Source organism: Microcaecilia unicolor, chromosome 10 (genome assembly GCF_901765095.1).
Source record: "Microcaecilia unicolor chromosome 10, aMicUni1.1, whole genome shotgun sequence".
Classification (NCBI taxonomy): Eukaryota; Metazoa; Chordata; class Amphibia; order Gymnophiona; family Siphonopidae; genus Microcaecilia; species Microcaecilia unicolor.
In genome coordinates, this window is record NC_044040.1 from 143,083,907 (window position 1) to 143,372,264 (window position 288,358).

The 288,358-nt window shown below is 46.1% G+C and overlaps 1 protein-coding gene across 1 annotated transcript; it reads left to right on the plus strand.

Moving 5' to 3' along the window:
• The first annotated feature begins 69,880 nt into the window (after positions 1-69,880).
• EFHD1 (EF-hand domain family member D1) lies at positions 69,881-230,689 on the plus strand. The gene is made up of 4 exons (XM_030216940.1): positions 69,881-70,432; positions 142,899-143,046; positions 212,059-212,193; positions 230,385-230,689. Exons 1-4 carry the CDS (start codon positions 70,152-70,154, stop codon positions 230,517-230,519), a joined length of 699 nt encoding a protein of 232 aa, XP_030072800.1. The 5' UTR covers positions 69,881-70,151; the 3' UTR covers positions 230,520-230,689.
• Positions 230,690-288,358: the final 57,669 nt, after the last annotated feature.

Genomic DNA, 288,358 nt, shown 5'->3' on the forward strand with positions numbered 1-288,358 from the left:
AAGAGGAGATATTGTCGGTAGGCATTGTGCCTAAAACCGCTGAGTTATGCTTAGGAGTATAGGCGGTCGGTGGCCCAACTGTTTGGGGAGGCTAAAGGGGGTGGGGTTAGGGGTGGGGCCAGGGGTGGAGCTTAAATCCATAATTGTCTGATAACACACAGAGAAAAATAAATAAAAATAAAAGTCACAATACCTTTTATTAAATTTAGATATTAGATATGTATCATATGTCAAAGAATAAAGTGGTTGCTCAAAGCATATTCTAAGCACAATCGCTCAACTGCAAAACACTATGCACAACTTTGTGCAAAAATACATTCAGAACCTTACTGTACCATAAATATTACACTGGGCAGAACCTAATACACCAATATACCACCCATACGGAAAATGCAGACCGTCAACAATATGAAACAAGGGATCATATCATCACAATTCTCATGTAGAACCACAAAACACCCTAATTCATGTTTAATGTGGGATAAAATGCCATAAATAAGTAAATAAATATAAACTTTTAATGTTGAGCACCTGATTCTCAAAGTGGACATATTCCAAACACTATAATGAAAATAAAATGATCTTTTCTACCTTTGTTGTCTGGTTGTCCGATTCTGCTGCTATCTGTTCTCAGTGCAGGTCAGGAAGTCATCCTCCTTAAATATCTCCCTGGCAACCCAGCCAACATCCCCCCCCCCCGCTCTTCCAGCAGTAAGGTAAACAAACCATAAATCAATTTCTACAATTGGTTACACAAGGCTAGAGGGCTTTCACTGCAGCTCCTGCTGTGAGGATGGAGGTAAATCAACAATTTAAACCTCTCAGAGCACAGCAGGGGAGGCTTAGCCTGTCCAAGCCTCTTATACTGGGCGCCTATGCTTAGGAGACACCACTTGATTGTTTAAATTACTACTACTACTTATCATTTCTATAGCGCTACTAGAAGTACGCAGAGCTGTACACTTGAATCCTGTCTGCATTATGGAGAGAGAGATGGTATCTGATATAGAGTGGTTTGGAATCTAAGTGTGCTTTCCCCAGACAGCGAACACACTGATCGTGAGGATCTAAGTTAGACATTTTATTATTACAGTCTTTGCTGTGTTTGAAGCCCTGTTTCTTTGCCGACATGACAGGGAAGAGTAAAACTGCCAAATTGAATTCCTTAATGAAGGAGTGAAATTGTGGAGAAGAAAACAAAAATTAAAGAAAAAAACAAAAAAATATATTGTAATCATAAGAAAACTGCACTGGAGAGTATTGAGTCAGCGGGTCTGACCGTCAGCGTGGAAAAAAATAAACTGAAAAGGGGCGGTTCTTGCCTGATGGTATATAGTGTGGACTAGAGCAGGAATCTGCACGCGGCATATTGTGATAGTTTTTTAAGCTTAATGCTTTGGTATTGGTCCAGGTCAGTGACGTCACAGGCATAGGAGCCAACTTTTCAAAATTAATGGGGGTGCTAAGCCCAATGGAAATAACCCTTCCCTGGACAGATACAAGGAATTTTCTCAATATTGGGGGTGCTCAAGCACCCACAGCACCCACAGAGTCGGCTCCAATGGTCACAGGAGAGTCACTTCATTTGTGTGGCTGCAAGATCATCTGTCCAAGGAGAACTACCATTACAAGTAGGCAACTTTTATTTCCTGCAGTGACCAAAGGAGGGGGCAGGCAGGAAGCAGAGAGCAAACAATTTTGTTGTGCTAGAGAGAAAAATCAAGAGAGGGGAGAGTAAGATAGTGAGCATCTGGTGAGGCGTGGAGAAATAGCCTAATGGTTAGTGCAGTGTGATAAGAACCTGAGAATTTATTTCAATTCCCTCTGTAGCTCCTTGTGACTCTGGGCAAGACACTTAATCCTCCATTGCCCCAGGTACAAAACTTAAGGTTGTGAGCCCACTAGGGATAGAGAAAGTACCTGTACATAATAAATATAAACCATTTTGGTAGTACTACAGAAAGGCAGTATATCAAAACCATGACCCTTTACCCTGGTGAAGTAAAGAGGAAAAAGCAAAACAACAAATAAATGAAGTTTAGCGGGTGCAGTTTTCTGGCCCTGATAGATGGAAAGTAGCTGGGGGTCATGTGTGTTCAGAGCACTGACAGCACCACTATTTGCTAACCAGCTCCTGACCTATATTAAAATGGATTAAAATAGGCACCCTCTTGATCATCACGCATAGATGACCTATTATATAATCAGGCCCATTGAACCTTTGGTTGGACAGATAGCTAAGCAACTGAATAATAAGTTTTAAAATTAGGAGACTTTTCAGCTGAAAAATTAGGTGCCCAAATTTGGCTGAAAATTTATTTAATTTTCAGTGGCTAGAATATATCCTAAATGTTAAACTACTAAATTGTCATGCCATCTCTAAATTACACAGGTCTTTCATTAGCTTATATTTTGCAAAACAAGCTGCAAAATATAAACTAATGAGTACCTAGATTATAAGCAACCTTTGCAAATTTAAGGGGTCTTTTGCTAAGCTGAGGTAGCATTTTTAACTCATGGTAGAAACCAGCTGGTGGTAAACACTGAAATGCCCATTATATTCCTATGGGCATCTCGATGTTTACTGCCAGCTGAGTTCTAAAAAAAACTAGGCCATCACTAGGGAAAAAATGCAATAAATATGGTTATACATAGACCAATCAGAATTATCTCAATACGATAAACACAAGATTACATTAAAAAAATTGAAAACAGATAAGCCTTAACAATTTATGAAAACGTAAGTAAAGTTCAACCAATCTCAACTCCAAAGGGAGGGATTTCCAACACTACACTGAACAGTAGATAAAACCTGAGCTATGATAGGACTTATACGTCATACAATTTATAGAAGGAAACTGCAGCAAATAATGATCCTTAGATCTAAGGGGATGAACTGTTGTTCCTATAGTAAATAACTCCACCAGATAATCTGGAAAAAAAACATAGAATAATTTGTGGATAAGTGTACAAAGCTTCTATGGGAAGCCAATGGAGAGATCACAGCAAAGGAGTGACATGATCAAATTTATGTCTTCCACAGATCAATCTTGCAACTGTGTTCTGCAAAATTTGTAAATGTTTTAAAGATGACTCAGAACATCCGGTGTAAAGTGCATTACAGTAATCAAGCTGAGACAGCACCTACCTGAAAATGAGTTTTACTTATCAAACATTTGGGGGCCCTTTTACTAAGGTACACAGAAAAATGGCCTGCGCTAGTGTAGGCGCATGTTTTGGGCACACGTAGATCCATTTTTCAGTGCGCCTGTAAAAAATGCCTTTTTTTATTTTTGCCGAAAATGGATGTGCGGAAAAATTAAAATTGGCGTGCATTCATTTTGGGTCTGAGACCTTACCGCCAGCCACTGACTTAGCGGTAAGGTCTCTCATGTTAACTGTGCGGTAATTGCCTATGCGCGTCAAGTCAGAGTTACTGCCCGATTTTCACCATGTGCCAGAAAATAAAATATATTTTCTGGCATGCGTAGCAAAAATAAAATTACCGCATGGGCCACGTGGTAGCCGGGCGGTGACTCCAAATTGACGCACATTGGGCACATGTAGGTGCCTACGCGGCTTAGTAAAAGGGTCCCTTGATGCACTGGAGCTGTCTCAATCTGAAAAACACTTTCTTAATTAATTGTGACATTTGAAGCTTCATAGTTAAGTGAGGATCCAAAAGAATTCCTAATACCTTTAGTGAAGGTTCTAAAGAGAAGTCTGAACCCTTAATATTCACAATTGAACTAGAAGGGACCCTTAGTAGGTGATAAACACAAAATCTTAGTTTTAGCAGTGTTTACTTTAATCTTATAACGTGAAGCCCATTGCTCCATAATCTCTAAATAAGCAGTTATTTCACTAATGCTATCTTCAACTGCTTCTGTTAGTGGAAATAAGGTCATTGTTATCATCTGCATAGAGATAAACACTATTTTTTGAAAAATCAAAAAAGTCTACTAATGTCATTACAACATTAAATAAAATAGGGGATAAAGGGGAGCCCTGCAGAACTCCAACTATGGAATTCCAAGGCTGAGATTCTATTTGCTCTTTAAAAAACCTAGAGTTCACCATAGGCAAGTAAAATACTCCGCTGAAAACTATTGTTGATTTTGAGGAAAAGACTTCAGACACTCGGTTCCAGCTGAATCTAATCTCGTTAGTACAGCCGACCGTACAGTACAGTCGCACCATGAAGCAATACAATGTCATTATAACATTCTCATTTATGTTTTCCATTCCTTTCCTAATAATTCCTAACATTCTATTTGCTTTCTTAGCCACCGCTGCACACTGAGCAGAGGGTTTCAACGAATCATCAATGATGACACTTAAATTCTTTTCCTGGGTGGTAACTCCAAAAGTGAAACCTTGCATCACATAGCTATAATTTGAGATCCTCTTTCCTACATGCATCACTTTGCACTTGCTCACAGTAAACATCATCTGCCATTTGGATGCCCAGTCTCTCAGTCTCTTGTAATTTTTCACAATCCTCTTGCGATTTAACAACTTTGAATAACTTTGTGTCATTGGCAAATTTAATTACCTCACTAGTTATTCCTATCTCTAGATCATTTATAAATATGTTAAAAAGCAGCAGTCCCAGCAAAAATCCCTGGGGAACCCCACTATCTACTCTTTTCCACTGAGAATACTGACCATTTAACCCTACTTTCTGTTTTCTATCTTCTAACCAGTTTTTAATCCACAAATAGGACATTACCCTCTATCCCATGACTTTCTAATTTCTTCAGGAGTCTTTCTGAGGTACTTTGTCAAATGCCTTTTGAAAATCCAGATACACAATTGGGCTCATTTTCGAAAAGAGAAGGGCACCCATCTTTCAACATAAATTGGAAGATGGGCGTCCTTCTCACAGGGTCGTCCAAATTGGTATAATCGAAAGCCGACTTTGGACATCCCCAACTGCTTTCCATCACAGGGACGGCCAAAGTTCAAGAGGGTTGTATCGGAGGCATAGAAAAGGTGGGACTTCGGCGTGCCTAACACTAGGACGTCCTCAACCCATAATCGAAAGAAGGACGTACCAGACGAACACTTGAACGACTTTACCTGATTGTACTTTTCTTACAACCAAGGCACAAAAGGGTGCCCGAAATGACCAGATGACCACCGGAGAGAATCGGGGATGACCTCCCCTTTCTCCCCCAGTGGTCACTAACCCCCTCCCACCCTCAAAAAATATCTTTTAAAATATTGATTGCCGGAGGGTCACGTGATGCACGGCTAGAGGGTGGCTGTCGTCGTGCTGAGCTCCCCCCCTGCCTGAGATAGAACAGCGATAAAACGCATCGGCGAAATTGGTGATTCACCTGAAATTCAAGCGAAGTCCTGAGCTAATATCAGTGCAAATAAAACGCGACTCAAAAAAAGCGGATGGCAGCGAAATCGGGGAAAAAAGAGGGGACGAGAAGCCGGATCGTTGAATCCAAGATGGCGGACGCAAGGAGCGGGAGTCCTCCGACGGTGAGCTCCGCGTGGGCTGCAGAGGTAGCGGCAGAAGTATCTTTAATGCTGGAGGCTTCTGTAGATTTAAAACTGCAAAGAATCACAGAACAACTACAGGGAATAGACGACAAGTTGGGTGGAATTCAGACGGAGTTTGCCCAGTACAAACAGAGACTATCAGATGTGGAAGATTATGTGCAGAGACAGGAACAAGCAGATAAGACCCTGAAACAAAAAGTGGAACGCTTGGAGGCTAAATTAGAGGACCTCGAAAACAGGGCACGGAGGAGCAATATTAGAATGATAGGTTTGCCAGAAAATATCAAAGAAGCAGACCTGAGATCTGTATTGGAATCCTGGCTTCCTGCTGCACTTAATTTAACATTGGTAACAGGCCCGCTACGCGTGGAACGCGCCCACAGGCTAGGCCCTCTGCGAAGAGAGGATCAGAGACCCAGAGTGGTGATCTTTAAAGTGCTCAATTTTGCGCATAAGCAGGAGATATTTCGAGCGCTCAGGAAAGTAGAGCAGCTGAAATACGAAAATTGTGTGGTGCGCTGTTTCCAGGATTATTCCATGGCGGTTTCTCAGCAGAGGAGGGCATATCGAGACGTGTGCCAACTTTTGTTCACGAAAAAGATTCAATTTGCTTTACTTTATCCTGCCAGGCTGAAGGTTTGGTACAGAGGATCCCAACAGTTTTTCAACACGGTGGAGGAGGCGCTGAAATTTGCGCAGCAGGCTGTGAGAGCGGAGGGACCGGCATGAGTGATCCAGCCTGGTAGACCAGAACTTTCGAAACTTAACGAGAGTGCAGGATCTTGCTGCCTGATAACTATCTAAAGCTCGATATTCCTAAGAGAGCATTTGAAGAGTCCCATAACATATAATGTGATTTAATACAATGTTATTTAGATTATCTTTTGGGGCCTTCAAGATAAGAGTTAGATAAAGGATTGTTTTGTTCATATGAATACCTGAGCTACACTTGAGTGGGAAGATAGTAGGGACATGAACAGTGTGATTGCTAAGGGAGCATATATAGGTGGGAGGGGGAACTCGCGTGACTGGGCTTCTCTTTAGGAGCCATGAAGGGTCTGACAGGGGATAGACAAGGGGGGGGGGAGAGGGAGGGAGGGGTTGAAGAGATATCCGGGAAGAATAAGGGGGGAAAATGTCTGGAATGGATGGTCGAGAGGAGGAGGCCTAAGGGCTGGGAGGTCTCCTCTTTTGATATTTGGGGAAACTAACCTTGCAATTCAAATGTATGATTACTGGATCTATGAGTTCACTTAAAATAGTCTCGTGGAATGTGGGGGGGGTTTCCTCCCCTATTAAACGAACTAAAGTGCTGCAGGAGTTACAGAGACAGAGGGCTGATGTGGCTTTGCTTCAGGAGACACATCTCTCCTCTGGAGAACATGCTAAATTTAAGAGGGGATGGGTGGGATCTTTGGTGGAGGCCCCGGCGGTGGGTCGGAAGGCAGGGGTGCTGATTCTCTTTCGAAAAGGCATTCCGCTTCGGATCGGATCCGTCTGGGCTGACCCGGAGGGCAGGTGGGTATTGACTAAAGTAGAAATTAATGGCTGCCCGTTGGTCTTCTGCAATGTTTATGCCCCTAATGTGTTTAATGAAAAATTTTTGCAGGATTTGATTAAGAGGCTGTCTCCGCATGCAGAAGGAGGATTGATAGTGGGGGGGGACTTCAATTTGGTATGTGACCCTCTCATGGATCGCTCCACCCTAACTTGCCAGGGTCCGGGAGGGAGTCGTAAAGCGCTGTCCTCCTTATGTAAAGCCCTAGCATTAGTAGATGTCTGGAGGGTATTACATTCATCTGAAAGGGACTACACCCATCTTTCCAGGGCACATGGTTCTCAGTCCCGCCTAGACTATTTGTTTGTCTCACACTCCTTGTTTTCTCAGGTGCACAAGGCAGAGATTGGTCCCTATGCAGTCTCGGATCACGCTCTGATATGGTTAAAATTGACGAATCACTTGAAGGGTCGGGGCAATTGGATGTGGAGATACCCCCTGGAGTTGGTGAGAGATTTGAGATTTCATAAACACCTATTAAATAGATGGGAGGATTATACTTATCACAATGGAGCCCATGTAAACCAGCCGGCTTTGTTCTGGGAAACAGCAAAGGCGGTGTTAAGGGGAGATATCATTTCCTACTCAACGCATAAAAAGAGAATGCGAGATAGGGAAATTGTTAGACTGGGAGGTTTGGTTCAGAGGTTGCGGAGAATATATGGGCACTCCCCCACGGTTTCAAATAGAATGGCGTTATTGGAGGCGCAGAAAGAACTCAATGAGTTATTACATCAACGGGCGACCAAGACCCAGTTGTATTATAAATATCGCCTGTTCCAATATGGTAATAAGGCAGGAAGTATGTTAGCTAGAATGGTTCGTAGGAAGGAAGGGATCAACCGGGTCTCACAGTTGAAAACAGGAGGTGGGAAGATGGTGAGAGAAGCTAGAGATATTGCGGACACTTTTGGTAAGTTTTATGAGGCGCTATATGCATCGGACCGAGACGTAGTGTTAGACAGCACTCTGTATTTGGACAATTTAGATTTACCTAGCCTCTCTGAGCGGCAGAGAGAAGAATTGAATGCACCAATTATAGAGGGAGAGCTGATGTTGGCATTACAACAAAGTGCCTCTCATAAGGCTCCTGGACCTGATGGTTACAGAGTGGAATTTTATAAACAGTTTTACGATCAGGTCCAGGGGCCTTTATTGAATTTGTTTAACTCAATGGTGTCTAGGCAGACGCTCCCTGCTACATTTCGAGAAGCTCAAATTGTTGTGATACCTAAAGAGGGGAAAAATGTGATGGATCCGGGATCTTATAGACCCATTTCTTTGATCAATGCAGACGCAAAATTATATGCTAAGATTCTAGCCAATCGCTTAGCACTGGTTTTACCATCCCTGGTTGAGGAGTCCCAGGTGGGTTTTGTGCGGGGAAGGACGGCAGTGAAAAATGTTCGATCTTTATTGACATCTTTAGAAGTTGTAGCCAAAAGCCGCCTTCCGTCGCTCTTAGTGAGTTTCGATGCGGAAAAGGCGTTTGACCGGGTCAGTTGGTCACATTTATTTGCGGTACTACGTGCTTATGGTTTTGAGGGTTTTTTCCTGGAAGCGGTCAAGGTCCTATATTCGGAGCCGAGTGCTTATGTATGGGTAAATGAGGAGCGCTCGAGATCCTTCCGGATCTATAGAGGAACGAGACAGGGATGTCCCCTGTCTCCTCTTTTGTTTGTTTTATCCTTGGATCCTCTTCTCCGAGAAATACTACAACACCCGGAGATTAGAGGTGTACAGATAGGGAATTCTGAGTTCTTGCTTTCTGCCTTTGCAGATGATTTACTAGTACATCTCACAGAGCCGCACTCTTCTTTACCAGCTCTCCTGGAATTATTTACGGAGTTTGGAGATTTTGCAGGGTTCCGTCTTAATTACAGTAAATCACTGGCACTGCCCTCGGTGGAAGGTCTAAAGAAAACGTGGGGAGAGAGATTTCCTCTTCGATGGGCACCGGGATCTTTCAAATATCTTGGTCTACATATCTCGATGAAAGTCTCAGAGCTGTATAGTTTGAATGTTTCTAGACTGTTGGGGAACACGACGGAGAGATTACGTGCTTGGCGGTCGTTGCCTCTGTCTCTCAGTGGACGGATTCAATTATTCAGAATGGTAGAGTTTCCTAGGTGGCTGTATTTATTGCATATGTTGCCCCTCTATTTGAAAACAAAAGATGTGAATTTGCTGACCAAAGTGATCAGATGCTTCTGCTGGGGAGGTAGAAAAGCAAAATTGCCAATACATATATTGCAGGGGACTTGGAGGGAGGGAGGCCTAGGGCTCCCGGATCTAAGGAGGTATAATTGGGCCTGTCTTTTGCGTCATCTTGGAGATTGGTTTTTGGCGCGAGATGATTATACTTGGAGAAGGTTGGAAAGCCAATATTATGCACCGTGTCACTTTCATTTTCTTTTGCAGGCTCCTAGTAAATCGCTTCCTCCTGATCTACGTTCTAGTATACTTGTGTTCCCTTTACGGATGCTTTGGAGAGATATGATGCGGATGTATGGCCTGAATAGGTGTGTATCAGATTTGCTCCCTATTCAGGGTAATTTGTTGTTTCGGCCGGGCTTGGAGAACGCGGTTTTTCGGACCTGGTCGAGACATGGGATAAATCGGTTGGAGCATGTATTAAATCGACAAGGCCGCATGTTAAACCTAGGAGCACTGGGGCTGGGATATGATATGGGCGGTACTTTTGCCTATGCCCAGTTAAAACACTATGTGGATTCATTGGAGATGGAAGCCTTGAGCGCTGGACACTGTCGCTTATTGAGACAGTTTTTCCATTCGGTACAAAGTGAACGACTATCTATTTCTGGGTTACATAAGGTTTTGGGGACACTTTTGGCGCCCAGGGATCGGGAGAACATTCGTCAGAGATGGGCAGGAGACTTGGAAAGACCACATCTTTCTTTAGATTTCAATGTTTTGACGGCCAGGATACGGAGCTTAACGGGGAATGCAGGGCTTAGAGAATGCCAATATCGCATTCTTCATAGGGCCTATCTAACGAAGGCTCAGGTATTCAAGATGGGAGGAGTTTCTACACCTCTATGTGGGAAGTGTGGGAGGGCTCCGGGATCTTTCTTTCACTATTTATGGAGCTGCTATAAAGTGAGACACTTTTGGGATTCTATTGCCCAATACCTGGCGGATCTTTTGGACTTGAGAATCATGTGCTCTCCGATGGGAATCTTGTTAGATAAATATGAAGCTTTTCTGTTGCAGAGGGGGTCAGCCCGTCAAATGGTTCGGAAGGCCTTTTTGATTGGTAAAAGACTAATAATGAGTCAGTGGATGGCGGAGACCCCCCCGGACTTCTGGCACTGGCGCAACAAGTTACACGAATTTGTATTGTTTGAGAGAAGAGGGGTGGGGAGCTCCCCTGGGAGGTTGAAGCGGTTTTTGGATGTTTGGGGACCATATATTAATACTCTGTCTCCTAAAGGACGCAGTTTAATGGTGAACTCACTTTAGATGTATCTTGAAATTGGATCATCCTTCATGGTAATAAGTTAAAATCTGGAAATCTCTCAACAAGGGGTGGGAAGTAGAGGGAGGGGGGAGGAAGGGATCTTTGTAGTTGTTTCACTATATCACAACACTTTTTGGTAATAACATGCTCCTCATAACGTTTAAAAAGTGGTGGAGATTGGTGTGAGATGGGGGAACATATGAGTTTTGAACATATTATTTTGGAATGTGGATATGGGAGAAGGGAAGGCTGTGCTAACACATCAATGAAAGTTATTATTTGTATATTGGCCATGGTGAACACTGTTGATAAAGCATGGCTAGGGGGGAGGGAGGGGGATAGGGGAAAAAGTTGAAAAAACGTGATGACTGTAAGTAGTGGGGTAGCTCCCCTGTTTTGTTATGATTTTAAAATTGTAATGTTATAACACCGTTAAGGTATTGAGTCGGATTTGTATTTCTTCAAGTCATCAATAAAAACCGTTGAAACATAAAATATTGATTGCCAGCCTCAGATGTCATACTCAGCTCCATAACAGCAGTATACAGGTCCCAGGAGTGGTTTTAGTGGGTGCAGTGCACTTCAGGCAGGTGGACCCATGCCCATCCCCTCCCTACCTGTTACATTTGTGAAGGAAACAGCGAGCCCTCCAAAACCCATCAGACACCCACTGTATCCACATCTAGGTGCCCCCTTCATCCGTAAGGGCTATGGTAGTGGTGTACAGTTGTGGGTAGTGGGTTTTAGGGGGGGGGGTTGGGGGGCTCAGCACACAAGGTAAGGGAGCTATGTTCCTGGGAGCATTTTATGAAGTCCACTGCAGTGCCCCCTAGGGTGCCCAGTTGGTGTCCTGGCAGGTCAGGGGGACCATTGCACTACAAATGCTGGCTCCTCCTACGATCAAATGGCTTGCATTTGGTCATTTCTGAGATGGATGTCTTTGGTTTCCATTATCGCCAAAAATCAGAAACGACCAAGTCTAGGTATGACCATCTCTAAGGACGACCAAATTTCAGGATTTGGGCGTCCCTGACCATATTATCGAAACGAAAGATCGACGTCCATCTTGTTTCGAAAATACGGGTTTCCCCGCCCCTGGATGGGGACGTTTTGCGAGGATGTCCTCATCAAAACTTGGATGTCCCTTTCAAAAATGCCCCTCCACATCAACCAGCTCACCTTTATCCACATATTTATTTACCCCTTCAAAGAAATGTAGTAGATTGGTGAGGCAAGATTTCCCTTGACTAAATCCATGGTGGCTTTGCCTCATTAATCCACTCTTATGTATATGCTCTGTAGTTTTTGTTTCTTTATAATAGTCTCTACCATTTTGCCCGGCACTGATGTCAGACTCATGGATCTATAATTTCCCGAATCACCTCTGGAACCCTTTTTAAAAATTGGTGTTATAGTCCTTATTGTTCATTCCAGGGTTAAGCAGCGATTTTCCCAAGCCTGCCTGGTTCATAATTGTTTATGGCCTATTCTTACAGGAATTTATCCAAACTCCTTTGAAACTCAACATTTAGCAAAGAGAGCAACACCTAGGTGGTTTGGTCCTTCAACAGCCTGGTGATTGGAGATCATTCCTTTTTCACTAGTGTGATAATTTCAATCAGTGGCAGAAAACACAAGTTTATAATTTATTAAAATTTACTATACTGCTCGAATTAACAAATAGAGTAGAGCAGTTTACAAGCTAAAAATACAAAAAGAAAGGAACTCCATTAAAAATAGGACAGAGAGCTCAATCACACAAAGAAGAACAGAAAAGGGAAAGGTAGGTAACAGCAGAAGAAAGGCAGGGTGAGAGGCAGTCCCAGGTGGCCAGAGTCAGATAATCCTGGAGGTCAGTTACAGATACTAAATGCTTCATTGAACACCAGGTTGTGAGATCGACCTTGAAGCTCTTAAAAGACAAGTAACCACAAAGTGAAAGGGGAAGGTCGTTCCAAATAAAAGGAGCTAGAAAGTGTTTAAAAAACAAAACAGTGTGTCTAGTGGATTCAAATTTTGCTGCTTTTGGGTTTGGCAAAACTAGGCGGTGTTCGTTAAGGGAATGTAGGACTCTGAGTATGAGTGCCTCTTGAAAGCCAAAGGTCACTAGGTTTGTATTTAGACTGCTGAACTTACTTGTGAACTGAAGGCAACCTAAAGGCAAATACTTCTGACTTGTCATTGGAAATGGAGGTAAACTGAAGAAAGCTCTGCTCACCTACTTGTGTTAAGATTGAAGGTACTTAAATTCTGAACCAGCACTGAAAATGCATTATTTGGACACTGCTAGGAACCACTATAAATAAAAAAACAAACAACTTTCAAATATGAGTGTGGCTTACAGTTCTTTGAAAAGTAATTATTTCTCAGAGGGTTGTATAATTTAATCTTTTCAGCATCTATGCATGGTCTATCCATTTGAACAACTGATAGACCAGCTTACGTTGAACTCACACAGTTGTTCTCACAACTCCTGGCGGACAAAGTTTATAAAAATAACAGAGGTGGTGACACCTTATAGACTAATAAGGTTATTGAGGCATGAAGCTACTCCGTCTGTTCCTCTAAAGTTCATACCTCAATAAGTTTATTTATTTATTAGGATTTATTTACCGCCTTTTTGAAGGAATTCACTCAAGGCGGTGTACAGTAAGAATTTAGTGTATAAAGTACCACCTGCCTCTGTCATTTTTGTTACACAAGACTAACACATCTACCTATTTAAAGATAAGTTTATATTTATGCTTCCTGCTGTCCAGACACAATATATGGAGTGCCATAAGGAAGAATTTTCTCTATTTCCTAAGTTTCATCTTTGTCTGATTTCTTTGGTATAAAGGATGGGATTTCTAATGATATAAGCCAGACACATGAAGATCTAATCTGTTGGAACCTTCACAACACTGGATGCATTAATGTGATGAGTGTACCAACATATTACTTTTTATATTTAGTGCTGCAAATATATAAAATTGATAGAGAAAACTCTTTTAACCCCCCCCCCCCTTTCCCTTTTAAATTTGATCAATATCATACAATAAAATAAAATGGCGTACAAGTCAGTAATATCACCAGAAACTACCTCATGTCCACAACCCTGCTATTCTAAGAAATGTGACCAACTAGAATGAAAGGCATTAGGATTATTTCTAATTGAGATCCAGATAGAATTCTCTGTACTGTCTAGTACATTGGTCTGTTCTTACAGATATTCTCCAACAGAGGTCACCATTGATCTTCTTTTACTTCTGATCTTTCCAGGAAGACGGAAGCAGTGTGTTCTGGAAAGTACATGTAAAATATTTGTTTCTATAATTCTTCGTACAGTCGTAGGCACTACAACTTAAAGGTAATCCAGCTGTCTTTGAAAAATGACTTTGATAACCTGTAACATTATGTTGTATTAAAGTCATTTCTAATGTTAACATGGCTGGAATCTGTAAAAAAAACATCCAGCTTTTACCCAGTCTCAAGGTGGATAAACACAATAATTTAGTATTAACATGCATTACAAGCATGTTTAATGTTTGTTTTGCATTAACATTAAAACACTTTAAATCAGTGCTTTTTTTGTAGAAAAAAAGGTGCCGGTACTCATTGTGGGCGGGGTCATCACACATGGCACCGCCCCTATTATAGCCACACCCACATTAGTCACACCCCTTGTACCAGCCATGGCGCATATAAACAGACATCATTGAAAATATTATACTAGTATAGGAGAAAAAATAATTTGATTTTTTTTCATTATAAATAATTTCTGTAAGCTGTTACAGCTCCAGTATACCCAGTGCAAAATAAGACAAATTCCAAACACTAAAATGAAAATAAAATGATTTTTTCTACCTTTGTTGTCTGGTGACTTTGTTTTTCTATCCATATTGGTCCCAGTCTCTGATTCTGCTGCTATCTGTTCTCTTAACTCCATTTCCAGGGCTTCCTTTCCATTTATTTCTTTACTTTCTTCCTTTCTTCTTCTTTTGTTGCCCTGCATCCATAAGTAAAAGCTGGGTCCTCCTCCATGGAATTGACTGGAGGAGGTATAACATGGATCCAGCTTTTGCCTATTTTCTCCATCCATGTGCAGTTTTTCTCCTCTTCCCTTTCCCTCATCTCCATCCATGTGCATCTTTTTTCTTTCCTCCCCTCCATTCATGTCCAGCACTTCTCCTCTCTCCTCCCCTCCATCCAAGTCAGCATTTCTCCTCTCTCCTAGCCAACTCCTCCATCCATCCATGTCCAGCAATTCTCCTCTATCTCCTGCTCTCCTCTCCATCCATTTCTAGCATTTCTCCTCTCTCCCCTCTCATCCATGTCCAGCAATTCTCACTTCCCTGTCCTCCCCTCCCTGTCCATCGATTCTCCTCTCTCCCCTCCATGTCCAGCAATTCTCTCTTCCCTGTCCTCCCCTCCCCATCCAGCGATTCACCTCTCTCCCCTCCATGTCCAGCAATTCTCTCTTCCCTGTCCTCCCTTCCCCATCCAGCGATTCACCTCTCTCCCCTCCATGTCCAGCAATTCTCTCTTCCCTGCCCTTCCCATGTCCAGCAATTCTCTCTCCCCTGCCCTTCCCTCCCATCCCATGTCCAGCAATTCTCTCTCCCCTGCCCTTCCCATGTCCAGCAATCCTCTCTCCCTTGCCCTTCCCTCCCATCCCATGTCCAGCAATTCTCTCTCCCTTGCCCTTCCCTCCCATCCCATATCCAGCAATTCTCTCTCCCCTGCCCTTCCCATGTCCAGCAATTCTCTCTCCCCTGCCCTTCCCATGTCCAGCAATTCTCTCTCCCCTGCCCTTCTCACCCATCCCATGCCCTGCAATTCTCTCTCCCCTGCCCTTCCCTCCCATGTCCAGCAATTCTCTCTCCCCTGCCCTTCCCATGTCCAGCAATTCTCTCTCCCCTGCCCTTCTCTCCCATCCCATGTCCAGCAATTCTCTCTCCCTTGCCCTTCCCTCCCATCCCATCCCATGTCCAGCAATTCTCTTTCCCCTGCCCTTCCCTCCCATGTCCAGCAATTCTCTCTCCCCTGCCCTTCCCATGTCCAGCAATTCTCTCTCCCCTGCCCTTCCCTCCCATATCATGTCCAGCAATTCTCTCTCCCCTGCCCTTCTCTCCCATCCCATGCCCTGCAATTCTCTCTCCCCTGCCCTTCCCATGTCCAGCAATTCTCTCTCCCCTGCCCTTCCCATGTCCAGCAATTCTCTCTCCCTTGCCCTTCCCTCCCATCCCATGTCCAGCAATTCTCTCTCCCCTGCCCTTCCCATGTCCAGCAATTCTCTCTCCCCTGCCCTTCCCTCCCATTATTTCCAGCGATTCTCCGCCTCTCCCCTGCCCTCCCATCGACGTGCAGCGATTTTTCCGTCCCTCCCCTGCCCTCACCTCTCCCATTTCCAGCGATTCTTCGTCCCCCAACCGTCCTCCTTCACTGCCTGCCAGCCAGCGTCGGACGCAGAAGCGAACGGTGCAGGCAGCGATTGGCTGGCAGCGTCGTAGCTTCCCTCTGCAAGTCCCGCCTACAACTTCCTGTTTACGCATAGGCGGGACTTGCAGAGGGAAGCTACGACGCTGCCAGCCAATCGCTGCCTGCACCGTTCGCTTCTGACTCCGACGCTGGCTGGCAGGCAGTGGACGGCTGGGGGACGAAGAATCGCTGGAAATGGGAGAGGTGAGGGCAGGGGAGGGACGGAAAAATCGCTGCACGTCGATGGGAGGGCAGGAGAGAGGCGGAGAATCGCTGGAAATAATGGGAGGGGAGGGGAGGAGGAGAAAAAGGTGCCGGTACGCCGTACCGTTGCGTACCGGCACAAAAAAAGCACTGCTTTAAATAGACCTTATGTAACTTAAAGAAAGGGGGGAATGGGACTTGTATTCTGCCTTTCTGTGATTTTTCCAACTACATGCAAAGTGGTTTACATATTGTATACAGGTACTTATTTGTACCTGGGACAATGGAGGGTTAAGTGACTTGCCTACAGCCACAAGGAGCTACAGTGGGAATTGAACCTAGTTCCCCAGGATCAGACTCTGCTGCCCTAACCACTACTACTACTACTACTATTTAGCATTTCTATAGCGCTACAAGGCATACGCAGCGCTGTACAAACATAGAAGAAAGACAGTCCCTGCTCAAAGAGCTTACAATCTAATAGACAAAAAATAAAATAAAGTAAAGTAGGCTACTCCTCCACTCCACTGTTTATGGGGATATGATCATCATTCTAGTTTGTCATAGAGATTTAATTTTCAGAGAGCACTGGACATGTTTGTTTATTTGTTTGTTACATTTGTATCCCACATTTTCCCACCTATTTGTAGGCTCAATGTGGCTTACATAGTACCGCAGAGGTGTTTGCAGACTCCAGTGTAAACAAATACAAAGTGATATTGTGGTAAGATAAAGTTCATGTGGCACAGCCACATTAGGGAATCATACAACGGAAGAGTTGTGTTATGTCCATTACATACTTTAGTTTTGTTGTGTTGCAGAGGTATGTTGGATTGGTAGGGTATGCCTTTTTAAACAGGTTAGTTTTTAGTTTTTTCCGGAAGTTTAGGTGGTCGTATGTAGTTTTCAAGGCTTTTGGTAATGCGTTCCACAGTTGTGTGCTTATGTAGGAGAAACTAGATGCGTAAGTTGATTTGTATTTGAGTCCTTTGTAGCTTGGGTAGTGCAGATTTAGGTACGTTTGTGTTGATTCGGATGTGTTTCTAGTTGGTAGGTCGATCAGGTCTGTCATGTATCCCGGAGCTTCACCGTAGATAATTTTGTGAACCAGAGTACAGATTTTGAAAGCAATGCGTTCTTTGATTGGGAGCCAGTGTAGTTTTTCCAAAAAACATTTTGGAAAAGAGGAGGGCAATAAGGTCATTCTATAACTAGGTACATACAGTTACGTGTGCCTTTCGTGTATAAGTGCAAAGAAAAATGGCATTCTCCCCCGGATTCTACATAGTGCACCTAGAGATCTGCACTGAAATCCAAGCATATTCTGTAAAAACATGCGTATCTTAATTGGCTTAACAAGCCAATCAGCATTGTTAACAGCACTTATCAATAATGAACACTAATTGGCAATAATTAGAATTTACACGCACAACTGTCTTCTGTAACGCACTGCGCCTACATTTTAATGTGCGCAGGCAAAAAGGGGCGTGGTTATGGGTGGGGAAATGGGCATTTCATGGGTGTTTCAAAATTTACGCACGTTGTTATAGAATATGGCCTTCTGTGCCTAAATCTATGCGCCGGGATTTACACCGCATTTTTGTTGGTGTAAATGGAGGCACATAGTTTTAGGCACTAGGATGTCAACTAAACATATTCCATATACCGTGCCTAAATCTAGGTGCTGCTTATAGAATATGCTTAGGCAGAAATGTTTTCCACATGGATTTTCTAGGCACTATATATATAGAATCTGGCCTTCTGTGTGTAAGAGCACTACATGCTATTCTATAAGGGAGTGTGTAAGTGGTACAGTGCACAAATACAAGGGGCGTGCATGCGGGTGAAGCATGGCTGAGGACATGGGCGTATCGCTAACTTACATGCACAACTTATAGAATACTGTAAGTTACTTGTGTTGCATGGTCCCATTAAACTCTTCTGGCGATTTTACTCCCTTGTTGTCTGGTTCGTTTTTGGTTTTTCTTCCGTTCTTTTGTGGTTTGTTCTGTTTTTGCGGGAGATTTGGACTTCCTTTTTGTTTGGCACTTAGGCACAGCCATTTATGCCTTCATTGACATGGCATAAATGGTCACTCCTAAATTAAAGTGCACCAATGTGCTACTATTCTATAACAGAATAGGGGCACCTTATAGAATAGGTATTCCACACAGTATTGAGGCACCTAAATGGAGGTGCCCTATTATAGGAGTGCACCCATAGTGTTCAGATGAAATCCTGTCCAGCTCCTGGTCAGTTGCTTAGGAGCCCCTTTACAAAACTTCAGTAACATCCTTGCACGCTAAGGCCATTTTTATTTCATGAGTAAAATAGCCAAAATTCCTACATTTTCAATTAATGGCCACGTGCTAATTTTCCCATTAGCGCATAGCCATTAGCGTGTAAACACTTACTGGCACCTATGTTGTAGGTAGTAAGGGCTCACGCATTAACCGCCATATCGCAAAAAAGATATAGCAGAATTAGAAAAGGTTCAAAGAAGAGCAACCAAAATGATAAAGGGGATGGAACTCCTCTCATATGAGGAAAGGCTAAAGAGGTTAGGGCTCTTCAGCTCGGAAAAGAGATGGCTGAGGTATGATATGATTGAGGTCTATAAAATCCCGAGTGGTGTAGAACGGGTAGAAGTGAATTGATTTTTCACTCTTTCAAAAAATACAAAGACCAAGGGACACTCAATGAAATTGCATGGAAATACTTTTAAAGCAAATAGGAGAGCATATTTTTTCACTCAAAGAATAGTTAAGCTCTGGAATTCATTGCTGGAGGATGTGATAATAGCTGTCAGCATATTTAGGTTTGAAAAAAAGGTTTGGACAAGTTCCTGGAGGAAAAGTCCATAGTCTGTTATTGAGATGGACATGAGGAAAGCCACTGTTAGCATGGCATTCTGAGCAGGATACTGGGCAAAATGGACCATTGTATGACTATTCTTATGTTCTTAACCATGCGCTAATCAGTTAGTGCACGGCAATGTAGCTACACTAACTGAATAGCAAAGAAGAAGCCTATTCTCAGTCCCCAAACATGCCCCCAGCACTAAAAAATAAAAACTATTTTTTCTATGTGGGTAGCATGTGCACATGACAAAAGCACTACGGGAAGCTTCAGCACGCTCTACAGTACACTAGTTTAAGCTGCAGTAAGCAGTAAGCTTACTGCAGCTTGGTAAAAGGGCTCCTTGGTAAAACCTTCACCATGACAGCTAGTTTGATCCATTCCATGTTTTAAAGGAGGACTAGAAAGCTGTGGAACAGGCAAGACCTGACAGACTGTAAGATGCTTATCTGTACTTGAGCAAACAAAGAAAATAGTTCAACACTCAGAATCAAATAGGTCTGCAGCCTGCAAGTGAAATCTGCTTAATGCGCCCTCAAAACAAGGACTCAAGCAATATAACAATTTTATGGGTTACTTTAGAATTTCTGATTTCTTTAAATCATAACATCTTTATAGCTGTAACATTCTGAAAATCTAGGTGCAAAACATGGTATGATAAATTAATCAAATAAATACATACATACATATTCCAGTAGCCATTCTACAGTACTTGTAAAGCTGATCATGTGAAACAGTTTGAGACCTATGCATTAAAGTGTGGTGATTTGGGAAGCCTGTTTGTTGTTACAGACCATCAAATCAATGTTGGCTCATGACTTATGGGCAATGGTCCAGAGGTGTTCAGTCTTCAGTCAGGTGGCTAATTGTTGATAGAGGGTTTTCCGTAGCTGAGGTTATTGCATCAATCCATCGCATTCCTTGTCTTGTTTGTGTTGACCTTCAACTTTGCCAAGCATGAAGTCTTTATCTACTGATCTTTCTCTTCTCATACTGTGTCTGAAGTATGGAAGTTGAAGTCTCTTATTTGAGCTGCCAAGAGAAGCTTAAATTTGATCTCCTCCAATACTGATTCATTTGTTCTTTTGGCAATCCAAGGTTTGTACAATATTCTTCGTCAACACCATAATTCAAAGGCATCAATTTTCTTCCTGTTTTGCTTTTTCACTGTCCAAATTTTGCATCCATATGATGCCAATTTACGTTGTGCTGAATGTCCTTTGACAGAGACGAGGAAGAGCGGGAACCAGAGTTTTAATTCTCAACCTGCTATAGCACCTCAGTTTGTACAGCATGCAACAGAGAGATTCATCAGTACTTCCCGTTCCCGAGAGAGGCTGCTGAGAGTTGGCTAGTTGAGTGCCAGGGATCTCTTTGAGCCTAGAAGAATGACCGCATCCATATAACTCTGCCATGGGAAGACCTGCCAGTACCCCAGATGAGAGGCCCCAGCATAGAGGTGTTTGGGAAGTTGGAGGTGCAGTATTGCAGATAGCAGCTTCAACGAGAAGGTATACTACTCTTGAAGATCCTGGTTCATGGAGTCTGACATCTAGAGCTCAGGAAAAGGTGTTGAACGAGTGGCAGTTTTCGTGAATTTAAACTGCAGCATCGTGAAGTGATTTCCTTTGATCTTATTTGAAGGACTGGGTAAATTCTTTGTGGGTCTGTTTACCCAGTTCAATTTTCAGTTACAGACTCTCTCTAGTAAATTCCAGAGGAGATTATTGTTATTCTGCCAATTTCATTTGTTTTCTATTTACCTTCATTTAATGCAGTGGAAACAGGAGGTGAAGATATGGGTCTCACTATTTTTTCAGAAGCTTCTATGGAATTTCACATTACCCTTGCTACTATGTTAGTTACATTGGTATTTGATCCAGCCAGAGATTAGATTTTGAGATTACTTCTTAAGCAAACAAATTTTATACAATGAGAGCCTGTGCTAAAATAGCACAACTTGTGGTAAAATAACCCATCTTAAGAATAGCCCACATTGATAATTATCCCCTCCCCCCTTAATATGTAATCAGGTGATGATAACATTGAATAATTTACATTTCATAAATAAAAATGTTAAAAAATAATAAAATAAAATAAGCTCAGTCACTTCAACACTCTCATGCTTTTTGGCTCCCCAGGCTCTGCCCATACTGGCCAAGTTATAGGACTCGTTAAAAGAGATGAGACTGCTTTGCCGAAGCCCTAGGAAGCTGCTAGACTGGTAGTGATAGGGGTAGGAACCATACTCATAATCAGGGGCATTTTCGAAAGAGAAGGGCGCCCATCTTCCGACACAAATCAGGAGATAGGCATCCTCTCAGGGTCGCCCAAATCTGCATAATCGAAAGCTCATTTTGGGCGCCCTCAACTGCAGTCTGATGCGGGGACTACCAAAGTTCACGGGGGCGTGTCAGAGGCGTAGTGAAGGCGGGACTAGGGCGTGCTTAAGAGATGGGCGTCCTCGGCCGATAATGGAAAAAAGAAGGGCGTCCCTGACGAGCATTTGGTCGACTTTACTTGGTCCATTTTTTTTCACAATCAAGCTTCAAAAAGGTGCCCAAACTGACCAGATGACCACCGGAGGGAATCAGGGATGACCTCCCCTTACTCCCCCAGTGGTCACCAACCCCTTCCCATCCTAAAAAAAAATGTTTTTTTAAATTTTTTGCCAGCCTCTATGCCAGCCTCAAATGTCATACCCAGCTCAATGACAGCTGTATGCAAGTCCCTGGAGAAGTTTTAGTGGGTGCAGTGCACTTCAGGCAGGCAGACCCAGGCCCATACCCACCCTACCTGTTACACTTGTGCTGGTAAATGTGAGCCCTTCAAAACCCACCCGAAACCCACTGTACCCACATGTAGGTGCCCCCCTTCACCCCTTAGGGCTATGGTAGTGGTGTACAGTTGTGGGGAGTGGGGTTGGGGGGCTCAGCACCGAAGGTAAGGGAGCTATGTACCTGGGAGCAATTTCTGAAGTCCACTGCAGTGCCCGGTTGGTGTCCTGGCATGTGAGGGGGACCAGTGCACTACGAATGCTGGCTCCTCGCATGACCAAATGCCTTGGATTTAGTCGTTTTTAAGATGGGCATCCTTGGTTTCCATTATCGCCGAAAACCGGGGACGACAATCTCTAAGGTCGACCATCTCTAAGGTTGACCTAAATGTGGAGATTTGGGTGTCCCCTACCGTATTATCGAAATGAAAGATGGACACCCATCTTGTTTCGATAATAGCGGTTTCCCCGCCCCTTCACAGGGCCGTCCTGCGGGGACGCCCTCAGGGAAACTTGGGCGCCCCATTCGATTATGCCCCTCAATATCTCTCTTCCCTTGAAACCCCCCTTTTGAACAAAAAGCCGACCTCTGGAAGCCCCCCCCACCCAAATTTCTCCAACAGGAAACATGCCAACTGAGACAGAAATCTCCCTCTTCCAACCCCCCCCCCCACACACACACACACATACATACACACACACACCTGAATATCTCCACTTCCCAAACTTCCATTCTGTCCCTCCAGTGGTGTAGCTAGATCATCATTGGGTGGGGGGGGGGGGGGGAGGAATGCTATGATAGGTGTGGATGGCATTAGGCACCCCACTCCTGTGTCTCACTTTTCCTCTTTTTTCTCACCCTCTTAAATTAAAGTTACCTTAGTCAGTGGGGGATCTGCAAGCCCTGCCAGCTATAGAAATCCAGAGCTGACCCCAATCTTCTAAAACGTGTCTTTTAGTGGCTCAAATACCACCACTGTTGCCAGCACTGCACAAATGCTTAGTTTATACATGGAACAGAACATGTACACAGTGCTAATGTTGATGGCAGCAGCTGAGCCACTAACAGCCACACTTTAGGGGATTAGGGCTGGCTCCAGATTTCTACAGTTGGCAGGGCTTGAGGATCCCCACCAGCTAAAGAAAGGTGCATCGGCTGCTGGGTGGACGTGAGGCAAAAGTTTGTGGGATCAGGCCAGCTCAGGCCCACCTGTGGCTACGCCCCAACTTCCCGCCTTCTTGATGGTAGAACCCTTCTCTCTGACTCCTCCATTTATGGTCTAACCAAACAGCAGAAGAAGGAGTAGCCTGCCTGCCTCCTTCATTCTCCTTAAATTCTTTGAAAACAGTGGTTTGCAGGGTCATTCTTAATCAGGGGCAACAGGGGTAACCACATAGGGCCCCACACTTAACTGAATCAGCTTTGCAACTGGCAGCTGACCAAAAGTTAAAGATTCTTTTCCCTTCCCACCTCAGTCTCCCTCTCTGTCTCCTTCTCTCTCCCTTCACTTTTGGTACTGATGCTCTATACTCCTCCCACTGCACCACTGGCCAACCCTTACATCACCTCTCTTTCACGCACCCTCACCCTTTGGTTTCATGCTTCTCAGAGGGATAGAACTATTTTATTGCCTTTTTGGCAATTAGAGAATTCTGTTTACCTAAATCCCTAACACCTCAATTGGGTGTCTGGCTACACCCTAGGTTGCAGAAGACAAAACTGGCAATAAAATCTTAAAAACTGGCACTAAATCCTATCTGCTACTTCTTCTACACTGCTCTGGTCCTGGCAAAAAAATTTCTCACATTGCCTTTGAGTCAGAAGTCATTGTTTCCTTCTCCACATTGCCATGGAATAGTTAATAGCCTCATTACCATACATTTTAATGAAATCTACAGCCATGTCTTCTATGCAAGTTAGCAAATAGGTGGGAAAATGTGGGATACAAATGCAACAAATAATAATAATAATATGCACTCAACACCTCTCTGCATTGCGTGGCCATTAATGTGCATGTACAACACTGGGTAACCCCAGAGTTAGGCTCATCGTAGCTTTCTGCATCGGTCCTTAAGTCATTAGTGCCCAGCTCTAATGCAAGTGTAACCCCAGGCATACCTCTGGCTCAGCTCCACCCCTGGGTTTCGTTCAGGACCAGGGTCACACAAACAGAATACTTCTGCCACACACACACACACACAATTCCCACAGCTGTAAAGGACTGAAATACAAGCTGATGCATGCCACTTCCTTCTCTTACATGAGCACGCAGTTATGGAACGCATTACCTACAGACCTGAAAACAATCAACGATATAACTATCTTTCGCAAAGCTCTGAAGACATACTTCTTCAACAAAGCCTACAATGAGAACCAATAACCAACAACCTCATTAATTCACCTCACCAACCAACTCAGTTATGAAGATCCACCTATATAACTCCCGATCACTTGCGCCCTTCTTCTCTCTCCCCTACTCAATCTCTGCACAATACAAACTGTATATGATATCTTGTAATGACATTGTTAACAACATTATGTAAGCCACATTGAGCCTGCAAATAGGTGGGAAAATGTGAGATACAAATGCAATAAATAATAAAATAATAATAATAATACTCAAGCTGGGTACAGGCTGGGGCCAAAATAAATCCAGGCCGAGGGTACTGTTTCTCTGGGCACTTTCACTTCAAAAATTAGTCAAGCAGTCTCCGTGTTGAACTTTAACTTGCTTTACTAAAAGTAACTTACAAAAAAACTGTTCATAACTTGTCAACTTGGTCTGTTCAATTCAGGGTGTTTTTCTTCAGATAGCACAGTGCAGAACATAGTCTTTACATGATACCAGGGCATTCAAACTCATAGTTCAGTTCTATCTTAAATCTCCTCTATTTGTAACCAGGATACCAGTATGTGGTGCTCTCCGCATGGTTCCCTATCAGTCATCTCCACATAATCTCTGCAGTTGCTTTCTGTCCCATCCCAGATGTCATTCACAGGTGCAATGAAAGTCCTGCCAGAAGACAAGGATGCCCACTCCCACTTCTCCTACCTGGAGTATATTGTCCCCCAAGCAATCCTTCTTGTTCCCAATTTGGGAGCTCCCTTCAAGCACCCACTGCTGTGTAGCAGAGGTTTCCAATCACCACACACCGCAAACCTCTTCTGCTTTGGTTCCCAGGACTTCTCCCTCAATACAATGGGTCTCAGAGGGAGTGAGCTATCAAAGATCAGAATTTTCTCCAAGCAATCTCTTTTATTAACTCTTTGCCCTGCCTTAATAGGTTGGGCTTTACTCCAATTCTCAATGTTTCCTTAGTGACACCCAGAAAATCTTCCCTCTTCCAGCCTCATGCCAGACCTCATTTTCGGGGGGGGGGGGGTGTCACACAAGGTTTCTACCTCAACCCCAGCATTACCTATAAGAACTTAGCCTGTGACTGATGCCTTACATCCCCAGAAAAGACAAGCCCGAGAGCCTTTCTCAACGAGCCCGGTTAAACGAGGACTGGGACTGTTAGGAGCTAAGCGTCAGGGAGGGGAGGAGGTGGGTTTGGCGGGTTCAGGGCAGTGGCTGTTGGGCAAATTCAAAGAAAAGCTGCTTGGCTGTGAACCCTCCTGGCTTAGGGATTGGTTGTGAGGGTGGTTGGAGGTGAACGATCAATGCCTCTTAAAGGAAAGGCCCTCTCGAGGCTCAGGGCGTTCCTGCTCCTCGGAGACGGCTTTCAGCATAGCATCGGGCAGGACTACATGCACAGGGAGATTTCCCTCTGCACCAGCGACTCCTTGGATGAAGGAGGGAGTCCAGAGCAGGTGGGTGCTTCGGGGCAGCCGACTCCTCTTTCCTTGACCTGCCGGTCATAGGAGTGTGTTAGGTCAGCAATTGCAGCTGAGGCTGCACTAGGCTGTGGCAGGAAGCATCAAGCAAAAGCTTCTCCTTCCAGGCCCAGGAAGCAACGGACAGGTTCTGAGACAAGGGGGTTGGAGGGGTTTCTGCTGGGTTCCCCCTGGGTTGGTCTCGGTGCCAGTGCTGGGTGAGGGGTGCTTAGTGGGGGAGTCTGCTTTGGGGTCGCAGACCTCTCTCCCTCCTCCTGCTGACTCTGCTGAGTCCCTTCCTATGCAGCTAGATGAGGGTTTTCCTGCTGTGGTGTTGGGTGTCGGGGCCTGTCTGTCTCACATCGTGGGATCGTTTCCCACTAGGGGACAGGGGGAAGGGAGTTCTAATGTGCTCCCTGGCCACTCCATGGCCACTGTAATTTGACTGCCTGCAATGTTCTGGCTCCATGAGAAGTTTCCGTCCAAGCTCTATAGTGAGTGGGCCTCCTTCAGGTTGGGGTCAATTTTCTTGGGAACCCTGACAGCCCTAATATTGGCCCTCGTGGGCGGCCCCTGCCTCCCTTCCCCCAGTGGGCCCTTGAGCTGGTTTGCCCCTCTGCCTTTTGAGGGCATGCGTCTCCCTGGGTCCCCCAGTGTGGGGACAGGAGCATCCCAGGGGACGGGAGTCATTGGGACTGGTCATACCGGTCTGTGGGGGCAGACCCTAGACCAGCGATGGCCCATACCAGTGGCCTGGCTGGTATGGATCTTGCTCGGGCTAAGGCTCCTTTGGTAGCGAAGGCAGCAGCACATCCGAGGAGGTCGTCTGGAGATGGCTCGGGTAAAAGATCTTCCCATCGTCCTGCATGGGAGTGGGGCATTAGGCGAAAAAAGGGAAGGGAAAGAGGCATAGGGATTGTTCCTCCTCTTCTTCCTCCTCTTCAACTTCCTCCTTCCTCTCCTTCAGTGGTCTTAGCCACGCCTTTAGGGGCAGCGCCTGATGAGGGGGATTTGGCTCGGGGCCTGCCCTTGTTTGTGGCCCTTTGTGAATTATGGGAGTAGGTCCCTCGCTCATTGCGTAGAAAGATAAGAATGAGAAAATGTATTGATTTATTTCAGCTGATGGAGGGGAGGGTGTGCAGGAAGTCTAAGAAGAGGGCTAAGAAGCAGATGGAGGGTATGAAGGAGTGGAAGGTGGCAAAAAAATGTTTGTCAACTTGATGTGATCCTTATGCACTTGGCCAGCGTCTGGGGACCAGGGACCCAAGGCAGTTCAGCCTCCTGTTGGCTTATGCAGACATGGTACTGGATGCCTTTCAGTTATGACAGAGTGGCCAGCTACCTCAGCATGAAGGCTAGACTTCAGGAAGGGCAGCTCATGAGCTGTTGGCTGCGTACATTGCTCATGCCAAGGCGCTGGGAGGTTCTCGGAGTGCTATGTCTCATCATCTGGCAGGTTTTGCCTTTTTCAGCAGGCGTTTGGCTGGGGTCAGCCATTATCAGGTTTCTTCTGGTGTATAGCTCTTTAAAGGTATGGAGTAAGTCATCCCCCCGATGCTCGTCAGCCGATTACTCACGACTTGCTAGTGTGCCTTTTGCATGCTGTCTCACAAGTGACCTTTTCAGTATATGAGACAAGTCTCTTCCAGATGTCATTTGTGTTGGCTTTTTATGGGGCCTTCTGGGTGGGTAAGCTTGTGGAAAGTTCTAGGACTATGACTGTGACAAAGGGACGTTTGAGGGAGAACGTGTGTATACAGGGTGATGCTTTGTGCATTCGACTTTTGCGCTCAAAAACTGATCAGAGGTGTGCGTGGAGCATCATTGTGTTAAAGCGGGTCCTGGGTATTATCTCCTGTCCTGTGTCTTTGTTGGGGGCATATTTGGAGATACACCTCCATGGTCCTAGCTCCTTGTTAGTTCGTGCTGATGGCTCGGTTATAACAAAATACCAGTTTGCAGCTGTTTTGCACAAATGTCTAGTCTGCGTGGGAGAGGATCCTGTTTGGCACTCATTCTTTCTACACTGGGGCGGCAACTAGCACCTGCCAGGCAGGCTTAGGGGCAGCAGCCATCCAGAGTATCAGCAGGTGGTCGTCTAAGGCTTTCCGGGGTTATATTAGTCTCTCCTGATTGGGAGATTTGAGTGGCTGGATTCAACTCTTTGTGGGGTGCTGCATAGGTCCAGGCTCAATCTTCTGTTGACCTTCTCCTGTCCTCTTGGCTGTCAGGTCTCTTGAGGGGGATTTTGTGTGTCCACGCTCTCCCACCTGCTGGTTGCTTTTCTAGATGCTGATTGCTCAATACAGTCGATTTGGATTATTGGCCACTCTTTTGTTCACTGGGCTGGATACAGAGCTAAGCGTCATCCCGGAAGAAATCATCTGAGTCTGGCATGGCAAGGGAGTCACATCTCGTGGCCGGGAAAGCGCAGAATTCACTGGTGTCGACTACTCCCTCTTCTATATCAGCTGTGCAACAAACCTCGGCATCCACATATATTAGGGAGAGAGCGGATATGATAGACCAGGGGTTCTCAACCCAGTCCTCAGGACACACCTAGCCAGTCAGGTTTCAGGATACCCACAATGACTATGCATGAGAAAAATTTGCATACCCTGGAGGTAGATTGGTATGCCCTATCTCATGCATATTTATTCTTGAGACCTTCACTGGCTAGGTGTGTCCTGAGAACCCTGTGGTAGACTGAGCCTCTTTCAGTGCTGGCCTAGGACTGTATCATTGAGGGAAAAGCGATAGGGGTGGCAAAAGCCTCCCTGTTTTATCAGTGAGGCAGTGCTCTGCTGCTGTCACTCTTGAGGCTGACCCCCAAACACGTTAGGGCAGGGCCTTTCATTGTCTCGCTCTCTGCCGCTATCATGTTAGAAGCTCCTAGTCATTTTCCTGATCGCTATGGGTGCCTAGGACGTTACCCTCAAGCCTACAGCACTAGCTCATTTCTTTGAATCCTTTACTTTCATTTCCAGTGTTCCGATGAGTGTTGGTGATGGTTTCCTATACCAGGGGAGTACTCTCCAGGTCCAAAGTTCTCCTTCAGCAGGAAGATTCTGCCCTAGGGCTCCTAGCGCTAAAAGATATAAGATATAAGAGAGAGGTGAGACTTTGTACTGGTTTGAGGTGTCCTTCTTTTTTCCAATACAAAAGTGGCTTGTAACAGGTTTAGAAATACAACTCGAGTACAATATAAAATGATACATAATAAATACAATATAGTTTAGTAACAATATTTGCATTTAGGTGGTATGAGGTGCCAGTGATAGTTTGCTTTAAGTTGAGATCGTAAGTGCCAGCGTTTTGGGTGTTTGAAAACTCCTTCATTTTGTCCCATGAGCAGTAATTTTTTATTTATTTGGATGTATTTACTTATTTATTTACCGCCTTTTTGAAGGAATTCACTCAAGGTGGTATACAGTAAGAATAAATCAAACCTGAGCACTAGACAATTACAACAGTAAAAATATTCAAATAACAATACAAAGTACGACATAGTATACTACTTACAATGCCAACAGAATAGAACATTTTACAGCATTTTAATAGACAGCGTAGGTTATAAGCAAAGATGGAACATGTAGATAAGAGAATAAGAAAATGGTGGTTGGGAGGCGGGACTAGTGCTGGGCAGACGTCTGTGCCGGGGCTGGTAGTTGGGCGGTGGGGATAGTGCTGGGCAGACGTATACGGTCTGTGCCAGAGCCGGTGGTGGGAGGCGGGGCTGGTGGTGGGAGGCAGGACTGGTAGTTGGGAGGCGAAGATAGTGCTGGGCAGACTTATACAGTCTGTGCCAGAGCTGGTGTGGGAGGCGGGGTTGGTGGTTGGGAGGCGGGGATAGGGCTGGCCAGACTTATACGGTCTGTGCACTGAAGAGGACAGTACAAATAAAAAAGTAGCACATATAAATTTATCTTCTTGGGCAGACTGGATGGACCATGCAGGTCTTTTTCTGCCGTCATCTACTATGTTTACTATGTTTTACTATGTAATCATCCATTTGGGCAGGAATGAGGTGGACAGCTGGACAGGCAAGAGACTGATCAATACCATCAAGGACGACTTGCGATTTGTGCTATCCTGGTTTACATTTACTAAACTGGCTTGGTTGGATATTATTCCCAGGCCTGTTCGATTACCAGCGCACAAGTAGAGACAGGGTTTGCACAAAATCAATCACCAAATTAGGGTGTGGTCAGTAGCGAGGGGGAGCTATCAAATTAAGCATGAATGGGTCGACACGCAGTGTGCAGGCCTTTTTGCTTGGGCCAGGGCTCATCTGTGGGCCTGGACCTTTTTCTAAATGATATTCAGAAATTTTTTGTTCAACGTTGTTTGGGGGGGGGGGGCTTTGGTAGGCTGCAACTTTCCTTTTTTTGGGGGGGGGGCTTTGACAGGTGTCAAAGGCCCCCTGTGGCAAAAACCCGAGCTACAGGAGCAATGGCTCATGGGGTATGAGCCAGGTCATTGAACAGCGGGTCAGGTGACCCTGATTAAATGTGTGGAGCTCCACACAGGCTGGGGCTCTTGCTGGCAGGGCAGAGCTGGAAGAAGAAGATTAGTGGTGACCACAGGAAGTGGATTTGCTGCTTTGCTGTCATGGCTAGCAGTGGCTGGGAGGGTGTTGAATGTTGATACCTTTCGCCAGCTGTAGCTGGGGGGGGGTAGGTTATTCACTGATGTGATATGTCTGAAAGCTATTAATAAATTAAGCTGCGGCCTACTATTATCCCAAGTTGGTTTGTATGTGAGTTTTATTGATTGATGAGGTTGGTATTGAGCAGAAGAAAATAACTTGGGGAAAGGGGAGAAGGCGGAGTGATGTGTGCCCAGATGAACAGGTCCCATATCCAAGTGTTAAAGTCAGACAGGCTTGATGACCCTGAACCAGTCACCTTATCTCCCTCTGGCTCAGTTTACCCAACCTTAATTAGTGCTGATAACATTGTTCCTTCTCTCCTCCCTTTGGAAACTAACCAGAAAGATGGTGTTCACTAGATGAACTCATAGCAGGAAACTAATCACAGCCAAAGTAGTTTAAAAATATCTAAGGTTTCATAAAATACACACTGAAAATAACTTAAATAAATAAATATTGTGCATTGTTGCAGACTTTGAGAGCATCTTACAAAGTATATGCCGATGATATTCAGATTTTATTTTTCCTCTGAAAAAGTATGATCCTGACAGAACTTCCAAATTAAAAGATGTTTTGAATGCTGTTTTGAAATGGATGACTCAAAATAAATTGCAATTGAATACTGGGAAAACAGAGGTTATGTACAGTAGAAGTCCAAAAATCCAGACTGCTCAGGGATCGGGTCATTCTGGATTTTTGGATTTTCTGGATTCTCAGGCAGTACTTTCAAATTCAAATTTAAGGAAGAATAAAGAGCTGAACAGGCAAATTTTGTTGATCCTCATGCAGAGTCTCTCTTCCCCTTCCAGCCTCTCCACTCCATGCAGCATCTCTCTTCCCCTTCCAGCAGCTCCTCTCCCCACACAGCCTATTCCTCCCTTCCAGCCTGCCTCTCCCCATGCAGCATCTCTCTTTCCTTCCAGCCTCTTTGTTCCCCATGCAGTGTCTTCCCTTCCAGTGACTCATTTCCCCATGCAGGCTCTCCCCCCCCCCCCCCCCCACCATGCAGCATCTCCCTTACCCTTCCAGAGTCTCTCTTCCCCTTCCATCCTCTCTGTTCCCCATTTATCGTTTCCTTCTCATTCCAGTGTCTGTTTTCAAAGGAGTTCCTGTGGCTACGCCTCCCCTTCCTTCCCTCCCTCCCTCCATGCATGGTCCAGTGTCTTTCTCTCCACACCAGGTCCTACCTGCAGATCTGTCTTCTTTCACTTTTCTTGAAGTCTATGGTACTGCAGCGGCAGCCTTACCCACAGGTTGCTTCCTCATGCACCGTGCCTTTCCCCTCTATTTATTTTATTGCATTGCATTTGTATTCCACATTTTCCCACCTATTTGCAGGCTCAGTGCGGCTTACATAGTTTGTTAACATTGTCATTACAGGATATCAGGTATAATTAGTAATGTGTAACGATTAAGTAAGGGAATAAAGAAGAAGGAAGGGAGTGATTTGGGTAGTTCTAGAAGGTGGGCGTTCATAATTGAGTGGGTTGGTGAGATGGCTCAGTGAGGCTATAGGTTCTCATTGTAGGCCTTGTTGAAGAAAAATGTCTTCAGAGATTTTTGAAAGATAGTTGTTTCGTTGATTGCTTTTAAGTCTGTAGGTAATGCATTCCATAACTGTGTGCTCATGTAAGAGATGGTAGTGGCATGCATCAGCTTGTATTTAAGTCAGGGGCGTATCTGGACTCGGGCGGTAGGGGGGGCCAGAGCCAGAGGGAGGGGGCACATTTTAGCCCCCCCCCTGCCATTTCCGGACCCCCCCCCTCGCCACCAATGACACCCTCCCCCGCTGCTGTCACTTACCTTTGCTGGCGGGGGACCCCATCCCCCGCCAGCCGAGGTCCTCTCTTCCATGCAGGCTGTGCCGCTGCAAGTTGCAACGCTTCCTGTTCTTCTGAGTCTGACGTCCTGCACGTACAACGCGCAGGACGTCAGACTGAATTCCAAATTCTGAGTCTGACGTTATGCACGTTGTACGTGCAGGACGTCAGACTCAGAAGAACAGGAAGCGTTGAAACTTGCATCCTGCACGGAAGAGAGGACTTCGGCTGGTGGGTTGGTGGCGGGCGGGGGAGGTGGAGAGGGTCTGTGGTAGGGGGATCCAGGGCGAAATCTGCAGGCGCCCAGGCCCCTATGGCCCCACGCAGATACGCCCCTGATTTAAGTCCTTTGCAGCTCGGGTAATGCAGGTTGAGAAATTTGCGGGATGATCTTGTGGCGTTTCTGAGAGGTAGATCCACAAGGTTTAGCATGTAAATTGGGGCGTCTGCGTGAATGATTTTGTAAACAATCATGCAGATCTTGAACGCAATGTATTCCTTAAGTGGGAGCCAGTGAAGTTGCTTTCTTAGGGGTTTTGCACTTTCATATTTAGTTTTTCCAAATATGAGTCTGGCGGCCGTATTCTAGGCAGTTTGAAGTTTTTTTATTGTCTGTTCTTAGCAACTGGTGTACAGTGCATTGCAGTAGTCCAGGTGGCTTATTACCATTGACTGTACCTGTCCTGCCCCTTCTGATGCAACCTTCTATTGTCAGAAGGGTGCAACGGGTCAGAGGGGAAAGGCACGGTACATGTGGAGGCAACCTGTGAGTAATGCTCCCGTTACTGCCGCAGAACAGAAGAAAGGTGAGAGTGCGTCAGAGCCATAGGAAGGGCCCAGTGTGGGGAGAAAGAGCCAGACTGTGCATGGAGGGAGTGAGGGAAGGAAGGAGGCATAGCCACGGGGGGGGGGGGGGGGGGGGGGGGGAGGGGACAGAAAAAGCAAGTGGGCAGGGCCAGGAACTCGTGTTGAGGGGGGCGGGAGGGAATTCAGAATCACAGGCAATCTGAGAATTGCAATTTTTGGAGGTCCGGATTCTCGGACAGTCTGAAAATCGCAATTTTTTGAGGTCCAGATTCTTGGGTGGTCCAGATTTCCAGCATCTGGATTTTTGAACTTTTACTATATGTTGTCTATGATTCATCTGTGATTATGCCCTCTAATTTATTGCTATTTGGAGTGACTATTAAGGCGTCTTTACAAGTAAAAAACCTGGAAGTTCTATATCGTCTACTTGGGGTTACCTAATTCTTGTGTACAGTCACTCCAAGTAGAGCAAAACTCTAGAATAAGATTATTGTTTGGATTGTCCAGGACAGTGCATGTGAAAGTCCATCTTAAACGTTTGAAATGGCTGGCTGTTAAGTTTCACCTTTTGCATAAGCTGTTATTGCTTACACACCATGCATTGTATCAAGATTTGTCTGTTTATTTGAAGCAAGCTGTGACATGGTATGTGCCAATGCATACGTTATGGTCGCAGAACCAGCACAACCTTGTAGTAGCTGCCTTAAAACACTTTTGTTTGGATTTATGTAGAACTGTTATAGCATCAGTGGAGTGGAATAAGCTGGCTTTGCGTTTAAAGGTTGAATCCCAGCTTACTTATTGTAAGAGGGCTTTGAGGGATTCTTTATTTTGTTTGGCATTTTTTGTACCTTCCTGATTTTGTTCTGTGAACTTATTGACTCACTATAAGCTGAGACTTTGCTGCTGTATATGGTTATTTCACTGTTTGAATTTACCTTTGTGATTTTATTATATATGTCTTTTGTATTTTTCACTTTGGATAAAGGTGGTGTATAAATAAATATTCTAGTGTATTTTAAAAACTTTACACATTTGCTTATAAATTTAGAGCACAGTTTTCAAGGAATTTACAATAGATAAATAGAATGTCTGGGTGGATGCCTACTTGGGTGGCAGTGATCATCACAGGGTGTGGTTTGAATATAAACTAAGGCGGAATCCAGTCACAGCAAACTCAAAGTCTTGGCAAACTCAAAGTCTTGGATTTCAAACATGCTGACTTCAGCGAAATGAAGAAGTACCTGAAGGAGGAGCTGGCAGTGTGGGAGAAAACACGGGAAGTAGAAAAACTGTGAACTGAAATTAAAAGCGGCTTTAAAAACAGCAACAAATCTTTATGTAAGGACAGTAAATAAAAGAGGAAAAGGAACCAGACATGGTTCTCCAAAGTGGCTACAAAATAAAGGCAAAACACGTAGCATTCACAAAATAGAGATTACAAGAAAGGCAACACAGAAAAGAAAGCCAGACAAAGCTGAAAGAGACAAGGAGAGAAATCAGAATGGCAAAAGCATATGCAGAAGAAAAAAATGCCTAAAAATGTAAATTGAAGTGACAAGGCTTTTTTTCAGGTATATTGGATAGAAGAGGAAAACTAGAGGTGGAATTGCAAGAATTAAAGATTCTGAGGAACTATATGTGGAAAGTGATGTAGAAAAAGAGTATATGCTAAACAAACATTTCTGTTTGGTATTCACGGAAGAAAATCCTAGAGAAGGACTGCAAATGATTGATTAAGACATATGAGGGAACAGAGTAGAACAACTTGAAAAACTAAAAGTGAACAAAGCCATGGGTCCGGATGAAATATCCTAGGGTCTCCTTACTAAGGGTACTATATTTGATACAACAATATGGTCAGATATCTGGGTTAGTATTGAATTTAGATAAATCAGAGACTATGCCTTTGGGTGGTTACTCATATGAGGGCTGGAATTATGCTTTCCCCCTTAAAAAAGTAGATCACAGACTTAAATATCTGGGGGTTTATTTAACTAAAAATGTAGCAGAGGCCTACTACTGAAACAAATTACAGGATGTATTGACTTTGGGGCTCATTTTCAAAAGAAAACAACATCCAAAAAGTGTCAGAAATATGCATTTGGACATTTTTCTCACAAAAACATCCAAATTGGTATTTTTGAAACCAATTTTTAGACGTTTTTTTTATGCAGTCCGTCAGAAGTGCATTCAAATCACAATGGGGGTGTTAGGGGTGGGAACTGGATGTTTTTCTGCCATAATGGTACAAAACAAAAACATTCAGGGCTATAAGTTGGTCTAGACCTGTTTTATTAACGAATAAACCACAAAAAAGTGCCCTAAATGACCAGATGACCACTGGAGGGAATCAGGGATGACCTCCCCTTACTCCCCCTGAGGTCATTAACCCCCTCCCACCACCAAAAAATGTGATTAAAATCATTACTTACCAGCCTCTATGCCAGCCTCAGATGTTATACTCAGGTTCATTAGAGCAGTATGCAGGTCCCTTGAGTAGTCTACTAGTGGGTGCAGTGCATTGCAGACAGGTAGACCCAGGCCCATACCTCCCCTTACCTGGTTCACTTGTGGTGGAAACTGTGAGCCCTCCAAAACTCACCAGAAACCCACTGTACCCACATATAGGTGCCCCCTTCACCCATATGAGCTATTGTAGTGATGTACTGTTTGGGGGTAGTGGGTTTTGTGGGCTCAGCAGACACGATAAGGGAGCAATGGTGAGATGTGTACCTGGGAGCATTAATTTGAAGTCCACTGCAGTGCCCCCTAGGCATAGGCGCCCCGTATAAGAGGCTTGGGGAGGCTAAGCCTCCCTAGCCCAGTTGTGACCTTCCCCACCTGCCTATCTGCCAAGACTAGACTCCCGACGAAATCTTCTGCTGCTGCTGCCGCCGCTTCTGTTGAGCAGTGGTAGGAACAAGACCTACGCTGATCTGCTGCCACCGCTTCTCTCCACAGCCAGCATAAGAAGAAAAAGAAGCGCGGGGCCACAGCAGCCTTCAGACATGCGCTGTCGGCTCTGCTGTTCTCTGCCCCCTGACGTCAATTTTCCGTTCCGGGGGCAGAGGACCGGCAGAGCCGACAGTGCATGTCTGAAGGCTGCTGTGGCCCCGCGCTTCTTTTTCTTCTTATGTCAGCGCTGCTGTAAAGAGGCCTGGAGGGAGAGAAGAGAACATGGCTGGCAACGATAGGAGGAGAGAGAGAAGAGAACGTGGCTGGAAACGGTAGGAGGAGAGAGAGGGAGAGCAGGGGAGAGCCAGGGACATGGACAAGAGCAGGGGAGAGCCAGATAGAGATGGGGAGAAAAAGAGGGGGACATGGAAAAGAGCAGGGGAGAGCCAGGGACATGGAAAAGAGCAGGGGAGAGCCAGAAAGAGATGGGGAGAGAAAGAGGGGCCATGGGAAAGAACAGGGGAGAGCCAGGGACATGGAAAAGAGCAGGGGAGAGCCATAGAGAGATGGGGAGAGAAAGAGGGGCCATGGAAAAGAACAGGGGAGAGCCAGGGACATGGGAAAGAGCAGGGGAGAGCCAGAAAGAGATGGGGAGAGAAAGAGGGGCCATGGAAAAGAGCAGGTGAGAGCCAGAGAGAAGATGCTGGATGGAGGAGGGGTACAGAGAGAGAGAGATGAGTGGAAAGATGGGGAGAGAAAGAGGGGACATGGGGAGGAGAGAGAGAGAAGCTTCTGGGGAGAAACTGGGGGAGACCCTAGCAGTCAGACTGAGAAATGCTGGATGAAAGGAGGGAGAAAGAGGAAAAATGCTGGAAGGAGGGGGCAGAATGAGGGAAGACGCTGGTAGGGAGGGAAAGAGGAAATACACTGGAAGGATGGGGTGAGAGAGGACATGCTGAATGGAAAAGGGTCGAGAGAGAGAGAACTGTCTAGAAGGAAGGGCAAATAGAGGGAGACAATGGACGGAAGGATTGGGAGAGGGTAATGGGTGGAAGGATGGAGAGCAAAAGAGGGATGACACTGGATGGAAGGGTAGGAGAGAAAGAGGGAAGGTGCTCGACATGGATGAAGGGGAGGGAAGTATATGCACATGGACGGAGGGGAGTGAGGAGAAATGCTGGATATGGATGGAGGGAAAACTGCTGAATTTAAGAGCTGGATCGGGACACTGAAGGATAGGGACAGGGCTACAGATGGTAGACAGGACGCATAAAGACACAGGAGGATGATGGACATGGTGAGAGAAAAAATATCTAATGGAAAGAAGACACTGCATAAAACTGGGATCAAAGCGAATAGAAAAACTAAATGATCAGACAACAAAGGTAGAAAAAAGTATTTTATTCAGAATTTATTAACTGGAATAAATCAGCTTTTGGAAATGTGCATCTGTGATATTTTGCATGTAAGTTTCAATTTTTCTAGTATTGCTGCATGCTGAGTCTGACTTCTTGAGGTAACTTTCCAGTTCAGTATTTTGCCTTCATATCTGTTGTGTCATGTGTTTTTCATGTGTGATCAAGGCAGGGGCTTAGCCACGGGTGGGCCTGGGCCCATCCACTTTGGGCTCAGGCTCACCCAGCAAAGAATGCACCTCATACAGAACGAAACCACAATTTCAGCTTTCCCTCCTCCAGTCCCAGCCAGAGCGCCGCAAGTTTTGTTCCCTCCCCTGTCATCCCCTTCCGAATCCAGCAGCAGTGCTAGCTCGAGCCGCGCAGCACCCTCCGGCACGCACGCTGCTATGAGTGCTTCCTCTGCGCTGGCCCCGCCTCTTCAGAAAGAGTATTGAAGAAGGTGAGGCCAGCCTGGAAGGAAGCAGTCGTGTAGCAGCAGCGTGCTGACGGATGCGGCGCCATTGCAGACGTGAAGAGCTGGACTGGGTGGCTGAGAGGTTAAAAAAAAACGTAGCGGGTGGCTGGCGGTGTGGTAGAGGGGAAAAAGGTGCAGCATGTCAGCGGGTGGCTGGATGGTGGGAAGGTGCAGCATGTCAGCGGGTGGCTGGCAGGTGGGGGGGAATGTGCAGCATGTCAGCGGGTGGCTGGCGGGGGGGGGGGGGGAGAGGGGAAATAGGTGCAGCATGTCAGCGGGTGGCTGAGGGGAGGGAGAAAAAAATCAGTATGCTGGTAGGTGGCTTGAGGGGTCAGGGAGAGAGGGAGAGACAGGGGCACTGATGGAATGAGGGAGTGAGACAGGGTAGTGCTAGGTGGGCGGGGTGGAGGAATAATTGTTCGATGTGGGGGGAGGGATGGAGAGATGCTGCAAGGGGAAAGAAAGGGAGAATTGTTGGATATGGGTGGGGTGGGGTGGGGAGAGGGAGGGAAAGGCTGCATAGGACTGGTAAAGGACCAGAGAGAAAAAAAAGTGTTGGATATGGAAGTGGAAGGAAAGGAGGGAGAGATGAGAGGGGAAAGGTTGAACATGGCATTGAGGTGAGGGGAAGGAAGGAAGGATGGAGAGATGCTGTGTGGCGTGGCGGGGGGGGGGGGGGGGGGAGTGAGATGTTAGACCAGGGGCTCAAGGCAGGGAGAGGGAGAAAAGTTGGACATGAAGGTGGAGGAGAGGAGAGGAAAGGAAAGGAGAGATGCACAAGCAGGGGAGGGGAGAAAGAGGGAAGATGGATCCAGGGAGAGAAGATGAACAATGGGTGGTAGGGAAGAGAAAGGGAAAAATGCTGAACAATGGGGGAGGGGAGAGAGATGGGACAGGAAGATGCTGGTGGTGGGAGGTAAAAGGGATAGGGAGATATCAGGCTAGAGGGTGAGGATGGGAGAAAGAGGGAACAGATGCTGGGCTGGAAGGGTGGAGGGAGGGAGACACTGGGAATGGTGGAAAGCATGGGGGAGAGGCCCAGGGAGTGGAGATGATAAGGAAATAAATGAGAGAACAGTGATTACAGGGGTAGAAATATGGTAATGGTGCGTAGATTGAAGATGGAAAGGAATGATAGGCTAGGAAGGAGGGAGATGGGGAATAGGAGAGCTAGTGGGTGAAAGGAAATGGAAATGTGATAGACATCTGAAAAGTAAAAAGAAGGAAAAGATTTAGAAAGAGGATGAAATTTGAGTGTACAGAGGCAGAAAAGAAAGAAAGGAAAGAGCTAAAATGGAAAGATCAATATTTCAGAGGCAGGTGTAGTGAGGAAATGAAATGACAGGAGAAAAAAGACAAATGGACAGCCGCTTGAAGAATTGGCAGAAGACAGACAGGAAAGCGGGAAAGAGAAATTGGAACCAACATGATGGAAAAATAAAATGTCCAGACAATAAAGGTAGAAAAATCATTTTATTTTGAATGTTTTAAATGGAATATGTTAGCTTTGGGAAATGTGCATAGTGGATGTCTTTTTATTGTGTTAAGTAGAAAAGGAAATGCGCTTTTATGGTTTTTTTTTCTCCAGTGTTGCAGTGCATGCAGAGGTTCCCAGTTTAATTTTGTCTACATATTTTTATTTCTAATTTGTGATCCCTTGTTCTGTAATTTGTGAGGGTCTGTCAGTGTGACTGTAACGGCAGATGAAGAGATTGGAGAGGAGAGGGAATTGGGGGAGGGGCTTCTTTATTTTCTGCCTTGGTCACCAGCATGGTTAACAGCAGCCCTGACCCTTGCTGTGGCTAGTGGGGATCCCCAAGCCCTGTCAGCTGGGGATCTGTTCCGGGGCTGGCCGGAGCTGCCTTCTGTCGAGCTTGGCAGATGGTGGCAGCATCCTGGAGCCACTGACAACTAAGCATGTATGCGGTGCTGGCATCAGTGGCTCGAGGAGTTGCTACTGCCTGTTGGGCTTGGCGGGGAGGAGTTCTGGCCATCTCTGATGGAGGTCCCCAGCTGACGGAGATTGGGTATCCTCATCAGCTAAAGTATTTATATTTTGAGTTGGGAAGTGCTGGGGGAGAGAGAGAAAATTGTGTGCCCACCCACTTTGTGCTCAGGCCCACCCAAAATTGGTTGTCTGGCTACGCCACTGGATCAAGGTGCAGTATTCTGCTAGCATGTAGTATTTTCAGCCCTTTTTGCTTTTTTGTTTCACTAGGTTGTGTACTGGTGTTTTAGAGCCCGGTGTAATTATAGTGCTGCCTTCCCATGCCTAAGGTTGTAGCTCGTCCTATCCTTGGAATTAGTGCTGTTATGGTTTGATGAGGTTCTGAGTGTGTTTTTGCACAAGTTTGTGTATAGTGTTTTGCAGTTGAGCAATTGTGGTTAGTATATGCTTTGAGCAACCACTTTATTCTTTGACATATGATATATATCTATTATCTAAATTTAATAAAAGGTATTAATTGTGACTTTTATCTTTACTTATTTTTTTTTCTGTGTGTTGTCAGACAATTATGGATATAAGCTCCGCCCCTGGCTCCACCCCTACTCCACCCCCTTTAGCCTCCCCAAACAGTTGGGCCACCAACCGCCTATGCCCCTAGGGTGCCCCACTGTGCTCCTGGGATGTCTGTGTGGCCAGTCTACATCTCAGTGGCTTGATTTTGTGCATTTTTCACTTGGATGTTTTTTTTTTTTTTTCAAAAATGAACCAAAAGATAAACGCAGTGGCGTTCCTAGCTTGGATTGCACCCGGGGCGGATCGGCGATGCGCCCCCCCCCCCCCCCCCCGCCTGCGAAATTACACCTTCCCCCCCCCCCCCGGCAAAATGACACCCCCCCGGGTGCACGCCGCTGGGGGGGGGGGCCGCAGCACACGCCTGTGGGCTCCGACTTCGCTAACTTCCCTCATTCGCTGCAGCTCCCTCTGCCCCGGAACAGGAAGTAACCTGTCCCGGGGCAGAGGGAGCTGCAGCGAACAAGCGAAGTTAGCGAAGTCGGAGCCCACAGGCGCGCACCGCGGCACCCCCCCCCAACAGCGTGTACCCGGGGCAGACCGCCCCCACCCCTTGGTACGCCACTGGATAAACGCACAGAGCACAAACACATCTAGCAAATAGCCATTTAAAAAAAAAAAAAAGACCTTTTTCTGTTTTGAAAATGGCTATATTCCTCACTTGAATTTTGGACATTTTTAGCAAAACAGCCAAAGTTGGATTTACACGTCATATCAGAAATGCCCCTTTTTGTGGACTAAGGGGATCTTTCACTAAAGGTTATCTCGAGTTATCTGCACCAGGTCCCATTTTATTCCTATGGTCCCAGCTGCAGATAACTCCAGCTAATCTTTAGTAAAAGACCCCCTAAGTTGTCATTAAGTGTGCAAGGTCGTATAACACTTTTTAAGATGGTTTTATTTCTTAAGTGGTTATATGTGATGCAGACTTTCCCAATGTACTTGACAAACAGAGATTTAAATTTATTTCATAAAGTATTATTGAAATTCCTGTGGAATAATAAGAAACCACGGGTTACATTGCAACAATTGACTATGCTCCTGGGACGGGGTGGCCTGGTTCTCCCTGATTTACGAAAATATAATGTAGCATACCTAATGAGACACAAGATAGAGTGGATAAAGAGGACACAGTATTTTACTCCTTTTTGGCTTGAATAGCAACTAATGGCACCAGTACATTTAGGAGTCCTTTTACTAAGCTGCAGTAAAAAGGGGCCTGCACTAGCATCAGCTCATGTTTTTGACAAACACTGAGGCCCCCTTTTACTGCAGTAGATAAAAGGCTGTCTCTTTTTTTTTTTTTTTTAAGTGCCGGAAATGGCATTCGCTGGGGGTGGGAACTACCTCTGGGCTCCTGCAGTAGCCTGGCAATAGTTCCAGATTGGTACGCAGCAAGTCCATTGCTACACGCCAACCCTTTAATAAAATGGCCCCTTATTGTCTTATTTACATGTTAAGAGACCTTATACAATATTCTCCACTAAAAGGCATCCATTACTGAAATGTGTAAACCAGGACTGGCATTGGCTTTGGAAGAAGATGGAAGTTTTACTACGATCAACAGTGTTACTATCCTTGCAGGGAAATAAACACTCTGAACCAGATGCCACTAAATTGTATTTGAAGATCTGGTTACAGAACAAGGCAAAATAAAATCTTTTGCAGCTCTACAAGACAAGAGGTTCTTTACAATGAAGAGATTGGTAGGCTTATAAACAAGTCAGGATAAGGCTGACATCGTTCTAGAAATTTGTATTCTTGCCAGACAGACCAAGGCTAGCTTATCTTTTTATCAAACCAGCTTGAGCAGTCTGGGACCTAAGTGGGACTATGATACATTGGCAATGGCATAGAACAGAGAGCTAGCCCCTACTAAACAAGTGACAGCAGACGGACTCCGTATCTTAATGAAAAATGTTACATACCTTACTCGCTCGGTTTTCTTGCAAGAGCAACAATACAAATTCTTACTACAGATGTTTATTTCCCCATATCAAGGTTGCACAGAGTTCGGAGTTCCCTAAATGTCAAGTTTGACCAGCAACTTTATCACATATGTTTTGAACATGTGAAAGGATACAAATCTTCTGGAAAAGAATAATGGAGTATTTACATCTAGAGCTATGGAGGAGGATACCTTTATAGATTGACATACAATGGTTTTCCAATTTTGGGTCACAGGCTTCAGAAAAAGGACAAATTCTTTATTTCAAAAACCCTGACTGTATATATCCTGACTGTAGGCAACAGAAGGCTCCTTCTTTGACTGTATGGAGAAATGAGATGATTCAGTTACTGAAATTGGAGTGCTTGGATGCAAAAAAAGGATCTCCTAGAGCATGGAGAATGTTCCAGCAAACCTGGTTATCTGTATGGGAAGGACTGAATTTGTAAAAATGGAGCTTTAAGGTGATGGTAGGGATATACTGATTGGGGGGAGGGTGGATTAGCTAAATAGTAATAGACTTAGATTGTGAGCCCTTCAGGGACAGAGAAATACCCAGTTTACCTGAATGTAACTCACCTTGAGATACTACTGAAAAAGGTGTGAGCAAAATCTAAATAAATAAATAATAAATAAATTTATGTGTACCTGAATCAATTGGGATCACCATGAGGAGTCAATGTGGATGATCTGGTAAGTTATTTTAGCTTGTATGGAAAGGTTTCAGGACTAAGACAAATAGAGGCTCATTTTCAGGGCACATGGACTTACAGAGTTGCATAGGTTACTGTCAGGGGAATTTTCGAAAGAGAAGGGTGCCCATCTTCTGACACAAATGTCATACCCAGCTCCATGACAGCAGTATGCAGGTCCCTGGAGCAGTTTTTAGTGGGTGCAGTGCACTTCAGGCAGGCGGACCCAGGCCCATCCCCCCCTACCTGTTGCACTTGTGGTGGTAAATGTGAGCCCTTCAAGACCCACCAGAAACCCACTGTACCCACATGTAGGTGCCCCCCTTCATCCCTAAGGGCTATAGTAGTGGGGAGTGGGTTTGGGGGGCTCAGCACACAAGGTAAGGGAGCTATATACCTGGGAGCAATTTCTGAAGTCCACTGCAGAGCCCCCTAGGGTGCCCGGTTGGTGTCCTGGCATGTCAGGGGGACCAGTGCACTACGAATGCTGGCTCCTCCCACGACCAAATGACTTGGATTTGGTCATTTTTGAGATGCGCGTCCTCGGTTTCCATTATCGCCGAAAACTGGGGACGACCATCTCTAAGGTCGACGATCTCAACATTTAGGTTGACCATCTCTAAGTTCGACCTAAATGTTGAGATTTGGGCGTCCCCGACCGTATTATCGAAACGAAAGATGGACGCCCATCTTGTTTCGATAATACGGGTTTTCCCGCCCCTTTGTGGCGCTGTCCTTACAGATGGGCGCCCTTAGATGGTCTTCCCCGTTCGAAAATGCCCCTCTGTGTTGTTCTGTGTACCTTGTGAATGAGCACCATAATGTAATAAAGAAAATATCACAAAATATTGATTCCGTATGGTTTTGAGGTCCATTATTTATTGTTGGCTGTAATATTGGTTTATGTCAGACCTATTTGTTGTATTTATGGTGGTTTTTCAATCAAAATAAAAATGGGGGAAAAATCAGCATGGTGCTCTAACCACTGGGCTGCTACTCCACCCTACTCCACTCCTTAGTTTGGTATACTGTGGTACCAGGAAACTCTGTGGAACTGGGAAGTTGTGACTCAGGTGTATGTTTAATCATGTGCATAGGTAGCCGGTGACTCAGGAGGCTATGGTATCAGCAGGGCAGGGTGAAGGGGAAAGCAGAGGGAGGCCAACCTTCAGCTGCACAGAGTTTCTCTTCTTTCAAGCACCCTGTGTTCAGGGCTCTCACACTTACATAGTACATGTTAATTTTTTAAATAAGAGGGATAATGAGCTTTTAAGCTTCTAGCCCTCTCTGTACTGAAGAGCACTGACTTTCTCATAGCCATGAAGCTGTCATAAAATTAATGGTATCAGGGTGGGGAGTGGTAGAAAAGAGGCTAGCATGCCAACCCTGCATCACAGGGGTCACTGTGTTAACCTCTCAGGCAACCATTTCAACACAAAAAAGGACTGTTAGATTCTAAGGCTTCACCTGTGTTAAAGACACAACAAGCCTGCATAGATTCCAACATTCCTGATGCTCTCCCAACAAAACACAATGCTGCCCAGAGTTCCTAGAAATCTACCTGACCCCTCAAGATCTCCCCAATCCACCCATACCCCTTCACAGGCAGAAGGAGAGGTTCTTTACCTCCTGCTGCATTGCCTGTCATTGTCAAAAATCAAGCCAGCTCTGTGCCACCTTACACTCTGTCTACAAAAGGTCAGAATGTGAAGTAGCACTAAGCAGGCACCAGTTTGACAGTAAGTGATGGGCAAGACAACAGGAAGTACGCACCTCTTCTCCTGGCAAGTGAGAGAGATTTTAGGGAGGCCTGGCCTTGGGAGAGTTGAGGAGAGAAGGGCAGAGCAGAATTGGGAAAAGAAGTAAAAATTATTTTAGTACATATGCACAATATTGGCTTCCAGGCCCCCAAAAATGGCATAAATCATAAAAAGGCATTGCAAAATACTGCAGGACAGGGTTGCATAAGGAAAGCACTGCCACCCATCAGGGTTCAGTTATTGCAGGCAAAATCTAGACTGTTGTCTGGGTTAACCCAGATAATCCCAGGAGATAGGGGGCCCTTTGAAGTTTCAACTGCCTTTGGAGGGGAGGGCAACCCTACCCCCTTCAAATCAATGAAATGGCTACACACTAACAGACTTGTTAGGATTTAAAGTAGCTCTTCTTACTACATTTTGTTATATTAGTTCAGGCTTTGGTTTTATCAACTCTGGATTACTGCAATAGTCTATATGGTTCTCTCATGATGAAATTGTTATCCAAACTTCAAACTCTTCTGAATACAGCTGTAAGGTTTGAAGAAATTTGATAGAGTAAACCCTTCATTGATTAAACTTAATTTGCTGCCTATACAACCTTGCCTGTTTGGTATTTAAAATATTTGACAGTTCCACTTCAGAGTATTTACTTAATTTACTGTCATTCCCTCTTTGTCATACAATGTCTAGAGTAAACGCTACACCTTTCCTCTATTTTCCCTCCCCTTTAGGAATTCGTTACAGGAAGGTACTGGAGGGCTCCTTTTCTTATAAAGTGGTTCAGATATGGCAGTCTATCCCAAATGATCTGAAAATTTCATCTTCCTACTATTCTTTTAGGAGAAATTTAAAGATACATCTGTTCAGATAATTTCTATTGTGATCTTCTGTGTGTCATTCACAGTATTTTGTGATCCACTTTGAACCTTTTTTGGGAGTTGGCAATACAAGTACCCTATCTCTCTCTCTCTACAGCAGCTGTAGCACTATGGAGGCATGTTGGTACCCTGGGTAATTATCTATTTTATTTATTTATTTATTTATGTATTGCATTTGTATCCCACATTTTCCCACCTCTTTGCATGCTCAATGTGGCTTACAATGCATCATGAATAGTGGAAATATATAAGAAAATAGACATTTAGTATTGCAAAAAGATCTTGGCTAAACGTGATAATGATAAAGCATGATAATAGCATTATATATTACTAGTAAAAAAGGCCCGTTTCCGAAACCAATGAAACGGGTGCTAGCATGTGGCTTTTTTTTGTGTGTGTGTATGTGTCACAGAGTTTGTGTGTGTGTGAGTGTGTGAGTGTGGGGTGTGTGTGCAGGTTGTTGATGTGTGTCTTTTTTTTTTATTTGTTTTTTGGGTGGGGGGTTGGGGGATGTGCTGTGCTGTGCTGGCAAAATGGGATGGATTGGTGTGTGGCTTTGAGGGTGTGTTTCTGTTGTATTGTGTGTGTGTGGTTTTGTCTGTCAAGGAGGTTTGTGGAGGGGGGTCTTTCTGTTGGTGAAATGTAAATGCGGTTGTAGGGGGGTCAGCCTGTGCTGAGTGGTGGATTGTTTTTTCCGGGTTTTTTTTTTTGTGTTGTGCTGAGGCAGCAGTGTTGTTTTAGATGGGCGGAAGGTAGAGGAGCACGTTCTTGGTCTGTCGGTATTTTTTGGCCGTTTCAGGGCTGCTGTAGGGGAACACTGGAAGTGAAATGTGCTGTGGGAAGCAGCGCCGTCTTTTTCCGTTGAGCTGGGGTTCTGGGCATCCTGGAGGTGAGAGACGGTTTGCCTGAGGATGCGGATAGTTGTTTTAAGTTGGCGGAAGGGAGAGGAGCATGGTCTCGGGCTGTCGGGGGGTGATCCGGTATGTTCTGTCCATTTCAGGCCTGCTGCAGGGGAATGCTGGAACATTTATGCGCTGCGGGAAACAGCGCCATCTTTTTCCGGGTGCTTGGGGAATCCCCGAGGTGGGAGATGGCTTGCTTGAGGCTGGGGATGGTTGGGCACGTCCTTGGCCGCTTTAGCAAAAGGGGAAGAGGAAGGGGGTAGGGAGTTACCTGCAGCTGCGTGAGAAACCGGGTATTCTTTGTTTGTTTTGTATTATTAGTTTGCATTTCTGTTGTAGAAAGAGTGGATGCCTTTCGAATGATGGAGGTGGTGTGTCGGTGTGCGGTTGTTTCGTTAGTTTTGCAGCCAGTCTCCAGCGATTCCTAGGCAGGGAAGGAGTAGGGAAATTTGCTGCTGGCTGGGTCGCGGGTAATCCTTCCAGCTGGGCCACAGCTTGTCCTGTTTGCCCACATCCCAGATGGTGACGGGCACACTGTTCTCCAGCTCCACCGACTCCACGTCTAGCGAACCCAAATATAGTCTGTGCTATAGGCCCTCCGGCACTCTTCAGTACCGGTATTAGGCATTTAAAAATTTCTTCCCCCCCCCCCCCCTCCTTCCGGTCTATTTTTGCACATACCCACAACAGGAATATTCTTCTCTCATTCAAGCGGTGGTTCTGTGCTCTCCGTGCTGCACAGAAAATGAGCCATTCTGCTGGTGAATGCTTCTCCCTTATTGCCACGTAGTTTCCTCTGATAGGTCCATCTTACGTTGCCTAGCGTTGCCTGGGAACGGTTTTATGATGGTCCTTTGTGTTTCAGAACATTGAGTGTGTTTTTTCTGATTGGTCTGTCATGCGAGGGCAGGGCTGAGAGACATGGTCAGTGTTGTGGCTTCACCACCATGAATCCATGAACCCTTCAGGGAGTGACTGAGTGACTTCAGAACGTTGTCTTCAGAACGTTGAGGGTGAGTTTTATTATAGTAGATATTATATATATTATATTATACCCACCTTGCCAAAGACCCTGATTAGAATTCTAAAACTTAGTTTTAAAAATACATATAAAATAATCTAAACGATGAGGCCACATGATGCTGTGAGCAGAGGAGGATACAGATCGGCTCTTCTCCTAGAGCCTTTACCCTGATTTGCCCCCATCCTTGACTTTCATTAGTGGATTCTGCAATATTCTGTTGCTACCAGTTAAAATAATATATGGATGTGTTTATGACTACATTTCTGACAGAACTGGCAGTGAAACAACAACAAAAAGAAAAAGAGAAGACCAAAATACCTGCAGAAAAGATGGCGGGGATAAATGTTTCAAGCTCACCTTCTCCCAGTGGTGTGCTGGAGCCGGCTCGCACCGGCTCGCAAGAGCCGCTTGTTAAATTTTGACAGCTCTTGCAAGCCGGTTGTTGTAAGGGGCGAGCCGGCTCCATTGCACGAGGTAAGCATGGCAGGAGGGCGCCATGCTTACCTCCCCTCCCGCTCCCATCCATTTGTAGCGATGTCCTTCGCCCCCCTATCCTCCCCTGCCGCTCCCATCCGTCAGTTTCAAATACCTGCCTGGAAGCGCCGCCTTATTTAAAGCCCTGCTGCCCGTCTCCAGCTGCCTTTCCTGCTTGCTTCTCAGGAGTTTGGTTCGCGCCCTTAGTCCCGCCTTCTGACGTCATTCTGACGTCATTTCCTTTTCCCGCGGCGGGACTAACAGCGCGAAGAACCGAACTCCTGAGAAGCAAGCAGGAAAGTCAGCTGGAGACGGGCAGAAGGGCTTTAAATAAGGCGGCGCTTCCAGGCAGGTATTTGAAACTAACGGATGGGAGCGGCAGGGGAGGATGGGGGGGGGGGGCGAAGGACATCGCTACACATGGATGGGAGCGGGAGGGCAGGGGAGGGAGGAGAACTGCTGGGCATGGATGGGCAGAGGGGGGCAGGGGAGAGAATTGCTGGGCATGGATGGGCAGAGGGGGGCAGGGGCAGTGGCCTCCCACTTAGCCATCTATCCCCCCTTCAGTCTGTTCAGAACTCTGCTGCACGTCTCATATTCCGCCAGAACCGATATACTCATATCACCCCTCTCCTCAGGTCACTTCACTGGCTTCCGATCAGATACCGCATTCAATTCAAGCTTCTCCTTCTTACCTACAAATGCACTCAGTCTGCTGCCCCTCACTACCTCTCTACCCTCATCTCCCCTTACGTTCCCGCCCGTAACCTCCGTTCACAGGATAAATCCCTCCTCTCAGTACCCTTCTCCACCACCGCCAACTCCAGGCTCCGCTCATTCTGCCTCGCCTCACCCTATGCTTGGAACAACCTTCCTGAACCCTTACGCCAAGCCCCCTCCCTGCCCGTCTTCAAGTCTTTGCTTAAGCCCACCTCTTCAATGCTGCGTTCGGCACCTAACCCTTACCGTTCAGTGAATCCAGACTGCCCCAATTTGACTGCCCCTATCGGACCGACCGTTCACTTGTCTATTAGATTGTAAGCTCTTTGAGCAGGGACTGTCTCTCTTTGTTAAATTGTACAGCGCTGCGTAACCCTAGTAGCGCTCTAGAAATGTTAAGTAGTAGTAGTAGTAGTTGACACCCGGGGCCGGTCATTTTTTAACACCCCCCCCCCCCCCCAAAATCCAGTATTAGGCATGCCGAGAATACAAAACACTCAGGACCTATAGAGCAATTCTACCATACCATAAGCAGTCATTTCTACGAGTCACACAAGGAAAAGGAAAGCATCTTAAACACTACAGTGAGCACTAGAACATCAATTCACCTATTGTAAAACGAATCCAGACAGAATAGTACAGATCGTAGATCCTGCACAGTCAATGCCAACTGAAAGCCATGTCTTTTTCACAAACACAGATACACCCTAATCCACTATAGAATAAGTAATCATAAACTTTCTAATTAGACAAAAATTAAACTGAACCCCCAATGCCAGACTCTGCATACAATGCAACACCACAGAAACAGAAACTGTCCCCTAGTACTGTGCAAAATATAAAGACAGCAGATGTAAATTTGAAAAAAAAACCTAACAAGTACCAATCACCACTTTACAAATTAACAAATAGAAATAAAACAAATATAGAAAGTAAAATAATAACATTTTATTGGACTAATACATTTAGCTTTCAGAGGCCAAAACCTCCGTCCTCGGGTCAGTACAGTATAGTGCTGTTACAGTATCCTATCCTGACCTAAGGAAGGGGTTTTGTTCTCCGAAAGTTAGTCAAAATGTATTAAAATTAGTCCAATAAAAAGATTACCTTATTTACATGTTCTATTATAAACATTTAACACATCTACAATACTTTATCCTAAAGCAAAAAAAATAAAAAAATATATTTTATTTACAGTTTGTTGTCTCTGGTTTCTGCTTTCCTCATCTTCTTTTCACCGTCTTCCTTCCATCCAGCATCTGTCTTCACTCTCTCTCTCTCTCTCTCTCTCTCTCTCTCTCTCTCTCTCTCTGCCGTCCCTTCCATCCACTGCCTGCCCTTTCTCTCTGCCCCTTCAATCCACCATTTGCCCTCCCTCTCCCATCCATCCAGGGTCTGCCCTCCCTCTCGCTCCCCCTTCCATCTAGGATCTGTCCCCTCTCTCTCTCTGCTCCTTTTTTCAGCCCCCAGTTCCAGCCCCCTTCTCCCCTCTGAACACCCCCACCCCAGTCCCCTTCTCCCCTCCCCTTCTCCTGTCTGAGACCCCCACCACAGTCCCCTTCTCCCCTCCCCTGTCTGAGACCCCCACCCCAGTCCCCTTCTCTCCTCTGAACACCCCCATCCCAGTCCCCTTCTCCCCTCCCCTTCTCCCCTCTGAGATCCCCACCCCAGTCCCCTTCTCCCCTCCCCTTTTCCCCTCTGAGACCCCCACCCCAGTCCCCTTCTCCCCTCCCTTCTCCCCTCTGAGATCCCCACCCCAGTCCCCTTCTCCCCTCTGAACACCCCCACCCGAGTCCCTTTCGCCCCTCTCCTTCCCCACCTCAGTCCCCTTAAAACCGGCAAAGCAGCGTTGCAGGCAGCGCCTCGTGCCCTGCTTGTAAAAAAAAAAATCAAATCTCCTTCCTTCTCTTCCGTCTTGACGTCGACTCGGGCCTTCCAATCAAATTGATTGGAAGGCCCGAGTCGACGTCAAGATGAGGAGGAGATTTGATTTTTTTTTTTACAAGCAGGGCACGAGGCGCTGCCTGCGACGCTGCTTCGCCGGTTTTTTAAATGTGCGGCGCCGCGGGAACGGCCACGGAAGGCAGCGGGAGCGGAGCACCCCCCACCCACTGGCACCCGGGGCTGACCGCCCCCACCGCCCCCCCCTTGGTACGCCACTGGGCAGGGGAGAGAATTGCTGGGCATGGACGGGCAGAGGGGGGCAGGAGAGAGAACTGCTGGGCATGGATGGGCAGGGGAGAGAATTGCTGGGCATGGATGGGCAGAGGGGGGCAGGGGAGAGAATTGCTGGGCATGGATGGGCAGAGGGGGCAGGGGAGAGAAGAGAATTGCTGGGTATGGATGGATAGAGAGGGGCAGGGGAGAGAGGAGAGTTTCAGGACATGGATGGTGGGGAGAGCAAGAGAAATTCTGGACATGGATGGAGGGGAGGGAAGGGAGAGAGAAGAAATGCTGGACATGGAGGGAAGATAGAGGAAGGAGATTAGATGAGGGAAAAGGAAGTGAGGAGAGAAACTGCACATGGATGGAGAAAATAGGCAGAAGCTGGATCCACTGTACAGTCAAGTATGCGGAGGACCAGAAATGAAGAAGAAAAGAGGAAAGAAAAGAAATAAATGGAAAGGAAGCCCTGGAAACGGAGTCAAGGGAACAGATAGAGAGTAGCAGAATCAGATACTGGACCAGCATGATCAGAGAAACAAAGTCACCAGACAACAAAGGTAGAAAAAAAAATTATTTTATTTTCATTATAGTGTTTGGAATATGTCCACTTTGAGAATCAGGTGCTGAACGTTAAAAGTTTATGTTTATTTACTTATTTATGGCATTTTATCCCATATTAAACATGAATTAGATTGGAACCTGGGATCATTTAATTTTTTTTTCCTGGAGAGAGTAATGTGTTGGCCGCCCCCCCACCCCCACCCCCCCCCCCCCCCCGGGTATAGCCAGCTCTGCAAAATTTTTTTTTTGGGGGGGGTGCGCCGAGGTGGACGGGGGGGGGGCGCCGAGGTGGACCGGGGAGAGAGCCTGTTGTTAAAAATTTACCAGCATACCACTGCCTTCTCCTCTGTTGGAGTGTGACATTCCAGTGTCAGAACTCACACAAGCACTGGTTAAAACACTGGAGTCTAGATTCGACAAAATATTCAATCGGCTCGACATTATGAAACAGATGCTTGGAGACTGCATTCCTAAACAGTGTATGCTCATTTTTTTTCTTTTGGAATATGGTTAAAAAATGATATACATGTCCCAACATGGAATGTGTTTGGTATAACACCACCTGTGAAACACTTTAAAATATTGCATGCCTGGAAGCATCATACCACAGACATCACATATCTCCAGGAAACAAGATCAACAGAGGAAGAGTATAATAAATGTATACAAGATTGGTTGAGAGAGTTAATCAATTTCTCTATAGGTAAGAGGAAGGGAGGTAAAGCATTATTATTTCACAAGACATTAGCTTACAGAGTGAAAGCACAACTTGTAGACACCAGCAGGCATTTTCTTATAGTGCATCTGGAAATACAGGGCAAAAACATTATAAACATGCAAATTACTGCCATGTTAAAAGCATGGCATTAATATGCAGCTCATAAATGTCACCTTTCCTCTCAGTGTCTGAGCGATTATTGCCACAGGCACTGACAAAAAGGGAGACTTTTTTTTTAAGTTGCAGGCAAGCATGCCACGGAATATTTTGTGTCCCATTCCATCCCAACCCCTGAACAGCATCTAGTGGAGTGTCAGAGAGAGACTGGGGGGGGGGGGGGGGGTAGTTTCTGAGAGGAGAGGAATTGTGAGTGAGCGAGTGTATTGTTTTCTCAGAGGCAGAGTCAAAGATAAAGTGTGCTTGTGTTTCTCAGAGTGAGAGTTAAAGACAGTGTATGTGTATGTCACAGAGAGTGTCAGAGACAGAAAGCATATGTGTCACTCAGAGAGGAAAAAAAAGTTTCTTATGAAGCACTAGGTTTACTAAAGTAGCGTGAAGGAATATCCTAGAGGTTACAGCACCAGACTGACAACCGTGGAAGCCCAGTTCAAATCCCACTGCAGCTCCTTGTGACCTTGGGTAAGTTACTTAACCCTCAATTGCCTCAGATGCAGAGGTAGATGAAGCAAGCCTTGCAGTAGAGCCACAGCTCTAATGCAAAATACAACACACACAAAATATATATATATATATCATGACATACTATAATCAATAAGCATGCAAATTACTGCCATGTTAAAATCATGGCAATAATGCGCGGCTCACTGATAAATGTCACCTTTCCTCTCAGTGTCTGAGCGATGATTGCCTCAGTCACTGACAAAAAAGGGAGACCTTTTTTTTTAAGTTGCAGGCAAGCATGCCATGACATTTTTTTGTGTCCCATTCCGTCCCAACCCCCAAACAGCATCTAGTGGTACTCTTTCTCAAACTGTAACATGATGTCAGTTCAATTGTCAGAATTAAATATGCAGCAGAATTATTGAAATGTGTAGCATAATATTGATTATGCTGAATCAGATACAAAAATACAGCTTTAAAAATATATTTGAAACTGAAGCAGAAACTGGCTTGATAGCAGGGCTAGTCAATTACAAACACTTAACAGAGACAAAAGCTGGCTGGGAGGGTCACCAAGACATCTCTAGAGAACAAAAAACTGAAGCAGACAGAGAGACTCCTATGACTCAAACTGAAAAAGCCCATCTATATGACAAAAGAAACTCCACCTATCACAGCAGACTGAAACCTGTGCAAAAGCCCTCAAGCTATAGAAAAGCCATTTGCCAGCAGATATCCAGGAAACATGTGACCATGCTTCCCTGCAAACTACAATACCCAAGATCCCCTGCAAACTACAATATCCAGGACTCAGGGAACATTATAAAAAGCCTGGAAACAGCCCAGCTCTCTCTCTCTTGGGACCTGCCAGCTTCTTGGGACCTGACCTGCAGCTCACCTGCCTGCTATGAGGACCTCTCCTAACTATATTCTTCTCTTCAGCTGCAATCCAGATCCATCTCTGCTGACCACGTGCTCATCAATCAGCTGGACCACAGCATACTTGTAACAAAGACTCTCCTGTAAGTTAAATTATAACCTTAACTTTTAAACTGGCTACCTTACTTAAGCATAGATTCTCTGTAAAGATCTGTAAGACCTACCTCTCGTTTGCAATATTATTTATATGATTTGTATTTTAAAATAAATCCTTTTGAAGCTAAATATATATATTCTGTTCTTTACACATGCTCTTAGACCTGGTAATGCAGGTTAATGTAATCCAATAAATATATTTAATTCCTTTCATTCAGTGTAATTGTAGATCTTGTTGCTTTAATCGGCAACTGGTGGAGAATTAAAACATATAAACATATTAAAAATTATAAACATTAGCAAGTGCTCTAGAGCTCTTTCCCCCAAGATAAATCATTCCTTGCAACAGAACAATCCCTATTGTCTAGGGAGCCCCCTCCATCCCCTGACTAAAAAAAAAAAAAAAAAGACACAAAATTCCCTGGTGTCTGATGGTACCATTCCCTCCTACCCCTGTCTGACTTGTCTGCAAAGTTGAAAAAAAAAGTTCCTGGGGTCTAGTGGCACTCCCCTCCCCCCAGACCCCATATCTCTTAAAGAGGCAGGAGCAATGCCTACCAGCACCTGCCTCCAGTGTCATCATTCTTAATATTATTCCCTTATATAGTAAACTGGCCCCACCTAGTACATCCACAGGATGCATCTCATGGGGCAAGAGCTGCCATTTTGACAATGGGGAGGCCTGGGTGAGGGTCAGGGAATGGAAAGGCCACTAGACACCAAGGAAACAGTTTTGTCTGGAGGGAAGGAGTAGACTGATCGTGTCGGTGGGGGGGGGGGGGGCCACAAGGGAATTGTTTTTAAATATCTCGGGGAATGGGGTTGGAGGGAACTGGGTTGTGTGATTTTGTGTGATGGGACTGTGTCGTAGTAGGGCAGAAGGGAAGAAGATGGGGCCGATGCAGCCTGCTGGTGCTCTATACCAGCCTCAAACCTGGTGGTAGGTTTGTGTCATTGAGCCCCCATAGTAGTCATCAGCACACAGCCCTGCATGCTATGGGGTAGTTGATCAGCTCTTTAGCATGCATTTTAATATGTTGTATGCTAATGTTCACTGGGGTGCAAAACTCTTTTAGCATATAGCGGCCATTAACAAGCAGGTAAACTGCTTCTCCTCAAAGTGCCTTCACCTCTAACTCCCCTTTCACTTTCTCCCCAAACTCTGGCTGAATACTTTCATGATAAGGTTCACAAGATTAACCTTGAATTCTCAAGCAAGTCACCTCCATCTCTTCTTCCCAGAGTCCATTATCTCAACTCTCCTTCAACCCCTGCCTCATTTTCTTCCTTTTCTGAAATCACTGAAGAGGAAACTGCACATTGTCTTTCCTCCTCTAAACTACCTACCTGATCCTCTGATCCTACTCCAACCCATCTACTTAGCACTATCTCTTCTACTGTCATCCCTTCTATCTGTCATATCCACTGCAACTGTTCCTGAAACCTTCAAACATGCCGTAGTTACACCACTCCTCAAAAAAAAACTTCATTAGACTCAACCTCTCCTTCCAACTATTGCCCCATCTCCCTCCTCCCTTTCCTATCCAAGACACTGGAACATGCTGTTCACCACCATCGTCTTGACTTTTTCATCTCAAGCTATCCTTGATCCACTGCAATCTGGCTTTTGTCCTCTTCATTCAACTGAAACAGCCCTTGATAAAGTCTCCAATGACCTGTGCCTGGCCAGATCCAAAGGTCTCTATTCTATCCTCATCCTTCTCAATCTATCTGCTGCTTTTGACACTGTTGACCACCGACTACTCATTAACACGCTGTCCTCACTTGGATTTTAGGGCTCTGTTCTTTCCTGGTTTTCTTCTTATCTCTCCCATCGCACTTTTAGTGTATACTCTGGCGGATCCTCCTCCACTTCTATCCCACTATCAGGCCTCCATCTTGGGATGTCTTCTTTTCTCCATCTATACTTCTTCCTTTGGTGCCCAGTATCACCTTTATGCTGATGACTCCCAGATCTATCTCTCTACATCAGAAATTTCAGCAGGAATCCAGCCCCAAGTATCAGCCTGCCTGTCTGGCATTGCTGCCTGGAAGTCTCACTGCCATCTAAAACTAAACATGACCAGACTGAGCTTCTTATCTTTCCCCCTAAACCCACCTCTCCACTTCCCCATTCTCTATCTCTGTGGATAACACTCTCATCCTCCCTGTCTCATCAGCTCATAACCTTGGGATTAACTTTGACTCCTCTCTCTCTGCACATATTCAACAGATTGCTAAAACCTGTCTTTTTTCTCTATATCATCACAAAAATTTGTCCTTTCCTTTATGAGCACACTACCAAACCCTTATCGCCTCTCACTTAGACTATTGCAACTCACTTCTCACAGGTCTCCCACTAAGCCATCTCTCCCCCCTTCAATCTGTTCAACTTCTGCTGCACAACTTATATTTCACCAGTAAGCGGGGTAAGCACCACAGGGGGGTGCCGCTGCAGTGCTGCACTATTACCGCGCCGCCCTTGGGGGTTTAAATCTTTTATTTACCTCCGTCCCAGCGGCAGCATCATTTCAAAGCCCTGCCCGTCTCTAGCCTTCCCTCCCTTTGTGAGTTTGTTCCGCAGAGTCCCGCCTTCTGACGTCATTTCCTCGATGGCGGGACTCTGAGGGAATGAACTCATGAAGGGAGGGAAGGCTAGAGATGGGCAGGGCTTTGAAATGATGCGGCCGCTGGGACGGAGGTAAATTAAAAAAGACTTAAACCATGCAGGGTGGCAAGAAGGAAAACGGGGGTGTTGAGGGGAGAACAGGGCAGGCAGGTGGCCATAAATGAGAGGGGGATGAGGGATGGGGGCGAAGGAGACTCGCTGGACATGGATGGGAGCGGGAGGGGAGGGCAGGGGAGGGGACAGAGGAGAATCGCTGGGTATGGATGGATGGAGGGGGCAGGGGAGAGAAGAGAATTGCTGGATATGCATGGAGGGCAGGGGAGAGGAGGGTTGCTGGACATGGGTGGATGGGAGGGCAGGGGAGAGAGGAGGGTTGCTGGACATGGATGGTGGGGAGGTCAGGGGAGAGGAGATTTGCTGGACATAGGTGGATGGAGGGGAGAGTAGAGTTGCTGGACATGGGTGGATAAAGGGGAGAGTAGAGTTGCTAGACATGGATGGTGGAGAGGTCAGGGGAGAGGAGATTTGCTGGACATAGGTGGATGGAGGGGAGAGTAGAGTTGCTGGACATGGGTGGATAAAGGGGAGAGTAGAGTTGCTAGACATGGATGGTGGGGAGGTCAGGGGAGAGGAGATTTGCTGGACATAGGAGGATGGAGGGGAGAGGAGGGTTGCTGGACATGGGTGGATGGAGGGGAGGGCAGGGGAGGGAAGGGAAGACAGGAAGGAGATGCACATGGATGAAGGGGAGAAATTCTGGACATGCATGGAGGGGAGGGAAGACAGAGGAAGGAGATGTACATGGATGGAGGGGAAGGGAGAGAGAAGAAATGTTCGACATGGATGGAGGGGAGGGAAGAGAGAGGAAGGAGCTGAGATGAGGGAAAAGGGAGAAAACCTGCACATGGAGAAAATAGGCAGAAGTTGGATCCACTGGACCATAGGCGGTCGGTGGCCCAACTGTTTGGGGAGGCTAAAGGGGGCGGGGTTAGGGGTGGGGCCAGGGGTGGAGCTTAAATCCATAATTGTCTGATAACACACAGAAAAAAAAATAAAAATAAAAGTCACAATTAATACCTTTTATTAAATTTAGATATTAGATATGTATCATATGTCAAAGAATAAAGTGGTTGCTCAAAGCATATACTAACCACAATCGCTCAACTGCAAAACACTATGCACAACTTTGTGCAAAAACACACTCAGAACCTTACTGTACCATAAATATTACACTGGGCAGAACTTAATACACCAATATACCACCCATACAGAAAATGCAGACCGTCAACAATATGAAATAAGGGATCATAATATCACAATTCTCATGTACAGCCACAAAACACCCTAATTCATGTTTAATGTGGGATAAAATTCCATAAATAAGTAAATAAATATAAACTTTTAATGTTGAGCACCTGATTCTCAAAGTGGACATATTCCAAACACTATAATGAAAATAAAATTATCTTTTCTACCTTTGTTGTCTGGTGACTTTGTTTTTCTGATCATGCTGGCCCAGTATCCGATTCTGCTGCTATCTGTCCTCTTAATTCCATTTCCAGGGCTTCCCTTTCCATTTATTTCTTTACTTTCCGCCTTTCTTCTTCGTTTCTTGTCCTACATCTGTAAGTAAAAGCTGGGTCCTCCGCTGACTTGACTGTCCAGTGGATCCAGCTTCTGCCTATTTTCTCCATCCATGTGCAGTTTTTCTTCTCTTTTCCCTCATCCCCCTCATCTCCTTCCTCTCTCTTCCCTCCCCTCCCCTCTATGTCCAGCAATTTCTCCTCTCTCCCTGGTCCCAGACCTCCCATCCATGTCCATCCATGCTCCTCTCTCCCCTGCCCCCCTCCATTCACCCATATCCAGCAATTCCCCTCTTTCCCTGAGCCCTGCCATCCCATCCATGCTCCTCTCTCCCCTGCCCCCCTCCATTCACCCATATTCAGCAATTCCCCTCTTTCCCTGAGCCCTGCCATCCCATTCATCTCACTCTCTCCCCTGCCCCAACTGCCCACCCTCTTCTCCTCCCAAGATCCCTTTACTTTTTTTTTCTTTCAAATTTACATCCAGTCCGGCAGCGCAGCGACAGACAGCGTCAGAGAAAGCGCTCCCAGTAAAAGCACTTCTCTTCGCTCAGTGACCCGCCTTCTTCTGACGTCATGATGTCAGAAGAAGGCGGGGCACTGAGCGAAGAGAAGCGCTTTTACTGGGAGCGCTTTCACTGACGCTGTCTGTCGCTGCGCTGCCGGACTGGAGGTAAATTTTTAAAAAAAGGAAACAGATCTTGGGGGAAAGAGGGCGGGTAGTTGGGACGAGCGTCGTCGTCGTCATCATCGTCATCAGGATCCGATCTTCAGTTGCCTCCGATACCGGGCGCCTATGCACTGGACAGTCAAGTCTGCAGAGGACCCAGCTTTTACTTACGGATGTAAGGCAAGAAATGAAGAAGAAAGGAGGAAAGTAAAGAAATAAATGGAAAGGAAGCCCTGGAAATGGAGTTAAGAGGACAGATAGCAGCAGAATCAGGTACTGCGCCAGCATGAACAGAAAAACAAAGCCACCAGACAACAAAGGTAGAAAAAATCATTTTATTTTCATTATAATGTTTGGAATATGTCCACTTTGGGAATCAGGTGCTCAACGTTAAAAGTTTATATTTATTTACTTATTTATGGCATTTTATCCCACATTAAACATGAATTAGATTAGAACCTGGGAGCATGGTGGGAGAAGAGAGAAAGGAGATGCTAGACGGGGGGGGGGGGCACCAACTGATAGTCTGCAGGGGGGCACCAGAGACCCTAGGACCAGCCCTGGTAGCTGGTAGGGATCCCAAGCTCCGCCAGCTCAAGACTTCCCCCTGATGGTAACGAAAACGCTACTCTCCAAATACTGGCACTTGCACATGCTCAGTTTTCAGCGCATGCCTGCTGCAGACTGCCACGGTGAAAAGAAGCATTTTCCCACCAGCTGAGATATTTTTTTGGTGAGGGGGGGGGGGGAGAGAACACTTGGTGCCCAAACACTTCTTGCCTAGGCCCATCCAAAATCTGTTGTCTGGCTACACCCCTGGTCTAATAGCGCTACAGAAATGATAAGTAAGTGGTAGTAGTACACCTAAATACACTAGTGCACTACCTAAAAGGAAGCATAGCCAGGGGAGAGGCAAGGGAGTTCTGAAAAGTTGCACACAAGGTTTTAGAACAGACTCATTTCCACAGGTGCCAGAAGATGGGCGCTGGCACATTTATACCAGGTTTCAGCTGGCATAAATATGGTGCCCAACTTTTGGAGCAGGAATTGGCTCTAAGCACTATTCTATAGACGGCGCTCAACCTGGAGCGCTGTTTGTAGAATACTGCTCTGTGCCGATTTTTCTGCACCATTTACAGAATGCCCCCCCCCCCCTTAACCCTATTCTCTGTTTTCTTCTTTTAACCAGTTCCCAATCCAAAATAGAACATTGACTCTTATCTCATGGCGTTTTAATTTCCTCAGAACTTTCTCAAGAGGGATTTGTCAAAAACTTCCTGAAAATCTAAATTCACTTCATCAACTGGCTCACCTTTATTGGATTTACAGCCTGTGTAGCAATTGACTGGAATAATTTATCTTTGTTCTTTATGTAAATTATTCAGCTTTTATCATAAACTATCAGAATATTCTAACTTCTGTATTTTGCCAGCACCTCTTGAAGATATCTTACTCTGAACGAAGTGCACCGGAGTGATTGTCAGCTTTCCTCCAAGTTCTAGTTTAAAAGCTGCTCTACCTCTTTTTTGTTTTTTTTTAAAGGTTAGCACCAGCAGCCTGGTTCCAATTAGATATCATCTGCATACAGGTAATATCTTAGATTAAACTTTTTCATAATCGAGCCAGGTGATTGCAGGGAGATGACAGGGTTGAGGACACCATACAGCTGATTTTTTTCTTACTCTGCACCAGCTGCTGGAATTATCCAAAAAAGAACTAAGCTAATATTATATTCTGTATCCCTAGATTCACCAGGTGTTGTAACAAAATTAAATGATTTGGAGCTAAGAGAAGTGTCCTGCGTTGTCCTGCCCGATAGTGCTGCTGACTATACATGCTCTGTTTCGAGTGGACTTTGGATTAGTGAAATGGATCTTGGGTGTTTTATCTGTGGTGTTTATGGAGCTGCAGGAGGTAATCTCAGACTGAGCTGCCAAGTTATCCAGTTCCAAGAAGGAGACTTTTTGGTCAGTCCAGGTTTTAAAACTTACATAAGAACATAAGCGTTTCCATCAGTGCTTTTTTTGTAGAAAAAAAGGTGCCGGTACTCATTATGGGCGGGATCACCACATATGGCTCCACCTATGATAGCCACACCCACATTAGCCACACCTCTTACACCAGCCATGGCACATATAAACAGACATCATTGAAAATATTATACTAATATAGGAAAAAAAAATAACATGATTTTTTTTCATTATAAATTATTTCTGTAAACTGTTACAGCTCCAGTATACCCAGTGCAAAATAAGACAGCAGATGTAAATTCTCAAATTGGACATATTCCAACACTAAAATGAAAATAAAATGATTTTTTTTCTACCTTATTGTCTGGTGACTTTGTTTTTCTACAAAAGAAGAAAGTGGAAAACACAACTTCAAGAGATCAATCCGAGACAAGGGGTGAGATGCTCCAGGAAAGCTTATTAGGACCCTACACGGTCCGTGTTTCGGCTTTTAAAAAAGCCTTCATCAGGGGTAAGTGCCCTCAGTGCTGGTGTCGTCTCAGTTGCCGTGGCGACACCAGCACTAAGGGCACTTACCCCTGATGAAGACTTTTTTAAAAGCCGAAACACGGACCGTGTAGGGTCCTAATAAAGCTTTCCTGGAGCATCTCACCCCTTGTCTCGGATTGATCTCTTGAAGTTGTGTTTTCCACTTTCTTCTTTTGTTGAATTTTTGTGGAAACTGCGAACCCCTTTTGTTTCTGCGGACTTTGTTTTTCTATCCATATTGGTCCCAGTCTCTGATTCTGCTGCTCTCTATCTGTTCCCTTAACTCCATTTCCAGGGCTTCCTTTCCATTTATTTCTTTATGTTCCTCCTTTCTTCTTCATTTCTTGCCATACATCCATAAGTAAAAGCTGGGTCCTCCTCCGTGGAATTAACTGGAGGAGGAATAACGTGGATCCAGCTTTTGCCTATTTTCTCCATCCATGTGCAGTTTTTCTCCTCTCTTCCCTTTCCCTCATCTCCATCCATATGAATCTTCTTTTTTCTTTTCTCTCCTCCATCCATGTCCAGCACTTCTCCTCTCTCCTTCCCCCCATCCATGTCCAGCATTTCTCCTCTTTTCCCTCCCCTGTATTCATCCATGTCCAGCAATTCTCCTCTCCTCTCTCCTCCATCCAAGTCCAGCATTTCTCCTCTCTCCCCGCCAACCCCTCCATCCATCCATGTCCAGCAATTCTCCTCTATTTCCTGCTCTCCTCTCCATCCATTTCCAGCATTTCTCCTCTCTTCCCTGCCCTCCCATCCATGTGCATCTCCTTCCTCTCATCTCTCCCCTCCATCCATGCAGTGGCGTAGCCAAGGGTGGGCTCAGGTGGGCCCAGGCCCACCCACTTTGGGCTCAGGCCCACCCAATAGCAGTACACCTATGATGTGGCTGGCAGGGATCCTCAAGCCCCACCAGCCGAAAACTCCCAACAACTGTCCCTCCTGCATACCTTGTAAATAGCTGATCTTTGCCTGCAGTGAGCAGTAACTGATACATACTGCTCGCACCGGCGCTACAGCCTATCCTCTGATGTATTCCTGCTTATGCGGAAACAGGAAGTTGCATCAGAGGGAAGGCTATAGGGCCCACATGAGCAGTGTGTATTAGTTGCTGCTCGCTGCCAGTGAAAATCTGCCATTTAAAAGATATGAAGGGGAGGAGGGGGGATGTTTGAGAGACCATACGGCATGCAGGCGAGAGAGAGACCAAATCACTTGTGGGACAAGGCAGAGTTCTTCTGCCCACCCATCTTGGGCCCAGGCCCAACTCAAAATTGGGTGTCTGGCTATGCCCCTGCATCCATGTCGAGCATGTCTCCTCTCTCCCCTGCCCTCCCCTGTCCTCCCCTGCCATCCATGTCCAGCGATTCTTCTCTGCCCCCTGTGCTCCACTGCCATCCATGTCCAGTGATTCTCCTCTCTCCCCTGCCTTCCCCTCCCATCCATGTCCAGCAATTCTCTCTTCCCTGCCTTCCCCTCCAATCATGTCCAGCGATTCTGCTCTCTCTCCTGCCCTGCCCTTCCATCAATGTCCAGCAATTCTCTCTTCCCTGCCCTCCCCTCCCATCCCATCAATGTCCAGCAATTCTCTCTTCCCTGCCCTCCCCTCCCCTCCCATCGGTCCAGCAATTCTCTCTTCCCTGCCCTCCCCTCCCATGATGTCCAGCGATTCTCCTCTCTCCCCTGCCCTCCCCTCTCCCATGCCCAGCGATTCTTCTTCCCCCAGCCCATCCTCCTTCTCCACTGCCTGCTAGCGAAGTGATAGAAAGGCTGCCAGCGTTAGACTCAGCAGCGCGAATGGTGCAGCGATTGAGAGAGGCTGGCAGTATTGGAGCTTCCCTCTGTAAGTCCCGCCTATGCGAAAACAGGAAGTTGAAACAACATAGGCGGGACTCGCAGAGGGAAGCTCTGATGCTGCCAGCCTCTCTCAATCGCTGCCTGCACCATTCGTGCTGCCAAGTCTGATGTCGTAGTAAGTAGGGGAGTGAGAGGAAGAGTGCAGGACTCGCCGGGGGGGGGGGAAGGTGCCAGTACGCCGTACCGGTGTGTACCGCCACAAAAAAAGCCCTGGTTTTCCATACTGGGTCAGACTGAAGGTCCGTCAAACCCAGTATCTGTTTCAAACAGTGACCAATCCAGGTCACAAGTACCTGACAAGATTCCAAAAGAGTAAAACAGATTTTATGGTGCTTATCCTAGAAATAAGCTGTGGATTTTCCCAAGTCCATTAAATAATGGTTTATGGCCTTTTCTTTTAGGAAATTATTCCAAACCTTTTTTTTAAACCCTGCTAAGCTAACTACTAAGGCTGCAAGTTAATCACAGTTAAATCTGTGATTAATGCATCGATTTAATTATCAATCATGATTAAAGAATTTAATCGAGCTGCTGCATCTCCTGTCTCCTCCAAAAGTCTCTTCTGCTCTCTTCCACTCCCGAACCCTGTCCTCAGCATGATCCAGTATCTTTCCCTCCAACCAGGATTCAACATCACCCCCTGCATGTCAGCCTACCTTAAATATAGTCTTCTGTAGGTTCCCAGCGGCAGTGGTACATATATGCTGCCTGCAGTCTGCTTCAAAGCTTTTCCTATGGCTTGTTCTGCCTCCTCTGATATCACTTCCTAGATGCTGACCTTGAGTGGGGGGGGGGGGGGGGGGGAGTGGAGTGAGCTGTAGACCTGCAAGCAGAACTGGAGGGGGGTCACCAGCGGAAGCTATTGCCAAATCAGTAAGCTTCTGCAGCCACAAAAAGAACTTTGTGTTGCTCACAACCAGTTTGTGTTGCTACTCATGAGGGTGGAGAGGAGGGAAGGTGAGGTGCTGAACAACAACTCTTATCACCTCTCGCTTAGACTATTGCAACTTGCTTCTAACAGGTCTCCCACTTAGCCATCTCTCTCCTCTTCAATCTACTCAAAATTCTGTTGCACGACTTATATTCTGCCACTGTTGCTATGCTCATATTAGCCCTCTCCTCAAGTCACTTCACTGGCTCCCTATCCGTTTCAGCATACAGTTCAAACTTCTCTTATTGATTTACAAGTGCACTCACTCTGCAGCTCCTCAGTACCTCTCCACTCTAATCTCTCCCTACACTCCTCCCCGGGAACTCCGTTCAGTGGGTAAATCTCTCTTATCTGCACCCTGTCTCCACCACCACTTCCAGACTCCATTCCTTTTATCTTGCTGCAGCATATGCCTGGAATAGACTTCCTGTGCCGGTACATCAAGTTCCATCTCTGGCTGTCTTCAAATCTAGGCTAAAAGCCCACCTTTTTGATGCTGCTTTTAACTCCTAACCCTTACTCACTTGTTCAGTACCCATGTTGTATCATTCCGACCTTAGTAATTTCCTATCTCTTATTTGTCCTGTTTGTCTGTCCTAATTAGATTGCAAGCTCTGTCAAGTAGGGACTGTCTCTTTATGTCCAGTGTACAGTGCTGCGTTACCTGTGTATGTCTAGTAGTGTTATAGAAATGATAAGTAGTAGTAGACAGAAAGAGATAATGGACCTGGGGGAAGAGGAAAGGGAGGGAAGGAAGGAAGGGAAAAGGAGATATGTTGGATCTGGGGGGGGGGGGGGCAGGAGGGAGGGAAATTATCAGTGCTTGAGGGAAGGGGGATGGGATTTGATATACCGCTGTTCTGCGGTTACAATCAAAGCAGTTTGTATATTATATACAGGTACCTGGGGCAATGGAGTTTTAAGTGATTATTCCAGAGTCACAAGGAGCTGCAGCTGGAAATAAATAAACCAAATTTAATCACCTGATTAAAACTTTTTAATCATGCATAAAAATTATAATCAAAATGCAGCCCTACTAACTACCACATTTTCTGAAAACAAATTTCAGAGTTTAATTACACATTGACCCCCAAATTCTCTAAATGGCTTCCAAAATTACGCATGGAAATCTGTGCACATTGCCGCTTGCTGGACACAACTAATTAACAAGCCAATCATTGACCACTTAAAAGCAATTATCAGCACTAATTGAACTTTACGCATATATCCCTCTATGCATATTCCATAACATTATGCACTAGTTATCAAAGGCGAACAATGAGGGGGCATGTCTAAACTTTATGTGCGCTGTTATAGAATCACTTCTAACTGTGCATAAAATGGTTGCAGATATGTTGACCTGCTCTGAAAAGGTCTAACTGCTTAGCGCAAATGTTATTCAGCACTAAGCGTGATTCCATACAACTTGTTGTTTTCCCCAAACTTTCAATGGTGATTAGATGAGCTTTGAATGTGTTGAGGAACTTAGATGTGCTGGAGGGTTAGGGTACTGCTTGTAATTCTGGTGATTGGGCCATGGTATAAACAGTTGTTGCAACCTGTATTTTACCTCGCATCCCTTAATAGGGTGCTTTTTGTGCTTGGCCCTAGATCTGGGATATCCAACCGATGCAGAGCTATGGGTCGCTCAGTGAAATGCTAAAGAATATGTGTAGACTAGTGGCCCAGTGGTAGCAATGTATGCCTGAGAGTCAGGTGACCAGGGTTCAATTCCCAACTGATTTACACCTGGCCTACTCACCCAATCCAAACCTAGTGTTGTTGGACAGACAACCAGACCTTGGGATAGGTGTGATCTGGGAAGGGGTGTTTAAAGTTGAATATTGGGAATGTGCAACATGGCTTTTTGGTCAGCTGAAGGGTCTCTTAAGTACATAGGCAAAGTGACATCCTTGACCCTCTCCTTTACCACAGAGAAGGATGTGTTTTGGACTGTTCAACAACATGGTTGGTCTCTCAGACTTCAAGGGAACCTCATTGTTTGTGTCTGCAGACTATAGTCACTTTTCCCCCACAGATATATGTACTTCTTCACTCTGTAATATACATGTTGTCCTCCTAAGGCATCAGTACAGATGCCCATAAGCTACAACTCTATAGTAAATGAAGTGGCCTAGTGGTTAAAATAGTTAACCTGTTAGTCATGGATGTTGGGTTCAAATCCCACCCGAGCTACAGTTGACCTATTTCCCTCCCCCCCCCCCCCCCAAACCCTGTTGTAGTGTTTTGGGACTGACAATCACACCTTGCAGACAGATGTGATGGGGTTGATAGAAGTGTTCTCGGGTATTGAGCCTCAAGTCTCTGCTGGAGGCACACTTTGACAGTTTTTCAATTAATACAGGTAAAACAGATTTGTAGATATGCAAAGTTATCAAATTCCAGGCTGCTGATTTTTGGACAGACCTGGTTTTGAACTTACATCTCAAAGCACTGTGGGACTTGTAGTGCCTGATCCTGCCCATTGAAATCAGTGCTGCAAGTCCCATAATGCACCAGATTGGGATGGTCAGAAATCCAGGACTGCCCAAAATCTTCAGCCTGGAATTGGGTAACTTAGCATATCCGGTTTTAGGGTTGATGAAAGTGCACTCTTTAGGTAGGGATGAATCTGGGGGAGGCATCCTCTATGAGTCTGTCAGAGGTGGGTTTGGCAATGGGGTATAGCTGATGCACATGTATTGAATACTCTAGATGGCCCTTCAGCTTTGTGCCTTATCCTCATTCCCAAATTAACTTTCAGGTCCTGTGCCTTTCCTTGCGATTTTTACAATTAACCTCAATAATCACAATCACCCCAAAACCACCTCTCCTGGAACAGATAAGGAGGTAATTTTATTTAGCCATAAGAACATGAGAATAGCCATATTGGGTCCATCTATCCTAGTATTTTGTTTCCAGTAGTGGCCAATACAGGTCACAAGTACCTGGCAGAAACCCAAATAGTAGCAACATTCCATGCTACCAATCCCAAGGTAAGCAGTGGCTTCCCCATGTCTCTCTCAATAGCAGACTATAGACTTTTCCTCCAGGAACTTGTCCAAACTTTTTTTAAACCCAGATACTCTAATTGCTGTTACTACATCCTCCGGCAACAGTTCCAGAACTTAACTATTTGTTGAGTGAAAAAATATTTCCTCCTATATTTTTTTAACTCCCCCAGGAGTTGCTGCCTTAGGCAACTGCCTACTCTTATCTACTGGATATATTGGCCAAGGACATGGAAAATAACACCTCTAAATAAATAAAAAGTTTAAATCTGCATTTTTCTTACTTTAGTCTTTCTTAGCTGGATTTTGTACGTTGGAAAGTGTATTAGATCAGATTGCAAGCCTGCTGTTCCCTGAAACTAAATAGGAGGTATTTAAAAATTTAGCTGAGAGAACTCAGACAGAACAGAACCATAATGAACATGTAGGAGATAAATTTGTATGCAGTGGAAGCAGTGCATGCAAATCTATTTCATGCATAATATTGTGGATATTCTGAAAACCAGACTGGCTAGTGAGTATTCAAGAGCAATGTTTCTCAACCTTCTCCTGGAGGCCCATCGGTTTTCAAGGTTTATTTTATTACATTTGTACCCCGCGCTTTCCCACTCATAGCAGGTTCAATGCGGCTTACATAGTAAGCACAGTTACAAAGTCTAGTAAGGAGAATATTACAAACTGTAGTAAACATAGTAATAGTAAGGTTTAGAGAATATGCAAATTGAACATTAAGAGATAAGCAAAGAAGGATAAGCGAGGGGGAAAGAGATAGGGAGGGGTATGGTGTAGGGAAAATTAAGAAGAAAAGATTGGGGATGAGCAAAGGAGATTGGAAGACATGGTCTAAGGTGTAATCATCATCAAAAACAGGAGTCTTGTGAGTGGGCTTATAAGGCTCAGTATGGTCGTTAGGGTAAGCTTTCTTGAAGAGATGGGTCTTCAACATTTTTCTGAAGGGTAGATAGTCGTTAATTGTTCGGTTGGATCTGTAGGTGTACCACTGGGAAATACCCCTACAGATCTTGGTAGAGCGTTCGAAAGCTGACTGCCCAAAAAGGAGAAACTGGATACATAAGAGGTTTTGTATTTAATTCCTTTGCAGTTGGGAAGGTGCAAATTGAGGTAAGTACATGAACACATTGATCTTTTTCTGATTGGGAGGTCGATCAGGTTACCAGAATGAATATGCATGAGAAATATGTAAATACAGCAGAGACTCAATGCAGAGATGCCAAGTTGCCTAGGCCCAGGCTGGTGATTTTGGGCAGTCCTGGATGGCTGACCACTCTATCCTGATGTATTATGGGATGCGCAGCACTGATTTCAATGGGCAGGATCAGGCACTACAAATCCCATAGTGCTTTGGGATTTAAGTTTAAAGCTAGGACTGGTCAAAAAGTCTCCAGCCTGGAACTGGGCAACTTTGCATCTCTGCCAATATATGCAACTCTTCCTCATAGGTATTGATTGAGGTGATCCTGAAAACCTGACTGGCAAAGTGTGCCTCCAGGACAGGCTTGAGGCTCCTGAATGAGGCAAAGGCACATTCACACAAGAGATCCAGAAATTTTCAAGCATACAAAGCTCCAAAGTTTTCAAAAAAGTTGTGAGAATTTTCTGCAACTTTTTTTTTCTCCTCAAGTCTCTGCTGATTTCCAGTGTCCCCAGAAGGTAAAGGTAGTCCCTGGTATGCAAGTACCACTTGTGTGATGGTTTCTTGACAAGTCATTTGCAGGATGACTTGCCACTGCCTTTGCCTGTCATTTTTACTCCTGGCAAAGGCTGGGTACTCATTTACCAACTAAAAGTGATTGGATGACTGACTTGGCCAGAGGCCAGTTGCCTTGCAGAAATCCCAGTATAGAATTTGAATTTTAAGGATATGGGTGCAATAAGCAAGCAATCTACTGCTTACAGCAGGAGGGGAGGCCTCTTTTTCCAGAAAACAAGGTCCTAATTTACATGACATCCTAGTAGTTCCTATTGCTAATGTCTGAATTATGCAAAAAGTGAAAAAAGAGCTGCCAAGTAATCTAATTCCAGGAGTAAGAATTTTTGGCCAGTCTTGGCTTTAAACTTACATCCACAGCAGAGTGGTATTTGTAGTCTCTGATTGTAGATATTTAAATCAGAGCTGCAGGTCCCATAATGCACTGGGATAGGCTTGTTAGAAATCCAAGAGAGGGGCTCAAACGTCCCTCTTGGATCAGGCAACTTGACAAGCTGAAAACTGAAAATATCAGGGGATTTAAGAGAAGCTCTCTTCACATTCCCACCGTTTTAGAAACAGGTGAGGCAACCTATTTGTTTCAGTGCCTGTTTCAGCCTCTCCTATATTGTCCCAAAAATACAGAAATAGGTATTGAAAAACTAAATATGGCTGCCAACTTACCCAGCTCCAGTAGGAACATTCTTGGCCATTCCAGGATTTCTGACAACCCTATTCTGATGCACAATGACCAGCAGCACTCATTTCAGCAGGCAGAACCAGAGACTACAAATTTCACACTGTTTTGGAGATATCCTTTAAAAACCAGGACTGGCCTCAAAGTTTCTATTAAACCTGAACTTGGTAAATTGGTGATAGCTATGGAATCACCCCAACGGCACCCGCACCTGATGACCAGAGGCCAGCAAAGTTCTCTGCTTACTTTAAATGCGAGGATTAAGGCTGGTTACGAGTAGCATTGCACTAGAGTTAATTTGAATAATCATATCATTTCCACAGATGCATTCAGCGTTGTTCTTGCTCCGCTGGAGCCTACGGTCTACTCTACACAAAACGCACAGACCACATAGAAAATTCTTTGCTCAGGAATGTGTGTAGTTTGGAGCAGTAGGGTGTGAGGCTGTGCAGTGCTGGCAGAAAGGCACCATATCACTCCTTGCCTCGACCTCTTTTTAAACACTTTTATTGTTTCTGAGAGGCCACTTTGGCTGCTTAAGAAAAGTGCGATTTCCACACCCCACCCTATTTGTACGCTGTATGTTTTCATCGTACCCTTTTGCCAGCAGTGTTGCTTCATGTCTATTCCAGGAAGAGGGCTAACTCCCAGTTCCTCCTTAAATCGCAGCCTGTCCCTTCCCCCACGCCTTTCTCCCCTCCCCTCTTTTTAAGTTACACAGTAAAGAAGAACCGAAGTGTAGCAGGCAGGCAGCTTGCTGGGAACCACTCTGAGCCAGAGGCACTTCCACCTGCAGGGCAGCCAAAGTGCCCTGAGCAATCTCCAACATGGCATCTGAGGAACTGTCAAAGAAACTGCATCGCAGACTGGAGCTGGAGGAAACGGAGCGGCAGGTAGAGGGCAACGGGGACGCTGCCAGCCCTGAGAAGCAGCAGGAGGACTGCGATAAACCGATCAGTGCCAGCGCAGACTCTGAGCTGAGTGCCAAGCTGTGCCGGAGACTGGACATCAACGACGGGACGGTGCAGCCCCGCCAGGCCAGTGTTTTTAACCCGTACGTGGAGTTCACCCGCAAGCAGATCAAGGACATGGAGAAGATGTTTAAATTGTGAGTGGCACGGCCAGAACTATTTTTATGACTCTTGTGACTTTTCCTCTCCTTCCTCCTCCTATTCATTCGCCGCGCTTATAAAATCTAAGTCTTCAGCCTTTTGACTTTTATGTTTTGGTCCGCTGAGCTCTACATTTAGCTGATGCCTCTGATGTCTTTAGCTCTTGAGAAATCAGTTAGACAAACTGATGAGTCTATATCAAATGTACCTGAAAAATCTACAGAAGTCCCACAACAATGATCTGAGTTCCCTTTCATCCCTATTCTCTTAGACTTCTCAGTTCTTTCTTTTATCTTCCACCTTTCCTCCTTTTCTTTATCATGTCAGTATTCTCCATTTATGGGACACAGTCCCATCTCTTTTCCTGCTGCCTCACCACCTTCCTTAGGATGTCAATCTCTAAGGTCTAGAGATGCCAAGGGTCCCAAAGAGTAAAACTGAAGACCAAGGAGTGAGATTTTCTAGGTGGTGTGTCTAGGGTTTAAATTTAGAAAGATTTAAGTGTAGTTGCTTTGCAAATGATGAAAGTTTAGAGCTTCTGAAAGGAAACAAAGTAGAAGCAATATAGAAAAGTTATCTGGGCTAAAAATTGCTCTCTGTTCAATGGCTGAAAATCCTATATAATCCTATATAATAAAACGCACCTCCAACATTCTGTAGCTGACTGCATGGCCGAGGCACTCCTGCTCTCGGTATCCATCTCCTGAATTGACATCACGTAAGAGGTTTATCGGCTTCAGAATGTTGGAGGTGCATTCTATTAAATAGGATTGGTCAGTTCCTTGAAGCACAGCCAGAGCTCAGTGTCCTGCACAATAACGCTCAGACACCAGAGAGAGAGTGGGGGGGGGGGGAGGGGGGAAGGTATCTCTGTCATACACACACTCTCTCTCACTCTCACACAATGTCTCTCACACTCTCTCTCTCTCTCTCACAGTCAATGTCTTTCTCTCTCTCTCACTCTCACACAATGTCTCTCACACTCTCTCTCTCTCTCACAGTCAATGTCTTTCTCTCTCTCTCACTCTCACACACTGTCTCACACTGTATCACATTCACTCTGTGTCACACAGTCACTCACATACTCTCTTGGTCTCAACACTCAGTCTCACAGAGAGTGTGTCTCTCACACACACACTCTCTCTCTCGCACACACTGTATCTGTGTGAAACACACTCTCTCTCTCTCACTCACATACGCACTTGCACACACTCTCATTCTCACACACACACTCTCTCTCACAGACACACTCGCACCCAGACTCTCTCTCTCTCACACACACACACATACTCGCACATTCACTCTCTCTCACACAGTCACTCTCACATACACTCTCTCAAACATGCACACTCCGAGGAAAACCTTGCTAGCGCCCGTTTCATTTGTGTCAGAAACGGGCCTTTTTTACTAGTAATATAATAATTTGCACCTCCAACGTTCTACGTCTGGATGCCTGGAGTTCGTAACACACTTTCCATTGGTCCGCCCTCGCAATGATGTCAGAGGGCGGATCAGTGAAAGGGAAGGGAAGCCAGCACCAGCCAGCCACAGAACGTTGGAGGTGAGTAGAGAATTGCGGGAGAATTGCCACTCTCTCTCCCCCCCCCCCCCCGTCCTCTCTCTGAGTTCCAGACCCCCTCCCCTCCGAGTTCCATGCTCCCTACCTCCCTCCCTTCCTCTCCTCCGAGTTCCAGGCCCCCCTCCCCTTTGAGTTCCAGGACCGCCCCCTCCCTCCCTCTCTTCCTCTCCCCTCCGAGTTCCAGACCCCCACGCCTCCCTCCCTCTCTCTCTGTCCTCCGTCTGCCCCTCGCCTTCCTGCGTGCCGGCCAGAATTTTAAAATTCTTACCTTGGGGTCCAGCGTCAGCATTGAAGGCAAGCGGCGCTTCAGCCTGCGTTCCCTTGTGTCTCAGCTCTGCCTCTGGTCCTGCTCTTCCGGAAACAGGAAATGAGGACGGGACCAGAGGCAGAGCTGAGACACAAGGGAAGGCAGTCTGAAGCGCTGTGCGTGCTCCACTTCACGCCACCGGAACACGAGGTAACAAGTTTTAAATTACAGCCGGCACTTAGGAAGCCGAGGGGCAGGCGGACAGGTCGTGCTTGCACTCGGAGGGGAGAGAGAGAGAAGGAGGGAGGCGCGGGGGTCTGGAACTTGGATGAGAGGGGGGCATAGAACGGGGAGGGAGGGGGGTCCTGGAACTCGAAGGGGGGGGTCCTGGAACTCGAGGGGGAGGGGGTCCTGGAACTTGGAGGGAGGGAGGTAAGGGGGCATGGAACTCAGAGGAGAGAGAGGGAGGTAGGTAGGAAGGGGGGCATGGAACCTTGCTAGTGCCCGTTTCATTTCTATCAGAAACTGGCCTCTTTTACTAGTATGTGCATAAGTTTCACAGGGGTAGATTCTGGGATAAAAGCTGGGGCAGTAGGAGACAGTATGCAGGAAGGCATGCTCAAGTATCTTCCTACTGGGGCTAGATGCACACAACTCCGGCGCTGTACGAAACAGCACTAGAAAACACTGGCGGAAACACCGACTCAGAATTACTGACCAATGCTCAACACTAACAGCATGCAAAGTATATGCATGCTGTTAGGATTGAGCATTGGTTGGTAAAGGGGTCCGAATGTGCCCAGCGCATGCCCACAAGAGCTGCACATTAGGTACATCTCTTGTGTATATGACTAGTGAGTGGACCCCTCCAACCCCCCGTACCAAATAAAATCTCCAGAGTCCAATAGATCCTCTCCCAACCCCCCCCCCCCCAACCTAAAAAAAATCCCCGGTGGATCTCTCCAGATTTCCCACCCCCCAAAATAGCCTGGTGGTTTGGCGGACCCTGGGCCGGGACGGGCCAGGCTGAGCCCAGCCTCCTAGTGAACACTGGCTCTCGTGGTCTAGTGAAATCCTACCCACCTCCTCAGACCCCTCCACATGACTTTGTTGGAGACGGGAGGAAAGGCTACTCCCTCCTGCCTGTAGACAACCCTCAGCTCCTGCCTGGTGCATCCTGGAATGTATTGGCAGGGGCCTAAGTACCATATAAGAGGAAAAACTCCTTATATGGTACTTAGGCCCCTCCCAGTGCATCTCTGGATTCAGAGGCTAAGTGCTGTCATTTTGATGAGGTTGGGCCTGGAGGCAGGAGGGAGTAGGCGTTCCTCCTGCCTCTGACAAAGGTATGTGGATGGGGTCTGGGGGGGGGGGGTGAAATTTCACTAGACCACCAGGGCCAGTGTTCACTAGGAGGTTGTGCTTCGCCTGACCCAACCCGGGGTCGGGTAGGTGGGTCCATTGGACCACCAGGATATTTTTGGGGAAGGTCATGAGGTCGGGTCAGTGGGCCTGTTGGACCACCAGGCTGTTTGGGGTGGGGGTCAGGCAGGGTCCATCGAGGATTTTTTTTGGTTGGGGGAAGCTTGGGGAAGGGTTTGGGGGTAAGGGGCTGCAGTGTGACTTTCCTGTCTGTGCCTGAGCCAATCAGCGCTCAGACACTGACAGGAAATTTAGTACTGGACACTATTGACAGCTCAAGTGCTGTTGGTAGTTTCTAGTCATTAAGGCAGGGTTTTCTGTGCCCCGTTTCTCAGTGCATTGTTAATGAGCTTGTTTTAATACTAGTGAGCTCGTTAGCATGAAACTTTCGGTCACTGCTTCAATGCACAGTAAAGCAGTGGCCGAAAGCCTCTGTGGATTACAATGAAAATAGCATTTCATTTAGACTAGCTAAAACCAGTCTAAATGAAACATTGCAAGCCCAGTTTGTTTGAGCATCAGGCCCTGGGTTTTCCCCCTTAGGCTTACCTCTCATGAAAATAGTGATCAGGGTCAGCATGGTGCTACAGAAAGAGGCCGATGCAGCAAGTCTCGTGGTAGAGCTGAACACGGATGTCTAACGTGGCTTCTACTGCAAGCCTAATACTGCAGAATGCAGTAAGTAAATTATAGGCAAATGTTATGTGCGGAAATTCTGAGGCAAAGGGGGGGGGGGGTGTATGCCAGACACATGCGCACAAGGTTTCGTGGTAAGCACAGCTTCTTGTGTGCATGTCTGACCCAAAACCAAAAGTGCCTGCTTCTGCACCTAAATATGAGTCTTTCAAAAATTGTTTGCACTTGAACTGTTTGAAAGGTTCTTATTAAGACGCAGAAGAACAGGAACCAATATGTTCGGATACTTTCAGTTTTGTTCAGATATGCACACTTTTGTTTCTTACTATCTGTGTTCAAAACTTGCACGAGCTTCCTTCTGCTTGCAAATGAAGACAAGAAAGATTGACATGAAATCCTCTCCAGAAAACTTTCCACACAGCTCCAGACCTGGCAAACAAAATTCTTGCATTGTATGCGCGTCGAAAATGGGTGGCATACCCTCAGAATTGCATGGAATATGTTAATTAGCTTGTTAGCATACATTTTAATACAACCTGCGCTGTGTCTTGCCGCACAAGCTAACACACGCATACAATTCCACTCTGCATTTCTGGGCATGTAGAACCTGCATTCAACTTGCAGTAACCGCATGGTTGCTTTCTGTATTAGCCCCCGAGTGAGAAAAGGAGCTCAAAATGTGTGCGAGAGCCTTTAAGTGAGACCACATTTCTGCAAGTCAGTGGGTTTAAGTTTCGGTTTTCTACTAACCTCATAGTGGCAGGAAGAGGAGAGGGGTAGGGTAGAGTTATGTCTTGTAAGCTGTACCTAGTGACTGCTGATGCATGGAAAAATGTATTTAGGTTCCTATGTACTAAGCATTTTCAGACAGACACCTGGAGGATAATTCCATAACAGGGTGCCTACTATAGGCACAGGTTATGGCACATATTTTAAGCCTGTTTTATAAAGAATAGTATGCACCTACTTTTCTTTATAGAATATCAGTGCAAATGGCCAAAAACACGTGTACTTAAGGCACAATCACTTACATTGGCCTTATAGCTGACATAAATGCCTACACTTAAATGGTAGCAATCTATATAATAATTGGTAACTCTGCTTCCCTGGATGGCTGGGTTCATAACAGCATGCTAACTTCAGCTCACCTCTAGCGTTCCCTTCCCTCTCGGTGTCCTGCCATCGCGGAAAGACAAAATGATGTCAGAGGAGGGCAGGACACAGAGGGAAGGCTGGAGGCAATGCGAGCCGAGCCTGCCACCGCTGCAACCTGAGGTAAGATGAACCGCTTAAAGGCAGGGTGGCAGGAAGGATAGAGTCACTGGCCATGGATGGGAGGGGAGGATCGCTGGACAAGGGAGGGGAGGGCAGGGCAGAGGAGAATCGCTGGACATGGAGGGGAGGCCACAATCGTGGGACACGGAGGGGAGGGAAGGGGAGAGAGGAGAGCCTTCCTAGGACCCATTTCATTTTTCACGAAACTGTCTTTGTTGCTTGTATTTATTTATTTATTTATTTATTTGTTGCATTTGTATCCCACCTTATCCCACCTCTTTGCAGGCTCAAAGTGGCTTACAATACATCATGAGTAGTGGAAGAATATTGTAAATAAACATTTAGTATTACAGAGTCTTGGTTAGCATGATGATAATTTAAACAGAGTTATAATATACAAGCAGATATAGTGAGACAGTTCTAAACATAGATGGCGAGTTGTGCATATTCACATTGTTTGATCTATGTGGTATGCTTTATTAAAGAGATGGGTCTTCAGTAATATGCGGAAGTTCGTTCTTTCGTAGATCGATTTTAGACTTCGCAGCAGTGCTTTCTATAACTGTGTGCTTAGGTAGCTAAAGTTTGACGCATGCATTATTTTGTATTTCATTCCTTTGCAGCTAGGGAAGTGCAGATCAAGGAATGTGCGGGATGATCTCTTGGCATTCCTAGGTTGTAGGTCTATCAGGTCTGACATGTAAGCTGGTGCGTCTCCATGGCTAATTTTGTGAACTAGTGAGCATACTTTGAACGTGATACGTTCCTTAAGTGGGAGCCAGTGTAATTTTTCTCGTAAGGGCTTGGCACTTTCAAATTTTGGTTTGCCAAATATGAGTCTAGCTGCAGTGTTCTGGGCTGTCTGGAGTTTCTTGATTATTTGTTCTTTGCAGCCGGCATATAGTGCGTTGCAATAGTCTAGATGACTGAGCACCATTGATTGTACCAGGTTGTGGAAAACACTCCTTGGGAAGAAAGGTCTTATTCTTTTTAATTTTCACATTGAGTGGAACATCTTCTTGGTTGTGTTTTTCGCGTGGTTCTCTAGTGTTATGATAACATTCTATAATTTACCCGTGTATTTTTGCACTCTGCTCAAGCACATGCTTACCAGCAAACTATGCACCATCAATTCACTTTTCCAGACACCTACTTGTGCAAATGATTAGAATATTGCCATTTATGTACTTTCCTGCTGCATAAACCTAGGTGGTTAAAGAATTACCCCCAAAATGAGAGAGAACCTTTGGTATGCAGGCCCTTTGTGCACACAGGGGACAATTCTCTGTAGGTTGCCTAAAGTTAGGTACTGGGATGCTATGTGCTAAACGTGAATTCTATAACGGCAGTTCTATAGAATACTAAATGCTGCATTTTCATGTCTAACTTTAGGCATGAAATATGAAACAAAAAAGTGAGGAGAACAAATGAGGATACCTCCTTTTTTTGTGGCTTAACTTTAGGCATGAGCATTTAAGGAAAGGAGGAAAGAGGATGGGATTTGATATGCCCCCTTTCTGTGGTTACAATCAAAGCAGTTTACATATTATATACAGGTACTTATTTTGTACCTGAGGCAGTGGAGGGTTAAGTGACTTGTCCAGGGTTACAAGGAGCTGCACTGGGAATCGAACCTGGTTCCCCTGGTTTTTGGCCGCTGTACTAACTATTTACTCCTGCTCAAAGGCTGATCTGAATGCTCGCGCCTAAGTACTGGCAGTTAGGCTTGTAAATGATCAGTATTCTGTAACATCATGCCTAACTGCTTGGCAAGCCCCCTCTAGAGTTGTGCACCTTAGAGATTAGGCGCTCGGTTTGTACAATAGGGGTGTAAGTCAGTTAAATGTCTAACTTCAAATTATTGCCAATTAGTGCTTTTGATACTTATCACCAATTAAGTGTCAATTTAGCTATGCATGTAATCGACTTTATTCTATAAACATGTGCCCAATTGCATGCATAACTTTGGGTACCATTTATAAAGTTTGGAGGATAGGAACTAATGTAATAAACTATCCTGGCTTAGCACAGCTTATTACTACTGGATGAGTACTATTTCCCACCCCCACCCTCCTAGGGATGTTGGGAGATGGTTGAGGTAGGCTAGTGAGTGAGTGAAGGGTAGGTAGGGTATGGGGAGTATTTTAGACTAGGGAAAGTAGAAAGAGTTTTGGCCCAACATTATCTGTATGGCAAGTGAAATATACACATTGTAGAATTTTACATGCACTGACTGCCAGTGAATAAATAACTTGATGTGAATGTTGGTCTCCTTAGACAGGAACCCCTGCAGTGGTTGGACTGTTGACTTTCAGAAATAAAGGGTATCAAATGACTCTGCAGATAAATTATCTGACTGGACAACTTGGCCTGGCAGTTAATACTGTGAGACCTATTGTAGACAGACTGGTTATTTTCCAGTGGCAGCAAAGGTGTAGAGTCTGGGGGGTAAGTTAGATTTGGATGTCACTTGGAGCCTCAGATTTTGGGGGGTGTTATGTAATACATATATGTTAAGTAGTGTGTGATGAAAGAGTTGAAGCTTTTTTTTTTTTTTTTGTAAATTATGAGGCCCTGTGAGTGGTAATTCATTTATTTATTTCTGCATTTGTACTCCACATTTTCCAATCAAGTTGTGTTGAGTGGGTTGGATTAGTGTAATGCTGCCTGTTGGGAGCTAACAGGTTCTTCAAAATGGGACAACTTGAGTAGCAACAGGAAATGTGTAGCAAACAACTACAGGCTGTCTGTTAGTGAAGCTGCTTTGGCTTCCATTAATAAATTAATGCATTCCATATCACCATGCTGATCAATCCATAGACTGGTGGGTTGTGTCCATCTACCAGCAGGTGGAGATAGAGAGCAATCCTTTTGCTTCCCTATATGTGGTCATGTGCTGCTGGAAACTCCTCAGTATGTTCTCTATCTCAGCAGGTGGTGGTCATACACAGCAGCAGCTCTGGCTAGGTCTCCAAGCCTAATTTTTAGGTTTTGTTGAGTACCTGGGGTTGAGGGCTCTTCTTGAGCAAGTGCAAACCTGGTGGTGCCAGGTCCCTCCTTTTCTCCCCCCTCCCGCTAGCTCCGTTAAAAAAAAAAAAAATTGTGGACGTCTTTAAGGGCGTTTATTTCAACGTTTATTGCAGCTGCTCACTGGGACACCAGTTCGTTACAGCTCGGAGCGAGAAGCAGGTAATTTTACCTTTTTATAGCGGGCAGGGGGTTCCCCGTTTGGTCTCCACGTGGCTTATGGCGTCGGAGGGCGAGGGCGTGAGGATTCGCTCCCTGGACCGTGTGGGTGCGTCTAGCGGGGATGCGGGGATTTCAAAACCTGAATCGCCTTTGTTAAGCATCAGTTTGGAGGCCGGTCAGTGTACCGGTTCTTCCTCCGGTGCGGCGGTTTTTTCCGCCATAAGCGCCCATCCCCCGCTGCTCGCCCACTCCATGATGGCCGGCCACTCTGCTCGGACGGCTTCTTCTTGGGCCGCCCTCGAGCTGGGAGACGTTAATACTATGGTCGCCCTTGATTCGGGCGACGGTAAGAAAGCGGCCAAAGTTAAGCGCCGTTCTTCCCGCGCGGCTCCTCGGAGTTTCACGCCAGATGCCATTTTGGATGCGCAGCACGTTTCTCCCCCGCTCTTGCGAGCGCTGGTTGAGGGTGCGGTTAGGGCCGGGGGCCAAGCTGCAGAACTGCACTGTTCGGGGGGATTCTCCCCTGAGTTCATTTTGCTGCTGCATCAGGCTTTTCTTATGCAAAACGCTGCCCCTGCCCCCCTGTCTGATAAAGGGGTTGAGGCCTCCGGAAGCAAACGCCCTCGGGTGGATTTCCAGGCCCTAGAGGACTCTGTCTCCTCTGATGTAGATGAGGGCAGCGTATCTGAGTTCTCCCAATGGTCCTTTGGGGATTCCTTGGAGGAGACAGATTCCCGCTCGGATGGAGCGGATGACCCCTCTGCAGCGCGGATCTTTCGATCAGAGGATTTGCCCAACCTGTTAGTGCAGGCCATGAGCATTTTGAAGATTTCCTCTCCGGAGGACGTCTCTCCCTCAGCCTCTGTTGGCTCCGCCATTATGCTGGGGACGAAGCGCCCGCCTAGAACCTTCCACGTGCATGAGGCCATGCGCACCTTGATTTTGGCTCAATGGGATGTCCCAGAAGCGAGCCTCAAAGTGGCTAGGGCTATGTCCCGCTTCTATCCTCTGCCTGAAGGTGAACGGGAGGCCTTTCTTTGGCCTAACGTGGATTTTTTAATCACTGCGGTGACTAAGAAAATGGCGTTGCTGGTGGAAGGTGGCACGGCCCTAAAGAATGCCCAAGACAGAAGATTGGAGGCGGCCTTAAGGTCGTCCTTCGAGGCAGCTGCTTTAAGTTTGCAGGCCTCAGTTTGCGGCTCCTAAGTGGTCAGGGCGTGCCTGACGATTGTGCAGCGGGTTTCCCCCTGGGATCCTTCCTTGAGGGCTGATTGGCCGGCCCTGGAATCGGGCTTGGCTTATTTGGCAGACTTGCTGTATGATGTCTTGAGAGCCTCAGCTAAAGGTATGGCTCAGACAGTCTCTGCGCGGCGGTGGTTTGGCTGAAGCATTGGTCTGCGGACCACGCCTCTAAGTCTCGCCTGGCTAAGTTGCCTTTTAAAGGCAAGCTGCTTTTTGGGGTCAAGCTGGACAAAATTGTGACCGATCTCGGCACGTCTAAGGGCAAGAGGATACCAGAGGTCAGGGCTTGGGCCAGTGCTCGCCCCGGTAACTCCAAAGGAGCGTTTCAGGAAGCCCGTCGGTATCGCCCGGGCAAGTCGGGCTCCTCTAGTAGTAGTAGTCCTCTGCCCCCTCTTCCTTCAAGAGGAACTTCTCCCCCAAGCAGCATTCCTTTCGCAGAGACCGCCGTCCCGGAGGTGCTTCCTCCGGTCCTCCCCCAGGGTTTCGTACCCAATGACGGGACCCTGGTCCATGGCCCAGTGCAGATTGGAGGACGCCTGTCCTCGTTTCTGGGCGAATGGACCAGGGTAACTTCAGACGCTTGGGTGCTGGAAGTCATCAGAGATGGCTACAAGCTAGAGTTCTGCCGACCCTTAAGAGACGAGTTTGTACTCTCTCCCTGCAAGTCTCCGGTCAAAGCTGTGGCAGTGCAGCAGACTTTGGACAATCTGATCCGCCTGGGTGCGGTCGTTCCGGTGCCAGAAGATCAGCTTGGCAAGGGACGTTACTCCATTTACTTTGTGGTACCAAAGAAAGGAGTTTCTATACGGCCTATCCTCGACCTCAAAGGGGTCAATCGGGCCTTGAAAGTTCTGCACTTCCGAATGGAGACTCTCCGCTCTGTTACAGCGGCAGTGAAGGCAGGGGAGTTCCTGGCATCCTTGGACATCAAGGAAGCTTACCTGCATATTCCCATCTGGCCTCCTCATCAACGCTTTCTGCGTTTTGCAGTCCTGGGCCGACACTTCCAGTTCAGAGCCCTCCCGTTCAGGTTGGCTACTGCTCCGCGGACCTTCTCCAAAGTAATGGTGGTCATCGCGGCCTTCCTACGAAAGGAAGGAGTACAAGTCCATCCTTATCTGGACGACTGGTTGATCCAAGCCCCTCTTATGCAGAGTGCGGCAGAGCTGTAGACCGGGTGATTGCTCTTCTGAGCTCCCTGGGGTGGATCATCAACTGGGAGAAAAGCCAGCTGCGCCCGACTCAGTCCCTGGAATATCTGGGAGTTCGTTTCGACACCCAAGTGGGCAGAGTGTTCCTGCCGGACAATCGAATTGTCAAGCTTCAGGCTCAGGTGGACCAGTTCCTAGTAGCCTCACCTCTTCGGGCTTGGGACTATGTGCAGCTGTTGGGCTCTATGACGGCCACGATGGAAGTAGTGCCCTGGGCCAGGGCTCATATGAGACCACTACAACTCTCTCTGCTGCAGCGCTGGACTCCAGTGTCGGAGGATTACGCTGTGCGCCTTCCCTTGGACCTAGCGGTGCGCAAGGCGCTGAGCTGGTGGCTGAGGACAGACAAGTTGTCCGCAGGGATGCCTCTTTTGACCCCGGAGTGGGTTGTCGTCACGATGGACGCCTCTTTGACAGGCTGGGGAGCCCATTGCTTGGGAAGGACAGCGCAGGGGCTCTGGTCTCCTGCAGAGGCAAAGTGGTCTATCAACCTCCTGGAACTCAGAGCCATTCGGTTGGCACTTTTGGAGTTTCTCCCGGTACTGGCGTTGAAGCCAGTACAGGTCCTGTCGGACAATGCCACGGCTGTGGCCTATGTCAATCGCCAGGGAGGTACCAAGAGCGCCCCTCTAGCCAAGGAGGCCATGAATCTATGCGAATGGGCGGAAGCGAACCTGGAACAGCTGTCGGCAGCCCACATTGCTGGAGTCATGAATGTCAAGGCGGACTTTCTCAGTCGCCATACCTTGGATCCCGGAGAGTGGCAGCTATCGGCTCAGGCGTTCTTGGACATCACGAAGCACTGGGGCCAGCCGAGCCTAGACCTGATGGCGTTATCTGCCAATTGCCAAGTGCCGTGCTTTTTCAGCAGAGGACAGGACCCTCGATCTCTGGGAGTAGATGCTCTTCTCCAACAGTGGCCGACACAGGAGCTTCTCTATGTGTTCCCGCCCTGGCCCATGTTGGGCAGGGTACTAGACCGGGTGGCAAAGCATCCGGGCCGGGTAATCCTGGTGGGTCCGGACTGGCCCAGACGTCCCTGGTATGCGGACTTGATCAGGCTCTCAGTGGACGGACCTCTGCGACTGCCAGCGGAGCAGGGCCTGTTGCATCAGGGTCCCATGGTGATGGAGGATCCCTGCCCCTTTGGTCTTACGGCCTGGCTATTGAGCGGCAGCATCTGAGGAAGAAAGGCTTCTTAGACAAGGTCATCGCCACTATGCTGAGAATGAGGAAGCGCTCTACTCCTACTGCTTACGCCAGGTTTTGGCGTACCTTTGCATCGTGGTGTGAGGCAGGCTCCCTTTCTCCCTTCACTGCTCCAATTTCTTCAGTGTTGGCATTCCTGCAAGAAGGTCTGGAGAAAGGCCTGTCGCTCAGTTCCCTTAAAGTCTAGGTAGCGGCTCTGGCTTGCTTCAGGGGCCGCCTGAAGGGTGCTTCCCTGACTTCGCAGCCAGATGTGGTGCGCTTTCTCAAGGGAGTTAATCACCTGCGCCCTCCTCTGCACTCAGTGGTACCTGCGTGGAATCTCAATCTAGTGCTAAGAGCCTTGCAGAAGCCGCCTTTTGAACCCTTGTCGAGGGCATCTCTGAAAGACCTGACGTTGAAAGCAGTCTTTTTGGTGGCTATCACTTCAGCCAGAAGAGTTTCCGAGCTCCAGGCGCTATCATGTCGAGAGCCCTTTCTGCAGTTCACTGAGGCAGGAGTGTCTATTCGCACAGTGCCTTCCTTCCTGCCCAAGATTGTTTCTCGCTTCCATGTGAATCAGCAGCTCTGTCTCCCATCCTTTCGTAGGGAGGACTACCCAGAGGAGTACTCTGCTCTCAAATATCTAGATGTGAGACGAGTCATCATCAGATACTTGGAAGTGACCAATGATTTCCGGAAGTCGGATCATCTGTTTGTCCTGTTTGCGGGTCCTCGTAAGGGTCTGCAGGCTGCTAAGCCTACAGTGGCAAGATTGGTCAAGGAAGCCATTGCAGCGGCTTATGTGGCCGCAGGGAAGGTGCCGCCTATCCGGCTGAAGGCTCACTCCACTAGAGCTCAGGCGGCCTCGATGGCGGAGGTCGGGTCCGTCTCCTTGGAAGAGATTTGCAAGGCGGCAACTTGGGCATCAGCTCATACCTTCTCCAGGCATTACCGCTTGACTGTGGCTGCTCGGGCGGAGGCCCGGTTTGGAGCTTCAGTGTTGCGGTCAGGGATTTCTATGTCCCGCCCTGGGTGAGTACTGCTTCGGTACATCCCACCAGTCTATGGATTGATCAGCATGATGATATGGAAGGTAAAATTATGTATCGTACCTGATAATTTTTTTTCCATTAATCATAGCTGATCAATCCATAGCCCCTCCCAGATATCTGTACTGTTTTTATTCTGGTTGCATTTCAGGTTCAAGTTTAGTCTTCAGTTCCTGTTCAGGAGGACTTCGTGTTCAAGTTTTTTCAATTGGATTCTTCAGGAGTTGAGACGATTTTGTGTTACAGTGAGCTGCTGCATTCCTCTCCCCTCCGTTTTACGGGGCTGGATTGAGACCTAAATTCTGCCGGCGCTCACTCCCGCTTCGTGCGGCTGTAGGGCAGCTTTGTACCCCTTCCGCTTCGGCGGTGTTAGGGTCAGTCAGCTCCTCCCGCGGTTGCGGTTGCAGGATAAGCCAGATCCCCCCGCATCGGCGGGGTGGTGTCCCTCCCCCGCTCCGCGGGGATGAGCTGGACGGATTCCCCTCCCCCATTTGTGTGGGGATGAGCTGGGTTAATTCCCCTCCCCCGTTTCGGCGGTGGTGAGCTGGGCAGAGTGTCCCTTTGTGGGTGTAATTCTCTAAGTGCTGAGTCCTGCGGATGGAGCTTTGATATCGACATACTGAGGAGTTTCCGGCAGCACATGACCACATATAGGGAGGCAAAAGGATTGCTCTCTATCTCCACCTGCTGGTAGATGGACACAACCCACCAGTCTATGGATTGATCAGCTATGATTAATGGAAAGAAAATTATCAGGTATGATGCATAATTTTACCTTCTGTGTTGCTACTAGCATTCTGGATACTGCGGTTAAATAAGCCATTCTTTTTGGTAGACAAAGGTAATGTTGGTTGGAAGTCCTTGCCATTAGGACATTCCACAAGAGTTTCCACGCAAGAACGTTTTCTGTCATTATTCATCAATTGTGGAATTCATTTCCCCTGGAATTACGTTAGGAGACCTTTTACAAAGCTGCAGCAAAACATGGCCATAGTGCACCCTTATGCGAGTCTTTCCCACGTACTAAGGCCACTTTTTGCTGCAGCTGGAAAATGGCCAGTATTCCACATGCATTAATGTACGATAATATGGCTGTGCTAACTGATTTGTACAGACATACCCTGCCTCCACCCCCGCAGACACGCCCCCTGTGGGGAAAAATATGTTTTATTTTTTTAGCACACTGGTAGCGTGTACACATGTCACAAATACCACAGGATGCCTCAGCGTGCCCTGCAGTACGCCATTTTAAGCTGCAGTAAACACACAGTGCTTACCACAGCTTCGTAAAAGGGCCTCTTTGTTTCCAAAGTGAGAGGATAAGAAGTTGAATATAGGTTCTAGGTAGTCATTAGGAGGCTAAATTGTGTTTTGTGTTATTTTAACATGTTTTTGTCTGTTTTATTCACCGTTTTGATCAAATCTTGGTCTAAGAAAACAATATAAATTTTATAAATAAATACCAGGTACTGTTCTACTAAGCCCAATCATTGCAGAGAGGTTTACAGAGAATCAATTCTTGATAAGTTCTCTCAGGACTGTACTGAGCTGTACTGTTGTGCCCTGTGCAACTCACCCATTGCCATGCCCTGCTTAGCCCACTTTGCCACCATGAATGAGAGAAAATTGTGGGAGGGGAGCAAATTTTACACCCTTCCATATTTATGCCCAGAGCAGCTGCACTGCTCACACAGCCCTCAGTAAGACTTCAAGCTTTCTGTTCCCCTCCCTGGCAATTAGAGTAAATCTTGATGACCCAACTGGATATGCTTTTAAAAGTCAGGGCATTTTCACATCCAAAATCCTGACAGCATTCCCCAGATAGTGGCATTTAAATGAGCCTGTGTGTTTGAACCTGACCTAAGAGTGTCAAAGGTAAAACGAATCGGAGAAAATGTTTCTTCACCCAACGTGTAATTAGACTCTGGAATTCGTTGCCGGAGAACGTGGTACGGGCGGTTAGCTTGACGGAGTTTAAAAAGGGGTTAGATAGATTCCTAAAGGACAAGTCCATAGACCGCTATTAAATGGACTTGGAAAAATTACGCATTTTTAGGTATAACTTGTCTGGAATGTTTTTACGTTTGGGGAGCGTGCCAGGTGCCCTTGACCTGGATTGGCCACTGTCGGTGACAGGATGCTGGGCTGGATGGACCTTTGGTCTTTCCCAGTATGGCACTACTTATGTACTTATGTAAGAGATTTTCAGTATGTGTATAACATGATCAGTGTGCATAACACTGCAGTACAGTTTGTCTCACAATCTTAAATCAGACTCGAATACAAGGAATTTAAGGGACTTGCCTATGACATCTCAGAAAACAATTGAAATCACTTAGCCTATTTTCAACATTTAATTAATTGTTAATTTAGCTAGCTTTTAAGCACCTGTGTCTTTGATGTGCACTAAAAAGGAGTTGTGAACATGTATTTTATTCATCTACAGAAGGGGGCAGCTATCTTTAATTTCAAGTTAACTTTCTTCCACTGCTGAAGTTATTCAAATTCTTTGAAAAAGACGCATGACTACCTACACTTCCGGAAAATAGTAAAAACCACCCTGTTCAAAAAGGCATACCCCACTGATCCAACTTAAATGCCTGATCTCGGCTACACAAGAAAATCAAAGCACGTAATGAACATAACACAACTCTTCCACTCTATGATCCCTAATGTGACTTCTGCCACATGGACTTTATCTTAACACAAACCATATTGTATTTGTTCACACCGGAGTCGGCAAATGCCTCTCCGGTACTATGTAAGCCACATTGAGCCTAGAAATAGGTGGGAAAATGTGGGGTACAAATGTAACAAATAAAAGTATTCCATAGGATGGAGATAGTGCTGTAAATACTGCCCTAGCAGCTCCCCCACACTACAGGGGAATCAGGGACCGGGAATTACAAGGGCAGGGGTAGAAGCAGAGGCCGTGTTGCCTTGCCACCTCTAGACCTTTTACTTATCCCATCAGGCCTGGCACGTGAGAAATGCTTAAATGCATCATCTCCTCCTGTCATAGAGACAAGTCTTGTGATAAGAGCCATAGAACTTGGCCCAATGGCAGCAGAAGATCACATGCTTTTTTTGCTGCCAGGCTTGATGGGATAACTGAAGGAGGTCATGAGGCAGGATAGCCAAACAGCTGGAGATAAGGTCAGTGTCTGACATGTCTCTTCCTACCAGTTTCAATGGACACTTTGTTTGGCATAGGGAAAGGGGGGAAGTGCAAGGATAGAGAAGGTAAGAAGGGAGGAATTTAAAACTATTCTTTTTAGCAGATTGTCTCGCACTAAACTTCCCAAGAATATGTCTTGGTTTTTCTTTGATGTAAACCGCTTAGAACCTGGAGGTAAAATCGGTATAAAAGTGAGGGTTGTAATGTAATATAATCTGTCCTATAAGCATAGGACATTTGTAATCATCTGAGGACTGGTGAGGGAGGACCACATTTGATGAGAAGGGGCAGGCTGTTTTTTTCAATGACTTGAAATGCTGAAGAAGGCAGTTCCCAGGCATGTGGCATATTGTCAGATTTCTCAAATTGGGAACCCTGCCTCCCCTTCCTCAGAGGGGGTAAGTATAGGTGGGTTGATGGTTAAAGAGGGGGGGATGTGTGTGTATGTATGTATGTATGTATGATGTGCACTCTCCTCTTCCGTCACATCATTTACTTCTCCACTCTCCCTCTTCCCCCGTGTTGCTTCTTCCCCACAATTCTTAGTACTGTTTTGTTGTGGGTCTCAGTGTCCCCATCTCCTATGAGTGCATGAACTTCAGTGGCAGCAGTGGAAACTCACAGAAGAACTTCCTTACCTTTCCTCTCTCTGGTTTCAGCTTCAAAAGCAACGCAACTCAGCTTTTCACGCCTGGATTTGCCACTGAAGCTACTACTCATGCTCTTGTTGACCTGCTCATAGGCTCTGACAGTATGGGAGTATATTGGAACTACTCCCACTACGTCTTAATATCTTTGCACTGCTACAGGAGGAAGGAACGGCATAGCAGGCCAGAGAAATTAGTTCTGTGGGCCTTAGACTAGGGTCCACTGTCATAGGATAAAGTGCACTGAGGGCTGTGTAAGTGATTCAGGGGTACCAAACTTTCTCCCTGTCCATTGTGTCCTCTTCTTGGCCGTGGTGCAGTGGGCAGGGTGGGGTGTATTGCACATGGCACAATTCTGGCTCGATATGGTCCTAACATTTGGCTACAAATTGGAAAGCTGATGGAAAGTGTATTAATGGCCATTTTTAGAAGGGCTTGTGAAACGATTTGTACTCTGCGAAAGTGAGTGATAGAGATCAATGCCTCTAGTCAAATAGTCCATTCCAGTTCTAACTATATAAGCTGCCCAGACCAAACCAAAACTTGTGTGTGGCACTGCTATTTAAGTGAGGATTACTGTGGATTAAGAAAAAAAATCTGCAAAAGGCCACATTACTCAGCATATGAGACTGAGATTTACATAACTGCCTCTCTTTGAAAAAAAAATAATTCTTCCTTTTTTTTTTCTATTTTTAGTCCAGTAGTGGGAAGTGGGTTTTTAATGTTACTGTAAGCATGAAACTCTTGTAGTGGAATCTTGCAATGCCTTTAAATAGAGCTGCATCCATGCAGTGGCTTCAGAAACCCCATCTTGGTGTAATATTGTGGAATAGCTTACTAGCAGGATGTTGGAAAATGTAAAACAGAATGGCTGATTTAATTAAATAATGCAGCTTCCAGTATCTCTTCTTCCTAAAGTTAAAGGATACCATAACATTCTCTAGCAATGAATGCCAGAGCTGATTTATACATTAAGTGAAGAAATATTTTCTTCGATTTTGCTGTAAATGTACTACTTCATTGCATGCCCCCCCGCTGCACTGCATTCTTTGCACTTTTTAGAAAGAGTAACATAGTAGATGACGGCTATACGGTCCATCCAGTCTGCTCAAGAAGATAAACGCATTACATATAAGGTATGAGGTGATACAACATATGTATACCTGATCTTAATTTGTCTATGCTATTTTCAGGGCCGTAATGATTCAAATTCCACTCCACTCATCCTATATAATAAAACTCACCCTCAACGTTCTGAAGACACTGACGTCAGTGTCACTTCCTTCAAGACGGGTTCGAAGGGTTCGTGGTGGTGAAGCCACCAAAATCGCCAAGTCTTGGGGCCCCGCCCTCGCGTCAAACATGATGACGTCGAGGGCGGAGCAATGGCGTCAGAACGACAAAGGGGTCGATAGATATGTAGATCAGTAGGGAGGGAGGGAGAAGGGGGGGGGGGTGTTGGGGAGGAAAACCTTGCTAGCTCCCGTTTCATTTGCTCCAGAAACGGGCCTCTTTTACTAGTTATTTTAAGGTTTAACAATTTTTATTGATGACATATTTCAAAACACGTATACAATTTCACTGTATCGCATACAAAAGCATTGTATCACAAACATCATTAGTATATATTCATATTGATTGTCATCCAAATTAATATTTTAGCCCCTCCCTACGACATCTTATTCTGCAGATGCGTCAAATATTCCCGGTCCTCTTCTCCTCTCTCCCCCCACCCTCCCTCCTTCCCCTAGAAACAATGTGTGTTTTAAACATTTCAATCAACTAAAACAATTTAACAAGCATAACTATATAGGAGCATGTATATTCAGCTCACAGTTATCTTCAAGTTTCCAGCTCCCACTCCACCTCCTCAGTCGCCCATCCTCTGGGCAACATTTAGCCCATGGTGGGCTCAAGGTTACGCTGGAAACAAAATGAATATATACGTAAAACTCCCCTCAATGTCTCTATCTTAGAATATGTCCAGTATGTTTTCCATTTCCCATCCTTTGCCTTTCCCCTTATTCCCTTCCCTCCCTCCCATTTCCGCCCAATCGCCATCTCTTCGCATCAATTTTATTCAACATTAAACCTCCAATCCCTACTGTCTACGACACATCACAAACCACCAAAAAAAAAAAAAAAAAGGAAGGCGGGGTGGGGGGGAGTTTTGCCTTCCTGGAGTGTCCTCTTTTTAATCCTACATTTCTCAACCCACATTTAACAGCAAACTTCTTGCTCTATGTGGCAGAGAGTCCACGTATGCTCCCCATACTTCATGAAATTGCTTCAACCTCTTGGGTATGTGTTTGGCATATCTGTGTTCAAAAGCCTTTAAGGCATGAAATTTATTTCTCCATACCCAATAAGATGGGGCCTCATCTCCCACCCACACTCCTAAGATCACTTTCTTCCCTAAAACTCCTGCTTTTCTCATTAATAACTTGTGTGCTTTTTTCCTTAAATGATACTCTTCATAGCAATCTAGCAATATGGCCCTTGGTGAAAGTCTAACCACACACCCAGTCAACTGTGCTAAGTATTCAAATATCTTTTTCCAAAAAAGTTTTGTTTGAGAGCATTCCCATAGGGAGTGAAGCAAAGAATTAGCCTCTCTTTTACATTTTTGGCATATAGGTGAATCTATTGCTCCTATTTTAAACAATCTCTCCTGCGTGAAGTAGGCCCTATGTACAATGCGAAATTGACATTCCCTCAGGGTTGCATTAGTCGAAATCTCTGGAATTCTCTTTATTAGTTTCAAGGGTTCCAGTCTCCCTGCCACTTCTGGAGTCCATCTGGCGACAAGGTCCCCAAATGTCCTTTCTCCAGTCTCCCTTTGTATTGCCCTATGCAACCCTGATATTGAAAGTTCCCCGTCTTGAAATATGTCAAAGAACCCCCGTAATTTTAGTCCCAAAGACGGGATCAAGGCCCCTCCCTCCAAAGTCCTTATGTAGTGCCTTAATTGCAGATATGCCATCAAATCTTTATGCTCTACTTTTCCCGTGTCCAATAGAGCCCCCCATTTATATAATTTCCCTTCCTCGTCTATCACATGTTGTACCAAAGTGAGGCCTCTTGCTGCCCATCTAGCAAAGCTACTATTGTCCTTTCCCGGTATGAAATGTACATTTCCCCGTATCGGGAGTTGATCTGATACATCTGCTCGTCCTCCCAACAACATTGTCAAGAATTTCCATGTCTCTCTCATTGCTCTAAGTAGTCTACTCCGCCGGAGTCTACTTGGCAAGGATATTTGTGGGCAGTGCAGTAATGAGTTGAAGTGCCATGGATAATAATATGCCGCCTCAAACTCCCTGGGCGTGTACTTTTCCTCTCCCAAGATCCAATCCCCTAGGTGTCGAAGTAGGCACGCGTAGTTATATAGGGATAAATCTGGAATTCCTATTCCACCATATTTCCACGCTCCTACCAAATATTTAAATTGCATACGTGGTTTTTTCCCCGCCCAGCAAAACCGCGAGATCAACCTCTGAAATCTCTTTAAATCTTTCTTCAGTATCTTAAAGGGTAACAATTGTATAATGTATAGCCATTTCGGAAACAGCACCATGTTGAACAATTGAACTCTGCCATGTAGTGAAATAGGTAACTGCTGCCAAGATGTCAAAACCCTTCCGCAATGCTCCAATAGGATATCTATGTTTATTCTATATAAATTCCAAGTGCACCTCGATAATTGAATTCCCAGATATCTAAACGATTTGTATTCCCACTTTACTGGAAAAGATCCTACCCAGCTCGCTTTCATGGCATGTTCCGTGGGCATGGCTATAGATTTATCTAGGTTCAATGCGAACCCCGAATATTCACCATATTCCTTGAAACACTCCATCAGCGCCGGAAAGGACACCCGGGGGTCTACCAGATGTACTAACAAATCATCTGCATATGCAGAGACCTTAAACATCTGATTCCCTATCTCCACCCCTTTGATTTCTACATTATTCATAATTTCTCTAATCAGGGGGTCCATTGTTAATATAAAAAGCATTGGCGAGAGGGGACAGCCCTGTCTAGTCCCCCGGTATATGTTAAATTCAGGTGATAACAGTCCATTCACCTGAACCCTAGCTCTAGGAGATCGGTATAACACTCTTAGGGCATCTAAGAATAATCCTGAAAAGCCATATCTCTCAAGTATTGTAAACATAAAGTTCCAATGTACACGGTCAAACGCTTTTTCAGCGTCAAAGCTGACCAACAAAGATGGCTGTTTTGTTGCTTCTACATGTTCCATGGACAGCATTATTTGCCTCATATTATGCGCTACCGTGCGACCCGCCACAAATCCCACTTGCTGTTCTAGAACTAGTTTAGGCAGCACTCTGGCCAGTCTATTGGCCAGAATCTTCGCATATAATTTCAATTCGACATTTAACAGCGATATTGGTCTATATGATGATGGTTTTTTTGGATCTCGCCCTGCTTTCAGTAACAATACTATCTGGGCCACTTGAAGTGATTGTGGTGCCTTGCCATCTATCACAAATTGCTTAAAATATGCTTGCAATGTCTGCATAATCCGGGGCGCAAGCAACTTATAAAATTCTGCTCTAAAACCGTCTGGCCCTGGTGCCTTGTATAATGCACTTTGTTTAACAACCAGTTCTACTTCTTCTATAGTAATATCTTCATTCAATTTACCTACTTCCCTCTCTCCCAGCTCCGGCAAAGTTAAATTATCCAAATACATATTTCCATCCATGGGTTCCTCTTGGGTCCTACCATACAGGTGTTGATAATATCTACTGAATACTTCAGCTATTTCTTTATCAGTTCTCACCAATTCCCCGGTTGTCTTTTCTATGTGAGTGATAATCCTTGATCCTCCTGCCTGCCTTATCAACCTTGACATAAGCTTGCCTGCTTTATTACCATGCAAGAACAATTGATATTGATAATATTTGACAGATTTCATTGTCCTTTCATGGAGAAGCTCATTCAAGCTAGTCTGTTGTGTCAGTAATAGAGCACGATTCACTGGGGTGGGATATCTCCCATATTGAATTCTAGTAGCTCTCACCTGCTTCTCTAATCTTATAATTTCCTTATCTCGCATCTTCTTTTGGAAAGAACAGTATGCTATTGTCTCCCCTCTCAATACCGCTTTAGCCGCTTCCCAATATAGTATCGGTTGTTGCTTATGTTCTTCATTATAGAATTGATATTCTTCCCATTTTTTGAAAATATGTTCTCTATAATGGGGATCCCGATACAGTTGTAATGGGAATCGCCACATGTATTGCTTATCTTTAATCTCACCAAATTCTAATGTATACCATATAAATGCATGATCCGATATGCTATACGGCCCAATGCCTGCCTCCCCTACTCGTGAAAACATCTCTCTAGATATTAACCAATAGTCTATTCTAGACTGTGTGCCATGTGCTCTAGATAAGTGCGTGTAGTCCCGATCAGTTGGGTGCAAGATCCTCCATACATCTATTAATTCTAATCTAGTGCAGAACAATGCAATACCTTTATCTAGACAATTACTAGCCTTCAGGGGTCTCCTGGATTTATCCTGAGTGAGATCGTGTACCATGTTGAAATCTCCGCCCATTATCAGTGGCACCTCCCCTAGACTAGTGATCTTACCAATTAGTCCTCGCACCCATTTTTGATTGTATGTATTTGGCCCGTATATATTACAAAGCAGCACAGGCCTCTTATTAACTGATACCTGCAATATCAAATATCTGCCTTGTGGATCTTTCCACGTCTGTTGTATTACTACATCTATACCCTTCCGTATCAGTATCAGTAAGCCCGCCTTCTTACCTATTGCTGGCACCTCCGCTATTTGTCCCACCCACCATCCTCCAAATTTAAGATGTTCCGCCGATGTTAGGTGCGTTTCTTGCAAAAATGCAATATCGGCCCCATGCCTATTCAAATCCCTCATTATTTTTTTCCTTTTAATTGGTGAGGACACTCCACTAATATTCCAGGAAACAAACTTTAACAGCCTCATGTTATCTCATCCCTTGCACGTTTGTTTCCTTTCCATAGTATTATGGTTGGTCTAGAGCTGTCCCAGCCATCAGCCCCCGACCCCTTCATTTTCCATGATTTCTTTTCTCTCTTCCCCCCACCACAACAAAAAACACAAAACATTATCACACACAGCATATTGGCACGGAAAACCCTCTGACTTTCTTCTCCCCTCTCCCCCCCTCCCCCCCTCCCCCCCTCCCACCCTACCACTATCTGGTGAAACATACTCATTTTGTGCCCTCCCTCTTGCTCCCTTCCCTGAAGTTCCCCTTATTTCCTTCCCTTCCCTCCCACATCTATCCATTAGCTATAATGGACATGGCCCGTGTGAGTGATCTCCCAGCCCCGACCCCCCTCCCACCTCCTTTATCTAATCCCCGTCTGCCCAACAAAGCAAAGCATGATTCATCTATGAGTACTTTTTATCCAGGTGTCTGTTCATATATCCATACTTTCATAACCATGCCATTTCAAAAGACACGTGTTTACCACGTAAAACTTTCCTATTCCTTATCCTTTCCAAATATTACAAGTATATCACATCTCTGTCCTTTTAGCACAGGGGAATACCTCCAGCGCACCCAGCCCCCCAGAGCCCCACAGACTTCCATGGAACCCCAGAAGGCCAGGCGCTCCGAAAACACCCCCAGTCGCATCCCGTCTAGTGAAGTTTGTGGCTTCTTTCTCCATGTTGAGCCTCTTACCACCATTTTCATAACACTTCTATCTTTGTATATGTCTTTGTAAGTTTCCAATGAGTAGACGCAAAATCTGTTTTGTCGCTTTTTGTAATCCACAAGAGCATTTATGCTTCCATATTCTGAGGTTTTATTCCAAATTTTCATGCACATCATTTATTGTCTTCCAGACTAATACATCCTCATTGTCTTATTTTATTTCCTTTTCCCGCTGCTCCGATTTTTAATTCAAAGTTTCCTCTAGTATTTCCCCATTTCAATTGGCTGCATTATGGCGGCTTGTGCTGGCATCACTCTCTGACAGTCCCTGAAGAAATATTTTTGCAGATTCTGGGGTGTCATAAAACTGTGCCTTGCCCTCCTGGAACACTTTTAATCGGGCAGGATACATTAATGCAAATTGAATATGGCGCTTGTGTAACTCTGTACATACCGGCGCATATGCTTTCCGCATACTTGACACTCTTGTTGAAAAATCTTGAAAACACAGCACCGTTTTATTTTCATATTTCAGAGGCCCCTTTGCTCTAATCGCCCTCAAGATGTCCACCTTGTGAGCATAATTTAGGATTTTACAGATGACCACTCTGGGTCTGTCCTCTGGTGCTCTACGAGGCCCCAGTCTGTGTGCTCTTTCAATTCGAAGAGGCCCCCCATTCTGCGATAGCCTTAAAGTAGTTGTCAGCCAGTCCTCCAAAAACTTACCCAGATCCGCTTCTGGGAGCGATTCGGGTAGACCCACAAATCTCAGATTTCCCCTTCGGGATCGATTTTCCATGTCGTCTGCCTTGTCTTCTAAATCTCGCACTTTACTTTGCAGCTTCTCCGTCAACGTTTCCAGCTGTTTCATTTTATCCTCTAAGTCAGAGACACGTTGTGTGCACGTCGTAAACTCTCCCCTGAGCGCCTCCACATTGCCGTCCACATTGTCAAGCTTGGCGGATAAGGTTTGTAGTTTTTTGTCCAACGTTACATCTATGGCCTGGGTGACCTCTGCCACGATCTCGGCCACCCACGCGGAGCTGACCGAAGTCGGGCCTTCGCCACTGCTCGCCGCCATCTTGGATCCGCTCTTAGCTAGCTTTTCTTTGTCTCTACGAGTCGCACGTGCGGTCATCGGCGCTGATCCGATCTCCTTCCAGGCACACCAGATGGTCTTTTAACGTTCTCTCCGCTTTTCATGTGCGGGACATCCGTTTTTTGTCTTTATTTTAGGTAGAATCGACGGTCGGGACCGGGAGCCTCACCCACCGACGTCTGCTTCTCTAGCACGACATCACGTGACCTCTTACTAGTTATTTTATAAACCTCCATCATATCTCCCCTCAGTCTCTTCTCCAAGCTAAAGATACTTGGCCTCTTTATCCTTTCCTCACAAAGGAGGAGTTCCATCCTCTTTTATCATTTTGGTCACCCTTCTATGTACCTTTTTTGAACTGCTATATATTTTTTTGAGATGCGATGATCAAAATTGCAAACAATATTTGAGGTGTGGTTGCACCGTGGAGCGATAAAGGCATTATGATATTCTCTATTTTTATTCTACATTCCTTTCCTAATTTCTAACATTCTACAGTCAAGCTGAATTTCTAAATTTGCCTTCTACTCAAAGGACAAGTTGCACTTTTTAATCTTCTTTCCTTCCTCCCTACCTCATCCCACTCATTGTAACTATATTATAGTATCTGGATCAGGAGAGAGTGCTAAATGTAGTGTATCTTGATTTTAGGAAGGCTTTTGACAGGGTTCCTGAGCATCCTTGCTGTCAAGTTAGGGCTTAGATAGACTGGGATATAGGAGCCAGCTCTATGGGTGGTTGAGTACCCTCAATATTGAACAAACTCCTTGACTGTGTCCAAGGCTAGGTAACTTCTGTTGGGTTTAGCACTCTCAGTTTTGAAAAGCTGGCTTCTATATACTGGGTTAGAAATTTGGTAGAATCCGGAGGCAACAAATGGTAGTGGTAAATAGAGTTCCCTTCAAGGAAAGGGGTGTTATCAGTGCTGTGCCACTGGGATCTGTCCTTGGTTCAAGTCTTTTCAACATTCTCATAATGTCACTAACTCCTAAAGAAACTTTTTACAAATATCTTCAAGATGTTTATAAGTATTCAACTGAGTTGCTGCCTCCATTGCATAGAATATATTATTTGCCTAATCTTAAGAAACAATCTACTCCTGATAGAGGATCTTCTGTGGTGGATGCTTCTTCAGACAATCTGAATTTGACAGATATATTGGAGAAATCACAGGAGGAGATTGTGTCGAGATCAACCTTGATGGTGAGTTTTGTTTTCAATTAAGACAAAGAAGCTTTGCTTCATCTGTTTTACAAGAGTAAATATTTAAACTTTATTGAAGGCAAACTTTCTATATTTCCTGATGTAGCTAACACTACCCAAGTCAGATGATGGCAGTTTCTGAGCCTTTGTCAAAAAGCTAAATTTCAGCTGAGATACCCTTGCAAATGTATAGTTCGCTTACATAACCATACTTATATATTTTATGAAGCATCTCAACTGCAGTTTTTCTTAGAAGGCAAAGGTTCTACAGGTAGTGGTGTTTGAGTTATTTCCATCTGTGAGAGCTGTAATAATTAATGGGTGTTCACCCAGTTGACTTCATTTGTTTTGTCATTTCCTGTAAAAAAAAAAAAAAAATTCCTCTTCCTTGGAATAATTGGGATTTTTGTCTCCTCTCTTTAGTGGACTATATTTAGTTTAATCTTATGAAAAATGTAATGTAAAATGTCTGTGGTATAAGGCACATTATCCTAATTCAGTTTGTATTAATATTATAGTAATAATGCAAATTTTAAAAAAACATTCTCATAAGTGATATTGTGGAAGGGTTTTTGAGAAAGGTTTGACTTTCTGCAGATGACTGGGTATAGGCCGTAAAAGGTGTGAAAAACATGGGAATGGATCTAACAGACTGAGGAACTGTCTAGAGTTTGGCAGCTAAAAGATTTCATGCTAAAAATATTCAGGGTCATGCACTTGGGTTGCAAAATCATAATGGAGCAATACAGTATAGGGATTTGTTAATTATAACTTGATATAACAAGTTTTCCCTTATATAGTGTTTAGCCCTGCCCAGTGCACTGCCATTTTGTTCCGGGCAGGCCTGAGGCAGGAGGGGGGAGCCGTTGCTCCTGCCCTTCTGCCTCCACCTTGTTGTAAGGTACAGGGAAGGGTGGGGTTTGGGGTCAGATGCGGGAGGGAGGGAGGGAGGGGTTTGGTCCAGCGCAGGGGGAGGGGTTTGGTCCACTGAACCACCAGGAGAAAAATTTTTTAAAAGTTTCCAGGGTCAAGGGGAGGGGGGGATGGTGGTGTGGTCCATTAGACCACCAGGGAAATTTTTAACAGAAATTCAAGGGGGGGGGGGTGGGGCACCGGGAGGTGAGAGGTAGGAAGCACAAGCAGGCAGCCTTTATAGCTTCCTCCTTGTGCTTCTCTCCTCTCCAACAGCTCCAGAGCAGCCGTTAAATTTGCTCATTAAATTAGGGCTGCTTTGGAGCTGTGCATCCCATTGAATACACATTAAATTATGAATCAGCTCAATAGAATACTAATGAGCTCATTGTAATACATTTGCATGGGGTTCTCGGTGGCTGCTAATGGCACATGTTACAGCCATGGAAAACCCCTTTATTCATTCCTAGCTACAGAAACGTTTGCTTTAGACTGGCTTAGAACCAGTCTAAAGCAAACGTTAATAGCAAGGTAAGCTTTATGCATCTGGCCCTCAGGGTTTCCATTTTTTTTTCTATGCAGATGATCTTTCCTCCCCTGATCTCTCCCCTCTCAGTTTTGTGGCAATTTTGTTGGTTGTAAGAACATTTTTTTTTTAAATTTTTTATTTATGAATTTTTCAATTTCTTACAAGTATAACACTTGTTACAGAAAAACAGCCAATCCTAAATATTTAAAGCAACAAATTTAAACAAGAAATAAATTTAACGGCTTTCTTAGACCTCAATTAAGAGGGGGGAGTTACAAATCAGTGGAGATTTAAAGATACTATTACAAAATTATACGTAATGCGGTTTATGTGTACAAATTCGTCTCTCATCATTTTACTAAATCTACATGCAGTTGTTTAATATCCAGAAAGGATTTCAGCTGTTCTGGGTCATAAAATACATACTTTATCCCACTGAGCTTGACCAGGCATTTGCAAGGATATGCTAACAGAAATGAGCCACCTAACTTAAGGACATCCTGTTTCATTACCAAGAATAATTTTCTTCGTTCCTGAGTTACCTTAGTAACATCTGGGAGTATCCACAATTTAGTTCCATAAAACAGTTCTTTTGAATATTTAAAGTACAACTTTAATATTGTGTTAAAGTCCTGTTCAAATACCAGGGAAACCAAAAGGGTAGCCCTTTCCGGAACAATTTCAATAGATTGTTCTAGAATTGCTGACAGATTGTTAAGATCTATACCATCCACTCCAAGGCCATCTTTATTTCCTTCTTTTCCACCAGGTCTTGTTGGCAAACAATATATTTTACTTATAGGGGGAATAAGTTCTTGAGGTATTTTCAAATTTTCCAACAAGTATTTTTTAAATAGATCAATAGGTGTTTTACCAGGAATTTTAGGAAAATTCAGTACTCGGAGGTTTAGTCTTCTATTGAAGTTCTCAATCTGTTCAATTTTTTTATGCATTGCCAACTGGTTTTTTATCACCGTCATTTTAAATTCTTGCAATTGAACAACATCTTTTTTTAAGTCGTATAGTCAAATCTTCTTTCACCGTTTCTAAATTTTTCACCATATCTTCAAATTTCAGGGATAAAGTATTTACCTTTTCAGAGGTATTTTGAAGAGTTGAATCAATTTTGCCCAGCATCAGCCATATCCTCTCCAGGTTCACCTCCGGAGTTGTTCCGGGTCCCTCAGACGCAGGAACTTCTCTTTCTCGGCTTCTTTCTTGTGGCAAGAGGTCTCTGCTCGCTGGCTCCTTAATCACCTCCATGGGATCTCGGATGACTGCTCCCTCTACCATCACAGAAGCCGGACACGGAGGGCAGCTTGATTCCGGAGGCGGGGATAATGATGTTTCAAGGCCCAATAGGGGATCCGCTCCACCGGATACCCCTAAAGCAGGCAGCCCCGTCTCTAATCTTTGAGACGAACGCGAAAGGAAGGGCTCAATGCTGCCTTGAAGTGGGGAGGAAGAAGCTGCGGGTCGCGGAGGAAGCCTCACCGCTCCTTTCCGCTTTGTATGCGGCATTTTGCAATAGGGGAATCTGTCTCACTCGTGCAGCAGGGGGCTCCCTTCCCAGACATGGTCACAGATCCACCATCTTGGAAACGCCCCCTCTTTCCAATACTTCCGGTTGTAAGAACATTTTTAAAAACTGAATCCCAATAAGTCTGAGGCCACATGTTTTATAAGGATAACTCTTGGCTTCCTGCTCTCAAGAAATGTGTCATGTTTCTCTCTCTCTTCATGCTCTTCATGCTTTGGTTACAATCTTAGTGTGGGACACTTGGATTCTTTTCTCACTTTTGATTAAAAAGATTTCTTCCCTGGTCAGAGTGGAACATGCTTAAGGATCTCCAGTGCCTGATTTACTATCATCTTGATTATTATAATTCTCTTCTTGATGTTATGACCACATTACCACACTTCTCTACAGTCCTTGTTGGCTACCAATCTCTTTTAGGATTTGGTTTAAAATACATCTCTTAACTCACCATGCCCTTTATACAAGTCTGCCTATTATCTTGCACCTTTGTTTGTACTTGATTCTTCTTTCTGTCTTATCAGGTCTTCATGAACTCTGATTTACTACCCTCCGGCCAGACTACCAAATAAGGGGAAAATTCCCTTGCTGCCTGACCATGCTTGGTGCAGCCCAGGATGCACCACACAAGGTCAGGTGCCTCTATTTTTGAAGGTGACACGGAGGCAGGAATGAGTGGGCATCAGTCCTGCGTCCTTGAAGGTACATCCTGGGGATGAGGTTGGTGAGGGGGTGGGGGGTTTCGCTAGACAGGGAATTTTTTTGTTCACTGGCAGGGGAGTCAGGTCGGCAGGAGGGAAGGGGCCACTAGACCCCTAGGGAAAGGGGCAGATAAAGAAAGTTACCTTGTGGTGGTGGTGGGGGGGGGGGGGGAAGGAAATAGGGTTTTGTAAACTTTCGAGTGAACAAGCAGCGATGACTACCTGTGTGATAGCAATTGCATTTTTAAGGTGTATTTTTTTTTGTTACATTTGTACCCCGCGCTTTCCCACTCATGGCAGGCTCAATGTGGCTTACATGGGGCAATGGAGGGTTAAGTGACTTGCCCAGAGTCACAAGGAGCTGCCTGTGCCTGAAGTGGGAATTGAACTCAGTTCCTCAGTTCCCCAGGACCAAAGTCCACCACCCTAACCACTAGGCCACTCCTTTGTATTGATTTCTCATGCTAGATTTGAGAAATAGAGTGCTAGAGGACATCCATTTGGAAGACTTCTGAAGAGGCCGTTGAGTCTTTCGATTTTTAAAATAAAAAGTCTTGCTTGATTTCCACATCATCTAGCCTTATCCTTTTTTTGGTGTCACCTTCGCTGTATTTGCTATATATGGGTGGAAATAGGGTGCATTTGGGGGGGGGGGGGGGAGCCGTTAGACAACTTTATGGCCAATGCAGACCCAGCCACTTTTTATTTTTAATGTCCTCCTTCCTGTCAGTGCATGAGACAGTTACTGCTTATGTACTGACAGGAAGGGGGAAATTTTGGCAATGAACTGCAGATTACTACAATTTTTTTAATACAGCAGTAGTTTGCATGCGCGATGCTTACTATATTGCCATGGTATATTTTGGAGCTAATTTTGTAGCAGAAGCTGTGTGCTAAGCCATCTGTGCATTTTCTTTCCCCTCTTCACAGCTTTCTGCTCAGTAGAAACCAGGTCTGTGACCTAGTGACTTGGGTCATTATTTATAGGTACTTTTTGGGGTAGATTTGGAATGTCTACTGTTCCTCAGAGTTGCAGGAACTTCTTATAGAAGGTGTACTGTGTGGTTTCTTTTATTTGGCAGACTTGGTATGTATGTGGGTGTTTTTATGAGGTTTCAGGGTGAGTTAAATTGTGGCTTTGATGTATTATTATTCTTTATTTTTGAAGCGTATTTGCATGTAATTTTGGGTGTGTTTTGTTTTTTAACTGGTGATGCAGGTTATAAATTCTGTTTTATAATTATGTCCCCTCATGGCCACCCTGAATGGGTTACAGTCAAAGCACTAATGCAATTGCTAATACAAAATATATATTTTAAATTTTGAAAAAATGTTTTTTAAAACACACTGCACAAGCATAAAAACAGTGGAAACATCTGACCAAGTGAACTCTTATCCTTAAAAGCTCACACCTAAATAAATTGGTTAGCTGATAATAGTGCCATCTTCCTCTGTCATTTATAAAACAGCAGAGTTAGCATTTTGCAGTCAACAAGGAATTCCTTAAGGTAATTACACATTAGTCAGACACAAATAAATATGTTTTTTTAGGGAACACCTAAAGGTTATCAAATCATTTAGTCAGCTTATTTATAATGATTGATTTCCACCAGCAAAAAAAGAAAGGGACTGGCAAATGGAAGAATTTTATATAGAAGGTTTATTATTTAAGAATGCAATTTTTAACAGATTGTTACCCTGGCAAGGCAAGATAGGGCTTAGCACATACTATATGAAGCATTGCTTGAAATAAGCTAGGCCCATCATGTGTATAACTTTAAATGTTAAGAATAAAACCTTAACCCTCATCTGTGACAACACAGACAACCGGTGATACTTTGTCAAGATATGAGTCACCCACTTCCCTATACTGTGTGCTAGCTAAAAGCCTTGCAGCAGTATTCTGCACTTGCTCTTTCCTGCAATAGTCCCCAGTACAAGGCATTGCATAATCAAGGCGTGACAATACAACTGCATGTATCAAATGAGCAGAATCCTGCTGAGAAAAATGGACAGATACTGCAATTGACATCAATAATAAGTTATTTGTGTTTGTTGTTGATGGTGTGTGTATGGTGTTTTTAACTATGCTGACGGAAGGATGGTGTATCTGTGTGTTAGACAGATGCTCAAAACTCTGACGCTGTTCCGAACAGCACTGGAAAAATACCGCTGGATCAACGCAGTGAAGGAACTCCCTAATGCTCAACTCTAATTAGGTGCGCTCATAGCATTGAGGATTAGGGAGTTCGGCGGGAGGATGGTGCCAGGTGCGGAGAAGGAAGAAGCACTGGCTCCCATTGTGCCTGTACGTACTGGACATGGACACTTGAAAACTTGGCCATTGACATTAGAAGGGTTTACAATGTGTAAGTAAACCAAAGTTACACACTAACTTTCTGCTGTTACTTTGATTCTTCTGCTGTGTAATTTCAGGTATTTTCAAATAAAGGAGAAAACTTCAACTTGGCACATTTTTCAAAATAAATGGGCACTGTTCTTAACCAAAGCAAAAATATTTTTCCCTTACTAGAATAATAATTAACATATCAGCTTAGGAAGCGTAGTGAGGAAAATTCGGAGCTTTTCCTATTCCTTCTTCTCCCGTCCCAGCTCGCTGTCTGTGTAGACACTCTAACGCAGTGTTTCCCAAGTCCAGTCCTGAAGTACCCCTTGCCAGTCAGGTTTTCAGGATATCCACAATGAATATTCATGAACTTGATTTGCATACACTGCCTTCATTATATGCAAATCTCTTTCATGCATGTTCATTGTGGATAGTCTGAAAACTTGACTGGCAAGGGGTACTGCAGGACCAGACTTGAGAAACACTGTCAGCACCGAGCTGGCATAGGATTTGCAGCATTAAGGGCCACACAGAATCTCTCAGTACCTAAAATCTGTACTTTATTTTTGGATGACAGAGAGGGGTCTGTAAATACTGAGGGCCTCTTTCACTACACCACACTAGCGATTCCAGGCGCGACAAATGAGAGGGAGCCCATAGGAATTTAATTGGCTTCCTCTCATTTGCTGCATGGGAATCACTAGTGCAATTTAGTAAAAGAGGCCCTGAATTATTTCTTTATGCCAAAAGATTAACTTTTTAATTTAGCACACACTTATATCTTAATTTTATCAAATCACTAGCTCTACCCGGCCACGCGTTGCTGTGGCTCAGTCTGGTTAAATGGAAAAGAAAGAAAAGAGGAAGCGCACGTTTCTAATATGTTTAATTTCACAATGCTTGTGGGTATACAATATTTTTTGTTGTTCCATTGTGTGTGCAGAGATAGAGATTGTCTGGTTTGCCGACTGTAGAACATGCAACATATAATTGTCCATGTGAGAAGCAATCCGTTTGTAGATGTAAACGGGTGAATTCTAAAGATTGGCCCTGAGCTTTGTTGATGGTGATTGCAAACGCCAATCGAATTGGGAATTGCAATCTGTTAAATTGAAATGGCATATCTGTTGGAATCATAGCAATGCGAGGAATGAGGACATGTTCACCTTTGAAAGGTCCTGTCAAGATTGTTGCTTGTAAGACATTGCTCATTAATTTTTTTACTGCAAGCCGCGTGCGGTTGCAAAGCTTTGGCTGGTTGATATTTCGCAACATGAAAATTGGCACGCCAATTTTCAATTGCAGTACGTGCGGTGGCATCCCTGGCAGATCGAGTGAATTGAAAAAGTCTGTTGGATAATTAAGCGCTTCATCTGCTTCCAGAACAGTGTCGACGGACTTGTATGTAAGTGGCTCGCTTTGAATGTTAGACTGAATAATATTGTTCAGTTCGTAGACGTCTTTGTTCTTGGCCGCAAGAATAGCTCGTTCACTCAGCGAATCGTGATTCTTATAATTGGTTTGAATATTGGGAAATACTTTTTCAACCAATTATTCTTTTGAGGTCACTAAATTGCAGAAGTTATGAGGCAATGAAATTCGTCCTGAGGTCAGATCAACTGGCACATTTCCGTTCCCAATTTTCAGCAATTGATATGAGAATATCTGAGCTGATTGATCATTTTGCAGCTGGACACGCATATTTGTAGTTAAGTTTAACGTCTTTACGTGTTGCCACAAAGAGTATTTTAGGCAAGCATTTATTTCGTCCGCTGGTGTCAATCGAGGAACTACAGGTAATGTTTGCCTGAAATCTCCTGCAAGCAATATTAATGTGTTCCCAAATGGTCTGATGTTTCCATGCAAATCTTGAAATGATCGATCAAGAGCCTCGAGCGATGTTTTTCACTGTGCTGTTTCCTCGGCACGTATTTGAGCCATTCTTTGTCTGTTTCGCTCGTTCGCTGATGCCTGTTCTTCCTCAGTTTGATTTCCAATTGTAGGTATATAAAAACATGCTCATAATTCGAATGCAATGTTGTGTCGAAATTTCAAAGGAATCGGTGAAGAACTTTCGGAGATTTAAGCCACTCTCAGCTTGTCGCGTTGATTCTGTTGAGAATGAAGCAGATCTGAAGCTGCAGAACGCGATCGCCGTGCTCGCAACCGTGCATCGTCAAGTCTGGCTACACGTCGCTCTGCTGCTTCCTCGGCACATATTTGAGCCATTCTTTGTGTGTTTCGCTCGTTCGCTGATGGCCGTTCTTCCTGAGTTTGATTTGCAATTACTCATCGCACTGCTTCCGCTCTGCGAGTACGACAGCTGTGACATCTATATAATAGTAGGTATATAAAAACATGCGCGTAATTTCAAAGCAATCGGTGAAGAACTTTCGGAGATTTAAGCCACTCTCAGCCTGTCGCGTTGATTCTGTTGAGAACGAAGCAGATCTGAAGCTGCAGAACACGATCACCGTGCTCGCAACCGTGCATCGTGAAGTCTGGCTGCACCTCGCTCTGCTGCTTCCTCGGCACGTATTTGAGCCATTCTTTGTCGGTTTTGCTTGTTTGGTGATGGCCGTTATTCCTCAGTTTGATTTGCAATTACTCGTCGCACTGCTTGTGCTCCACGAGTATGACAGCTGTGACATCTATATAATAGTACATATTTAAAAACATGCGCGTATTCGAATGCAACATTGTGTCCAAATTTGAAAGCAATCGGTGAAGAACTTTTGGAGATTTAAGATTTTGAACAAACGAACATTTACATTTTTATTTATATAGATTTATGGCCCATTTTACTATGCTATTAGGCATTGCATGCACAAAATGCTTCTTAAAATGTAATACCATGGGATGTGCTCAGGCATCATGCAGTAAGAGCCATTTTAGCGTGAGCTAATCCATGTGCTAAACAAATTGGGGTTTTTTTGGGGGGGGGAAGAGGCATGTCGGAGGGCATTCCTGTACTAATCAGTACAGCTACATTACCATGCGCTAACTGGTTAGTGCAGGACTAGTACATGAGCCCCTACCACCTACAAAATGGGTGGCGGTAAATGCTCATGCAGTAATTTTTTTTTTAATTGCCTGGCAACATTAGTGCATGGCCATTAATACAGGAAATGGAAAATTGGCCATTTTGCAGCGGCGTCGACTGGGAGAGGAGGGAGGCAGGCTGCGTCCCTCCTCCAACGAAAGGTAGGGGGGCGGGAGGGGGGTTGTCACCACGGACCACCAGGGATTGAAAGGAGAACACTGGGGGGGGAGGAGTTGGGGTGTGCTGGAGGTCCACCGGACCTCCAGCCCCCACCCACCCCCGTTGCTGGGTGGGAGAGCGTTTGGCCGGAGGCGGCCACCACAATTTCTGGGGGTTTGGGGGGGCTGGAGACCCACCGAATCTCCAGCCCTCCGTGAACATGGGGGGGGGGGTGGGATCGTCGGGAGGACTGGAGGTCCACTGTACCTCCAGCCCCCTGTTCGTGTTTGCCTTGGGGTGGAACGGGGGCCTGCCAGCATGCAACTGCATGCTGGACAGGGCTCACCATTCCTCCCCAATGATCCGAAAAGTCTAACGCCAGCTCAGAGCTGGCGTTGATTTTGCTGCAGCCAGCGACCCAATCTTTGGCGCGCTGGACGCTGATAATTGGGGGTGAATGCGTTAAGCGCTGATTAGCATGCATTTGCAAGCTAATTGCACTAAGAGCCCTGTTTAGCATGCATTTGCATGCTACTTGTGCTAAGAGCCCTCGAGTGCGTTGTTTCAGGCGCTCGAGGGCTGTGATCATGGGTCGGCCGCAAACTCCGGCGCTAGTATGGCGTTAACAGCCTCTAGCGCTGGAGTTTGCTTTTGATCATGAGGGCCTAAGTAGTTTAAAATTTTTCACTTGAAAGACTCATGCTTGAACTTTGTTTTGCTGGCGTAGCCTATAAACACCGATAGGGAGAAACAAATGCATGTGAGATCTGTTTCTCACTATCGATGTTTATAGGCTGCAAAGGTTTCTTTCTACATCTTTAAAAAAACAAAACAAAGAAAACATGCAGTTTAGTGACCTTCAGCGCAATAAGTTTCCAGCATTAAGAGAAGCATTTGTTCTTGAGGATTGGGAAGGAATACCAAATGACCTCATTAACATCCGTTTGAGTACATTTAAATAGAATTTGTGGCTGTCTTTGGCGCACATGTTTCCCTCTGAACATTATGCACACATTAATGTGTGCACTAGTTCAGTGCTAATTGCTTCTAATGCCAGCGTTAAGTTTTGAGCATCGGCCTGGCCCTTTCTTTCTTTCTTTCTTTCTTTGTGCACATCGGTCTTTTTCAGCCACCTGCCTTGCCACTTTCACATGCTGATACAGCTCACAAAATTATTAAACAGAAGCAGCACAAAGACAAATCCTGAGGACTGTTTTGTGCACCATACTTCATTATGGTGTTCTGATCTAGTACTGTTGCAGAAGAATGCAACTCTGACTCCAGTTCTGGAATTGATGGTTTGCTAAATATCTGCTACGGTAACTGGTGTTCACTGCAATTAGTATCCCAAGTACTCCTGTTTTTTAAGTTGATAGATTGTTAAAGAGATCTGTGTCAATGGAATGTGTGCTGCACATATTGATTTTTGTAGCGATTGACTGGAAGGCATGCTATTTCGTGGTTCCAGTCTTGTGCAACAGTTTTAAGTCTTGATTTAGTTCTTGTTCAAGCCTGTCCACCTGTCTGCCAGTATTCCCTGTGACTTTCTTGCATGTACTTGTGTTGCTACATACATGTTATAACAGACTGAGAACAGAGCTAGGCCAGAAGTATGCAGGGTTTTCTCTCTGGGGGCTGTACCCAGCTGGTCACACACTGTAGACCTATTGTGCTGCTAGTGCAGCAGTGCTCTGCCATCTCAGCCCACTGTTGACACAATCCCATCTTTGTGCTGCCAGCTGGATTGACAGGACCTGCAAGGCTGTGCCTGATGGAGCCACTACTCAACCCTCGTACTGATGCTGCTTCTGGGATGTGGGCTGGGGAATTAGCTTGTTTCAGCAAGTTGAGAAAGTTAGGATTAATTAGGAATTTAGAGACTCTAGGGGAAGGAGGGAAACTGTGTATGTGTTATACAAGCTGCAAGTGACACTCTTAAATGAGAGATGACTGAGATCAGGAGGCTTAGTATGGGGAATGGGCAGGGAGAGGATCAGAACATGGGCTGCAGCATAGTGATGGGGGACTGGACCACACACTCAGTGGTATAGTGAGACAATGGTCTGGAATTATTTCCCTGAGTCACACTCTCCAGTTTTTATCACTCATATTTTCATTCAGTCTTTCACATCTCTCTTCTTCTCATTCCATGTTCAGTGTTTACTCCTCAGTTCTCTACTTTTCTCATACCCTTCCTTCTCCAGCTTCCCTACTCTGCCCTCTCTCTGACTCCTGTTCTCCCTTCTCTAGATAAGTGTGTGCCCTCAGGCACAGCTGAGGCCAAGCAAACGTATTACAGTCCCTGTGACTCTTATGATAAAGGGAAGCAATTTGCCTCTAGGCCCAAATGGATCAGTCTGTGTCGCTCAAAACAAAAAATGATTTCATGCTGATTTTGTTCCAACCAATAGAGAAAACTTTACAGACATGATGAGGTAAAAATGGAGGCAATGGCAGACAAGAATGCCTTCTTTCAGAAATACAGTTAGGAATAAAGTTCTGCTGTAAATCCAGTCCCAATGTGAAGTCTAAGAGTGACCAAGGGTACACAACAATTTAGAGGTCTGTGGCTAAACATGCGGTCTCCTTAAACCTTTCCTTAAGCACACAGACTGGTAGAAGGATCACCTGAATATTAGCTTTAAAATCAGAATAAAGTCTTTGGGCTGCCACCATAAAATCACTCTGAGGAAATTTGCAGAGGGAGGTTGATTATGTATTAAAATAAAAACTCCATTGTATTTTATCCTCCCAAGTGCACAAATACATATAGTAACGGGGATGGAAATGAGGAAAACAGTCCATAAAAACAAAGTAGGATAGTTGTAAAAGGTATTTCTCCGAGGACAAGCAGGCTGCTTGTTCTCACGACTGGGGGTGACGTCCGCGGCAGCCCCCACCAACCGGAAATAAGCTTCGCGGGACGGTCGACACGCAGGGCACGCCCACCGCGCATGCGCGGCCGTCTTCCCGCCCGTGCGCGACCGCTCCCGCCAGTTACTTTTTTTCCGCGACTGAGAGAGTTGTGTTTTCCCCTCTCTCTCGTTTCAGCCGCCGGATTTTTTCGACCGCGTTTACGCGGATCGTCGCTTTTGGCCTGTTCGGCCTCTTCTTCTTCTTCTTTCTCTTTTATTAAAAAAAAAAAAAAAAAAAAGAATTTTGCGCGTGTGGAGCACGCGCTCCTTCTTTTCCCTCGCTTTCTAGCGGGGACGCCTCGTTGCGGCCTAGTGGCCGCTCGGTCGGTTTCAGTTTTCGTGGTGTGATTTTAGCCACCATTGCCGACTTTGACTTCGCCGACGCGATTTTTCCGTCGATGTCCTCGAAGGTCCCGAGTGGATTTAAAAAGTGTGGTCGCTGCGGCCGGCCGATCTCGCAGACCGACACCCACGCTTGGTGCCTCCAGTGCCTCGGGCCGGAGCACAATCTCAAGTCGTGCGTTTTGTGTCTCGGTCTCCGGAAACGGACTCAGGTTGCGAGGCAAGTTCTGCGGGACCGTCTTTTTGGGACTTGCGCCGGCCCCTCGACGTCGACCTCGACGGCATCGGTATCGAAGACCGGTTCTTCGGTACCGGTATCGATGCCCGAGACATCGGCACCGATGGCAGCGACCCCAGGAGAACAGGTCCCGTCGGCCCGCCGGTCCGCCGGCGAGAGTGGGGTAGAGAGACCGCGTGGGCAGTCGGCCCCGGTCACTCCCTCAACTCGTGAGCCACGGGACCGAACCCTGTCGGACCCGGTACCCCGAGACCGAGGGGGATCGACCTCCTCCTCCTCCATGCCCTCCGGCACCGGTGACGTGCACCGGAAAAAAAAGACATGAAGCGCCGTCACCGGGAGCCCTCGGTGCACCCTGAAGAGGAGTCGACGCCGAAGCGTCATCGCAGAGAGGAGAGATCTCCGTCGGTGGTGGAGGTACCGACGCGTCGGGGTTCCGGCACCTCGGTGCCGTCTCCTGGCCCCCAGCAGCTTCCGGCACCGACACCCTTACCGGCCCCACCGCCTTTCCCGGCAGCGGGCCTGGACGAGTGCCTCAGAGCCATCCTTCCGGGGATCCTGGAAGGGCTGATGCGCCAGGCTGTGCCGGCGCCGGGGGTGCTTGCGCCCTCGGCGCCGATGACTGTGGCGCCGGCGAGCTCTAGCCCGGCGCCGGGGCAGTCGACACCGCCGCCGCTTGCGGTGCCGGTCTCGACAGCCACGCAGGTGGAGTCCCCGTCGACGTCGATGGAGGGAGCTCCGTCCCCGCCGGCGCGGGAGTCCACCGCTCGACGACACCGAGACCTCGGTGCCTCGACGTCGAGCCGGGCCCGGTACCGGACGCAGCTACATGAGCTAATGTCCGATACCGAGGATGAGGACTCGTGGGGGGAAGAGGAGGACCCGAGATATTTCTCCTCAGAGGAGTCTACGGGCCTTCCCTCGGACCCCACGCCGTCACCGGAGAGGAAGCTCTCACCTCCTGAGAGTCTCTCCTTTGCCTCCTTTGTGCGGGATATGTCTATAAGCATTCCCTTTCCCGTGGTCTCTGTGGAAGAGCCGAGGGCCGAGATGCTCGAGGTCCTCGACTATCCATCACCACCTAGAGAGTCCTCCACGGTGCCGCTGCACAATGTCCTGAAGGAGACGCTGCTCCGGAACTGGGTGCGACCACTAACTAATCCCACCATTCCCAAGAAAGCAGAGTCCCAGTACAGGATCCACTCTGACCCAGAGCTCATGCGGCCCCAGTTGCCCCATGACTCAGCGGTCGTGGATTCTGCTCTCAAGAGGGCACGGAGTTCGAGGGATACCGCCTCGGCGCCCCCGGGGCGGGAGTCTCGCACTCTGGACTCATTTGGGAGGAAGGCCTACCAATCCTCCATGCTCGTGACCCGCATCCAATCTTACCTGCTCTATATGAGCATCCACATGCGGACCAATGTGCAACAGCTGGCGGACCTGGTCGATAAGCTCCCGCCGGAGCAGTCCAGGCCTTATCAGGAGGTGGTCAGGCAGCTGAAGGCGTGCAGAAAGTTCCTGTCCAGGGGGATTTTTGACACCTGTGACGTGGCATCTCGTGCTGCGGCCCAAGGTATAGTGATGCGCAGGCTCTCATGGCTGCGTGCCTCTGACCTGGACAACCGCACCCAGCAGAGACTGGCTGACGTCCCTTGCCGGGGGGATAACATTTTCGGTGAGAAGGTCGAGCAGATGGTGGACCAACTGCATCAGCGGGAAACCGCTCTCGACAAGCTCTCCCACCGGGCGCCTTCAGCACCCGCCCCCACGGGTGGGCGTTTTTCCCGGGCACGGCAGGCTGCACCCTATTCTTTTGCAAAGCGTAGGTACAACCAGCCGGCCCGAAGGCCTCGCCAGGCACAGGGACAGCCCCAGCGCGCTCGTTCTCGTCAACAGCGTGCGCCTAAGCAGCCCCCTGCGCCTCCACAGCAAAAGCCGGGGACGGGCTTTTGACTGGATCCACGGGAACATAGCCGCCCTACAAGTGTCCGTACCGGACGATCTGCCGGTCGGAGGGAGGTTAAAATTTTTTCACCAAAGGTGGCCTCTCATAACCTCCGACCAGTGGGTTCTCCAAATAGTGCGGTGCGGATACGCCCTGAATTTGGCCTCCCTGCCTCCAAATTGTCCTTCGGGAGCTCAGTCTTTCAGCTCCCTTCACAAGCAGGTACTTGCAGAGGAACTCTCCGCCCTTCTCAGCGCCAATGCGGTCGAGCCCGTACCACCCGGGCAGGAAGGGCAGGGATTCTATTCCAGGTACTTCCTTGTGGAAAAGAAAACAGGGGGGATGCGTCCCATCCTAGACCTGAGAGACCTGAACAAATTCCTGGTCAAAGAAAAGTTCAGGATGCTTTCCTTGGGCACCCTTCTGCCAATGATTCAGAAAAACGATTGGCTATGTTCCCTGGATTTAAAGGACGCATACACTCACATCCCGATACTGCCAGCTCACAGACAGTATCTCAGATTCCGCCTGGGCGCACGGCACTTTCAGTATTGTGTGCTGCCCTTTGGGCTCGCCTCTGCCCCACGAGTGTTTACAAAGTGCCTCGTGGTGGTGGCGGCGTATCTACGCAAGCTGGGAGTGCACGTGTTCCCATATCTCGACGATTGGCTGGTCAAGAGCACCTCGGAGGCAGGAGCCCTCCGGTCCATGCAGTGCACTATTCAACTTCTGGAGCTGCTGGGGTTTGTGATAAATTACCCAAAGTCCCATCTCCAGCCTACTCAGTCTCTGGAATTCATAGGAGCGCTGCTGAATACCCAGACGGCTCAGGCCTACCTTCCCGAAGCGAGGGCTACCAATCTCTTGGCCCTGGCTTCGCAGACCAGAGCGTCTCAGCAGGTCACAGCTCGGCAGATGTTGAGACTTCTGGGTCATATGGCCTCCACAGTTCATGTGACTCCCATGGCTCGTCTTCACATGAGATCTGCTCAATGGACCCTAGCTTCCCAGTGGTTTCAAGCCACCGGGAATCTAGAAGATGTCATCCGCCTCTCCACCAGTTGCCGCACTTCACTGCTCTGGTGGACCATCCGGACCAATTTGACCCTGGGACGTCCATTCCAAATTCCGCAGCCCACGAAAGTGCTGACGACGGATGCATCTCGCCTGGGGTGGGGAGCCCATGTCGATGGGCTCCACACTCAGGGTCTGTGGTCCCTCCAGGAAAAGGATCTGCAGATCAACCTCCTGGAGCTCCGAGCGATCTGGAACGCACTGAAGGCTTTCAGAGATCGGCTGTCCTGTCAAATTATCCAAATTCGGACAGACAATCAGGTTGCAATGTATTACGTCAACAAGCAGGGGGGCACCGGATCTCGCCCCCTGTGCCAGGAGGCCGTCGGGATGTGGCGTTGGGCGTGTCGGTTCGGCATGCTCCTCCAAGCCACGTACCTGGCAGGCGTAAACAACAGTCTGGCCGACAGACTGAGCAGAGTCATGCAACCGCACGAGTGGTCGCTCCATGCCAGAGTGGTACGCAAGATCTTCCGAGCGTGGGGCACCCCCTCGGTGGACCTTTTCGCCTCTCAGACCAACCACAAGCTGCCTCTGTTCTGTTCCAGACTTCAGGCACACGGCAGGCTAGCGTCGGGTGCCTTTCTCCTCCATTGGGGGACCGGCCTCCTGTATGCTTATCCTCCCATACCTTTGGTGGGGAAGACCTTACTGAAGCTCAAGCAAGACCGCGGCACCATGATTCTGATCGCGCCCTTTTGGCCCCGCCAGATCTGGTTCCCTCTTCTTCTGGAGTTGTCCTCCGAAGAACCGTGGAGATTGGAGTGTTTTCCGACTCTCATTTCGCAGAACGACGGAGCGTTGCTGCACCCCAACCTCCAGTCTCTGGCTCTCACGGCCTGGATGTTGAGGGCGTAGACTTCACTGCGTTGGGTCTGTCTGAGGATGTCTCCCGGGTCTTGCTTGCCTCTAGGAAGGATTCCACTAAAAAGAGTTACTTTTTCAAGTGGAGGAGGTTTGTCGTGTGGTGTGAGAGCATGGCCCTAGAACCTCGTTCTTGCCCTGCACAGAACCTGCTTGAATACCTTCTGCACTTATCAGAGTCTGGCCTCAAGACCAACTCAGTAAGGAATCACCTTAGTGCGATTAGTGCTTACCATTATCGTGTGGAAGGAAAAGCCATCTCTGGAGAGCCTTTAGTCGTTCGATTCATGAGAGGCTTGCTTTTGTCAAAGCCCCCTATCAAGCCTCCTGTTGTGTCATGGGATCTCAACGTCGTCCTCACCCAGCTGATGAAACCTCCTTTTGAGCCACTGAATACCTGCCATCTGAAGTACTTGACCTGGAAGGTCATTTTCTTGGTGGCAGTTACTTCAGCTCGTAGGGTCAGTGAGCTTCAAGCCCTAGTAGCTCATGCTCCATATACCAAATTTCATCACAACAGAGTAGTGCTCCGCACCCACCCAAAGTTCCTGCCGAAGGTGGTGTCGGAGTTCCATCTTAACCAGTCAATTGTCTTGCCAACATTCTTCCCCAGGCCGCATACCCGCCCTGCTGAACGTCAGTTGCACACATTGGACTGCAAGAGAGCATTGGCCTTCTACTTGGAGCGGACACAGCCCCACAGACAGTCCGCCCAATTGTTTGTTTCTTTCGACCCTAACAGGCTAGGGGTCGCTGTCGGGAAACGCACCATCTCCAATTGGCTAGCAGATTGCATTTCCTTCACTTACGCCCAGGCTGGGCTGACTCTTGAGGGTCATGTCACGGCTCATAGTGTTAGAGCCATGGCAGCGTCAGTGGCCCACTTGAAGTCAGCCACTATTGAAGAGATTTGCAAGGCTGCGACGTGGTCATCTGTCCACACATTCACATCACATTACTGCCTCCAGCAGGATACCCGACGCGACAGTCGGTTCGGGCAGTCGGTGCTGCAGAATCTGTTTGGGGTGTAAATCCAACTCCACCCTCCAGGACCCGAATTTATTCTGGTCAGGCTGCACTCTCAGTTAGTTGTTCTTCGTAGGTCAATTTCTGTTGTTTCCTCGCCGTTGCGAGGTTCAATTGACCTGGGTTCTTGTTTTGAGTGAGCCTGAGAGCTAGGGATACCCCAGTCGTGAGAACAAGCAGCCTGCTTGTCCTCGGAGAAAGGGTATGATACATACCTGTAGCAGTTGTTCTCCGAGGACAGCAGGCTGATTGTTCTCACCTTCCCTCCCTCCTCCCCTTTGGAGTTGTGTATTCATATTTTTTGCTAGTCATTCAACTGGCGGGAGCGGTCGCGCACGGGCGGGAAGACGGCCGCGCATGCGCGGTGGGCGTGCCCTGCGTGTCGACCGTCCCGCGAAGCTTATTTCCGGTTGGTGGGGGCTGCCGCGGACGTCACCCCCAGTCGTGAGAACAATCAGCCTGCTGTCCTCGGAGAACAACTGCTACAGGTATGTATCATACCCTATATTGAATTCAATGTATTTACAGTCTTTAGTCTCCTGTGAGATGTGCTCTCTCCTCTGGTGTCTTGCATCCCACATGCTCCTTCACGTGCAGACACGTTTTACTACTACTACTACTATTTAACATTTCTATAGCGCTACAAGACATACGCAGCGCTGCACAAACATAGAAGAAAGACAGTCCCTGCTCAAAGAGCTTACAATCTAATAGACAAAAAATAAAGTAATCAAATCAATTATTGTGTACAGGAAGGAGGAGGGTAGGTGGAGGCAGGTGGTTACGAGTCAAAAGCAATGTTAAAGAGGTGGGCTTTCAGTCTAGATTTAAAGGTGGCCAAGGAAGGGGCAAGACTTAGAGGCTCAGGAAGTTTATTCCAGGCGTAGGGTGCAGCGAGACAGAAGGCGCGAAGTCTGGAGTTGGCAGTAGTGGAGGTCTTCCACTCAGCTTAGAGAGAACAGTGCTCAAGAGGCGTCATCAGCACAAAAAGTGAGTGGCGTATATAAAGACAAGCCAGGGGAGAGATTTCCAGGACCATCGCATCACAATACTTACTAATATCCTCTTCAGCGGTTGTCAGGTTTGAAGGCGTTTTTCTGAATAGAGACGAGCGGTTCAAACAACGGGATTCTTACCCCGATCGGTTTACTTACCTTTTGTGCTTCAGTTTGCAAGCTGACCGATAGGAGTTTATTGACCCCTGATGCAGGCGTTTGTACGCCGAAACACGGCCCGTGTCGGGTATTTATGATATTAAAGGACTGCATTTTTTCTCAATCCTGAAGGCCCAGTTTTTGCTTCTTTTTTGTTTGCTTTGTTGTACTTGTATGCTGTTTTCCCTCTCTTTTGTGACAGTAGTGGAGAAGGGAACAGATAAGGATTTATCCATGGAGCGGAGTGCACGGGAAGGGGTGTAGGGAAGGACGAGTGTGGAGAGATACTGGGGAGCAGCAGAGTGAGTACATTTATAGGTTAGTAGAAGAAGTTTGAACAGGATGCAAAAACGGATAGGGAGCCAGTGAAGCGACTTGAGGAGAGGGGTAGTATGAGTAAAGCGACCCTGGCGGAAGACGAGATGGGCAGCAGAGTTTTGAACCGATTGAAGAGGGGAGAGGTGACTAAGTGGGAGGCCAGCAAGAAGCAGATTGCAGTAGTCTAAACGAGAGGTGACAAGGGTGTAGATGAGGGTTTTGGTAGAGTGCTCGGAAAGAAAGGGGCGGATTTTACGGATGTTGTAAAGAAAGAAACGACAGGTCTTGGCGGTCTGCTGGATGTGAGCAGAGAAGAGTCAAAGATGACCCCAAGGTTTCGAGCCGAGGAGACAGGGAGAATGAGAGAGCCATCAACAGAAATAGAAAACAGGGGGAGCGGGGAGGTGGGTTTGGGGGGAAAAATGAGAAGTTCGGTTTTGGTCATGTTTAATTTCAGGTGGCGTTGAGACATCCAGATAACAATGTCAGACAAGCACGCTGAAACTTTGGTTTGGATGCAAGGTGAGATATCAGGGGTAGAAAGGTAGATTTGGGAGTCGTCAGCATAGAGATGGTAGGAAAAGCCATGGGATGAGATTAATGAACCAAGGGAAGAAGTGTAGATAGAAAAGAGGAGGGGACCAAGAACAGAACCCTGAGGTACGCCGACAGGCAGAGGGATAGAAGTAGAAGAGGATCCACCAGAGTGAACACTAAAGGTGCGGAGGGAGAGGTAGGAAGAGAACCAGGAAAGGACAGAGCCCTGGAATTCAAGTGAGGACAGGATATCAAGGAGTATGCTGTGATCGACAGTGTCAAAAGCAGCGGAAAGATCAAGAAGAATGAGGATGGAATAGAGACCTCTGGATTTAGCCAGTAATAGGTCATTGGAGACTTTAGTAAGAGCAGTTTCGGTTGAGTGGAGAGGGCGAAACCCAGATTGTAGTGGGTCAAGAATAGCATGTGAGGAGAGAAAATCAAGGCAGCGGCGGTGAACAGCACGCTCAAGTAATTTGGAGAGAAAAGGGAGGAAGGAGATGGGTCAGTAATTAGAGGGACAAGTAGGGTCGAGTGAAGGCTTCTTAAGGAGAGGTGTGACCACAGCATGTTTAAAGGCAGTAGGGACAGTTGCAGTGGAAAGTGAGAGGTTGAGAATGTGACAGATAAAAGGAATAAGAGCAGGTGAGATGGCATTAAGAAGGTGGGTGGGAATGGGATCAGAGGAACAGGTGGTACATTTTGAGGAAGAAAGGAGAAGTGTAGTTTCCTCTATAGTAACTTCAGGAAAGGAGGAAAAAGAATGACGGGAAGGAGAGAGATGGGAACGGACTAGTGGAGGGAGAGGTGGTGAGGTAGAGAATTCAAGGTTTATCTTTTGAACCCTTTCTGCTCCTCTTTAAGTGCCTTTTCTCACTCGGGGCTTTTAATAGCATAGCACAATCGTCTCTCTTTATATAGGGTGTAATTGGCCTCTAAGGCATAGGATATACCTAAGTCTCCATCCTCTCACTCCTCTCTGACACTTCTCACTGAATATGCTGTCTTCCAGATGCTCAGGACAGACCCTTCTCCTCTCCTCTGTAGGTCTTAGTGCTCTTTGTTCCTTCTCACAGGCTCCCCATGCTCTTCCTCTCTGAATCAGGCAAGCAGGATGTACCCAGGACTGGGGACCAACTCCTATCATTCAGGCTTCCAGCTTGTACTTGCACTGCTTCTGGGTTCCAGTCCTTTCACAAACTTAGATGTGGAAGTGGTTGAAGCTTCCGTCTTTTTGATTTTCCTTGAGTATATAGGACAAGATCTCCTTGATGATCCCTCCTTTTCTCCTCCATAAGGCATATTGTGCCCAGGGTTCAGCTAGTTTCAAGCTTCTAGCTCCTCTCCACTCTTTATTTATGGAAACAGGCCCACTCCTGGCCTTTGCCTGCTCTTCACTTCTCCTCCTCCTTAGCCTCTCGGGTAGAAGGCAATACCATGACAAGTTCCAAGGTGCAAATCCCACCAAAGTGCACACTACATCTTTCCCTCAGCTAGAGCCCCTCTAGGGAAGAGAAGGACCATCCCTTCTTGTCATTAGTTTGACTGGCACTACTCTGGAGCAGAGATCCAGAATGTTCCTCCTGCCCCTGTGTAGTTACTGAAGATGTGAAAAGTTTTTGCTGCATCCTGATTTCCTCTATTATTGCATATATGTCACACTGAATGGTTTCTGATCTTAAAGGGAACCGGAGTAAACATGTAACAATTTTTAAGTTACAATACAATACAATTTATTACATCATTTGTTTAAAGAACAAAGTTATTCTACACCCATATCACCCATGTGAAAAGTAACTACCCCCTTAGTTACTTAGAGGGGCATAATCGAACGAAAATGTCTATCTCCATGGGCGTTTATCTCCAAGAACGGGTCCGTGAAGGGGCGGACCGAACCGTATTTTCGCAAAAAATAGACGTCCATGTTTTATTCGACAATTTGTGAGCTGGGCATTTTTGTTTTTCAGCAATAATGGAAAATGAAAGCGCCCAGCTCAAAAACGAATAAATCCAAGGCATTTGTTCGTGGGAGGGGCCAGGATTCGTAGTGCACTGGTCCCCCTCACATGCCAGTACACCAACCGGGCACCCTAGGGGGCACTTTTACAAAAACAAAAAAAAAGGTAAAAGAGCTCCCAGGTACATAGCACCCTTCCCTTATGTGTTGAGCCCCCCAAATCCCCCTCAAAACCCACTGCCCACATGTCTACACCATTATTATAGCCCTAAGGGGTGAAGGGGGGCACCTACATGTGGGTACAGTGGGTTTGGGGGGGGGGGGGGTTGGACGACTAATAAGCATTAAGCAGCACAATTGTAACAGGTAGGGGGGGATGGGCCTGGGTCCACCTGCCTGAAGTCCACTGCACCCCCTAACAACTGCTCCAGGGACCTGCATACTGCTGCCAGGGAGGTGGGTATGACATTTGATGGTGAAAATAAAAAGTTGTGAAACATCCTTTTTTTGTGGTGGGAGGGGGTTAGTGACCACTGGGGGAGTCAGGGGAGGTCATCTGGTCATTTAGAGCACTTTTTTGGGACCTGTTCGTGTGAAAAAAGGGTCCAACAAAAGTGTCCTAAATGTTCGCTAAAAACGCCTTTATTTTTTCGATTATCGCCCTAACGCGTACATCTCTCCTCGGCCAATAACCACACCCCAGTTCCACCTTCGCCACACCTCTGACACGCCCCCATCAACTTTGTCTGCATCCGCGACGGAGTGCAGTTGAAAACGTCCAAAATCGGCTTTCGATTATACCGATTTATTCGTTTTTGTGAGATAAACCTTTATCTCCCGATTTGGGTCGAAATCTAGGTGTTTTTCTCTTTCGATTATAAGGTGGTTAATCTACCAGTTAACCTTCCCAATTAATTTATAGCCTCATTCCTGCCAAAATTCAAATTTGTGGCCAACAGACTTTCCCTGCAATTCAAATTTGAGGCCAGCAGATTTTTCCAACTCGATTTCATGCCGAAATCTCCTTCCTTCCTGAGGAAATCACCCACCTCAAACCCCAGCCAATCAGGTTTGAGAATCCACTATATAATAAAGACAAACTGAAGAACTCGCAGCATACCCTGAAGAAAGCCACAGCATGATGGCTGAAATGTTTTTCCATTTAGTCGGATTCGGCAAGACCTGGATAACTGCAACAATCATGATGCCAGCTGCAGAAGCCTAAGAGAACATATAGCCAGTCTTGACTGCAGTCAGCCCTGTTGAACCTAAGCCTCATTGTATATTGAACCTTACCATGACAATGAAGTAGTCACTATAAAGTTTCTATAGCAACACTATGCCACGATGAAAAGAAATTCCAGAAAAGATTAGAAAAAAAAGTTGTTGAAATATATCAATCTGGAAAGGGTTACAAAGCCATTTCTAAAGCTCTGGGATTCCTAGCCCATTATAAACCATAAAGCTGTATTTCTCTGTTGATCACACCATCCCTCACCTATCCACACCCATCCTGTTAGAATATCAATGATGTGCTTTGATGTCCCCATGAATACCTCCAACCCACCCCCATCCTCCCACCCTGTCAGACTGTCATGGTAATGCTTGAATGTTTTCACTTATATCACTGTCAGCTAGCACATTTGCTTATTTCCGATCTGACGAAGAAGGGCAACCTTTGAAAGCTAATCAAGAAATGTATTAAGTTATGTCCAATAAAAAAGGTATCATCTTATTTTCTTTTCCATGCTTTATTTTGTTTGATTTCTATTGATAACCTTAAGAGTGGACTAACACGGCTACCACACTCCTCTACTCAATGAACCACAGTAAGAGCCATTGTCTCCAAATGGAGAAGACTTGGAATAGTGGTAAATCTTTCCAGGAGTACATAAGTACATAAGTAGTGCCATACTGGGAAAGACCAAAGGTCCATCTAGCCCAGCATCCTGTCACCGACAGTGGCCAATCCAGGTCAAGGGCACCTGGCACGCTCCCCAAACGTAAAAACATTCCAGACAAGTTATACCTAAAAATGCGGAATTTTTCCAAGTCCATTTAATAGCGGTCTATGGACTTGTCCTTTAGGAATCTATCTAACCCCTTTTTAAACTCCGTCAAGCTAACCGCCCGTACCATGTTCTCCGGCAACGAATTCCAGAGTCTAATTACACGTTGGGTGAAGAAAAATTTTCTCCGATTCGTTTTAAATTTACCACACTGTAGCTTCAACTCATGCCCTCTAGTCCTAGTATTTTTGGATAGCGTGAACAGTCGCTTCACATCCACCCGATCCATTCCACTCATTATTTTATACACTTCTATCATATCTCCCCTCAGCCGTCTCTTCTCCAAGCTGAAAAGCCCTAGCCTTCTCAGCCTCTCTTCATAGGAAAGTCGTCCCATCCCCACTATCATTTTCGTCGCCCTTCGCTGTACCTTTTCCAATTCTACTATATCTTTTTTGAGATACGGAGACCAGTACTGAACACAATACTCCAGGTGCGGTCGCACCATGGAGCGATACAACGGCATTATAATATCCGCACACCTGGACTCCATACCCTTCCTAATAACACCCAACATTCTATTCGCTTTCCTAGCCGCAGCAGCACACTGAGCAGAAGGTTTCAGCGTATCATCGACGACGACACCCAGATCCCTTTCTTGATCCGTAACTCCTAACGTGGAACCTTGCAAGACGTAGCTATAATTCGGGTTCCTCTTACCCACATGCATCACTTTGCACTTGTCAACATTGAACTTCATCTGCCACTTGCACGCCCATTCTCCCAGTCTCGCAAGGTCCTCCTGTAATCGTTCACATTCCTCCTGCGACTTGACGACCCTGAATAATTTTGTGTCATCGGCGAATTTAATTACCTCACTAGTTATTCCCATCTCTAGGTCATTTATAAATACATTAAAAAGCAACGGACCCAGCACAGACCCCTGCGGGACCCCACTAACTACCCTCCTCCACTGAGAATACTGGCCACGCAATCCTACTCTCTGCTTCCTATCTTTCAACCAGTTCTTAATCCATAATAATACCCTACCTCCGATTCCATGACTCTGCAATTTCTTCAGGAGTCTTTCGTGCGGCACTTTGTCAAACGCCTTCTGAAAATCCAGATATACAATATCAACCGGCTCCCCATTGTCCACATGTTTGCTTACCCCTCAAAAAAATGCATTAGATTGGTGAGGCAAGACTTCCCTTCACTAAATCCGTGCTGACTTTGTCTCATCAGTCCATGTTTTTGTATATGCTCTGCAATTTTATTCTTAATAATAGCCTCCACCATCTTGCCCGGCACCGACGTCAGACTCACCGGTCTATAATTTCCCGGATCTCCTCTGGAACCCTTCTTAAAAATCGGAGTAACATTGGCTACCCTCCAGTCTTCCGGTATTACACTCGATTTTAGGGACAGATTGCATATTTCTAACAGTAGCTCCGCAAGTTCATTTTTTAGTTCTATTAATACTCTGGGATGAATACCATCAGGTCCCGGTGATTTACTACTCTTCAGCTTGCTGAACTGACCCATTACATCCTCCAAGGTTACAGAGAATTTGTTTAGTTTCTCCGACTCCCCCGCTTCAAATATTCTTTCCGGCACCGGTGTCCCCCCCAAATCCTCCTCGGTGAAGACCGAAGCAAAGAATTCATTTAATTTCTCCGCTACGGCTTTGTCCTCCTTGATCGCCCCTTTAACACCATTTTCGTCCAGCGGCCCAACCGACTCTTTGGCCAGTTTCCTGCTTTTAATGTATCTAAAAAAAATTTTACTATGTATTTTTGCTTCCAACGCTAATTTCTTCTCAAAGTCCTTTTTTGCCCTCCTTATCTCCGCTTTGCATTTGGCTTGGCATTCCTTATGATCTATCCTGTTACTTTCAGTTGGTTCTCTTCTCCACTTTCTGAAGGATTGTTTTTTGGCTCTAATGATTTCCTTTATCTTACTGTTTAGCCACGCCGGCTGACGTTTAGTCTTTTTTCCCTTTTTTCTAATACGTGGAATATATTTGTCCTGAACCTCCAGGATGGTGTTTTTAAACAGCATCCACGCCTGATGCAAGTTTTTTACTCTGCGAGCTGCTCCTTTCAGTCTTTTTTTCACCATTTTTCTCATTTTGTCGTAATCACCTTTTCTAAAGTTAAACGCTAGCGTACTTGATTTCCTAGTTTCACTTCCTTCAATGCCAATATCAAAACCGATCATATTATGATCACTGTTATCAAGCGGCCCTCGTATCGTTACCCCCTGCACTAGATCATGAGCACCACTAAGGACTAAGTCTAGTATTTTTCCTTCTCTTGTCGGCTCCTGAACTAGCTGTTCCATGAAGCTGTCCTTGATTTCATCAAGAAATCTTATGTCCCTTGCGTGTACAGATGTTACATTAACCCAGTCTATATGCGGGTAATTGAAATCCCCCATTATTATTGTGTTGCCCAGTTTGTTTGCGTCCCTGATTTCCTTTAACATTTCCGCATCCGTCTGTTCGTCCTGGCCAGGCTGGCTGTCCTGTCCAAATTACTCCATGGGCGCAGCAACAACTCATCCAGGAAGTCACAAAACATGCCAGAAAAACATCCAAAGAACCGCAGGCCTCTGTAGCCTCAGCTAAGATCAGTGTTCATGACTCTACAGGTAGAAAAGGACTGGGCATAAATGCAGCCAAGCACAAACTGCTGGAATTCAAGAGTAACATCAGTGCTTATCTCATGTTTGCAAAAACACACCTCGATGATCCCCATGCCCTTTGAGATAATGTTCTATGAACAGACGAGTCAAAAGTGAAACTCTTTGGAGAACACAGGACCCATTATGCCTGACTTAAAGGCAAATATGGCATATCAACAGCCAAATATAGTGGTGGTAGTGTGATGATGTGGGGATGCTTTGCTGCCTCAGGACCTAGAAAATTATTGAAGGAACCATGAATTCTGCACTGTACCAGAAAATTGTCTGGTCAGTGAGCTGAAGCGTAATTGGGTTATGCAGCTTGACAATGATATATACAAAACAAAGTCTACATCTGAATGGTAGAGAAGAAATGAAATTAAATTTTTAATTGGCCTACTCAAAGTCCTGAGTTGAACCCAATAGAGGAGTTGTGGCAGGACATGAAATAATAGTTCATACATGAAGACCTACGAATGGTCTGGATTAAAGCAGTTCGCCAAAGAAAAGTGGACTAAGATTTCTCAACAGCGATCTGAAAGACTGATATGGAAATAGAATTGGACTTGACATACCGCCTTTCTGTGGTTTTTGCAACTACATTCAAAAGCGGTTTACATAGTATATACAGGTACTTATTTGTACCTGGGGCAATGGAGGGTTAAGTGACTTGCCCAGAGTCACTAGGAGCTGCAGTGGGAGTCGAACCCAGTTCCCCAGGGTCAAAGTCTGCTGCACTAACAACTAGACTACTCCAATTATTGCTGCTAAAGGTGATGCAACCAGTTATTAAGTTCAGGGGGCAGTTACTTTTTCACATGGGTGATGTGGGTGTTGGATAACTTTGTTCCTTAAACAAATAATATACATAAAAACTGTTGTGATTACTCAGGGTCCTTTTGTCTAATATTACATTTTGGTTAAAGGTCAGAAACCATTCAGTGTGCCATATCCTATCCTATATAATAAAACGCACCTCCAACATTCTGAAGCCGAGAAAGTGAAGCCTTGAAGCATTCCTGCAACGTTCCGGAACTACGTGTCGTCAATTGAGGAGATGGAGCCTTACAGAGCGCACGAATGCTTCAAGACTTGAAGGCTTCACTTTCTCACATACACACACTCACTCTCTGTCTCTCACATACACACTCTCTCTCTTACACACACACACTCTCTCTCTCTCTCTCTCTCTCTCTCTCTCTCTCTCTCTCACTCTCACTCATTCTCTCTCACATACACACTCCATCTCTCACCCACACACTCTCTCTCTCAAACATACACACTCCGAGGAAAGGGGGGCATGGAACACGCTGGGGAGGAGAGGGAGGGGGCATGGAACTCGGAGGGAAGAGGGGGCATGGAACTCGGAGGGAAGGGGGGGCCAAGAACTCGAAGGGGAGGAGAGAGAGGGCGGGAGAGGAGAGGGAGGGGGGCCTGCACCTCGGACGGAAGGAGGGCCTGGAACTCGGAGGAGAGGGAGGGAGGGAAGGAGGGGTCATGGAACTTGGAGCCCCCCCCACACACACTCACTCTGTCTCTCACATACTCTATCTCTCTCTCACACACACTCACACTCTGTCTCTCTCTGACACACACACACACTCTGTCTCTCTCACTCTCTCACACACACACACACACACACACACTCTGTCTCTCACATACTCTATCTCTCTCTCACACACACTCACACTCTGTCTCTCACATACTCTATCTCTCTCTCACTCACACACACACTCCATCTCTCACACACACTTTTTCTCTCTCACACACACTTTCTCTCTCTCTCAAACATACACACTCCGAGGAAAACCTTGCTAGCGCCCGTTTCATTTGTGTCAGAAACGGGCCTGTTTTACTAGTATGTAATAATAGAGGAAATCAGGAAGTAACCATTTTCAAGGACCTGCATACTGTATCTGTCCTCTCTCTTGATTAGATTTATTTTGCTGCTGATTTTAGGTTTTAACTGATTAAACAACAATACAATAAAATTAAACTAGGAAAAAAATTAAGGGCCCTGTTTACTAAGCAGCATTATAGGCACGTTAACGTTTTTAATGCGCGTTAACCATGTACATGCCTACAATATCCCTATGGGCGCCTACATAGGTGGTCGGTGGCCCAACTGTTTGGGGAGGCTAAAGGGGGCGGGGTTAGGGGTGGGGCCAGGAGTGGAGCTTAAATCCATAATTGTCTGATAACACACAGAAAAAATAAATAAAAATAAGTCACAATTAATACCCTTTATTAAATTGCTGATTTTGTAAGTTTGCCCACTGACAAAGACATGAGCAGCCCATAATTGAAGGGTAGGTTATTGGTAACAGTGAGAGATAGCACATCACAAATTAAATCCGGAAAATCACATTGTGGAAAGTATATGAATTTATTTGCATTCTGCAGAGGGAAATAAGTATTTGATCCCCCACCAACCAGTAAGAGATCTGGCCCCTACAGACCAGGTAGATGCTCCAAATCAACTCGTTACCTGCATGACAGACAGCTGTCGGCAATGGTCACCTGTATGAAAGACACCTGTCCACAGACTCAGTGAATCAGTCAGACTCTAACCTCTACAAAATGGCCAAGAGCAAGGAGCTGTCTAAGGATGTCAGGGACAAGATCATACACCTGCACAAGGCTGGAATGGGCTACAAAACCATCAGTAAGACGCTGGGCGAGAAGGAGACAACTGTTGGTGCCATAGTAAGAAAATGGAAGAAGTACAAAATGACTGTCAATCGACAAAGATCTGGGGCTCCACGCAAAATCTCACCTTGTGGGGTATCCTTGATCATGAGGAAGGTTAGAAATCAGCCTACAACTACAAGGGGGGAACTTGTCAATGATCTCAAGGCAGCTGGGACCACTGTCACCACGAAAACCATTGGTAACACATTACGACATAACGGATTGCAATCCTGCAGTGCCCGCAAGGTCCCCCTGCTCCGGAAGGCACATGTGACGGCCCGTCTGAAGTTTGCCAGTGAACACCTGGATGATGCCGAGAGTGATTGGGAGAAGGTGCTGTGGTCAGATGAGACAAAAATTGAGCTCTTTGGCATGAACTCAACTCGCCGTGTTTGGAGGAAGAGAAATGCTGCCTATGACCCAAAGAACACCGTCCCCACTGTCAAGCATGGAGGTGGAAATGTTATGTTTTGGGGGTGTTTCTCTGCTAAGGGCACAGGACTACTTCACCGCATCAATGGGAGAATGGATGGGGCCATGTACCGTACAATTCTGAGTGACAACCTCCTTCCCTCCGCCAGGGCCTTAAAAATGGGTCGTGGCTGGGTCTTCCAGCACGACAATGACCCAAAACATACAGCCAAGGCAACAAAGGAGTGGCTCAGGAAGAAGCACATTAGGGTCATGGAGTGGCCTAGCCAGTCACCAGACCTTAATCCCATTGAAAACTTATGGAGGGAGCTGAAGCTGCGAGTTGCCAAGCGACAGCCCAGAACTCTTAATGATTTAGAGATGATCTGCAAAGAGGAGTGGACCAAAATTCCTCCTGACATGTGTGCAAACCTCATCATCAACTACAGAAGACGTCTGACCGCTGTGCTTGCCAACAAGGGTTTTGCCACCAAGTATTAGGTCTTGTTTGCCAGAGGGATTAAATACTTATTTCCCTCTGCAGAATGCAAATAAATTCATATACTTTCCACAATGTGATTTTCCGGATTTAATTTGTGATGTGCTATCTCTCACTGTTACCAATAACCTACCCTTCAATTATGGGCTGCTCATGTCTTTGTCAGTGGGCAAACTTACAAAATCAGCAAGGGATCAAATACTTATTTCCACCACTGTACCACCCATACGGAAAATGCAGACCGTCAACAATATGAAACAAGGGATCATATCATCACAATTCTCATGTAGAGCCACAAAACACCCTAATTAATGTGGGAGAAAATGCCATAAATAAGTAAATAAATAACTTTTAATGTTGAGCACCTGATTCTCAAAGTGGACATATTCCAAACACTATAATGAAAATAAAAAGATCTTTTCTACCTTTGTTGTCTGGTGACTTTTTCTGATCATGCTGGTCCAGTATCTGATTCTGCTGCTATCTGTCCTCAGTGCAGGTCAGGAAGTCATCCTCGTTAAATATCTCCCTGGCAACCCAGGACACCTCCAGCCAACCCCCCCCCCCCCCCCCCACCTCTCCCAGCAGTAAGGTAAACAAACCATAAACCAATTTCTACAACTGATTCACAAGGCTAGAGGGCTTTCACTGCAGCTCCTGCTGTGAGGATGGAGGTAAATCAACAATTTAAACCCCTCAGAGCACAGCAGGGGAGGCTTAGCCTCTCCAAGCCTCTTATACCGGGCGCCTATGGGCGCCTACATGGTTAGCATGCACACTAAGTGTAGGTGCACTAAAAACACGAACGGCCCTAAACTAGGTATTTATCAGATACCTTTCTCTAGTATTCTCTCGCCCCCTTCTCTGGCTTGTCTTGCCCTTCCTCTGGCTTATCTTGTATCTCCCAGTCAGATTTTACACTTCTGCACTGACAATGCCCAAGGGACCCTTTTACTAAGCAGCAGTAAGCACTAATGCCTGCTTACCGCATGCTAAAAAGGCACTACCAATGGTCACACTCGGGCATCCCGTGGTAGTTCTGGGATAGGTGCATGCCAATCGTGTCCAAAAATTTTTTTAAAAATTTTTAGCGCGGGGGGGCATGTTTGGAGGCGGAGAATAGGCATTCTGTGTGCTAATTGACAAATCACTGCATGCTTGCGATTAGTGCGGGTTTAGCACAGGAGCCCTTACTGCCTAGTAAATGTGTGGTGGTAAGGGCTCCCGCGCTAATGGCTATGCACTAATTGGAAAATTAGCATGTGACCATGAATGGAAAAATAGAAATTGCGGCCATGTTACTGCTGTGCTAAAAGGGGCCTCGGTGTGCAGGAAACCCATTTGCTAAAAATAGTGCAGGCCCTTTTTTTAGCGCAGCTTAGTAAAAAGGCCTCTAAGTGGCACAGATGTGCATATTTGATCCTGGCAATAATATCTGTAGCATGAAAACACTTGGGCCCTGTTTACTAAGCTGCGCTGTAGGCATGCTAGTGTTTTTAGCGTGTGCTAAATATTAGCATACGCTAATGGTAGAGACACTCATATATTCCTATGGGTGTCTCTAGCATTGGCATGTTAATTTTTAGGGTGCGCTAAAAGCACTAGCACACCTTAGTAAACAGTGCCCTGTGGATAAGAATCCAAAGCCCAGAGGTGCCGGGAGGTGGTGATGAACATCTCAGCAGGAATGTATATACTGTATCTAGGGCTTCTAGTCTTCATAAGTATTGCCATACTGGAACAGACCAAAGGTCCATCAAGCCCAGCATCCTGTTTCCAACAGTGGCCAATCCAGGTCACAAATACCTGGCAAGATCCCCAAAAAAGTACAAAACATTTTATGCTGCTTATCCCAGAAATATTTTCCCCAAGTCCAATTTAATAATGGTCTATGGACTTTTCCTTTAGGAAGCCGTCCCAACCTTTTTTAAACTCTGCTAAGCTAACCACCTTTATTATGCTTTCTGGCAACGAATTCCAGAGTTTAATTACACGTTGAGTGAAGAAAGGTTTTCTCTGATTCGTTTAAATTTACTACTTTGTAGCTTCATCGCATGCCCCCTAGTCCTAGTATTTTTGGAAAGCGTAAACAGACACTTCCATATCATCAAGCTGATCAATCCATAGACTGGTGGGTTGTGTCCATCTACCAGCAGGTGGAGATAGAGAGCAAACTTTTGCCTCCCTATATGTGGTCATGTGCTGCCGGAAACTCCTCAGTATGTTCTCTATCTCAGCAGGTGGTGGTCACACACAGCAGCAGCTCTGGCTAGGCCTCCAAGCCTAATCCTTAGGTTTTGTTGAGGCCTGGGGTTGAGGGCTCTTTTGAGCAAGTGCAAACCTGGTGGTGCCAGGTCCCTCCTTTTCTCCCCCCTCCCGCTGGCTCCGTTTAAAAAAAAAAAATTTTAAACGTCTTTAAAGGCGTTTAATTCGACGTTTCTTTAAACGTTCATTGCAGCTACTCACTGGGACACCAGTTCGTTACAGCTCGGAGCGGCAAGCAGGTAATTTTACCTTTTTATAGCGGGCAGGGGGTTCCCCGATTCTTCTCCTCGTGGCATATGGCGTCAGAGGGCGAGGGCGCAAAGGGTCGCTCCCCGGATCGCCGGAGCGCTTCTAGAGGGGATGCGGGGGTTTTACAACCTGATTCGCCCTTGATGGGTGACAGTTTAGTGGCCGATGAATGTCCCGGTCGTTCCTCCGGCGTGACGGTTTTTTCCCGCCATAAACGCCCATCCCCCGCTCCTCGCCTCCGCCATCTTGGCCGGCCACGCGGCTCGGACGGCTTCTTCGTGGGCCGCCCTTGAGGTTGGAGACAATGCCATGAACGCCCTTAATTTGGGCGACGGCACAAGCGGCTAAAGTTAAGCGCCGTTCTTCCCGCGCGGCTCCTTCGCGGAGTTTCGCGCCGGACGCCATTTTGGATGCGCAGCATGTCTCTCCCCCGCTATTGCGAGCGCCGGTTGAGAGTGCGTCTAGGGCTGTTGCCCAGGCTGCGGAAGTGCACAGTCTGGGGGATTTCTCCCCCGAGTTTGTTTTGCTGCTGCATCAGGCTTTCCTCATGCAAAACGCTGCCCCTGCTCCCTCTTCTGATAAAGAGGTTGAGGTTCCCAGAGGTAAACGCCCTCGGGTTGATTTCCAGGCCTTGGAGGACTTTGTCTCCTCCGATGTAGATGAGGGCAGCGTGTCTGAGGTCTCCCAACGGTCCTTTGCGGATTCCTTGGAGGAGATAGATCCCCGCTCGGATGGAGCGGATGACCCCTCTGCAGCGCGGCTTTTTAGCCCAGAGGATTTGCCCAACCTGTTTTTACAGGCCATGGACACTTTGAAGATTTCCTCTCCGGAGGACGTCTCTCCCTCAGCCCCTGTTGGCTCTGCCATTATGCTGGGGACGAAGCGCCCGCCTAGATCCTTCCACGTGCATGATGCCATGCACTCCTTAATTGCGGCTCAATGGGATGTCCCGGAAACGAGCCTTAAAGTGGCTAGGGCTATGTCCCGCCTCTATCCTTTGGCTGTGAGTGAACGTGAGGCCTATCTGTGGCCTACCATGGATTCTTTAATCACTGCGGTGACTAAGAAAACGGCGTTGCCGGTGGAAGGTGGCACGGCCCTAAAGGACGCCCAAGACAGAAGATTGGAGGCGGCCTTAAGGTCGTCCTTTGAGGCAGCTGCTTTAAGTTTGCAGGCCTCAGTTTGCGGCTCCTATGTGGCCAGGGCGTGCCTGACTATGGTGCAGCGGGCTTCCCCCTCGGATCTTTCCTTGAGGGCTGATTGGCCGGCCCTGGAATCGGGCTTAGCCTATTTGGCAGACTTGCTGTATGATGTCTTGAGAGCCTCAGCTAAAGGCATGGCTCAGACAGTCTCTGCGCGGCGGTGGCTTTGGCTGAAACATTGGTCTGCTGACCACGCCTCTAAATCCCGCCTGGCTAGATTGCCTTTTAAAGGCAAGCTGCTCTTTGGGGTCGAGCTGGACAAAATCGTGACCGATCTCGGCACGTCTAAGGGCAAGAAATTACCAGAGGTCAGGGCTCGGGCTAGTACTCGTCCCGGTACCTCCAGAGGACGGTTGCTGGAAGCCCGTCGGTACCGCCCGGGCAAGTCGGGTTCCTCTGCCCCCTCTTCCTTCAAGAGGAATTTCTCCCCCAAGCAGCATTCCTTTCGCAGAGACCGCCGTCCCGGAGGTGCTCCCTCCGGTCCTCCCCCAGGGTCTCGTACCCAATGACGGGGCCTTGGTCCACGTCCCAGTGCAGATTGGAGGACGGCTGTCCTCGTTTCTGGGCGAGTGGACCTCTATAACTTCAGACGCGTGGGTGCTGGAAGTCATCAGAGACGGCTACAAGCTAGAGTTCTGCCAACCCTTAAGAGACGGGTTTGTACTCTCTCCCTGCAAGTCTCCGGTCAAGCTGTGGCAGTGCAGCAGACCTTGGACAACCTGATCCGCCTGGGTGCGGTCGTTCCGGTGCCAAAAAATCAGATTGGCAAGGGACGTTACTCCATTTACTTTGTGGTTCCAAAGAAAGGAGGTTCTGTCCGGCCTATCCTCGACCTCAAAGGGGTCAATCGGGCCTGGAAAGTGAGGCACTTTCGCATGGAGACTCTCCGCTCCGTTATAGCGGCAGTTAAGGCAGGAGAGTTCTTGGCTTCCTTGGACATCAAGGAAGCGTACCTGCATATTCCCATCTGGCCTCCTCTCCAACGCTTTCTGCGTTTTACAGTCCTGAGACGACACTTCCAATTCAGAGCCCTCCCTTTCGGGTTGGCTACTGCTCCGCGGACCTTTTCCAAAGTAATGGGGGTCATAGCGGCCTTCCTGCTAAAGGAAGGAGTACAAGTCCATCCTTATCTGGACGACTGGTTGATCCGAGCCCCCTCTTATGCAGAGTGCGGCAAAGCTATGGACCGGGTAGTTGCTCTTGTGAGCTCCCTGGGATGGATCATCAACTGGAAGAAGAGCCAGCTGCGCCCGACTCAGTCCCTGGAGTATCTGGGAGTTCGATTCGACACCCAAGTGGGCAGAGTGTTCCTGCCAGACAATCGGATTGTCAAGCTTCAGGCTCAGGTGGACTAGTTCCTAGTAGCCTCTCCTATTCGGGCTTGGGACTACGTGCAGCTGTTGGGCTCTATGACGGCCACGATGGAAGTAGTGCCCTGGGCCAGGGCTCATATGAGACCACTACAGCTATCTCTGCTGCTGCGCTGGACTCCGATGTCGGAGGATTATGCTGTGCGCCTTCCCGTGGACCCAGCAGTGCGCAAGGCGCTGAGCTGGTGGACGCAGACAGACAAGTTGTCTGCAGGATTGCCTCTGGTGACCCCGGAGTGGATTGTCGTCACGACAGACGCCTCTTTGATGGGCTGGGGAGCCCACTGCTTGGGAAGGACAGCGCAGGGGCTCTAGTCTCCTGCAGAGGCAAGTGGTCTATCAACCTCCTGGAACTCAGAGCCATTCGGTTGGTGTTATTGGAGTTCATCCCGGTACTGGTGTTGTAGCCTGTACGGGTCCTGTCGGACAATGCCACGGCTGTGGCCTATATCAACCGCCAGGGAGGTACCAAGAGCGCCCCTCTAGCCAAGGAGGCTATGAGTCTTTGCCAGTGGGCGGAAGCGAACCTGGAGCAGCTTTCAGCGGCCCACATTGCCGGAGTCATGAATGTCAAGGCGGACTTTCTCAGTCGCCATACCTTGGAGCCCGGAGAGTGGCAACTATCTGCTCAGGCGTTCTTGGACATCACGAAGCGCTGGGGCCAGCCGAGCCTAGATCTGATGGCGTCATCGGCCAATTGCCAAGTGCCGCGCTTTTTCAGCAGAGGACGGGACCCTCGATCCCTGGGAGTAGATGCTCTTCTCCAACAGTGGCCGACACAAGAGCTCCTCTATGTGTTCCCGCCCTGGCCCATGTTGGGCAGGGTGCTAGACCGGGTGGCAAAGCATCCCGGCAGGGTAATCCTGGTGGGTCCGGATTGGCCCAGACGTCCCTGGTATGCGGACTTGATCAGGCTCTCAGTCGACGATCCTCTGCGGCTGTCAGTGGAGCAGGGCCGGTTACATCAGGGTCCCGTGGTGATGGAGGATCCCTCTCCCTTTGGTCTTACGGCCTGGCTATTGAGCGGCAGCGTCTGAGGAAGAAGGGCTTCTCAGACAAGGTCATCGCCACTATGCTGAGAGCGAGGAAACGCTCTACTTCTACTGCTTACGCCAGGGTTTGGCGTATCTTTGCAGCATGGTGTGAAGCAGGCTCACTTTCTCCCTTCACTGCTCCAATTTCTTCAGTGTTGGCGTTCCTGCAAGAAGGTCTGGAGAAAGGCCTGTCGCTCAGTTCCCTTAAAGTCCAGGTAGCGGCTCTGGCTTGCTTCAGGGGCCGCCTGAAGGGTGCTTCCCTGGCTTCGCAGCCAGATGTGGTGCGCTTTCTCAAGGGAGTTAATCACCTGCGCCCTCCTCTGCACTCAGTGGTGCCTGCGTGGAATCTCAACCTGGTGCTAAGAGCATTGCAGAAGCCGCCTTTTGAACCCTTGTCGAGGGCATCTCTGAAAGACCTGACGTTGAAAGCAGTCTTTTTGGTGGCTATCACTTCAGCCAGAAGAGTTTCCGAGCTCCAGGCGCTCTCATGTCGAGAGCCTTTTCTGCAGTTCACTGAGGCAGGAGTGACTATTCGCACAGTGCCTTCCTTCCTGCCCAAGATTGTTTCTCGCTTCCATGTGAATCAGCAGCTCTGTCTCCCTTCCTTTCGTAGGGAGGACTACCCAGAGGAGTACTCTGCTCTTAAATATCTGGATGTGAGACGAGTCATCTTCAGATACTTGGAAGTGACCAATGATTTCCGGAAATCGGATCATCTGTTTGTCCTGTTTGCAGGTCCTCGTAAGGGTCTGCAGGCTGCTAAGCCTACAGTGGCAAGATGGGTCAAGGAAGCCATTGCAGCGGCTTATGTGGCCGCGGGGAAGGTGCCGCCTATCCAGCTGAAGGCTCACTCCACGAGAGCTCAGGCGGCCTCGATGGCAGAGGCCGGATCCGTCTCCTTGGAAGAGATATGCAAGGCGGCAACTTGGGCTTCGGCTCATACATTCTCCAAGCATTACCGTTTGACTGTGGCTGCACGGGCGGAGGCCCGGTTTGGAGCTTCAGTGTTGAGGTCAGGGATTTCAATGTCCCGCCCTGGGTGAGTACTGCTTCGGTACATCCCACCAGTCTATGGATTGATCAGCTTGATGATATGGAAGGTAAAATTATGTATAATCATACCTGATAATTTTCTTTCCATTAATCATAGCTGATCAATCCATAGCCCCTCCCAGATATCTGTTTTTATTCTGGTTGCATTTCAGGTTCAAGTTTAGTCTTCAGTTATTTCAGAAAGACTTCGTGTTCAAGTTCTTTCACTTGGATTCTTAAAGAGTTGAGACGAGTTTGTGTTACAGTGAGCTGCTGCATTCCTCTCCCCTCCGTTTTACGGGGCTGGATTGAGACATAAATTCTGCCGGCACTCCCTCCTGCTTCGTGCGGCTGTAGGGCAGCTTTGTACCCCTCCCGCTTCGGCGGTGTTAGGGTCAGTCAGCTCCTCCCGCGGTTGCGGTTGCAGGATAAGCCAGATCCCCCCGCATCGGCGGGTGTGGTGTCCCTCCCCCGCTCCGCGGGGATGAGCTGGACGGATTCCCCTCCCCCACTTGTGTGGGGATGAGCTGGGTTAATTCCCCTCCCCCGTTTCGGCGGTGGTGAGCTGGGCAGAGTGTCCCTTCGTGGGTGTAATTCTCTAAGTGCTGAGTCCTGCGGATGGAGCTTTGATATCGACATACTGAGGAGTTTCCGGCAGCACATGACCACATATAGGGAGGCAAAAGTTTGCTCTCTATCTCCACCTGCTGGTAGATGGACACAACCCACCAGTCTATGGATTGATCAGCTATGATTAATGGAAAGAAAATTATCAGGTATGATTATACATAATTTTACCTTCACATCTACCTGTTCCACTTCACTCATTTTATAGACCTCTATCATATCTCCCCTCAGCCGTCTTTTCTCCAAGCTGAAGGACCCCAGCCACTTTACCGTTTCCTCATAGGGAAGTCGTCCCACCCCCTTTATCATTTTCGTCGCCCTTCTCTGCACCTTTTCTAATTCCATATATCTTTTTTGAGATGCAGTTACCAGAATTGAACACAATATTCGCGGTGCGGTCGCACCATGGAGCGATACAAAAGTAGTATGACGTCGTCATTTTTGTTTTCCATTCCATTCCTAATAATACCATTCTATTTGCTTTCTTAGCCGCCGCAGCACACTGAGCAGAACGTTGAAAGGTATTAATCCGCAAACAAACCTTTTTCATAGATGGGAAGGCGGTAGAACTAGAGGACATGAAATGAGATTGAAGGGGAGCAGACTCAAGAAAAATGTCAGGAAGTATTTTCACGGAGAGAGTGGTGGATATTGGGAATGCCCTCCCGCGGGAGGTGATAGAGATGAAAACAGTAACAGAATTCAAACATGTGTAGGATAGATATAAAGGGATCCTGTTCAGAAGGAATAGATCCTCAGAAGCTTAGCCAAGATTGGGTGGCAGAGCCAGTGGTGGGGGGCGGGGCTAGTGCTGGGCAGACTTCTACGGTCTGTGCCCTGAAAATGGCAGATGCAAATCAAGGTAAGGTAGACACAAAAAGTAGCACATATGAGTTTATCTTGTTTGGCAGACTGGATGGACCATGCAGGTCTTTTTCTGCCGTCATCTACTATGTTACTATCCAGCTTATTTTCGAACGAGATCGCCGGCCATCTTCCGACACAAATCAGGAGATGGCTGCCCATCTCCTGAAGCCGGCGAAATCGGTATAATGGAAAGCCGATTTTGGCCGGCTCCAACTGCTTTCCGTCGCCGGCCAAAGTTAAAGGGGGCGTTTCGGAAGGGTATGGAAGGCGGGACTGGGGCGTGGTTATGAGATGGCCGGCTTTGGCCATTAATGGAAAAAAGATGGCTGGCTCTGACGAGCATTTCGCCCTTCACTTGGTACATTTATTTTTACGACCAAGCCTCAAAAAAGTGCCCCAATTGACCAGATGACCACCGGAGGGAATCGGGGATCAGCTCCCCTTACTCCCCAGTGGTCACCAACCCCCTCACACCCTCTATGCCAGCCTGAAATGTCATACCCAGCTCCCTGACAGCAGTATGCAGGTCCCTGGAGCAGATTTTTGTGGGTGCAGTGCACTTCAGGCAGGTGGACCCAGGCCCATCCCCCCTACCTGTTACACTTGTGGTGGTAAATGTTAAGCCCTCTAAAACCCCCCAAAACCCACTGTACCCACATCTAGGTGCCCCCCTTCATCCCTAAGGGCTATGGTAGTGGTGTACAGTTGTGGGGAGTGAGTTTTTGGGGGGATTTGGGCTCAGCACCCAAGGTAAGCGAGCTATGCACCCGGGAGCTATTTTTGAAGTCCACTGCAGTGCCCCCTAGGGTGCCCGGTTGGTGTCCTGGCATGTGAGGGGGACCAGTGCACTACAAATGCTGGCTCCTCGCACGACCAAATGCCTTGAATTTGGCCAGGTTTGAGATGGCTGCCCTTAGGTTCCATTATTGGCGAAAACCAATGCCGGCCATCTCAAACCCGGCCATCTCTGACATTTGGCCGGCCCCCAACCGTATTATCGAAACGATAGATGGCCGGCTATCTTTTCTATAATATGGTTTGGGACTGCTCTTTGCGGTGCTGGCCTAATTAGGGTTAAAAAATGGTTAAGGGCCCTGTTTTTACTAAGCTGCGCTAGAGGTGCTCTAACTGTAGATGCCCATAAAATTCCTGTGGGCATCAACACGGTTAGCTTGTGCTAATTTTTAACACACAATAAAAATGCTAGCGCACCTTAATAAACAGGGCCCTCAATTTGTACATATATTCATCAGTGCTTTCTAAATGGATAACACTACTGAATATTCAAGTAGAATATTATAATATATACGTTTTGCAGCTGAATATTGCTACTTAATATTGTCTCAAATCCTGTGCCTTTTTTTCGGATGTAATAGTGATGTGTACATCCAGTATCATATGTTCAGTTGCCATGAAAATGTTTTTAAAGCACTTGCTTGGCATATTGACTCAGTTATTAGTTTAGGGCCCCTTTTATAAAGCTGCAGTAAGCCCAATGTGGGCTTACCATTTGATAAAAAGGAAGCACCGCCAGACTACCGTAGCAGCCTAGTTCCCACCCCTAGCGAGCCATCATATCCGGCACTACAAAAATATTTTTATTTTTGTAGCGTCGGTGTGTACCCGACGGTATTTGGTCAGTGCCACACGTGCTTCGCAGTTACCACTGGGTTAGTGCGGGAGCCTTTACTGCCACCTCAGTGGGTGGTGGTAAGGGCTCCCCTCCCAAAATGGCCATTTCCTGAAGAAGGACCTACCTTTTATCCACTGCGGTAAAAGGAGGCTTCGGAGTGTGTCCAAAATACGCGCCAACGCCAGTGCAAGCCCCCTTTTCCATAGCTTGGTAAAGGGGTCCCTTAGTTTGGGTAGGTGCTTAAACTTGCTAGTTTTTTGGCTAGAATGCAATTTTTTGGTATATAGGCTAAAAGTGCTAAATTTAAGGGCTAGATTCATTAAAGTGCACTACCACATTAGCGAGCTAATGCCGTTAATGCTTCTTATTAGTGAATAGGTACAATTACAAATATAGAACCTGTAGTACATCGTGTGCATTAACATGTGCTAATGCAGTAGCACATTTCAGTAAATCTGGACCTTACTTAAGATGCCTCTAATACTTTCTAAGAATTTGATGTAGACTTTTCTGTTACAATTAGAGATTTTTCTTTTTTATCTGAAAATGTAGCAGGCGTCTGAAATAGTTGCATGCTTCTCTCCTTGAGATGGGCACTCTCCAAAGATTGTAGCCACAGGTTTCTCATCCAGAAAAAGAAACATTTCAAACACACAGCTGTGTATTTCTACTATGCTACTAGATATCTTTGGTTGCAAAACAATTGGCAGAGGATTAAGCTTTCCTCCCTTTGGAAATAAATAGGGGAAGCACTCCCAATCACAGAGAAAGTGGAAAACCCAAAGAATAGGCCTTTCAAAATGTATTTGCACTTGAAATTTTTGAAAGGTTCATATTTAGGCACAGAAGAACAGACATCATAAGTACATAACTAATGCTACACTGGGAAAAGACCAAGGGTCCATCGAGCCCAGCATCCTGTCCACGACAGTGGCCAATCCAGGCCAAGGGCACCTGGCAAGCTTCCCAAACGTACAAACATTCTATACATGTTATTTCTGGAATTGTGGATTTTTCCCAAGTCCATTTAGTAGTGGTTTATGGACATGTCCTTTAGGAAACCGTCTAACCCCTTTTTAAACTCTGTCAAGCTAACCGCCTTCACCACGTTCTCCGGCAACGAATTCCAGAGTTTAATTATGCGTTGGGTGAAGAAAAATTGTCTCCGATTTGTTTTAAATTTACTACGCTGTAGTTTCATCGCATGCCCCCTAGTCCTAGTATTTTTGGAAAGCGTGAACAGATGCTTCACATCCACCTGTTCCACTCCACTCATTATTTTATATGCTTCTATCATGTCTCCCCTCAGCCGTCTCTTCTCCAAGCTGAAAAGCCCTAGCCTCCTTAGTCTTTCTTCATAGGGAAGTTGTCCCATCCCCGCTATCATTTTAGTCGCCTTTCGCTGCACCTTTTCCAATTCTACTATATCTTTCTTGAGATGTGGTGACCAGAATTGAACACAATACTCAAAGTGCGGCCACACCATGGAGCGATACAACGGCATTATAACATCCTCACAGCTGTTTTCCATACCTTTCCTAGTAATACCCAACATTCTATTCGCTTTCCTAGCCGCAGCAGCACACTGAGCAGAAGGTTTCAGTGTATTATCGACGACGACACCCAGATCCCTTTCTTGGTCCGTAACTCCTAACGTGGAACCTTGCATGACGTAGCTATAATTCGGGTTCTTTTTTCCCACATGCATCACCATCATACTGACTCTTTTGTTTTTGTTCCGACATCCGCACATGCTTGTTGCTTACCATGTGCGTTTAAAATTTGCTTGGGCTTCCTTCTGCTTGCAAAACAAGACAAAACCAGCTCTTAAACGTGAAAGATTGACAAGAAATCTTCATAAAACCTTCCAAGCAGCCCCAGACCTGGTGAAAAAATTCTTGCGTTGTGCATGTTTGGTTCTTTCTTTCTTTCTTTTCTTCTTTTCTTTCTTTCTTTCTTTCTTTCTTTCTTTCTTTCTTTCTTTCTTTCTTTCTTGAAGTAGTAATCTTTCTTTGTTAGAATATTTTAATTACATTCCCACCATTCTCCCCCCCCCCCCCCCCCCCCCCCCGGTTTCTATCTTGGCATGGCAGCAGTGATGCAGGAACAGTCTTGGACAGTAGCCCAGGTCCCTAGATTGTCCCCTTCTCTTATTCAGGCTTAAAAGTGGAAGTTTGGGCAGCCTGTTACATTGTCATGTACATCTGCTTGCTTTCAGCAGCTTCAGTGGCCCCTTAGGTTTTGATCTGCCAAGGTTCTCCAGGATCTTTTTTTCTTTTCAGATGCCTGTGTGCCAGTACTGATGCTCATCATAAGTGGAGGAGACAGGGCCACCCCCTTTTCTCAAGAACTCAGACTCATTGTGCCCTTGCATTCTTATTTCCATAACACTGGGAGAAGTTGCTGGTGGGGACTGCATATGGGTTTAGAGGAAAATGATCAGCCATGAATTTTGGTCTTGGAAACTGGGGCAAGGCCCTTGTGGGGAATCTTGTTTCTAAAAGGAACTATTCACAGCTGCTTTCTGCAGTTTGTGGTTCTTGTTTCCAAAGCACTGTAGCCAGTCATTTTAACTGGTCACATGCAAAGACAGTGGCACTTTTTTAAAAAAATTTTAGATTTTATTTAAATGCACAAAATGTACAAGAGATCCATATATTTTTTAACTGAACATGAAAAAATAATAAAGCAAGCTATAGTTATTGTAAGCATACATCAAGAGAGGAAAAAAGAGCTAAACTAACATACATAACTGACCAAAGAAATCTAGAGAATTACCCAATATGACTACCTAGTTTATATTTAAGCCTACATTCTACCTTCCAATTCAAATATTAGAGCATTTTTGGTGAATTTCCTATCAGAAACATCTGAAGATGACCATGATCCATGAAGGTGTAGCTAACCCCTTGCACAGTTACAAAGCGTTTACTGTGAAATTTTAAGAAGGACTCCCCCCCCCCCCCCCCCCCACACACACACACACATACATACATACATACACATGGCCAACAAAATCCCAGGCTTCAGCTGGAGGAAAGTCATTCTTCATATCTGTACAGCACAAGTTACATCTGTAAATAGCTGCAACAGTGGTACTTTTTTCTTTCATTTTCTTTTTTTTTGTTTGTTTTTTTTTAATTACAGCTCAATATTGCCTTGCACCAGGAATGGGAAGAAATGTCCTGGTTCAGATAATATTGCAATGATCTAGATTTTGTCTGAAATTCTTCCAGCTTAATTCAAAATCAAATTTTTTTTCTATCTCCTTAGCTTGGTTAGGATTATTTTAAGAGGACCAGTTTGGCCTGGTGCAGGTTCTTAGACAAGTAACATTCTTGGTGTCCTAGCATGATCTGTCTTGTGTTATTATCTTTAGGTGCAAAGAAATGTGGGTCGTGACTACTGTTAATTATGCTCCCTTTCAGCTGTTGTAGACCCTGCATAATTTCTGATGTCACCCTCTTTCCCACCATAAAAGAAAATGCAGGTTCCCTCAGGAATAAATCTGTATTTGGGCTGAATTAATATAGTAGCCTAGTGGTTAGTGCAGCAGACTTTCATCCTGGAGAACTGGATTTGACTCCCATTGCAGCTCCTTGTAACTCTGGGCAAGTCACTTAACCCTCCATTACCCCAGGTACAAATAAGTATTTATTCATTATTAGGATTTATTTACTGCCTTTTTGAAGGAATTCACTCAAAGTGGTGTACAGTAAGAATAGATCAAATATGAGCAATAGACAATTAAGTACCTGTATATACTATGTAAACTGCTTTGAATGTAGTTGCAAAAACCACAAAGGCGGTATATCAAGTCCCATTCCCTTTCCCCTAATATCAAATGTAGGTTCTGAGCCATGAGCTGATGGCCTTTAAACTGAGATTATGAATCTGTAGGAGGGTGGAAGGTAGATAACAACCTGTTACATGACCCTTAACAGGCCATCATTTGGATCCTGGTCAAGGTTAGACCTCCAGTTTAAAACAAACAAAAGTGCAACACATTTCTGGAAAAGCAAATTGAAGGATGCTGTGTTTAAATTATCAAATATGTGCAGTCAAGTTTTATATAATTTACTGGTGACTGCAGAATATAAAACTTGGGAGCCATTCCTAAAGCTGTGTCAGCGTGTCTCCCCATCCAGCCCTGTGGTGTAATTTGGCTAACTTGTCCCTTCTTTTGCTGTCCCAATCAGACTCTGCACTCCCTCTGGCCTCCCAGATCACTCTGCCTGGCAGTGTCTACTTCCAGTTTGCAGTCACCAATTCTATATTTGGTCTGTTGGACTTCATTTGGAACTTTTATTTGCAGGCTGTTTCAGAGCAGGCAAAATCCACTCTGCACTTTCCTGACCTTTTGTGTTTTCAGCAGTCCATTGCTGTAGGAGGTGCCCTGACTAGGCTTCCTCACTTTGTCATGCTGAGAGAGAAAGTGTTCTAATTGCACGTTCACAGTTTGAAGTAATTCTGAAATATTAATACATCTTCTGTTTCCTCCTATCTCACCCCCTCCCTATTTTCAATAATGTGAAGATGACATCAAAAGATTCCTGCCTGGGTGAAAATGCCCTGCTGCACAGGGGTCTTATAGCTGTGTGACTGTTCTATTCTATGCTTGCCTTCCTTTCATGTTGGACTGTATTCAAATGTGTATTGTCTGAATGTGCATGCTGCTGTTATTTATGTTCAGTTATAACTGAAGGAAGTGTTCGTGTGTGTGTATGTCTGGTGCTTGACTATGGGTACAGTAATGGTTGAGTGTACAAAACATGTTGATTTGTGATATTGTATCTGGTACAGCTGTGGCTGCGTGGTATGCAGTGGCATTCTGTCAGCAGGGTGGGTCTCTTTTAGCGCTTTACTATATTCTTTTTAGCTGATTATAAGCACAATCAGCTTGTAATTTCAGGAAGTGACTTCAGGAGCTATGACTTAATTTTCTAAAAGAAATGTTCAAAATGATCTCTGTTGTTCTGTCTAACCCCTCCCAGTATGTGCTCTGTTTTACTCCCTGTTCAGCAGTTTCATTTCCTCCATCTTTCCCTTTTCTCCCCCTCTAGCATCTGTTTTACATGGGAATGTAGAGACTCAACAGGACATGTGATGCTATGGCTTGGAGAATCAGATGCAAGGGATTCAAGGAAGCCTCTGTATAGTCCTGGAGACAATTCATTTCCTCTGACCTTGAAGTGCTATATCAGAGATGAATTTAGCATAGTAACACATACCCTTGATACTGAATGCATGCTTCTGTGAAGAATGGCTTACTATCCAGCTTTATAGAAGTCTTATCTAGAGTACTGTTACCCTAAAATAATTATAAAGGTGGAGGTATTATTCTTGGTTTCTTAATGATTTTTGTTCTTCATTTATTGAAAATTGTGCCGTCAAGACAACTCTCTCCTCAGCTCTTTAGATGAAAGTTATAATGATGTGACTGGCCTAGACTGCTCAGTGGTTCGTAAGAGCCAATAAATCTCCCCTATTGACCATCATAAAAAATGCGGGGGCCCTTTTACTAAGCCGAGTAAGCATCTACATGTGCCAAAATGAAGTTACCGCATGTCTACTACGTGGTTCTTGTGGTAATTTCATTTTTGGTGCACATCCGATACGCGTGGGCGAAAAATAATTTTTATTTTCTGCCACGCATATTGGACATGTGCCAAGTGGCATTTGGCGCATGAAGGTCATTACCACCCAGTTACAGCGTGAGACTTTACCACTAGGTCAATGGCTGACGGTAAGGTCTCAGACCCCAAATGGACGCCTGGCAGTTTTCATTTTGCCGCATGTCCATTTTCGGCCCAAATTTTAAAAAGGCCTTTTTTACAGGTACGCTGAAAAATGATTCTGTGTGCGCCCAAAACCCGCGCCTACAGTACCGTAGGCCATTTTCAGCACACCTTAGTAAAAGGACCTCACAGTTTTCAAATATGCAGTTTAAGAGTGAGAAGCAGAGGGGACATGAAATTCCCAGGTAAAAGGTAGTCAAATTTACTTTTGTGATCTGACAAAAGTCAATACTACACTTATAAAGTTGTCACTTAAGGCTTCTGCTTTCTAATGCAGAGGTGGGCAAACTGTCCTCGAGGGCCACAACAGTTGCATTTTCAGAATTTCCACAATGAATATGCATTACTGTACACCGCCTTGAGTGAATTCCTTAAAAAAGGCAGTAAATAAATAAATAAAATAAGATATATTTGCTTTTGTGGAGACAGTGCATGCAAGTAGATCATATGCTTATTCATTGTGGGAATTTTTAAAAATCAACTGGGTTGTAGTCCTCAAGAACTGAGTTTTCCCACCCTGTTCTAACGCACCCTGTATGGCAGAGGGTAGCATGCATGAATTTAACTTTAATGTGCAGGTGGGATGCATTAAAAGGTGACTCTGTTGACCTTTGCACTTACAGGTATGACACAGGAAAAGATGGCTTTATTGATCTGATGGAACTGAAGCTTATGATGGAAAAGTTAGGAGCCCCTCAGACACATTTGGGACTGAAGAACATGATCAAAGAGGTGGATGAGGACTTTGATAATAAACTTTGCTTCCGCGAGGTGAGTTAGCAGGATATAGTACTGTTCTGTCTTCTTGTCATGTGTGTGCAGCATCTCCTCACTTAAGCACAGGGGATGGAAATCTGGTGTGTGGACGTAGGGTATAGAAGGAAAGAGGAGCATATTGATCCAAGATTCTTATGTTCTCATGATACCTATCCTCAAGAGAAAAAGGACCTTTGAGTGCCAGCAGAGAAAACAAGGGAAAATGAAAGAGCTCTTGACCCTATAGGATTCTTCTATAATCAGTCATCTCTAATTCTGCCTATACTCCTTTATAGATAGCAGACCTTGCTGTCTCAGGATTTCTGCTGTTGGTTCGGAGAAAGGGGTTGGTAAACATTTTGGATTTCTCCAGAACGTTTCAAAATTTATTGGGCGCCACTGTTTCTAATCACTTCTTCAGAATTTTGTTTCTCAGAGGGTCATGCTTTTGGGAGAAGCTGCTTGTCTGTTAGCTTTGCATACTTGGTGGGCCTCTGGATTTGCTCTCTGGACCCCTAGAGGGGCATAATCGAAAGGGGTGCCCAAGTTTTCCTGAGGAAGTCCTCGCAGGACGTCCCGGCGAAGGGGCGGGGAAACCTGTATTATCGAAACAAGATGGGCATCCATCTTTCGTTTCGATAATAGGGTCGGGGACGCCCAAATCGCAAAATTTAGGTCGACCTTAGAGATGGTCGTCCTTAGAGGTGGTCGTCCCCGATTTTCGGTGATAATGGAAACCGAGGACGCCCATCTCAGAAACGACAAAATGCAAGCTATTTGGTCGTGGGAGGAGCCAGCATTTGTAGTGCACTGGTCCCCCTGACATGCCAAGACACCAACTGGGCACCCTAGGGGGCACTGCAGTGGACTTCACAAATTGCTCCCAGGTGCATAGCTCCCTTACCTTGTGTGCTGAGCCCCCCAAACTCCCACAAAACCCACTCCCCACAACTGTACACCATTACCATAGCCCTTATGGGTGAAGGGGGGCACCTAGATGTGGGTACAGTGGGTTTCGAGTGGGTTTTGGAGGGCTCACATTTACCACCACAAGTGTAACAGGTAGGGGGGGGTGGGCCTGGGTCCGCCTGCCTGAAGTGCACTGCACCCACTAAAACTGCTCCAGGGGCCTGCATACTGCTGTCATGGAGCTGGGTATGATATTTGAGGCTGGCTTAGAGGCTGGAAAAAATATTTTTAAAAAAAATTTTTTTTAAGGGTGGGAGGGGGGTCAGTGACCACTGGGGGAGTAAGGGGGAGGTCATCTGGTCATTTAGGGCACATTTTTGTGGCTTTGTCGTAAGAAAAAAAGGACCAGGTAAAGTCGTCCAAGCGTTTGTCAGGGGCGCCCTTCTTTTTTCCATTATCAGTCGAGGACTCCCATGTGTTAGGCACGCCCCAGTCCTGCCTTCGCTACACCTCCGAAACGCTCCCATGAACTGATCGTCCCCACAACGGAAAGCAGTTGAGGACGCCGAAAATTGGCTTTTGATTATGCCGATTTGGGCGACCCTGTGAGAAGGACGCCCATCTTGCGATTTGTGTCGAAAGACGGGCGCCCTTCTCTTTCGAAAATAACCCTGCTAGTGGGCCCAGTCTGACATTCTCTTTTCTCATATGTAAAGTTCTGCATATTTCTATCATGGGTTTTTTTTTTCTTTTCCCCAATAAGCAGTTACATGAAGAGAGCCTGCCTGGTGAACACATGTTAGGCATTCACTCACCTTTCTAAGAGGGTCATTCCCCTATTCTCCTACCAGATTGCCAGCATCCCCTCACTGGAGTCTCCCTGCCACAAAACAGTTGCTCTGAGGGTAGAACTTCTAAAGCAGCTGAGCTTGGGCTAAATGTGGTAAAAGACAGATGCTCTGAGCTAGGCTGGCAATGGAGAACAGCAGGCTAGCAGCAGCTGTTCTGAGTAAGCATTCTGGACTCATTTGTTATTCTGAGAAATTAACATTTCTTGGGAGTTCATGGTTCTGTAGAATAAGCCAATTTGGCTTTGAGAGTTTGAAACTATCAGTTGCTGCAATCCCTAAGATCACTGAAGGGAGGCCATTGTTCTTTTCAGTGCCTGTTATTGTAGTGTAATTGCTATATTAGTCCACTTGAAAGTATGGGAATAAAGATCAAAAAACACAACACAGTGTAGTGACTCTTTTAGAAATAGATTATCTGTTGGGTGTTCCACTGCATCAGGTTAAACCAGAATGAACAAAATTTTGCCAACATCATTTTCTTTACATCTCTTCTCTCACCTACCCTACTAAGTTCGGCATTCGCAAAGTTAACATATCCAATCTACATTCCCAATGTTTGTTGCAACAAACCTGTGCTAGAATCTACTATTATCGCCTTATCCTATCCTCTAAAACTAGCTGTTTACTCCATTGATTATCTCCCCCCCTTAACTCCAGGATTAATCTAGTCAAACATGTCCATCCGGTCACATATTAAGAGTGCGATCTCTACCCCCTAGAGGTAATGTGTGCCAAAACGGTGTCCATATACGAAAGAATTCCTTCTCTGTGAATCTCGAGTCGTGTTTGTAGTCCGCCATTGCTGTAAGGTAGGCCCTTTATTTGTAATCCACTCCCTGAGTATTAGCTTTTTCTCCGAGGACAAGCAGGCTGCTTGTTCTCACTGATGGGCGACGTCCACGGCAGCCCCTCCAATCGGAACACTTTCTAGCAAAGTCCTTTGCTAGTCCTCGCGCGCCGATGCGCACCGCGTATGCGCGGCCGTCTTCCCTCCCGAACCGGCTCGTGCCGGCCAGTCTTCTTTTGTCCGCGCTCGGTACGGTCGTGTTTCGCCATTCGCGCCCCAAAGTTGACCTCGCGCGTCGTTTATCGACTTCGTTCTAAAAAAAAAAAGGTATCGGAAGGAGACCTTTATGGTTTTCTCCCTTCCCGTACTTCCAGTCTTTGCCCCGGTAAGTTTTCTTTCGTCGTCGGGGTAGGCCCTATTTAGGCCTCGGTCGAAGTTTTTCTTCCCCCTATTTTTGCAGTGCCATATTCGCCATTTCGAGTTTTGATCTCGCCGGCGCGATTTTTCCACCCATGACATCGAAGTCTTCCAGCGGCTTCAAGAAGTGCACCCAGTGCGCCCGGGTAATCTCGCTCACTGACAGGCACGCGTCGTGTCTGGGGGCTGGGCACTGCCCTCAGGCCTGTAGTCTGTGTTCCCTTTTGCTAAAGCGGACTCAGGTAGCGAGGTTAGCCCAGTGGAACATTTTGTTCTCGGGCTCTTCGTCGGCATCAGCACCGGGAGTATCGACTGCTTCAACGTCGTCGGTGCCTGGACCTTCATCTTCGCCCCCGATTGCATCGAGGGCATCGAGGCATCGGCCCACTGCATCGGGGCGACATCGAAAGGCTGCATCGGCGTCGGTGGTATCGAGACTTCCTCGTCTGCTGATGTCATCGGACGGTGGTGCTTCGTCTGGAGTGCAGGTGAGGGCTGTCCATTCCCCTGCTGGTGGTGGTGGGTCTCCCCCCATTCCGAGGGCTCCTGCGGTACAGCCCCCCCGAGACCGACCTCCTTCGGTCTCGTCCCCGAGGAAGCGACGGCTGGATTCTACGTCCTCCTCGTCGGTGCCGGGAAGCTCCGGTGACATGCTTCGTCCCAAGAAGTTGAAGAAGCATCGTCACCGGTCCCCTTCCCGTGTCGGCACCGAGAGCTCTGGGTCGCCGAGGGAGTCGGCACCCAGTAGGCATCGGCACCGAGAGGACCGCTCGCCCTCTGTTCAAGAGGTGTCGATGCGCTCCCCCTTGGACAGCCCGGAACAGCCTCCTCACCCGGAACAGCCACTCTGAACGAGAGTCTCCGGGCCGTTCTCCCAGAGATCCTGGGAGAGCTGTTGCGCCCTACCCCTCCGGTACCGGGGGTGCTTGCGCCACCAGTACCGTCGAGCGAGGCGCCGGCTGGCCCATTGCCCGGGGTGAGGTCTCCGCATCGGTGCCGCGGGCGTGCGGTACCGACTGTGGTAGCCTCCCAGGAAGGCTCCCCGACTACGTCGGCGGAGGGAGCTTCGCCGGTGCGGGCGAGGGAGTCTACCTCTCGACGCCCCCACCGTGGCCGTGGTTCCACGGAGTCGAGCCGGGCACGGTTGCAGACACAGGTCCGTGAACTTGTCTGACACCGATGGTGAGGCCTCGTGGGAAGAAGAAGGAGACATCAGATATTTCTCTGATGAGGAGTCTGAGGGTCTCCCTTCTGATCCCACTCCCTCTCCTGAAAGACAGCTTTCCTCCCCCCGAGAGTCCTGTCTTTTGCTTCCTTTGTCCGGGAGATGTCCTACGGCCATCCCCTTCCCAGTGGTTGTGGAGGACGAGCCCAGGGGCTGAAATGTTTGAGCTCCTGGACTATCCTTCTCCACCTAAGGAAGCGTCCACAGTACCCATGCATCATGTCCTCAAAAAGACATTGCTGGCGAACTGGACCAAGCCATTAAGTAATCCCCACATCCCCAAGAAGATTGAGTCCCAGTACCGAATCCATGGGGACCCAGAGCTGATGCGCACTCAGTTGCCCCATGACTCTGGAGTTGTGGATTTGGCCCTAAAGAAGGCCAAGAGTTCTAGGGAGCATGCTTCGGCGCCCCCGGGCAAGGACTCTAGAACCTTGGACTCCTTTGGGAAGAAGGCCTACCATTCCTCTATGCTCGTGGCCAAAATTCAGTCGTACCAGCTCTACACGAGCATACACATGCGGAACAATGTGCGGCAGTTGGCGGGCTTGGTGGACACGCTCCCCCCTGAGCAAGCCAAGCCATTTCAGGAGGTGGTCAGGCAGCTGAAGGCGTGCAGAAAATTCCTGGCCAGAGGGGTGTATGACACCTTTGATGTTGCGTCCAGGGCCGCTGCTCAAGGTGTGGTGATGCGCAGACTCTCATGGCTGCGTGCCTCCGACCTGGAGAATAGAATCCAGCAGCGGATTGCGGACGTCGCCTTGCCGTGCGGATAATATTTTTGGAGAAAAAGTCAAACAGGTGGTAGAGCAGCTCCACCAGCGGGACACCGCATTCGACAAGTTCTCCCCGCCGGCAGCCTTCAGCCTCTACCTCTACAGGTAGAAGATTTTTCGGGGGAAGGAAGACTGTTCCCTACTCTTCTGGCAAGCGTAGGTACAATCCTCCTTCTCGACAGCCTGCGGCCCAGGCTAAGCCCCAGCGCGCTCACTCTCGTCAGCAGCGTGCGCCTTAGCAAGGCCCCTCGGCTCCCCAGCAAAAGCAAGGGACGAGCTTTTGACTGGCTCCAGCAGAGCATAGCCGCCATCCAAGTGTCAGTGCCGGGCGACCTGCCAGTCGGAGGGAGGTTGAAAGCTTTTCACCAAAGGTGGCCTCTCATAACCTCCGATCAGTGGGTTCTCCAAATAGTCCGGCAAGGATACACCCTCAATTTGGCCTCAAAACTTCCAAATTGTCCACCGGGAGCTCAGTCTTACAGCTTCCAGCACAAGCAGGTACTTGCAGAGGAACTCTCCGCCCTTCTCAGCGTCAATGCGGTCGAGCCCGTGCCATCCTGGCAAGAAGGGCTGGGATTCTATTCCAGGTACTTCCTTGTGGAAAAGAAAACAGGGGGGATGCGTCCCATCCTAGACCTAAGGGCCCTGAACAAATATCTGGTCAAAGAAAAGTTCAGGATGCTTTCCCTGGGCACCCTTCTCCCCATGATTCAGGAAAACGATTGGCTATGCTCTCTGGACTTGAAGGACGCCTACACGCACATCCCGATACTGCCAGCTCACAGACAGTATCTGCGATTTCAGCTGGGCACACGTCACTTCCAGTACTGTGTGCTACCCTTTGGGCTCGCCTCTGCGCCCAGAGTGTTCACCAAGTGCTTGGCTGTAGTAGCAGCGGCACTTCGCAGACTGGGGGTACACGTGTTCCCATATCTCGACGATTGGCTGGTGAAGAACGCATCCGAGGCAGGAGCCCTGCAGTCCATGCAGATGACTATTCACCTCCTGGAGCTACTTGGGTTTGTGATAAATTACCCAAAGTCCCATCTTCTCCCAGTGCAGAAACTCGAATTCATAGGAGCTCCGCTGGACTCTAGGACGGCTCGCGCCTATCTCCCAGAGGCGAGAGCCAACAACTTGTTGTCCCTCGTCTCGCGGGTGCGAGCGTCCCAGCAGATCACAGCTCGGCAGATGTTGAGATTGCTGAGCCACATGGCCTCCACAGTTCATGTGACTCCTATGGCCCGCCTTCACATGAGATCTGCTCAATGGACCCTAGCTTCCCAGTGGTTTCAGGCTGCTGGGGATCTAGAAGACGTGATCCACCTGTCCACGAGTTTTCTCGAATCCCTGTATTGGTGGACGATTTGGTCCAATTTGACTCTGGGACGTCCTTTCCAAATTCCTCAGCCACAAAAAGTGCTGACCACGGATGCGTCTCTCCTGGGATGGGGAGCTCATGTCGATGGGCTTCACACCCAAGGAAGCTGGTCCCTCCAGGAACGCGATCTGCAGATCAATCTTCTGGAGTTACGAGCGATCTGGAACGCTCTGAAGGCTTTCAGAGATCGGCTGTCCCGCCAAATTATCCAAATTCAGACAGACAACCAGGTTGCCATGTACTACGTCAACAAGCAGGGGGGCACCGGATCTCGCCCCCTGTGTCAGGAAGCCGTCAGCATGTGGCTCTGGGCTCACCGTCACGGCATGGTGCTCCAAGCCACATATCTGGCAGGCGTAAACAACAGTCTGGCCGACAGGTTGAGCAGGATTATGCAACCTCACGAGTGGTTGCTCAATTCCCGGGTAGTGCGACAGATCTTCCAGGTGTGGGGCACCCCCTTGGTGGATCTCTTCGCATCTCGAGCCAAGCACAAAGTCCCTCAGTTCTGTTCCAGGCTTCAGGCCCACGGCAGACTGGCATCGGATGCCTTCCTCCTGGACTGGGGGGAGGGTCTGCTGTATGCTTATCCTCCCATACCTCTGGTAGGGAAGACTTTGTTGAAACTCAAGCAAGACCGAGGCACCATGATTCTGATTGCTCCTTTTTGGCCACGTCAGATCTGGTTCCCTCTTCTTCTGGAGTTGTCCTCCGAAGAACCGTGGAGATTGGAGTGTTTTCTGACCCTCATCACGCAGGACGAAGGGGCGCTTCTGCATCCCAACCTCCGGTCCCTGGCTCTCACGGCCTGGATGTTGAGAGCGTAGACTTTGCCTCTTTGGGTCTGTCAGAGGGTGTCTCCCGCATCTTGCTTGCTTCCAGGAAAGATTCCACTAAGAGGAGTTACTTCTTTCTATGGAGGAGGTTTGCCATCTGGTGTGACAGCAAGGCCCTAGATCTTCGCTCTTGTCCTACACAGACCCTGCTTAAATACCTTCTGCACTTATCTGAGACCGGTCTCAAGACCAACTCTGTAAGGGTTCACCTTAGTGCAATCAGTGCATACCATTACCGTGTGGAAGGTAAGCCGATCTCAGGACAGCCTTTAGTTGTTCGCTTCATGAGAGGTTTGCTTTTGTCAAAGCCCCCCGTCAAGCCTCCTACAGTGTCATGGGATCTCAATGTCGTTCTCACCCAGCTGATGAAACCTCCTTTTGAGCCACTGGATTCCTGCCATCTGAAGTACTTGACCTGGAAGGTCATTTTCTTGGTGGCAGTTACTTCAGCTCGTAGAGTCAGTGAGCTTCAGGCCCTGGTAGCCCAGGCCCCTTACACCAAATTTCATCATAACAGAGTAGTCCTCCGCACTCACCCTAAGTTCTTGCCAAAGGTTGTGTCGGAGTTCCATCTGAACCAGTCAATTGTCTTGCCAACATTCTTTCCCCGTCCTCATTCCTGCCCTGCTGAACGTCAGCTGCACACATTGGACTGCAAGAGAGCATTGGCCTTCTATCTGGAGCGGACACAGCCCAACAGACAGTCCGCCCAATTGTTTGTTTCTTTTGATCCCAACTGGAGGGGAGTGGCTGTGGGAAAACGCACCATATCCAATTGGCTAGCAGATTGCATTTCCTTCACTTACGCCCAGGCTGGGCTGGCTCTTGAGGGTCATGTCACGGCTCATAATGTTAGAGCCATGGCAGCGTCGGTAGCCCACTTGAAGTCAGCCACTATTGAAGAGATTTGCAAAGCTGCGACGTGGTCATCTGTCCACACATTCACATCTCATTACTGCCTGCAGCAGGATACCCGACGCGACAGTCGGTTCGGGCAGTCAGTGCTTCAGAATCTGTTCGGGGTTTAGAATCCAACTCCACCCCCCTAGGCCCATGTTTGTTCTGTTCCAGGCTGCACTCTCAGTTAGTTGGTAAATTTTTTAGGTCAATCTCAGTTATGTCCTCGCCGTTGCGAGGCCCAATTGACCATGGTTGTTGTTTTGAGTGAGCCTGGGGGCTAGGGATACCCCATCAGTGAGAACAAGCAGCCTGCTTGTCCTCGGAGAAAAGCGAATGCTACATACCTGTAGAAGGTATTCTCCGAGGACAGCAGGCTGATTGTTCTCACAAACCCGCCCACCTCCCCTTTGGAGTTGTGTCTTCCCTTCTCTTTGTCTTGCTACATATGAGACTGGCCGGCACGAGCCGGTTCGGGCGGGAAGACGGCCGCGCATGCGCGGTGCGCATCGGCACGCGGGGACTAGCAAAGGACTTTGCTAGAAAGTGTTCCGATTGGAGGGGCTGCCGTGGACGTCACCCATCAGTGAGAACAATCAGCCTGCTGTCCTCGGAGAATACCTTCTACAGGTATGTAGCATTCGCTTTAGCTATCATCGTTGCTCTACGTCTGAAGCCTGTAAGTCCTGGAGGGATGGGTCTTATCAGTGTTGCCTGGCCAAACAACATTAACTGATCACTCTTCCAGGCCGTGCCCCACATTACTGATGTACTTTTGGTTATCCTTTTCCAGAATTGTGTATACTGGGACATGCCCAAAACATGTGGCCCAAGCATGCTCCTTCAGCTTTACATTTGGGACAAGCCCCATCAGGCGAGACTCCCATGTGAAATGCTCTGCATGGTGGGATATATGTTCTTAGTACAATCTTGTATTCCATTTCACAGTAAGTAATCATCTTTGAGGACCTCTGGATCGACAAAATGTATTCCCGTAATACATGTGGAGTCACTGTTGCATCTAATTCTGTGCTCCACTTTCGAGCAAGGGAGTGAAAGTCTGGGTCTGAGACTGTGTCTCTTAAATGTCTATGATGCATGGTGAGCGTAACTTTATTTTGTGAGTGCAGCGAGTAGGCTGATGATAGTTCCTTCACATCTTCTGTTAAGCATTTCCATGGCAGACTATGTATATAATGCCTTAGCTCCATGTAATGAATATGATCTGTAGATTTGAGCAAGTACTGAGTTTTTAAGTCTTCATATGTCTTTGTTTGCCCCTCATCTGTCACTGCCTGGAGTAAATATGTGAGGCCATTTCTCTGCCATCTGCAAAAAGCTGAATATATGGTGCCAGGCGGAAATTGAGGATTATCGCAAATTGCTATAAAAGGTGTGACTCTCCCAGAGAATTGATGATGTTGGCAAGTCCACTGCCATACCGCTCGTGCCGTAGTGAGGATATGTGATGTTTTCAGGACCTCGGGTATTCTGCCTCCTCCAATGTGTAAGAAACAGCTAAAATGGGTTCCCTGCATCAAAGCCAGTTCCATCTGTGTGGCCGTGAAGTCGGATGTATTTCTGTACCTGTCTGCGATGTGTCTCATTCCACTGGCCACTGTGAGGAATCTGATGCTTAATAGTCCCATTCCTCCAAATTCTCATGGAATCTGTAAAATTGATAGTGGTGTGCGTGGTTTTCGTCCCCACCAGAGAAAGCGTTGTAGATATTTATGAAGTGTTTTTTCATCTTCCTGTCTGAGATATATTGGCAGAGTCTGAAATATGTACAGCCACTTTGGCACTATCATCATATTATAGAGTGCTATGCGGCCTGCTAGGGACAAGGGGTAGGTCTCCCACATCCGTAGCTTTGTACAAGTTATCTCTAGCAGCAGTGCAATATTCAAGGTGTAAAGTTTAGTTAAGTCTTGTGGTATTTGAGTGCCTAGATATTTAATCCTATCACCCGCCCGGGCTATAGGAATGTCTCTGGTCTCCACTGGATGCCCAGCGGAGTATATTTCCAATGCAAGGGATTTTCGCATGTTGAGGGTAAAGCCGGGAAACTGCCCAAACTTCTGTATCAACTTGATTACGCAGTCTAAAGATTTATATGGCTGCGCTGTAATAAGCACCAGGTCATCAGCAAAGGCTAGAGCTTTAACAGTGTTCGCACCCACTCTTACCCCTGATATTCCCTGTTCTTGTTTTATTGCCCTCAAGAGGGGTTCCAAGGACAATACAAATAAAGCTGGTGAGAGGGGGCACCCCTGTCTGGTTCCCCGTTCTATTACAAATGGCTGGGATCTGACACCGTTCACTAATACCTCTGCTGTTGGATTATTATACAGCGTCTCCACTACCCTATAGAATCTGCCTCCAAATCCCATATATTTCAAGACTGCAAACATATATTCCCATCCCACTTGGTCGAAGGCCTTTTCTGCGTTGAATGAATATAATGTAGCTGGGGTCTCAGTGAGCTGACTAGTTGCTATGGCTAATAATAATTTTCTAACATTCTTTGTGGCCTGTCTAGTCTTTACAAAGTCGGCCTGTTCCTCCTCTGCCAAGTTAGGTAGGATCACAGCTAAACGATTAGCTAGTACCTTTGCCAAGATTTTGAGGTCTACATTGAGGAGAGATATGGGTCTGTAAGAGTCAGCTTGATTTTCTGGACGTCCGGGTTTGGGGATTAAGGCTATCAAGGCCGCATTTGCGTGCAGTGGGAACTTCCCTGCTCCTATGACGTGCTCATAATAGTCACATAGCGGGGGGGGGGGGGGGGGGGGGTAAAATGACTCGGAGCATTTTGTAGAACTCCCCGGTATACCCGTCCGGGCCTGGTGCGGATCCCCCCGGCAAAAGTTTGATTATCTCCTGGATTTCTTTTGCTGTTAGGGTTTTTTCTAACTCTGTTTTATCCTCCTCTGTTAATCTTGATAATTTCACCTGTTCTAGGAATTTCTGCATATTGTGTATCCCAGGTGCTTTTTTTGAGCTATATAATGAGGCAAAAAAACTTAGTAAATATCTCCGCTATTTTCTCACCTTTGTTTTGTATCTGCCCTTCCTCATCTTTCAATGCCACTATTGTTTTGCGCGGGCCCCAGGCTTGTATCGATCTTGTCATCATTGTTCCTGACCTATTCCCGAATCGATAAAGTTTGAATTTCTGGTAAGCTAGGGACCTGCTCGTTCACTCATGCAGTAATAAAGTGTCACCTGTATGGCCCGTACCCTCTCCCTAGTTTCCGAGGTTGGTTGTGCTATGTAACGTGTTCTAATCGTAATATTGCTATGGTATGCTTTTTATTCCTAGCATGGACGTACGCAATTATCTCCCCCCGTAAAACTGCCTTGGCGGCATAGAAAGATCTTAAATAATAGCCAAGTCCAAACACTTTGGTATACCATATTCAGGAAGTAGTGTAGATGAAACCAAATGGTAGCTGAACACAAGAGTCCCACATAGTGAAAGCAAAACACCAAAAAAATGGAAAACGGAAGAAGGCTCAACAAACAGGGATACTTTAAAAATGCTATGTTGAACTTTAATACATGTATAATATAAAAATTAAAAATTACATTTAAAAAAAACCCTCGTATTGCCATTACATAAAAGACTCGACATGGAACGGTGTTTTGGCATGAAGTGCCTGCCTCAGGAGTCTACAAGATAAACAAATATAAGAAACAAAATCATACATGGATAAAACCATGAGCTTAAAGTAACATTTGCTTTGAGACATTAAACATTTTTTAAAAACATGAATAATGACAAACATGGGGAAAAATGACCAGTAAGCAATTGGAGAAATACATGTGTGAAACAAATGCTATGTTGAACTTTAATACATGTATAATATAAAAATTACATAAAAAAGAAACGTATATTGCTATTACATAAAATACTCAACATGGCACGGTCTACAAGATAAATAGGAGGAGTGGCCTAGTGGTTAGAGCACCGGTCTTGCAATCCAGAGGTGGCCGGTTCAAATCCCGCTGCTGCTCCTTGTGATCTTGGGCAAGTCACGTAACCTTCCATTGCCTCAGGTACAAACTTAGATTGTGAGCCCTCCTGGGACAGAGAAATATCCAGTGTACCTGAATGTAACTCACCTTGAGCTACTACTGAAAAAGGTGTGAGCAAAATATAAATAAATAAATACATGTATAAAACCACAAGCTTAATTAGTGTAAGTTACATTTTCTTCGAGACATTAAACATTAAAAAAAACCATGACTGATTAACCTCTTTGCTATGAATAATCAAGCACTACCACTTTAAACCTTATACTGAATAGGGTCTCTCTCTAGTCGATGATCTAATGTATGTTACAATCCAATTTTATTACTCAGGAACCTTCATGCTATACCATAATGTATTCTTCTTTACCATGTATGTATACACATGGTATATATATATATACCATGATCTCCTCCATTTATGTTATGTTCCATGTATGTTACCATGTATGTTTGCACCTTAACGCAATACCATTTGTAATTCTGTTACCCGGAAATGGCAACCGCCATTACAGCAAATGAAAGCCACATTGAGCCTGCAAATTGGTGGGAAAATGTGGGATACAAATGCTACAAACAAACAAACAAATAAGTCCTATCCTATATAATAAAAAGCACCTCCAATGTTCTGAAGCTGGCAGCGTGGACAAACACATGCTTCTGTATCCATCTCCTGACATGATGACGTCACCCACTTACAGGAGCGTCAGCAGCAACAGTGCCCAATCAAACCATACTAGCGCCTGCAAACTCCAACACAGTAAAAAAAAAAAAAAAAATGCCAAAAGCGCAAAAACTTCTTCAAACGAAGAAAGGAAAGGGGCATCAACACTTCCGGTAACAACGAATTAACCCACACATACACAGACGCAACAACCCCCCCGCGTAAAATCCATCGCACATCCCAAGTCGCCAGAGGACCACATCAACCGGCCACAGCCACCCTCACCCACCCTCCTCCCCAAAACACACCCGCAAACCTACCTCTCTTCTCCAACCTCGGAACACCGCCCTCCACCTCCTCCCTCCCTCTCTTCAACAACTTGGGGTGTAGCTCAGCTGTTCTGCGCATGCGTCGCCCCCCCTCCCAGGCAGACGACACGTACAACGCCAGAGACGGAGGAGGGGCGAAAGGAACAGGGTGCCGGCCGAAAAGAAAGGCAGTAGGGAGGGAGCATTTGGAAGAGGGGAGGGAGGGGACGACCGAGACACTTGGAGCTCCAAACAGGCAGCCTAAATGGCTGCGGGGCGGGCACTCCGGTCGCGAAGACAACAGTAGCAGCGGTGGGAGAGAACATTTGCGGCTCCCACCGCTGCCGAAGGAGCTGCGGAATGACAACATAGAGTGCAAGGAGTGGCGTTAGCAGGTAGGCGTTATAAGGATCGAGTTTTATAATATGCATGTGACGGGAATATTCAGTTTAGGAGACTGTGGTTCAAAATCTCTTTCGCCTTCGTTTTCAGAACTATTACTTTTTTTGGATGAAGGCTCCAGTCACAGCAACCTTTTTAAAAGGAGAGGGAGGGGGGTGGAAGGAAAGGATGGATGGGGTGTCTGTGGGAGGGATCCAGAACGTGGGAGGGAGGGAGGGAGGGAGATACGGACCCTGAATGGCGGAGGGAGAGGGGGAAACCCTGGAACTGGGAGGGAGGGGGCCCCTGCCGCCGACGCCCATGACGCCCACTCTCATTCTCACACACACACTCTCACACAGACAGTCTCACTCTATGTCACACACACACACACTCACACATTCACTCTGTCTCTCTCTCACACAGTCACTCTCACACACACTCTTTCAAACATACACACTCCGAGGAAACCTTGCTAGCGCCTGTTTCATTTGAGTCAGAAACGGGCCTTTTTTACTAGTAAATATATATTTCTTTAAAAAATGAACAATGACAAATATAACAATAGGGAAAAATGACCAGTAACCAGAAAAACATATGTGTGAAACATGGCATAGAATTACATCGATTAAAGTTCAACATAACATTTTTTAAGTATTCCTGTTTGTTGACCCTTCTTCCGTTTTCCACTTTTTTTGGTGTTTTGTAGTCTAGGTGAATACATGGAAATCACATATACCTAGTAGGACCTAGCAGACAAATATGACTCGATCCAAATGAGAACAGTATCCTGGAACCCAAAAATCAGACAACTGAGATGCTAACTTATATAATTAAAAATAAAAAAAAGATGATAACTGATCTGCCCAAATCCAGGAATTCCCTTGTACTCAAGACACAAGGCAAGTTTCTGTACTGTGCTGCTCCCAACTGAGGAGGATGCAGTATATTAAGATGCTCGTTTTCAAAGCACATAGACTTACAAAATTAAATAGTAACCTATGTAACTTCGTAAATCTATGTGCTTTGAAAATGAGTCTCTAAGTGTTTGTTGCAAGGTGGTTTTGAAGTTGAAACAATGCCACTTTAAAAGCCTTAGAAAGGATTGGGATGTTTGAGAGTGGATGATAAATAACTGGAAGAGAAGAGTCAAGAACAGTATTTTTTTTTTTAATAGGGTGAATAAGAGCATGTTTCCAGTAAGTAGGGATATATAATTTGATTCTGAGCTGGCATTTTATTGTAGTAAGAATAGACAAACTAAGACTCAAAGAGGAATTCTTGACCTGTAGAGAAGGAACGGGACCAAGAAGAGATGTGAACACATTCATAGAGCACCAGGCTAGGTACTTTTTGTCACAGTGGTCACCTTGGCTAGAAGAACAAGTAAACTTCAAATATTAGTTACCTATGGACCATATACTCAGCTCTATCAGAACAAGGTAGTTCTTTGGACCAAAAGTTGCCACACCTTTTCATCTCTGAGAGGAAACTATTGCTTTTTACATTGTTGCCCTAAATTTCCCCATGCAAAAATCTATCCACACTGGACTGCAAAAGGGCCTCAAAAAGAACTGATTTGATAAAATCTGCATTCCAGTAGCCAAACAAACTCAGCAAATTTGCCTAGCATCTTGCATCCTGTTTGTTTATTAATTTATTTATCAAGGCAATCGGTGGATATAGAATTAGAACCATACGAAGGAGTTACCACTCTGCTCCTTCAGAAGGACAACAAACAGGGAGTAATCGGGTCCCTCCATTTATGCTGGGAAGCAGCAAGAATTCATGATTTTGTGATCAACCACTTACCACCTCAGTGTTCAGCACCAGACAGCTGACTGACTCAGCAGAGTCCTCTAATCTTATGCATGGTTTCTGGACCAGAAGACCTGTTCACCAGCAGCAAAAATGTAAAGCTCCCATGCTACTGTTCCATATTGGTTGACAAGGGATGCTTTAGTCATAAACTGGTCTTAACTCCTTCTCTTTGCTTATCCCTCTCACGGCAAAATCCCTGCACAAACTCCAGCAGAGCCTGGCACATTGATTCTCAACATGCCCTATTGGCTTTGTCAGAATTGCTTCCCTCTTCACAAATGTTAGACAGTTCTTCCTCCATGCAGGCTTCAAATGTTTTCATTTATGATCACACTGAATAAGAGCTCCCTTATTCGTCTGGTGGCTAGCCCTGACATCCTGGAAATTGAAAAAAGTGCTAGGCTTTCCAATGCCTACACAACATAACTTGGTTTCTGTAAGAAAATCATCATCCAGATGTACATCTTTTAGTGGAAGCGGATCTCCATCTTAATATCTGACAAATGGCCCCAACCCTATTCTTTGTCCTCTTGATACCATGCTACACTACCTGTGCCATCTCTGTTGACTGGGCCTATAGACCTCTTCCATCAGAGTACATCTCTGCACTCTCTCAGCCTAACATGTAGGTTCCTAGCTTTACAATATCCATCATTTCTTGATTCATGAAGGGGCTTCTTCATGTCAAACTGCCACTGCAGAAATCTCTGGTGTTGTGGGACTTCTAAATCGCTCTTGGAGCTCCACTTTTGAACTTTGGAGTATACTTCACGCAAGAATCTCACCTGGAAGGTACTTTTTGTCACAGTGATCACCTTGGCTTAGAAGAACAAGTAAACTTCAAATATTAGTTTCCTATGAACCATATACCCAGTTCTATTGAACAAGGTGGTTCTTTTGGACCAAAAGTTGTCACACCTTTTCATCTCGGAGAGGAAACTATTGCTTTCTACATTTTTGCCATAAATTTCCCCATGCAAAAATCTATCCACACTGGACTGCAAAAAGGCCTCAAAAAGAACTGATTTGATAAAATCTGTATTCCAGTAGCCAAACAAACTTTAGCAAATTTGCCTAGCATCTTGAATCCTGTTTGTTTGTTTGTTAATTAATTTATTTCCAGTGCTTGATATACTGCAGAGTCAATAAAGGTAACTATGTGGTTAACAATAAATAAATAAGTTAATCAGGGGGAGGAGACGAGAGAGTGGAGACAAAGTCAAGGAATAGAAGAGCCAAAGGACTCAACAAACAGATGCATTTTGAGTAGTTTGAATAGGAAGGTGCCATACAGAGATATCAGAGGGCTGGACTAAGGTAGCTGAAGCTGGTCTCGTGAGAAATAGTCAAATGGAAAGCAGGGAGGGACAGGACTATAAGTAGATTAGTGGTGGAAGAATGGAAGGAACATGTTGGGGCACAGGGAATAAGGAGAGATTACTAACTGATACTCCTCTAACTTGTAAAGTGAAACCTTTTTAAATCGGACCTACTGTAGCTACTGTTGCTATTATGACGTCTACGTCAACAGACACCCATATGCAAAGCAACAACTTGGACCTCACTTGACACCTTCATTTCACACTTCTGCTTGGACCAGTCAAAACGGTGCATTCTGTCAAGCTCTGCTGCCCAACCTATCTTTGGAACATTTGTTAACTCTTGTATCTCTCTTTATCATAGGGACTGCCCCTAGACAATGGACAGTTCATAGAGATGAGCAACTGTGAGCTTGGGAGTCACCCACTTGTGTGCCTGACTCAGTTCTGCCTATCAAGGGAAAAAGCATTTTCTTCTCACTTGTAACAAGTATTTTCCATAGACAGCATTGATTAGGCACATAATCCCTCCCATGTCCCTGAGCATTGCATTCCTCCTTGAGCTGTGCATCATCTAATTGAGGCACTGATGAGACCACTGTGCATGGGAGGGCTGCAGATGCGCTGAACTTGGCACTGGTTCTGTGTTCTAGACAGCTGTTCTATTTTGGTGTGGTTGGATGATATCAACCACTTGTGTGCATGACAATCCTCCTTTTTGTGGAAAAAAAACTCTGTTACAGGTGAGAAACAATGATTTATATGAGTGAAAAGGGGTTTTTCTTTTTGGTCCTGTAGTGGTACACTAGGAAAAAAGCAAAAATCTATTACTGTTCTAACGATGACCTGGCCTGTGCTTCATACCCATAAGCCAGATATACTGAAGAGAGAGAATCCCAGAAATAAAAGAAGTGAAGGAGAAAAAATTAAATTAATGGGTTTGGTATGGGGTATAATGCTGCAGTTAGTACCTCTCTTCCCATTTAAGGGAAAGGCATTTGTTTCTGGAATAACTTATTTCTGTTTTTTTCAGTGATATGTTTATTACTTCTGTATCCTGTCAGTTAGGTTTGGGACAGATTTCAAATATCTTACTGAATTCTTTTTTTTTTGGCTAATTTTCCACCTCAAAGGCTCACATGTGCCTCATGCTGTGACTTACATGCCTTCTTTATTCCAAAACGACTTTGTTTTTCTGCCTCCTTCCTCTTCTCTCCACATCTGAGTCATTCACCCTGTAGGTTAGCATATATCCTTCATGAGCAGCAAACTGTAGCAGAACTTGATTCTCTCCATATCTGTAAGCCCCTTTTGGCTAGAGGAAGAATGTAGTCTGATTCCTAAGGATGACACACACTTGTGATCACTCCCTGTTGGGTGTTCCTTGTTAAAATGCAGCTGCACTGCACTGTTTAGACTAGATACTGATTCCACATTTTGGAAGAAAAACACTGTTTGCAGCCTGAGCTGGGGTTATGGGGGTGTAGACAGGGCAATTGCCCTGAGTCTCCATGCTGCAGGGGGCCCCAGGCCTACCTGAAGCTGAAGAAGATACCACCTGCTGGTAGGCTTTGGAGCCCGTTATTAAATTTTACCCAGGGCTCCAGCATGTTTAACACTGGCCCTGCTTGCAGGCCCTAGATAATTCAGCCTCTAATCAGTGATTTCTAAATCACAGCTCATTCAGTTAGCGGAGGACTTTGAGAAAAAATGTCTTTAAAAGAATGTCATTTGTTGACAGGGACAGACAGACTAAGATAAATACCTTTTTAAAATTTGGGTCCTTGAAGCATAGAGATAAAATTCTTGGTAAGGATCACTCTTATTGGAGAGGGGGGGATTCTATAAAATGGGCACTAACATTTATGTGCCAACTACACTTGTAAATTTTTAGAATAGATGAGTGAATGCCAAAAATCCACCCAAACATGTACAGTATTTTACTGTTTAGTATACAGTATGTATAGGAGAAGTCTGGGTGGTACTCGATCGTGTGCAGAACTTATAGAAGAGTAATGTAAGTTAATGGCATTTAGGTGGATATTTCACCTGCTATGCTAGCATCTGTAAAGGAAAAGTAGATGCTTACTTTCTTTTATATCCTGTTTCAAAATAATGGGACACCTTTTGTTTTTCTCTATAACAACGGTTGGGTGTACAATAATAATATTTGGCTCAAAAATAGCCCTGTGATAAAGCTATAAAATATCATGCAAGAAATATCTAGCATGATAAATATTTTTTTATAAACTTAAAGATAATAAAGGTACTTCGATTTGATTTACAATCTCTATATCCCAGGGCAAGCCTAATAATGAATAAATTATGGGGGGTGTCTTCTGACTCAACACAATGCACAGACATTGAGGGCTTCGATATTGGACCTTCCAGAGTTACAGCTCATTCTGAAGGTCACTTCTCTGCCTGTTACACATTCATCGACATTGGTACCCTGCAGGCTGTTGGAGTTGATGCCTAAAACCTATTAAAAAGGGGCACCTGAGATCACCTAACTCTCAACACCCCTGCCCAAGGCCTTATCAGTCTGTCAGCAGACCGAGGTAGACATTCCCAGGGAGGATTCATGAGTCTGATTTGGACTACTCCTGGATGTCATAAGAGGAACTAGAGGTCCTCTTGGAGTTAGGGCCCCTTGATCCCAACCACCAGTCCCGCCTCCCGCCAGAGTCGGTGGTGGGAGGCATGGCTGGTGGTTGGGAGGCGGGGATAGTGTTGGGCAGACTTATACGGTCTGTGCCAGAGCCGGTGGTGGGAGGCGGGACTGGTGGTTGGGAGGCGGGGATAATGCTGGGCAGACTTATACGGTCTGTGCTAGAGCCGGTGGTGGGAGGCGGGGATAGTGCTGGGCAGACTTATACGGTCTGTGCCCTGAAGAGGACAGGTACAAATCAAGGTAGGGTATACACAAAAAGTAGCACATATGAGTTTATCTTGTTGGGCAGACTGGATGGACCGTGCAGGTCTTTTTCTGCCGTCATTTACTATGTTATGTTACTATGTTAATTTTGGCACTGGGTACAAGGTAAGAAAGAGGAGTGTGTTAGTTCCCTTGGTGTTGGGGGGGGAGGGGGAGGAGAGATTCAAACTGGGGGTTTACAAAAGATGGCAACATGAATACAAAGTAACTATCGCTGATCTGTAAGATGGGAGACAGGGGGTGGTTGGGAGTTGAACAGGGAAGGTATATACAGGTGGAGGAATGGGCATTTTTCTGTTGGGACAGGAAAGGTAGGGTACATTAGTTTATTTGGAATCTGTTTGAACTGTTCGTGATATTTGTATTATTTTTCACTTCTTGTTTAATAAAAATGGTTTGTTTGTTTATTTATTTATTTATTTATTTATTTATTTGTTACATTGTATCCCACATTTCCCCACCTATTTGTAGGCTCAATGTGGCTTACATAGTACTGGAGAGGCGTTTGCAGACTCCGGTGTAAATAAATACAAAGTGATGTTGTGGTAAGATAAAGTTCATGTGGCACTGCCACGTTAGGGAATCATACAGCAGAAGAGTTGTGTTATGTCCATTACATACTTTAGTTTTGTTGTGTTGCAGAGATCAGGCATTTATGTTGGATCGGTAGGGTATGCCTTTTTTAACAGGTTAGTTTTTAGTGTTTTCCGGAAGTTTAGGTGGTCATTCGTAGTTTTCAAGGCTTTTGGTAATGCGTTCCACAGTTGTGTGCTTATGTAGGAAAAACTGGACGCGTAACTTGATTTGTATTTGAGTCCTTTGCAGCTTGGGTAGTGCAGATTTAGGTACGTTCATGTTGATTCGGATGTGTTTCTAGTTGGTAGGTCGATCAAGTCTGTCATGTATCCCGGGGCTTCACTGTAGATAATTTTGTGAACCAGAGTGCAGATTTTGAAAGCAACGCGTTTTTTGATTGGGAGCCAGTGTAGTTTTTCGCTAAGGGTTTTTGCGCTTTCAAATCACATTTTTCCGAAGATAAGCCTAGCTGCCGTGTTTTGAGCGGTCTGAAGTTTCTTTAAGGTTTGTTCTTTGCATCCCGCATAAATTCCATTGCAGTAGTCTACATGGCTTAGTACCATTGATTGTATCAGGTTGCTAAATGTTCCCCTCGGGAAGAATTGTTTCACGCGTTTGAGTTTCTACATTGAGTGGAACATTTTCTTTGTTGTGGATGTCACTTGGCTCTCTAGTGTTAAGTTGTGATCCATTGTAACGCCCAGGATTTTCAGGCTGTCTGAGATAGGGAGGGTGTAATCTGGGGTATTGATAATTGTGGGGTTGTCCGCGCTGTGTTGGGATGAGAGGATGAGACTGTGTTTTTTCTTTGTTGAGTTTTAGTTGAAAAGCATTTGCCCAAGAGTCCATGATGTTCAAGCTGACCTTGATTTCGTTGGTGATTTCTGTCAGTTTACATTTGTAAGGAATGTATATTGTGACATTGTCTGCATAGATGAAAGGGTTAAGGCTTTGGTTGGATAAGGACCTGGCTAGTGGGGTCATCATTAGGTTGATCAGTGATAGCGGTGATCCTTGTGGTACTCTGCAGTCTGCTTTCCACGGTGATGATATGTTTGTTTGATTTTACTTGATATGTTTTTGTGGTTAGGAAACCCTTGACAGCAAAGGTAGAGGCTGACAAATGCGCAAACCAATAGGGAGATAATCTCAAAAAACAGTTTATTCAGAATATTCATATCAATATCAAGGACCCGACACGGTCCGCGTTTCGGCGCCAAAGCGCCTGCCTCAGGGGTCACAATCAACTTTCTCTGAGGAGAAGCTGATAGGCTTGAATTCCTTTATATATGCAAGTTAATCCACAGAGAGAACAAAGGAACAGCCAACCGATCAGCAAACACCATGTGACAATTGATATGAATATTCTGAATAAACTGTTTTTTGAGATTATCTCCCTATTGGTTTGCGCATTTGTCAGCCTCTACCTTTGCTGTTCTGCTTTGACTTTCCGTGGAGGCTCCTCCTGTCTTCTTGGATAGGAAACCCTTGATCCAGCTAAGTATGTTTCCTCCAATCCCGAACATATCTAGTGATCTTATTAATATATTATGGTTTACCATGTCGAATGCACTAGACATGTCGAATTGGAAAAGGAGGAGGATGTTTTTGCCTATTGCTATTTCCTGCTTGAATTTGGCTAGGAGAGTGAGTAGTGCTGTTTCTGTGCTGTGGAGGGGGCGAAAACCTGACTGTGATTTGTGTAATATTTAGAATTTGTTTATATAATCTGTAAGTTTGGCTACCATGCTTTCCATCAGTTTGACTGACAACGGGATGGATGCTACTGGACGGTAGTTGGTGATTTCATTTTTGTTTTTTCTTGGTGTCTTTTGGTATCGGAGTGAGTAGGATATTGCCATTTTCCTTAGGGAAGAGACCTTGCTGAAGCATTAATTTACACTAAAGGTACTTCAAAATGTCACGTGAATAAATAAAAATGATAAATGTGAACGCTAAGAACGTTATGCTCAAAACCAGTTTGCATACAAGAAGTTATTTGCATGGACAGCTTAAAAGTGCATGTTTGAAATGTCCACCATTTTATTGTGATGAATACCCAGACACATACCATTGCCTAAGAGCATTGTCAGTGACGCACGGGTCCAAGCGTTCCCATTCCTCCATGATACATTTCGAAGTACCTTTATTATGTGAAATTTACAAAGAATATTTAACAAGCCATATATTTGTTGTATGATCAGTTTATAGCTCTGCCAGACCTATTTGTGAGCCAAGGTTTGTTATTGTACATCCAACCATTTATTTGTTTATTGAGAAAATTAAAAGGAGTCCTGTTATTTAGAAACATGGTGTAGAATAGGTGCACTGGGGGAGTCTTGCATTCTGATTCTTTGACTTCTGCTAGACCAGTGGTTCTAATACCAGCCTTTGGGACACATGTAGCCTGAAGTTTTCAGGATATCCACAATGAATATGCAAAAAAACAAAACACTGCTAGACCCAAGTCATGTAGAATTTGGCTCCTGAAGTTAGACTTTCAGGATACCCACACTGAATATGCATGAGATAAATTTACACGCCCTGCCTCCATTGTAAGCAGATCTTTCTCATGCATATTCATTGTGGGTATCCTGAAAGTTTAACTTCAGGAGCCAAATTCTACATGACTTGGGTCTAGAAGTGTTTTGTTTTTTTGTTTTTAATCTGAAGCTAGTTATTCCCTGGTTAGGCATATAAACCTCCCACTGTATTTGAGTGAATAATGGTTACTCAACAAGTTGCAGTAGCAGTCAGTTAACAAGAAATTGCAGTGATGGGAAGCATAACAGTGTGTGTGTGGGGGGGGGGGGGGGGGAGGGGAGAGGACAGAAATTAGTTTGACTGAAATACCCTGAGGTTTGAAGTCCCTATAGTGCATTACATCAGTCACAGATTTTGCAGCTTTCTTCGTTGTTGCTATTTGGGATATGTCCAGCTGTGATATCTCATTGAGCCCAAATCACAGTCCCAGGAGCTGCCATTTTTACCTCTGTGTGACTGAGCTTTAGAAACAAGGCACTTCTGTTCATTTGTTGCAGAGAGAAATGCTTTGTATAGGCCCATAATTTAGGCTATGAAATGCAGGCAAGCTGAGTCCCACGTTTGGGCAACATTTTGAATTTATTTATTTATTTTGCAGTGTTGAGATTCCTATGGTGATGGAACTCTGATGCCCTCAAGTGCCTTAGTTTAAAAACTGCACTAACAGTTGCTTTGAAACTATTTTATTTTTAATTATTTGTTTGGATTTCACATGCCTTTTTCAATGGTAGCTCAAGGTAAATTACATTCAGATATAGCACATATTTTCCTCTCCTCAGAGGGCTAGTACCTGAGGCAGTGGGGGGTGAAGTGACTACCGGTCGATTGTTACATTTGTATCCCACATTTTCCCACCTTTTTGCAGGCTCGATATGGCTTACATAGTACCGTAACAGTGTTAGCCAGTTCCGGTATGAACAAATATAAGGTGATTTTGTGGTAGAATGAGGTTCATGAATGGTAAATACATTGGTGGAACTTAGAGAGGGAGAGGAAAAGTTAGGATATGTCCATTACGGTCTTTGGTTACGTTATGTCGGAGGAATCCTGTTTTTTTTAAGTTGGGTCGGTGGGGTATGCTTTTCTGAACAGGTCTATTTTTAGTGCTTTTTGGAAATTTAGATGGTCGAGCGTAGTTTTTACTACTTTTGGCAGTGTGCTCCATAGTTGTGAACTTAAGTAGGAAAAGCTGGATGCCTAAGTGGATTTGTATTTGAGTCCTTTGCTGCTTTGGTAGTGGAGGTTTAGGTATGATCGTGCTGATTTTGTGGTTTTTCTGGTTGGTGATGAGGTCTGTCATGTATCCTGGGGCCTCACCATAAATAATTTTATGAACTATCGTGCAGGTTTTGAAAGTAATACGTTCTTTGATTAGAAGCCAGTGCAGTTTTTCTCGGAGTGGTTTGGCGCTGTCAAAATGCATTTTTCCAAATATAAGCCTAGCTGCTGTGTTTTGGGCGGTCTGAAGTTTCTTCATGATTTGTTCTTTGCATCCCGCATAGATTCCATTGCAGTAGTCTGCGTGGCGTAGTACCATTGACTGTATCTGGTTGCGAAATATTTCCCTCGGGAAGAATGGTTTCACGCATTTTAGTTTCCACATTGAGAAAAAGATTTTCTTTATGGTGGATTTCCCTTGGGTCTCTAGTGAGAGGTTCCGGTCGATTGTTACTCCGAGAATTTTCAGGCTGTCTGAGATAGGGAGGGTGTAACCTAGGGTGTTAAATATTTGTGGGTTTGTATGTATTGTATTGGGATGAGATAATGTGTTTTTTCTGTATTGAGTTTTAGTTGGAATGCATTTGCCCATGAGTTCATGATGTTTAAGCTGAGCTTGATTTTCATTGGTGATTTCTGCCAGATCGTGTTTGTAGGGGATGTATAATGTAACATCGTCAGTGTAGATGAATGGGTTAAAGCCTTGGATGAATAAGGCCTTGGCTAGTGGGGTCATCATGAGGTTGAAAAGGATCGGTGATAATGGTGATCCTTGCGGTACTCTGCAGTCTGGTTTCCAGGGTGACGATATGTTTGTGCTTGATTTCATTTGATATGTTCTGGTGGTTAGAAAACCCTCGATCCAATTAACAGTGTTTCCACCGATTCCGAAGTAATCTAGGAGTCTTAGCAGTATATTATGGTAAACCCTGTTGAACGCACTGGACATGTCAAATTGGAGGAGAAGAATGCTTTGCCTATTGGTATTTCCTGCTTGAATTTAGTTAGGAGAGTAAGAAGTACTGTTTTGGTGCTGTGTAGGGGGCGAAATCCTGATTGTGACTCATGTAGTATAGTGAATTTGTTTATGTAATCATTAGGTTATTTGGCTACTAATGGGATAGATGCTACTGGGCGGTAGTTGGTGATGTCAGTTGTTTTTTTCTTGGTGTCTTTTGGTATTGGGGTGAGTAGAATGTTGCCTTTTTCTTTACATAAGTACATAAGTAATGCCATACTGGGAAAAGACCAAGGGTCCATCGAGCCCAGCATCTTGTCCACGACAGCAGCCAATCCAGGCCAAGGGCACCTGGCAAGCTTCCCAAATGTACAAACATTCTATACATGTTATTCCTGGGATTTTGGATTTTTCCAAGTCCGTTTAGTAGCGGTTTATGGACTTGTCCTTTAGGAAACCGTCCAACCCCTTTTTTATGATTCAACATTTTTATTGATGATACATGTTATCACATCAATAGCCGGGGGCACACACAGGGTGTGACACCTTTACTTGCTCATCCAAATTATAATAAAGGGAAACGAACTTAAACAACAGGATCTAAGGCCCTTATGGTCTTTAAACCAGTGTATATGCATCCGCCTGTGCCCCCTCCACACTATAATATGAGGGGAAGATCTGCTTATCACTTGCCTTCTTGAACCTCTTATTCATGGTCAGCCCCTTCCTCCCCCAAACCACATGTTCAATGTGCAATGTAATGTAATGTCAATATTAAAAGTTTAATAAATAACTCCTTCCTCTAGGTGTCAAAGTCTCCCACATTGGTTCCCATTGTGCTCTGAACCTCTGTCCCGGTGTACTATCTATCTCTCGGATACCGCACCGGTCAATTCGCATTTGCTTAAGCATTTGACCCCTCCATATCTGCAGGGGAGGTTCTTCCGCATCTCTCCAGAACTGCAAAATCGAGTTAATGCCATAATATATTCCAATGTACAAGAACGCTTTGAGTCCCACCGGAGGTGTTGTTGTATATCTAAAGTTATTGAATAATATTAGTGGATCTCTAATAAAAGTGCAGTTCCACATCCTATCTATCTCCTGCCCCACCCTTAACCAAAATCTTTTTACGTGCTTACAGCTCCAGAACATATGCCCCAGTGAGGCCATCTCAAAGTTACATTTCGGACAATTTCCGTGTTCCGCAAATCCAGCCCTAAATGCCCTGTTCGGGGATATATGGGTTCTTAAGAGCCATCTGTACAGTCTCTCTCGTTGTGGTATTGACAATCTTTGTCTGTACAGTGATTTCAAGTACGTTTTACAGACCTCGGGAGAAATCATATGTTCTAAGTCACTTGACCATTTTTCTGCTAACCCCTTATAATCTAGTTCAGCCGTTGAATCTTTAAGCTGTTGATGGTGGAACTTCAAAGGAACAGCAAGCTGAGCTCCTAATGTGAAATCCTCTGAAAGGACTTCTACTACATCCTCCGTTAAATCTTTCCAATCTAGAGAGGCTAAATAGTGTTTTAGTTGATAGTATGCAAAGTGGTTATTTCCCGAGATCTTATACTTTTGTTGAAGCTCTGGGTAAGAGTATATCTTCCCTTCATCTGTCACTATATGCGCTAAGTACATTATTCCCTGTTTTTCCCATTTACGGAATATTCCACCCCCCTGGCCCGGTATAAAGGCCGGATTATTGCAAATCGACAACCAAGGTGTTACCCGGGCCGAGAAATGGCGTCTCCTACATGTCCACCTCCAGGTCTCCCTGAGAGCTCGCAACAGTGGATGTATTTTGAATGCACCCGGAGGTAAAGCAACTCCGGTATGTAGTAATGAGCTAAAATGTATCCCGGGGAACCTGGAGACCTCCACAGAAGTCACAGAGAAGTCCGAAGTCCCCCGGTACCAGTCATTTATGTGTCTCATTGAACAGGCAACCATCAGGAACTTAATATTTAAAAGACCCATTCCTCCCGCGTCCCGTGGTGTTGTAAGTTGCTCATATGTCAATCTGGGTTTTCTCCCTTGCCAAAGGTACCCCTGTATTATTTTAATGAGTAATTTATCATCCCTAGATTTTAAAAAGAGGGGTAGCTGTTGAAATACATAAAGCCATTTGGGTGCAATCATCATATTGAAAAGCGCAATTCGTCCCCAAATTGTTAATGGTAAGTCTCACCACATAGTCAGTTTACATTTAGTCATATCTATGAGGGGACCTACATTATCCTTGTATAGTGAGGCATAATTATTAGAAATCATTACCCCTAGGTATTTCAGTTTAGAGCCTACCCATGTGATGGGAAACTTCCCTTGCCATTGCGCATTGATAGTCTCGTCAAGGGCCATCGCTCCCGATTTATCATAGTTCAGGGAAAACCCCGACAGATTACCATATTCCCGAATCACCTCCAATGCAGTTTTTAATGAGCGTTGGGGGTCAGTGAGTAACATAAGAATGTCATCCGCATAGGCTAAAACTTTCACCTCTTGATCTCCCAGTCTCACTCCGCTTATCCCAGTGTCCGAATTTAGCGTCCTAAGCAGTGGTTCCAGTGTCAAGTCAAATAGCAGAGGTGAAAGGGGACAACCCTGACGAGTTCCCCTTTCCACAGAAAATCTTGTCGTTATCCCGCCATTAACCACTACCTGTGCATTCATATCATTGTAAAGGGCCTGTATTGCTCGTATAATCCCAGTGGGCAATTTTATCCACTCTAATAACTCAAATAGGAAGTCCCAGCTGACCCTATCGAATGCCTTAGCGGCATCTAAACTAACCACCATCCCGGGGATTTGCTGGTGTCTACACTGGGCCATAGACATCAATGTTCTCCGAACGTGCAATACCGACTGTCTCCCTGGTATAAACCCTACTTGTGCTGGCCCAATGATTTTAGGGAGGTATATTTTAAGGCGCTCAGTCAGAATCTTTGCCAATAGCTTAATGTCTACATTGATTAGTGAGATAGGTCTGTATGACTCTGGTTCTTCTGCAGTTTTCCCGGGTTTTAGTAATAAGGATATACATGCGGTGTTCTCATGCAGTGGGAACTTCCCCTCCGAGATAACCGCCTGATGGTATGCGTATAGAGGGCCCAGGAGGGAGAGCTCCAAAATTTTATAGAACTCACCGGAGTAACCATCCACCCCAGGTGCTGAATGGGATTTTAGTCCCTTAATCGCACTTTGCAACTCCTTCAGCTGTATCGGAGAGTCTAACAAAGCTATCTCTTCCTCTCCCAATTGTGGCATATCAGCTTTCCTTAAGAACTCTCTTATTTCGGGTCTCCCTTTTAAGTGGTCCTTCTTATATAAATGCATAAAGTGCTCTTGTAAAGTGCTCTGTATATCTTCTAGCTTTTTGGTAATACCCCCCCTTTTATCTCGAATTACTGGGATCGTCCGGTTTCCGCCCCTCTTCTTAACCATCCTTGCTAAAAGTCTGCCGGCCCTATTGCCAAACCTATTAAACTTATATTTTTGGAAGGTCTGATTTCTCATTTGATTCTCATGTAACATGGAATTGATGGAGGCTTGTATAGCTAAGTATCTGTCTTTATTAGTTCCCGTTGGCTGCGCCAAATATCGGCGCCTTGCCCCCGTTAGCCGCCTGTTCAAACTAATTAAACTACGTGTGGACCTTTTCCTCCTAGCCGCAACATATGCAATCAGGTCTCCCCGTAGGACGGCCTTCCCCGTGCACCAGAATAATTGAGGGTTAAATTGGTGGGCTTTATTGAAATGTGTGTACTCATCCCATCGGGCCTTTAAAAATTTTTGAAATGATTTGTCATTAGCTAAATAACTCGGGAATCTCCAACGTCTAGACGTTACCGAGTTGTATGCACCATCTAATTCTATCCATACGGGGCTATGATCAGAGATTAGTATCTCTTCCATTTTGGAATTGATAACCTGAGGAAACAGTGTCTCTGATACGAAAATATAATCTATCCTTCCCCATGTTCCATGGGCCCTCGATCTGTGGGAATATTCCCTAGCTTCTGGGTGCAAGTTCCTCCAGGCATCTATCACAGAGAATGTCCAAATTCTTTTAGCACTCTCCCTTCTTTGTGTCCTACACGCGCAAGCCCTCTCACCCCTGTACAATCTAATCCGGGGTCCATCAAGCAATTCATATCTCCCACCACAATCAAATCTTTATCCTGATATGGTGTCATCTGCCTCAGCAAATTAGGGAAGAATGACCTCTCTGGTGGCGTGGGGGCATACACATTCAATATATATAATTCCCTCCCTTGTAACCACAATTTAACCAAAAGATACCGCCCCGCAGAATCTTGCAACTCCTTTTTAACTGAGTAGGCCAAACGTTTATGAAAACATATCGCTACCCCACCCTTTCTTCCCTCCGCTGAGGCATAGAGCACCTGCCCAACCCAACTTTGTTGGAGCTTGTCATGTTCTAAATCTGATAGCTTTGTTTCCTGCATACATACAATATCAGCATTTAAATATTTTAAATGTTTTAAAATCTTTTTTCTCTTGCATGGGGATGTTATACCCCCAACATTCCATGATATTAATTTACAATGTGGTACAGACGGTATTGTGATATCCACTCTAGGTTTATTTTATATCGTTTGGCAGCTGGGTCCCAGCCCCTCCCCAGTCGCCTCATTAAGTGTACTATCACTCCATCATCTGTGTCGGCCTCCCTGGAGTACATGATAAGTAAGTTCCAATTTACGTCTCTCCTGTCCAATGTTATCCTCTCTATTAAACTTTCTCTTTTTTCCTCTGAGTGCTTTATCTGGTGTCCCTGTGCGTTACTTCCCTTCCGTTGTCTCTGTGTATCCTCCCCCCCTCCCTTTGCCCCTCCCATCGTGATTGAACCTGTGTGAACTTCTATCACCTACATGAAGCCCCTAACGTAACCTTTCCCCCCTTTGTTTTATATCAATTCCTCCCCCCCACTATGTTCCTTCTGTTGTGCGTGTTAGAATCTGGTTTCTGGATCACACTTAAATCTCATATTGCAATAACTCAATCCAACAGTTCAACCCAGAATATATCAAACAGTGTAACTTTCAACCGGAATAACAACATTAAGAGGCACATCCACGAAGCACTCCAAAGAGGCCATACACCAGAGGTTCCCCTGGAACAATATGAGGTAAAGTGCCCCGCGGATGAGCCCGTAAATCTTAGGTAGTGACATCACATCCACATTTACCAGTCCTCAAATCTCTTCTCCAAGTGGTTTATTGCCATGATACAGGCTCCCCTGGACCACAGTTACTCTTATGGATCTGGCTCTTTTAATTTTACATCCACGAACTGCTGGGCTTCTTGAACCTTCTGAAATGAATGCCATTGGTTCCCATGCTGTATCTTCAAAGTGGCTGGATATATCAACATAAATCTCTTGTTTTTATTGGCTAATGCTGCACATATTGGATGAAATCGCCTCCGTTGCTCCTGGACTCCAGCTGAGTAATCTTGAAAAATTTTTATCGGAGTCCCCTCATATGTAAGGGAATCTCGTCTTGTTCTGAAGCCACGGAGAATCTCCTCTTTGTGCAGATAATTGTGCACTTTAATAATAACAATCCTGGGCCGCTGCATATCCTGTTGCCAGCGTCCCAGTCTATGTGCTCTCTCTATGCATAGTTCTCCGTAACTATCAGATAAAGCCAGCTCTTTTTTCAGCCACTGTTCTAAAAGGGGCCCCAGAGACCTCTCTGGAACCTTCTCTGGCAGTCCAACAAGTTTCAAGTTGCACCTACGTGATCGGTTTTCCATGTCCTCTATCTTGTCCTGGTGCAACTTTAACTGCTCCTGTAGACGTGCTATTTCTTGTAGGTGCTGTGATCTTAAATCCTCTACTGCCGAAATCCGTTCCTCAGCATCATCCACTCTCTTCTCTGTGTCTGCCATTGAAGATTCCATATTTTTCATCTGGCCCGCCAGTAAATCAAACCTTGGGCTAAGAGCCGCGCTCACCGCAGCGGTAATCTGGGCTAGTTGCTTTTCAGTAAATTCTCCCACACCAGTTTGTTTCTGCTCAGCCATTTTCTGACTAGCTTTAGGTGGAGATATCTTCTCCTTGTCAAACTTTGTTCCCCTGCGTGTGGTTCCAGAGGGCATATGTTTCAAATATTGCTCCATGCAAAAGTCGGAGAAGCCCTCCGCCACCTCCTGCCCAGGCTGCGAGTGTAATTATAAGCAGCAATCCGAGAATCCAAAAGTCTGGGCCCGCGTAAGCCGCTGGCGCACTTCGTAAATTATGCGGGCTTTCCCTGAAATCCGTTTGTGCACTATGGGGCCAAAGCTGTAACAGTCCGTAAGTGCCAGCAAAGCTCTCCGCAGTCTTCTGGATGCCTGCAATCTGTCTCTTTCTCTCCTGTATTAATATTCAGGTAAGTCACTCTCTTTAAGTTACCAGCCACCAGTGCGTATTTAACTCAGCGGTTCAGGGCCCCGACCTCCCAAGGCCACGTCCGCCCAGCAATCATTTGCCACCATTCCGGTCGTCAATGCTTTACCAGCCCCGGGCGGGTCACACTGCCTTTTGGTTTACTCTTCTCTTATCCCTTCATATGTCCGGAGCACGATTCTCCCTCGACTCGCTACGTCCTCCTCTAAATATTACCTTCTCCAATTTGCTCATTGCCGCCATGCAGCGTGCGATTCCCGCCTCCGGCCGCCATTTTGCTTTGTGGGGTGCGCCTTCCTTTTATATTTTAAGTTTCTCGCTGCTGCCATCAATTTCAAGACGCTGCCCCATGTGCGGTAAGTATCCCCCTGTCTTCCGCTGGCCTGCAAGGAGTCGCTGGAACGGGTCTGGTCCGTCAACTCGGAGCTTCATAATGTGGTGCGACGGAGCTCACGGCAGCGCTGCCATTTTGCTGCCCGGCTCCACCGGAAGTCTTCGTCCAACCCCTTTTTAAACTCTGCTAAGCTAACCGCCTTCACCACATTTTCCGGCAATGAATTCCAGAGTTTAATTACACATTGGGTGAAGAAAACTTTTCTCCGATTTGTTTTAAATTTACTACACTGTAGTTTAATCGCATGCCCCCTAGTCCTAGTATTTTTGGAAAGCGTGAACAGACGCTTCACATCCACCTGTTCCACTCCACTCATTATTTTATATACCTCTATCATGTCTCCCCTCAGCCGTCTCTTCTCCAAGCTGAATAGTCCTAGCCTCCTTAGTCTTTCTTCATAGGGAAGTTGTCCCATCCCCGCTATCATTTTAGTCGCCCTTCGCTGCACCTTTTCCAATTGTACTATATCTTTCTTGAGATGCGGCGACCAGAATTGAACACAATACTCAAGGTGCGGTCGCACCATGGAGCGATACAACAGTATTATAACATCCTCACACCTGTTTTCCATACCTTTCCTAATAATACCCAACATTCTATTCGCTTTCCTAGCCGCAGCAGCACACTGAGCAGAAGGTTTCAGTGTGTTATCGACGACGACACCCAGATCCCTTTCTTGGTCTGTAACTCCTAACGTGGAACCTTGCATGACGTAGCTATAATTTGGGTTCTTTTTTCCCACATGCATCACCTTGCACTCGCTCACATTAAACGTCATCTGCCACTTAGCCGCCCAGTCTCCCAGTCTCGTAAGTTCCTCTTGTAATTTTTCACAATCCTGTCGCGAGTTAACGACTTTGAATAGTGTCATCAGCAAATTTAATTACCTCGCTAGTTACTCCCATCTCTAAATCATTTATAAATATATTAAAAAGCAGCAGTCCTAGCACAGACCCCTGAGGAACCCTACTAACTGCCCTTCTCCATTGTGAATACTGCCCATTTAACCCCACTCTCTGTTTCCTATCCTTCAACCAGTTTTTAATCCACAATAGGACATTTCCTCCTATCCCATGACCCTCCAATTTCCTCTGTAGCCTTTCATGAGGTACCTTGTCAAACGCCTTTTGAAAATCCAGATACACAATATCAACCGGCTCCCCTTTGTCCACATGTTTGTTTACTCCTTCAAAGAATTGAAGTAAATTGGTCAGGCAAGATTTCCCCACACAAAAGCCGTGCTGACTCGGTCTCAGTAATCCATGTCCTCGGATGTGCTCTGTAATTTTGTTTTTAATAATAGCCTCTACCATTTTCCCCGGCACCGACGTCAGACTCACCGTTCTATAATTTCCCGGATCTCCCCTGGAGCCTTTTATAAAAATGGGCGTTACATTGGCCACCCTCCAATCTTCCGGTACCACGCTCGATTTTAAGGATAAGTTGCATATCACTAGCAGTAGCTCCGCAAGCTCATTTTTCAGTTCTATCAGTACTCTAGGATGAATACCATCCGGTCCAGGAGATTTGCTACTCTTCAGTTTGCCGAACTGCCCCATTACGTCCTCCAGGTTTACCGTGAAGTCAGTAAGTTTCTCCGACTCATCCGCTTGAAATACCATTTCCGACACCGGTATCCCATCCAAATCTTCCTCTGTGAAGACCGAAGCAAAGAATTCATTCAGTCTCTCCGCTACGTCTTTGTCTTCCTTGATTGCCCCTTTTACCCCTCAGTTATCCAGCGGCCCAACCGATTCTTTTGCCGGCTTCCTGCTTTTAATATACCTTGTTGAAGCATGAAGTTTGAGTGGGATGTGAGATCTGTTATGAAGCGGTGGGGGGCAGATTGGCCAGATTGTATTAGGTAGCTGGGGCAGGTGTCCAATTGTCAGTGGCTGTTGGAGTATCTTTTAATCACCTGGGTAACTGTATTGGCGCTGAGGAGAGCGAAATTTGACCATATTCGGTCCGCTGGGTATTCACCAGGGGTTGGGTCTAGACCATTAATGAAGTTTTTCTACGTCAGTGTTGTCCTGAGGTAGAGTTTTGCGTAGGTTCGCAATTTTTTCATTGAAATATTTAGCAAGTTTGTCTGCAGATGGGATGTCAGTGTTGGTTGTGAGGACCGGCGTTGTGTCTAGTAGTTTGTTCACAAGATGGTATAGTTTCTTCGTGTTTTTGTAATCCGGCCCAATTTTAGTTTTATAGTACAACCTTTTGGTCTGTCTTATTGCGTATTTGTATATCCTTTGTAGTTGTTTCCATGCATTGAGTGTATGTTCGTCTTTTATTTTTTTTCCATGCGCGTTCCAGTTTCCTTGATTGTGTTTTTAATTTTTTCAATTCTTCGTTGAACCACGGTATCGAGTTGTGTCTGCGTAACGTTCTTGTTTGTAAGGGTGCTATTCCGTCTAGTATGTGTCTGCATGTTTTGTCCCATTCTAAGAGGTAGTATATGGAGTCCATTTGTGCTGTCCAATCATTATTGTATATCTGTTGCCAGAATGTATCCAAGTCTATTTGGTCTCTCGTAGTGTGGGTTGTGTTCTCGTATGTGGAGAGAACCCCTTTTCCGCCAGTTTAGGGATAGGTTTAGTTTGTAATGGTTGATCCATGGTGTTTCTGTCCATCTGGTTTCTCTTATGGTTAGGTTCTGATCAGTGGACAGTTTGTGTGAGATGAGGTCGAGTGTATGTCCCTTCGCATGGGTTGTTTGCATGGGTGGCCATGTAAGATCACATAAATGAAGGAAGTCCTTGCATTCTTGTGCGTTGGTAGAGTTTGGGTCTTCTAGGTGAAGATTAATGTCTCCTAATACTAGTATATTGGAGTTGGATACACATGTATTTGAAACGAAGTCCATGAAGTCTGCCTGGCTTTCGTTCCAGTTGCATGGTGGTCTGTAAAACAGGACACAATTTAGGTGGTCGAGCAGGGTTTTATGGTGGATTCTGATTGAGGCTATTTTGAGGTGGGCTGTTATAGATTTGGCAGTGGTTTCAATAGTGAGATGAGATCGGTATAAAAGTGCTATGCCCCCTCCTCTCCTTTTTTTTCTGGTCCAGTGAGTGATTTTATATCCTGGCGGACATAGGTTTATGATGATAGGGTCCTCCTGATCATGGATCCAGGTTTCAGTGATGAAGAGTAGATCAAGTTTCACTGACGTGATCCAGTCTGTTGCTGTTGTTGTTTTGTTTACTACAGATCTGGCATTGACGTAGCCTACTTGAATTTTTTGGTATGGGTTTTCTGTGTTTGGTGTTATGTGGACTTTTGTTAGTTGTCGTTTCTTAGTTTGTGTGGGTTTTTTATGACCTTTGTTTTCCTTTTGTTGAGGTTGTACACATGTTGGTGTTCTTCCTTTGTTTTGGTTGTTGTCGGTTTGATGTGGTGTGGTATATCTGGTCAGTATTTGGTGATTGTATAGTATGGGTATATTGTTGATTTCTGCGAGTGGGGTGGTTAATGTTAGGTGGATCAGAGATAAGGAGTAGATTACTAGGAACAGTTTGACGGTGTTCATTATGGTATCCATTCACTTGGGCTATTAGTAGGCCGTGTTTGATGGGGTGCGTAGCAGGATTTTGTTCTTTGGGTCTGAGTCTTGTGTTCTGGTCTTGTGTGTTTTGTGTATCTTCGGCTTGTCTGTTGAGTTGTTGGTGTCTATGGTGGATCTGATGTTTTGTTTATTGATTAAGTATAGATAGTTTACTCACGGTTAGATACTCAGGTGTGCTGCCTTAGGGCACAGAGACTCCGCAGTTCTTGGAGTTGTGTTGGATGTAGGAGTCTGGGGAGACACTGGGGAGAGACCGTTAAATGCTCAGATGTGTTGCTCCAGGATATAACGACTCCGTAGCTTTAAGAGCTGTGTCAGTGGTTGAAGGCAGGAGTCCGAGGAGAGACCTCTGCGCTACAGAGGTGAGAGGCTGGTCGATCAGTTAGTTTTCGTTCGGGACTGGGAGTCTGGGGAGTATTGAGGTCTGGTAGGGTGGCGCTGCACTCCAGTAGCGAGGAGGGCGACGTGGCCAGCCCTCGGTGGTCTTTGGCAGCCCGATCTGACGGTCGGTCAGATGATTGTTTATCCTTCCCAGTGGCCTGCCATGGAGGATGTCAGCAGACTGCCTCCGTCGTGGTCCCACACTGTCAGCCGACCATGTGTCTCTCTGATTCTCCATGCTGGCTCTTCTGGGTCACCTCCGAGGTCGTTTCCCAGCTCGCCCTCTGTCGGATCGACAGTTTTGTGTGCGGTGCATTCTCGCTCCTTCTCCTCTGGAGTTCCAAGTCAGTGGCTGGCTGGTTTGCGCTCCTCCCGGTCCACGGTGGGTCTGGGGGCACCGCTGGCTGGCTGGCAGTGTCAGAGTCTTGGATGGTGCTGGCGGGTGGTCCTCCTCGCTGGCGCAAGCAAGTGGACTTCCTGGTTCGTAAGGGGGTCGGGGGTGTTGACTGGTACCAGAGATTGGACCGGGGCAGCGCCACTGCCGAGCTCAGGCCCGGGCTGGACGGGATGTCTAGGAGGAAGGCCTGGGCATCAGTGCCAGATGGCCAGGCTCAGTGTCTCCCACTTCGTCCCGCGGAGGAGACCGCATGCTAGGACAGCCAGTTGGACCTCTCCACTTTCAACTGGATCCGACAGCGGACAGTCCTGGTCTAGCAGGTTGGTCGCTGGGTGTTCGGGTTCGCGGAGCTCCCGTGCCCTATTTGTCGGCAGTTGTTAAGCAATTCAGATAAATAAATCCAAGGTGATTCCAAGATGCCTTAAAAATGCATTGCATTGGCACTGTCACTCTTCAGGTTCTTTAAAATCCACACTTTGGAGAATACTACTTCAAATTGTGTGAAATACTGTTTCAAATTGTGAAACACTCTACTATATATAATTGTTTTAGTGAGAGACAGAGATCCAGTTGTATGCTTCTGACATCCCTCATGTGGTTTTCTACAATGAAGATGGCTTTATAAAATCATCCTGTGTGTTTTCCACTTCCCATGATAGTTCTAAACTAATAACAAATCCATATACAGCACTTCAGGAAGTTTGTTGGTAATGAGATTAAGCCACTGGTTATGCAGTTTCATAAAATCGCATACAAATCCACGCTCTTATCCTATCACTATTCACTATGCAACTCGATTCCTGTAATATAATTTATCTCAGCTGCAATCATTCACTTTTGAAAAAGCTACAGGTCCTCCAAAATATTGCCTTAAGACTCCTGTCACGTCCGCCGCTTTGATCATATTTCCTCCTTATTCGGGTCCCATCACTGGCTCCCCATAGAACAGCGTATTAGTTTCAAACTTCTCATGATCATGTTCAAGGCTTTTAGGACTGTCCTGCCACTTTATCTGTCCTCCTTCACCATTCCATATTCCCCCTGTCATACTCTTCGTTCACTAAACGACCATAGACTTGTCCTTCCGAGCCCTAAATGCACCACTCTAGAATCTACCAGACATCAAGCATTCTTTTTTGCAGCCCCAGCTCTGTGGAATTCCTTGCTCCTATCTATTTGCTATGAACTATCCCTGAAGAAATTCAAGACCTTGGTTAAAATATGGCTCTTCCAACAAGTCTTTCCTTCTCCATCAATCTAGGTATGGTGTCAGTCTTCGCAGTTTGAATAAACCTATCCCTTTTGGTACCTTTTTTCTCTCCCTCCTCCTTCTGTCACTGTAATGCTGTTTCCTATTTGTATTGTATGCGTGGTCTCTCTTGCTCTTTCCTATCCACCACTGTAGTTCCTTTCCTTACTTTGATTACTTTGTTTTTATGATTATTATACACTGCTTTGAACTGCTCATTAGCGAAAGCGGTATAACAAGTATAAATTAAAAAAAATCATTAGTGTAATAAGGGACTTTTAAGTGGCACTTTGTAATAAGATGTAGCATGTCTTAGGTTCTTAGGGGTTCTTGATATTTGGTCTTAAAATGCAGCAAAACCATAAGTGACTTATGTGGGAGGAGATAACGCTGGGAAGCAATAACTGTGAGGGATGGTTTTCCTTCTGTGGACATCATCTTGTATAAGGTTTGGAGAGATACTGCCAAGGAGAGTGCTCTTATTAGGCACACAGCTAGATGCCTGCCCGGACACTATCAGGAGCCTTGCATACAATCTTAAGAGGCCAGTGCCAGTATGGTATGCAGCTGTGGCCAAAGGGGCATGCCTGCCCCTTGGGAGCACCACAGAGTGCCACAGGATATTGTGGAACACAACATATTATCCTTAGATTGCAATTACTCCTTTGTTTATTTTATGTTTTTTGCTAAGCTTTTATAGAGAAACAGAAGGGTAAAAGCAATTCTACAGTTCACAATATAATGAGCCCAATGGATAAACATGTGATACAGACCAGGACTTGTCACTCACCAAATATACAGGTACTTTCTCCTATTGGGGCTTCTCTTGAGCTCTTCAGAGCATACTCCCCGTCCCCCTCCTGTTTCCCACATGTTAGAAGTGCCCCAGGTGGGCACCTCTCTTCAACCATAGAACTGGATGCTGTGAGAATTTCTTCATCTATTTCTTTTGCAAAATTTACCTACAGGTTTGCAATTTTCAGAGGCTCAATAACAGACTGGAACTGAGGGAGACATTTAGGAAGTGTCACTTAAAGATATACGGAGAGGTTGCTTAAAGCAGTTATTGCCCAGCATAACTCTTTTTCCCAAGAAATTGTAGAGAAATCTACCATTGTTTATAGTAACATTTCAGTATTAGAGAAACATTTGACCTCTGTTGAAACTCAGATGACTCCTTTACAGGTTGCTTCTGTTGCTGGAATTAGATTCCTATAATTAGAAATTATGAAAAACCACCTGCAGAGCTAGAAACTTGCACTTCCTTAATTTCCCCTGTATATTTATTGAGGAAATATCACAAAGAGGTTCTAGGATTATCTTCTTCTGTAACACTATTAATTTCCAATTGCTAATATTTGCCTGATAAAGAGGAGGCTCCAGACAGATCAACAAGGAAGAGACCAATTATTGTCCACAGAGGTTGACTTACCTGCTTTTATGAGGACTCTCGGGGTGATATAAACTCTAGAGCTACACTGTTGGTAACTTTTGTGTTAATGAAAGAGATGAAAAACATACAGTGTTGCAGTGCAGACGTTTTTCTTCTTTCCAGATGTAGCTTAAGCCCACTGTTTAGGCCTAAAGGCTTTTTGGCTTTTAGGCCTAGAGTGTTGGCTTTAGGAGCTACTTTTTTCCTTAAATATCATTGCAAATGCTCAACTCTTTCCAGAATAAGGATTATATTTTCTGGGATTCTCTGAAATTGGAACAATTTCTTCTAGGTCATGAGTGGAAAGTGTCAAGAAAAGGGGAGTGTTTAATTACACATTATGGATGAGTGATCTATCTGTTGATCTGAATTTCTGATTTATAATGTTTCTTTAATCTGTTATCGTCTCCCTTGATGTGAGCTAACAGGATATGTTCATAATTTATTACTTGTTTTTCTTTTATTTCCTTTTTTTGTACTGTATTAATAATTGAATTGTACTATATAAATATCTAAATAAAAAAAAATATTTAATACTTAGTTGAACCAGGGTTTTGTTAGTAATTCCTTTGATAATAATTTTGGAAATAAACTGCATTGGGCCATTTTCTCGGCAGCAGGGAAGCCTTATCTATATACTCAGAAAAAAAAAAGATATATATATATATATATATTCAGTGTCACCGAATCTATGTATAGTGGTGATGACTGCCATATGAATTAAATGTATATGCTGTCCATGTGAAGGGCAATTCTATAACTAGGCAACTGCAGTTGTGCACCCCTTGCACATACAAATGAACAAAATTAATACTTTATCTGCGTTCGTGTGCCAAGCAGTTTTATAAGGGCATACATAACATAGTAGTTGACGGCAGATAAGGACCTGTACAGTCCATCCAGTCTGCTCAACAAGATAAACACATATGTATGATGTGTTACTTCATATGTATTCGGTACCTGATCTAGATTTGTATTCACCATTTTCAGACCACAGACCATGGAAGTCTGCCCGGCACTGACCTTGTTCTAAATTTCTGAAGTTGTTGAAGTCCCTGAAAAGCTCCACCAGCTCATCCAAATTTATTCTGCCACAAATAAGAATTTTGTGAACCAGTTGTGGAATGGGGCCTCCCCCTACAGCTAACAGCATTGTCCTCATCTCTCCCTCCTCTCCCCCCCCCCCCAACTGCCCCTGAGTCCAGCACCTCCCTCAGGTCCAACCCCCTCACTGCTGTATATCAAACCTCTCTACTCTTCCAGCAGCACTAGCAGTAACACGCTACCTGGCTGACCCAGAGCCTTTTCTCTACCAGATCCCACTCATGTGTAAATAGGAAGTTGTATCAGCAGGGTAGGACATGGCAGAGAAAAGGCTCCGGGTCAACCAGGCAGTGTGTTACCACTAGCGCTGCTGGAAGAGTAATGAACATAGGCACCCCGTATAAGAGGCTTGGGGAGGCTAAGCCTCCCCAGCCCGCCACTGCCCCGCCCCCGCTGCTGCTGCCCGCCGTACCTTTAAATATTATAGTTTTGCTGGAGTCGCGAGTAGCCGGCATTGAAGACAACGGCAGACTTACGCCGGTTCCAGCAGCCTTCCCTTCCCTCGTTGCAAGTCGGATGATGGCTCCGCCCTCTTCTGACGTATTTCCTGTTTCTACGAGGGCGGAGCCATCATCCGACTTGCAACGAGGGAAGGCAAGGCTGCTGGAACCGGCGTAAGCCTGCCGATGTCTTCAATGCCGGCTGCTCGCGACTCCAGCAAAACTATAATATTTAAAGGTACGGCGGGGGGGGGGCAGGAAGGAAACAGGGCAGACGGGAGAGGAGGGTTGCTGGACATGGTGGAAGAAGGGGAGAGGAGGGTTGCTGGATGGAGGGAAGGGGAGAGGAGGGTTGCTGGACATGGTGGAAGAAGAGGAGAGGAGAGGGCAGGGGAGAGGAGGGTTGCTGGATGGAGGGAAGGGGAGAGGAGGGTTGCTGGACATGGTGGAAGAAGGGGAGAGGAGGGTTGCTGGATGGAGGGAAGGGGAGAGGAGGGTTGCTGGACATGGTGGAAGAAGGGGAGAGGAGGGTTGCTGGATGGAGGGAAGGGGAGAGGAGGGTTGCTGGACATGGTGGAAGAAGGGGAGAGGAGGGTTGCTGGATGGAGGGAAGGGGAGAGGAGGGTTGCTGGACATGGTGGAAGAAGGGGAGAGGAGGGTTGCTGGATGGAGGGAAGGGGAGAGGAGGGTTGCTGGACATGGTGGAAGAAGGGGAGAGGAGGGTTGCTGGATGGAGGGAAGGGGAGAGGAGGGTTGCTGGACATGGTGGAAGAAGGGGAGAGGAGGGTTGCTGGATGGAGGGAAGGGGAGAGGAGGGTTGCTGGACATGGTGGAAGAAGGGGAGAGGAGAGGGCAGGGGAGAGGAGGGTTGCTGGATGGAGGGAAGGGGAGAGGAGGGTTGCTGGACATGGTGGAAGAAGAGGAGAGGGCAGGGGAGAGGAGAGTTGCTGGACATGGGTGGATGGAGGGGAGGGTAGGGGGGAGAGGAGGGTTGCTGGTCATGGAGGGGGAGGGAGGAGTGAGGAAGGAGATGAGATAACAGAAAAGGAAGAGAGTAGAAAAACTGCACATGGATGAAGAAAATAGGCAAAAGCTGGATCCACTGGACAGTCAAGTTTGCGGAGGACCCAGCTTTTACTTACGGATGTAGGACAAGAAATGAAGAAGAAAGGCGGAAAGTAATCAAATAAATGGAAAGGAAGCCCTGGAAACGGAGTTAAGAGGACAGATTGCAGCAGAATCGGATACTGGGCCAGCGCAATCAGAAAAACAAAGTCACCAGACAACAAAGGTAGAAAAGATCATTTTATTTTCATTATAGTGTTTGGAATATGTCCACTTTGAGAATTAGGTGTTCAACATTAAACGTTTATTTACTTATTTATGACATTTTATCCCACATTAAACATGAATTAGGATGTTTTGTGGCTCTACATGAGAATTGTGATATTATGATCCCTTGTTTCAATATTGTTGACGGTCTGCATTTTCCGTATGGGTGGTATATTGGTGTATTAGGTTCTGCCCAGTGTAATATTTATGGTACAGTAAGGTTCAGAGTGTGTTTTTGCACAAAGTTGTGCATAGTGTTTTGCAGTTGAGCGATTGTGGTTAGTATATGCTTTGAGCAACCACTTTATTCTTTGACATATGATACATAGCTAATATCTAAATTTAATAAAAGGTATTAATTGTGACATTTATTTTTTTTTCTGTGTGTGATCAGACAATTATGGATTTAAGCTCCACCCCTGGCCCCACCCCTAACCCCACCCCCTTTAGCCTCCCCAAACAGTTGGGCCACCAACCGCCTATGGTAATGAAGTTTGAATGATGGCTGGTGAGGGGTGACCAGAGGGAGGATAAGGAAGAGGAATTGGACTTGGAGGAGGGGAGTCCAGAGGGATAGGTGCTGGAAGCTTATTGGGGCTGAGGGAGAGGTGGTGGAATCATGGTGAGGAGGCTGAGGGAGAAGTAACAGTTTTGTAGGGGAGGTGAGCTGAGGGACTGTTAATGGAATCATTGAGGGCTGAGGAAGAGGTAATGGATTTGGGGGTGGGGTCTGGGGGAGAGGTGTTGGATTTGCAGGTGAGGGGGACAGGAGGAATGTTGGACTTGTGGGGTGCATTGGGGCAGGAAAAATGCCAGACCACAGGTTAGGGAACAAAGAAGAAATGGGGGAAATGCTGGACTATATGGGGGAGGGAGGCTGGAGAGAGGGGAAGATGCTGGACTATGGGGGGGGGGGGGGATTGGGAGACAGTGATTAAGAGAGAGATGCTGGACTGTAGGTTGCAGGGAAGAGAGGAAGAGATGCTGGGCCCACAGGAGATGTGACTATTGAAACCCAAACAGTGTTCCTTCCTGAATAGTGTAGGCAGTAAACCATGTTTAGCGAGCTTTCACTCTAATGTGCGATTTACTGCCTACACAGAAGGACAGCATCAAAGTTTGTGCAGTGGCCTCTCCTGCTGATGGGCTGGATTTCCTGCAGCTGCTCTCCCCTTGGAGCTGCTGACTTGAACATTGAAGCTGCAGTTTTCTTTAGGGGGAGGGAGAAGGAAGGGAGAGATGGGACATGGAGCTGCAGGGAAGGGGAGAAAGAAGGGACAGGGTTCTGCTGGACCAAAAGGGAGAAGGGGAGAGAGAAGGGACAGGGTGCTGCTGGATCATAGAGGGAGGAGAGAGAGGGGGCATGGAGCTGCTGGACCATAGAGAGAGAGGAAAGAGAGATATGCTGAGCTACATGTGTGGGTGGAGAAAAAGAAAGGAGAGGCTGGGAAAATGTGGGGTAGAAATGTACTATAAATAAATAATAAATACAGTGGTGTAAGAAGAGAGAGGGAGGGAACATATTGGGCATGGAGGAACCTTGTGTGAGAGACCATGGGGGTTGTGAAGGAGATGAGTAAGAAGAGGATGTTGAGTACAGGAGGAGTAATGTGGAGTGGGTGAAAAAGACTAGAATTGGAGGCCAGGGAAGGAGTGAGACAGGAGTGCTAGGGGTGAGAGGAGATGGTGGAAAGTTGATAAGTACGTGAAATATAGGTGGAGAACGGAAGAGTGAGAGGGTAAAATTTGAGTGGGCAGGTTAGAATATATAGAGATAGGAAATACGTCAAGAGATGAATGTAGCGAGGAAATGGAAGAAGATAGGAGGAAAGTGGAGAAAGGGCAAATGAACAGCACACACTGGAAAGAGAGCAGAAGACAGACAGGAAAGCAGAAGAGAGAAAAAAGGACCAACACATTTGGGAAAAATAAAATACCCAGACAACAAAGGTAGAAAAAGTGTTTTATTTTGAATGCATTAACTGGAATATGTTAGCTTTGGGAACTGTGCACCACTGATGTGTTTGTATTTTGTTCAGTACAGGAGAAAATGCAATTCTGTTTTAATTTCTCCCATGTTGTGGTACCTGCCTAACTTGACTTCTTGGGGTTCCCAGTTCAATTTTTATCTTTATATTTCTAATTTGTGATCCCTTGTTCTATATTTGATGAGGGTTTGTCTTTGTTTTTTTCTGTGACCAAGGTATGTAGTTTCTGTGTAGTACTTTGTAGCAGTCCCACTTGCTCTGTTTACCAGTAGTAGTTGTATTTGTGTTTTAGAGCCCCATGTAATATTTTTTACACTGCCTATTCTTAAATAGGGTTCATGTTGTTAGAATCACAGGAATGAGTGCTAGAATTAGTGCTAATTCAGTTTGCTACATCTATGTTGAGTTTATTTTTCCAGGTTTTGTATTTGTGTGCCCGGTAGTGGAGAGATTTATGTTGCTATTACTCAGATGGCATGAGAATCAGAATTTTTTTTTTTTAATAGTAACTTCCATGGACAAAATGCGCTAGTTATGATCAGCACCTGCTGTTTGGGGGGAGGGGGGGAGGAATAGGGTATTTGTGGATGCATAGCATGTTTACATTTAATTTATAAGAACTGCCATACTCCATCAGACCAAAGGTCCATGAGAGTCATGTATGCAGTGTCACATATGTGAGCATTATCCATCAGGTATGTCCCAACTGAAAAAAGGTTGAGAACCACTGCTCTACAGAATTCTGGCAACTATTATTATTACTACTTAGTATTTCTAAAGCACTTCTGGGTATATACAGCGCAGCGCTGTAGCCACGTCATAACTCTGATATGTCCAGCTACTGGGGAGGGTTAAGCGTCTGTTGGGTCTATGCTTGTGCCTTACTGTGCTCTGTCTGAGAGTTTATTAAAATAATTCACTTGGAGGTCACGTGACGCCACGCTGAAGGACAGTGGCTAGGCTGAGCTCCTCCGGGCCCCCCCCCCCCCCCCCCCGGCAGTCTTCCCCGCGTCTTTTTTTTTTTTAGAACTTAGACCTCGTAAAGTTGAAATCTGCTTAAGGTGGTGTTAGTACGTGTTACGGTTTACTTGGCCAGTTGAAAATTTCGTTGATGGCAGCGAGATCAGCGCATAAAGAAAGATCAAGGGGGAAACTCGTGGAGGACAAGATGGTGGTGCCCCCGAGCCCGGCGGGCTCCACGGTCTCCGCAGCATAGGTGATAGAAATCACTACAGAGATGTCCGTGGTGATGGAGGAGCTGTTAGAGCGGCGTTTCACTCCACTGCAGTGATGATCGTAGGTCGGCTGCCACCCGGGGCGGATCACCACTACGCACCACCCCCCCCCCCGGGTGCAGCGGCACCTGTCCCCCCAGGGTGCAGCACGACACCCCCCCCCCCCCCCCCCCCCCCCCCCCCCCCCCGGTGCATTCTTAGCTTTCTTAGCTGCTGGGAGCAGCCGTGCAGCTGTCGGCTTCGCTGGCTCCCTACTCCCTCTGCCCCGGAACAGGAAGTAACCTGTTCTGGGGCAGAGGGAGCAGGGAACCAGTGGAGCCGACAGGTGCACAGCTGCTCTCTGCACCCCTCCAGCAGCGTGTACCCCTGCTGGAGGGCCCTAATTGGGCCCTTGGTGCTCCACTGGACTCCAAATTAGAACGTTTGCAAACACAGCTATCGGAGCTCTCTAAGGAGTGTGTGACTTTAACAGTGCAGTAGCATCATGGAAGATCAGGTCACCTCGGTCAAAAAGAAACAAGATTCAATGCACAAAAAAATTACTGCACTGGAAACTAAAATGGAAGATCTTGAAAACAGATCGCGCAGGAATAACTTGCGTGTGGTAGGTTTACCGGAAACTATAATGGACAGAGACTTGGTTGGATTTTGGAAAAATGGCTTCCTAAAGATTTGCAACTCGTGGACAGCCGCGGACCCCTGCGGGTGGAACGAGCACACAGGATCGGGCCACAACAAAATTCACAATTAAAACCAAGAGTGGTGATTTTTCAGATTCTGAACTTTCAGCACAAGCAGGAGATTCTACAGGCGCTGTGCACAGGGAAAACACTATCGTATGGAAATACAAAGATCCTGTGTTTTCAAGATTACTTGGCAGGGGTGGCAGCACAGCATAGAGCTTTTGCTCCAGTGTGTTCAAAGCTATTTGGTTTAAAAATAAAGTTTGCTCTGATGTATCCCGCCACCCTTAAAGTTACCTACAATGGCTCTACTCAGACCTACGTGTTTGTGGAGAATGCGTGTGAGTTTCTTATGCAGATGGGAGAGCAGGAGGCTGAAGGAGACACGGAGGTGAATCGTTGACCCTGGCTTGATTACTCTCAGCTGTGTGATGGCCTAAACACACAAGCTTTAACGGTGTGAAAAGATAATTTAACAATCCGATATGTTTATATGGACCAGACGCACCCGGGTTTGCTCCTGAGGAGGCTCTGAGTTTTTTGAATCATTCGCGTCCTCGGACCCGTCCAACGCGATAGGAAAGCGGAGGGGAAAGGTGAAGGATTTCCCCTCAACTCCTGGAGCCCTTCCAGCGATGAAGCAAACAACTTTACAATTTCCGACGAAACAACCGGGACCTCTAAGTGCTTCATCTCCTTCTGCAACTCTCGACGCATTGATGTTGATAGAGAGCGGAGACGGGGCTTCTCTGAGCCCTGTGGAACGCACGGCACCACGCCAGCCTAGGAGCGAGATTTTCGCAGCAGCCCAAGCAGCAACGGACACCGGAGTAGTGCAACCAGCGCTGCTTGAGGGGAGGTCTTCTGCGAATCTGAACAGGACTCAGGAACAATTTTCAACGGCCTAGCAGGCCTTAAAGGTATTACCCCAAGATATTGTTTCCAAGTTATCCCGCCGGGAGATCTTATCTCGCTCCCCTCCATTAGCAAGTGGTATAACTAAACCTGCCGTTGTGACATTAGAGTCACTGTGGGACATGGTCTACAGCACTCATTCTTCCATGCAGGCTATGATTCATGAAAATGCTAATGATATTAAAGTTATTTCCCAAGCCGTTCTGATTCAAGCACAGGAGACTGCACAACAATCCTCTAAGATAGGAAACATGGACTCCAAGATACAAGAAATGGGGACTTTGGAAGCAGCCTTAGTTAAAGATAATAATTTCCTTTATAAACGCTTGGAATACCTGGAAAACCAGGTTAGAAGACTTAATCTAAGGTTCCTCAATTTCCCCAAGTCTCCACACCTCCACACCTCTCTACCCAAGTCTCCACTAATTTCTTCTGTGGATATGGTGAAAAAATATGAGTGAGATTCTGGGGATGGATAAGGAATCATTACCTCCTATTACACGTGCTCAATACATCTGGAGCCTTAAGGGGAGGGATGGAGAGCCCCCCTTACCGGTAGTGGGAGAAGTTATGAACCTTACTTCTTTCCTGGAAAACTCATTGGAATTTATTACCCAGAGGACAACTATGCTGGTCACCTTTGTCTTGGAGCCAGACCGGAATGCTGTTCTAAGACTTTCATTAAGACACTTAGATAAACTGTTTATGGGTTCAAAAGTCAGAGTTTTTCCTGATCTCTCTAGGCAGACGCAGGTGAGGCGCAGGGCCTTTTTAGCCCTGCGCCCCAGAGTCGAGGCCGTGGGAGCAAACTTTGTATTGCGTTTTCCTTGTATATGTAATATAGTGCTAGAGGGTAAACAATACCAATTCATGGACTCCAAACAGCTTATTGATTTTCTTGATGCAAGAATGGAAGTGAATGTTGTGCGTCCTCCCTGAATAGCAGGCTGGAGGTTGACCTAAGAGGTGGCAGATGTAAGTTTTCTTTTTCTTTCTGTTAGGTTTTCTAAATCTTGGAATCATATTTCTTTTCTGGTGGACGATGTTGATATTTGTTCTATTTTCCTTTTTTATCTATTACTGATTTATGTAAATTTAATGTGTATTTCAGTGTCTCAATGTGTTTGAGATTATATAATAAAAAATTTGGTAAAATTAAAAAATTAGTTGCGTCGCGCTTTAGCGCAGCGATCTTGGAAAAGAGGTTTTTTTTCTTGATTTTTCTGCAGGACCGGAGATGTGATACTTGGTCTAGTGAGGTAAGAGTGTTTTCTGACTCCTCTGGGGTGGGCCCGCGATCAGGACGTTTTTGGCGCGAACCGCCATTTTTGGCGATGGCTGCAGAGACTGTAAAGCGCTGTTCTAAATGTGGCAAGCGCAAATCAGCAGCGGGGCTCTGTAATTCGTGCTGTACAGACGGTAGAGCCGGCCCGAGCATGGCGAGCGGCGATCTTTTGCGCTTTGAGCTGGCAGCAGACACCATTTTGGATTTTCCACATGGCGCGGCCTCCGTTGCAACAGAGAGCCCTGAATCTGGGGGGGGGGGGGGGTCCTCTGAGTGAGGCTAATAATAGAGCTGATAGCCCTGGGCAGGATCCGGGCAGTCAGGGAGCGGTTTTCTCCCCTGATTTTGTTTTAATGCTGCATAGGGCGTACATGCTTAAAAGAGCTCTTCCACAGGGATCTTCAGACCCTCTGCCTGCCCACCCCGGTGGATCCTGGCCTTTTGGAGTTGGCTTTGCCTGTTTCTTATCCTCCTGATAAACTCAGAAGGGCTAATTCCCCTTCTGAGTGTGGCGCACCCCCCTTTTCCCCCCGTGGTCAGTCTATGAGGATTCTGAGGGGTCTGGCAGAACTTCTTGGGCTGCGGAGCCAGAGTCTGGTGCAGAATTGCCACAGGAGCTTGATGATCCGTCTGCGGTGAGGATTTTCCACCGTGAGGAGCTGCCAGCGCTTATTTCAGATGCCTTACAAGCCCTCTCGATTGAAGATCCTGGGAGTGGCACAGCCTCCTCTGTTAATCCAAGGATGGCTAGTACCAGAAAGCCTGCTCGAGCCTTTCCTTTGCATGACTCCATCCAAGAGCTTATTTCGGCTCAATGGGCTGACCCCGAGGGACCTTTGAAGGTTGCCAGGGCTATGGGGCAATTATACTCTCTGAGTGAGGAACATTTGGCTCGCTTTGCAGTGCCTAAAGTGGATGCCCTGGTCATGGCTGTGACAAAGAGAACTACCCTCCATGTTGAAGGAGGTGTTGCCCTGAAAGATATTCAAGACCGCAGGCTTGATTCAGCTCTGAAGCGGTCCTTTGATTTGGCAGGTCTCACTGTTCGGGCGTCTGCATGCAGTTGTTATGCTGCTAGAGCCTGCCTGGCTTGGTTACAGCAGGCAGTGGAACAGCCCGGTGATGGAGCAGAGACCTTATCTGAAGTGACTCCGCGGATGGAGTCGGCCTTGTCGTTTTTGGCTGACGCCCTTTATGATATGGTTAGAGCTTCGGCTAAACAAATGGCTGTAGCAGTGGTGGCTTGCCGCACTCTTTGGCTATGACATTGGGCGGCGGACATGGCATCTAAGCAAAGGTGGGTGAAGTTGCCCTTTCAAGGCCTTCTCCTGTTTGGTGAGGCGCTGGAAGACATTGTTAAAGGCCTGGGGGATTCCAAACCTCAGCGCTTGCCCGAAGATAGGCCGAAGCCTTCCTCTTAAGGGTCAGGTGGTCTGTTCCTCTTACAGACCTCGCTTCCGTGAAGCTAGAAGGTACCGCCCGGGCGTGCTGCTGTAACAGAGAGCTATCAAGCTACAGCCAGAGTGGTCTCAGTACTTCAATCTCTAGGGTGGTTCGTCAATATGGCCAAAAGTTACCTGACCTCCTCGCAATCTCTAGAATATTTGGGGGCCAGGTTCGACACAGCCTCGGGCTATGTGTTTCTTCCCGAGCAAAGGCGGTGCAAGCTTCAGAATCAGCTCCATCTGCTCCTGAGGATGCCCCGCCCGTGAGCTTAGGACATTGTCCAGCTGTTGGGATCGATGACGGCCACCTTGGAAGTGGTGCCATGGGCGAGAGCGCACCTGAGATCTCTACAGTATTCTGTAGTTCAACGATGGTCTCCAGTATCTCAGGATTATCAGTGCAGATTTTCTTGGCTCCCTGCGGCCCGCCTCAGTATGGAGTGGTGGTTCTCGGACAGCATGTTGCGGCGGGGAATGCCGCTGGTGCTCCCCGATTGGTGCCTAGTGGTGACAGATGCCAGCCTGAAGGGCTGGGGTGCACATTGCCAGGGGAAGCATGCCCAGGGTCTGTGGACGCCCGACGAGTCGGAGTGGTCTATCAACCGCCTGGAGTTGAAAGTGGTGTTTCTGGCTCTTCTGGCCTTTCAAGTGACCCTGGAAGGATTGGCTGTCTGAGTTATGTCAGACAACACGACAGCAGTGGCCTACATAAATCGACAAGGCGGCACTCAGTGCAGAGCTCTAGCCGCGCAGGCCGAACAAATTTGCCACTGGGCCGAGCTGCATCTACAGTCCCTGTCAGCAGCTCACATTGCAGGTCAGAGCAACGTGCAAGCCAACTATCTAAGCAGGCATCAGATCGATCCAGCAGAGTGGGAACTAGCAGACGATGTGTTCCTGCAGATATGTGCCAAATGGGGGAAGCCAGTGATGGATCTTATGGCGACCAGTTCCAGTGCCAAAGTCCCATGCTTCTTCAGCAGACGGAGGGATCCTCGCTCTGCCGGGTTAGATGCCTTGGCTCAACCCTGGCCCCTGGGCTTGCTGTATGTCTTCCCTCCGTGGCCCTTGATAGGGCGAGTGCTCCTGCGGATTCGGCTGCATCCAGGAGAAGTGGTGCTCATCGCCCCGGATTGGCCCAGGAGGCCTTGGTATGCGGACCTCCAACAGATGCTGTTGGAGGCTCCCTTTCCATTACCTCTGGTCCCGCACCTGTTGTCACAGGGTCCGGTGGCCATGGAGGACACCTGCCGCTTTGGTCTTATGGCATGGCGATTGAGAGGGCGCAATTGAGAGATAAAGGCTACTCAAATAAGGTATTTTCCACTCTCCTGCAGGCCCGTAAGCGCTCCACTTCCCTGGCTTATGCCAGGATTTGGTGCCAGTTTGAAGTCTGGTGTGTTTCAAGAGCGCTTTCTCCGTTGCGGGCTCCTGTCTCGCCGATTCTGGATTTTTTGCAGGATGGTGTACACAAAGGCTTGGCCTATAATTCCCTGCTGGTGCAAGTGGCAGCATTGGCCTCCCTGCGTGGCAAGGTTGAAGGCGTGTCCAGGGGTGTGCTGGTAAATTGTTAACAGGGGGCTCTCTCTCGCCAGCAAAGTAAAAGAGAATTCAGGAGGGGCCCAAGCCCACATTTTGGGATCCATTTGTTAAAGTAGCCAGGGAGAACCGGCTCCCAAAATTCTTAAAAACTTAACAAACGGCTCTCGAGAGCCTGTGAGAGCCTGCTGCAGCACACCACTGGGCGTATCCTTAGCTGCTCATCCAGATGTGGCACAGTTTCTTAGAAGGGTGCTTCGGCTCCGTCCTCCCGTGCGGGCACCTTGTCCAGCTTGGAACCTGGGGTTAGTATTGAAGGCCCTTCATGGGGCTCCCTTTGAACCGCTTCGGCATGCTTCAGAAAAAGATTTGACACTGAAGGCCGTCTTTTTAGTGGCCATTACCTCGGCGAGACGGGTGTCAGAGCTCCAGGCGCTGTCCTGTAGAGACCCTTTTCTGCAATTCTCAGAGTCAGGGGTCACGGTTCGGACCGTGCCTTCCTTCATGCCTAAGGTGGTTTCAGCGTTTCACCTAAACCAGCCTGTTTTTCTTCCCTGCTTTGTTGAGAAGGAGTTTCCAGATTCATTTGGGCAGTTGCACCTTTTGGATGTGCGCAGGACTCTGTTGCAGTATCTGCGAATTACACATTCTTTCAGGACCTCTGATCATCTTTTTGTGCTGTTTGCAGGTCCTCGCAGAGGGTCTTCAGCGTCTAAAGCCACTATTGCCCATTGGCTCAAAGAAGCTATCTTTTCAGCATATCTGCTGTCTGGCCGGGCTCCGCCTGAAGCCTTTAAGGCACATTCCACAAGAGCAATTTCCTCTTCCTGGGCGGAAACTGGAGCACTATCTCTTCATGAGATTTGCAGTACTGAAACATGGGCTTCTAAGCTCTCTTTCGCCCGACATTACAGGCTGGGTGTGGCTGCCAGGAGGGATGCGCGTTTTGGAGCACAGGTGCTAGCGCGTGGTGTGGCTTGTTCCCACCCTATTTAGGGATTGCTTTGTTACATCCCATACATAATGGCTTCATCTGCTTGATGACAAGGAAGGGAAAATTAGGTTCTTACCATGATAATTTCTTTCCTTTAGTCATAGCAGATGAAGCCATGAGCCCTCCCTGTATGATTGTCTGTATTGCAGTGATTCTGATTTTAGGTGCTGTTCTTGTTTCCTGAAGTTATATTCCTTCCTTGGGGAGTCGGAAAACAGTCTTCAGGATTCTTGTTAGTTATAGGAGGATGAGTTCATTCCCTCCAGTTCATGTTTTGGGAGGATGAGTTTATTCCCTCCAGGAGGATGAGTTCATTCCCTCCTTTTTTGAGTTTATGCCCTTGTTAAGGGGCCATCGTTCGCTGTGAGGAAAGTTCATGTTATTCCCATTGCGGTTTGCCATACTGCTTTGGAAGCTTCAAATGCTAAAGAGGCAGTGGAGCTAGCTGGCCATGAGACACTGTGAAAAGTTGAGTGCTCTCTATCTCCCCCTGCTGGTTGATGGACACAACCCATACATAATGGCTTCATCTGCTATGACTAAAGGAAAGAAAATTATCATGGTAAGAACCTAATTTTCCCATTCCAAACACTATAATGAAAATAAAATGATTTTTTTCTACCTTTGTTGTCTGGTGACTTTGTTTTTCTGATCATGCTGGCCCAGTATCTGATTCTGCTGCTATCTGTCCTCTTAACTCTGTTTCCAGGGCTTCCTTTCCATTTATTTCTTTACTTTCCTCTTTCTTCTTCATTTCTTGCCCTACATCCGTAAGTAAAAGTTGGGTCCTACTCCGCAGACTTGACTGTCCAGTGGATCCAGCTTCTGCCTATTTTCTTCATCCATGTGCAGTTTTTCTCCTCTCTTCCTTTCCCCTCATTTCATCTCCTTCCTCTGTCTTCCCTCCTCTCCATCTATGTCCAGCATTTCTTCTCTCCCCTTCCCTCTCCTCCATCAATGTCCAGCATTTTTCCTCTCCCCCTCCATCCATGTCCAGCATTTCTTCTCTCTCCCCTCCATTCATATTCATCTCACTTCCTCTCTCTTCCCTCCCCTCCATCCATGTCCAGCATTTCTTCTCTCTCCCTTTCCCTCCATCCATGTACATCTCCTTCCTCTCTCTTCCCTCCCCTCCATCCATGTCCAGCATTTCTTCTCTCTCCCTTCCCCTCCATCCATGTTCATCTCCTTCCTCTGTCTTCCTTCCCCTTCATCCATGTCCAGCATTTCTTCTCTCTCCCTTCCCCTCCATCCATGTCCAGCATTTCTTCTCTCTCCCTTCCCCTCCATCCATGTCCAGCATTTCTTCTCTCTCTCTCACTTCCCCTCCATCCATGTCCAGCATTTCTTCTCTCTCTCTCACTTCCCCTCCATCCATGTCCAGCATTTCTTCTCTCTCTCTCACTTCCCCTCCATCCATGTCCAGCATTTCTTCTCTCTCGCTCACTTCCCCTCCATCCATGTCCAGCATTTCTTCTCTCTCGCTCACTTCCCCTCCATCCATGTCCAGCATTTCTTCTCTCTCGCTCACTTCCCCTCCATCCATGTCCAGCATTTCTTCTCTCTCGCTCACTTCCCCTCCATCCATGTCCAGCATTTCTTCTCTCGCTCACTTCCCCTCCATCCATGTCCAGCATTTCTTCTCTCTCGCTCACTTCCCCTCCATCCATGTCCAGCATTTCTTCTCTCTCGCTCACTTCCCCTCCATCCATGTCCAGCATTTCTTCTCTCGCTCACTTCCCCTCCATCCATGTCCAGCATTTCTTCTCTCTCTCTCACTTCCCCTCCATCCATGTCCAAAATTTCTTCTCTCTCCCCTCTATCCATGTGCATCTCCTTCCTGTCTTCCCTTCCCTCCCCTCCATCCATGTCCAACAATTCTCTCTCCCTGCCCTCCCCTCCATCCACCCATGTCCAGCAACTCTCCTCTCCCCTTCCCTCCCCTCCATCCACCCATCTCCAGGAACTCTCCTCTCCCCTCCCCTCCCATCTACCCATGTCCAGCAACTCTCCTCTCCCCTGCTTTCCATCCATACCCAGTAATTCTCTTCTCTCCCCTGCCCCCTCCGTCCATCCATACCCAGCGATTCTCCTCTCTCCCCTGCCCTCTGCTCCCGTCCATGTCCAGCAATTCTCCTTCGCCACCATCCTCCCCATTCATATCCACCTGTCCGCCCTCCTCTCCCCCCAACATCCCCCTTTTTCTTCCTGCCACTGTGCCACCCTGCGGGGTTTAAATCTCTTTTATTACCTCCGTTGAAGTGGCCGCGTCCTTGAAAGCCCTGCCCGTCTCTAGCCTTCCTTTCGTGAATTCGTTCCCTCAGAGTCCCGCCCTCGCGGAAAGAGGAAATGACGTCAGAAGGCGGGACTCTGAGGGAACAAACTCACGAAGGGAAGGCTAGATATGGGCAGGGCTTTCAGTGACGCAGCCGCTTCAACAGAGGTAATAAAAAAGATTTTTTAAAAACCCCAGGACTGCGTGGTGCAGGCGCAGGCAAACGTGGGCTGTGGGATGTGAGGTAAGCATGGCTTGTGGCGCCCTCCTGCCATGCTTACCTCGTTTACTGGAGCCGGCTCGCCATGCAGAACATCCGGCTCACAAGATCTTAAAAAATTTAACGGCCGGCTCCAGCAGACCACTGAATATGATAAAACATTCTATAAGTCAGGAATTAATCTCCTGTTGCAATACGAGCATCGATCTTTGGTAGTGGGGGGAGATTTTAATGCGGTATGGAACCCTAGGGTAGATAAATCCTCACCGGGAGCAGCTATGTCATAGCACACTAATAAGGGGCTGATTCAGTTGAGCCAATTGTTGGATCTTGTCGATGTATGGAGGGAACTACACCCTACAGATAGGGACTATACACATCTCTCACAGGCACATTCCACCCAGGCAAGAATAGACTATCTTTTCATTTCCAGGGGAGAGTTTAGCAGGGTGGAGAGGGCAGAAATAGGCCCATACGTTTGCGCTAGGACAGTTCTGTGGGGAGAAATTATAAGCTATTCTATTTGAGAGTGGCAAGAGACAGGGAGATACTGCGCCTGAGCTTGAAACTGTGTAGAGCTAGGCAGCAGTGGGGGACCTCCCGAACAAGGAAACATCGCCAGCAAGTTCTAGACCTGCAAGTAGCATTGAATACTCTTCTTCATCAAAGGGCCCTTAAATCGCAGCTGTACTATCGGTTTATGTTATACCGTCATGCTAATAAAGCAGGGAGGTTGATGGCCCAATTGATTCATCCCAAAGGGGGTCCTCAAAAAAATATTAACACTTTGTGGCGAGGGGGGGGGGGGGTTGGGTCCACATGTATGAAGCTATAAGTGACATTTTTTTTACTAATACTACCATCGGCTCTATGCCTCGCCCTCAGAAGTGGATCTCCCAGGTTCGTTATATTTGGATAATTTGACCTTGCCTTCAATTGGGCAAGACGACAGAGACTTCCTTAACACACCAATACAGGAGGATGAGGTAACGATCACAATTGATCATAGCCCCTTGCTGAAAGCTCCAGGGGCGGACGGGACCCGAGCGGAGTTTTATAAACTTATGGGGGGAGAGGTCATATCCCCACTCATCTCTTAATAAGATCATAGAAATGAAGGCCATGCCGCCATCCCTGGATATAGCACATATAATTGTTTTGCTCGCCAGGCCACAACCCTACAGTACTGGAATCTTATTGCCCTATCTCCCTTTTGAACTATGAAGCTAAACTGTTCGCCGAAAATAATGGCTAGCAGGTTGGCTTGCATGCTACCTAATATTCTTCACGACTCGCAAGTGGGTTTTGTGAAGGGTTGTTCAGTGGCTAAGAATATCCGGAAGATACTCGCCACCTGGAATACAAAAAGCAGATGACTTTCAATCCCTGCTTATAAGTTTTGATGATCTCTGGCCGTCTTCAAATCTAAGCTAAAAGCCCACCTTTTGATACAGCTTTAACTCCTAACCCTTATTCACTTGTTCAGAACCCTTATTTTATCATCCTCACTTTAATATTCTCTTATCTCTGTTTGTCCTGTTTGTCTGTCCTAATTAGATTGTAAGCTCTGTCGAGCAGGGACTGTCTCTTCATGTTCAAGTGTACAGCACTGCGTACGTCTAGTAGCGCTTTAGAAATGATTAGTAGTAGTAGTGATGCAGAAAAGGCTTTTGACCGGGTGCACTGGGATTTTGTTTTTGCCTCTTTGACAGCTTATGTTTTTTTTCAGGGTGCTTTCTCTAGGTAATTAAAGCACTGTACTCATCACCAAGGCTCGGATGTTGGTTAATAAGAGAGAATCCCAGATTTTTCCTGTACTCAGGGGTACCAGGCAGGGATGCCCACTTTAGCCCCTTCTTTTTCTGTTGACGTTAGATCCTCTCCTTAGGCATATTATGGCGAACCTGGATATTCGAGGTATTCAGATTGGTCCCTCTTGCTTTTAGGGGGCAGGTTTTGCTGATGACCTCTTGGCTCATCTTATGAGCCCAAGGGAATCCCTCGCAACCTACTAGAAAACATTCCAAGAATATGGGGATTATGCCGGGATTCGCCTAAATCTTGACAAGTCGGAGGCCCTGCCATCCTCACCACAGATACAAACGATTGGCGGCCGGACTTTCCATTACGGTGGACGGTTGGCTCCTTTCAATACTTAGGTATTCTACTTGAATGGATGTCTCAGCCTTGTACCGTCTTAATATATTAGTTCTTATGGAAGATACTAGGCGACGTCTGGAGAGGTGGGGAGATCTCCCTCTGTCCCTCCTGGGACGGGTAAGCCTGTTGAAGATGATCAGTTTCCCCGATGGTTGTATGTTCTCCAGTCCTTGCCACTGAGGATTTTGAAGAAAGATCTGAAGGGTCTTTACTGGCTATTTAGTTGTTTTTGTGGGCAAAGAAAAAAAAACAAAGATGTGACTGTCAACTTTGTTAGGTGATTGGAGGGGAGGGGGTATTGGACTTTCCCAACTTACATTACAATCAAGCGTGTTTACTACCTCATTTGGGGGACTGATTTGACCAGACACAGATTCACACACCAGTAGACCTTGAGGGTTCATATTACTCCCCATATAATTTTTTTCACTGCTACACTTATCTAAGTCACAAACGCCCCACATTTGAAAGGGAGTCTGTTACTAAGGCCTTTACAGGAGGTGTGGGAAGTTCTGGTGGGGAAACTAGGAGGTAGTGCTTCTGTGTTTGATCAACTTTCCATTCGGGATAACGGTCCCTTTCGACAAGGAATGGATAACCCAGTCTTCCTCAAGTGGGAATGAAGAGGTATTTCTTTTCTAGAACACATTAGAGGAGGAGGGTGAGTTGCTCCCATTTGAAAGACTATAGGAACGGATGGTGGACCAGTGGGGTAACTGTTTCGCTTATGCGCTACTTAAACACTCCTCCTTGAATTAGGTGCCACTGGGGGTGTATTTGGGTTCCCGGTTTTGGGACTTCTTTCAGGAGGTCTCGGACTTGGGTATGACTGTTTCAGGGCTACGTCAAGCTCTGGTTAAGAGAATCCCAGACAGAGACGTCTCTTTGTTGTTCTAGGTGGGAGGAGGATTTGGGAGTGTCCCTGGAGGACTGGGATGTTGTTGCCACTCTGCGTGGAGTTGCCTTACTTATTACAGATGCGAGACTCAGGGAATGTGAATATTGAGTAATTCACTGGGGTTATTTGACTAAAGTGCATCTGGCCCATATGAGTGAGGCTGGGGAGCCTGGTTGCCCTAAATGTCACTTGTCACGAAACACTTTTTTTCATGCTTTCTGGGTATGTCCCAAAATTTAAAAATTTGGGGGGCGAGTCAGGGGTTTTTTTTGTCTAGCTTGTTTGATCGCAAAATTTCAGGGGGACAGTGGAATAATTTTTGCTTGACAAGCCGGGAGCCTACTGTCCCTTGGCTAGATACAGCATCTTCTTATGCCGTAAATTAAGCCTGTTGGCCAAGAAAGTAATTTTATAATATTGGACAATACCGGATTCCTCCGGCGTTTTGGTATTGGAGGAACCAGGTGCATCTTCTGGTCACATGGGAGGCTAAAGAGGCAAGGGAGTCCCCAAAATGCAGGCAGAATTTTTTTTGAAGTTGTTGGAGGTCTCTATTTGCAAATTTTAAGTCCTTGCGGACGAGGCCTCATTATTAATGCCTTATAAAAGATAAATGCGACATCTTAATATATCTGCAAAAAATTGATCTCTCAAGAATTAGAGCTGATGTAAATGTCACCCTCGGTAGTTATCATATATGTGGAATGAGGGTGGTGGGGGTGGATCTGGAGGTCTCAAATTAGGGAATTGATGTGGATACTGTTAATTGCTCCATGTTTATAAAACTGTTCAATCATACAGAGGGGTGGGGAGGGGTTGGTTTTAGGGCATGTGGTGGAAGTTTTGTGTCATTTATCCTTGGTTGTGGCTGAATCACTGTTGCCTTTTGGTATGGGATGATGTGTTCTATACGTAGGGAGGGGCAGGGTTGGAGTGATAGGGAAGGGAGGGTGAAAAAATTGTTAAAACGGTTGATGACAGATCTGCCATTGTTCCTTATTTTGCTTGTTCTCTTGTTGGCATTTTGTATCTGCTGGTTCTTGGATGTACATTATGCTGTTGTCATCAATAAAAATGTTGAACTCTTAAAATAATTCACTTCCAGAGTTCAGGATAAATGAGAGCTGTGCCTTTTCAGCTCTAATACAATTTTATTTCAGAATACCGAACTATATTTCAGACAGATTTGCTCACACGGTGAGTTTCGAGAGGTTACATGGCTGTATGGAATTTACAGTAAAGAATATTGTATGTTTTAATGTTTGTAAATTGGTTGCTACACTGTACCTTTGTACAAATAAAATGTTCAATAAAGTTATGTACATACATACTATTTTTTATTTTTTTTGAAGAGACCCATTGTTAATCATTTACCAGCACACCACTGGGTGCAGACATGGGAGGAGCATGGGCAGGGCTCCTAGTTATGTGTGTAACTTACAGAATGCTATACGTTATGCGCTTTTTTTTTTTTTACCAGATTTGCCTGCCCGCCATTATATCTGCTGTAACTGCAACCACGTACATGTTAGGCATGCTTATGCCAGGTTATGCTAGTACTCTATAATGGTATATGGGTGTCCAGAAGCCATTATAGAATAGGCCCTCACCATTCTGCATCAGGGTGCCTAGCAGCCAAAGAATGCACAAGATAAGATTGTATGTACATTGTATTATGACCACCTCACTCATATCGTGAACTGCCAACATAGTGGGTGAAAAATATTGCTATTATACAGATAATTTTGGATTTCTGTCCTTGTTCCACCCTAATTTTGCACCTCTACTGTGGAAGTAATCTTTTATAATCCTTTTTTCACATGTAAACCACTGATTTTACTCATGTCAAAGGCCTCTTCTAAAATTAGACAGCCGAAAAGAGAGCTGATGATCTGCAACTAGGTATAACAGCACAAAGACAAGCAGATCAGCAGTCTAGAAAGATGTGTAGCTTTATTAGAACAGTCACCCTCAAATCTATGTCCTTTGATATGTTCTATGGTTTCTCGGATATATTTCTTTTAATGGCACTGCAGTGCTCAATAATATGCTTATTCAGTGGTCTTTTAGTTTACCAATGTAAAGTAGTTTGCACGGATAGACAACTATAGAAACTACATGTAGTTTTACAATTAGAGTACTGATTGCTCCCCCTTTGTCTGCCTGTTTTATAACAATTGTGGTGATGAACAAATATGATTACGCTGGAGAAATAGAGACAGGTCCAAGATAAGAATTTTTACAGATGTTTGACTAGTGACCCTACCAATTCACTAAAAAAAAAAAAAGAAAATTGGCTCCCTTCTGGGAGATAGGAAAGCAGGTGGGATTTCTTACATTGAAATAATTTAATTTTTTGCAGGTAGAACATCCAAGAATTCCAGTAATATAATACGTATTACTAAAACAAATTCATTTGGTAGCCCAATCGTTTCTCCAATTGGGTCCATATTAGAGCATCTTTCAGTATTCATGGACACTTTTCTCAGACCCATGGTACTCCTTATTCCATCTTATACATTATTAACATCCTTCTTGAACTCATGTTGACAGATCATAACATATTTTTAGTGACCCTGGATGTGGAATCCTTGTATACACATACCCCTCAAAATGAAGCATTAAATGTTAGAGAAGTTTGAGTAAGAGGACTACCAATTCAAGGATTCCAATAGAATACATTGTGGAACTAGCCACACTAGCCCTCAAAAAGAACTATTTTTACTTTGAAGGTTCCATTTACAAGCAAAAGAAGGGCTCCGCTATGGGGGCTAGTATGGCCCCGTCACTGGCAAACCTTTACGCAGCAACCTTGAAGAAGAATTTATAATGACTATGTTTATGTTTCAACAATTTTATTGATGATATAACAGAATTAACAGTCAACAATCGCCATATATATCCATTTGAAAATAAGACAAACTGAGTACAAGTTTGTTGCGATATTATCAAACTTTTTTAACATTTCCTCCCCTCCCACTCCACCCCCCCCCCCCCCGCCCCTTCAGAGGTTATTTCAGTCTGTTTACTAGTTTCTAGACATGGTTCTAACAAGTAAACTCAACATTTCAATCAATTTCTGTAACCATCAACATTCAAAGGAAGTAGAGAGAGCCTAGTTTCTTATAGCTCTCCCCCTTGTACTTTTCAGCTTTGTATATTTCATGTTTAAATCTGTTTAGTGTAACAGAACGGAGAATATACATTCAGCAAATTTCAGCAAAGAACATTTCTAATACAACAGACCACTATCAGACAATCATCAAACAATAATTCCTATTCCTTCATTTAACCCCAAGCTACCCACCCCTCCCTCCCGCCCCTCGCTTCCTGGGATACCACCCCGTGCCGAAAATGGCATAGCATGAACCGGTACATTAATAGTCTCCCGATCTTAGAAAATTGACATATTAGAAGCAGTACCATTAAATCCATCATCTTATTATAAGGTCCAATACCAACCGAAACCCCTTCCATCCCCCCCCTCCCCCCCAAATAAATCAAGAAAGGTGAGCCTGCTAATCATCTTCCCACCCACACCCTGTCTACCCGAGTGACCTCCTGTCCCATATGATAGGGAGCATCAAGCTCATCTAATTGATGAGAACCGTTGGAGGAGAACTAGACAGTGCAGTAAGTTTATTAAGAATATAACTTCTAGCTTTAAGATATCCCTTCCAAGTTAAGTAAAAATTGTTTTGTGTTTTGAAGTTAAGCAAAGAGTCCTGGAGTTCCATTAAGAGTAAGGCATGGAAATGGTTACGCCATTGCCAATAAGAGGGACCTCGCTCTAGCGTCCAGTTCACCAAGATACATTTCATATCCACCAGGTAGGCTTTATGGGCGAGTGCACTCTGATGAGCCGTGCCCCCCTCTATCGGAGAAAGACAGCCCAGTAAAATACTTTTTGGTGACTGTCGAACCCGCTGCCCCCCGAGACTTCCCACAAACCTAGTTATCCTGACCCAGAACGCTTTGCTAGCCGCGCACTTCCAAAAGGCATGGAAAAAATCATTTTGAGACACTCCACACCGCTTACAGCCGACTCCAAATATCCCATTTGACACAAACGTGATTGCGAGGTATAGGCTCGGTAGATCACTCTGGCCCGACACTCCCGAAGCTCTACACTTCGTGTCCATTTCAAAACTCCTCTCAACCCCTGCAGAAGCTCCTGAGAGGAAACCGGCGCCTGCATATCCCCTGCCCATCTGGTTGCCACTTGGTTCAAATCTCTCTGTGATCGTGCCATTATCAATCGCTTATATAACAGGGATATGGAAATAGGGTCGCCCGATGGCACTTCAAAAAGTTAATCCAATTTGGTGGTCAGATCAACACCCAGTGCACTACGTGGAAGAGAGGCCACATAGTGTCGCACCTGTTCATATGCAAAACAAGTACCCCAATCTAATGAATTTAATCCAAGATCTTCCATGGACCTAACCACGCCATCAGGCCCCAACAAATGGTGCAGGAACAATATCCCCTCCTCCCCCCCATGCCCTCAGCACTGAGTTATCCGTACCCGGGCGAAATGCCTCATTCCCCTGCAGAGGAAGTAAACTACTACACCTACAGTCGAAGGACCAGAGCTTCGCCAAATCTTTCCACAGCGCCCTTAAAGGCTCTATCACGACATTCAGCCATATGTGTGTGGGCAGCTCCTTCCACACTGCATGTAATATGTAAAAGACATGTAGGGGACTACACAGCTCTTTTTCCATAGCTATGGGAGAGTAAGTCTCTGTCTGCTGATACCAGTCCCCCAGATGTCGTAATAAGCAAGCCATATTGTAAATTTAATATCAGGAACTCCAAATCCCCCCTCCCTTGCCTTTCCATAAGGAATTCAAACTTAATCTGAGGTCTCTTTCTAGCCCAGAAGAATTTAGAAAGCATGCCTTGAAACGCTCTTATGTCCCATTGTTTAAGATATAACGGAATCATCTGCATGTAATATAGCCACTTGGGGAACAGCTCCATGTTAAACAGTGTAATCTGTCCTATCAGAGACAGCGGCAATCCGTCCCATCTCCCCAGTGTCTCTCTTGTGCATGCCAGCAGATGCGCTATATTGGTCTCTCCAAATTGTCTAGGATCCTTAGTAAGTGAATACCCAGATATTTAAACGCCAAGTTGCTCTTTTAAAGGGGCAGTGTAATCTCTCCCACTGGTCTTCCCTCACGTAGAGAGAGGACATTACCTCTGATTTGTCTAGATTAAGACAGAAACCAGAGAATCCCCAAACTCGGCAAAAAAGTCCATCAGAGATGGTAAGGATACCAGTGGTTTTCTATCACAACTAACAAGCATCTGCAAAAGCAGAGATCTTAAAGGATTCTTCCTCTATCTGCACTCCTCTCACCTCCTCCTCCCCTTAATATCCTATCGGGGGTCTAACACCAGTACAAAAAGGAGGGGTGAGAGAGGGCATCCTTGTCTAGTTCCTGGGCTATCCCAAAGGTTTCTTATGCCTGACCATTAACCAATACTTCAGCAGTAACCTCCTTGATATAGGGCTTTTACTCGCTGCGTGAAAGAACCCCACACCCCCATACTACCTCAGGATGGCGAACATAAAATTCCCAGTTGACATGGTAAAAGGCCTTTCGGCATCAAAGCTTATTATTAAAGCTGGGGTAGAGTGTCGATGTATGGTCTCCAAGGCCCCCAAATTTGTCTCATGTTTCGTACTCCTGATCTACCCCGAACAAATCCCACCTGCGATTCTTCCACTATGCTTTGGAGAACCCTTGCCAATCTATTTGCTAGGATTTTGGCAAATAACTTGGTCTCAAAAGGCAAAAGGGAAATAGGTCTGTATGATCCAGCATGCAGGGGGTCTCGGCCTGCTTTTAACAGCACCACTATTTGTGCCTTCCGCAATGTCTCAGGCAGAATTCCTGTCTGTACATATCGATTAAACACCACCGTTAAACAAGGCACTATATCCTGATTAAGAAGTTTGTAAAATTCAGCGGAGAGTCCATCCCCTCCCGGTGTTTTATGCAATGGGCTGTCTCGTATACCTCAGCTCACCTCATCCTCTGAGATGTCCACATTAAGACTTTTTTGTTGTTGAGCTGTAATTTTGGGGAGTTGCTGGCCATCTAAATACCATTCAGCCTGCAGTCCCTGGACCTCTGGGGCCGAGTATAGGTTTTCGTAGAACTGCCTAAAAACCTCATTCACCCCCTCTGAAGTATGGTGAAGCCCTCCCCTCGCATCACGTATTTGTGTACAAAGCGTGAGCCCCCCACCTGTTTTACCAAGCGGCCCTAACATCTTCCCCTGTTTATTAGCGTATTTATATAATTGGAAACGAAAGTATTGATTTGATTTTTTTTTACCTTGGCATGTATTAACTGATTCAGGGAGGACTGAGCTTCCAGCAGTTGAGCTTTGTGTGAGCTGGAAGGCATAGACCCAAACCGCTGTCTAGCCTATCTTACTGTTCTCTCCAATCGGAGAATCTCTGGATCTTTTCTTATGGGCATGATATGAGATAATGGCGCCTCTCAGCACAGCTTTAGCTGCCTCCCAGAATAGTACCGGGTCACCATGGTAAGTGGCTTCATTAAATTCTGTGTATTCCCTTCCATTGAGCCTGAATATAGGGAAGCAAATTGCCCGTCATAGTAAAGCTCCCTGGGGAAGCGCCATCGAGGTCTCCGACCACCGTCCCACCCACAGGAGAGGACACCCACACCAATGCATGATCCGACACCTGAGTCGATCCTATTTCCGCCTGGAGTAGTGAAGTGACTTTACTGGAGGAAACCAAAATGTAGTCAATGCGCGATAACGTGCCATGCGCCCTAGAAAGGTGAGTGTAATCCCTCTCCCCCGGGTGAAACAAACGCCATGCATCCACCAAGTCCAACAAAGAGTAGAGCCGCAGGATCCCCTTCGACAAGTCCACTGGCCCCACCCTAGAGGCACCTGTGCTGTCCACCAAGGGTCTACCACTGAATTAAAATCACCACACATAATAATGGGCATTTGGTCAAAAGAGTTCACCCATCTCACTATATCTTGGTAAAACCACTTATCATATTGATTCAGCGCATACACATTTACCAATAATACAGCCTGATTATGCACCTGAGCTGTTTATCCGACATTGCGGCAGGGATGTCCAACCGTCACCTTAAACTGAACATGTCCAAGACCGAGCTCCTCATCTTTCCTCCTAAACCCACTTCTCCTCTTCCTCCACTATCTATCTCAGTTGATAACACCCTCATCCTCCCCGTCCCATCTGCCCGCAACCTCGGAGTCATCTTCGACTCCTCCCTCTCCTTCTCTGCGCATATCCAACAGACTGCCAAGACCTGTCGCTTCTTCCTCTTCAACATCAGCAAAATTTGCCCTTTCCTCTCTGAGCACACCACCAGAACTCTCGTCCACGCTCTCATTACCTCTCGCCTCGATTACTGCAACTTACTCCTCACCGGCCTCCCACTCAGCCATCTATCCCCCCTTCAATCCGTTCAGAATGCTGCCACACGTCTTATATTCCGCCAGAACCAATATACTCATATCACCCCTCTCCTCAAATCACTTCATTGGCTTCCGATCAGTTATCGCATACAATTCAAGCTCCTCCTCCTTACCTACAAATGCACTCAGTCTGTGGCTCCTCACTACCTCTCCACCCTCATCTCCCCCTATGTTCCCGCCCGTAACCTCCGCTCACAGGACAAAGCCCTTCTCTCTGTACCCTTCTCCACCACTGCCAACTCCAGGCTCCGCTCATTCTGCCTTGCCTCACCCTATGCCTGGAACAATCTTCCTTTACCCATACGCCATGCCCCCTCCCTACCCATCTTCAAATCTCTGCTTAAAACTCACCTCTTCACTGCTGCCTTCGGCGCCTAACCGCTTGAGAAATATAGAATGCCCCAATCTATCAACCCTATTAGATTAACTGTTCACTTGTGCTCTAGATTGTACACTTGTCTTTAGATTGTTCTCTTGTCTTTTAGATTGTAAGCTCTTTGAGCAGGGACTGTCCTTCTATGTTTAAATTGTACAGCGCTGCGTAACCCTAGTAGCGCTTTAGAAATGTTAGTAGTAGTAGTAGTAGCTTCTACCATAACAAATCTACCCTTCGGGTCCACAATCACCTTTTTCTTGACTAAAGGAAGCCCTTTAACTCCCGCCTTTCTGTTAGGGGAGGGGCTATCCACATAGTCCCCCACCCACCAACTACATAGCTTTTTATGTTCCTGGGCAGACAAGTGTGTTTCTTGCAGCATGGCTATGTGGGCTTTTTGTCTATTTAAGGTCTGTAAAATCTTACTGCGCTTTACCGGAGAGGTCACACCCCCAACGTTCCAGGAAACCACTTTAACCATAATCTGTTAACAGTAATCCAATAAAGCAGATATAGATGATATCAGGGCAAAGGTGTCCCAGCCTCCACCTCCCCCCTCCTTTCTCCTCTTCAGCCCCAGTTCTCCCGGTCCAGCTTCTCAATTCTATACCTAGTGCACTCCGGTAGACCATCCCCCACCCCAAAGCCCAACCCCCTCCCCTCCTCCCAAACTCCCACCTCCCCCCTCCCAAATCCTCCCCCCTAACCTCCCTTCCCACATCCAAACCCAATCCCTCACCCTGGAGTTCCACCAAGAACTCGTCATGTAAAGGTGCCCAAAACCCCCCTGAATGATCCTTTAACCCCCTTTCGGGAACCCACACATCAATATCAAGGACAAGGCCCTCTGAGGTACCTGTACAACGATCCACCCACCCTCCATATTGGTACAGTTTAAAAGCAACGTACTGTACTGAACAAATTAAAGAGAACAGTTCCTAAAAGTTAACGTCTCTTATCCTGAGCCCCAGATGTAAGTGGCCTAATATCTAACACGCCTGTTACAGGCACTTACACAAAAGTAGTACATCAAGCAGCACTGACTTATACTCTGTCCACTTAATAACGTTCAATCTGCTGTCTCCAGTGTTAGACTTCGGATAAAGTCTTTGGCTGTTGGCACATCTGCAAAGAACTTCTCTGTACCTCCATGCTGCACTCTTAGTTTTGCCGGATAGATCAGTGCAAATCTAATCTTTTTTTCTTGGAGTACTGCACATACCGGTGCAAATTCTTTCCTTGCCGCCGCCACCCGCGTGGAGTAATCCTGGAAACAGAGAACTCGCTGGCCATCATGTTTAAGTTCGCCTTCGGCGCGCAGGGCTTGTAGGATAGCTTGCTTTTGCCCATAGTTAAGAAGCTTCAAAATCACTGCCCGTGGTCGAGTCTGGCCTTGGCTCTTCGGCCCCAGTCGGTGCACGCATTCAATCCGCAAGGGACCTGGCTGGTTGTTCAGTTTCAGCGCAGTTGGAATCCAGGATTCGAGAAAGCTGCCCAGCTCCGATTCTTTGACATGTTCTGAGAGACCGATCAAGCACAGGTTATTGCGCCTAGATCGTTTTTCTAGATCGTCAATCTTGTTTTCCAGGTCTATTATCTTTTTCTGTAAGGCCTCGGCAGATTGGGCAGTAGTCACCAAACGGTCCTCGATGTCGCTGACCCTTTGCTGGATATGGTCTAAATCCAAATGAAATCCATCAAGGCGTTCATGGGCCGAATCTGCCCGATCAAAAATTGCTTGCAATTTTTTGTCCAAGGCCGTCTCTACCGCCGCCGTTACCTCCGCTGTTATCTCAGCTGTCCACACTGAGCAAACGTTCGAGCTCAGCGACCGTGGAGCGGGCGCCATCTTGGGTTCCGCTGCCTTGCTTTTTCTTTCTTCTGGATTTTCACTGCCATCTCACGTTTCCCGTTCGGCACCACTGGACAGCCCTCCATGCACCGACCAGCTCTCCAATCCGGTTACACCCGCGTGTATTGGGATCCCGGGGAGGTTAGATAAATACAAGAAATAAGGGGAAAATGCAGGAGCTCAGTTCAAACGCGACTTCACTCCTGCATAGCACTACGTGACCTCTATAAATGACTATGTTTAAAGAGAGTGTGATTTTATGATTGGTTAAATACTAGGAGTGACAATTTGAGATTTCAGTTGAATTATAACAAAAAATAAATCTCTTTTTTGGATATTAAAATTCAGTACTGTGAGGGAAAATTCACTACTACTGTATTTTGCAAACTTATAATGTAGTCATTTATTCACATCTATTGAAGTTGCCATAACAAGTGTTTGAAATGAAACTTACCGTACAGCTGTTTTCTGAGAGTAAAAAGAATGTTCTCAAGAACAGTATGTGATTAAACAGGCTAAATGCATGGGCTCAAGATTTTATGAAAGAGGCTACTCTAGTAAATACATTGAAGAAGGATTTGATATGGCTGCACAACAGGACAGGGATTCCCTCTTGAAAACAAAGCCAACGAACGCACAAGAAAAGATATGTCCATTGTACTATGACAACCTCACTCATGATATTATACACATAATTAAGATACACTGTAAATTTGCCCAGTGTATCTCACATTTTGAGGATAAAGAAAATTGTGATAGCATTTAAGAGAAGTATGACTAAAAGGATATATTAGCACTATCTGCCTTTCAAGTTTCAAGGAAGATTGATTCCATTTGGGGCCCATTTCCATGTCTGAATTGCTCTGTATGTCACTTGAACTGTAAAACAAAATTTTTTTGTCCATCCTATGACTGGAGACAAATTTGAACTTCATCAGTGCTCTAATTGTAAAACTACATATGTAGTTTATATAGGGGTCCTTTTACCAAGCTGTGGGAAAAAGGGCCCTGCCTAGCGGCAGGGGCCATTTTTTCCCATAGCCAGTAAAAGCCCAAAACAAATGGTCCACGCGGTTGAGAGAACTCTTACCGTGGGGCACATGCAGCGGGGAGCACTTATCACCACCCATTAAGGTGGCGATAAGGGCTCCCGCGCTAACCAGGCAGCGTGCGGCGATGCCTGATACCGCTGGGTTAGCGCCACGCAAGCCATTTCTGGTGGTTTTCTTCTTCCCCCGGAAATGGCGCACACTCTGGCTGGGACTACCGCTGGTGGCTGCGTTGGCCCTGTAGTAGTCTGGGAAGAGCAAGCAGGTAAGCCCGCGTTGGGCTTACCACCGCTCTGTAAAAGGGCCCCATAGTTGTCTGTCTGTGCAAACTACTTTGCATTGGTAAAACTAAAAGACCACTGAATAAGCATATTATTGAGCTTGAGCATTGCAGTACCATTAAAAGAAATATATCTGAGAAACCTTTGTTAGAACATATGCAATCAAAGGACATAGATTTGAGGGTGACTGTTCTAATAATGCTGCACATCGTTCCAGACTGCTGGTCTTCTTGTCTTTCTGTTATCGCTTCTAAAATTGGGTCATGCCTTAAAGTATGCCTAAACAGGCATAAATGTCTGTTCCTTCAATATAGGCATGATTTCTGCAGATTTGTGTTAGTCTTTAGGTGCCTTCTTGCATAATTAACTTAGGCAACCTGTTATAAAAGGGTAGTCATAGATTGGTTAAGGGTGTTGGAATAACAGCCTTGTGACCGAGAAATAAAAGTGCTACCGACTAATGGAATACTTGAGTTTACTAACAGAGAGGCCTTTTATGACACAGAATGTGGAAGAACGACAAGCCTTTATAGCATTTTTCTATGGACTGTAATTTTATACTGCTTCTGAAAGATTACACAGTCTGTCCAGTTTTAATGTTTCCTTAATTCAGGTCCTTTACCTTTAATAGTTATTTCTCATATAATAGCTAAGCCACATACCCTCTTGTCAGAAGACAAGGACTCTGAGCCTCTTCTGATAGAGGCTTTCCATCTCTCTCTTCTCTTCACGTCCTACTGATAATTAATTTAATAACATTTTTTCTCTATTGCTAGTTCCTGTTGATTTTCCATAAGGCAGCAGCTGGCGAACTGGAGGAAGATAGTGGATTGATGGCTCTCGCAAAACGATCTGAAATAGATGTCTCATTGGAGGGTGTAAAAGGAGCCAAGAACTTCTTTGAAGCCAAGGTAAGAGAGAGTAATAATCTGATTGGTATACTTACTTCCAGGGTCAAACCCACCACAAAGGCAATTGCCTAGGGGGCTAGAATCATGCAGCAATTGAACCTATATTGAAAGCGCAGACATTTTATGCAGCATGGAGCAGTAAAGTGGCAAATAAAGCCAGCCACATAGAGTGGTATGGCAGCAGGGATCCTCATGCCTTGCCAGCTTAAGAGAGAATTGGGTTGCTTGGGCAAGGCAGCAAGGGCCTGTGCTGCAGCTCCTTACCATTCATCCTCCTAAAGCTGAAACTGTGAGCATATTAAAAACATATAGTTATGAGACCAGTACTATATCTTGATGCTGATTTTGTGTATCTTGAGATCAGCATAAAGCAAGTGTTGGCCCTAAGCCTGATTATTTTAAGATTACATAGAAGGTAATGGCAGATAAAGACCATATTGCTAATGTATGTTTGTTGTTGGTTTTGCTATGCCTCATAACATATCTAAACAGTGTACAATCAATATGTTCTGAAACGCATAGCACCCACCTGGGGTTAAACCCTGTGGCCACCTGGAGGGTCTGCCCCCAACACTGCTCAGGACCGCACTTGGGCATGTGCTCTATATTAGCACCCTCCTCCCACCGACTGGGTCCTGCTTGCCTCTGGGCTAGTCTACCACTCTCAGGTTATTCCCCACTGATTTCTAGGACACTGAGACCGCGTTCCAGGGGTCCTACAGCTCCCAGAAAGCATCCTCAGATCCAAAAGCACAAACCAGGATTCTTAGTCAGTCCAGGACAGAAGAGTCAATAAACTAATAAAGGTTTATTGTCACAGAACTTTAACAGAAAAAGGTGAAATCAGCAGACAATAACAGGTAACTGAATATGGATCAATTATAAATCTGTCCTAAACATGTGTTTACCACCGGGGTAGTACCTGGGGAGTTCAGGAAACTGTATCTGCTCACAGGTTTAAAATACTAGTAAAGAGGCCTGTTTCAGAGCAAATGAAACGGGCGCTAGCAAGGTTTTTGTCCCAACACCCGCCTCCCTCCCCTGGCCAACCCCTTCGTTCGTTGTTGTGCCATTGCTCCGCCCCCAACGTTCATGACGTTTGACGCGAGGGCGGGGCCTGCAGCGATTTCCCACCTCCCTGCCTCCCTCCCTCCCTGCCAACCCCTTCGTTGTTCTGCCATTGCTCCGCCCTCGGGGCGGGGCCCATGGAGCGATTTTGGTGGCTTCACCACCACGAACCTTCGACCTTTTTGAAGGAAGTCAGGGCTTGGCTTCACTGATGTCAGTGTCCTCAGAACGTTGAGGGTGAGTTTTATTATAGTAGATAACTGCTCACAGGGCCTCAGTAAACAGATCTTCTTCTCTCTCCACTCCCCTGGCTGAGACTGGGGAAAAGCCAGTACCGTCAGGCTAGATTTGAAATCCAGGGCCAATCAGAGCCCAGGGCATCAATTTTGAAAGTAGCTGCCCAATGGTACTGCAGAGTTCCTTTCCATAAGCTCAAACTGGAGAACTCTTTTTCTGCAAACAGCTTTAAAACTCAAAACAAGCGCCATCTGCTGGCCAATTAGGAGAAATACACTACATGAAATAATACAGTTTTCAGACTCTGAAACCCATTGTTTCATCACACAATAACTGTGAGAAAGAAAGAAAAAAGAGAAAAAGGATGGCTCGGGCCATGTATTCTACCAAACCCAGCACAATACTGTTTGAGTCCCCGAAAACCTGCTGGAAGTATGCCTTAAGTGCTATCTTGAATTTTGAACCAATAATTCAAGATGGAGATACATGGGAAAAGAGTTAAAGGAGAGGGATAAAGATGTGGGAAAGTTGAATCACAGGTGGAAACCAAGTGAGCACTAGAGATGTGGGAAATTACAAGCAAGCCTATCACTTCAGAAACACAAGAGGCGAGGGGAAGCCTGCAGGATAAGAACCTGAAAAGAGATGCAGGAAGGCCTATTCAATTGGCTTTAAGGACCAGGACAAGGATCTTGAATTTAATTCTATAACTGATAGGTAGCCAGTGATACTGAACAAACAATAGACTGATGGCATTTGTAGGTCTAGCCTGATGGAGAAGTCTAACAGCTGTGTTTTGTGATCTGCTTTCTATACCATTCCTCTCCCTATGCAGCCAAGCATCCTTCTGGCTTTTGCTGTCACCTTTTCTACCTGTTGGCCACATTAAGATCATCAGTTTATGATCGCCCTCCAAATTCTACTCGTTTTTGGTGCACAGAAGTACTTCACCCCCTATACTGTACCTCTTCCTTGGGGTTTTTTTTTTGTCTCAGAATAGTAGATGGTATGGATGGGCAGACTGGATAGGCATATGGTCTTTATCTGCTGTCAATTTCTATGTTTCTATATAAATGCATGACCTGTATTTTTTTCCTCTTTAGGAATTAAATCTTAAATGCAATCTTACCGTAGACCATTCTTCAAGATACCCCTGATGGTATGGATAACATGAGGAGCTATCTACAACTGTTGTATATTTTGCTACCAACTATAAGGAGGCAAACCTTACCAGATGTAAAAAGAACTGGTCCAAGAACCGATCCTTGCGAGTAGACCACTGATTAACACCCTTTTCCTCAGAGTGAACTGCATTACCACTACCCTTTGTTATGAAATGTTGCCATGATTTGGGTTTCTGCCAGGTACTTGTGACCTGCATGGCCACTGTTGGAAACAGGATACTGGCCTAGATGGACCATTGATCTGACTCAGTATGGCTACTCTTATGTTCTTATTTTAACCTCAGTTTCTAATCCAGTCAGTCACTTTAAGGTCTATGTGGAACTGAGTACCCAAGGTAACAGCGGGGTGGGGACAAACTTTGTCCCTGTGTCATTCTCTTTGAAGTCTGTTAATGAATTGGACAGTTATTATGTTTGAGTGATGCAGATGACGATGTTTTAAGTTTTTGGAAAAACAAGCAAAAGTGCTGGCCACAACTGGCAAAATTTGCACATGGAATCTTGTGCATTCCTGCTACCAGCACATCATCTGAGAAGAAATTTTCTATTGCAGGAAAGACTGTGGAAGACTGGAGAGCTAAACTGAATCCTGAGATAGTTGATGACTTATTATTCATCCACAGATTAAAAAATCATAACAGTGCTTTGTAGGGCATATTTCTCCCCCACTAGGGCATACAGGGCGGGTTGTATTTTGTACCCGTGACATTTTAACAGGGTGGATTAGGGTTCCTTGAGGTAGTAGAAGTCAGCTGTTGTTGGAATTAGAAGGGTAGTGGTGGCGGGGGGGGGGGGGGGGGGGTTTATTATAGTTGCTTATTGTTGTTGTTTTTTTATTTGTGATTTTACCCAGTCAAAGAAATTAATTAGATTTGTCTGACAAAAACTTATTCCTAATAAAAAACATGCTGCCTCGGGTCTTGCAATCCATTAGATTCCAGAAGCCTCACTATCCTCTGTTTTAGAAGTGTTTCATTAATTTACTTTCATCAGATGTCAGACTAACAGGCCTATAGTTCCCAACTCCAGACTCTAGAGAAGCATTGAAGAGGTCAGACAGTGGAGCCACCAGAACTTCCATAAGTTCTTCAGAAACCTTGGATACATCCCTTCTGGTCCCATCACTTTGTTCAGTTTTTGTTTAGTTAGTTCCTTATGAATAATCATGAATACAGTCTTCTGAAAATTGGTCAAGGTCTACCACATACCCATTCCTATTAACATTTGTCTTCTGTGGTCCTACTCCCAGCCCTTCGTCTGTGAACACAGAACAGAAATATTTGTTAAGCCATTCTGCTTTATCCTTATCTGCTTCTACATATTGCTATCATTCAACCTTGAGCCTCACAATACCACTTTTTTGCACTTGCTCCTGTCACTAACATATCTAAAACAAAGTTTTGTCCTCCATTTTACCTTATTGGCCATTTTTTTTTTTTCTTCCATTTACAACTTTGATTTCCTGACAACCTGCTTTTTTGGCTTTTCCAGATATTATTGCCTGTCTTTGTCTTTTTGTGAACTCCATTTACAATTATCTTTGTTACCTTCCACTTAACCAGTTTCTAATCCAGTCGGTCATTTTTTAGGACCAGTACTGAGGACACACAGTTTATTTATAAGTTGCCTATGCTTTGCTGAAATCTAACTACACCATGTCTATCCCTCTTCCTCTCCCTCCATCCCACTGTTTGGTCATCCAGGCAAAGAAATTGGTTATTGGCCAGAAAACAGAAGTTAAGGTTAAATTACCATTTCCCTCAGTGGAGGAGAGTGAATAGTGGAGTGTTGCAGGGATCTGCACTGGGGCTGGTTCTATTTAACATATTTATAAATGATCTGGAAATCGGAATGACAAGTGAGGTGATTAAATGTGGAGATGACACAAAATTATTCAAGGTTGTTAAAACACATGCGGACTGTGAAAAATTGCAGGAAGACCTTAGGTAATTGGAAGACTGGGCATCCAGATGGCAGATGAAATTTAATATAGACAAGTATATAGTGATGCACATTGGGAAGAATAATCTGAATCATAGTTACCTTGATACTAGGGTCAACCTTGGGGGCCAGCACCCAAGACAAAGATCTAGGTGTCATTGTAGACCATACGCTGAAATCTTCTACTTGGTGTTTAGCGGTGGCCAAAAAAAGCAAACAGAATGCTAGGAATTATTGGGAAAGTGATGCAAAACAAGACCAACAATATTAATACCTCTAAATTGCTCCATGGTGTGACCTCACCTTGAGTACTGCATTCAATTCTGGTCAGCGTATCTCACAAAAGATATAGCGGAATTGAAGTTCAAAGAAGAGCAACCAAAATTATAAAGGGGATGGAACTCCGTCCATATGAGGAAAGGCTAAAGAGGATAGGGCTCTTCAGCTTGGAAAAGAGACAGCTGAGGGGAGATATGATTGAGGTCTACAAAATACTGAGTGGTGTAGAACGAGTAGAAGTGAATCAATTTTTTACTCCTTCAGAAAGTACAAAGGACTGGGGGACACTCAATGGAGCTCAATGGAGATATTTTAAAACAATAGGAGGAAATATTTTTTCACTCAACAAATAGTTAAATTCTGGAACTCTTTGCCAGAGGATATGGTAACAACATTTAGTATATCTGGATTTAAAAAAGGTTTCCTGGAGGAAAAATCCATAGTCTGTTTATAGTTTATTTACACTTGCTATACCACCCAAGCTGACTTGCAGATCTGGGCAGTTTACAAAACTAAAAAAAACAAAGTAAAATTGAGAAAGGAAGTACAATATATTGATAGAAAGGGCAATATCACTCAGCAATAACAGACTCTCTTAAAAGGATCAGGGAGTGGAAGAGGTAGGAGGGAAGAAACAGCATAGTATACTGGGTAGAAAATAAGGGAACGGGAGGGAAACTTGTCAGTGCAGTTTGATACCCAGTACTCTCTTCTACTTACTATTGAAATGCCTGTTTAAACAGCTAGGCTTTTTTAAAGTTCTTAAAAGATAGTTCAGACCTTAGGGACATGGAAGTGAATTCTACTGAGCAGGAGCTACAAAGAAAAATGCATGACGGCGAGTACTTTCAAGTTGCGCCAGTTTTGGATGGGGAAGTACAAGCCGATGATCATTTATTGAGCGGTGAAGTCGTGGTGGGTGAATATGGATTGTGAGAGCAGAAAGGTAATCAGGAAGGCCAACTCTATGAGCCTTGAAAACAAGTGTAAGAAGTTTAAATGTGATTTGTTGTTCTTTTGGGAACCAATTACATTTTTGAAACAGGGGAGAAACATGATCAAACTTTCGTGCGTGACAATTAAGTTGAATGGCTATGTTTTGTATGGACTGCAGCTTGTTTACATGGGAACATCCAAGATAAACAATATTACAGTAATCAAGCTTTGTTATCAATAAAGACATACAAGAGAATGAAATGTAATCTAAATCAAAAAATCTATGAATTAAGCATAATTGCCGGAGAATGTAAAAACTGGCTTTGTATAAACTAGAAATTTGGGTGGAAAAAAGTAAGACCAGAATCCAGAATAATTCCTAAGTTGTGAGATGAATTGACAGGACAAATCAAAGTTCCAAATAGATTCAAAGGGGCAGTAGATCTTGTAAGGCCACCAGGGAACCAACATGCTACCATTTTTAGACAGACATGGGGAAAACACTGCTTGCCTTGGGATCGGTAGCATGGAATGTTGCTACTGTGTGACTTTGTGCCAGGTACTTGTGACCTGGATTGGCCACTATTGGAAACAGGATACTGGGCTAGATGGACCATTGGTCTGACCTAGTATAGCTCCTCTTATGTTCTTATGTAAGAAATGAATGGGATTCACTTGATGAGACCTATTTCTAGTAAAACTATGCTGTCTCTCTGATACCTCCATACCCAACATTTCTTCTGTGTCCATTTCTCTCCAATTATCTAGCTTGTTGCCTCTCTCTTCCCCTTTCCACTCTCCCCTCCCCACACAGTCTAGCACCACTCTCCCTCCATTGGTCCAGCATATCTCCCCTTTAAGATCCAGTCTTTCTCTCTTTACCTCCACTTACCTTGGGGTCCAACATCTCTTCCCCCCCCCCCATTCTAGTCTCTCTCTCTCTCTCTCTTTTTTCCCCCGCCTTGATTTTCACCCCTCTCCCCATCCATATCCATGTATTTATCCTCCTTTTTCTCCCCAGCACCCCCACCCCCTGTGGTCTTGTATCTCTCCTCTTCTGCCCCCCTGGCAAGGTCCCTGCATTTCTACTCTTCTTTCTATTCCCCCCCCCCCCCCCAACTAAGGTCCAATATCACCTTTCCCCCATCGGGTCCCAGCATCTCTCTAACCCCCTCTCTCTTCCCCCCCCCCCCCCCCCCCCCCCTCCATGGCCCTTGAAACCCATGGTGGTCAACAGTCAGAAACAGTGGCAGCGAGGTAGACAGACTGTATCTGGCCAGTGCCACTAGGGCCTTTCCACTACTGTGTCCCACATCTCTGATATCACTTCCTTTGGTTGGAACACAGCAGAGGAAAGATCCTGGTGGCATTTTATTTGACCATTATAATTGCATTTTGGTAGGTCTCTCAAAGAGATTTGCAGGCCTTACAGGTTGCCCAGAATGCTGCTGTGCGTTTGATTACTGGATGTCCTCGTTATGAACATGTTAGGCCATTTTTTAAGCCTGTTATGTGGTGAATATGTTTTTAAAGTTTTAACATTGATATTTAAAATTCTTGTTGACGAAGTACCATCATGCTTAGCCGCCATCTTGAAGATTTAAGTTCCAACCTGCTCTTTGCAGTCTAGTAACCAGGTATTGTTTAAGAACCCACAGGCTTAACCGCTACAGGGAGTCAATATTAGGGCTGTTGGCCCAACTTAGTGAACTTCACTGCCATTAGAATTGAGACATATAGGGGCTCATTTTTAATACAAAAAAATGTCATATGGTGGCAGAAGGAAGTTTTTCTCTCAAAAAAACTCCAAGTTGCAATTTTTGACAATCCAATTTTAGACATTTTGCTCCACAGTTCATCCAGATTTCAAGGGGGCATGTTTTGGAAAGGACATAGGCAGCACCAAAAGATATGTTTTTCTGCAATAATAGAACAAAATGAAACCATTTAGGGCCAAATTTAAAACATTTTTGGTTAGACCTGTTTCACTCATAACTAAATGACCAAAAGGTGCTCTAAATGACCACCGGAGGGATTAAGGCATAAACCCCATTAACTCCCCCAGTGGCCACTGACCCCTCCCACCCCTAAAGAAGTGAAAGAAGCAGTACATACTAACCTCTATGACAGCTTCAGATGTTATGGCCAGTCTTATTAAAACAGCAGGCAGGTCCCTGGAGTAGCCTAGTGGTCAGTGCAGTGCACTGTAGAGAAAGGGACCCAGGCCCATATCCCACACTACTCTTGTGGTGGAATGTGTGAGCCCTCCAAAACCTACCATACGCAACTGTGCACCACTACAATAGCCCTTATGTCTGCTGGTGTCACCTATATGTAGGTACAGTAGGATTCTGGAAGGCTCACTATACGATATATTGAAGATACATACCTGTAGCAGGTATTCTCGGAGGACAGCAGGCTGATTGTTCTCATGACTGGGTGACGTCAATGGCAGCCCCACAGAACGGAAGTCTTCCTAGCAACAAAAGTTTGCTAGAGCCTTCAAGCACGCGCACCGCCATCTTCCCGCCTGTCGCGCGAGAGTCCCGCTTATTTCAATAACAAAGCAAAGAGGAAAAGACAACTCCTAAGGGGAGGTGGGCGGGTATGTGAGAACAATCAGCCTGCTGTCCTCGGAGAATACCTGCTACAGGTATGTATCTTCATTTTCTCCGAGGACAAGCAGGCTGCTTGTTCTCACGTCTGGGGTATCCCTAGCCCCCAGGCTCACTCAAAACAACAAAGAAAGGTCAATTGGGCCTCGCACCGGCGAGGACATAACAAGGATTGACCTACGAAGAAACATCTAACTGAGAGTGCAGCCTGGAACAGAACAAAAATGGGCCTAGCGGGGTGGAGTTGGATTCTAAACCCCAAACAGATTCTGCAGCACCGACTGCCCAAACCAACTGTCGTGTCGGGTATCCTGCTGAAGGCAGTAATGAGATGTGAATGTGTGGATTGATGACCACGTCGCAGCCTTGCAAATCTCTTCAGTAGTCGCTGACTTCAAGTGGGCTCGAACGTTATGAGCCGTGACATGACCCTCAAGAGTCAGCCCAGCCTGGGCGTAAGTGAAGGAAATGCAGTCCGCTAGCCAATTGGAAATGGTGCGTTTCCCGACAGCAGCTCCCCTTCTGTTGGGATCGAAAGAAACAAACATTTGGGCGGACTGTTGGACTGTCTGAAGGGGCTTGTCTGCTTCAGATAGAAGGCCAATGCTCTCTTGCAGTCCAATGTGTGCAACTGACGTTCAGCAGGGTGGGTATGAGGACGGGGAAAAAATGTTGGCAAGACAATTGACTGGTTCAGATGGAACTCCGACACCACCTTCGGCAAGAACTTAGGGTGCGTGCGGAGGACTACTCTGTTATGATGAAATTTGGTATAGGGAGCATGGGCTACTAGGGCTTGAAGCTCACTGACTCTACGAGCTGAAGTAACAGCCACCAAGAAAATGACCTTCCAGGTCAAATACTTCAGATGGGAGGAATCCAGTGGCTCAAAAGGAGGTTTCATCAGCTGGGTGAGAATGACGTTGAGATCCCATGACACTGGTGGAGGTTTGACAGGAGGCTTTGACAGAAGCGAACCACTAAAGGCTGTCCAGAGATAGGCTTACCCTCTACACGATAATGAAAAGCACTAATTGCGCTAAGATGAACTCTTACGGAGTTGGTCTTAAGACCCGACTCTGACAAGTGTAGAAGGTATTCAAGCAGGGTCTGTGTAGGACAAGAGCGAGGATCTAGGGCCTTGCTGTTACACCAGATGGCAAACCTCCTCCATTTAAAAGAGTAACAGCTCTTCATGGAATCTTTTATGGAAGCAAGCAAGTCTCGGGAGACACCCTCAGAAAGACCCAAGGAGGCGAAGCCTACGCCTTCAACATCCAGGCCGTGAGAGCCAGAGACTGGAGGTTGGGATGCAGAAGCGCCCCCTTGTTCTGAGAGATGAGGGTTGGAAAACACTCCAATCTCCACGGTTCTTCGGAGGACAACTCCAGAAGAAGAGGGAACTAAATCTGACGCGGCCAAAAGGGAGCAATCCGCAATCTTGCTTGAGTTTCAGCAAAGTCTTCCCCACCAGAGGATTGGGAAGATAAGCATACAGAAGGCCCTTCCCCCAATGAAGGAGAAAGGCATCTGACGCTAGTCTGTCATGGGCCTGAAGTCTGGAACAGAACTGAGTACATAAGTACATAAGTAGTGCCATACTGGGAAAGACCAAAGGTCCATCTAGCCCAGCATCCTGTCACCGACAGTGGCCAATCCAGGTCAAGGGCACCTGGCACGCTCCCCAAACGTAAAAACATTCCAGACAAGTTATACCTAAAAATGCGGAATTTTTCCAAGTCCATTTAATAGCGGTCTATGGACTTGTCCTTTAGGAATCTATCTAACCCCTTTTTAAACTCCGTCAAGCTAACCGCCCGTACCACGTTCTCCGGCAACGAATTCCAGAGTCTAATTACACGTTGGGTGAAGAAAAGTTTTTCTCCGATTCGTTTTAAATTTACCACACTGTAGCTTCAACTCATGCCCTCTAGTCCTAGTATTTTTGGATAGCGTGAACAGTCGCTTCACATCCACCCGATCCATTCCACTCATTATTTTATACACTTCTATCATATCTCCCCTCAGCCGTCTCTTCTCCAAGCTGAAAAGCCCTAGCCTTCTCAGCCTCTCTTCATAGGAAAGTCGTCCCATCCCCACTATCATTTTCGTCGCCCTTCGCTGTACCTTTTCCAATTCTACTATATCTTTTTTGAGATACGGAGACCAGTACTGAACACAATACTCCAGGTGCGGTCGCACCATGGAGCGATACAACGGCATTATAACATCCGCACACCTGGACTCCATACCCTTCCTAATAACACCCAACATTCTATTCGCTTTCCTAGCCGCAGCAGCACACTGAGCAGAAGGTTTCAGTGTATCATCGACGACGACACCCAGATCCCTTTCTTGATCCGTAACTCCTAACGCGGAACCTTGCAAGACGTAGCTATAATTCGGGTTCCTCTTACCCACATGCATCACTTTGCACTTGTCAACATTGAACTTCATCTGCCACTTGCACGCCCATTCTCCCAGTCTCGCAAGGTCCTCCTGTAATCGTTCACATTCCTCCTGCGACTTGACGACCCTGAATAATTTTGTGTCATCGGCGAATTTAATTACCTCACTAGTTATTCCCATCGCTAGGTCATTTATAAATACATTAAAAAGCAACAGACCCAGCACAGACCCCTGCGGGACCCCACTAACTACCCTCCTCCACTGAGAATACTGGCCACGCAATCCTACTCTCTGCTTCCTATCTTTCAACCAGTTCTTAATCCATAATAATACCCTACCTCCGATTCCATGACTCTGCAATTTCTTCAGGAGTCTTTCGTGCGGCACTTTGTCAAACGCCTTCTGAAAATCCAGATATACAATATCAACCGGCTCCCCATTGTCCACATGTTTGCTTACCCCCTCAAAAAAATGCATTAGATTGGTGAGGCAAGACTTCCCTTCACTAAATCCGTGCTGACTTTGTCTCATCAGTCCATGTTTTTGTATATGCTCTGCAATTTTATTCTTAATAATAGCCTCCACCATCTTGCCCGGCACCGACGTCAGACTCACCGGTCTATAATTTCCCGGATCTCCTCTGGAACCCTTCTTAAAAATCGGAGTAACATTGGCTACCCTCCAGTCTTCCGGTACTACACTCGATTTTAGGGACAGATTGCATATTTCTAACAGTAGCTCCGCAAGTTCATTTTTTAGTTCTATTAATACTCTGGGATGAATACCATCAGGTCCCGGTGATTTACTACTCTTCAGCTTGCTGAACTGACCCATTACATCCTCCAAGGTTACAGAGAATTTGTTTAGTTTCTCCGACTCCCCCGCTTCAAATATTCTTTCCGGCACCGGTGTCCCCCCCAAATCCTCCTCGGTGAAGACCTAAGCAAAGAATTCATTTAATTTCTCCGCTACGGCTTTGTCCTCCTTGATCGCCCCTTTAACACCATTTTCGTCCAGCGGCCCAACCGACTCTTTGGCCGGTTTCCTGCTTTTAATGTATCTAAAAAAATTTTTACTATGTATTTTTGCTTCCAACGCTAATTTCTTCTCAAAGTCCTTTTTTGCCCTCCTTATCTCCGCTTTGCATTTGGCTTGGCATTCCTTATGATCTATCCTGTTACTTTCAGTTGGTTCTCTTCTCCACTTTCTGAAGGATTGTTTTTTGGCTCTAATGATTTCCTTTATCTTACTGTTTAGCCACGCCGGCTGACGTTTAGTCTTTTTTCCCTTTTTTCTAATACGTGGAATATATTTGTCCTGAACCTCCAGGATGGTGTTTTTAAACAGCATCCACGCCTGATGCAAGTTTTTTACTCTGCGAGCTGCTCCTTTCAGTCTTTTTTTCACCATTTTTCTCATTTTGTCGTAATCACCTTTTCTATAGTTAAACGCTAGCATACTTGATTTCCTAGTTTCACTTCCTTCAATGCCAATATCAAAACCGATCATATTATGATCACTGTTATCAAGCGGCCCTCGTATCGTTACCCCCTGCACTAGATCATGAGCACCACTAAGGACTAAGTCTAGTATTTTTCCTTCTCTTGTCGGCTCCTGAACTAGCTGTTCCATGAAGCTGTCCTTGATTTCATCAAGAAATCCTATGTCCCTTGCGTGTACAGATGTTACATTAACCCAGTCTATATGCGGGTAATTGAAATCCCCCATTATTATTGTGTTGCCCAGTTTGTTTGCGTCCCTGATTTCCTTTAACATTTCCGCATCCGTCTGTCCGTCCTGGCCAGGCGGACGGTAGTACACTCCTATCACTATCCTTTTCCCCTTTGCACATGGGGACCTTGCGATTGAGCTGAGTGGCAAAAAGATCCACCGAGGGGGTGCCCCACGCTCTGAAGATCTTGCGGACTACGCCCAAGTTGAGCGACCACTCGTGAGGTTGCATTATCCTGTTCAGTCTGTCGGTCAGACTGTTGTTTACACCTGCCAGATACGTGGCTTGGAGAAACATGCCGTGACGACAAGCCCAAAGCCACATCTGGACAGCTTCCTGACACAGGGGGCGAGATCCGGTGTCTCCCTGCTTGTTGATGTAGTACATGGCAACCTGATTGTCTGTCCGAATTTGAATAATTTGATTGGACAGCCGATCTCTGAAAGCCTTTAGAGCGTTTCAGACCGTTCGCAACTCCAGGAGATTGATCTGAAGACCCGATTCCTGGAGGGACCAAGCTCCCTGGGTGTGAAGCCCATCTACATGAGCTCCCCACCCCAGGAGGGATGCATTTGTTGTCAGCACTTTTTGTGGCTGACAAATTTGAAAAGGACGTCCCAAAGTCAAATTGGATCGAATCGTCCACCACCGAAAGGAATTGTGAAAGTCGGTGGACAGCTGGATCACATCCTCTAGATTCTGTGCAGCTTGATACCACTGGGAAGCAAGGGTCCATTGAGCCGATCTCATATGAAGACGAGCCGTGGGAGTTGCATTAACTGTAGAAGCCATATGGCCTAGAAGCCTCAACGTCTGCCGAGCTGTGAGCTGCTGAGAAGCTCTGGCCATGGAAACAAGAGACAGAAGGTTGTCTGTCCTCGCCTCGGGAAGATAGGCATGAAGCCGCCTGTGAGTCCAGCAGAGCTCCTATGAATTCTAGTTTTTGAACCGGAAGAAGATGGGACTTTGGATAATTTAGAACAAACCCTAGTAGCTCCAGGAGTTAAATAGTCATCTGCATGGACTGTAGAGCTCCTGTGTCGGACGTGTTCTTTACCAGCCAGTCGTTGAGGTAAGGAAACACATGCACCCCCAGTCCGCATAGCGACGCCGCAACCACCGCCAGGCATTTTGTAAACACCCTGGGTGCAGACGCGAGACCAAAGGGCAGCACACAATACTGGAAGTGCTGTGTCCCCAGACGGAATCGAAGATACGTCCTGTGAGCGGGAAGTATTGGGATGTGTGTATAAGCATCCTTTAGGTCCAGAGAGCATAGCCAATCGTTTTCCTGAATCATGGGAAGAAGGGTGCCCAGGGAAAGCATCCTGAACTTTTCTCGAACCAGGAATTTGTTCAGGGCCTTAGGTCTAGGATGGGACGCATCCCCCCTGTTTTCTTTTGCACAAGGAAGTACCTGGAATAGAATCCCAGCCCTTCTTGCCTGGGTGGAATGGGCTCGACCGCATTGGCGCTGAGAAGGGCGGAGAGTTCCTCTGCAAGTACCTGACTGTGCTGGAAGCTGAAAGATTGAGCCCCCGGTGGACAATTTGGAGGTCTGGAAATCAAATTGAGGGAGTACCCTAACCGGACTATTTGAAGAACCTACCGATCGGAAGTTATGAGAGGCCACCTTTGGTGAAAAAATTTTAACCTCCCCCCAACCGGTAGATCGTCCGGCACAGGTACTTTTATGGTGGCTATGCTTAGCTGGAGCTAGTCAAAAGCCCGTCCCTTGCTTTTGCTGGGGAGCTGCAGGGGCCTGTCTGGGTGCACGCTGTTGACGCGAACGAGCGCGCTGGGGCTGAGCCTGAGAAGGCTGTCAGGAAGGTGGAGTGTACCTACGCTTATTGTAAGTATAGGGAACACTCCTCCTTCCCCGGAAAAAAACGTCTACCTGTTGAGGTAGATGCTGAAGGCGCCCGGTGGGAGAGCTTGTCAAGGGCGGTTTCCCACTGGTGGAGCTGTTCAACCACCTACTCGACCAAAAATATTATCCACCCGGCAAGAGACATCCGCAAGTCACTGCTGGGTCCGATTGTCTAGGTCAGATGCACGCAGCCATGAGAGTCTGCGCATCACTATACCTTCAGCAGCGGACCTGGATGCAACATCAAAAGTGTCATAAGCACACCTGGACAGGAATTTACGACATGCCTTCAGCTGCCTGACCACCTCCCGAAAAGGCCTGGCGTGCTCCACAGGGAGCTTGTCCGCCAGTAGCTTCCCATTGTTCCGCATATGAATGCTTGTGTAGAGCTGGTAAGGCTGAATTTTGGACATGAGCATAGAGGACTGGTAGGCCTTCCTCCCAAAAGAGTCCAGGGTTCTAGATTCTCGTCCCGGGGGCGCCGAGGCAAAATCCCTAGAACTCCTGGCTCTCTTGAGAGCGGAATCCACAACCATAGAGGTAACTGCGTCCTCATCAACTCAGGTTCTCCGTGAATCCGATACTGGGACTCAGCTTTTTTTGGGAATGGTGGGATTAGTTATTGGTTTCATCCAGTTCCTGAGCAATGTCTCCTTAAGGACATTATGCAAAGGAGCAGTGGACGACTCCTTAGGTGGTGAAGGATAGTCAAGGACCTCGAGCATCTCAGTCCTGGGCTCATCCTCAGTTACCACAGGGAAGGGAATGCCCACAGACATTTCCTGGACAAATGAAGAGAAAGAGAGACTCTCTGGGGGAGAAAGCTTTCTTTCTGGTGAAGGAGTGGGATCAGAGAGAAGACCACAAGACTCCTCAGACGAGAAATATCTGGGATCCTCCTCTTCGCCCCACGAGGCCTCCTCCTCGGTGTCGGACAAAAGTTCTCGAACTGCAGTCCGAAACCGGGCCCGTCTCGACTCCAAGGAACCACGTCCTTGATGACGACATCGAGGTCAACTCCCGTGCCGGCAGCAATGAAGCTCCTTCCAACGACGTCGACAGGGAGTCGACCTGGGTGGCAGCCGAAGCCGATGCTGCAAGCGGCACCGGCGTCAAAGACCTCACCCCGGGCGGAGAGCCAGCCGGCGCTTCCATCAACGGTACCGAGAGCGCAAGCACCCCCGGTGCCGGCACAGACTGGCGCAGCAGCCCATCCAGATGACCTGGAAGGATGGCTCGGAGGTGCTCGTCCAAATTGTCTGTTGGGAAAGGCTGTGAAACCGGTGCAGGAGTCGGAGGCAGAATGTGCAGAGGGCGAGGAGGCGGTACCGAGCTGTCCGATGACCGACGCACCGACACCTCTTGAATGGAGGGCGAGTGGTCCTTCCTGCATCGACGCTTCTCGGGTGCCGAATCCTTCGATGTCCCGGAGCTCCAGGTACCGTGTCTAGAAGGAGACCGATGTCGATGCTTCTTAGCCTTCACTCAAGGCATGGCATCGGTACTCCTCGGTACCGACGAGGAGGACGTGGAATCCACACGCTTCCTCGGGGTCGGGTCCGAAAGAGGTCGGTCCCGATGGGCCTGCACAGCAGGCGCTATCGAGACAGGTGGAGACCCACTCGACGGCTCACTGCTCCCAGCGTGAGATGGTCTCCGGACAGCCATTACCTGCGCTCCCGATGTCATCTCCGGTGCCGACATCGATGCCGCCGACCTCGATACCGACATCGATGCCGAAGTACCGGGCAAAGCTCCAAACAGATGGTCCCGCTCAGCTTTTCTCGACGCCTGTGTCCGCTTTTTAAGGCTGATACACAACTTACATGCGTCTGGGCGATGATCGGGCCCAAGGCACTGGATACACCATGCATGGGGATCGGTACTTGAGATTGCCCGGCTGCACCGACCGCACTTCTTGTAGCTGCTGGGAATCCTCAATGTCATGGACGGAAAAATAGCGGCGTCAAAGTTCTCGATGGTGCCAAAAAAGAAGGGCACAAAAATGAGAAGCGCGTACGCATGGCCTAAGAGGGCCGCAGCGGCAACAAAAAGAAACTTAAGAAGGGACAGAAACCTAAAAAATATAAGGGGTACTCTTAAAAAAAAAAAAAAGAAAAACAGCTCAAACTGAGCAAAAAAAGAAAGACACGGAGAAAAAAGCTTGAAGGCTCTAACAAACTTTTGTTGCTAGGAAGATTTCTCTTCTGTGGGGCTGCTGTGGACGTCACCCAGTCGTGAGAACAAGCAGCCTGCTTGTCCTCGGAGAAAAGGGGGCAATGGTGAGATGTGTACCTGGGACATTTTATATGAAGTCCACTGTGGTGCTCCCTAGGGTGCCTCACTGCTCTGCTGGGTTGTATGTGTGGCCAGTCAAGTAAGAATACTGGCCCCCATACATCCCAATGTCTTGTTTTTGCGTGTTTTTTTTTAATGGTCCAGAAATATAGATGCACCGAGCACAAAGAGTCTAGCAAATGGCTATTTTCGAAACAAAAAGTTGGACATTTTTCAGGCTTGAAAATGGCCATGATTGCTATTGGATTTTTGGACTTTTTTCGCATAACATCCAAAATTGGATGAAGACATCATATTGAAAATGCCCCTCATAGAATCCTTGCTTTCTTTTCAAAACAGTTGAAACCCTATTTGTTTCAGCAGGCATTTTGTTGATTACATAATGTTTCTTATTTTTATTCCACCCCCCCCCCCCCCCCCCCCCCCCCCGATATTCAGCACTATTTAACCAGTTAGAACAGCTGCTGACTGGTTAAATAGCGCTTAATTGGCTATCTGCCAATATTCAGTGGAGGGATAACTGGCTATCCCCCATTGAATATCTCCAGTTACCAGCTAGCGAATAGCTGGTTATATTGCGTGATGTAACCGGTTATCCGCTGATTTTTTTTGTTTTTTAAGCTAGTTTAGTGTCCATATTTGGCTGAGTGAAAACTTACAATATCTTTGGCCGGTTTCAAGATAACCAGCTAAGTCTGGATATCGATGTAGCCGGTTATCTTGAAACCGGCCAAAAATAAACCAGATCTTCTCCTGCATTGAACATCCAGGCTGAGCGATGACCTTGGGAATTAGCTGGTCTAACTCCTGCAGGCTGAAAATCGGCCTCAAGTTGTTGGGGTTTTTTTTTAAGGATTTTAATATTTATGTCAGATTTTGTTATGTATGTTTTGTTGTACGCTGCCTAGATTTGTAGAGAGATGGCATATAAGAAATTTTGAAATAAATTGGCTGGAGGCAGTCTGTCTACCTCGCTTCTTTTGCCAGCTACCCGCCACAGGTTTTGAGAGTTGCAGGGGGATATTGGACCTGGGGAGGGGAGGGGAAGAAATGCTGGGATCTGCAGTAGGGGTGAGATTCCAGGACTTGGGGGGGGGGGGGGGGGGGGAGTGCAACAGCAGGTGGTCCCTACCATCGGGCGGCACTGGTCATTTTGCCAGGCTCATTCAATGGTTGCTACATCCCTGTATAGGTGAGTTAAAGGTTTCATAAATGAAATGAAATACTTTTAAAGGTTAGCAGGAAGAATGTTGCCCTTACCCAAGTATGGCTAAAATGATACCAGACTCCCTCCTATTCTCTAGCTCTGGCTTCTGCATGGCCACTGAATAAACAAATGTTCTGATTTGAAACCTTAAAACAACTTCCATAACTGGATAATACCTATGACTGCTTCATATTTAGGCAATAGTTTGAGAACCCTAAATAGTTCTGGATTCCAAAATGTTCACAATGCTCCTGAATATATCTTCATACATTTGACTAAAGTAGATTTGCATAGTGTCATTTTTCTAAAATCTCCCTCCTGTCTGCAGACCTCAGATTTAAGAACCATTCTGTAGAGAGAAGTCTTTCTTTCCATGAATAATCTCACCAGTTGTTTTTACCTATTGTACAATCAGGTCCAAGCCCTGTCCTTTGGCAGCAAGTTTGAAGCAGAGATCAAAGCAGAGCAAGATGAACGAAAAAGGCAGGAGGAGGAGAAGAGAAACCGCAGAGCAGCCTTCAAGGACCTGAAATCAACATTTGCACAATAACTCTTTACTCACTATGGGGCCCTTTTACAGAGAGGGCTTACCGCTCGCTCTTTTGGGACTACCGGCAGCCCAACGCAGCCACTGGCGATAGTCCCCCCCCGAGCGTGCACCATTTCCAGGGGAAAAAGAAAACCCCTGGAAATGGCTTGCATGGCGATAACCTGGCAGTAATCGGGCATCGCCGCACGCTGCCTGGTTACTGCTGGGTTAGCATGGGAGCCCTTATCACCACCTCAGTGGGTGATGGTAAGGGCTCCCCATCGCATAGCCATGCGGTAAGAGTTCTCTTACCGCATGGCCATGTGTGCCTGGGATCTTTTTACCTGCTGCAGTAAAAAGGGCTCTGTCATGTGGGAAAAATGGCCCTTGCTGCCAGCGCAGGGCCCTTTTTCCCGCAACTTGGTAAAAGGGCCCCTATGTCACAAGAGAAGTCACACAACTCATAATGTGATCATTCCTTGCCTACACATTGTGTCAGTTCAGTACGTTTTATATGGTACTCCTGCATCTTTTATCATTTGTTGCCCACCTACTGTGGCAAAACAGACTTGGTGACTGCACACAACTCATTTATTCACAGCCACTCCTTTTCTATCCATCTCATCAAAAGAGCTAAAGAGACTCTACAGAGTGCCATGGATTGCCAATTGAGATGGCAATCTACCATCATGAAGATGAACCTGGCCTTTTATCTATTGATTTTCTCATGAGAAGGGGTTTATTGGATCACAAAACTTGATCTTAATAAACCTTTGAAACTTGAGGTGGAAAAACAAATTGAAGAAATCTGTTGGTGCTTGTGACCATGTACTGGCCCGTTGCCATTAAGGTGGCAAGAATAATTTTTATTTGTGTACCTTCTGTACCCCCTGAGTTCCTCTCTCTCTGCAGAAAGATTTATGGCCAATACTTGCCACATCCCTGATCTTGAGATCACGTCTTTCTTCACCACTTGTGCCTTAAAGTGAAAGTGGAAAAACTAAACTGCTTAACTGTGTTTTTAGGAATTTCTAACAGCAGTGAAAAAATGCTAATACTAAAACTGTATATAAATTTACACAAATTATAGTATTTAATTCTTGTATAAAATCACACTTTTGTAGTAAAGTATTTATAACAAATTGTTTTTATACTTTGGTTTTGATTTTATTCTTCTCAATAAAGTTGATTCTGCATCTCTTCCACTAATTTTGATTTTGGCTTGTTTTCTATTGCAATCAATGTCAAAAATAGATACTAATGAATTTTGGTGGGGATACCAAATGAGAATCATGGCAACCAGTGGTATCATGGGTGTGAGAAAAGAAAGAAACATTGCTATTGTTGAGGAGATACATATATAAACACAGCAAACCAGGCAGTGCATAATGTTTTTCTATAGGAAACTCTTCTATAATCTCTCATATTGGTGGTTCTCCGCCCAATCCTTGAAGCACACCCAGCTAGATGAATTTTCAGGATATTCACCGTGAATATGCATGAGAAAGATTTGCATACACTGCTTCCTTGGTATGCAGATCTCTCTCATGCATACTCATTTTAGATATCCTGAAAACCTAACTGGCTGGGTGTACCCCAAAGATTGGGTTGAGAACCACTGCCTCATGTAACCTCTCTCCCAGGCACTCACTGAGCAGGGGAGCTATTTAAAACAATACCAAGTCCTGACTCGCTCTTTCAGTAATAATGGATTCTCTGCTGGGGAGGGGGGAAGAGTTGGAAATATTTTAACTTCAGGGCCCAAAATGTCCATTCTTGTAGTTGCCACAGAGACTCTGCACAGGTATGGTGTTCCAAAAATCTCTTTATTGTGAAACTTCAAATACAGTAACTTGTTTGGCACATAGTACATGTTTTCCTCCTGGCATACATTATAAACAAAGGGGGTTTCTGATGTTCTCTGCACATTCTTGGCATCCCCTCGCTTTCTGGAATTTAATTCTTTCAGGTGGATGCTGGGTTATCTGTCCATTAAGAACACCTTTCTGTACCTTTTTGATCGTGTTTGATATCTGCTGCTCCGTCCTCTACTTCTTCTTCAAGCTGGTTGCCAGATGAGTATGGGACACTGCATGCATGTAGGGAGAGGGTTTTGTGGTCTGATGAGATCAAAGTAGAACCTTTTGGTCACTCGGGGGTCTATATTCAGCTTGCTGCAGTGAGTGGCTTATAAGCTGCTTCCAGCCATGAGCTGACTTAACCCCGGATATTCAATGCCAAGGCATGCATGGCTTCCAACACTGAATATCTGGGTATGACCGCTGACCTGGAAGTTAACTGGACGCTTGCTAATATTCAGAATGATGCCTTGTTAACTCGCCGCATAAAGTTAGGACAGCTGTTTTGCTGTCCTAATTTTATGTGGTTACTTATTTGGTTAGTAGACTGAAAATCACCACTAACTAGCTAAGTTTCTGCTGCACCCTAACTCCACCTTCGGAATGCCCACAAACTAGCCAGTTTTGGCATAGGCAGTTAGAATGTTCAGTAGCACTATCTGTTTAAGTGCTGCCGAATATCCCTAGGTAGCCCCACACAAGTTTCTCTTGGCCATTTAAATCACTTTGAATATTGACCCCCCTCCCCCCAATATTTAGTGTTATGTCCTGCATTTTACATCACTTTGCTAACACCATCTCCATAAGGTGGCATGGTGGGTGGTAGCATTTATACTGTTGGACTGCTTTGCAGCAGTGGGATAGGAGGCTTTTGTAGATCTAGGGATAGAAGAATGGTGCAAAGTACAGGCAAATCCTGGAAAAAAAAATCTATTTTAGTGTGCCATGGACCAGGACGGGGGACAAAATTCACCTTTCAGCAACACAATGATCCTAAACAAAAGCAACAATGGAGTGGCTTTGCCAGAAAATGTCCTTGAGCGATCTAGTCAAAGTCTAGATCTGAATTCTATAAAAACTCTGTGGCAAGACTTGAAGACGGCAGTTCACAAACAGCCATTCTCCCCAAAAGAAGTAAAAACTGCACCATCCCGCTGTGCAAGGTCAGTAGATAATTATCTTAAGATTCATGGCTGTAATTGCTATCTGAGAGGCTTCCATCAAGTATTGAGTCAAGGGCTATGAAGACTTAGGCCACTGGCTTCCAAACCTGGTCCTGGAGGCACCCCAGCCAGTCAGGTTTTCAGAATATCCAGAATGAATGCTCATGAGAAACATTTGCATGCACTGCCTCCACTCTCATGAATATTCATTGTGGATATCCTGAAAACCTGACTGGCTGAGGAGTCTCCAAATTACTTGAGCATGCTGTTCACCGCCGCTGCCTTGATTTTCTCTCCTCACATGCTATTCTTGACCCATTACAATCTGGTTTTCGCCCTCTCCACTCAACCGAAACTGCGCTTACTAAAGTCTCCAATGACCTATTACTGGCTAAATCCAGAGGTCAATATTCCACTCATTCTTCTTGATCTTTCCGCTGCTTTTGACACTGTCGATCACAGCATACTTCTCGATACCCTGTCCTCACTTGGATTCCAGGGTTCTGTCCTTTCCTGGTTCTCTTCCTACCTCTCCCTCCGCACCTTTAGTGTTCACTCTGGTGGATCCTCTTCTACTTCTATCCCTCTGCCTGTCGGCGTACCTCAGGGTTCTGTTCTTGGTCCCCTCCTCTTTTCTATCTACACTTCTTCCCTTGGTTCATTAATCTCATCCCATGGCTTTTCCTACCATCTCTATGCTGATGACTCCCAAATCTACCTTTCTACCCCTGATATCTCACCTTGCATCCAAACCAAAGTTTCAGCGTGCTTGTCTGACATTGCTGCCTGGATGTCTCAATGCCACCTGAAATTAAATATGACCAAAACCGAGCTTCTCATTTTCCCCCCCAAACCCACCTCCCCGCTCCCCCCATTTTCTATTTCTGTTGATGGCTCTCTCATTCTCCCTGTCTCCTCAGCTCGAAACCTTGGGGTCATCTTTGACTCTTCTCTCTCTCCTTCTCTGCTCATATCCAGCAGACCGCCAAGACCTGTCGTTTCTTTCTTTACAACATCCGTAAAATCCGCCCCTTTCTTTCCGAGCACTTTACCAAAACCCTCATCCACACCCTTGTCACCTCTCGTTTAGACTACTGCAATCTGCTTCTTGCTGGCCTCCCACTTAGTCACCTCTCCCCTCTCCAGTCGGTTCAAAACTCTGCTGCCCGTCTCATCTTCCGCCAGGGTCGCTTTACTCATACTACCCCTCTCCTCAAGACCCTTCACTGGCTCCCTATCCGTTTTCGCATCCTGTTCAAACTTCTTCTACTAACCTATAAATGTATTCACTCTGCTGCTCCCCAGTATCTCTCCACACTCGTCCTTCCCTACACCCCTTCCCGTGCACTCCGCTCCATGGATAAATCCTTCTTATCTGTTCCCTTCTCCACTACTGCCAACTCCAGACTTCGCGCCTTCTGTCTCGCTGCACCCTATGCCTGGAATAAACTTCCTGAGCCCCTACGTCTTGCCCCATCCTTGGCCACCTTTAAATCTAGACTGAAAGCCCACCTCTTTAACATTGCTTTTGACTCGTAACCACTTGTAACCACTCGCCTCCACCTACCCTCCTCTCTTCCTTCCCGTTCACATTAATTGATTTGATTTGCTTACTTTATTTTTTGTCTATTAGATTGTAAGCTCTTTGAGCAGGGACTGTCTTTCTTCTATGTTTGTGCAGCGCTGCGTATGCCTTGTAGCGCTATAGAAATGCTAAATAGTAGTAGTAGTAGGCAATCAAGGCGTTTCGGTTTTTTAATTACTTATTTTCTATAGAGATCCAAGATGGCTGCCGTCTACATCTGACGCTCACGCCAGTTCTTTGTGACTTCTGGAAATTTGGCTGTGATGCCGAAAAGAAGGGGCTGGTCCACTTCTGCAGCCTCTCAGCGGCAAAGTCTCCCTTCTGGTACCAGCATTCTCGATTCTTATTTTCAAAGGGCTGGGATTCCTGGAACACTGGAGGGCAGCCTGCTGGAGCGGCTCTCCATTGTCAGTGTCTCAAACCCCTGCTAACCAAGGGTGGGGCAGGAGAAGAGAGATGAGAGGCACTTAATCAACCCAAGGGAGCTTGGAGGAGCCTGGAGCCATTAGCTTCACCAGGAGAGGTTGAAGCCGTTTCATCTGATATTGTGGGGGAGGTAGGAGCTGTAAGTATGGAGAAAGATTCTTCTACTAACAAAGAACCTGAGGTACTAATGACCTTATTTCCTTCATATATATCTAAACTGAAGTCACCCTTGATAGTTTATGGAGTTTAATTGTGGATTTGGGTAAAGCATCGTGCCCTTGAGTCCAAAAATTGACCCAGGATTTGACCAGTTTGGAAAAGAAACTTATGTTTCAACAATTTTATTGATGATGATAACAGGTTATACATGACTTAATAAAGAAAAAACAACCATGAGTAATTGTGTCGACCAAACACAACTATGTAAATGTCTTTGGAAGTTCCATCATCAAACTGTTTTTTCAATTTTCTCCCCACCTCCCCCCCAATCCTATTATCTGAAAACCACACAATAGTGTTCTAATATTAAACAATAAAAGCAAGAACAGCAAAATAAAAAAATTTTGAATTCAAACCGGAACAATTATTATACATTGTGTCTTAAGATTACTTTTATCTAGTGTTACCTCCCTGTCTCCCTTCCCCTACCTTCTATATTCCTCAATTATAGTTGTCAACATTTCAAAAGGAAACAAGTACAAGATTCCAAGTGGAGCCAACAGACAACCAGGGCCCCTGCATAGTTACAAGAAAGACAATTTATCATCAGGAAATTTAAATCTACCCACCACTCCTTCCTCCTACCCCCATCTCCATTCCCTGTGCCCTCTGGACATCATCATTGTTATGCAAGAATATTAACCTAAAGAACACATGCATAATATCACATCCCCTCCCCCTCCCCTAGCCCCCTCTCCCACCCTCCCCCCTGAGGAGATGCCCAATCCCACAACCTTACACTGAGTGAATGGGCCACTCAATTCATCGTGCCTAGAGTGAATTTACCACCAAGCTTCTCCCTTTGGTGGACAAGCTGTGTATATATGGCCCCCAGATTTCCAGAAACTGTCTCCGCCGCTTAGAGGAACAACCCACACCTCTCCTTTCAAACAGCAGAAGCTCATGGAGTTTATTCCTCCAATGCCAGAAATCCGGGGGGGGGGAGTCCCCAACCCACTGACTCATAATCAACCTTTTACCTATCAGGCAAGCTTTCCGAATCAATTGGCGGGCCGCTCTGCCTTGGAAGATAAAAAGCTCATATTTATCCAACAGAATCCCCATCGGGGAGCACATGACTCTCGATCCCAAAAGTGATTCCAAATACTGGACAATGGAATTCCAAAAATGTCTCACCTTGGAACACTCCCATACACAATGAAAAAAGGATCCCGGGAGTCTTCCACATTTCTCATACAAAGGCGTAGATGTCCCCCCCCCCCCCATCTTGAAAATCTGGACTTTTGTTAAAAAGGCCCTATGCAGAATCCGGTATTGACATTCTCTTAAGCCTGCGTTCCCCATCAAGCTAGGTATTCTGGATATCAAAACCTTGAAATCTAAGGAGAGGTGCGGCCGCAGTAAATCTCCTGCCCATCTCTGCTGAATTGACTCCCGGTCCGGTCGGGCCAGGTATTGTCCTAACGCCCTATGCAAACCCGAGATGGAAAGGCGCTCCCTCAGTACCAAATGGAAGAACTGCCGCAAAATATGACAATGTCGAGACCCCAATGCCACTTTATTTAATGAGTTAATGTAGTGTCTCAGCTGAGCATAAGCGAAGGTACCCCCCATATCAAAACCCATGCTGAGGGCTCCTAGATTCATCAGTGAACCTTGCAAATTTAACACGTGTTCCAATCTAGTTATACCTTGCCGTGCCCATTTCTGAAATATCTCATTTTCCAGACCCGGTTGAAACGACAAATTCCCCTGGATGGGGAGGACATCCGACACCCATCTACTCAACCCAAACATGCGCATCATATCTCTCCAAAGGTGCCTCATCGGGGTCAATAAGATGCTATTTCGCAATGTAGTCGGGATCAGCTTACCCGGGGCTTGTATCAAAAAATGAAAATGACATGGTCCATAATATTGACCTTCCAGTCGTCTAGATAGGTACTCATCTCTCGCCAAAAACCAGTTTCCAAAATATCGTAAAAGACAAGCCCAATTATAACGCCTTAAATCTGGTAGTCCAAGGCCACCCTCCTTCCATGACCCCTGCAGCATAATCAGCGGAAGCTTTGCTTTCTTTCCACCCCAGCAAAAGCGTCTAATCGCCTTTTTAAACACAGTTAGGTTTCTCTTAGCTAAGTAAATGGGCAGCATTTGCATCAGATAAACCCATCTGGGGAATTCCACCATCTTAAACAACTGGATCCGCCCACTGAGTGACAACGGCAATGACATCCACGCACTCAACCGCTCCGTTGTAGCCTTCAACAGTCTAGAAACATTCAAATGGTATAGTTCTGAGACCCGCATAGATGTAACCCCAGATATTTAAAGGATCCCTGAGCCCATCGAAGCGGGAACTCCGACCCCCATTCTTGCCGTAAACTATCCATGGAAGGTAACACAAGAGACTTATTGTAATTAAGCCGAAACAACGCGAAATCTCCATATTCCCAAAAAAGTTCCAACAAAGCAGGCAACGAGGCATGTGGCTCAGTTAGATGCACCAGTAAGTCATCTGCAAAAGCCAAAAGGAGAAACTCCGAGTTCCCGATTGGTACACCCTTAATCTCAGGATGGTGTCTCAATTCACAAATTAAGGGATCCAGAGACAAAACAAACAGTAGCGGGGACAGGGGACAAACTTGCCTTGTCCCTCTGTAAATCCAAAAGGGCTCCGAACACTCTCCATTCACCCACACATATGCCCGCAGCTCCAAATACAGAACTTGTATGGCCTCTAGAAAAAACTGGTCCAACACGGCAAACATGAATGACCAGTTCACTTTGTCGAACGCCTTCTCTGCGTCAAAACTGATTAAGAGGGAGGAGAGGCGTTTCTGAGCCACAACTTCTAAAGATGCTAAAATAGATCTGACATTTTTAACCGCGGTCCGCCCCTTCACAAACCCCACCTGGGACTCATCAACCAATGATGGGAGAACCATGGCCAACCTGTTAGCTAGGACCTTGGCATATAACTTTTTGTCAACACTGAGGAGAGAAATAGGCCTATAAGACTCCGGCTCCACCGCATTTTCCCCCGCTTTGGGAATCACAACAATCTGAGCCACTTTAAAAGTATCTGGGATCGATTGAGTAAGCACCATTGAATTAAACAAAGATATTAACGGCCTTTTGACCTTTTCAAAAAATTGTTTGTAAAATTCAACCCTTTACCCGTCCGGTCCCGGAGTCTTGTGTAACGCACTCTGTTGCAGGGCCAGCATTAAATCTCCCTCAGTAAAGGGCCCATTCAACCGCCTCTTCTGACCAGCGGAGAGCTGAGGTAGATCCAGATTGTCCAAATACAGATCACCATCCAATTCTACGTCTGGATCAGCAGCATATAACGCCTTGTAGAACCTACCAAATGTATCTGCGATATCTCTATCTGCTCTTACCATTCGACCGTCATTTGCCTTCAATTGTAACACCTGGTGAACACCCCCCTTTTTGTGTATCATCCTTGCCAACAAACTTCCCACCTTATTGCCATGTTGGAACAAGCGAAACTTATAATACGCTTGGGTCTTAACCGCTCTCTGATGTAACAGTTCGTTTAACTCTTTCTGTGTCCCTAGCAGTGCCTCCTTCTTTCCCAACGTGGGGGAGCGCCCATACTCTCTCCTCAGCCTCTGCACCAAGGCCCCCAGTCAGACAATTGCCCCGTCTCTCACCTTTCGGTGTTGCGCCACATAAGAAATGATATCCCCATGCAACACAGCCTTTGCTGTCTCCCAAAAAAGGGCTGGCTGATCCACATGCTCTCCATTATGATACACATAATCTTCCCATCTATCTTCCAGATAGGCTTGAAATCTTGAATCACGCCCGAGCTCGAGGGGATAACGCCATACCTTATTGCTCAGGCCTCTCGCCTTATCGACCAAAAGCAGCCAAACCGGAGCGTGATCAGATACCGCATAGGGCCCTATCTCCGCCTTTAGCACCTGAGAAAATAGAGATCTGGATACAAACAGATAGTCAATACGGGATTGAGAGCCATGTGCTCGCGAGAGATGAGTGAAATCTTTTTCAGATGGGTGTAGCATCCGCCACACATCTACTAACTCCAAAGTCTTACACAGTGACAATAGTGCCCTACAACCGCCCCCCGAACCCTGGACACTCGGATTTGAACGATCCATTAGAGAATCAAATGCTAAATTAAAATCTCCTCCTAAGATTATTTCCCCCCCCCCACATGCGGAGACAGTCTCCCAATCAGGGCCTGAAAGAAACTTGCACTGAACACATTAGGGGCGTATGTATTACACAGTACTAAGTGGCGGCCAGCAAGCACCACCTCAGCCAGAACCCATCTGCCATTGGGGTCCGTCTTTACCGACTTAAGCTGAAGTGGGATACCTTTTCGAAAAAGAATCATCACCCCCGCCTTCCTCCCTACCGCAGGGGCCTCCACTAAGGATCCCACCCTGCTTCGTTTGAATTTTGCATGTTCTCCTGAGGATAAATGTGTCTCTTGTATGAAAGCCACATCAGCCCTCTGCCTTTGCAACGCTTGGAGTACTTTGGTACGCTTTATGGGTGAGGTGATGCCCCCCACATTCCATGAAAAAAGTTTAAGTGAACCCATAAAGCCAGTACTCATTTATCTCTCTGAGAAAGCTGTTACTTCTCAACAACACAAGGGGATGTCTCCCAGCCATTAGACATCCCCTCAACTGCCATTCACTCCAGCTACCACTCCACCAAGTTATGATCACACATCTCCTCAACCTCCCCCCCTCCCAACTCCCCATCCCGACCACATATAACCCCTCATGACCCCACCTGAGCCCAATCACGCGAACTCCCTCCTCCCCTATAGAAAAGAAACATGCATCCCCGCTTTCTCATCTTATTATTCAAACCTTTACATACATTCCATACATCTCCACTCCCTAGTATATTTAGGTCTTACCCTCTTGTATATAGTAACCAAAAGATGTCATGTACCCTCTGCCTCCCCCCCCCCCCCCTTATTAAGCCAACTTGACAACTGTACATATAGAATAAGAATACACCACCTTATCCAAAAAGAAAAAAAATAAACTATCATCTTGCCCTAGGTTCATACCAGGTGCATACCAGTTCAGGCCCCCTAGAACCTATGTCCAGGTCCTATGATTCTGATAAATAGGATCATCAGGCCGGGCCCTCAGCAGCCAGATCTTGCTGTACAAACTTCAGCGCCTCATCTGCCTTGGTAAAAAACCACTGAGATCCCTGATGCCAAATCTTCAAACATGCAGGGTAAAGCAAGGCGAACTGTATCTTCTTTGAAAACAACAGCTGGCATACATCTCAGAATGCCTTGTGCTGCTGCGACACCGCATTTGAAAAGTCTTGAAAGCAGCGCACAACTGAATTTTCGTACTTCAATTGTCCTGATTTCCTGAGCGCTTGAAATATGTCTTGTTTGTGGGCGAAATTCAACACTTTAAATATCACTACTCTGGGGCGCGAGTCTTCCTTCCTCACAGGCCCCAATCTGTGGGCTCGTTCCACTCGCAGCGGGCCTGTCGACAGATTGAGCTTCAGTTCTGTGGGGAGCCAAGTTTCCAAAAATGATCTCAGTTCTCCTTCTCTGATTGTTTCAGGCAACCCCACCATCCGAATATTGCTCCGGCGAGCCCTATTTTCGAGGTCTTCCAGCTTTGCTTCGAGTCGGTCGACTTGCTGCTGTAGGGCTTTACAGGAGCTCTCCTGCTTGTGAACCGAATCTTCCACATTCGACAGCCTTTGTTTACAGAGCGCAAATTCCGCTTGTATGCCGCCCAGCTGCTCGTCGGTCCCTTGCAATTGATCCGCAATTTTTTGCAGTTTTACATCAACCGATGCCTCTAGCATAGAGGAAACCTCTGCCGCCTCTTCTGCAGCCCACGCGGAGCTCACTGTCGGAGGACTTCCACTGCCCGCCTCCGCCATCTTCTGCTCTAGGACTCGGGATCGCGCCCCGTCCTTTTTCCCCCATTTCGCTGCCATCCAATCCTCGTTTCCGCTTTCCACAGTGCAGAGCCGATGCCTTTACAGTTCCCTCACACCTGGGTAAGATCCAAATAAGTGGGGATATCCCGATCGTGTTGTAAAGCAGTATTAAGTGCGAGTAAGGAGGGAGCTCCGCACGATGACGACTGCTCTCTAGCCGTGCATCACGTGATCCCTCTGGAAAGGAAACTTAAAGAAACTGACTCTGGATTAGAAACTTTAACTCAACAAACTAAGGCACAAGAGAAAGAATTGTAGCAAATACAAATTCTTCAAAGTACTATAGTTAAAGTTTTAATGTATTTGAGAAGGAAGACTGAAACTCTTGAGAATTTTTCTCAGAGTAATAATCTCTGATTCTTTAATTTCCTAATCAATTTACAGTCTCCCCCCCCCAAAATATGTTGAAAAAATATATTAAAGAAATACTAGGAGTGGTTGAAGAAAGTATCCCACCTTTCTCACAAGTATATTATTTACCTACTAAACCAGCAGTTAATCAGCAAGATCAAGGATCAAGATGGCGGTCTGAGCAGATGTGTGGGCGCGAAGGTCCTTAGACTACCAAGTACTCTGGCGTGAAGGCTCCGTTTACGATGAGGAAACGGAAGGGGAAAACTGCGGCACCTACCTCCGTGGCTCCGCAGTCAACGCCATCTACCCACCAGACAACACTTGAGAGCTTTGGCGTCATATCCCTTGGTCAACAGAATTCCGCCTTGATCAGCCCTGCTCTTTTGGGAGCGGAGCGCAGCATAGAGGGAGTGACGTTAAGTCCTCCCTCATTTACAGCACCCCAGCAACGAGTTTTCCCCACAGGGGCCACGGAGAATGGAGGAGATGGATCCTATCTCCGCAGAAGGAGGACCCAGGGGCACCTCAACCCAAGGAAGTGCAACATCAGAACAGGGGCAGAGTCAACCCCATTCTTCTACTTCTGGGAGTTTGGCGCCGGTGACTAGTGGAGAAATTAGAAGACCTGCTGTAGTAACAATGGAGACCCTATGGGACGCTTTACAGGGAGTGAGTGCTACATTGTCACAGATGAATATATCTATGAAAGGTGACATTTTGGAGTTAAAACAAGGATATCAGAATTTGTCTGTTAAATTTCAAGAGCAAAGTGAGAAAAATGTTAAGATTGAAGGCGAAGTGGAAAAACTGCAAAATATTACCTCAGAATTAATCAGAGACAGAGAGATTCAAGAAAGGAAAATTGAATACCTTGAAAATCACGGACGTAGGAACAATTAGAGATTCTTAAATTTTCCAAAATGTCCATTGATATCAGCAGTGGACATGTTTAAGAAGTATTTCAAAGAAATATTGGAGATCCCAGTGGAGGGCTTTCCGCCCATAACGAGGGCCCAATATTTATCAGGGATAAAGAATTCCAAAGATCAAACTGAAGATAAGCCTAATCTTAATTTAACAGAATTTTTGGAGAACTCTCTCGAATTTATAATTAAAGAACATCGTTGATAGTTACTTTTGCTCTAGAACCAGATAAAAATAATATATTTCAATCTTATTTTCGTCACTTGAATGATCTTTTTCTAGGGGGTAAGATTCAGGTTTTTCCTGACATTGCAAGGAGTACGCAAAAAAGGAGGAAAGAATTCTTATTATATAAATCCAGAATTTTGGGTCTAGGTGGTTTTTTTCTGTTAAAATTTCCTTGCAGATGTTGTGTGTCTTTTGAATCTGTTAATTATGTCTTTTACACCCCAAAGAAGCTGTTGGAATTTATTGTAATTAAAGAAAAATAGAGAAGACCCTTGGAAACGCTCCCATAGGTAAAGTGCTGTTAAGTCAGCTGTTGGTTTCTGTTGTTCTCTTCAGCCCTGTATTTCTTTTTATTTCCTCTATTTTTTATAAATCTTAGTATCTTGATCCTGACTTGATATTGTGGACAAAATTAATAGAATATTTCAATAACATATTTACAATAAGTAAAATATTTTATTTGTATATTCCTTTATAGTTTTGCTGGATTTCCAATGCATTTATGTTTTGTATATATAAATGTAAAATTAATAAACATTAAATTAAAAAAAAATCAGCAACATCAAGATAATCAAGAACTGGATGTTTCTGCTTTATTGGAGTCTTCAGATACTGATTTAGTTGTGACGTCAACTTTGATTACCACTGTAGTGTTGGAACCTGATAAAAACTGGTTGTTGAAAATGTTCTTTAAAAATAAAGATAAGAAGATATTCCTGGGATTGAAAATTCAAATTTTGCCAGACGTCTCCATGGATACCTAGAAGAGATGTCAACAATTTTTGTTAATGAAACCAGGTGCTCTCCAGTTAGGAGCTACTTATTTTTTTTTTTTTGCGATATCCATGTAAATGTGATATTAGATACCAATTGGTAAAATATGTCTTTTATGAGCCTTCCCATCTTACAGCTTTTTTGTCAACTAAACAGATTACAGGAGGACAATAATTCCCCAGTAATTGGCTCTCTCTCTCTAATTTAACAGGAATCTAGTGACTTGTTAGAAGAAGAAAATGCCTCTTATTGTTTTCCTTAAATTAGAATTTCCATAGTTTAATATCTTGGATCTAAAATGTAGACTTGAGTTATGATTGACAGGTGACGTTTTTCCTTTTTATCTATCAGATATATTTGTATATTATTATTGTCATATCATACTTTTCTGTACAATTATTTTTTTGCTTGACTCTTGAAATTTTGATTACAAAAATATATATTTTCTATAATTGTTCTTTTAGGTTGAAAGTGGACTGTACATTGTGCAAACAGTGAAAAACCCCTTTAATGCATTATAAAGATTTGCATATTTTAGACAGCATATCGTGAAAAATGTATAAGGGCATGAAAACTTTTATAAAACACTATGGAGGTAATTTTATAAATTGGTGCCTAGACAAATGCTCTGCTTATGTGTGTAATAGGCAGCAATAATTGGTATTTATGTGAGAATGATCATGAGATGCTATTCTATGGTTCAATAATTTTTATTGGAGAAATCATAAAACATCCTAAGCATACATGTGCTTCTTCTTAGTTGTCTAACTCAGTAAACTTATTGCTGTTAACAACACAGCTCATTACGTTTCATACGTCTGCAATAAACGTGCAGCTGCCTAGTCTGCTTAAACTTCTCTCCAGTAACTTTTTACATTTTCTCCCACTATACTTTGCCCCCCTCTTCTCCCTCCCCATCAAACAACCCCCCTCCCCCCGCCCTCTTTCAGTCTTTAGTCCCAGACTTCACACTTCAGCTAGTTTGGTAGCAGTTGTTATACATTTTTGTTACATATTCATTAGGTGCCCCCTAGCATAAGGTGTCAGCGTAAGCCAGAACGGCGTCCAGCAATTCCAAAAAGACTTGGCGCCCAATAGTCTCCGGGTTCGCAAGCTCGATCTTTCCGTGTGCAACAGGTAGATCATCTGTCCTCTCCACTGGGATATCGTGAGGCCCTCCACGGCCAGCCATGCCAACAATATTGTTTTCTTCGCCACCATCACTGCTCGGATGGTAAAGGCTCGGCATCCCCTCAGAATGGGGCTGGAAATTCGCAGGTAGCCGAAAAGCAGCCGAGCATCCATCTGCCAACTTACATTCCAAATAACGGCCACTTGCTTGATCAGGTCCTTCCAGAACTTCCGAATCCGCGGACAGGTCCAAAACATATGACCCAGCGTTGCACCTTCCGCTGCACATTTAGGGCATGCCCCATCAGGTGACACTCCCATGTGAAATGCCCGCCTGGGTGGCACATATGCTCTCAGTGTGAACTTAAATTGTATTTCCCAATAATTCGCTTGGTCCGTGTTTCTACGGTATCCAACCAAGTGTTCCCGCAGTAATGCAATGGTGATCTCTGTCCCCAATTCTTCGCTCCATAGCTTGGATAATTTCCCAAAATCCGGTTCTTTTGCCATGTCCTTGAGGTGTCTGTGATAGAACGTTAGTGGCACTTTGTGCTGTGTCCCCAAAGAGAGCGCCGAACTTAGTTCTTCTTGCACATCTTCTGCTAGCGCTTCTATCGGGAGGCTCTCTATATAGTGTTTTAGTTGATGGTAATGAAACCAATCCGTTGAGCTTAAGGAAAATTGAGCCTGGAGTGCTGCCCACGGTTTAGGCCGTCCTTCTGTATCTATGGCCTGCAGTACGTATTTCAGGCCTTTCTCTTTCCATCGAGCAAACGCTGTGTAGATCTGACCCGGCTGGAATTCCGGGTTGCCACAGATTGGGAGGTATGGAGTAATACGCGGTGAGAATCGGTGGTGCCGACAGAGCCAATACCAGACTGCCTGTGCTGTCGGCAGAAGCTGCGCCTTGTCCAACAAGCTAGTTTCTTCCTTGCTGCGTCTGTGTAGCAAGTAACTTATGTGTGTCTGCTCAGTTTCTGGTAGCTCCAATCGGGATGGAGTGAAGTACTGTGTGCCCCTCAGCCAGTCATTTAAGTGTCTTAGGCCGCTGGATATTGTCATATGGCACAGATTCAGCAACCCCATGCCTCCAAACTCCACTGGGAGATGCAGATTAGACAAGGCTGTTCTGGGTTTTTTCTTGTTCCACAAAAAGGTCTGTAAGATCTTGTTTAATCTTTTCTCATCAGCTGTGGTCAAATATAGTGGCAAGGTCTGGAACACATATAACCACTTGGGGACTACCACCATGTTATATAGGGCTATTCTACCCATTAATGATATAGGGAGGCCCTGCCACATTTGCAAACTCATTTTCGTATCATTCAACAGCTTCCGCACATTCAAGGTATACACTAGGGAGAGGTTTCGTGGTATGTGGACTCCTAGATACTTGATTGTCTCTTGTTCCCACTCTGTAGGCAGTGGTATCTTGTGTTGCATGTTATCCCCTGAAATATCTCTAACGCCTTGGACTTTTGAATATTAAGCGTGTAACCCGCGTGCTCCCCATATTCCTTAATCACCTCCAGTATCCGAGGTATTGAACGCTCAGGTTCTCGAGTCACTACCAGCAGGTCGTCTGCAAAAGCCAGGGCTTTAACTATTCCCCCCTTCAAGGGCACCCCCCATACCCCCTCATCTCCTCTCAGGACATGGAGTAATGGTTCCATCGCTAGAACGAAGAGAAGGGGGGGGAGCGGGCACCCCTGTCTTGTTCCCCGTTGTATCTGGAAGAGTTCTCCTCTTACCCCGTTCACTAATACTGCTGCTTTAGTGTCACTATACAAAGCTGTTATCGCGTCTCCAAACCAGCCCTGTACTCCCATATAGTTCAAGAGCCCAAGCAAGTACCCCCAGTTCACCCTATCGAACGCCTTTTCAGCATCCAAGCTGAGGATCACTGCAGCGCTCTGCTCATGGTGGCATTGTGCCATAGCCAGTAGGAGGCGTCGGACGTTATTGGTGAGCTTATTGGTGAGGAGCAAGTGGGCTTCGTACGGAACAGAAACTGTACGAAGCCCACTTGCTCCTCACCAATAAGCTCTGGTAATAGGTGCCCCAGGCGCGCAGCCAGTATCCGCGCCAACATTTTCACATCTACGTTAATCAAAGAGATGGGTCGGTAAGAGCCCGGGTATGCCCCATCCTTTCCTGGCTTAGGGATCAGTGTGATCAGTGCTTCGTTCGCGTATGGGGGGAGTTTCTTGTCCTCGACTATCTGTTCCAGGTAGCCCCCTAGTGCTTCCAACCCATCCTTAGGTAGTGATTTATAGTATTCTCCCATGAATCCATCTGGTCCCGGGGCCGAGCTCAGAGCTAGGGATTTAATAGTGTCTTGTAACTCTTTGCCGCTAATGGGTTGATTTAACATGTCTATGTGTTGCTGCTGGAGTTTCGGGAGTCCTACCCTCCCCAAATAATCTGACAAATTGGCCGGGCTCACTGATGTCTGCTTACTATACAGCGTGCTAAAGTATGTATGAAAAAGCTTCCCTATTTCTTCGCTATTATTTTTATTTTCAACAGTTTTTATTGATGATTCAAGATTATATAATTTAACCATGAAATATGACATTTGAAATAAGACAGCATACTTATATACATATCCAGAACTGTATCATCAATATTTTATCATTTTCTCCCTCCCTCCCCTCCCGTCATTGTGCCATAACCAATAGACTTACATTTGTATTATTAAATGAGGAGAAAAAGAAATCCTATTAACAACATGACTCGACTAACATAGCTTCTAAAATTCTACAAGCAATTAGTTTAACAACTTAGCCTTCTCATGTGAGTAATCAGGAGCGTGTTTCATCAATGCCTTGTAGGATTCTCTCCTCCCCCTCTCTCAAATCAGTATCTCCAGAGCCCACATGGATGCATATTTTGTAAAATGATTACCTAAAATATTAATTTCAATTAGAATCTCATATTATACAATGTTGATATTACTACTGATTCTTAGAATATCGAGCCCACCCATATAAGTCTAGGAACCAAGAACTGAATTTCCTAACCAGGTATCCTATCCCACCATCTAAAACTCCCTCTCCCCCCCTCCCCTTACTTCTATCCAACCCCCCCCCCCTTCCCAAAGGAGAAAAGAAAAGGGAAAAAAAAAAAAAAAAAACCTCTTCCTCCTAATCCGCTCCCTCTCCCCGCCCTCACATACCATTTAATCGCTATTATTTTTAATTACTCCCTGGGGGTCTTTCATTGCCGTTATCACTCTTCCAGGGCCTGCCATTTTTACCACCTGGGCTAGAAGCGCACCCGTTTTGTTTCCAAACCGCTGCAGGTTGCACTTATAGTATAAAAGTGACCTTTTAGTTTGGCTATGGATCAACGCATTGAGCGTCGTCTGAGTGGCTAGGTACCATTCTTTATTTATAGATATCGGGGCTTTTATATAGTTCCGCTTGGCCTTCCAAAGCTGGGTCTCCAAATGTAATATAGCCCTGGCCTGTTTTTTCTTCCATGCCTGCACATATGCTATTATTTCACCCCGAAGGACCGCCTTAGAGGCCATCCAATAAAGGTCGGGGCGATCCTTGTGCTGCCGATTAAATCGTTCGTACTCCCTCCATTTACCTGCTAGGAATTGCGTGAACTCTTTATCCCCATACAAATAACCCGGATATCTCCAACCCCCAGCTCCCCGATAATGCTCTGGTGCTTCCAACTCCGTCCACACCAGCGCATGATCTGATATCTCTGTGGGCCCAACTCCCGACCCACACACCCAGGGAAAAGTGAGGCTGTCCATCAGTATATAGTCTATTGTCGAACTTGTGCCGTGTGCCCTAGATAAATGTGTGTAGTCTCTGATTTCTGGGTGCAGGGCCCTCCATGTGTCCACCAGGTTCAGGGTGTGCATGAATGTTCGGAGTGCTCTCTGCTTGCTACCCCCCTTTGGTGCTTCTCTAGGGTTTGTGGTATCTCTTTCCGGGTCTGCTATCAAATTAAAGTCTCCACAAACCAACAGCTTCAACGATGCTCGGGTGGAGCAGTGCTTTATAATTGTTTGGAAGAAAGTGGCTGAGTAGTCATTCGGCCCATACAAGGAGACCACCAAAAACTCCCTATTTTGGAGCCATAGGTGGATCATCACGTAACGCCCCTGTGGGTCTGCCACTAGTAACTCAGCTTTCGCCGGAAGTCCTTTTTTAATTAGAATTGCCACTCCCCGCTTCCTTCCCTCCCCTGAGGCGGAGAATACCTGTCCCACCCAAGCCCTCTGCAGCTTCTTGTGTTCCTCTTCCTTAAGCCGTGTCTCCTGGAGACAAGCCACATCAGCTTTATGCCTCTTCAGGGCCTTTAATATTTTTGCCCGTTTGACCGGTGTTGCAATGCCCCCCACATTCCAGCATACAATCCTAGTTGCTTTTATCATCCCTGCTTACTAAATGGGGTGTTATGCCGCATATGTATATGTCTGTTTATAAAGGCACAGGCACCCAGCCTCACCTGCACCTTCGCCTGGCCCCTCAACGCTCTATTCGCCAGGGGGTTTGCTACCTCCAAGGTTCTGCTCACCTGCTCGAGATTCTGAAGTGTAGTGAGTCTATGAGTATGTGTTTGCTGCATTTCCCCACTCTCGCCCTTCTTTCTCTTACTCTTCCCCCCTTCTCCTCCCCTTCCCTCCCTCCCCCGCTCCCTCCACCCCACTTCCTGTCCCCTCTCATACCCCATCTGTGTTCCCTCTAACATCCCACTACCGTTGCGGTGGAATAAAGGACACGTGATTATGGGCTCCCCCCCCTCCCGATCCTGGCAGTTCGAGGTGCTCTCCTTTTTTTAAATCTGGATCTGTCCTGTCCATAGGCCTCGTGTCCCTGCCCACCAATTCCCCCTTCTGTTCTCCATTATATATTAAGCCCCATCTCCTATACACATTCATAACTTCTGACATTCAAACCATGTGTTCCAGTACCCAATGCCACATAAGTTCACCTCTAAGAGTCCTTCACTTTAGTCCTCCCGTCTCCGCTTCAAGGTCTGAGTCTTTCTCGTCCGTTTTGTCCCGCTCCGCCAGGGGCACGACCTGCAGCAACTCGGATGCCTCCTCTGGTGACCTGAAGGTTTTCCATCCCTACGATGTTAACACTTTCAGCTGGGCGGGGTACAAGAGCATAAACCGTTGGTTTTTACCGGTTAAGTGCCTGCATAGTGGTCCAAAAGCCTTCCTTCGCTCTTGCAAGGCCGCTGAGTAGTCCTGGAAAATCTTTACACTGGCCCCATCAAAAGTCAAGGTGTCCCATTTGGTTCTTGCTCCCCGCAGGATTTCTTCTTTATGAAGAAAGTTATGGACTTTGATGATCACAGTTCTGGGCCTGTTCCCTGCTGTGGCCTTCCTGCCATGCCGGTGCGCTCGTTCTAAACACAGTGGGCCTATACTGTCTGATAATGCAAATTCCGTCTTTAACCAGCGTTCCAGCTGCGTGGGGAGCGAGCGGTCGGGGATCGATTCAGGTATGCCAATCAATCTTAGGTTGGATCTTCTAGACCTGTTTTCCATGTCGTCTAAGTGCTTTGCTTGCGCTCTCAAGGCTTGTTGCAGATTTTTTATTGTTTTGTCCTTTTCCTCCGTGGAGTCCTCCAATGCTGACATCCGAACCTCCAGTTCTCCCATCCTTCGCGTGGTCTCTCCGAGCCGGGAATCGACCCCCGCTAGGTGTTCCCGGAGTTTGGTAAACTGGGGGTCAAGCGCCGTTTTAACAGCTTCCACCAGTTGTTGTAATTAGGCCAGATGGAACTGAGGCGGCGGGTCTGGAAGCGGGGCAGGCGCCATCTTGGGCTCCTCCGAGCCACGCTGCTTCTCCGCTGTTTTGTTCGTCGTTCTGCTGGGTGTCGAGCGCATTTCGCGGGTCACGAAGGAATCCATCCCTCTAACAGTCAAACTAATGGAAAGTATGGTAACCAAACAACTTACTGACTACTTAAACAAATTCTCAATATTACATGAATCACAATCAGGATTTCGATCCAACCACAGCACCGAAACAGTACTAATCACCCTCCTAACCAAATTCAAACAAATAATTGCAACTGGCAATAGTGTACTCCTCCTACAATTCGATATGTCCAGTGCATTTGACATGGTCAGCCACCAAATACTATAAAACATCCTAGACTACTTCGGGATAGGAGGAAATGTACTTAGATGGATTAATGGCTTCCTAACTGCAAGAACATACCAAGTGATATCAAATTCAAAAACATCATCACTATGGAAACCTGAATGTGGAGTACCCCAAGGATCACCGCTCTCACCAACCCTCTTCAACCTAATGATGACACCTTTAGCTAAATCGCTATCCAACCAAGGACTTAACCCGTACATCTACGCAGACGATATCACGATCTACATCCCATTTAAACATGATTTAAATGAAATCATAAATGAAATCAGACAGTCTCCAAATAATGAATTCATGGGCGGATGCATTCCAACTAAAGCTCAACACTGAAAAGACACTATGTCTCATTCTCTCCTCACAATATAACACAAACAAACCCACCACCATAAACACTCCAGACTACACCCTTCCTGTTTCAGACAGTCTGAAAATTCTTGGAGTTACAATTGATCGGAATCTCACACTCGAAAGCCATGCAAAAAATACAGCAAAGAAAATATTCCACTCAATGTGGAAACTCAAAAGAATAAAACCTTTCTTCCCAAGGGATATATTTTGTAGCCTGGTACAATCAATGGTACTAAGCAACCTAGACTACTGTAATGCCATCTATGCCGGATGCAAAGAACAAATCATCAAGAAACTCCAAACTGCCCAAAACACAGCAGCCAGACTCAAATTTGGAAAAATGAAATATGAAAGCGCCAAACCCTTAAGAGAAAAACGACACTGGCTGCCACTAAAAGAACGAATTGCGTTCAAAGTCTGCACCCTAGTCCACAAAATCGTGCATGGTGAAGCCCCGACCTATATGTCAGACCTCATAGACCTACCAACTAGAAACACAAAAAGATCAGCACACACATACTTAAATCTTCACTACCCCAGCTGCAAAGGACTTAAATATAAATCCACATACGCAGCCAGCTTCTCCTATATAAGCACGCAAATATGGAACGCGCTAAAAACAAGGCATGACCTAACAATCTTCTGAAAACTACTGAAAACCAACCTTTTCGAGACGGCATACCAAAATGACCAATCCTAAACAAGAGATAATTAGTCGCCACATGAACTAGATGAAAACGAACTCTTTACAAGGCTGTCTCCGCTTAAAATGCCACTCTCTCCTCTGCCCCAGACACCCTTGCACCGTCCGTTTCCCGTCCCACAAGGCGCACTAATCCCCAGCCCTGGCTTAACCCTTGCACCCGATACCTTCGCTCCTGCACCCGATCGGCTGAACGCCTATGGAGGAAATCTCACACCCATACTGATTTCATTCACTACAAATTCATGCTATCCTCCTTCCAGTCCTCCCTATTCCTCACCAAACAGGACTATTACACCCAATTGACTAATTCCCTCAGCTCTAACCCTCATCGTCTCTTCGCCACCCTCAACTCCCTCCTCAAAGTGCCCTCCGCTCCCACCCCCCCCCCCCCCCTCACTCTCTCCTTAATCACTGGCTGACTACTTCCGCGACAAGGTCCAGAAGATCAACCTCGAATTCACCACTAAACCTTCTCCTCCTCTTCATCCCATAACCCACTCCCTCAACCAACCAACCCAGGCCTCCTTCTCCTCTTTTCCTGATATCACCGAAGAGGAAACCGCCCATCTTCTCTCCTCCTCGAAATGCACCACCTGTTCCTCTGACCCCATCCCCACCAACTTACTTAACACCATCTCTCCTACTATCACCCCCCCCCCATCTGTCATATCTTCAACCTCTCTCTCTCCACTGCAACTGTCCCTGACACCTTCAAGCATGCTGTAGTCACACCACTCCTCAAAAAACCATCACTTGACCCTACCTGTCCCTCCAACTACCGCCCCATTTCCCTCCTACCCTTCCTCTCCAAAATACTTGAACGCGCCATTCACAGCCGTTGCCTTGACTTTCTCTCCTCTCATGCCATCCTCGATCCGCTTCCATCTGGCTTTCGCCCACTACACTCGACAGAAACGGCACTATCTAAAGTCTGCAATGACCTGTTCCTTGCCAAATCCAAAGGTCATTACTCCATCCTCATCCTCCTCGACCTATCCGCTGCTTTTGACACTGCAAATCACAACTTACTTCTCGACACACTGTCCTCTTTTGGGTTCCAGGGCTCTGTCCTCTCCTGGTTCTCCTCTTATCTCTCCCATTGTACCTTCAGAGTACACTCTCATGGTTCTTCCTCCACCCCTATCCCGCTCTCTGTTGGCGTCCCTCAGGGATCTGTCCTTGGACCCCTTCTTTTCTCAAACTACACCTCTTCCCTGGGCTCCCTGATCTCATCTCATGGCTTCCACTATCATCTTTATGCTGACGACACCCAGCTTTATCTCTCCACACCAGACATCACTGCGGAAACCCAGGCCAAAGTATCGGCCTGCTTATCCGACATTGCTGCCTGGATGTCCAACCGCCACCTGAAACTGAACATGGCCAAGACCGAACTTCTTGTTTTCCCACCCAAACCCACTTCTCCTCTCCCTCCACTCTCTCTCTCGGTTGATAACACCCTCATCGTACCCGTCTCATCTGCCCGCAACCTCGGTGTAATCTTCGACTCCTCCCTCTCCTTCTCTGCGCATATCCAGCAGATAGCCAAGACCTGTCGCTTCTTCCTCTATAACATTAGCAAAATTCGCCCTTTCCTCTCAGATCACACCACCCGAACTCTCATCCACTCTCTCATTACCTCTTGCCTCTAACCTACTGCAACCTACTCCTCACTGGCCTCCCACTTAGCCATCTATCCCCCCTTCAGTCCGTTCAGAACTCTGCTGCACGCCTTATCTTCCGCCTAGACCGATACACTCATATCACCCCTCTCCTCAAGTCACTTCATTGGCTTCCGATCAGGTACCGCATTCAGTTCAAGCTTCTGCTACTAACCTACAAATACACTCGATCTGCAGCCCCTCCTTACCTCTCAACCCTCATCTCCCCTTTCGTTCCTACCTGTAACCTCCGCTCTCAGGACAAATCCTTCCTTTCAGTACCCTTCTCCACCACCGCCAACTCCAGGCTCTGCCCTTTCTGCCTCGCCTCATTCCATGCGTGGAACGGACTCCCTGAGCCCATACGCCAGGCCCCCTCCCTGCCCATGTTCAAATCATTGCTCAAAGCCCACCTCTTCAATGTCGCCTTCGGCACCTAACCACTACACCTCTACTCAGGAAATCTAGACTGCCCCAACTTGACATTTCGTTCTTTAGATTGTAAGCTCCTTTGAGCAGGGACCGTCCTTCTTTGTTAACTTGTACAGCACTGCATAACCCTAGTAGCGCTCTAGAAATGTTAAGTAGTAGTAGTAGTAGTAGTAGTAGTATTATAACCTTTGATGTCACTCATAAAGTTACAGAATACACACTACCACTTTAGCTATTATGCCAGATCGAACTGTGCTTCTCATGAACTTCCTATATTTGATTATCTAACTTACTCTATTACTCATTCAGGAACTTCAGTGCAATACCTCTCTGTTTTCTATTGTACCATTTATCTGCTTTAATGTAATACAACCTGTAATTCTCCATCCGGAAATGGCGATTGCCATTACGGTGTAATGTTAGCCACATTGAGCCGGCAAATTGGTGGGAAAATGTGGGATACAAATGCAACAAATAAATAAATAAACCCCTAACTCAAGGTCCAGGAAGCACTGAATACATCCCCAGAACACTCTCAAGGTTGGGCAACTCCAAAACATATGAAAAAACAATCCCTGATTCCCCCCACACTTTAAGCAAGATGGTCCCGAAAGTCCTCCCATATGGAATAGCTGGAAGGGAGTAATATACCCTCTACAGATAAAACGATATGCACATTCTCTTAGGTGAACATCTGTAACTAATGGAGGTGATATGCACATTCTCTTAGGTGAGCATCTGTAACTAATAGAGGTATGCGAGCTACTGATTTGGATAAATCCCAGTGTGCTAAAGAAGTCCCCACCTCTTGTTCCCACTTGCTTTTCAAACCCGTATGATCTCGGAGGGGGGGAGGGTTGCCATTTATTCAAAGCTCTGTAAAGTCATGTTATCGAGATCTCCCCTTTTCTGAGAGAATTAAAAAAATCTCTAAGCTTGTTCCCCATTCGCCCACTCAGGGAGCTCCGCGGTAATGTAATGATTTAATGCGATGTTTGCCCTAACGCAAACCTATTGTTCCAAGAGTCTCCTACTTGAATAAACACTTCCTCAGCTGAAATGGGCTTCCCCTCCTCTGTCAACAGATGCTCAAGGTGACTGATCCCTTGGGCGGCCCAGTCTACAAAACTTTTACTTGTAAGCCTTGGCTGAAAGGCACAGTTACCCTGCAGAGTAAGCTGATCTGTGACACCAGGGTCTCCTCCTAAGTGCCTTATAGCTGCATTGGGCTATGATGTAGCAACGATAACAGCTGGTAAGGGGCATAACAAACGCTCTCAAAATCTACTGGGGTATAAATCTGGCGATGTAAGCACCAATCCCACAGGTGACACAATTGACAGGCCTGGTTGTACAATTCCATGTCTGGTACACCCAACCCAACCCACCCCGACCCCAACTCCCAATTAAGTATGAAAACCTAACCTTATATTTCTTGCCTGCCCAACAAAACCAAGAGATTAACCTATAAAAGGCCTTCAGATCTCTCCAAAGCAAACAGAGAGGCAGGGTTTGCAAAACATACAACCATTTGGGGAACACTACCATTTTCACTAAATTCACTCTCCCTAAGAAAGATAAAGGGAGGTCTTTCCAACCCTGAAGCACCTTGCGGGTCTCTTCTAGCAGCCATGAGACATTCAGTCGGTACAACTGCCCCACATCCATGGGTAACAATGTACCCAAGTATCGAAAAAAACTTTCTTGCTCTGCGCAAAGGAAACTCCTCACTCCAATTCTCCAACACTTGTTGTGAGGAGGCCAAAGCCTCTGACTTTCCCAGATTTAAACGCAAACCAGCATAGTCCCCATACTCTGAAAAAATCTCCAAGAGGGCCTGCAAAGACTCTTGCGGCTGTGTCAGGTATACTAGAATATCGTCCGCAAAGGCCGCCACTTTAAACGTCAGTGCTCCAATTGCAATTCCACCCACTGACGGGGTGTCCATTATATCTCTCAAAAAAGGGTCGAGCATTAGGACAAAAAGAAGGGGCGAAAGGGAGCAACCCTGTCTAGTTCACCTAAAAATCTGAAAGTCGTCCGTCTCCACCCCATTAACAGAAACTCGCACCCTGGGGGGCGAGTATAAGGCTTTCACCGCTGACAAAAACCACCCCGAAAATCTGTACTTGGCTAAAGTTGCATAAAGAAAGCTCCAATATATCCGATCAAAAGCTTTTTCGGCGTCAAAGCTAATAAGAAGCGACTCTAAGTTTTTCCTATGTTGATATTCTAGGGAGGCTAAAACTTTCCAAATATTTTTTGCCACCGTGCGTCCACGCACAAAACCCACCTGCGTCTCATGTAGCAGCTTCGGGAGAACCCGTGCCAAATGATTTGCCATTATTTTAGCCAATAGCTTGACTTCAAAATTCAATAATGAGATTGGTCGATACGATTCCCCTAATTCTGGGTCCCTCCCTGGTTTTGGAATTACAATAATTCAAGCAGTGTTGAGATGCGAGGGCAGATGCTCCTTCTCCACTAAGACATTAAACATGTTCACCAAAGGCAGGACTATCTCCTCTCCCATAAGTTTATAAAATTCTGCACTATAACCTTCCCCCCGCCCCTGGGGCCTTAGATAGGGAACTCTGCTGTATCACCATAAGAACTTCCTCTGCCGTTACAGGTTGGTTAAGCATCTCTCCATCAACCTGTCTCAAGACCAGTACCGCAATATTGTTTAGATAGAGATCACAAGGGAGTCCCCCCTCTTCCGGTGCCTCATAAAGCTGCTGATAATAGGAAAAGAATATGTTACAGATCTCTTGGTCAGTATGGACCTGAATCCCCTGTCTCGTTCGCATAGTCAAAATCCTGGAATGCCCCTTCTTAACAGCTATAAGACATGACATAAGGTGACCTCCTTTGTTCCCATGTCTATAGACCTGGTATTTATAGTAACTCTGCGATTTAAGGGCCTTTTGATAAATAAGCTCATTTAGCGCCGCTTGAAGTTCCAGCACCCTCGACATAGTTTCTGTGGAATGCAACTTGCCAAACCGCCAGGCTACACTTAGTTGATGAGTCAATCGCAGAATCTCTCTGTCTTTGGCTTTCCTTTTATGAGTCGTATAGTTAATGATTTCGTCCTCATCACAGTTTTGGCTGCCTCCCAGTACAGAACTGGCTCCGTCTCATAATCCGCATTATGGGCTTTATAGTCCTTCCAACAATTAAGGAGAGTGGCCTTAAAAGCCTGATCTCTATATAGCTCCATGGGAAATGCCCACCTCCGTCTCTGCGCCGACTGCCCCGCCGGGGTATACTCCATTTCCACCTAGGCATGATCCGAGATCACGTGGAGGGGCATTTTTGAAAGGTCGTCCAAGTATGAATTAGGATGCCCTCGCAAAGTCGTCCAAAATCAGGTAGGTATAATCGAAAAATAGTATGGACGTCCTTAGACATTCCATTATCGCAGTGCGAAATGCCCAAATCAGGGACACCCAAAGTATAGTAAAAAAGGACGCCCATCTTCCAGAACCACCAAAGAACGTCCCCAACATTCACTGTACTTGCCAACATTTGTCATATGAACGTTCTTCAGCGGTTCTATGAGAAAGACATCCTTATACTTTGGACTTCTCTGATGTATCTGGTTGTTCCGCAAGTACAGTGCATGTAGTTGCGGACATCCAGGTATGGGAAATATAAGGAATATTCATAAGTGCAAAGTACAGTAACAAGGACATGTTTCTTGCAGAACTGCCGAAGGACGTCCATCTTACTAGGCCCGCCGAAGGACAGCGGGCCTGTAAGAGGGATGTCCTTCGGCAGTTCTGTGAGAAATGTCTTTTTTACTGTATATTTCCCGTACCTGAATGTCCGCAACTACATGCACTGTACTTGTGGAACATGCAGCTATGGGAAATATAAGGAACATACATATTTTATTGTGTATATATGAAGAGGTTCGCACACTTGATAATGATCCATATAAGGAAGACTCCGCACATCTGAACATGTACTCATCCAGATAAGGCCCTGCACACATGGCGACGGTCCATGCACGACGGCCGGCCACGTTCGGATCCATTATATATGCCAAGATGTCCACGTGCTGACCTATCCATATTTGAGATAGTTATCCATACAGTGATACCTCGGTTTTCGTTGATAATCTGTCCGAAAACAATCAACGAAAACCAAAACAGACGAAAACCGAGGCAATTATTTCCATATGAATCAATGTAAATCCAATGAACAGGAGAACACGTGGGTTGCCCTTTGTTTTCGCAAAATTAGCAGCGAAAACCGAGGCAACCAACGAAATCCGAGACAAAATTTTCACTGAAAAAAATCAACGAAAACTGAAACCGATGATAACCAAAGTCAATGAAAACCGAGGTTTCACTGTATTTGGAACTGTGCATGTAAGGATGTCCATCACGCATGGGTGTCCATATAAGGCGATGCACGTTTCCCAACGGTTATTCACTGAGATGGCGCTTAGAAGAGAACCAAACTTCAGCGACGCTGAAAGCTTGTGCCTGGTGCACCTTTGTTTAAAACGCCGGCGCATTCTTTTTATGCACCACCACCACCTGTCCCCCAGGACTGTCTCTATCCAAGCCTGGTGTCAAATAAGAGACAGGTTGGAAAGGTAAGTGTTTGCTTCCCCCCCTTCTAGGCTATCAGGTCCCCCTCCTTTAGCTACACATATAAGAGCTTCCTCAGCAATGTAAGCACTAACTGTAATCTGCATTCAAGGGTAATCAGTGATATGTGCACATGCACATTCATTAATAGAATCTATGTACTAGAAAGGAAAACCATTCCCACATCCCTACAATACTGCACACAAACGGTACTCTCTGTCCTCATGTCCACCTCAATGACATCACCTGTACCAATGTATTGTGCCCCCCCCCCCCTCCCAATCAGTGCTGTGTGTCTCTCCTATTTAATTTCCAAATGATTTTGTGTGCTGAAGGCAAGAAGGGCCATCCCCTGACTCCTGGTGTACAAACTTATATCTTGCAGAAGATTTGGCATTCGGAGGGATCTCGAATCCCTGCGGCACAGGTTCCGCCAAATAAAGCGGGAGAGCCCTGACATGATAAGGGCAGTGTGATGGCGCCTCAGAGTTCAACGTAAGTATTATAAACAGGGCACCTGTACTCATTTGTAAATGTATTTATTTAATAATGCAAATGCCGTGTACAATATTAGTTTCCATGTGGCTAATAGGCAACTAGTAAGTCATAACACCTCTGTCCCAGATCAAGGCCTGAGGTTGCAGCTACCCTCCCATGAGTATGGCTGCAACTAAGTTCCAAATAACCTCCTCTGAGATGAATGAGATGACATGCCTCACTTCTGTATCCCCTTTTCTGGGGTGGATACTGTTTCATGGTATTCCTGCCTGTGGTCCTACTCTTAGTGGATGTCATTGCCTCATATTAAAGTTTTGTGCTTCCCCCCCCCCAAAAAAGACAAAAAAAACTGGTCAGCCAACCATAGTCACAAATCATAATGCAAATAAGTGTGGTCTGCCAACATAATGTTTATAGTCGGAGTCTGTTCTTACATGGCCCCCTCTGACAACCTAGTATCAGTGAAAGCTGTAATTATGTGGGAATTATTTCTCTGATATACCTACTTATCATAAGAAATATACAATTTGGAAATATGGGGCAAATAGGGTTTTTCTACCTCCTTACACCCACCCAAGATACAATGGACCAGCCACCTCCAAGATATGGAGTGACAGAAAAGACAGAGGTCATGCTCTTTCCAAGGAGTAAGTCTTTATTCCAATATAGATGATAACAAAGCAATCAGGCGATAAAGTAATTGGGCAAAGTAATTAGACAGAGTAATTAGGCAATTAGATAAGGTGACTTCAATTATCCAAATGTAGACTGGGTAAATGTAACATCGGGACACGCTACAGAGATACAATTCCTTGATGAAATCAAGGACAGCTTTATGGAGCAACTCCTCATTTATAGTCAGTTAGTGTAATTAGGGTAACAAGCAAGGAGTGCTCTTATTGAGTTTTAAATACATTTCATCACCATCTAAGAAGGAAATACTAAATAAATCATACAATATACCCTATAAAGTAAAAGACACTTTTATATTAGGCTAATATCCTTAATACTGTAGCAAGTTTTAAATTATTGAAAAACTCAAAAACCCTAAGATGGAGTCAGCAGTCCAGCAGCGAGAGGGGTGCTATCCAGTCTTTTGCATTGAGTGTCAAATGTATGATTATCTCCCAGTTGGTGAGATGTCATATGTTTGCGCCCGATGCAAAGAGCTCCTAGCTCTTAGAGAACATGTCCGTTCTCTTGAGGCTAGAGTAGCAGACTTGGTGGAGCTGAGGGAGACAGAGAGGTACATAGAGGAGACCTATAGGGATGTTGTAGAGAAGTCCCACCTCCAGTCTAGTAGCCCTTGTGCTACCTTGGAGGAGGGAGGTCTCCTAGAAGGAGAGCATCACCCTGGTGAAGTAGGAAGTACTCCTGTAGCCAGGACCTGCCCACCAGGGGATGTACTATCCTCTCGCACCGAGGATATGTCTCCAAGTGCTGCCCGAGAGGGAAAGGTTAGGACAGCTGTTGTAGTTGGTGATTCGATCATTAGGCATATAGATAGCTGGGTGGCTGGTGGACGTGAGGATCGCCTGGTGACTTGCCTGCCTGGTGCGAAGGTGGCGGACCTCACGTGTCACCTAGATAGGATTTTAGATAGTGCTGGGGAGGAGTCCGCTGTCTTGGTACATGTGGGTACCAATGACATAGGAAAATGTGGGAGAGAGGTTCTGGAAGCCAAATTTAGGCTCTTAGGTAGAAAGCTCAAATCCAGATCCTCTAGGGTAGCATTTTCTGAAATGCTACCTGTTCCACGTACAGGGCCCAAGAGACAGGCAGAGCTCCAGAGTCTCAATGTGTGGATGAGACGATGGTGCAGGGAGGAGGGTTTTAGATTTGTTAGGAACTGGGCAACATTCTGGGGAAGGGGGAGCCTATTCCGAAAGGATGGGCTCCACCTTAACCAGGGTGGGACCAGGCTGCTGGCATCGGCATTTAAAAAGGAGATAGAGCAGCTTTTAAACTAGAAATGGGGGGAAGGCCGACAGTCGCTCAAAAGCGCATGGTTCGGGAAAAGGTATCTTGCAAAGATACCTCACAAACAGGGAAGATAGGGTTTCTGGATAGTGAGGTTGCACAACAGACCGTGGTAGACCAGGTGCCCTTAAATACAACTAAAGATCAGACAAAAGATGTCAAATCAATAGTGTCAGGTACTAAGCATCATGCAAATAAGAACAACAAACATACTCTGAAATGTCTATATGCAAATGCTAGGAGTCTAAGAAATAAGATGGGAGAGTTGGAATATATTGCACTAAACGAAAAATTGGATATAATAGGCATTACTGAGACCTGGTGGAAGGAGGATAACCAGTGGGACACTGTCATACCGGGGTACAAAGTATATCGTAGTGATAGGGTGGACCAGACTGGTGGAGGGGTAGCATTGTATATTAATGAGAGCCTTGACTCAGATAGATTACAAATTCAACAGGACACAAATCACACCTTTGAATCATTGTGGGTTGAAATTCCATGTATAAAAGGGAAAAAAAACGGTGATAGGAGTGTACTACCGTCCGCCTCGCCAGGATGAACAGGTAGACACAGAAATGATAAAAGAAATCAGAGACGCGAACAAAATGGGCAATGTGATAATAATGGGTGACTTCAATTATCCAAATATAGACTGGGTAAATGTAACATCGGGACACGCTACAGAGATACAATTCCTTGATGAAATCAAGGACAGCTTTATGGAGCAACTGGTGCAGGAGCCGACGAGAGAAGGAAAAATTCTAGACTTGGTCCTTAGTGGAGCGCATGATCTGGTGAGGGACGTTATGGTATTGGGGCCGCTTGATAACAGTGACCATAATATGATCAGTTTTGATATTGACCTTGAAGTAACTGTACACAGAAAGTCAAATACGTTAGCGTTTAACTTTAAAAAAGGAGACTATGATAAAATGAGAAGAACGGTAAAAAAAAAACTTAGGGGGGCAACTGAGAGAGTAAAAACTGTACAACAGGCATGGACGCTGTTCAAAAATACCATCCTGGAGGCCCAGGTCATACATATTCCGCGAATTAGAAAAGAAAGACGGAACTCCAAAAGACAGCCGGCATGGTTGAAAAGTGAGGTGAAGGAAGCTATTAGGGCTAAAAGAAACGCCTTCAGAAAATGGAAGAAGGAACCGTCTGAAAATAACAAGAACCAGCATAAGGAGTGTCAAAGCAAATGCAAGGCGCAGATAAAGAAGGTCAAGAGGGATTACGAAAAAAAGATAGCATTAGAGGCAAAAAAACATAGTAAAAAATTTTTTCGGTATATTAAAAGCAGGAAGCCAGCAAAAGAATCGGTTGGGCCGCTGGATGACCAAGGGGTAAAAGGGGCGATCAAGGAAGACAAAGACGTAGCGGAGAGACTGAATGAATTCTTTGCTTAGGTCTTCACCGAGGAAGATTTGGGTGGGATACCGGTGTCGGAAATGGTATTTCAAGCGGACGAGTCGGAGAAACTTACTGACTTCACGGTAAACCTGGAGGACGTAATGGGGCAGTTCGGCAAACTGAAGAGTAGCAAATCTCCTGGACCGGATGGTATTCATCCTAGAGTACTGATAGAACTGAAAAATGAGCTTGCGGAGCTACTGCTAGTGATATGCAACTTATCCTTAAAATCGAGCGTGGTACCGGAAGATTGGAGGGTGGCCAATGTAACGCCCATTTTTAAAAAAGGCTCCAGGGGAGATCCGTGAAATTATAGACCGGTGAGTCTGACGTCAGTGCTGGGGAAAATGGTAGAGGCTATTATTAAAAACAAAATTACAGAGCACATCCGAGGACATGGATTACTGAGACCGAGTCAGCACGGCTTTTGTGTGGGGAAATCTTGCCTGACCAATTTACTTCAATTCTTTGAAGGAGTAAACAAACATGTGGACAAAGGGGAGCCGGTTGATATTGTGTATCTGGATTTTCAAAAGGCGTTTGACAAGGTACCTCATGAAAGGCTACAGAGGAAATTGGAGGGTCATGGGATAGGAGGAAATGTCCTATTGTGGATTAAAAACTGGTTGAAGGATAGGAAACAGAGAGTGGGGTTAAATGGGCAGTATTCACAATGGAGAAGGGTAGTTAGTGGGGTTCCTCAGGGGTCTGTGCTAGGACCGCTGCTTTTTAATATATTTATAAATGATTTAGAGATGGGAGTAACTAGCAAGGTAATTAAATTTGCTGATGACACAAAGTTATTCAAAGTCGTTAACTCGTGACAGGATTGTGAAAAATTACAAGAGGACCTTACGAGACTGGGAGACTGGGCGGCTAAATGGCAGATGACGTTTAATGTGAGCAAGTGCAAGGTGATGCATGTGGGAAAAAAGAACCCGAATTATAGCTACGTCATGCAAGGTTCCACGTTAGGAGTTACGGACCAAGAAAGGGATCAGGGTGTCGTCATCGATAACACACTGAAACCTTCTGCTCAGTGTGCTGCTACGGCTAGGAAAGCGAATAAAATGTTGGGTATTATTAGGAAAGGTATGGAAAACAGGTGTGAGGATGTTATAATGCCGTTGTATCGCTCCATGGTGCGACCGCACCTTGAGTATTGTGTTCAATTCTGGTCGCCGCATCTCAAGAAAGATATAGTAGAATTGGAAAAGGTGCAGCGAAGGGCGACTAAAATGATAGCGGGGATGGGACGACTTCCCTATGAAGAAAGACTAAGGAGGCTAGGGCTATTCAGCTTGGAGAAGAGACGGCTGAGGGGAGACATGATAGAGGTATATAAAATAATGAGTGGAGTGGAACAGGTGGATGTGAAGCGTCTGTTCACGCTTTCCAAAAATACTAGGACTAGGGGGCATGCGATTAAACTACAGTGTAGTAAATTTAAAACAAATCGGAGAAAAGTTTTCTTCACCCAACGTGTAATTAAACTCTGGAATTCATTGCCGGAAAATGTGGTGAAGCGGTTAGCTTAGCAGAATTAAAAAGGGGTTGGACGGTTTCCTAAAGGACAAGTCCATAAACCGCTACTAAACGGACTTGGAAAATCCAAAATCCCAGGAATAACATGTATAGAATGTTTGTACGTTTGGGAAGCTTGCCAGGTGCCCTTGGCCTGGATTGGCCGCTGTCGTGGACAAGATGCTGGGCTCGATGGACCCTTGGTCTTTTCCCAGTAAGGCATTACTTATGTACTTATGGTCTGGGTTTTTATACCAGCAGAGTTTTCCCTCCAAGAAATGTCCCCTCCTAGGGAATCAGGTAGTGTAATTAGGTAGGGAATTAGGTAATTAGACAGAATAATTAGGTCACGTAATTGGACAGAGTAATTAGATAGAGACAGAGCAATTAGATAAAGTAATTGGACAAAGAAAGGTAAAGTAACAAATGGCAAAGAAATCAGGCCATAGCAATTTGTTACGAGAGGGAGAGAGACCACTGCTGTAAAAAGTTATTCACTGTTGATCACCTCCTCCTCTGACTAGATTCAGTACCACAGCCACTTATATACAGTGGATGGAGCATCAACCCCCTCCCAACCAGTGTACAACTTGCAATGTCAGCCACTTGTATTGTAACATCAGCTAAATTCTGTCTTACTGTTTACATTAAACGGAACATACTATCTGAATGTTTACAGAACACAGCATCTTAAAATAAGTCCAAAGCTCTTTTACTGACGACTTTCAGTCGTCACCTCATACAGGAATTTGCCTAACACCCGGATCTTATCACAGTGTTACCTAAGTCCTCAACACTTCTCCCCTCCTAAACTCTAAACATATTCTTCTGAGCTAGAGTAAGTGGCACCATTTCTGTAAGGGGAGGGGGAAGAGCACTCTTTGCTGGTACAGTGTGACCTTGCATTTACAGCTCTCAGCAAAAATACAGAAAGATTAAGTTTGAGCTTTTAGCTATGTAGGTCATGGGTCATGCCTGTCAGTAAGCAGAAAAGTGCAAAATCAATTCAATATCCTGTGAACTCTGTGTCAGACCAGCTTCCAGGGTTCCCTGTCATGTCATCTCATGCATCTCACACCCCATGGGTATAGCCCAGGGCTCACCACACCTTTCTCCATCCCCTGCCTCAGGCCAGCCAGCTCCTGCACTATGCAAGGCATGTTGGGTGTGCTGATCTCAAAGACAATCCTTCTACATACACAGGGCGGCAGCAGAAGCAAGAGGAGGAGGCTGCGGCCACAGCACCAGTGGCGCAGCAGGAGGAGGAGGCCACTGCACTAGTGGCACAGGAGGAGGAGGAGGATGCGGAGGACCAATGGACAAATATGCCTCTTCTGGAGGGGGAGGAGGAGGAGCACCCACCAGCCCCACCAACACCACCAGCTACAGACAACAGTGCTGCAGTACTGAAACTCTTGCAGCAACTGGTTGCTGTAGTCAACCAGTTGCTGCTGGAGGTGGCAGCACTGTGGCACTCTGACGACGACCGCCAGCAGACCCATAGCTGGCTCATGCTACTGGTGATTGAGCTGCTATGACAGCTATTGGAGGGACAAGAGAGGGGAGAATGATTTCAGGGGGTAAAAAATTAAATTTGTTTGTTTATAGTTTGTTTTTGTATATAGTTTGTTTAAATACAATTTAACACTTTTGGCACTGACCAGGGTGTGTGTGTGTACTTTGTGCACTACATATGTGGTATTATCAAATGCTGGGGTTTTTTTTTTTTTTTTTTTTACATTTGTACCCTGTGCTTTCCCACTCATGGCAGGCTCAATGCGGCTTACATGAGGCAATGGAGGGTTAAGTGACTTGCCCAGAGTCACAAGGAGCTGCCTGTGCCTGAAGTCGGAATCAAACTCAGTTCCTCAGTTCCCCAGGACCAAAGTCCACCACCCTAACCACTAGGCCACTCCTCCACTTGATGTGAGAGGAGTCAGCAATCTGGGTTGCATGACAGGTGAACTGTGACAGAGAAACTTTGGTACATATGTGTCATAAGTGTGGCCATACAGAAGGCCATCTGTTCCTTTCAAACTGCATGGCTGTATGGTAAGAGGCGGGGGAGGCTGGGTGGGCATTTCTGTTGAGGAACAGAAATGCCCATCTAGCCTCTCTTCCCCCCTTACCAAAGAGACCCACAGCACAGAGTTGTGTAAATAATAGGTATGTTGTCTAGCACTAGTGATCTGCCAAGTACAAACTTGCAGATAACCATAGGTAGCGCATAGACAATGTTTGCTCTCTGATCACCAGACATTCTTACCCACAACCAAACTACATTGGTGAGGGCGAGAAGGAGCTACAAACAGCTGGGTCATCTTTTCACATTGAATGTATCAGCAATGGTATATAGTGCTGAGGAGAAAATGGAAAACAATGGTAAAAGCATTAGATGGATGTTTACTTCATCACAATTTTTATATTACTGGTTCCTACCCCAGCATCCTCCTAGTGATTTGCAAGTCAGCTTGCTTTGACTCATGCCTTCAGCTGTCACATTCACTGCGGGGATTCCTGCTGGGTAGTTCCTGCTGCTATGCATATTTGTTTGCTACTTGCTCTCTGGCTGGCTTCAGTCCTCTATCTGTATCCACTCTGAATGCATGTTCCCCATAATGTGCTCTCACTTCTCCTTTTATGCTGTGCAAGCAGTATCTTTTCTTTTGTTTTCTCCTGCTTATTCTGCTTTAGCATTCTGTTTTTATACTTTTTCTTCTACCTCTTCTGAGGTCTTTGCTCTTTGCACATCTTTGCATACTTCTCACCAGGCACCTGGAACTTGGCTTACCCTGCTGCATTCAGCCCTTTGTATTGTTCATGCTGAATTTACAAGTTGTGTCCCTTAACAACAAAGGGATCACTAGCCCCGTCAAACGGAAGAAGCTTCTCCTCTACTTGAAAAGGAAACATGCTGACATCTGTTTTCTGCAAGAAACACATTTGGATACAAATGAGGGCTCCAAGTTAGTTGGTAAATGGTTTGATTAGTGCTTTATCAGTCCAGCAAAAGGTTGGAAAAATGGAGTCATTACTCTTATTAGGAAATCCCTGCCTTTTCAATCAACTTCTCATGTCATTGACAGTGCTGGCAGGTGGTCTCGGCTGGAAGGCACTCTAGCAGATAAGCCATAATATTAATTAATGTTTATGCTCCTAATACAGATGACTCTGACTTTTTCTACAGCATTAATACCTCTGGGACAGCTACTACTACTACTACTATTTAGCATTTCTATAGCGCTACAAGGTGTAAGCAGCGCTGCACAAACATAGAAGAAAGACAGTTCCTGCTCAAAGAGCTTACAATCTAATAGCTGCTCTTACTTGTCATAGTAACATAGTAGATGACGGAAGAAAAAGACCTGCACGGTCCATCCAGTCTGCCCAACAAGATAAACTCATATGCGCTACTTTTTGTGTATACCCTACCTTGATTTGTACCTGTCTTCTTCAGGGCACAGACTGTATAAGTCTGCCCAGCACTATCCCCGCCTCCCAACCACCAGCCCTGCCTCCCACCACCGGCTCTGGCACAGACCGTATAAGTCTGCCCAGCATTATCCCCGCCTCCCATAAGTATTGCCACACTGGGACAGACCAAAGGTCCACCAATCCCAGCACCCCGCTCCCAACTGTGGCCAACCCAGGCCACAAACACCTGGCAAGATCCCAAAAAAGAGCAAAACACCCTATACTGCCTATGCCAGAAATAGTGGATCTTCCCCAAGTCCAATTTAATAATGGTCTATGGACTTTTCCTTTAGGAAGCCGTCCAAACCTTTTTTAAACTCTGCTAATCTAACCGCCTTTACCACATTCTCTGGCAACAAATTCTAGAGCAGTGATGGCGAACCTTTCAGAGACCGAGTGCCCAAACAGCAACCCAAAATCTAATTACTCATCGCGAAGTGCCGGTACTCATTATGGGCGGGGTCACCACATATGACTCCACCCCATGATAGCCACACCCCCTTACACCAGCCTTGGCGCATATAAACAAACATCATTGAAAATATTATACTAGTATAGGAGAAAAAAATAACATGATTTTCTTTCATTATAAATCATTTCTGTAAGTTATTACAGCTCCAGTATACCCAGTGCAAAATAAGACAGCAGATGTAAATTCTCAAATTGGACATATTCCAAACACTAAAATGAAAATAAAATGATTTTTTTCTACCTTTGTTGTCTGGTGATTTTGTTTTTCTATCCATATTGGTCCTAGTCGCTGATTCTGCTGCTATCTGTTCTCTTAACTCTGTTTCCAGGGCTTCCTTTCCATTTATTTCTTTACTTTCCTCCTTTCTTCTTCATTTCTTGCCCTCCATCCATGACCAGCAACCCTCCTCTCCCCTCCAGCCACAAATGTCCAGCCACCCTCCTCTCCCCTCCAGCCGCCCATGTCCAGCCACCCTCCCCTCCAGTCACCCTCCTCTCCCCCTGCCCTCCCCTCCAGCCACCTTCCTCTCCCCTCCAGCCGCCCATGTCCAGCCACCCTCCCCTCCAGCCACCCACCTCTCCCCCTGCCCTCCCCTCCAGCCACCCTCCTCTCCCCTCTGCCCTCCCAGCAGCAGGCCTCCCTCCCACCCAGCACCAGGCCACCCAGCATCAAGCCTCCCTCCCTCCCACCCAAGCACCAGGCCTCCCACCCAAGCACCCAGGCCTGCCTCCCTCCCACCCAGCACCAGGCCATCCACCCACCCAGCACTCCCACCCAAGCACCAGGACAGCCACCCAAGCACCAGGCAGGCCTCTCTCCCTCCCACCCAAGCACCAGGCCATGCACCCAGCCAGCACTCCCACCCAAGCACCAGGCCTCCCACCCACCCAAGCAGCAGCAAGCAGGCAGGCCTCCCACCCACCCACCAGGCAGGCCACCCACCCTCCCAACCAAGCACCAGGCCTGCTCCCTCCCTCCCACCCAGCGTGCACCAGGGCACCCTCCCACCCACCCGGCGTCAAGCATTCCTCCCTCCCTCCCACCCGGCACCAGCCCGCCATCCCTCCCTTCCTCCGAACCCCAAGAAATTTAAAAGTCTTCCCTTGTCCGAGTAGGCGGCGTCAGCATCAGCAGTAGCAGCGAAAAGCGTGCTGCTGGTTTGGCGCGTCTTCAGCCTTCGGTCTCTCAAGCTCTCTGGTCCCACCCTAACAGGAAATGAGGGCGGGACCAAAGAGCTTGAGAGACGGAAGGCTGAAGACGCGACGAACCAGCAGCACGCTTTTCGCTGCTAATGCTGATGCTGACGCCGCCTACTCGGACAAGGGAAGACTTTTAAATTTCTTGGGGTTCGGAGGAAGGGAGGGATGGCGGGCTGGTGCCGGGTGGGAGGGAGGGAGGAATGCTTGACGCCAGGTGGGTGGGAGGGCTAAGTTTCGGGTGAGGCGACCGGCGGCGCGCGTGCCAACAGAGAGGGCTCCGCGTGCCCTCTCTGGCACGCGTGCCATAGGTTCGCCATCACTGTTCTAGAGTTTAATTACATGTTGAGTGAAGAATATGTATGTCATACTATAATTGGAGGTGACTTCAATTTCCCACTCGATGCTTGCATGGATAGATCCTCTACCAGCAGACCGGCTAAGCTCAAGGTTAGAAGCTTGCTTAACGCTCTCATGAAAGCCAATGGCTGGTCTGATTTCTGGCGATTACTCAATCCAATGGCCAGGGAATATTCCTTTTTCTCTGCTCCACACCGTACTTATTCAAGAATTGATTATCTTTTAGGTATCAAGGACTTGATCCCCCTACTAACTGCTGCTCCGGTGCATGAAATATCTATATCCGACCATGCAGCAGTGTCCTGTGATTTCAGTTGGTCATCTGCAAAAATGTCATCTGCCATCTGGAGGCTTAACACGTCCCTGCTCTCTGACGCAGCGTTTTTGCAGCATATTTCTCAAGCGTCCTCTGACTTTTTTGCTGCTAACAAGGACTCTGTGTCTTCATCTATAACCTTGTGGGAAGCCTTTAAGACTTGGCTGAGGGGTGAAATAATTAGCTATTCAGTGCATCGCCGTAAAACCACTGCTGCTCGTCTTACTGCCCTTGAAGCGGACATTCGTCATCTTGAAATGTCTCTATATACAGCTTTGTCCAGAGTTTTAACTCGACAGCTCCGAGCTCTCAAAATGCAGTATAACTCCATCTTGCCCAACATCACTAATGCCATCACATTCCGGCAAAATGCTGTCTATTATACTGAGCCCAATAAAGCTGGCAAGTTGCTTGCATCCTATCTTTAGGGCAAGGGAATTAAGCAAGGCATAGCGCTGATTCGGGCGCCCACAGGAGCTTCTCTGACCTCCTCCTCTCACATTCTAGAGGCATTCCATTCCTTTTAGTCCTAGTTGTATTCTTCAGAATGTGTGGCCTGTGACTCTGGACTCACTGCTTTCCTCTCTTCTTTAAATCTACCTTGACTCTCTGAACAGCAGATCCATCAACTAAGTCAGCCCATCACTCCTGCCGAGGTAGTATCTGCAATCAAGGCATTGTCTTCGTTTAAAACACCAGGCCCTGACGAGCTGCCTGTGGAGTTTTATGCCTCCTTCTTGGACTCTATCTCACCCTACTTGCTGCCTTATTACCAAGAGCTGCGGCTTCATCATCAACAGGACACTTTTTGGATGCTACTATTGTAGTAATTCCGAAGCCTAATAGAGGCTGTACCCTTGTACAGAATTATAGGCCTATTTCTTTGTTAAATGCTGATTACAAAATCTATGCAAAAATATTAAGCTGTAGAATGGAGAATATTCTCCCGTTGCTCATTCATAGAGATCAAGCTGGTTTTGTTAAACACAGATATGGTGCTGATAATACTAGATTATTGAGCCATCTTATCCACTTCGCCCGCTCTCTGGACCATCCTGTTTTATCTGTCTCTCTGGATGCTGAAAAAGCCTTTGATCGGGTGGAGTGGACATACTTATTTGGTGTGCTTGCGCATTTTGGGTTCCCTGATTCCTTTCTGCATATGGTACACCTGTTATTTTCTTGGCCTTCTGCACTAGTATTAGCGAATGGTGAGTTCTCTGCGCCCTTTGAACTGCATAGGGATACGAGACAGGGCTGCCCTGTCTCTCCCCTGTTGTTTAATTTAGCTTTTGAGCCTTTGTTGGTGGCTATTCAGAAATCACACGATATCACTGGTGTGGTGCTGGGATCAGAGGAATTTAAACTCTCAGCATATGCTGATGATATCCTATTGTATCTTGCCAATCCTGTGGCGTCACTGAATGCCCTCATTCAACTGATTTGTCATTTCTCCACTCTATCTGGATACACAAAATTAATTGGGACAAAACTGAGTTGATGCCTTTAAATGATGCTTGTACCCCGTTTATAATCCCAGGTTATCCCCTTAAGTGGGTGGTCTCCTCCCTCAAGTATTTGGGTGTCCTTTTTGATAGAGATCTTCAGACTACTGTCCAGCTTAACTCCACTAGAATTACTGCCATGGTTACACATTCACTTTCATCTTGGTCTCCACTTAATCTTACTTGGTGGGGTCAGCTCGACTCTATTAAAATGATGGTGGTCCCCAAGATCACATATGTTCTTAGTATGATTCCTGTCCTGTTTCCCACTGCTTTCTATAGACGGATGGAAAGGCTACTCTCTAACTTCTTATGGAATTCCAAGTCACCCCGCATTTCCCTGGGTAAACTTAAATGATCTAAATTGCAGGGTGGTGTAAAATTTCCTGATCTTTTATCTTATCATAAAGCGTTTATTATCCGTCAGGGTCTAGAACGGATTGTTCCCTGTACCACAGAACCTCCGCCCAGATGGTTGCTGCTGGAGCAGACTTTCCTTAGCCCTTTACTTCCTGCTTCTTTAGTAGGTATGCAACTTCCAAAGCGTATTGCCTCCAATCCCATCATCAATACCACTCACAAGTTATTGACCTCGTTTGACAAGCTCTTACCCATCCCCTGGTCATCTACTTTCAGCATGCCCATCTGGAATAACCCTAAGTTCACAGTTGGTAAAAAGCAGGTTTCCTGGTCTCACTGATAACTAATCGGTATATGGCAACTTGGCCATTTTGTTGATTTAAATACTCATACCTGGAAGTCGTTTTCAGCTATGCAGGCTGACTTCCCCTTATTGAACTCCCATTTCTATCAGTGGTTACAACTTAGCTCCATGTTGAAAAAAAGCGACTTGCAACTTACAATGCTGCTTCATTCCCCTGACCTTGTTGATATAGCCACACGTCTTCAGTCAACAAGACATGTTGCATCGCACGTTTATACTTTCTTTTTAAGTAAATCTTCCATTACATGTCTGGGCTTGCGTAGATGTTGGGAACAAGATATTCAGCAGCCCATTTCTGATAGCAGTTGGATGCAGCTCTGGCGCTCAGTGTTTGTGTTCCAGGTCTGCGGCCATCACACAGTCCCTTTATTTTTTTATGCACCGGTCCTTATGGACGCCCCTCAGGTCGCATACCATTAATCTGTCATTCCCAGTTTATGTTGGTCTTGTCATGCTCAACTTGGTACTATCAGACACCTTGTTTTTGACTGTGTATGCCTTCAATCATTTTGGACTTTAACAGATATATTTCATTTCCATGGTCCCATGCTGTTTAAATATGTATTGCTCAAAGACCAATGTTTTCGTTCTTCCTTAAGCCATAATGAATGCTTACTTGTTAATACTTTGCTCACTTTAGCCTTGAAAGTAGTTTTTTGGCACTGGAAGACCCTGGGTCAAGTCACATATCAAGAATGGTGGAATTTGGTATTTCAGACTTATAAATATGATACCTTTCTGGCTAAAAAGTCATGTCGCTATATCACTTATAAGGAGAAGTGGTCTTTGTTATTGTCCTACTTTAGAGATGCTTGATGAGAAGTGTTTTTCTTTTTTCTTTTCTTCCTCTCCACTCTCTCTCTCTCTCTTCTGTCCTTTACATGATTTTTGCAATTTGTATGCTGTTGTACTGTTACACTGAATTGTCTTCTGTTATTCTCTTTTAAATTTAATAAAACTACTATGACCAGAAAATGGTTTGCAGGATAGAATTTAGAAATGTTGTTGTTCCATAACTATGGAGTATTGTAGGACTGTGTTGAATAATGTGGAAAAGACATTCAGTGCATATATGCTCCCCCCCTCCCCACCCCCAGAAACCTTGAGAATGAGTGGGCACTTCATAAAAGGGGACTGGGGTTCACCACATAAAGAAGGATGGAACCTAGCGGGAAGACACATGAGGTGCAAAGCGGGAGAAAAACTACCAGCTGTGGATACCTGCAAACCTGATGAAAATAGAGGTATGATTTGAATGCAGAGAACATACAGAGAATGGAGAACCCTTGACCATGAGGGATGCACACATCCATTCTCAGGGCCTCTTCCCCTCCCCCTCCCCCACCCCACAGGCAGCCACAACTGAGTGTGTCCAATAGAGAACAAGACATCTGTACAATGAATTGGGTAGAAACAATCATGGCTCTCTCAGAGTCCAGTGTATTACAGTCCACTGCTGTCTCTTGCAATCCTCTTGACCAGCTGTCCTGCAAGATGCAAAAAGTGTTTGTTTAGCACCTACATAGCAGAAAGGGAAGAGGTGGCTGAGAGGTATGAGCTTACCTTGAACTTGTGGTGCAAGAATCTGTTGGCTCCAAGGGACCAGAGGCTGCCTGCTTCAACAAAGGAGAAAGAAAATGGGGGGCAGTGAGGGAGCACATCACACACAGCAAGGAGCTCCTGGAGGGTAGAGAATGGAGAGTTGGTCACATGCAGAAAATGCAGAGTATATGCTAAGCTACCAGCTAACACCCAGTCTGAAACTTATGGAAAGGAACGGTACAAAGCCCACACACTCCAGTTATCTTTCAAGAATTGGCAAAAAAAATCCCCCCCCCCCCCAAAAACAAAAAAAAACAAAAACAAAACCAGGTGTACAAAAGCATACAGTGGCAAAAATAAGGCTTACTATAACTGAAGCTAAAACGCTTTGAAATACCACCCCATAATCTAAAGAAAAACCTCTAAAGTGCAAGCACAGAGAAAGCTGTTTTAAAGAGGCGCCAATAAAGGGAATGCAAACTTCAAAATGGGAAGAGCACCTGGGGACGTTTATCATTTTCACCCATAATCGAAATTAGGGCGCCGAAAACACAGAGCAGCTGGGGACGTCCATAGTTCTCTACCCATTATCGAAATGAGGACGCCCAAATCGCCAGAGCAGATGGGGACGTTTAGGGATTTTGTCAATAATCGAAATTAGGACACCCATCTCAGGGATGCCCATCGCGTTCTTACATGGGCGTCCCTGGGATAGTATTTAAGCACCCTTCTCAGTATTTTCGATTCTTTGCATCGCATTGGTACAATGGCACCAAAGCAACCACCCACCCGCAAGGGTAACTTAAGCGACCCTGAAACTGAACTACTGGTTCAGGAAATCCAGAGAAGGCACACACAACTCTTTGCTCCCACGGGCCAGAGGCTGGCTGCTACAGAATACAAAATCACCCATTGGGCAAGAAATGGAAAAAGAGGTGGCGGAAAAGCCATAATTTACAGGTAGGTTGACCATTAGGAAGCTGGGGTATCTGTTGTGCTGCACTACACTCTGTTTTACGCAAGTGGGGGACAGTGTGGTGCTCCTCAGTAGGGGAAGGGGTGAGAACACCACATGCAATACAAATCACTATTCATTACAGACCATGACACAGGGAGTAGCCAGGGGGAGGGTTTCCAGCAATGTGTGTGCAGGTTACCACTGTTTCACAGCTTTGGGGGCCTTCCTCACGCCCTTCTCTTTTCCCATTGCCAAACTCTGCATATCTCCTTCCCACACCTCTGTGCTGTAGCCACTGTGTCCTCTGCACTCCTTCCACAGTTCTATGTCTACCCACCTGCCTGTGTGGCTCTCTTCCACATCAGTCTCTGTAGTACACTGCGCTCCTCGTCTCTAGCTCTGTACCATGTACAATGACATCTGTGGCTTGCCTGCCAATCCCATTCCTCACCATCTCTTTGCTGGGTCTTTGAGCGTGGGGCTATGTATATGAATGCTGAAAAACAAAAGTGGGTTATTTTGACCAACACACTTCCTCCCCTTTTGCTATGCAGGTGATGACAGCCAGTCAGAGGAAGAAGCTGGCCCTAGTGGCCACCAGCCCCAGCACACAGAGCACCAAACCAGTGGGCCTGCACAAGAAAGCACGCAGGACCATGGGGTGGAACCACAGGACCCAGCAGCAGCAGCGCCGGCTCTCCCTCCACCACCCGCAGCCTTTGTCGATGGTGGCACTGAAGAAGAAAATGCAGAAGGGGGGCACCTCCTCAGCAGAGGCCATCCAGCCAGAGGAGACAGCTACTGCACCTCGCCACACAATTGCTGGGCCAGAATGTGCACATGGAAGATTACCGGCGCCAGAAATTGGAGCTGCAACGGGAAGCGCTCCAGGTGCAATGGAAAGCAGTACAGGCCCAACATGATAAGTACATAAGTAATGCCACACTGGGAAAAAACCAAGGGTCCATCGAGCCCAGCATCCTGTCCACGACAGCGGCCAATCCAGGCCAAGGGCACCTGGCAAGCTTCCCAAATGTACAAACATTCTATACATGATATTCCTGGAATTGTGGATTTTTCCCAAGTCCATTTAGTAGTGGTTTATGGACTTGTCCTTTAGGAAACTGTCTACCCCCTTTTTAAACTCTGCTAAGCTAATCGCCTTCACCATGTTCTCCGGCAACGAATTCTAGAGTTTAATTATGCGTTGGGTGAAGAAAACATTTCTCCGAATTGTTTTAAATTTACTACTCTGTAGTTTCATTGCATGCCCTCTAGTCCTAGTATTTTTGGAAGGCGTGAACAGACGCTTCACATCCACCTATTCCACTCCACTCATTATTTTATATACCTCTGTCATGTCTCCCCTCTCTTCTCCAAGCTGAAAAGCCCTAGCCTCCTTAGTCTTTCTTCATAGGGAAGTCGTCCCATCCCCGCTATCATTTTAGTCGCCCTTTGCCGCACCTTTTCTAATTCTACTATATCTTTCTTGAGATGCAGCGACCAGAATTGAACACAATACTCAAGGTGCGGTCGCACCATGGAGCGATACAACGGCATTATAACATCTTCACACCTGTTTTCCATACCTTTCCTAATAATACCCAACATTCTATTTGCTTTCCTAGCCGCAGCAGCACACTGAGCAGAAGGTTTCAGTGTATTATCGACGACGACACCCAGATCCCTTTCTTGGTCCGTAGCTCCTAACGTAGAACCTTGCATGACGTAGCTATAATTCGGGTTCTTTTTTCCCACATGCATCACCTTGCACTTGCTCACATTAAACGTCATCTGCCATTTAGCCACCCAGTCTCCCAGTCTCGTAAGGTCCTTCTGTAATTTTTCACAATCCTGTCGTGAGTTAACGACTTTGAATAACTTGGTGTCATCAGCACATTTAATTACCTCACTAGTTACTTCCATCTCTAAATCATTTATAAATATATTAAAAAGCAGCGGTCCTAGCACAGACCCCGAGGAACCCCACTAACTACCCTTCTCCACTGTGAATACTGTCCATTAAACCCCACTCTGTTTCCTATCCTTCAACCAGTTTTTAATCCACAATAGGACATTTCCTCCTATCCCATGACCCTCCAATTTCCTCTGTAGCCTTTCATGAGGTACCTTGTCAAATGCCTTTTGAAAATCCAGATACACAATATCAACCGGCTCCCCTTTGTCCATATGTTTGTTTACTCCTTCAAAGAATTGAAGTATATTGGTCAGGCAAGATTTCCCCACACAAAAGCCGTGCTGACGTGGAGGGGAATAATCGAACGGCGCCGGCGAAATACATGGCCGGCGATTTATTTGGCGGCGCCACAAACAGCTGGCCAGACCCGTATTTTCGAAAAAGATGGCCGGCCATCTTTTGTTTCGATAATACGGTTCTGGCCAGCCAAATGCATTGGATTTGGCCGGGGTTTGAGATGGCCGGCTTCGTTTTTTAGCGATAATGGAAATTTATGTCGGCCATCTGAAACCCCGGCCAAATTCAAGGCATTTGGCCGTGGGAGGAGCCAGCATTTTTAGTGCACTGGCCCCCCTGACATGGCAGGACACCAACTGGGCTCCCTAGGGGTCACTGCGGTGGACTTCAGAAAAGCTCCCACGTTCATAGCTCCCTTACTTTGGGAGCTGAGCCCCCCAATCCCTCCCCCCAAAACCCACTACCCACAAATGTACTGCACCCACTAAAACTGCTCCAGGGACCTACATACAGCCTCTAGGACTTATTGCTGCTGTATAACTTTGGCACACCAGTTCACACCTGAAGACTAATCTCTCTGAAAAAGTCCTTTCTTGAAATAACCACGTTTACTCACAGTTAACTGCAGATCAGAGGTTGTGCCCCACTGGCAAAGAGTCCCCTGGTACTAAGATTAGCAGTAGGTCAGAGCTGGCACAATGGTGTACAATGCCCTCTTTCAGCACCATTCAAGGTAAGAACTACGTTCTCTGACGTGGATAACACAGGAAAGGGATCTAAAACTGTCTTACAAAAATGGCCACTACCGCATGGACTACAATAGGAAACAAAACAGGCAGGGCCGGTCTTAGGCAGAGGCGACCGAGGCGGCCGCATAGGGCCCCGCGCCTAAGGGGGCCCCGCACGGCATGCCTCGCCTCTGCCTCGCCGACCACGCTCGTCTGCCCTCCACCCATGTCCCGCGACGCGAGTCTCCTCGTTCCCCTGCTGCTCCCCCTCCCTCCAGCCACCTGAGACATCTCCCTCCCCTCCCCTCCCCGCCACGCCAAACGACCCTCTTCTGTCGCCCGCACCTCACCTGACCCGACCCAGCATTTAAAAAAACCCTCCAAGCAGCGGTGCTGGAGCCCTCGCGTCTGAGGGAAGAAAACTCGCTTCGTCGTTGGCCGGCCTTCCCTCAAGTCCCGCCCTCTGATGTAACTTCCGTAAGGGCGGGACTTGAGGGAAGGCCGGCCAACGACGAAGCGAGTTTTCTTCCCTCAGACGCGAGGCACCGGCACCGCCGCTTGGAGGGTTTTTTAAAATGCTGGGTCGGGTCAGGTGAGGTGCGGGCGACAGAAGAGGGTCGTTTGGCGGGTCGGGGGGGGTCAGACGGGAGATGTCTCAGGTGGCTGGAGGGAGGGGGAGCAGCAGGGGAACGAGGAGACTCGCATCGCGGGACATGGGTGGAGGGCAGGGGGGAAGGGGGGGGTTACTGGACATAGGTGGATGGCAGTTGGCAAGGGGGGCAGGAGGGTCGCTGGACATGGGGTGGATGGAGGGGAGGAGGGCTTCTGGACATAGGGGGAGGGCAGGGGGCACAGGAGGGTCACGACATGGGTGGATGGCAGGGGAGGGCATAGGGGACAGGGGGGGTTGCTGGACATGGATGGCAGGGGGGACAGGAGGGTCGCTGGACATGGGTGCATGGTAGGGGAGGGGGTTTCTGGACATAGGTGGATGGCAGGGAGGACAGGAGGGGCGCTGGACATGGGTGGGTGGAAGGGGAGGGGGGTTTCTGGACATAGGTGGATGGCAGGGGAGGGCAGGGGGCACAGGAGGGTCGCTGGACATGGGTGGATGGCAGGGGAGGGCATAGGGGACGGGGGTTGCTGGACATGGATGGCAGGGGGGACAGGAGGGTCGCTGGACATGGGTGGATGGCAGGGGAGGGGGTTTCTGGACATAGGTGGAGGGCAGGGGGCACAGGAGGGTCGCTGGACATGGGTGGATGGAGGGGAGGGGGTCTCTGGACATAGGTGGATGGCAGGGGAGGACAGAGGGGACAGGGGGAGTTGCTGGACATAGATGGATGGCAGGGGGGACAGGAGGGTCGCTGGACATGGGTGGATGGAGGAGAGAGAAGAAATGCTGGACATGGATGGAGGCGAGGGAAGAGTGAGGAAGGAGATGAGGTAAGGGAAAAGGAAGAGAGGAGAAAAAGTGCACATGGATATAGAAAATAGGCAGAAGCTGGATCCACTGGACAGTCAAGTCTGCGGCAGACCCAGCTTTTACTTACGGATGTAGGGCAAGAAATGAAGAAGAAAGGCGGAAAGTAAAGACATAAATGGAAAGGAAGCCCTGGAAACTGAGTTAAGAGGACAGATAGCAGCACAATCGGATACTGAGCCAGCATGATCAGAAAAACAAAGTCACCAGACAACAAAGGTAGAAAAAACTATTTTATTCAGGATTTATTAATTAGAATATGTTAGTTTTTGGAAATGTGCATCTGTGATATTTTTCATGTAAGTTTTAATTTTTGTAGTATTGCTACATACTGAGTCTGACTTCTTGAGGTAACTTTCCAGTTCAGTATTTTGCATTCATGTGTTTTTCAGGTGTGATCAAGGAAGGTGCAGTATTCTGCTAGCGTATAGTTTGCAGCCCTTTTTGTTTGTTTTTTTTTTCACTAGGTTGTGCACTGGTGTTTTAGAGCCCGGTGTAATTACAGTTGCCTTTCCACGCCACGCATAAGGTTGTAGCTCATCCTGTCCTTGGAATTAGTGCTGTTTATGGTTTGTTAAGGTTATGAATGTGTTTTTGCACACGTTTGTGTATAGTGTTTTGCAGTGGAGAGATTGTGTGTTGGCCTTACTAAGGTGGCACCAAACATCGGAAAGGGTGTAGAGCCTAAATCATGACACACTCTCTCTAAAAGGGTGTTTTGTGGCTCTACATGAGAATTGTGATATTATGATCCCTTGCTAGCTTCATATTGTTGATAATCTGCATTTTCCGTATGGCTGGTATATTGGTGTATAAGGTATTAATTCTGATTTTTTTTTTTTTACTTATTTTTTTCTGTGTGTTGTCAGACAATTATGGATGACAGAGTCGGAGTCTTCTTGAGTCAGAGAGTTGTGGTATATATTTTAAAACAATTTTAATACCTTGGTGGTCTATATGTTTTTATATTGTACATTATATTTTACATATCACTTAATTTTATTGTATATCTTTTCATTTCATTTTTATTTTATTGCATATATGGGTTACAAAGTAATAGGGGAATTTGAAAGTGCTGAATCTTTTCTTAATATTTTTCCTTTATTCTCCTTTGTTATGAGAATTGGAACTACTAATTGTAGTGGACTTGAACTGAATAATTTCTGGGGAGGGGAGGTTTCATGATAGCATTGTGCTTATTATTTCAATCAGTTTTTTGTACAAGTTTAGCTTCATTTGTCTTTATTTGAAATTTCATAAATAAAATGTTCTAAAAATGGAATAATTTTATCAATGGGGTGGAGCTAGGGTGGGGCGGGGCTATGGTGGGGGTGGGGCTAGGATGGGGCCCCACCAAATTGGTCTGCATAGGGCCCCGCACTTGCTAAGACCGGCCTTGAAAACAGGGCACACTCTGACCCTGTAAGCAGGGGGAAAAGCAGAGCCTACCAACTACCAATACCTATACCCACCACAATGCATTGCTGATGTGACTCTGCAGTGCAAATAACAGAAAAGGTGCCACACTCACCCCAGAGCCACATCACAAGCAGGCAAAGGCTGTTGGAGGACAGAACACATTCTGCTGTCATGGAGGTGGGTACTGCATTTGAGGCTGGAATAAAGGCTGGCAAAAAAGTATTTGTAACCTGTTCTTTTTGCTGGGAGGGGATTGGTGACCACTGGGGGAGTACGGGGAGGTCATCCCCGATTCCTTCTGGTGGTCATGTGGTCAGTTCGGCCACCTTTTTGAAGCTTGGACCTGAAAAAAAGGGACCAAGTAAAAGCAGCCAAATGCTCTTCATCGCCGGGTTTTTTTTCCATTATGGGCTAAAGCCGGCCATTTCGTAACCCCGCCCATGCCCGCCCATGCCCCGCCTTCGCATCGCTGCCAACACGCCCCCTTGAACTTTCGCCAGCTCTGCGACTGGAAAGCGGCGATGGTGTCAAAATAGCGGCTTTCGATTATACCGATTTGGCCGCTTTTGCGAGATCACCGGCCATCTCCCGATTTGTGTTGGAAGATGGCCGGCAATCACTTTCAAAAATGAGCTGGTTGGTTTCAGTAATCCACGTCCTTGGATGTGCTCTGTAATTTTGTTTTTAATAATAGCCTCTACCATTTTCCCCAGCACTGACATCAGACTCACCGGTCTATAATTTCCCGGATCTCCCCTGGAACCTTTTTTAAAAATGGGCGTTACATTGGCCACCCTCCAATCTTCCGGTACCACACTCGATTTTAAGGATAAATTGCATATCACTAACAGCAGCTCCGCAAGCTCATTTTTCAGTTCTATCAGTACTCTAGGATGAATACCATCCGGTCCAGGAGATTTGCTACTCTTCAGTTTGCTGAACTGCCCCATTACGTCCTCCAGGTTTACCGTGAAGTCAGTAAGTTTCTCCGACTCGTCTGTTTGAAATACCATTTCCGACACCGGTATCCCACCCAAATCTTCCTTGGTGAAGACTGAAGCAAAGAATTCATTCAATCTCTCTGCTACGTCTTTATCTTCCTTGATCGCCCCTTTTACCTCTCGGTCATCCAGCGACCCAACCGATTCTTTTGCCGGCTTCCTGCTTTTAATATACCGAAAAACATTTTGCTATGTTTTTTTTTGCCTCTAATGCTATCTTTTTTTCGTAATCCCTCTTGGCCTTCTTTATCTGCGCCTTGCATTTGCTTTGACACTCCTTATGCTGGTTCTTGTTATTTTCAGACGGTTCCTTCTTCCATTTTCTGAAGGCGTTTCTTTTAGCCCTAATAGCTTCCTTCACCTCACTTTTCAACCATGCCGGCTGTCTTTTGGACTTCCATCTTTCTTTTCTAATTTGCGGAATATGTTTGGCCTGGGCCTCCAGGATGGTATTTTTGAACAGCGTCCATGCCTGTTGTACAGTTTTTACCCTCTCAGTTGCCCCCCTAAGTATTTTTTTTAACCGTTCTTCTCATTTTATCATAGTCTCCTTTTTTAAAGTTAAATGCTAACGTATTTGACTTCCTGTGTATAGTTACTTCAAGGTTGATATCAAAACTGATCATATTATGATCACTGTTATCAAGCGGCCCCAGTACCATAATGTCCCTCACCAGATCATGCGCTCCACTAAGGACCAAGTCTAGAATTGTTCCGTCTCTCGTCGGTTCCTGCACCAGCTGCTCCATAAAGTTGTCCTTGATTTCATCAAGGAATTGTACCTCTCTAGCGTGTCCCAATGTTACATTTACCCAGTCTATATTTGGATAATTGAAGTCACCCATTATTATCACATTGCCCATTTTGTTTGCGTCTCTGATTTCTTTTATCATTTCTGCGTCTACCTGCTCATCCTGGCGAGGTGGACGGTAGTACACTCCTATCACCGTTCTTTTCCCTTTTATACATGGAATTTCAACCCACAATGATTCAAAGGTGTGATTTGTGTCCTGCTGAATTTGTAATCTATCTGAGTCAAGGCTCTCGTTAATGTAGAGTGCTACCCCTCCACCAGTCCGATCCACTCTATCACTTCGATATACTTTGTACCCTGGTATGACAGTGTCCCACTGGTTATCCTCCTTCCACCAGGTCTCAGTAATGCCTATTATATCCAATTTTTCATTTAGTGCAATATATTCCAACTCTCCCATCTTATTTCTTAGACTCATAGCATTTGCATATAGACATTTCAGAGTGTGTTTGTTGTTTCTATTTGTATGATGCTTAGTATGTGACACTATTGATTTGCCATCTTTTGTCTGATCTTTAGTTGTATTTAAGGGCAGCAGCTCCAACGGCTGGAGCACAGAATCGAGGGCCTACGCCATGACCTGAAAAGCACCTAGGACAGCCCTGATGCAGCAACAACGTCTACTTCCACCACTGCACAGCAACCACCCTCTAAGAAGAGGAGCTTGAGATCCTCAGCCTCCCCAGCCACAGGTCCAGCAGCCACCACATCAGCTCCCCTTCTCGGTCCTGTGCGCAGGTTGCAGGGTAAGCCACAGACCGCAAGGTGGCCGGACGTCCGCTGCGCAGCCGGCTGCCTTGTGGACACAGAGGAGGAGAGTGGGAGCTCATCAGAGGAGGGCTCTCAACAGAGTTCCCCTGCAGCACCAGTTGCAAAGGAACACGGTGGGAGGGGTAGGAGGGGACAGCGCCAGGGGAGGGGACAGGGAAAGTGATGGAACATGCTGGGGGGGGGGTGAGGGTTGGAGGGAGGGGAATATGCACAGAGCGGATGATGGTGGTGGTGGTGTGTAAATACTATGTGACAGAAATAAATGTCAACTTACTCGCACACAAAACTTGTCTCGATCAGTCTTTGCCTGGCTGTGACCCCCAGCTGGTGTGCACTCTGCTCTATGGGCGGGAGGTGGAGGGGGCTCCTCATCCTGTTCATCTGGGGCCTGCTGCTGTGGTTGCTGTGGCTCTTCTGGGAGGGCCTGTCCTCTGCGCATTGCCAAATTATGTAGCATGCAGCAGGCCAGGAATATCTTTGCCACCTTTTGGGGGCTGTACAGAAGCTCCCCTCCAGAACGGTCCAGACATCGGAACCTGTTCTTAAGTTGTCCAAAGGTGCACTCGATGATGTGATGTGTGGTCTGATGTCTACTGTTGTAGTTCTCCTCTGACCCTGTTTGTGGGTGCACTATGGGGGTCTTGAGCCAACTCCGCTGTGGGTAGCCTCTGTCACCTTTGGAGAGAAGCTGGAGAAAGATGAGTGTGTATTGTTTGGAGTGGGTAACTTGTGGAGGTGGGGGGGGGGGGGGGGTAGTAGGTTGTGGAGTGAGCTGGAGGGAGACAGTGCTGAGGGTTGCCCGGTGGAGGTATAGTTTGGGCAGATCCATGCTGCACTTACCTAGGAGCCATCCGCCGGTGATCTCACCTCGGTCAAACCTGCGGAAGATTCCTCAGTGCTGCAATATATAGGCGTCATGGGTGGAACCTGGGTATCGGGCACACACGTCTAGAATCTCCCCCTGGCCGTCACACACAACTTGCATATTGAGTGAGTGGAATGCTTTCCTGTTCCTATAAGTGGCCTCTCGTGCCCGGAGGGGGGGGGGGTGTCTTAGTGCGACATGTGTGCAGTCAATGGCGCTTATGACCGAGGGGAAGCAAGCTATGGCGTAGAAGTCAGCCATGTTGTTTTGCAGGGCCTGGGGGATGGTGGGGAAGGTGATATACTCAGAGGTATGGGTAAGGAAGGCATCAAGGAACTGGGTGAGGCAGTTAGAAATGGAAGCCTGGCTGAAACCCATGTTCACAGACAGGACAGGCTGGAAACTCCCAGTGGCCAGAAAAGATAGAGAAGCAGTGATCTTTAGGTGCATAGGGTTGGGGTTGTTCCTATGGGTCCTGGGCTGCAGGAGGGGTTTGAGCTGGTCACAAAGGTGCTGAATGGCAGCCCTATCAAAGCGGTACCTAGTGAGACACTGCAGGTCAGTGAGGTCTAGGAAACTGCTACGGGGCCTGAAAACTCTGGGGCGTGAATACCTCCTGCCGTGCCTCCCCTCTTCCTCCAACATGTAAGCCACCTGTGCATTTAGTGCCTCCATTTCCACACACTACAGGTGCAATGCAGTGACACCAGTGCTCACCTCTCCCTACCAACTTGGTGAAACACAGCAGCAACAAACAGAAGCTGACATTCACTCTCCCACCACCGACAAACAATGCAGTCACACACAGCAAAGCCACACTGCAAGCACTCTCTGACCAACTACAAATTCTCCTGCCACACCCTCTATGCACTCACTCTCCAAGCAGCCTTCACAAACACGCTGTAGCAGTACACAGGACAAAGAGACAGAGACTACAAACAGGTAAGGGAATGAAATATGAACTTGGGGACAGTGAATGGAGAGGTATAGGGGGAGGGGATGGGGGAGATAGAGGAAGGAGTAGTGGTGTCTGGGTTTGGGGGCTAGAAGGGGTAGGGAAAGCTGAAAAGGTAAAACACAAATGAGGCAGGTGAGGGTGAAAACGTTCCAACTACAGCACAAAGACAAAGGTAACAGGTACTCAACAAACTCTCAGCTTTCTCTGCAAACAACGATTCAGCTTTCTCTCCCAGCAACGCTCTTGCCACTCTCCAACTCAACAAAATTGCTGATGGGTCTAAAGATGACTTCCCCCTTACCCTGGTCACTTTTATTTCAGGTTTAACTAAGGACGCCCATGTTCCCACCCATATGAAACCATTTCGCTAGCCGTTATACATTGGAGGTGCCCATCTCATAACGCCGCCCATAACACACCCCCTGTGGGGACAACCATAGATGGGTGTCCTCACGCTGAAGACGTCCTTACGGCCCTGTTTCGATTACTGGATTTGGGCGACCTTCTTCCACAGGGACGCCCATGTGCCTTTTGTGTCGCTTTTTGGACGCCCTTCTCTTTTGAAAATGAGCCTGATAGGTTCCCACAGCTGTTTTGACTACTGACCCAAACAATTGTCTTGAACCAACAAATAGTCAATGCGGGCTTGTGTTGAATGAGCGCGAGACAAGTGAGTAAAATCTCTTTCCTGTGGGTGCATCACCCTCCAAACATCAATTAAGTCTAACTGCCTACAGAGATTTGGAAGCCCCCTACCCTCGTGATAGGCCACTAACCTCGTGGGGCCTGATCTATCCAGCATAGAATCCATGACCATATTAAAATCACCCCCTACCACTGTGGGTAATGGCTCACAGGCCAATAGCTGAGTAGTAATCATTTTGTAATATTGACGGTCATACTGGTCCGGGGCATACACATTCCCTAACAAAATCTTCTGGCGTGCTATGGTTTCTTTGCATAGGAGAAATCTGCCTCTTGGATCAATAAAAAGAGGACATATTTGGTCCGTCATCCCTTTCCGGAACAAAATGGCAACCCCCGCCCTTCTTCCCCTTGGCGGCCGCTGATACGCATTCCCCTACCCACCATGTTTTGAGTTTGGCATGTTCTGAAACAGTGAGATGGGTCTCCTGTAATAAGGCAATATCAACCCTATGACGTTTAAGATGCTGCAAGATCTTTGACCTTTTAATTGGGGAATTAATTCCTCCTACATTCCAAGTTACAATCTTCAGGGCAACTCCCACCTATAAGCCTTTCTCTTCCCTGGGTCTTCTATCCTAAAACCAAGAAGGAAGTGTCCCAGCCTACACCTCCTTCCCTTACCTCTTGTAAACCTTAGGAGTAGTATTGCCACCTCTAGACTCCCCCTTTTACCAATTACAGATCCTACTCTAGTTATTAGCCCCCTAATAACGCCCCTAACCCATCCCCCCCCCAGTCCTTCCTCCCCCCTTCTACCCATAGCCTCCCTCCTACTCTCTATTGTGGTCCCCTAATTGAGACCGTCACGTTCAAACACCACTCACAACCTCACCCTCTCCATCCAGATTAGACGTGCAGATATAATGACCTGCCCAGTAATAGTCTTAGTATATGAAACAATAATAGTAAAAATGTACATTTACCATGCAGGTATAAGCAGATATGTAGAAAAAACTGCTTAATTGTCAATTACACATAACTTCAGCACTGCTACTTGTGGGTAAAAGATGGACAATAATACTTTCACACACTGATCCCCCCACCATCCACACAAAGGTAGAAGTAGTATACCCGTGGGGCAGTGCCACAGGTGGAAGGACGAACAACCAATAACACTGAGTCCACATTTATGTTTCCTGGCGCAGGATCAGTGTACACAGCATCAGAGCCCTCAGCAGGCAATACTCAAAGCATATATATATATATATATATATATATATATATATATATATATATATATATATACTGTATATATATATATATATATAAATACTTATAGAAAAAAAGAGATATCCATAAGAAATGGCTATTAAGAGGTAATAACTTGAAGCAGGATCACAACATAGTCTGTATATTCCCCCCTACAGTTCAAATCATCCAAAGCGAACCCCTCCTTGACTCCATGTCACTCCAAGAGGTGACTCTCCAAGTTGCAATCCAAACCATAGCCCTTGTAAGTCTCACATGGAGCCTTCTTTCAAAGGATCACCTCCAGCTTTATCTGCTGTTATCATGTGAAATAGGTAGGGGCCAAGCCTACATTCCCAAAAAATTGTGATGCTCCGGAGCCGATCTTCCTCACTCCGCTTACCCAGTGTTCTGGGGTGTTTCACTTCCAAACGTCACCATCAGTGATAATTCCAACTATCAAAGATAAACAAACCAAAACAGTGATCTGTATTGCAGTCCCGCCACCAATGGGTTTCTGTTACAGTGTTCTTACATCTTTCTCCTGAACTTGCCTGCCTCACTCTCCGCAAGCAACCCTGTTGGAATGTGAGCTCAACTTGTTCACCTCAGGATCATCTAGGTTCTAAAGATTGCAGGAACTCTTGCGCTTGTTCAATTGAGGTGTATACCTTTGTTTCAGATTGATATGTTACCCTCAGTTTTGCTAGGTACTGGAGGGCAAAACGAGTTTTGAGAGCAAAATGTCTCGAGCACACTGGCGAGAACCGACTTTGTTGTAACGCTACTGCTGCATAAAATTTTTGTATTTTCATAGCTCCTGACCACCCCTCAGAGCTTGTAAGATGGCCGATTTCTGCACAAAATGTAATAAGCGGCATATCACCACTCTCGGTCTCGTTGTAGTCTGGTGACAGGGGCCTATTTGATGCACTCTCTCCACCTGCAGGTCCCCCAGAGTGGCTGGAAGTTTTAATTGCATCTTCAGCCAGGACTCCAAAACCCCTCGCAGGTCAGTGTCCCCCAGCACCTCCGGTAAGCCCACAAAGCGTAGATTGTTCCTGCGAGATCTGTTCTCAAGGTCTTCGAGTTTCTCCTCGTACCCCTCCACCATTTTTTTCAGGCGGCCGTGCTCCTTCTCCATCTTGGACACTCTATCCTCCATGGCCCCATGCCTCTGTTGGAACTCAGTGACGTCCTTAGTAAGTTGTCCTAGGTACTCTTGTA

Coding starts and splice junctions, on each gene's coding strand:
- EFHD1 (XM_030216940.1), top strand. CDS start 70,152: ATGGCATCTGAGGAACTGTCAAAGAAACTGCATCGCAGACTGGAGCTG. Junction 70,433..142,898: donor ATGGAGAAGATGTTTAAATT/GTGAGTGGCACG, acceptor TTGCACTTACAG/GTATGACACAGGAAAAGATG. Junction 143,047..212,058: donor ATAAACTTTGCTTCCGCGAG/GTGAGTTAGCAG, acceptor CTCTATTGCTAG/TTCCTGTTGATTTTCCATAA.